At 44.5% G+C, this 288358-nt stretch overlaps 6 protein-coding genes and 1 long non-coding RNA gene across 11 annotated transcripts; 3 read left to right on the plus strand and 4 right to left on the minus strand.

Annotated features, from left to right (window-relative positions):
* Positions 1–1566: 1566 nt before the first annotated feature.
* ABCB7 (ATP binding cassette subfamily B member 7) lies at positions 1567–52520 on the minus strand. The gene is made up of 16 exons (XM_083596376.1): positions 52320–52520; positions 40244–40321; positions 34409–34495; positions 30903–31022; positions 21651–21783; positions 20992–21260; positions 19762–19850; positions 19586–19673; positions 18447–18621; positions 17129–17286; positions 16223–16386; positions 15955–16084; positions 14145–14316; positions 7432–7535; positions 6078–6185; positions 1567–3320 (listed from the first exon to the last, which is right to left on the minus strand). The coding sequence occupies exons 1-16, from the start codon at positions 52476–52478 to the stop codon at positions 3102–3104; spliced, it is 2253 nt and encodes a 750-aa protein (XP_083452502.1). The 5' UTR covers positions 52479–52520; the 3' UTR covers positions 1567–3101.
* A 13866-nt stretch (positions 52521–66386) lies between these two features.
* Positions 66387–81588, plus strand: UPRT (uracil phosphoribosyltransferase homolog). Of its 2 annotated transcripts, none has more exons than XM_083596540.1 (7): positions 66387–66875; positions 76305–76347; positions 77495–77564; positions 78695–78757; positions 79280–79441; positions 80401–80499; positions 81137–81588. In XM_083596540.1, the coding sequence occupies exons 1-7, from the start codon at positions 66499–66501 to the stop codon at positions 81241–81243; spliced, it is 921 nt and encodes a 306-aa protein (XP_083452666.1). In that variant the 5' UTR covers positions 66387–66498; the 3' UTR covers positions 81244–81588. The 2 variants fall into 2 exon arrangements, with proteins under 2 accessions (XP_083452666.1, XP_083452667.1); XM_083596541.1 differs by lacking the exon at positions 66387–66875 and adding an exon at positions 67154–67175.
* On the plus strand, positions 67187–75725 carry LOC310754606. The gene is made up of 2 exons (XR_014543918.1): positions 67187–74408; positions 75655–75725. It is a non-coding gene; the product is annotated as an uncharacterized lncRNA (long non-coding RNA).
* Positions 81589–86382: 4794 nt separating the features above from the next.
* ZDHHC15 (zDHHC palmitoyltransferase 15) lies at positions 86383–127232 on the minus strand. The gene is made up of 12 exons (XM_083596531.1): positions 127045–127232; positions 105607–105633; positions 105182–105276; positions 103726–103846; positions 102377–102446; positions 101610–101642; positions 100412–100532; positions 99511–99643; positions 98731–98857; positions 98352–98461; positions 94424–94507; positions 86383–92081 (listed from the first exon to the last, which is right to left on the minus strand). Exons 1-11 carry the CDS (start codon positions 127160–127162, stop codon positions 94464–94466), a joined length of 999 nt encoding a protein of 332 aa, XP_083452657.1. The 5' UTR covers positions 127163–127232; the 3' UTR covers positions 86383–92081; positions 94424–94463.
* A 503-nt stretch (positions 127233–127735) lies between these two features.
* Positions 127736–217833, plus strand: LOC310754552 (uncharacterized protein). Of its 2 annotated transcripts, XM_083596617.1 has the most exons (9): positions 127736–127949; positions 134860–135011; positions 212828–212868; positions 213071–213187; positions 213429–213508; positions 214052–214154; positions 214568–214651; positions 215014–215118; positions 217611–217833. In XM_083596617.1, the coding sequence occupies exons 3-9, from the start codon at positions 212836–212838 to the stop codon at positions 217761–217763; spliced, it is 675 nt and encodes a 224-aa protein (XP_083452743.1). In that variant the 5' UTR covers positions 127736–127949; positions 134860–135011; positions 212828–212835; the 3' UTR covers positions 217764–217833. The 2 variants fall into 2 exon arrangements, with proteins under 2 accessions (XP_083452743.1, XP_083452742.1); XM_083596616.1 differs by lacking the exons at positions 127736–127949; positions 134860–135011 and adding an exon at positions 211576–212011.
* LOC310754475 (tigger transposable element-derived protein 1-like) lies at positions 166311–172258 on the minus strand. Its single transcript, XM_083596419.1, has 2 exons — positions 171956–172258; positions 166311–168414 (listed from the first exon to the last, which is right to left on the minus strand). The coding sequence occupies exon 2, from the start codon at positions 168152–168154 to the stop codon at positions 166454–166456; it is 1701 nt and encodes a 566-aa protein (XP_083452545.1). The 5' UTR covers positions 168155–168414; positions 171956–172258; the 3' UTR covers positions 166311–166453.
* Positions 177063–182886, minus strand: LOC310754554 (uncharacterized protein). Of its 3 annotated transcripts, XM_083596619.1 has the most exons (10): positions 182606–182786; positions 181255–181330; positions 180404–180444; positions 180080–180196; positions 179759–179838; positions 179153–179255; positions 178682–178765; positions 178208–178312; positions 177849–177912; positions 177063–177451 (listed from the first exon to the last, which is right to left on the minus strand). In XM_083596619.1, exons 3-10 carry the CDS (start codon positions 180434–180436, stop codon positions 177396–177398), a joined length of 642 nt encoding a protein of 213 aa, XP_083452745.1. In that variant the 5' UTR covers positions 180437–180444; positions 181255–181330; positions 182606–182786; the 3' UTR covers positions 177063–177395. The 3 variants fall into 3 exon arrangements, with proteins under 3 accessions (XP_083452745.1, XP_083452747.1, XP_083452746.1); XM_083596621.1 differs by lacking the exons at positions 181255–181330; positions 182606–182786 and adding an exon at positions 182793–182886; XM_083596620.1 differs by lacking the exon at positions 181255–181330 and having other exon boundaries at positions 182606–182687.
* Positions 217834–288358: the final 70525 nt, after the last annotated feature.

The following is a 288358-nucleotide window of genomic DNA, read 5'->3' on the forward strand; positions in this document are numbered from 1 at the left end:
AGATCATTGTGGGAGGTGACAAGGCACATAAAAAGCTCTCCCTTCTTCCAAACAGTCATGCAAGATTTTCTACCAACCACTATTAGAACTCAAAACACCACGATTTCTTCTCATATCACTTACGTTACAGAATACTCGCAAGGCTGCTCTGTCAGGGTAGATGTGATCAGGGCTTCTCTTCTGTGCAAGGGACAGAGAAAATGTTGGGGTTTCCCTCTTGGAACTGTTGTTGAAGCTGGCTACTATAATAAGCCATGTTAACAGGACACCCATTTGTATTCAGAAATAATTTATTCTAGTAATAATTATCTACACACACAATAAATGAATTATGATAAAGTAACTTCCTGATGAATGTTGTACAATAGTTGTACAACTATTTTACTATGGGTGCTTTGGGGGGGCACTACTATCTCTACTGTACAAGTTGCAACTGAAATAAAGACTGGATATAATTTTAATGTTGTTGTTGTTGTTTTAATGATGTCATTAGGAATAAAAATGCAGTCAGGAATAAAAGCCAAAAGAATCTCCAGAGAGGTCTGCCTATCAACAGTCAATGTGCTGGCTAACAGTATTTTCCCCCTGGCTATTTCACAGCATTCTGTGTTTAAGGAGTTTGTCCATTAATTGCAACTATTTAGGAATTATGTCTAAGTTGTTAGAAGAAGCCAACAATTTTAAGCCGTAACTACCCCCCTCTACAAAGGCATACAGGGGGACAGATCAGACACCAGTTAATAACTAGGACTCTACCTGGGTGAAAAACAGGTATTGGTTTTGGGCTCATCAGGTACTCCATATTTCAGCTTGCAGGCAAGAGGCAAGCAATGAAATGGAAGATCCTGCAGGTCTTATCACTATCTAGCCTGCCCCACTTTGATGTTCCATGCTTTTATTTTGTTATCTGGTTGAGCTATGGCAAAATGACCCCATCTTTGCATCATTAGAACATGCAGAGATGTTTATAGAGCCAAGAGAGTCTATAATGTTTACAGCTGTTGTCCATGACTACTAAACAGCTTCAGTGTTTTACGTGGCAAGATTTGGTGTTACATTACAACATCCAGTTGCCTCAAAAGGCAAAACCAAGATTGCCTTGCATAACCTATATATAGAAATGGCATTTGAGCTCAGATAGAATCCTACCAGATCCAATATAAGTTTTCAATATGTTGTAAATGAGTGTAAAAAAAATATATCAATGCCAGCTTTGTAGCAAATAACAAAAGCCAAAATGTAAAGACCATCCATAATGCAAAACTACTACTATTTTTCAACAAAACTGAGGATATTAACAAAGTAACATAGTTCTTCAGGGTAAAGGTAATGAATGAGAACACATTTACAGTTTTTAAACTGTACTTAAGCCCAAAGTATACAGAATGTGCTCAAGAGCTAACATGTTTCTTTATTTACAACTCTCCACCAGATGCTTCCTTAAGGAGAAAAACCTGCAATAGGAACAAAGAAAATGCCACAGAACTAGAACTCAACAGTAACAGGTAAATCTATCTGGACTAAATGTCATCAACCTAATATGTGAAAAGTTTAGAAGAGTCACTGTTTATGAGAATGGTATATTTTTAATCAAAGTCATGTCATACACCCATTTATTACATAAATACATTTTCTTCATCAACACTTAACAACCTACTTGGGCCCAAATGATAGTGACTCCTAACGGCGCCCACAGATTTGAAGACATGCTGCACCGCTCAACAGAAAACTGACTTATTGGTAAAACAATAACAGACAATATTTGTATTGAATTTTCATTGGAATATAACAAAATCATTTCCTGAAAGTTTAATTCTTTTCTTCACACTATTCAAAAGGTGTAACTTAAAGATTCATAGAATTTTGCTCAAATATGAACCCAGACACTAAATAGGCTTAAGAATGACCATCATAGATTTTTGTAAAAATGTAGATAGGGTCAATCTTACTACTTGGTAAACTACTGTGTGGTATATTGCCCTGCTGGAAAAACGAATGAAGAAGCCGAGAGTCCTCAAGGACTAAAGAAAAAGGAAGTACATAGCCAAGGACCCCACCAGGCCTACAAATGAATACAGATGATACAGTGTCTCAGGGCATTTGAATACTTCAATTAATTTCCACTGTGTCTATACTATAAATAGTTCCAGTTGCTGCCTTCTGTGCAGTCATATACATGTAGTTTATTTATTTTGGTTTTATCTTATGTTTGTTTTGTTTGACAGTGGTCTATAGTTGTATATGGACTATGTGTGCTGTCATTAGATCCTGTTTGATAACACTGTATTTTAAAAATTTATAAAAATTATTGGGGGGGGGAATCAATTACTTCTGCACTTCCAGGAGTAGCTGAGAATGGAGATAACTAACCTTCATTATTTTACCTTGCAAGGTACACTGGTCATTTAAAAAGAGCCATTCCCTTCATAATTTTGGGATCTTAGTCCCGCCAGAAATATGTATTTTTCCCTTGTGCTATAAGAAAGGGAATGAGTTAAGGGACTAAGCAGAAATCTTTCTGTTTTGAATTTGCTGCCACAGGCTTGAAATCCATTATTCTTTACAAAAGGATACAAATTCTAACAAACCCAATGATCATTAAAGAATGTTAAAAAAAATCATTTTCTTCACTAACAGAGACATTTGAGTTAACTGGTTTTTGTTAAAACCGATATATAAAAACATTTCTAATCCACCATCAGTGGTGAAGAGCAATATAACGCAAACATTTCACAAGGCAGGTCAGATTATTATATTCTGGCCAGAGCAAAGGGATTTACAGCACTTTACAAACAATTGCTGAAAAAGTGTATACATGTCTTTCACCAAAAACATGTTATCAATCAGATGTTCTGAAGCAGTTTTGACTTGATTCCTATGACTTCATTAATATCTGAGGTAAGGGGAGGCAGATGTAAAACCATCCTTTGGTTAAAGAACTTGTGTTCCACGGGAAAAAGCCTTTTCTTTATTTTTTAACATGGACAACAAAATCTCTGAACTGTTTCTTCTGTTGAATGCAGAAAACAGCTTCAGTGTGAATTTGTGCCATCCTTAAACCAGGGTTGGGATGAAGAAGGGGACAGGAATTGAGCTCACACTCAGCAAGAACAATTCCCACAGCCTTTCACACTGTTGATGATCTCTTCTTGCAGCTTTTTCCTTTCCTCGTCTTTGGACAGGTGATTGGTTTTCTCCTCCCACCTCTCGTTAGTATTTCTGTTCAGCATCCTGCTGCTCTGCGTGTGCCACATTTCATAGTAGAGGCTGCTGGGACTGGTAAGGAGATCTATATGCCTGCCACGCTCTGCAACTTTACCCTGTTTTTTTAAAAAAACATGAAGGCAGTGATCAAAACAGACTCGAGCAGGAAGGAACAGTGCACATATAGCCACCCTGATTTTGAATAAGGAAAGAGCACCCTTGGCTACTTGTGTATACTCAGTGTTTTCTCCTTTCTTCCATGCCCTTCTTACATCTTAGCTCATCTATAATGTCGCCTCTTACTTGTCTTGTCTATAAACCAAAAGTTCTAAATACTGCAACTTTTCCTCATAGCAGTTTTTCCACCCCCCTGATCATTTTGTTTGCTCCTCTTTGAAACTTTATGAACTTGACAATATCCTTTTTGAAGTGAGGTAACCAGAACTGCACACAGTATTCTAGAAGCAGTTGCACCATAGATTTATATAAAGGAGTTGTGCTATAGACAGCTTATTCTTCATTTCCTAATGATCGCTAGCATGGAATTTGCCTTTCCCACAGCTGCCGCACCCTGGGTCAACATATTTATCAAGCTAACTGCTAAGACCCCAAGGTCTCATTTCTAGCCAGTCACTGCCAGTTCAGGCCCCGTGTGAAATTTAGATGCTTGGGCCCTGATATGCATCACTTTACACTTGTTTACATTGAACTGCAAAAGTCCTTTGGGAGCTCTTCACAATCTCTTTAGGTTTTAACAATCCTAGACAATTTAGTATCAGCAAACATGGCCACTTCACTCTCACTCTTAACTCTAGATTGTTTATAAACCAGTTAAAAAGCACAGGTTGCAATATTAATCGTTGGAGGATTCCACTTTCTACACCTCTCCATTTGAAGAACTGTCCATTTATACATACTCTTTGCTTCCTGCAATTTAACCAATTTCTGAACCACAAGAGGACCTCTCCTCTTATTCCTTGGCAGTTAAGCTTACTCAGGAGTCTTTGATGATGTACTTTGCTGAAAGCTTTTTGAAAGTCCGGGTACATTGTTGTCAACCAGATCATCTTTATCTATATGCTTGTTGGCACTCTCAAAGTATCTGACAGGTTCATGAGACAGGACTTGCCCTTGCAGAAGCCACGCTGGCTCTGCTTCATTACAACTTGTTCTTCTATATGCTTGGTTATTTTATTTTTAACCACAATTTCCACCAGTTTTCCCAGGACAAACTTTAAGCTAACCAGCCTGAAATTTGCAGGATCCATCTCCGTAAATTCTTTTTAAAAAATTGGTGCTACAAAAACTGGGGTCAGAAATACAAGAGAGACAGTGGGAAAAGATGGCTGTCTCACAACCAGCACTCTGTTGTAAAAGATTGGTAGCAGCAGTGGTGCAAGGCACTTTAAAAGAAACTGGGCTGCTATTACTAAGTCTCATCAAGGAAAATCCCAGAAATGAAAGCTACTCCACTAAAACAGAATCTGTTGGGATCCAAAAAAAAGAGGGCACATGCACATGCACATGGGAGAGAACTGTGTATGAGCAGCTTAAGGTTTTCAAGTGGTTTCCCTTGCAGCCATTCCCACCAGTGAAGGAACAAACACTGTTCCACTTTATTTCCTGCACACACACACCCCATATTTGGGTCCCAGGAAGACAGCAGACTAGCATAACTCTTTTGCAGTACATACAGTATTATTCAAACAGGCCCTATCCTGCCAGAGAGTAATCCTAAAACGAGCAACAAAAGTGCATTTGGAAATTTGAAATGAAGAATTTAGAAGTTCTCTGCTCTAAATTCTTCTGCGTAACTCGTATATTTAACGGAAGTTTTAAATAAGCAATAATGAAGAATTCATTGTTGAACCGGAAACTGTAAGAGCCACTTAAAAAACATTTTTATCTTGTTACTTTCCCCCAGAATTTGTTGATTTCCCCCCACTGCTTTTTAAAAAGTCATTTGGTCTTTATTTTATTGAATTTACATTGTGTTTTTTAAAAAATAAGTGGGTGTGGGACCCAAAGCAGAATGATTATATATCGAGTGCTCCTTTTGGGGTCCCCCACCCAGAGGCTTTTCAGGGATATACCGTTTCCCTCTCCTAAACCTGATTTTCTGTCTACCATGTCTCCCGACTCTAACAGTCAACATTTGTGACTGCTGAGCATGTTTGATCCTCATCAGGCTGTTTTCCCTCACCCACCTCAGTTTTCTTTCTGAATCTATTTTTGTTACTTCTGCAAACCTCAGTGTTCCCCTTGAGTCTGATGATACCTCCCCCCTTGTGCACGGAACTGGCATTTGGACAGTGGAGTTTGCTGTTAGCAAATATGATGCAAGTTGCCTTGGGGAGTTTTGTGGAAATGTGGGTTACAATTTATTTAAAGCAAAAAATAAAATAAAATACTAGAGATGATCCAATTGCAGCAGGGTATGGTGTATTAAATTTCTCATTTAGTGAAGAGTATCTTGCTGAAAAAGAAATGTCCATGGGGATATGATCTTATTGTCAAATTTCTATTGAATGGCAAAACAATTGCATGCTTTTGAAAAGTAGTCACATTCCTAGTATGCTTTTGTGTAGATGCACATTAGAAATGCAGCAGAGTAAGAACAGAACAAATGCACTAGGGTTTATGAAACACACAATGCTTCTTCCACCACCACCAATCACCCAGTGAAACTAAGTAGGCAATATTACCAGTTTGCTCCTATGTCCTTGAGTGTATGTGAAAATGCACACACTCTTTCAGATATTTATAACTGATGGAGAGCGTGTTTCTAGTGAAATGACCTTAAAGAAAGCTGGGCTATATTTTTTAGCATGGCTGGAATTTAAGAAAGATTGCATAACTTCAGAGAGTCTCACCTGATCCAGGACAATGATTTCATCTGCATCAACCACTGTAGACAATCTGTGTGCAATAAAAACGGATGTTCTGTGTTTCACCACATCCCTCATGGCACTCAAGATGTTCTGTAAGATTAAAGATATGTGAAGCATTGAACATTTTATGCCTTTCAGGGCAGATGGACCATCTTAAGAAAGGTATCAAATGAAAATAATTTAATCACTTGTTAAGAAGGGTCACCAGCAATTTCAAAGTTACTACATAAGAGGTGGCTAGTTTGAGAAATGAAAGTGCAAGGATTCAGGGGCTAGCTACTTTGAAAACTTCCAATACAGATATTACAAAAGCTTTACCATTCTAGATATCCCAACAGGGGCTTTGCTGGGCTTCTAAATCTAGTTTCTAAATAAGGGTAATGTGTGTGCACAGGGAGTGGTTTATTTTTGCTTCCTTTAGAAAAGCAGTTCCTTTAAAAATGAACCTGGGCAGCACAAGACATACATTTTGCTACTTTGCTGATTGCTTGGTGCACACATTGGTGGGGAAAGACGTGATTTTTTAACATGATGCTTTTAAAGTGCAGCTGTGTTGTGTAAATATTCAGCTTCGTTTGACAACCTCACAATAATTATATCAAAATGAAAAGGCAAGAAGTAGAACATTCACTAGAAATTCACATTTGAATCTGTGAATAGAATCCAATGAGGTTACTCTTGAAAGGTATATATTTTAACTTACTACACACTAGAAGGGACCATGTGCCTCAACTGACTGCCAGCAGGCTGGCAACCTTATGAGTGGAGGTCAACAGGTTATTTACTTCAAGTAATCTAAAGTGAACAGAGACACTTAGCAACCAACAACTTCATATTTGCTACAGACAGGATGATTGGTTTAGAAAATTATTGTTGGTGCTGAGATTTCTGTATTTAACAGTTATGGAAGTCTGATGCAGTTGCTACAGTAATGTCATGACTTGTGTGTCACAACATCTTGATGTTTTACAGCTCTACTTGTGAATATAAAGTGATACCAGGCCAGAGGTCTATGTGCACCCAACCTGTATTTCAGTTAGGATGCTCCATGAAAAGGTTTTGCAACAATAATTTACAGGAACTATTTTTACGAATGTTAAGTAGCAACTATCTGTTTCCCCTTCATATCACACTAAGCAGGACAGGTGATCCCAAGTACTTCACAGAATACAAGAGATTATGCTGGAACCTGTTTAGAACAGGTCCCAACTATTTCTGCATCCAGCTCAAGAAGGGTTGCACCCAACTTCTGGCCTTTCTGAATTTGGTAGAGTGGCAAAGCAGGATTGTATAAGGATGAAGCAGGAAAAGTACTGTGTTCTGTAGCTTAATTTACCTCTTCTGTAATTGAATCTAAAGATGAAGTGGCTTCATCATAGAGGATAATGGGAGGATTCTTCAAGATTGCTCTGGCTATAGCGATTCTCTGCTTTTCTCCACCTGAAAAGATTAAACAAACCCACTGAGGGTTATTTTTACCCTTGAATAACCCAACACCAGCACATTTTCTTCACCCACCCAGTGAAATGTCCTTTGCTCCTTCAAAGCTCTCAAAGACTCCAAGCAACTCAGATGAACTATACTTTAAGTGTAATCAAACAACGAACAAAACAAATGCAGCATTGGAACAGTAAGTCTTATCAGAATGAATGAGAAATTCTTCTAGAAAAAGTCAAAACGTACAATCAACTGTCATTCCATAGCTAAGCTACTATTTAGGGCTGCATTCAAACAGGGTTTTCTGAGTATCAGGTGGGCTCATCCAGCATGACTGACAACTGTAGGTGATGCGGAAATTGTGCCTTTTAGAAGAGCACATATTAGCAAAAAAGCACCTGTCTCAGAGTCTATTCCTGCACAACACACGTTGCCAGTTATAGCTGAGAGCATAAACACTGGCCATAGAGGAACCAGGTGTATCCAGGGTGCAATTTTCTCCCAATTCACTAAGGTTACCATTAGGCCAACTTTTCCATGCCACTTTGGATACAAGTTGTGCTATTTTTTATTTTAATAAATACACCCATTTGGGGCTTTAGGGACACTGCAAGTAATTAATGGCTATATATGCATCTGCCTTCCTGTGCTGCATTTCAAAGATTTGACAAGGCTTCCATTTAATTCTTTCATATTCTTGGTGATATGACCTCCTAACTAACACTGACTTGTTTTAGCAAACCACTTTAGGAGGATAATAATCTCATTTCACTTTGAGCCTTAAGTGGCTATGCTGAAGCTGAGCAATAAACAGAAATTGAACTATTCACCCAAGATGAAAATTCTGCTTTTCTCCCCCTTCATAACAACCTAGTCTGAAGTGTGTTGCATTTTTTACTGCCTGTATTTGAAAGAGTATGTCATGACTGCATAATGCATAATGGCCTATTTCCCTTAGTCTCCTCCCATGTCCGTTTCACATTCTATGTCACTCTCATGACAAAAAATTAAAATGTGAGAAGGATTTCTTTAACATGTAACGGACCAGACAGACACTATGGGGAGCTCAGCATGGGTTCATAGAACTCTTGTGTTCAAGAGTCAATTCAAATGTGACCAAATGCCTCCATGGAAAGTTAGTGTGCATAAGAAATTGTATTGACCATATGAAAAGGCACACATACATTTTGCTGCATATACATGCACTGCTAACAGATTGGATTCCCAGCAAATACATCTGAGAATATTGTGCAAATGTTTCTCATTTGACAATCTCATGACACTCTGGTAGTCTGATTCAAACACGGTGTTTGCCTAAAAAGTGTGCAGGAGGTGTGTGGATTTCATTTCTGCCCTGTACCCCAGATTGCTCTAATTATGGTGCAGTATTATGTTATCAAGGCTAACTGTGGCTAATGGTAACTCGATTTCTGTGTAACTAGGGTTCTGCATAACTCATTTCAAATGGTTACAAATTGGGTTTTTTAATAAAACAGGGGTGTTTTTCTGTGCAGCAATGGTATAACATGAAATGCAGCCCTTAAACATCTGTTTTCCTAGAAATGCAGTTGCTGCTTATTGCTCTCCCCATATCATATTGCAAACTGTTTATTTATAACTGCAGTTTCTATGCTTCAGATCACAATTAAATTCATCCTTACTCCACCTTCAAATCCTCATGACTGAAATCCTACAACGTTCTGAGTGTGCAACTCCTATAAAATTAGTGCCAAGCATACAAAACTACACAAAAGACTGCAGTCATTATTGGCTGTGTTCTGCCCAAAATAATTTCACAGGTTTATATTTTCAAATAAATCAGATTTTAAGCACACTGTTTAAAGGTTTAAACCTAACAATAATGAAATGAAGGGAAAGATTCATCATTATTAAATAAGTAGTAAATGAAGAAAGTTTTACTTTCATTATATTTAAATACCACAGACTTTGATTTTGAAATACAGCGACAACTTTCTGATACCACATATTACATCCCCATTGCATGTGTCTCTACTAACAGGTTCACCAGACCTATTAAACAGGTTGTTCAGGATGGTTTGGCTTTAAATTACATTACATCTACAGAAGGTGGTTATTTGATTAACTAATCTTCTAGAATACCTTATTTCTACATTTTACCTAAGATTCAAAAGGCAGGATTTCCCCCATCTGGAAGACCTATTGTCTCTGGTAGTAATTCCATTCTGGAACCTTTGGCTAAATTTGTAAATTATTTTCTGTCACCACTCATACCTAAGACTCCGTCATACATTAGGGATTCGTTCAACAATTTGAATCAGTGGTAATTCCTTCTGATTCTCTCCTCGTGACTCTGGATTTTAAATCTTTATATACCTCATGAGGAAGCCTGCAGCTGTGTATGACTCTCTAGAACAACATACCTTTTCAAATCCTCCAAAACATTTTCTTATGGACTTATTAGACATAGCTTTAGAGAACAATTTCTTTATATATAGAGATACCTTCTGTCTTCAAGTGAAGGGTATTGCCATGGGTAGTCCCATGGCTCCTTCCATAGCCAATTTATTTATGGCTGATTTTGAGCATTGCTTTGTGTACAGTCCTAATAATCCTTTTGCTTCAGATCTGGCTTTCTATCAAAGGTTCATTGATATCTTTTTGATTTTTAAAAATGCCAATAGATTTCCTGACTTTTTATCTTGGATGAATCAACTACTCCCCTCATTAGTGTTTTGACCATAACACTTCGTTACATTTTAAATTGTATCATCCATACAATCTGAAACGTAACCTACCTTTGGGCCAATTTTTGCAGAGAAAAAGGAACTCCCCTACTTTGGACGTGTACAACGAGCGGCAGGTGAGCTAGAGATTGCCCTGGCAAATAGAGGATATCCCCAGCATATTATTCATAAAGCCCAAGTGAAAGTAGATGCATGTGACAGACGGGACATTCTTGTACTCAAAAGCAAAATACCACAAAAACGTATCACCTGCCGACAAAGGTCCGTATAGTTAAAGCTATGGTTTTCCCAGTAGTGATGTATGGAAGTGAGAGCTGGACCATAAAGAAGGCTGATCACTGAAGAATTGATGCTTTTTAATTATGATGCTAGAGGAGACACTTGAGAGTCCCATGGACTGCAAGAAGATCAAACCTATCCATTCTTTAGGAAATCAGCCCTGAGTGCTCACTGGAAGGACAGATCCTGAAGCTGAGGCTCCAAAACTTTGGCCACCTCATGAGAAGAGAAGACTCCCTGGAAAGGACCCTGATGTTGGGAAAGATGGAGGGCACAAGGAGAAGGGGACAACAGAGGACGAGGTGGTTGGACAGTGTTTTCGAAGCTACTAACATGAGTTTGACCAAACTGCAGGAGGCAGTGGAAGCCTGGCGTGCTGTGGTCCATGGGGTCACGAAGAGTCGGACACGACTAAACAACAAATTCTACTTGTTAATTCAGTGCAATTCTGTTACAATTGATTTTGACAGCTCAATGACTAAGCTCTTTAGCAACGAAATGTTGGATTACTGGAACAACATCCAAGCACTGAACCACTGGTATATCACAAGTGGACTTTTATTACTGTGTTTGCAATTATTTAAGATAAAAACTATTTTGTAAAGAGAAGAAATTAGCACCGAACCACTGATATATTACAAATGAAATCCTTATTTACTGAGTTTGATATTGTGTAAGATAAAACCTATTTCGGAAAGAAACTACTTCAACATTTAGGAAGTCACAAATATAAGTTAACTGATTCCCAGAGGAGACTGGCATCATACATTTAGAAAGTCACTGACATGTTCTTAATGTATCTTTTTGCCATATTGATGGCCTCTCTTGTTGTCATAAGTGACCTATTAGAACCCAACCTGTGAAATTAAGACATTGGAGAAGTTAACTGGCAGGCACTTGGGTGCCAATGCTGACAAGGCCCAGCCTTCCTCAGCTTGTACCTGTAAGCAGAGGGAGCAAATGGCCAGTAAGCAGGAGGGAGAACTTAACTACTGGAGGGGGGGCGCACAGTGGTTTTCCTCTATCATTAAAATTATGAGCTGCATAATGAGCTGCTCAAATTGAAGGAGTGAGGTAGACCTCGAAACTGCAGAGCATGCGGTGGCACAAGTTTGGTTCTTTGGGATCACTTAAGTCTCAGGACCAGAAATGTTAGAATCCTTTTCTGATCAGAAATCAATGCCTGATCTGCTGAATTCCAGTTGAGGCCTCACACTACTCAACACTAAAGGAGATATCCCCGGGTCCAGAGATTTTTTCTTTTTCTTTCTCTGTTGTTTCCACCTTTGTTTACTCAAGTCATCCAGTGTTTTCGTTCTGCAGGTGTGGAAGCAGTTTGGATCATTCTTCCAGTTACATGATTATATAAAAAGTGCTGGGTACATGTAGGAGGAAGTAACTACAGTGGTACCTCGGGTTACAAACAGTTTGAGTTACAAACACTTTGGGTTACAAATTCTGCTAACCCGGAAGTAGTACCTTGGGCTAAGAACTTTGCTTCAGGATGAGAACAGAAATTGTGCGGTGGTGGCGGCAGCGGCAGTGGGAAGCCCCATTAGCTAAAGTGGTACCTCAGGTTAAAAATGGTTTCAGGTTAAGAACGGACCTCCGGAATAATAATAATAATAATAATAATAATAATAATAATAATAATTTATTATTTGTACCTCAGCCATCTGGTTGGGTTTTCCCAGCCACTCTGGGCGGCTTCCAACAAAGATTAAAAATACATTAAAATGTCACACATAAAAAACTTCCCTGAACAGGGCTGCCTTCAGATGTCTTCTAAATGTCAGGTAGTTGTTTATTTCTTTGACATCTGAAGGGAGGGTGTTCCACAGGGTGGGCGCCACTACCAAGAAGGCCCTCTGCCTGGTTCCCTGTAGCTTTGCTTCTCACAGTGAGGGAACTGCCAGAAGGCCCTCGGTGCTGGACCTCAGTGTCCGGGCAGAACGATGGGCGTGGAGACGCTTCTTCAGATATACTGGGCCGAGGCTGTTTAGGGCTTTAAAGGTCAACACCAACACTTTGAATTGTGCTCGGAAACGTACTGGGAGCCAATGTAGGTCTTTCAAGACTGGTGTTATGTGGTGTCAGCAGCAGCCCCCAGTCATGAATTAAGGATGAATTAAGTTTGTAACCAGAGGTACCACTGTACTACAAACAGATTCATGACTTAAGCAAGCAAATACTTGGAGATATTTTAAAAACAAGTGGATTTAAAAAGAGCCAGTTTCCTTTTAGCTTATTCAATTCTTGAGTTTTAATGAAGTCCCTGTTCTTTTTATGTTGAAAGGATGTACACCAGGACCACTGTAGGAATGCTGCATATTAATTATATGAAATATGCAGCATTAGCTTTCTCCAGTTAGAGAAGCAAATCTCCTGCGGCCACTACTATGCTGTGGAAGATGGAATCTGTTTCTTAGAAGCCTCAGGCACCCTACAGTTTCCATTACATAGGGCTCAGCATCTGAAGAGGGCTATTATTACTATTATTACTACTACTGCAATTAAAACACAACACTGATATTAAAACACTGTATTGTGCAGTATTAAAAACTATTTTTTAAAAAAACAATTTACATTGTTGACATGGGATAGATGTTATTTCACACTGTACAAAGATCAATGTCCTTCATTTCAGGTTCATCTATCTCAAACACTTTAGAGCCATGTAGTCGTAAATCCCCCCCAAATATGTAATAAAAACCAAGCACTCTAGCCTCCTTCTGCCTACCAATCTATGGAAGAAAAAAAACTCAACCAAGCAGAGTGAAGCAAATAAAAGGAAATCTACCAGTATTGCATAATATCTACTTACAACAGAATGCTCCCCTCCTTAACAATGTATTTAGGGTTTAACGCCAAATAATCCTAGAGATATTATCCCACAAGACAAATAGTCACTATTTTCTTTAACATGAAACCAACATGTCTGATATCCAAGAAATTCACAAAAAAGCTAAAAGGGCAGTTCTAAGGGGCAGAGGATAGGGGTAATGGGCTCCCAACCCAGCACCATTTATCGTCATCCCCCTTAAGTCCAATTCTGACATTAAATCCTCACATTTACACACAGCCAAACAGCACATTACTAGGACTATAAAATAATTCCAGTCTTTAAATTACTTCATTTTCAACATGACCTCCTAACAGAGGCTAGTATTTATTATAGAGAATTTGCACATTTACAGCGAATCATTTTTACTCAGATCAAATGCACTATGAAGTATCTTTATACTTGCCTAAGACTAAAAAGCATACATCTTTCATTACACAGAGCAGCCATGAATCATCTAAATTCTAGTTAAATATTTTGTTGAACACAGCTGCATTATTGGCCACATTACATTTTGGGAGTGGGGAGGAATGAAGAATAATGGTAGCTCTCTGCTCTCTATACCACAGGCTTCTAATTGACTTCATGGTCAGTGCTGGAATTTCAAGGCAGCTGGACTACCATTTAATAATAAATTCGGCATTTACCTTACTGCAAAGCAAGTCACCTTACCAAAAGCTGGGGTGAGCTACATACTGTGCAATAAGCCTGAGGCTAGCAGAAAGACTGGAAACATGGAGAAAAGTTGCACATTTGCCAACCTACCTGACAGCTTCAGACCTCGCTCTCCCACTTGTGTGCTGTACCCATTGGGCATTCTGAGAATAGCATTATGGATTCCTGCCAGCTTTGCAACAGCATAGACTTCTTCTGCAGAGGCATTCATGTTGCCATACAAGAGGTTGTAGAATATGGTGTTATGGAAGAGAACAGAATCCTAGGACACATGCAAGCAGAACAATACCTCTCAAAACATGAAATGCCAATTGACAAGTCAGAGGGTTTTCTGAAATGCCAATAGTGAATTGTCTGGAACCTTTCACTAAGCCCCTTCAGGCAACAGCATTTCCAGTGACATTTTAATGAGGGGTTAAAGATACTGCAAGGATAATTCTCCTCCAAGAAAGCAAAAGGGGTGTGTGAGAGACAAGAATGAATAGATAATTTCTGTTGTTTTGGCAGAAATCAAAATGATTATGTAATTTAAGATGCAGCACCGAAAGCTCATGGGGTTAGCTGAAATAGCTTCATTCACATTCTGATACTACTAAATTATCAGAGCTTCCCAAACCATGAAAATTTGGCATTTTTTCACTTTATTTAAAATATTTGAATTCTACCTTTATGCTGCTTAAATGAAAGCAGGTAAGATAACCAACAGTGTATGATACAAAAACACAAAGAAATGAGATCACATTAACAAATGGATGGTAAGATGCATAAGGGCAAAAATACAAACTAAAAACAGCAATGTCAAATAAACTTGATCTAAGTTGATACCTGAAAAACATAAGCAAGAAACTAGCAAGCATGTCTTAAAAAAAGACGTGAGTCTGCCAGTGAAGAGACCAAGATTCTGTTAACTACATAACCACAGAGAACAGAGGGATTTCCAAGGAGGCCTTTATTGACAGGCTCTGCAACTCCCTTTTTTGGAGAAGTCCATTTAGGCCTCATCTATGATGGTGATTAAAGCCCTTTTATCTCCTGCTGCTTCTTTTTGATGTGTTTTATGACCCTGCTTTCTTGCTTGCTCTTCTATATACTATTATGTAATTTATAGAATTATTTTATTTTGTACTTTATCTTATTTGCCTTGGGCAGCATTGTGTGGAGTGGTGGAATAAAAAGCAATAAAATTTTGTGGAACTCACTCAAAAACTTCATTTAAGTTTCTTGAAATGGACAAAACATACTAGAAAAGTGAAGACAAGATCTGGACACAATTTCTATTTTCTGTCTACCAAATATTCTTATTTTCCACGTCACTGGTATTTTTAGTGTTTTTATAATAATTATACATAATATGTTTTTTAAAAGTAGTAACCAGCAATACCTGGAAGATCTTATGTCTCCACATGGTCCTGCATGTATTTCTCTATTCATCAGAGGCCCTTTGGCTTCCTCCATCATCTGAGGTGGCTAACTAGGTGGTGCCCTGGCTTTGGAATTCTCTCCCCACAGAGGCTTGCTGAAAGACCACTCTGCTAAATAAAGACCTTTTTATTTTGCTTTAACTCTTGCAGATTTGCTATTTGGATGCCGCTTTTACAGAGTAGCTGTTACAGCTTATTTTCAGTCTACTGGCTATTTCATTATGTTGCAATATTTTATGGTGTGACAGCCTGAAAATGTGTTTGAAGAGCAGTTTGTAAATCTAAATAAAGACTGAGAAAACTGTAATTCTTGCCCATGTTCAGTGAAACTCTTTATGGTTGTTCTTCCTCTGTGCCCTGGACTGTCATCCTGAGCTGCTTCATTGCTCCTGTTTTCAAATCAACACTGCAGTAGCTGTGGCTACAGCATCAGATGTTTGCAGGGAATTATGGGTTCCAAAGGAGAAGTAGTACAATACCTGAGGTACAACTCCTATGGATTTTCTCAGGCTGTCCAAACTGATGTTTCGTATGTTCTGGCCAGAAATGTAAATCTCCCCCTTCTGAGGTTCAAAGAAGCGAAACAATAATCTTACTATTGTGCTTTTCCTTTAAACAAAAACAAAAACGAAAAAAAGAGAAACAAAGTTAGAACTTGGGTTACTTGCTTGGTGTATCTTTATCATGATTTTAAAATAATAAATAAATAAATCAATGATGCAGAATTTTGCGCATCTGTTTACCCACCCTGACCCACTGCCTCCTACAATGGCCACTTTTCTTCCTGCAGGGACTTCAAAAGACACGCCACTGAGGACTTTCTGCCCCTCAAGGTATTCAAAGTGCACGTTATCAAAGGCGATGGTAGCAGTCTGTGGAGTGATCTGCAGGGGTGGAGCCAGCTCTTTATCCTATTGAAAAAAAAGCGCTGCTTTACACACTGCCCAGAAGGTATTTCAAAGAGTTTAGCAAGCTAAACAATGGATCTAATTCAGTGCAAGCTACAGCCACTGTTTTCTCCAAGGGGGCGGGGGGAGAGAACCTAGCCATTTCAGTCACACAGGTAAGAGTCTCTTCTACCCACCCCCCGCCCCCTATTTTTTCTATAAAGCTCAAGAATTTCTGATGTAATAGTCTGGCTTCTAGGCAGCGTTCTGCATAATAAATTCTGCATCATTAATTAAAGTGATAAAATAATACTTCAATGCCTGGCATGCACACAAAGTATGACAATGACAAACACACTGCTTTGGCTTTTTAAAAAAAGGGGGGGGGGAGAGAAAAGCTCTTTCAGAGACACAGGTTCAAATAAAGCGTCTCCACTAACCATTCTTCCGAAAGAACAAACACAAGTTTCTCACATGTAGCATTCCCTTTTCAGAAGAAAAATAGCTATCAGACGAAGCAAAAATAACTCCACAAGGTGACTGAATTCATTCTAACATATTTGGCAAAGGTTTTAAGCAGCATTTTATGGGTAGAATCACAGAATCATAGAATTGTAGAGTTGGAAGGGACCCCCGAGGGTCAGTTAGTCCAACCCCTGCAATGCAGGAATCTCAACATGTAGTCCCCCATCCCATGTGAAATCATACCAGACCTTGCTTAGCTTTGCATAAAGGGCTAACAGTTTTATTGCTGCACAATACTCACTTTAATTTTTGAGTCTATATTAAGCAGTGTGAACAAGACATTCATGTCTATTAGCGCTTGCCTCGTCTCTCTGTACACCGTTCCCAGAAAATTAAGGGGCAAAGAAAGTTGGAACAACAGTCCATTCACCATTACCAGATCGCCAACTGTTAGGTTACCTTAATTAAAAAAAGAAAAGAAAAAAATTGGACTTAGAGTATGTTTGCTTGCCAAACATCTACCACACTTTTTAGTCATTTAGTTCTGCTCTTCAACACAAGCTGCAGCAACTTCAAAACATGGTATAATTTGTCCAGTTAATTAATCCTCTACTTTTAAGGTATGAGTGCAAGTTACTTTCTAGATGGTTTTTAAGTTCTCTGCCTTGCTTGGAGGGCAAGGCCTGCACATCACATCAGTTCTGGAAGCCCAGGGATGCTTGTGTGAGATCTTGTAGGAACTCAGATTGCCAGGCAAGATATTGTAAGAGCCTCCAAGAGCAGGTTCACCCCAAGTGAACCTGGCACAAAAAGAGCTTTTAAGTTTTCCACCGTGCTGGAATTTAATGTGCACAATTTCAAGTAGTCTGCCTTCAACAGCATATGACTGAAACTGAACAAGTTACCGTATTTTTCGCTCTATAAGACACACCAGACCACAAGACGCACCTAGTTTTTGGAAGAGGAAAACAAGAAAAAAAATATTCTGAATCTCAGAAGCCAGAACAGCAAGAGGGATTGCTGCGCAGTGAAAGCAGCAATCCCTCTTGCTGTTCTGGCTTCTGGGATAGCTGCGCAGCCTGCATTCGCTTCATAAGACGCACACACATTTCCCCCTTACTTTTATAGGAGGGGAAAAGTGAGTCTTATAGAGCAAAAAATACGGTAAATGCACAAGTTAAATGTAATCCTAACATATTGTCTTTGCTTAGGACATGTCAGCTGATTTCCACCCATGACCAAGAAGTGGATACTTCTTAAAAACTACTTTGTGGTACTGAATGCTAGGTGCTATCTGGATGATTCAGCCACAAGATTTCCACAACCAATGAACTGATTCTTTTCCAGAATTTTAAGAATCCCTGCAGTCTGATTGTGATAAAGCTGCTCTAAAACCAAAATATAGTCCTTTAAAGTAAACCTATTTGAAGAACTGTCTCAAGAGACAGACAGATGTTGTTTGCAAGGAAAGCAAAATTTAAAAGGTCATTCAGTCTTTTAGTTCACTTGCTTGCAATTAAGGAATTTAATGCATCTCTTTAGGACTTTATACATTTTTTTAAAATCCAAGCATGCATGCAACATAAAAATGACGTGAGTTTTAGACACAAACAGGGTACCTGCAACAATTCCTTTGCTAGCCAGTACCATGATGGCTGTTAGCCCAATGCTGAATATAGCATTTTGTCCAAAGTTCAGCAGAGCTAAGGTAGTGGTAGTCTTCAGTGAGGCATTTTCATAGGTCTTCAAAAACCCATCATATCGCTGAGCTTCATACTTTTCATTATTGAAATACTAGTAAGTAAGGGGGGAAAGAATGTAAGGAGTCTCAGCATTCTTAGGATTGTACTTCATAAATTATTCTTTAATACAGCCTTCCCCAAGCTGGTGTTCTTGAGATTGCTTTTGTCCATACAGCTGGGCTTGCTGGAGTTTATGGGAGTTGTAATCCAAAGCGGTGGCAGGGGGTACTGGGTTGGGGGAGGGTGTTTTAGTACATAACTAGCTAAACACTTTATAAAGCAGTTTACTGTTGCTTCAGCAACCTAGCCCCTGCACCCGACCTTCCAGCTCTGGACGCATCAAATGTCATGCCTGCCTGTCTCCTGTTCTTGATGGCCGACAGCTACTCAGTCACAGCTGCTACTGCCTTGCACCCATGACATTTTAAATTTATTCTAATACTATTCACAATATTATCTCCTTTCCTCCTCAAGGGATCCTCCCCCACCCTACCATAATATTATTGCCACAGCAATCCCAAGAGGCAAGATTAGGCTGTGGGACAGCAACTGCCCAGTGCTACTCAGTGAGCTTCATGGCCAAGTGAAGCTTTGAACCTGGTCCTACATTTGACCCTCTCACAACTACACCACATATACCATGGATGACTAGCTCAAAGCATGTTTTGGAAGTGACTTGAAAAGCAAATCAAGAGGGACAAGGCCAAATACACAGGAGGATCTTTTTTATGTAAGTGAAAAATGGTAAGCAAACCCAGATAACCAACAGGTTTATAAAACTATATTTCTCCACTAAAATGTCATTTTGTTTGAAGATAATAGCATAAATGGAGAGAATACTGAAAGACAAAATATATGAAAATTCTGGAGAACTACATAAGCTGGGGTTAATTCTGCAAGTCATTATTAATAGAAGGAAGCAGATACAAGTTCCTTTTGAGTAAAATCAAGATACATAAATGGATAATAAAGTCTATCCTACTTAATATGAAAAGTTAAAAACGTTAATGGCTCACCTTCACAGTTTCATAATTCAGCAGCGAGTCAATTGCAGCGTTACCTGCATCATTATCTGCTTTATTCATTTCTATCCTAAATTTAGTTCTGCAAGACAAAAGGTTTGCATATAGATTTGTTCTCACCACAGCTCTATAAACCAGCTAATCCTAACCAGTTAGGGAAAATGCCTTACCTCCATTGTGTAACTCCTATTGTGAATACTGTGTATGCTCCTAATGTCCCCAAGGTTACTAGTGCAAACTGTGCGCCACATTTATAATACTGAACGAGGAAAGAGAAAGAAGGGAGAATGTCAGTAATGGTCTTCTATCATTTTGGTTACAATGCCGACAGAGACAAATCTGTTTTGACAAGATGTACCATGAAATAAAAGGGAAATTATTCTGTAAAGATAAACCAGAAGCACAGTGGGATGACTGAAAGAAAAATAGTGATATGGGTAATCCATCTCCTTAATACAACAGCCTTCCCCATTCTGGTGCCCTCTAGCTGTTTGGGACTACAGCTCCCTGTATAGTTCCAGTGAACATAGCTATATGATGCTTGGGTTGATGGGAGAAGTAAGCCAAAAGATATGGAGGGCACCAGGCATTAGGCTGGGGCAGACAATGTGCTGAACTGCATTTGAGGCAGTTGAAAGGTCCAAATGTGCATAGTACAAACTTACGGTCATTTCTGCAGCCCTGCATGTACTCTAATATACACAGATGCACTTTGCACATGAACTGCTCTATTCAGATTTTTTGCTTCAATGATATGGATGTGTGAAGGGACACACCTAAGCTGTCAACTGAACTCAATGCAAAAGCTGATTCAGATGCATGTGCTTTGTAGTAACATGTCAGAACAGACTCCTATGAGAGGGTGGACTTTCCTTCCTTGAAGGTTTTTAAGCAGAGGCTGGATGGCCACCTGTCATGTGTGAACTAGTTGAGATTCCTGCATTGCAGGTGGGTGGACTAGATGACCCTTAGAGTCCCTTCTAACTCTACAATTCTGTGAATGAAATATGACATCTGATTTCTAGGGAATGCACTGTGTACTTTCTCATCTACTGTCTTTATGTTCCATGTCTGATATTTAGCAGAAAAACCTCTAGAGCTATTCAGGTAAAAGTGTGGCCATTTGAAGGAGAGTTGTTTTGCATAAGAAACTTTGGCCCGGTCCTCTACACCAAGACTGCACATCAGGAGGTGGGCCAACTCTTTCCTGACAGAGGTTCCAATTTGGCCAATACGACTGTCTCCCCCAAATTATGCCTAACTATTTCAATACCCAACGCTTGCCAATTTAGTGCTTATCACATTCAAATGATCAACAAAGTTGCTGCTATAACAGAGCATCGCTATATGTACATCAATAAAAGTGACAATTACTGTTGCTTCTGGTAAGCCATACATACCAAAATTCCACTAACGAGTGCCACTTCGAACAAGGTGGGGCCCAAATTGAATACTATGGCACTGAGCACAAAACTGATGCCTCTTGTTCCTCTGTCAATGGCTTTTGATAATGCTCCAGTCTGCCGGCTCAGGTGGAAACTCAAGTCCAGGTTGTGCAGGTGGAGGAAGACATTCTTTGCTATCCTTCGGATTGAGTTTTGGGCTACTTTTCCAAATACAGCATTTCTAGCCTCATTAAATAAAGCAGACCCAGCTCGTGAGATGCCATCTGGTTTAAAAAAACAAAAACTATTAAGATGCATATATTGCTGCTCCTCAATAAGTCCTTAATAGATGGAACATTTTATTTCACATATTTGCCAGTGTTACTTACTAGATTGAAAGTTCAATCGTTTTAAAATCCACACTTCATTTGCTGACTTTAACAAGCCAAAGAATGAATTGCTATTATGGTAGATTACTGCTATAACCATTGTTTTAGTATTGAACTGGTATTAAATAAATAAATAACAAGTTACAGGAAATGGTAGTGAACAAAGTGGGGGGAAACTTCCAGATGCTTAGCGGAGTTAGCAATGAAAAGGTCACGTTCATTAATGTTCCAAAACCTTCCCAAAGAAAGTCAGCACCTGTCAACAGATTAAAGCATCACACTTACATCCAATCAGAACAGCTGTTGCCATGGTTGCCACAGTATTTGGTGCATCATTCAGGTTCAGAACATTTCCAGACATCTGGTTGAGGTTGTCTACTGCATATTTAAACATGAAGGGAACGACTATATTCATGGCCTAAAAAGCACAAAACATAGCAATTATGCAAGATGTACTAAAATGTTTATTTATAAAGTATAAATATTTTCCCTGAATTAGCTGCAATTATGGTATTTTGCTATTAACTACTTAGAAGGATAGCTCTACAGATTTCAGGGGTATGGGCACTGCAATAAGAGGTCTGCAACCCCAATGCAGAAAAGCTACCTTCCCACTGGCTTGTTATAAAAATCAGTTTTCATCTCAACTAAACAGTTCATTGAGAATGTGCTTCAGTTCATTTGGGGGGCTCATTAAAGTGATGGCAAGACTGGGAAACAGAAAGCAGCAAGGCTCAGCATATATTTATAGGGCCATTAAGCTATGAAGAGTTATCAGAGGCAGTTCAGAGCATTTCAGCTGGAAATATTTATAGAGTACGATGCAATTGCCCATCTTGACAGGATAACATTGGGCAGGCTGGACAGAAATCCAAGCACTTCTGTCCCCAACCTCAGCAGTACATAAATGAGATTCATTCAAGAAAATTGCACACAAGGAGGATCTAGATGCTTTCATTATAGAAGATGTGCCTAAAGTTGAGTTATCTGAGCAGTTTTATCTGCAAAGCTGTCACAGTGCGCATAGCCCAGCACACGGAACAACTTAGTGCATTATTGTGTAATGTCATAATGTGATGAGCAATGTCTTATTTCTGCTGCAGCTAAAGGTACAAGCTGACAAATGCTTGCAGCTTATTAAAAACATCACCCATGGTGGCTCTATCCAAATTTGAATCAAGCAATTTGTTGGCTCCATCATGCAAAGGAATGAAAATTACTATGCCTCTCTACCTAACTCGCACCCAAATTCTTGCTTGCAGTTGCAGGAATATGGCTGCATCTGACTGAATTTTGACTATGGCTGAACTATTTATTGAACTATTAATACTATGAACTGCAAAAGTCAACTACTACAAGGCTAGAAAATGGTCTTCCTTAAGATCACAGTTCCTCTTCTATTATATTATGACGCCTATTCCTCAGTCATTATATTGTGCACAAGGATACACCACTTGCTTGAATGATTTGTGTGGGTTTATCAATACCAACAGTTTATAAACTGTTTTTTTAACCAATGACTTATTTTGCTCAATACCAAATCCTATATTCCAGGTTGGTTTGCTTTCAACGAACAGCAAAAGAGGAAGACAAGATGGACTGCCGGAAGAATGGCATTGCAAAGTTCTGGAGCCATAATTGAAAAGGGTCTAAACATAGTAAATATTAATCTAACGTCAGAAAAGAATGGAACATGGAGCATAGCTTCCTTAGTAGATCTCACTGCTTCTAAGGACAGGGTTATTGTCCTCTTCTCTCTCTACTCCTCCTCACCCCTGAAAACTGCATCCCATCTGCTTCACTGCTTTGCAACCATTTGGCATGAATCAGGTGTCCCACACCACTGCTGCCTGAAGTCTAGCTCTGCCTTTAGGCACTAACCTAAATCAGAATTATGCAAACCCCTGAAGAATTCACAGACTTGAGATTCCATGACTGCAAATCACAGTCAATAGGGAACAAACAAAACTGGTTGTTATGGCTGGAAAATAATTTCACAGATACAAAGCTCCAAAGAATTGAGGGTGTGTTAAATAGATTTTAAAGCTTTAAGGAAAGACACTGCTCTGGAATGTTAATTTCAAACTATGCCCTTCAGATAAACAAAAACACAAGTTGACCAACTCCCTTTGGTGTTACTTGCCTAGAAACTCAATTTTCATCCATCCTTTTAGTTTTAATAACCACAATGCTGCTCCATCTGTGTTACATTGTGATGACCATCATTTAGAGGACATAACACAGCTTTTCCTAGGGGAGCCTATTCAGTAGAAATGAAATTTATTCTAATGCAGATTGGCTTGATTTGCTGCAGATTCCCTTGAAGTCCCTCTGCAGCCATTCTACTTTTCAAAAGCAGGCTACATGGTATGATTTGAGCTACACTTGGAATAGCTGAAGTTCTATTTCTAAAGCTAAGAGGCTGTAGCCTCCTTCAAACCTCTATCTCAACCTGCAATTAAATTAATTGGCACCACTCTACGGCTTTGCAAGAGAATTTCTCCACCCTCCAATATAGCCCTAAGTATTTAAGTGAAGTTTAAAAATGGTCTCTCTCAATCCCAGAGGGTAAAAACATGAATCAGAACAAGGCAGCATGTTATTAAATCTCATTCACAACCAGTTTTGTGTTCTCATCATCTTCTCCCCACCAGTCCTGTTCAAAACAAAATTGCTAGTTCCACCATCTCTTACCCTCAGAGTGAAAGATTAGATCAGACTTCCACAACCTGGTGCCCTCCAGATGTTTTGGAATACAACTCCCCAGCCAGCATAGAGAGAGCATCAGGTTAGGGAAGGCTAAATTAGATACTAAAATAAGTCATGGCTAGAATTCCGAGCCATGCTTTGCCAAAAAGTCCTTGAATGTACCCAGTGAGATTTTTTTAAAATGCTATTTCTTCTTCAAACAGCAATTCTTGACTGCTGCCCAGACCATAATAGAAATTGCTTTTGAAACACCCCTGCGTTTCCAAAGCAGTTTGGGAGAAAACATGTTGTTATTCAAGAAATAAAAGATTAAGGCCTCCTCAAGCAAGCAAAAGCAATGATGTTCTTTGGACATCAGCTGATGCTTATATATGGAGACTATCAAGTTTTCTAGAATGAATCCTAATGCTCCTATACTGGACCCTAAACAGATACAGAATGCTGTAGTTAAAGTTTTTAGTGCAGATCTTAGAGATAAAGAAACAAATTATGACATAAATTATACAATGAACCTAAACTCTATCCCTCTGAGGTACTTCAGTGCTTTCATTTCTGGACCACATGAATAAAAATGCAAAATGGCTCACATTCTTCTCATGGCTTACTTGTGGGTAAGCAGTTGCATGGTAATGGCTGTTACATTATTAAAATGTCAAATACTGTTTCTTAGGTACTGCTCTGAAGTGAGTACACACATGCAGGTGAAGCATGGAGTCTTTCTGACACTTGTGATATCTTAAGAGCTATGATGCGTTATAAAGGTGTCCAGCAGAAGCCTCCATCAGCATATAGCTCTCCTGCAGAAAGTTGTACTTGAGCAACAATTTACATATGACTCTTGAGTCCCATCCTCAATCATTGTTTGCTATGGGGTACAGGAGAAGTAGGGAGTCCTTTGTATAAGCACCTAGTTTGTTAGGTGAAAATAAATCACTTGAGTAACAATTTGCATATAACGCTTGATTTTTAGGTATTTCCTGTTCATTCCAGCACAATAGATGCACCCACATTTGTTTTATCCAACATGGCCTCTCTTTCATTTTGGTCTTCACTTAAAACACGTTATATCAATTCAACAAATACCTAGCATGCGTGGAGACCCAAGGTTTTTAAACCCATTTTTCCAGCAGAATGTTTAAACCTCAAGGAAAGTTTAACATTTGGTTTGCTAGTATGTAGGATGCAGGGGAAGAAGCAGATGGAGCAAACAAATTTTGCAAGTCTAGCTGTATACAAGCATTGGTACATTTGTCTGGGACCTGATGCACTGACGCTATGAAGTGAACCTGGCCTGTCTTACTGGTACAATGAAGGTGTAATGTTTCCAAACCTTAATGGATTAGGCTGCAGGACTGTCAGCTCCCTCTACTCTATACATATGGATCCCATTGTCCATGATCAAGGCAAAGGCAAACAGGGACTTGCTGTTAATTAGGGCTAGGAAGTATAAGGACATTACAAGGCTTGGTGTAGGGAGAAGAGAAAGAAGAGGCTGGAATACATGAACCCAGAGGACTACTTCTGCACCAGCTGTGGCAACGTAAGAGACTACTCTGAGCTCCTTAAAGGATGGGGCAGGTTGAAAGTGTAACAACTGTGCAAATGCAAGTACAGTGGTACCTCGAGTTACAAACGCCTCAGGTTACAAATGCTGCTAACCTGGAAGTTACCTCGAGTTGAGAACTTTGCCCCAGGATGAGAACAGAAATTGTGTGCCGGAGGCACAGCGGTAGGAACAGCACACCTCTAGTTAAGAACAGTTTCAGGTTAAGAATGGACCTCCGGAACGAATTAAGTTCGTAACTAGAGGTACCACTTTACCAGGAGCAGGGCATGTCTAGGAGTTGTAGTACAAATTGCTGTTAGATCACTACTACTAAAGACAGCTAGATGGGTGGGAAGTAGGAGATAAGCAGAGTTGTGTTTTTTTTATTGGAATCTAGTCCTAATAGAGTGTGGGGAGGTGTGGGGGGAGAAGCTAGTAGACCCCAAGGGTTCATATGGCTGATACCACATTGACATATACCTTGTTGCTTAGACAGGTAAGAGGTACTCACAAAGCAGGTGGATCATCCATTTTAAGTTCCCATGGCTTTACACATGCATGTTTTACACAGCCAGTTCCCCTTCTGAATGTACAATATTAACAGTCAGCAGCAACATAGAGACTGTGAAAGATATGCCTGATTCATAAGTAATGGATGTTCAGCCCAAGAGTAAAAGGCCAAAAGTGACTGCAAATGTGACAGGAGGTGACAGCAGCTCATCAAACCCACAAATTTAATCCAGCTGCTATGGATACATACAGCTTGATCCACAACTCAGTTAAAATGAAGGGCTTAAGCCAATTTAGACTACCAGTGTCATCTCTGCTTAATTCCAAGTGCTGCAGTCTTAACTATACTGTGAATTAGGCTGTCACTATAAGAATAAGAATAAAGTTGCACCAGGCAAAAAAGAAAAGAAAGAAACCCTCTTGCACCTAGCAAGCTGGAGCATCAGGGCACTATGTCCTGGCTTGTCCACTGATCTGCTGCAGGTCAATGACTCACAGAAGATGGCTATCATTGACCATGAGTTGAAAACGCTAAGCACTGACATTGGTGTTCCACAGAAGACCAGAGGTGTTTGAATGGCAGCCTCTGAGAGAAAAACTACACCATTTCTGGTGAGGGCATCCAAAAGAATCACGTATTAATGGTGTAGGCTTTGCAGTAAGGAACTCCCTTCTGTCTGTGATAGAACCACTGATGGAGGGCTCAGAATGCTTGCTTTCCCTCCACCTCTCAACTACCTCTGGTTCGCTAACATCTAGAGCATCTATGCTCCAACTATGTGCTCTGGCATACAAACCACAGACCAGTTCTATGAGAAACTAGGCAGGATGTCAGGAGACAGCCTGGAGACAACAGAGTTGTGTAGAGTATCCATTGCAGTGATCTGAGGAGGAATGACCGCTGAGGGGCACAGACAGAAGAAATGCCATGGTGCATCTGCAGCAGCACAATTAGACGCCTTCATCTGCCCCAGCTGCAACAAAACATGCCTCTCCTGTATCAATCTCTACAGCCTTCTAACAGCTTGACTTTACCCCAAAGGTACACTCCTCTGTCTGCTGAGACAGGCGGGTGCCAACAACTATGGATACATAGACATTGATCCATAACTCAGCTAAAATGAAGGGCTTAAACCAATTTAGACTACCAGTGTCATCTCTGCTTTCCAAGTGTTACCTATACTGTGAATTGGGCTGTCACTATTGTCAGGAATCAGAATAGAATTTTGGGGACATGACAGTTTATAGATAAATGTCTAAAATTGTACCTGTTGGGGACTTCCCGACAACCACAACACATCCATTTTTATATATGGCAAATGTCATGGTAGAACTGTGGAAATCTCATTACTGAACACCCACACAAAGCGTACACCACCTGCCCATCCCTTTCCCCCTGCCATTATATCCATGGCTGTTGCTACTCCAATGAAGTTTTTATTCCTTGTTCAAAAGCACTGTATACTGGTATTTAAGCACATAGTAATATTTTAATTAAAAAGGCTTAGTGGATAGTCCCTAAATCCTTATCCTGATGAAATAGATCCCCACATCCCCTTAGCCCTAAGGAAAAGCAGCCCACTCCAATCCTAGCAGCACACACTCTGATGAAGGGGATTTCTTTTTCAAGATGGAAGTTCTGCACACCAGCACTGGAGCACATGGTGATCTTTTAATTTTTTAAAAAATGAAGAATAAACTGATATGGCTCCCCCTCCATCCCATTTTAGAGAAGCCTCTTTACTACAGAAGTGATAAGGGCCCTCTCCAAGTAGTCTGGGGTGGGTGTGTACAATTGGGTAGGTAAAAAAAAAGGGGGGGGGAGGAGGTCTGATTATACAAACTTGCCAATCATGTAAAAAACCAATCCCAAGAAAATTGTGCTACATCAGTTCATGTTGAAAAGTCGTGTCCTATTATTGCAATAGAAACCCTTAAAAATTGTTTTAAATCAGCATGTTCTAAGGAACAGGTCAGTTGGGGGGAAAGAAACAGGAATGCAGCAATGTGGAAGGAACATTGCTTGAATTCTCAGAAGCAGATGTTCTATACAATATTAACCATACATCAGTCTGCAACAAGATCCAATTTAATTCCAAATTTGATTGTTGAATTTGCCAGGACCAAGCTGGATGGTGTGTCTGAATAATATGAGTATTTATATTATTCTAGCAAGGCATTTGGTATTACAGCAATCAATCCCTGTTCAGCCATGAAACCCACTGGGTGACTTGGGCCAGTCACAGTCTCTCAGCCCTAACCTACCTCCTAGGGTTCTTGTGAGGATACAAGGAGGAGGAAGAGAACTATGTACGCCACCTTGAGCTCCTTGGAGAAATTAATGCAATAACTGAAACATTTCTTGAATGCCAATAAGCACTATTAAGTAGAATGAACACACTTTGCAAAAGGTTTACAGTCTACGTAAGAGGCAAAAGGATAGTGGGAAAGAGTGGGAAGATGGTGTGAAGGAATTATTATTTGGCACTTTTGGAATATGGTCCTCCACAAGGATCCCATCTTGTCACCTGTGCCATTTAATATTTTCATGAAACCACTGAGAGAGTCCAGAGTTTGCTCTGGATGCTTACGTCAGGTCTAGACAGTTGTGCCAGTTACACTTGTTTCTAGAAAGACCATGATGACACATGCCTTAGTTCAAACTTCACTGGATTATTGCTTTTCCTGTCAGTTTCTAAATACAATTCAAAAGTGATGACTATTACTTTTAAAGCCCTAAACAACTTAGACCTAGGAATACCTAATGGACTATCTCCTACAACTGTTTTTCTTGTTGTAACTGTTATAACCCATGCTGGGAACTTTGGCTGAAGGGCAGATGTAATAGTAATAGTAGTAATAGTAATAATGAACCTGCCTGTTCATTATGAGTTACTAAAGAGGCTTTTCTGCATGGTCTGTTAGAAGGTGGTAGGAACAGGAGTGAGAGCCCTTTTTTGTGACCATGCCTGTGCTATGGACCTCCCTACCTAGAAAGGCTCACCTTGCCTCTTCTCCAATGGTTTTCTGCTGCCTTTCAAAAACTTTCCTTTTTCAGTGGGTTTGGCTCTGTGGAAGTCATTTTGTTGAACCACCGTTTTTTTTATTATTTTATTGCTGTACCATATTAGCTTACCATATTCTTTTGTTGAGATGTTACTTATTTTGTTGTGAGCTGCCTTGAGCAGATTTGTGCAAATGGAAAGGCAAAACTATCAAGCTTTTAAATAAAATAATAATATTTTTTAAAATTTTACTGGGCTAGAAGAGGCCCTTTTTGCATGAGCCAAAGTGCTCTTTGAATCTTAGCCAAAATATCTGAACAAGAGCCACACAAAACTAGCCTTGAAGGCAGGCAGCTATCATGCTAAACATACTGAGAACAAAAATGCTGCCTGCTCCACTCCTGTTCAGCTAAAGTAAAATTGAAACAAGTGTGTCTTACAAGTGCTCTCTTTTAATCATCTCTGTGTCTCCTCCTTGCAGCCTCCTCCCTTCTTTCCTAGCAAAGCAAACCTGCTGAATGTAGATAAGAGGGTGCTTGATTCAACCTGGTTTAGACTGAAGGTTATTTTTCACTAACATAGGCTTTCCTCCCTGTGACAGGGAATTTAACACAACTACAAATCCATTTCTGCATCTTGAATCAAAGCTGCTCCATGTACAATCTTGAGCCACTGGATTTGAATGCAAAGTTGTAACTGGTGGGCTCATAAGTAGTCCCTTAGGCAAAAAAATCTGAATATGAAGAGGGGGAGAAAATGCCTGCTCTTAATTCTTGCAGGACAGCCACTGAATACAACTGTTCCCTCAAAATGTAGATCACCATATATCTACAATATTCTGCCATATTTTATTTATTTCTATATTTCCACTGGCAAAGGGGTTATGGTAGAGTGAACCGACATTTATCCTATGGAACATTACAATAAGATTTACTAAATACCACCAAGATTAATATGCAATCCTGAAATCTAGCTTCAATGTCAGTTAGTGATAGCCTGTGTGAAGGAAAGCTCTATAGCAAAAGATGGTCTTCAAGAGATGTCAAAAATGCCAACAAAAAGATCTATCTGAAGACTGCTTTCACTTGGAAAACACAGATGATATCAACATATCAACTGATTTGTTCAGAGTACACCAATATGCAGAGAAGTTACATATTCACTATGCCACCATAAACTCATGCAAATGGGGGATTGTAATTGCCCAGGGAAGCGATGACTTTCAGTTCCAGGTGAACAGCTTACCATAAAGAAGCAGTCCCTACATATCCATCCAGTTAAATAACTCCAAAAAGGCCACAGAATTACACACATCCTTGCACCAGGTGCTACCCCTGCCTTGATCAACAATGATCCCAGTTGAGGCCAACCGTGGTTCACTAAACTGCAGCGAAGGCAGGCAAAGTTTGTGCACCAGAATGCAGAAGCAGGAGGGATGGAACATCCAGTCTTGCTTTACAATGGTAAGGCATCTGTAAGTGTAACATAAGCTCAAGCCTTCAACATCTTCATCAGAAGTATTTAGCCCATTAATGGAAAAGTACTGCAGGCACTCAAGGCCTGTCACAAAGACTGTGATGAAATGTCAGAAAATGCTACCTTTTTAGGATACAGAGGCCGAGACATTTAAGAGTTCTTTAAAATGTTTTTAAAATTGCTCACAAAATCCAAATGAACTGATTTAAGCCAGTCTTTCTTTCTTTCCCGGTTTCTGCACTTATTGTAAAGGCTTTGCACCCTGTTTCAAATTGATGAAAAAGCTCTTACCTTTGCACCTGCTAAAAATCCTAGTGATATGGCAACTCTGGCACGTAGGTCAGGTCTATCTTTGGGCCACACGTAGGAAAGCATTGCTTTGATTATTTTTCCACCTTGTAATTCTTTCATCTGAAGAGAGAAAACATTATGTTGCAGAAGACAAATCAAATGATGGTTGCAAAATCTCAACCCAGAGATATACTTCCCTTCTTCAAATGGATATTCAGAATAGCCGGGAATTCTTTCAAGGGGTCTACAGGAATGTCACACTTAAGACCAAGAAAATTGTTCTAGATGGCTTAATAGTGTGCAAAATGTCACCACTCCTTTTTAGCAGAATGGCTCTGAAGTTGGGTAATCATGCATTATGAGGCTGTTTAACAGCCAACTGAAGTATAGCTTCTGTGTTATTCCATATTTTAAAGCTCAAACCAATCAATCACAGCTCATTTCTTATTTTATGAGCCTTTCTAAAGCCAGGTAAATTTGAAAGATAGCCAAGATTTTTTTATGTTCAAGTATAAAAGCCAAAAACAACTTTCTATTTGTATTCCCAAGCTAATGCTATACGTCATAAAATTGTGCATCATTTCAAACCCTTGCTATATATATTCCTTCACCATAAAATCATAATCCTACAGCAAGAACGAGAAGTAGGGATCAGTACAGATGTAACACTAGCTGCCCAGTAACCAGGCTTTAGTGATCAGGCTGCAGGATCATATGCTACTCCCTTATATTGCACATAAAGTAGGGGGCATTCAAAAACTAACTTTTAGAATCTAGGATTAATCCTGGGTTCTGAAAGCTAGTATTCAAATGCTCCAGGTTTGTATGAACAAAAAAACATTATTTAGACATTAAAATCAAGGATCAGAAACAATTTGGGAGATGAGGATCAGGCATCAGTGGTGTAGCTAGCCGCTTGGGTGCCAGGTGCAGCGCACATATCCTGCAGCCAGGGGCAGGGCAAGCTGCGTGGAGCCTCTCCGTTGTCTCCTCCTCAGCCGTAGGGTGGCTGAGGGAGAGGCGGAGGGCAGAGACAAGTCCCATGCTGCTGTTTGAGGCAGCGGGAGCCTGCAGGCACCCAAGCCACCACATCACTCCCAGGAGAGACGCGTGGCTCGGGCACACTGCAGGCCCCACGGTAAGTGCCAGCCCCCGCAGTGTGGCGGCCAGTGCCAGCCACATTTCGTTACGTTTCTTGAGAGAACTAAAAAGTTTCATGACCCCAATTTTTTTTTAAAAAAATTAAGTCCTATTTTTGTCACACCCCCCCCTCAGTGATGACACCGGGGTGGCCTGCACTCTCTGCATCCCCCTTCCTCTGCCACTGTCAGGCATGTAACCTAATCCTGATCTCTTAATCAATGTTACTGGCCAGCTAGCATTATAGAATCATAGAATTGTAGAGTTAGAATGGTCTTCAAGGGACATGTAGTCCGACCATCTGCACTGCAAATGTCCCAGCTAAATACTCCCTGACAGAATACAGCTGCACTTGTCCAAAGACAGCAATTAAAAGCCAGACTATCCAGATGAACCTCTGGGCAGGTTATGTCTGTACTACTACCAAATCATAGCTAGAAACCACAATCAGATTTTCAAACTGAACCTTGGATTTACTATAGTTGTGCAGAGGCAACCCTCACCAAAGCAAAAAGAGATGGAGAACACCTGGGTGAGAATTCAGGCAGAAGAGAAGCACACAAGCCTATGGAGGGCTCCCCAGTGGGCGACGTTATACCTACATCAAGCCAGTGATGGGATGATCATAGCTAGCAAAAACATCTGATCAGCCATGCCCCACTTGCATTATTCTCTCTTCATTTCAGTAAAAAATTAGGGCAATGTTGGATGTTGCACTTGTGCTTCTTTTGTGTGCTATCTGCTTTTTTGGTTGAACTGGATATCACATGGTTTCAAAGTGGAATGCTTAGGAATATGTGATTTTTGAGTGTGTTATTTGTATGTATTCTGTCAGTGATTTCTTTCTTCAATATCAAGGGGGGAATCTTACTTTTGATATAATACTGCCAAGTTGCATTCAAGACTGTGACATTATTAAAGTAAATGAATAAAATGCATATATAGAAGCAAAAAAGAATTCAGATTCCTTTTCTGTTGCTGTTTTCTCCCATAACCCACCCTGTCCCCACCAAGTGTTAAGATACACTTAAAATTGTTGACAATCTAAAGTATTTGGGAGCAGAGCCCGTTATAAGTACCTTTCACACATCCTTCAGAGGGTACATATTCTCTGTTGACAACTTATAAGCCTCAAGTTGGTAAAAAATAATTTTCTGCTTATCCCTCACTCTACAGAGAAGAGCAACAGCATACACAGAAATCCTTCCCTTTTAGGTAGACACAACGTCACATTTTAAAGCAGGGAGAAGAGATGTTTGAGCACCATTAATGGTTTGGAAGGAAATGGAAACGTCCAGTTAATACGACAGCTACTTGTTCAAATTAGATATTGCTACTGGCTCATCACAGAGGAATGCTGTTTGAAAGAACCAGGAGGAAACAACAGTGACAACCCAAGGAATTGAACCTGACTGGTTACAAAGCAACAGAAAACACTGAAAGCAGTTGCAAAGCAGCAAGTGGATTGCCATGTACTATTAAAAAGGGCAAAGGGAAGATCAAGGAAAAGAAGGTGCAAAAAAATTATTTACAGCAAAGGCCCAGATTAAGTAATCAGAATACAGAAGCAGAAATAAATTAAATGCAAGTGTAAAAACAGTTAAAAGATACATGAATCTGTTACAAGTGGCTTCCACACAAAACAACCTTTTAACCAGAGTTATGCTTTATTTCATGCATTCTTGTGTCCAAATTGTGGCTTCACATCATGGTTTGTTGCCAGGTAACAAACTATTGTTAGGCTGCTGGGCTAAGTTTGGATGTTCAAGCAAATCACACTATAGCTAAAGAAACCATAGCTTAACATTACATAAGGACCAGACCAGTTAGCTGCCTGGAAGGTATACTGTCAAGCAGAAATAAATATTACAAATAAAAAAAATAACCCCATGTCCCTGAGGACCAGGAGTGCTCTGATATAGCTGAGGATGCAAGGAAAGTGGAAGAGGCATCACTCTCTCTATTTCTCACTTTCCCATGAGGAATGTTGATGTTTACATAGTCAAAATGGCACAACCCACCCAGCAGAGGGTGGAACCGTCACATTTTTGGGAAAGGGTCTGAAGCACCTCATCATAGAATCATGGGACTGTAGATTTGGAAGGGACCACCAGGGTCATCTAGTCCAACCCCCTGCAATGCAGGAATCTTTTGCCCAATGTAGGCCTCAAACCCACAACCCTGAGATTAAAAGTTTCATGCTCTACTGACTAAGCTTAAAATTATTTATGGTAAGAGTGGTTTAGCAAATAAACTTGATGGAACATTATGAGAAACTGCCAGAAGTTTTCTGTTCTCCAACAAAAGTTAAAAGGTGTGCTATACTGTGGAGTTATACAGAAACAAATGGGCTGAGCAATATTTACCCCTTCCTTTGGATCTGAATGGAGTCCTCCACCTGCATGTCCATGCCAGCATGTTCTTTTATCAGTCTGAGACCACCCTTGAAGATTCTGTGTGAGGAAAAATACACTGAACAATGACTTCAACCATTTTTAAAAAAAATCATGATGAAACAGATTGCAGACTAACTGTTCAATGAGTTCAGCCAGTGGCGTAGCGTGGGGGGTGCAGGGGGGGCCGGCCGCACCGGGCGCAACATCTGGGGGTTAGGGTTAGGGGGCGCAAATCCATGGGTTAGGGGGCGCAAATCCACGGGTTAGGGGTGCAAATTACTTGCCTTGCCCCGGGTTCTGACAACCCACGCTACGCCACTGAGTTCAGCTAGTAACTTAAGTTGAGCTTTATTTAGCTTCTATTACATCAAAGAGGCTTGGCTGGTGATGCACATGACAACCCAGGAGAACAGGGTATTAGAACTACCCTAAACATATTTGCTTATAGCTGCTTTATACATTAAGTATTTCCCTTGTAGAAAATATTTCCATTTTGCAGCAAGCATGAAACCTGTTTGCAGACTGGGGTGGGGGTCACAATTCTTTCTAGGCAAATTTCTGGGGCCATACACCAGTGACAGGAGGAGCCAGAGGAAAAGTGAGCAGAGAAACAAATCTAAATTTCTCCTTTGTACAGTAGCCTAGTTTCTTCACACACATGACCTATCTACCCTCCATCAAGACAAGCAACAAGCATTATCAAATACAAGGGCATTATCAAAGTTCAAGGACACATTGCAGTCATGCCCCCAGCCCAAAAAAATCAAGAAGGGAATATGAAGCATAGTTGGTGCAGTGTGTGTGTGTGTGTGGCTAAGGAGGGAGGTGGCCTGGAGAGTGTGCCAAGGATCAAACAGAAAAGGATGGAGGGCTGTATTTTGCCCCCCTGGGCCTGAGACTTCTCACCACTGTAGTACATCAACACATAAAGCAATTACTCGCATGTATTTTATTTGAACACCCATGAGGTGTTTAACCTCCAGGCTGCTTACAAATGTTTCAGATCTTAAGTAGTATAATTAAAAACAGAGTAAAGGAATAGTAATAATCCAAACAGCACCTAAAATATAAATATAATAAAAGCCCTATGAAATAATACAGGAATTATTCTGAGCAGCAGCAGCATTCTTCAGAGAACCAAGTATCCTCTGAAAGAAATACCCTGAACTCCATTTGGTGAAAATTAATACTATAGTTTTATTGCTTTTGACCAAAGACCACTGCAGCTTTCCAAAGAAAATAAATTTCAGAACTACAAACTCTAAAAATGTATCATAACTGAAGCTTGATGAACTAGTATCACAGTTTTTTACTCCAGGTCTTCCATTTTCAAGTAAAGAGAGAAATGCTACATTTAGAATCTCCTTTTTCAAGGTGCAACTAGGCTTTAAACAAAATGCTTAACATCTCTATTATGCCAGAACAGCAAGAGCAATTTGGCAAGCATCGTAACAACCATGTAAAGCACTTATACAGACCTTAAGAAATGCTTACAAGTGGTCTAGAAAACATTAATTCACAGCATTTCATTGAAGAAAACATCATTGATTCTGCTTTGAAGAAGGGACCTAGGTGGTTATAGTGAAACACTATAAAGGAAAATATAGCAACGTGTCTTGAATAAATATTCAGTCAGAGATCCCAGGCCACATAATATGTGGAAATATCAAACCTAGGCTGAGCTAATGCTTTTTGAAAGCTTTAAATATGCATTTCACTATTTGTACTTCTTTAAAACCACTCCCAACTGTAATTCTTGGGGTTGGGGATGGGGTGGGAAATACACCTCAAATTCTAAAATCCATGTTCTATGGTCCAATTTGGGCTGCAAATCTGTGTTCCAGGGTATTTGTTCCATGTAGGTACTGTAAACACTTGATAGTAGTAGTAATATTATTATTAGAAGGCTTTATTATTTACTGTATTTATATACTGTCATTTTGCCAAGGCACTCTAAGTGCTTTGCAATTCTACAATTTACAACTTTCCCACTCACTCTGAAGCAAGCCCAAACACACACAAACAACTCCCTCTCCCAGCCGGCCTCTTTCCTTCTCACAGGGCAGAATGGTGTGTCCCCCTGAGAGGGGAGAGGACAGTCTCAATGGCAGAGCCCTGATGGTGTCTCATGGTGTTTAGCAGCAGTATGAAAATGCCAGGATCATGTAGAAACAGAAGAAACATTCGTAGATTTAAAAATGCTCAGAAAATGAGCATCCCTATAATGCAGCTATGAGACCCCGATATTAAAGGCTACCAGTAAGTTTAGATAAGTAGCTACCATTTCCAACATGCTATTTCTTCCATCATTTCATTTTTAAAGGATTTTTTGGTTTTTTTACTTTGTGAAGTAGGTAAAATGAAGCATTAGATTGTAACTCCTCTATATATTGTTTCATGTGGAAGTAAGACACAAGACCAAACATTACTCCATTTGTTTTAGTCGACAGCTCAGGCTCGAAGGACAATATGACAAAGTGGAGGTATGTAAATGCATTTCAGAACAAACTGAATTTTGACCACAGAAATACATTAGAATTTTAATCATATGTTTCTTCTCTGAATAATCAATGTAAAAAAGAAAGAGAACGAGAGCAAGAAATGCTCATTGGTTTGCTTCACCTTTAGTAGAGCTTGCCTGGCAAGCCTCTTTATGAGCCACCACAATCTCTCTCAAAACTATCTTCATCCAATCCCTGCATGTAGGGAAGAAGGTTATGCTTCCAACTATTTGCCCATATGATCTTGACTAACGAAAGTAGACAGAACAGGAGTTACTTGTGCTGACAGCGAGTGACAGTGGCCTGCATTAAGAATACTTTGAGATCATTGTTTATGGGCAGCCCGGTGTTGTTCCACATTTGGAAAATACCGTATTTTTCGCTCTATAACACGCACCCGACCATAACACGCACGTAGGCATGAAAATCCGTAGGCATGCCACCCGTAGGCATTTCCTCCATAACACGCACAGACATTTCCCCTTACTTTCTAGGAGAAAAAAAGTGAGTGTTATGGTGCAAAAAATACGGTATCTAGTTGCCATAAAAGTTTGTGCCACTGGACATTTATACAAGATGTGGAAAGAGATGCAGAGCTGTCCACATTTCTCAGAATTTTTCATTGTTTTGTGTATAGAGCCTAAGCAATTTGATGGTGCTTGTCATCTTGCATGGGGAATTTCAAATTCTGTTCCACTTATCTGTTTCCTGGGTCAGTGTCCTGGGCAAACACATAAAAAGGAACACTAGTGGTGGGCATGGTTAGTATCAGTTGATAGATTTTGGAAAGAAAGCCTTTTGGATTTAAGGAAAGTTCAGGGTAGTTTGGGAACTGCTAGACTCTCTAAAGCTTAGGTATAATATGTACTCTCAGCTTGGGGTAGAATCATAGAATTGCAGAGTTGGAAATGACCCAAAAGATTCATCTAGTTCAACACCCTGCAAAGCAGGCATCATCCAATCATGGTGGTGCTATTTGGGCAACAGTCCTCTGCCCACCTGTGATACCCAGCAACTGGTATTCAGAGGTATACTGCCTCTGACAGTGGAGGTAGAACATACCGTATTTTTCGCCCTATTGGACGCACCGGCCCATAGGATGCACCTAGGGTTTTTTGGGGGGGGGGACAAAGGGAAAAAAAATTATCCCCCCCCCCCGCCGCCGCGGATATCTGCCCGAAGCGCGGGGCTCTCTGCTTCAGCGCGCCCCGCACTCCGCAGCCTAGGGAGCCCTACGGGAACTCCCGCGGGCTCCCCAGGCTTGCTGATAGCTTCCTGAAGCCTGGAGAACGAGAGGGGTCGGTGCGCACGACCCCTCTCACTCTCCACGCTTCAGTGAAAGCCTGCATTCGCCACATAGGACGCACACAGATTTCCCCTTCATTTTTGGAGGGGAAAAAGTGCGTCCTATAGGGCGAAAAATACAGTAGTTGTTGTGGCTAGTAGCCACTGATAGCCTTGTCCTCCATGAATTTGTCTAATTCTTTTTTAAAGCTATCCAGTTGGTGGCCATAACTGCCTCCTGTTGGTTTGTGTTCCATAGTTTTAACTATGTGCTGTATGAAGTACTTCCTTTTATCTGTTATGAATCTTCCAACATTCAGCTTCATTGGATGTCCACGAATGCTAGTGTCATGAAAGAGGGAGAAAAGCTTTCCTTTATCCAGTTTCTCCATGACATGCATAATTTTATAAACTTCTGTCACGTCACTTCTAATCTGTTTTTTCTCTAAACCATAAAGACCCAAATGCTGCAACCCTTCCTCATAGGGTGTTGTTCAATTTCCTTGATCATGTTTGCTGCCCTTTATTGAGCCTTTTCCATCTCTATGGTATCCTTTTTGAGGTGAGACAAAAAGAACTATACACTGTATTCCAGATAGGGTAGCACCATAGATATGCATAATTGTATTACTGACTGTATAATATATTGGGATCATGTACAATATACTAGCATAAATAATGAACTAGACAAGGACCAATAAAATTGGTACTCAATCCAGATAAAGACAAAAGTACTGCTGCTGGGTGGTTTGTCTAGTTGAAACTGCACTTCCCCTGAAGCTTGTGGATGTTTATAAAATCCAATTACATTCCTGGAGGCCCATATGGCCTCTATGGCATGTAGTAAGCTTTCACCAGTTAGGACTCTTACGTAAACTGCAGCCCTTCCTAGACAGAAACAGGTTAGCCAGGTACTCAAACTCTGGTAATACTCCAGGTTAGACTACTGTAATTTACACTACATGGGACTGCCTTTGAAGACTATTTGAAATTTCAGTTAGTTCAAAATACAGTGGTACCTTGGTTTGCATATATTTCGGATTACAAACACATCAAACCCGGAAGTGCGTGTCCCGGTTTGCAACCTTTTATTTTGGATTACAACCCATTTTTTATTATTATTACGAACAAATTTTTTTGGGAGGCCTCATTGGCAAAAGCACGCCTTGGGTTACAACCTGTTTTGGTTTACAAACAGACCTCTGGAGTGGATTATGGTTGTAAACCAAGGCTGTGACAGTGAGTGGAAACATGCCTTGCCGAAATTCCTCCATAAGATCCTAGCCTATTTCCAATCACAAATGGAAGGGCTAGTGCAGGGGTCAGCAAACTTTTTCAGCAAGGGGCTGGTTCACTGTCCCTCAGACCTTGTGGGGGGCCGGACTATATTTTCTTTTTGGGGGGGGATGAATTCCTATGCCCCACAAAAAATGCAGAGGTGCATTTTAAATAAAAGCACACATTCTACTCATGTAAAAACACCAGGCAGGCCCCACAAATAACCCAGAGATGCCTTTTAAATAAAAGGACACATTCTACTAATGTAAAAACACACTGGTTCCCGGACCGTCTGTGGGACGGATTTAGAAGGCAATTGGCCCGGATCTGGCCCCTGGGCCTTAGTTTGCCTACTCATGGGCTAGTGGTATGGGACCTGGATAACTGAAGGATTGCCCATTTCAACATTAGCCTGCCCATTTACATGAGTTATGCTCAGAAGCTCTTATTTGGTTGTCTCAGCTGCCTGAGGTGAGATGGGTGGAGGCAGGGACTTCTCAGTTGTGGTGCCTGTTTAAGGAATATTTTCCCCAGTGAATACTTTTTGGCACCTATTATTAATATAATGTTCACGGTGCATGTGCAGAATGAAAGAAGAACAGTCCCTAACCAGTGAATAGGATTCTTCTTCTTAAATTATAAGATAAAAGTTATGCAGATTAAGCAAAATGTATAGCATACATCAGAAGATGGTCTAGGCAGGTTGTTGTTTTTCTTCACTAACAGAAGAGCTCAGTCCTACCTTTGCAGCATCCAATAGTTGTCTTGAATAGGATCTCCCTGAACTTTGCCATGGGAGTTGATTTAATATTGGTGGAATCTGAAAAGGATAAAAGAGACTCTGGTACATAAGAGCACAAAGTCCATGAACCGATAATACTCCAAGCATTTCATGTGTACATCCTAGCACACTTAAAGACCATTTGCTTCTGGAAAGGAACAAAAGAATATATGAAGACTACTGACTGGGGAGCAGGTGTAAAATAAAATGCGTCTAACTATTTAAAATGCTAAATGGCAATGAACCTTCCCCTTCTTTCACTTGTATTTCCACCAGGCTTGTGTTCTTTTGTGTTCTGGAAGGCCAAGTCTCTTCCAGCTTAATCTTTCCTTCCCCATATACCATGTGAACTTAATTTTTTTTAATAACTCATTTGTTCAGAGCATATTTTCATGCTCTTGTACTTGCTATGATCTATATACAAAACCCAGGCTAGGGATTTTGACTCCCAGGTCTGGTTTGTGCATCTTATTAAACCACAGTGCATATAAACCACAAGAGGGGAGAGAGCTCTTTCACTTGGGTCCTGCTCGTGGCTTCCCATTGGGGCATCTGGTTGTCCATTGTGAGAACAGGGTGCTGGACAATGGCTATGTCCTATTTGCATGGTCAGAGGCAGCAATATTTCTGAATACCAGTTGCTAGAAACCGCAGGAGACCTGTTTGTGGGTTTCTCATAATGGGCATCTGCTTAGCCTCTTCGAAAACAGGATGCTGGACTAGATGAGCCTTTGCTTTGATCCAGCAAACACTTACCTTCTTGTGTGCTGACAGGTGCTTCACTCCTTCCCCACTACTGCTGCTAGGGGAAAAGCCATGGTCTGGCTTGTCATGTAGTCCAAACCCAGGCTAATGATTTGTGTTCTCCAAACAAACCATAAATAGTAAGCCAAGAGCAAACCTTGGCTTCTACTTGACCAGTCAGACAACAGCTTGTCCCCCAGCAGCAGCATGCTGCTCTTTCATGCTCTGGTTAATGTGGTATGTGAACAAGGACATAGAGGACTTGTCTCAAGGTAGTTCCTCGCCAGTTCTTTAAAAAGGCTAGAAGGTAAGACCCTAAGAAAAACCAACTATATTGATCTCTCCCTAATGAAGGGTAGAAAAACACCCAAGAGGAAAAAACAAACAAGCGCCATCCCCTTTATATTACTGGAAATAACAATATAAAAATGTATAATAGTCATAAGAACTTTGCTTTTGTTCTTTTAATTATATCTGGGGGTTTTCCAATCAAACACACTGAATTTCCACTCCCTCTGGATTTTCTTTGTTTCTTGGGTGTTTGTGCTCAAACTTTGGGTTATCAACAAATATATGGATTTTCTGCTGAACAGCATGGATTACATCTCCTTGTTACCTCACTGTAGGGCCATTGTTCATTATCCTTGACTAGTAAATACCCCTCTTACATGCTTATTTTACACACATTTCCTGGCAAGTCCCATCAATCCTCGTGGTAGTTTCTAATGTGTAATGGGTTTAGGGTCAGGGGATGGTAGCCAGTTGCGTACTTCTCATACTAACCTCATATAACCCAGGGATTCTCAAACTGACCTTAACCTATGACTGCGGGCATGATCACAGAACAATCATTTTTCATATATATCATATTCTACGTAAGATGACATGTTGTTAACCATGCTGCTGTCTGCATTTCAGAACCCTGGTCCAGTTCACATTTTTCAGATGATGCAACTGTGTCAAATATGTTCTAGCAGAAAAACTATGGTGTGTAATGTGTCCTTTCTTTATTTCTTTTACTGTGGCTCATAACTCTATTGTAAGAGATATTTACACTGCTTAAAGACAGTATTATTCTGACAAACCCAGGCTACTTTGCTCCCTAGTCTCTTATCCTCAAAGAGCATACAAACCAGACAAAACATTTAAAATACAGTGGTACCTCAATTTTCCAACGTTATCTGTTCCGGAGTTCTGAGTTCTGAAACATTTGAAAACCAAAAACTCAAAATGGAAGCCTCAAAACGGAAAACTCAGTATGGAAGCCGTGTTTCATGTTCAACTTCCGAGGCACGTTCAAAAACGGAAGCATTTATTTCTGGGTTTATGGTGTCCGAAAACTGAAATGTTTGTCAATGGAGACGCTCGAAAACCGAGGTATCACTGTATTTTAAGCCTGAATGTCTGCAACATGAAAGTTAAACAGGGCTGGAAAGCACTTAAATTTGTATTTAATTGTGTATTGGTTGAATATATGAGAATAACTTACAACGTATTTCCCCCCACACTTGTCAAAAGCACTGAAGAATCCTTCTACACAAGCACTAAATGTAAATGAAGTGGTTCTAATGTATATGATCTACTAATATGGGGCCTATACTCCAAAGGTCTCAGACACTGTATTGTGTGTGCCTGTTGTGCCTGAATTTATTTATTTATTATGATAAGCTTGCCAACGAAGTTCTGCCAAAGTGATCCCAAAGTGTACACTGTTTGACCATGCTATTACTTTTTGTGGAAATGTTCCTGGAAACAATGAAGGACAGACTGCATAATATATATGCTCCTGCTATGCCTCTGATCTACTTTCAATTCCTTGAACGTGGCAATATTTAATATGACAGTAAACACACAGATGATGAAAATTGTATTTACCGTATTTTTCGCTCCATAGGGCGCACCGGACCATAGGGCGCACCTAGTTTTTAGGGGGGGAAATCAAGAAAATTGATGTGGGGATCCGTTTTGCAGCACAAGGCTAGGGTTAGGGGGGCTGAAGCGACGGAGCCCCAGACCAACCAGACATCTTCCTTCCAAATCGGGTTGACAAAACCAAGCGCTGCTTTGCAAGCGACACAATGTATGTCTGCACTGATCTTTTTGCCGTCTTAAGTCATGTTTGTGTGTGAAAATCATCCCCAGTGCAGGTGGGATAACAGCAGCCAGAATTTGGGGCTGCAAAGAGGAAGGAAACAGACCATGTGGAGAGCGGGATTTAAATCCACACTCACGCACTTAAACCCCCCCCCCCCCCGTAAACGCTGCTAATAAAATCCCCTAGCATTGCAGTGGGTTGGACTAGATGACCCTTGGGACCCCTTCCAACTCTACAATTCTATGATCGAAGTCGGACTTCTATGATTCTATGCTTCCCCTGTGGCTGCTTCAAAGTTTTAAAAAAAGAAAGTCGGGAGATCCCATTGCGGCTATTCCGCATCTGCTTTCCCGGCTGCCTTTGCCGCCTCCCCCTGCAAAAAAGGGGCCGCTTCTTCTCCAGCAACCCCCCTCCCCCAGCAGGCAGGGGCGACGTGTTTTGGCGTGTCCCTCGTCTGGCCCCCCCCCCCCCGCCTCGCCTTTCAGGTTTCCTCGCTCCCTCCCCTGGCCGTTTCTGCGGTGGATGCTGGCGGGGCTTTCCGCCGTTCCTTGGAAGAGCAATCCCCCCATGGCGGCGAGGGAGAGGGGCGGTGGGAGCGCGCGTCTACGTCGTCGTCAGGTGGAAGGGAAGCGGCCTCACCGCCTTTAAATGGCATTGCTTGTCATCTGAGCATGCTCCTGTGTGGGCAGGCGAGAGAGAGAGCGTGGCATGAGGACACCAGCGGAGCGCGCGCATCTTTCTGCCAGTCGCCGCCACCAGCAGGATTTACCCTCCTCCCCAGCTCACTTTTGCGGCTGCGAAGCGGCAGAAGCCACCCTCTTGCCCCACCTCCGGTGGCTTACCCACCTTTTTCGCCCAGGTCTCCCTCGCATTAGAGAGAAACGCCTCAAGGCAGCGAAGAATAAGCAGCAGCACAAAGCGAGACCCAAGTGCAAGGAGCTCTTCGGGGTGCTGGTTTTCTGGCGCGCGCGCTCTTTCTTGACGTTCCCTTTTTTGCTGCTTTTCTCTTTTCCCCGCTTGATGGCTGCCGCCGCCGCCAAACCCACGGAGCTGATGGGCATCTGCTCGAGCTACCAGGCGGTGATGCCGCACTTCGTCTGCATAGCCGAAGAGTTCCCTCAGTCCACCCAACCGGCCAAGCTGCCTCGGGGCAAGTGCGCAGACCCCGCCATTCGTGCTTCAAGACGCAGCTCTCCCGGCTTCAGCAAAAGGAACCCAAAGCCTTTGGAGTGCAGCCCGAGTTCCCACTGTGCTCCAAAGGCTTCAGGTGGCTATCCCTGAAGCCTGGAGAGCGAGAGGGGTCGGTGCTCACTGACCCCTCTCGCTCTCCATTCGCTCCATAGGATGCACACACATTTCCCCTTCATTTTTGGAGGGGGAAAAGTGTGTCTTATAGAGTGAAAAATATGGTAGATTAATTTGTTTTACAAAACTGAAGAATTTTTCTGCACACTTTGGCCAAAACAGATTTAAGGACATATTCTTATATTCATATAATCTTTCAATACTTCGAGTATTATAGCTACTTTGGAGAGAAAAATAGGCACACCTATTTATCTTAGTTCAGTGCCTATTGTTTCAACTGTTCTATTTAAAATAAGTTAATTAGCTAAAAACTATGTTAATTTACTTGAACATATTCTAAAAGTCCATCATTTTTTTTATTTGTATAAAGATTAACCAGTGGTGACGTAGCAGAAAGCAAATATAAATGATCATAAAACTAGAAAGGCTACAAGAAATAATACTATGTGGCCAAGCTGGCATCATTATTTAATACCCTGACAAATGTAAAAAGGGATCTGTTTAATCATGCTATATCTCTATTAAGGAACCTACCCTCAGCATTTGGACAGCTCCACACAGGACTGTGCACTCAAGACTTTGCTTCAGCGCTTTCCCCTCAAATAGCTTATTATTATTATTATTATTATTACTACTACTACTACTACTACTACTACTACTACTACCCTGCTTTTTTCCCTGACAGGGGCACAAGGCATCTTATAGATAAAAATAATTACAATAAAAACAGGCACCAGTTATTTAATTTAAAGCAGTTCCAAAAGTCTGTTGGAACAAGAAAGTCTTCACATGCCAGCAGAAGTGCAAGGTGGAAGCCAGTCTAACTTCTCTTGGGAATGAGTTCCAAAATCTGGAAGCAGCCACTGATCTAACTCAACAGCTTCATTGTTTTCAGAGCTGGGACTCACTTTTTACCCAAATATGCATTTGGGGACGTATTTGGAGCCCTGCTGGATCTGACCAAAGATTCATCCTGTACAACATTTGTTTTCACAGTTGCCAGCCAGATGCCTATGCTAAGAATGCAAGCAGGGCATGTGCACAACAGCACCCTCACCACTTTTGATTTCCATCAATGGGTATTCAAAGGCTGATACTGGAGGCGGTAAACAGCCACTGATATAGCCTGTGGGTTACTTATGTGATGCTAGGTGAAGTAGTACTTCCTTTCATTCTGTTTTTTCCCCTAAGCAAAGTAATTCATTAAACGTCATTAATTAAACCACGAGTATAATTTGATGTAACAAATATTCTTAAAAGCCTAAATAGTTATTCAACTGCAACTATGAATTTTGACTTATAAACTTATACTAATCTAGCCTAAATAAATATTCATAATTGAGGCTAGGGGAGGATAGAATCACTGAACAAATGTCAATAAAACAGATAGACAAGGATTGAAACTATCGAGCAGTACTACAAAGCAGATAAACTGGAGAGGATATTGTACGCTGACTAGTTTGCAAACAGCCAGAGCAAATAATTTACTTTCTGGAAAGCATTTCAGAGTACAGAATGTGCCAAGAATGCTAAAGGTGTAATTACCGGTAGTTGTTCCAGTTATTGAAACAGTCACTTACACAGCCTGAGAGTGAACCTTTAGTAAATTGGAATGTTGATTTTACCAATGATTGGTAAATGTTGGTATATGAAGTATTTGTGAGGTAGTAACTGTTTCAAGTTTCTTTTCAAGACTGAGATACTCATCTACTTGTTTGAATCAACCCACAAATGCAGAGTATGGTAGTGACAGGATCCATATATTTTAACTCCCCTTCCCTCCAAAGAACTTAGGTTAGTGTACATGATTCCCTAAGCCCACCCACCCCCACTCATTCTGTCCTAATGGCAACCCTGTGAAATGACTAGACTAGGACCACATTCACACCACATATTTAAAGAACTATGACTCCACTTTAAACATTTGTGACTTTCCAGGAATTCTGGGATGTAGAATTTGTTAATGGATAAAATGCTCACCTATTAAAAATCTAAAAGCCTGAGCAAACATGTCTATCTTCACATGACACTGAAATGACAACAGTATTGGCCCCTGACATATCTGTAAGGAGGGGGAATTCCACAAACAAGGTGGTGGCACAGAGAAAGCTCAGCCTCCCCAACAGAGGAATGTGAAGAAGAGATCTGTCCGCTGGTCTTAAAGTTTGAGCAGACTGATAGATACTCCTTCAGGTGTTCAGGTACCAAGCTGCTTAAGGCTTTAAGGATACACTTAAGCCTCTTGAATTGGGCTTGAAAGTGAATAAGCAGCTAATGCAGTTCTTTGACAATTCGTATAATATTGTTACAGATCTGGGTTAAAAGGGTTTGGGGGTGCAAGGGCATCCATAACTGCTAGTTAGTGCATGTCAGAAATAAATAATGTGGTAGAATTTAGCTGATTTTTGGAGAATAAAGGGAAGATACAAGATGTTAGATTTAAAATACAAGCTGAATCAGTTCTCCTGTTCAGGAGACCACTGGTAGTGATATCATTAAGAACACAAGGAAAACTAAGTGGTGGGCCATTAAAGAACAATTGACCATGCAGGTGCTGTCCTTCCCCCAGCTGTGTGTTAGTTAGCAGAAGAAATAGCAGAGCTAGGAGGGGGATGTTACAGGAAGCAAAGGAAAAATGTGTCCTTTTTAAAGAAACAGAGGTCTGGAGAAGGTGGGAACAAACAGATGGAAGGGGAGGTATTTTTTGGCAAGGTGTTCAGGAAACAAGGAGGGGGGGACTCCATGCAATGCTGACAGGAGAAGGCTGCACTGAGAGACTGGGGGCCATGACTGGCTGCTGCTTTGGACCCAAACTCACTTGAAGCTATTGAAAGACGCCATCAGGGACACTCTTGGGGGATAATGTTCTGTGCCCCCTCCACTGAAGGCTTTAGGTGTAAATAAGTGTAAAATAAACCACATTTTTTAAGGACAGTAGTCTCCGCTGTGCCTCGGTCTCCCAAGAGAAACACAACACTGGGTGAGCACCAGGAACCCTCTTGAATCTTGCTACAACTTGGCAGAGATTGGGGGTGGTACGCAACCTTTATAACAATATGATCTCTCTTAGCTATACCAGTCAAAACTCTGGCAGCAGCATTCTACACTAGTGGTCAAAATTGTAGAAACCTTTTGGAGAAAGTGTATTTTCAAAGTCTGGTGGCTCCTAACACCACTTTCTTTTCGAGTAATACCATAAAATTATATATCAATGGAAAGATAATTTAATGAAGAATGTAATGCAATGAAGTTTGTTCCATTATCTGTATTCTACCAAAAGTTATAGCCAAATAACCAGAAAAAGGAGTGTTTAGAGAGCCAATCAGGTGTCATCTTGTTTTGGAAATAATGGCTCATAACACCACTTTTTTGGGAGTAATATCATAAAATTATATATCAATGGAAAGATAATTTAATGAAGAATGTAGTGCAATAACTTTTATGAAGGATTATATATTACAACATAAATAAGGACATTTGTCAGTGTGCTTTGTGGTTGCTATCAAGTTGGTTGGGGGTTTTTTGTTCTTTCATTTATTGAGCTTGTAAAACATAATAAAATTAAAGGAATGGTGCAAAGAGTTGACTGGTCACCCAGAAAGTACTATGTAAAACAGTACTACTAAGTGAACAAGGCTACAGTTATGAAGAAAGTAGAAGAAAAATTGGTGGAAACTTAACCAAAGGTGGCATTTCTAAATTTCTGAAGAGGTATAAGGAGACTCAGTCACAACAAAAATCAGACTGGTAAAGGCAGGAAAAGGTGCACAACAGCAAGTGAAGATAGAAGAACTGAGAGACTGTGCCTACATGAGAGAAGAAAATCATCTGGGTGTATACAAGATGACATAGCGCAATGTAATGTGAAGTTGAGTGCAAGGATTGTTCGGCACAGAGTGCAGGAATATGATCTAAATGCTAGAATTCCAAGGAAAAAGCCATTGTTATCTCTCAAACAAAGGTTGAAAAGATTAAACTGGGCTAAAGCGCATGTTAACTGGACAGTGGAACAATGGGGCAGTGTTATTTGGAGTGATGAGACCAAAATCTCCTTGCTTGGTAGTGATGGCATGAAATATGCGAGGAGGAGAATCGGAGAAGATTTACATCCTACTTGCATTACACCTACCGTGAAACACCCAGTTAGTGTTATGATCTGGGGTTGTATGACAGCAAAAAGTGTGGGCAGAATTTGAGTCATTAATGGGAATGAAAATACCCCAAAATACATAGCCCATACCTGAACTCAATAAAAAATCTATGGAGCCAACTAAAGAAACTTGATGGTTGGAAGCAACCCAGCAATAAAACCCGATTAATAGAGGCAATAATTCAATCTTGGTTTCACATTATTACAGCTGTAGAACTAAAAAACTTGGTTCACTCCATGGGAAGGCCAAAGGTTACCCAACTAAGTATTAACTGACATGGTGAGAATTTTTGTATATCTCATTTTTTCTATGTGTCTCACGTTTCTTCTTTATAACTGCTGTTGTAATAAATAATCCTTCACAAAAGATACTGCATTGTATTCTTCATAAAATATATTGCATTACATTACACTCATGCTAAAGTTCAGTTCATGCATCCACCTGATCCTTTACCAACCTATTTTTGGCCAACTAAGAATGACTGCTGCTGGGTGCCCTATGAAAATATAATCAGAGAAGTTCCATTTCCTTCATCATCAACTAGGAAGGATGTATGTCATGGACGGTAAGGTCCACAAACAAGTGCAGAAATTGGAAAAAAAGTATGATGTAACCTTTCACTACAAAGGTAAGCTAACAGTGAAATAATGTAAAAATAACATCAGATGACAGTGTAACATAAGAGAGTGCAATTTTAACTATTCTCACGAATGTGTGAGTTATTTCAGGCTCAAAGAGACCTTAAACCTGTACACACACACAAATATATATATATATATATATATATATATATATATATGTGTGTGTGTGTGTGTGTTTTTAAAAAAATACTTCAAAATCAGTTTATTTTATAACCACAAAAACACACTTATTTATAAAACATAAAAAGTACATGGTTAGCCCATTCTATAAAAAAAAAGGTATGATACACGTGTTAGTTGTGGTTTGCACGCTATGGCTTATTGAACCTACCGAGGTATAAAATGACTAAAATTCACTATGAATGGTCGGTGACCCTTTTCTGTTGCACTTAATACCATTTTTATACCTTATTTTGAAAGAGACAAAAATTAGCTTTATTTTGATACCCAAATAAGCCCAATTGGTTGAAAAATAAGCAGAACAGGAGGTTTTTTTCCTAAACAGAAATCGCATTAGCCTAAATCAAGCAAAAATTGAAATGTTAAAAAAATTCTCCTGTGCCCAATTTTGGACCAAAAAATAAATTAAAAAAATTAATTTGAGGTTATCTCATAAGTATCTACAGAAAAAAAAATTTGAAGAAAATCTGAGTCGTGAGAGCACGGTTGAGTATTAAAATCAGGTGATTTGGCGTGGAATGACCCTTCTATGTACTTTTGTTTTGTGATCTATTTCTTAAAATAAACAATATCACAGTAAAGGTAAAGGGACCCCTGACCATTAGGTCCAGTCGTGGCCGACTCTGGGGTTGCGGCGCTCATCTCGCTTTATTGGCCGAGGGAGCCGGCGTACAGCTTCCGGATCATGTGGCCAGCATGACTAAGCCGCTTCTGGCGAACCAGAGCAGCACACGGAAATGCCGTTTACCTTCCTGCTGGAGCAGTACCTATTTATCTACTTGCACTTTGACGTGCTTTCGAACTGCTAGGTTGGCAGGAGCAGGGACTGAGCAACGGGAGCTCACCCCGTCGCGGGGATTCGAACCATTGACCTTCTGATCAGCAAGTCCTAGGCTCTGTGGTTTAACCCACAGTGCCACCTGCTTCCCTAATATCACAGTAGATAAAAGTAAATGTCATGTGAAAAACAAGTAAAAGGTGATACATTTTTAATTTTGACGGACAGGATTATTTGATACATTTCTCTTTCTTCATTGGTCTCCTGTCAGTTTCCATTAAAGGGGAAACCTCCTTCTACACTTAATAATTAAAATTTATGTGAATAGATACCCAGGGTTATGTAGAGTGTATTTATTAAATTTATAGCCCAAATCTCCTCCCTAAAAGGTGCCCAGGGGAGCTAACAATATAAAATCTGATGAAATCCTATTCATTATAAAATCACAGAGCCTACGTGTACCCATCACCTTCCAAAAGTCTGGACAAATGTCCACCACAGAGAAACCCCTCTCACATATGCAGCCTCCTAGACATCCATAGCAGTGGTATTACAAGAAAGGTATATTCCTCTCATTGTAAAATGCAGTTTAAAACACATGGGAAAAAGTGTCCCTTCAAGAACATGGTTCCCAGGGCTAGGTCTGTACAGTGGTACCTCGGGTTAAGAACTTAATTCATTCCGGAGGTCCGTTCTTAACTTGAAACTGTTCTTAACCTGAAGCACCACTTTAGCTGAAGGGGCCTCCCACTGCCGCCACGCCTTTTGCCGCCGCCCGATTTCTGTTCTCATCCTGAAGCAAAGTTCTTAACCCGAGGTACTATTTCTGGGTTAGCGGAGTCAGTAACCTGAAGCGTCTGTAACCCGAGGCACCACTGTATTAGAATTATTTTAAGATATTTTAATTGCTTGTTTGTGTTTGCCACCCTGGGCTCCTTTGGGAAGAAGGGCAAAATAAAAATGTTAATATGATTATTACTATGTAGGGCATCATCAGTGCTTTTTCAGGGAGTACTCAAGGGTATGCAGTACCAGCACCTCTTTTTTGTTTTTTAAAAGTGTGGCACTTACTGCAGTAACTTCATGGTGAGATACAGCACCTATTTTTCTAGAAAAAAAGCACTGGGCATTATATACTAGTACCAACATTTTACATTTGCAATAAGATCCTCAATAAGGCTTATTTATTTTTTATTTTTTTGTCTGCTGACATGGCAAATGGCTGGATTGTCTGCCCCCAAAGAGCCGTGTTATTTTATTTATTTTATTTTTTGTACAATACATTGCTATTACATCTGCAGATACACAACTGCACCTCTCCCCATAAAGCCCATGTGTGGGTCTGGGCCATCTAAGTGACCAGAGGGCAAAGTTTTCTCTCACACCAGCAGCTTTTGATTTCCACACAGGCAGCAGACATTCCACCATGTGGGAAAAAGTAAAAGGGACATTACCACCGAGCCCAGCTTTTGAGAATCCACAGCTGCCCTTATCTACATAGGCCCAGGACGGTCCCGGCAGCAACTATTATCATTACGAAAGAGCACTATCGGTTTGCAAAGCACCAGAGCCCTACCTAGAGGAGCTTACAACTTGGAATTCACTCCAGGAAAGAGGAGGAGGAAAGTTTCGTTGCTGTCCCTTGATCACAAACAAGTGTGATAAGAAACATTAGGAACTAGGTTTTACATAAGATCATAAGCGGAGCCTGCTGGATCAGGCCAATAGCCCACCTAGTCCTGTTCTCGCAGAAGCTAAGCAGGAGCCTATTATGGGGAAACCCGCAAGCAGGACTCGCCTCGCCTGAGGTTTCTGGTATTCAGAAGTATTGCTGCCTCTGGCCGTGCAGGAAGGACATAGCCACTGTGGAAAAAAAGCATTGATCCTTATCACCCTCCATGAATGACCTAATCCTCTTTTAGAGACATCAGGGCTGGGACACACAGCTTCGCATTTAGGAGACTCTCGCTTGGGACACCCTCGTAACCCTCCGACTACAATCTCGCCGAAGTCTTACCCGCGCGGAATAACCGACCTTGGTCCCCTCAGGACGTTCCCCGCCCCTCAGCCTCCCCTCAACCCTCCCGCGGCGGAGCGAGCCCACCTCTCCGCCCGCTCGCCCGCCTCAGTCCCACCGGCGCACCTGCGATATCCTCCGGGGCGGACGCCCCCACTTCCACGAGTGAGCTCCCGCCGCCGGCCGCCACAGCAGCGAAACCAGCAGTAGTCTATGCCGCGGAGAAGCAGCCGCACCGGGCGAGATGCCCGGTGCCGCCGCCGACAGAGCCCTCAGCGCCGCCATGTCGGCGAGCACAGAGAGGTGGGGAAGAAGAGTCGCGGGGCGCCGGAGGACAGGAAACGGTGCCGAGGATAGAGAGAGAGGGGAAGGAGAGGCACCGGAAGTGGGTGGAACGCGTGGCTGGAGACAGAAGCCGCGCTGGGTCACCTCGGGCCCTTGGTAACGCATTTGCTTGGTCTACCCCGCAGGGTAGGATGTAGAGGTGGTGGAGAGGAGAACCATGGGTGCACAACCCTTATTTACTTTTATTCATTAATCCGGCTCTTCGGAGATCAAATAATAAGAAGAAAAACGGATCCCAAATACTGTAGTTGGTTCCCAGTGTAAGTGGCTAGAACTGCCTTTCTTCACCTTGGAAACCCAGACGTTGTTGAACTACAACTCCCACTAGCTAAGAGGAAGGGCAGTATATAAATGGAATAAACAAATAATAATAAAAGTAAGTGAAGCAGGGAAACCAAACTGGTTTCTTGCTGGAATCAGTAACTATTAAAAAAACCCCAATAACCTCAGTAGTAACAAAAAATAAGTTTCTTAGGCACTGGGGAGGGGTAACCTTATTTAAATGTCTCAGGACCACAATACCTCACGGGCCACATTTCTCTATACGAACCTACCCAGACCCTGAGATCATCCTCTGAGACTTCTTCATGGTCCTCCTCTACAGGAAGCAATACAAGAACGGGCATTTTCTGCAGTGGCTCCCCATTTGTGGAACACTCTCCCCAGGGAGATTTGGCTGGCACCTTCTACACTTTTAGGTGCCCGAAGCAAATGTTCTTCTTCAACCAGGTCTTTGGCTGATTAACATCTAATGCCCTTTTAAATGTATTGTGGAAGGAGGAAGCTTACTAGTTCGTTTTTGTTATTATTTTAATTATATATTTTGTCTTTTTTATATTGTAATTTTATGTTATGAACTGCTCAGATCTACAGATGAAGGGTGGTATACAAATTTAATGAAGAAGAAGAAGAAGTTATTTCTTAGTAAATATGGATAAAGGGGGCTGGCAAAGGAAGGACAACAGGTGTCTAGAAAAACGCACTACCTGGCTACTGAGTTCCTAAACGGCTGTATGACTGGAGGAAATTCAGTTGGTAAAGATATTTTCTTGTCCTTACACTTGCATACAAAGAGTAGTGATGGGGGAAGCTTCTCCTGATGAATTTCCACCTGTTGTGCAGTTGTCAAAGGTGTAGGAGCCCTGCTGGAGGTGCGTTGGGGAAGCTGGCAACTCAACATAGCCAGTTCTTACTGAGATGAATTTTGAACCAGGTACAGCCTGAGCATTATGCATATTTACTGAACCATAGGAATTACAATTTCTTTCTGTATCACAAGGCAGACTTTACCCCAGGGTCGCCCAACTTTTCCCACCAAGTGGACTGCAAGAGTACTTTGACACAGAACCCATGGGCTGCACACTGCCTTGTTGCATGGTGGTAGCATAGCGAAAATTTGACACACACCTCTCCCCATGCTGTCTTTCCAAAGCCAGCTAAGCAAGACACTGGGCTTTGGGAAGGAGGTGGAAGGCTCTGCCAGGGTCCTACACCTCTCCTATCTACTCCCCAATGTTGGGAAAGTGCAAACTAGGCTTTGGGAAGGAGGCTGGAGGACTCGAGGACCCTTTCAGGGTCCTTACAGCTCCTTCACAAAGCCCAGCACCTCACTTACCTGACTTTGGAAAGGCAGCATGAGGGCTGCAGAGGAAGGCAGTCAAATGTAGCTGAGAGCTGCCAAAAAAAGGTCTCAAGGGTTGTTTATTGGACCATCCTGCAATCTAACCAAAATCAAACTTGACAGTGCTTGACCTGAATACTGCCACCTTCTGGAATATTGAAAATTAATCAAATGATTTACAAAGCAAACTACAGTGGTACCTCAGGTTACCTACGCTTCAGGTTACATACGCTTCAGGTTACAGACTCCGCTAACCCAGAAATATTACCTCGGGTTAAGAACTTTGCTTCACGATGAGAACAGAAATCATGTAGCGGGGGCGCGGCGGCAGCAGGAGGCCCCATTAGCTAAAGTGGTGCTTCAGGTTAAGAACAGTTTCGGGTTAAGAACAGACCTCCAGAATGAATTAAGTTCTTAACCTGTGGTACCACTGTACATTTTACAAATCCATTATTGTACAAGCAATTTTGGCATATAAGGAGTATTTGCATTACTAAACAATAATAACTTCATCACAAAATACATTTTTAGTCAATAGTTAAAAAGTAATATTGGAAATTGTGTCTTATATGTTTTTAGCTTTCTGTATTTTATCTGTGCTGTTTTAATTTGTATAAGCCACCTTGATTTCTGGTCTGGGGTAAAGGGGGATATAAATAACTATAACAAAAATAAGATATCCATTCACTTAGTCCAGGGGTCGGCAAACTAAGGTCTGCGGGCTAGATCAGGCCCGTCTAGTTTGTAAATCCGGCCCACACCACGAAGCCGGAACCCACCACAAAGCCGAGACTCCCAGCGATGGCGGCAGAAGAGGTCGAGTGGCGGCGGCTCTGCCATTCAATCACCGCGCCTGGTTTACCTCAACGCAGTGCGGGGACGTCTCTGCCAATCAAACGCTGCACCTGGTTTACCTCAGTGGCGTTTGATTGGCAGAGACGTCCCTGCGCCACGCTGAGGTAAACCAGGCGCAGCGTCTGATTGGCAGAGCTGCCGCTGCTCAGCCTCTTCCTCCCGTCACAAGGAGGCAAGACAGCGCCCACCGCTTGCTCCGGCTCCTCCTGCCTCGCCACCTCTGGAAGTCCGCTTTCCGTTCCCCGCCAGCTTCCACCTGTGCTGCCAGGAGAAGCCACATCTTGGTGAGTAGCCGCACCTTGCCTTGCTGTTGGATGCACAGACACTAAGAGCCCTAAAGACGCACTTACTTGTAAGTAAGTCACAATCGTTTCAAGGCCACTTGTTCAGCGCCTGAAGAACTGTTCAAGTCCACTGAGGTGAAATGCACTATGGATCGCGCCCCTGGGAAGTAAGTGCAGTGGCTGGCCCCCCTCGCCTCTTCTTCCAGCTCCACACACACACACCCCGTGCCACTTCTCCGGCCCACCACAAGGTCTGAGGGACAGTGGATCGGCCCACGGCTAAATTTTTTTGCCAACCCCTGACTTAGTCCTATCGGCTAAGAGTGTTTCAAATGAAAAAGTCACTAGGAGGCCCATTGCAGTTTCTACAAAAAGAAGATTGTTCTTTGCTTCTTTGTTTAATTATTTACTTTTTAAAGATTTCTCTTCCTTCCAGCTAAAGCTACCTAACTGACTAATAAAATTAGTACTAAACAATTAAAATTAAAGCAATAAAATATTTTAAAGCAGAAAAATAGAATAAACAGCAGTGAAAACAACAATAAAAAGCAGAAGAAAAATAATAAAACCAATTCTCCATTAATGACTGTGAAGAAAGGCCTGGAACCTCGCCTCCTAAAAAGCCAAGAAAACATCTATCTGAGAACCTTCCAGTCAAGAGAGCACAAAACTTCTGCATTCTACACTGCTAGGATATTTGGTTGTTACTGTTAAAACCTTTAATTGGCAAGTGGTCACTCCAATGAAGTGAAGAGCTGCAGAGATATCCCTCTCCTGGTAAAACCCAGCCTTGGAAAGAGAGGTACTATGACAGAAGATTATGGAAAGCTAGGCAGTGAAAGGGCACATTCAGCCCCAATGGGCAGACCAGGAGGTATCTAGGCAGAAATTCTTGTGTGATTGCTGTAGGTGGGGAGGCAAGGCCAGTTGCCTCTCAATCTCATACCTCTATAGCAGGCATAGGCAGTCTTTTAAAAAAAAGAATATTTTTTTATTAGGAATTTCAACATAATAATTTTAACAAACATACATAATCCACATTGTCCCCCCCATTTCCCCCCTCCCCCCCAGAGAAACCCACCCTCCCACCTCACCCCCCGACTTCTCTCAGCTCCTTTCTCTGGTTTCTCAACACATATTTTTATCTGCATGCTATAAAATTGTAAAAATCCTCAGTTTGTCTATATATTACCAATAAAGATTTTGTGAATGTTTATTCAAAACCTGCCAAAGAGTCCAGTTCGTTTTGTTGTTTCTTCAAATATTTTGTAAAAAGTTCCCATTCATCTTTAAAGTCGCAGTTATCCTTGTCATGTAGTTTGTATGTCAGTTTTGCCAATTCCGCATAGTCCATCAGTTTTTCTTGCCACAGTTCTTTCGTCGGGATTTCTTCATTCTTCCATCCTTGTGCTATTAAGACTCTTGCCGCCGTTGTCACATACATATAAATATTTTTAAATTTATTTGGCAGGTCTTTTCCCACAATCCCTAACAGAAAAGCTTCAGGTTTCTTCACAAATGTTAAATGAAACATTTTCTTTAACTCATTGTATATCATTTCCCAAAATATTTTAACTTTACTACAATCCCACCACATATGATAAAAAGTCCCTTCTTTTTCCTTGCATTTCCAACATAGGTTTGAGCCCGTTTTATACATTTTCCCTAATTGTACTGGTGTTCTGTACCACCTATACATCATTTTCATGTAGTTTTCTTTCAGTAAAGAACAATCTGTAAATTTTAAGTCAGTTTTCCATAATCTTTCCCAGTCTTCCAACATAATATTTTGGGCATAGGCAGTCTTGGCCCTCCAGATGTTTTGGGACTACAACTCCCACCATCCCTAGCTAACAGGACCAGTAGTCAGGGATGATGGGAGTTGTTGTCCCAAAACATCTGGAGGGCCGAGTTTGCCTATGCCTGCTCTATAGAAGCAAGTTCCCAATATTCCATCCCCCTGTGGAGTGACAAAGAAACAATGACTGTTGCTGCCAAGAAAACATCCATAGGACTATAAGCCTAATTACAGGCGTATGTCATTTTATTGTGCTTTGCAGATATTGCTGCTTATGAGGATGTGGGTGCTGCTGCAGGCAGCCCAGCTGCTTGAAAGCCCACCCTCCACCGCTACCCCTCTTCTGCCCAAAGGAGTGGAGCTGGCTAGGGCTGGAGCCAGGTTTCCCCCCTCCTGCCTCTGCGGCCAAGGGGATGTGGCTTAATAGACTATAAGCATAACACTTATATGCACTAGGAAACCAAAACAAATTGTGTGACTCACTTTATTGTGCTATTTGCTTTCTTGCGGTCGAACTGAACACAATATCTCTGAGATATGCCTGTACTGCTTTCAAGTGTCTTTGACCCTCTCTTCCACCGTTTGCACTCCATGTAAATTCTGTTAACACAGTCAAATGTATGCTCTAGCCAGCATAGGCTTTACATTATGAAAACAGCCCTGGTACTAAAGTGGTCAGAATGAATTTCAGAGCCATAATTTTGTTTGCTCTCTTCTTAGTAGTATATTTCCCAGGGCCAAATTGCACAAGACGTTGGTTATGTGTTTAAATAAGTGAGCTTAACCTTTACTCTCTTATTCTGGAGAGAGGAACTGCAAAGCTGCAATTCAGAACATGCTACCAACCTGGCTGCTTACCCCACCCTGCCCCAAAGGGTAGTTTACTACAAGCAGCACCTCCATGGACAAATAACATCTTGTGAAGCTGGGCCCTTGACTGGTAATGCACAGTATAACATAAAATCCCTGCTGGTTCAAAGGACTTAACTGATCCAGTCAGTGTATTATTTCCCAGAATGGCCAACCAGATGCCTCTGGGAAGGCCACAAGAAGACATGAACTCAACAGCACTCCCTTCCTTCTAAGCAATCCACCTCAGAGCATGGAGGTAATATATACCCATCATGACCAATGGCTATTGATAGCCTTATCCATATATTTATCTAATCCTATTTTAAGCCATCAGTGCAAAAATTCCTATGCAGTGGTCATAAGCATAAGATGATGCCTGCTGGATCAACCAAAAGACTTGTCTTGTCCGGTGCCTGATTTCCCATTGTGGCTTATGGGAAGCCCTCAAGTAGCACACGGAGATATCACATCATCATTCTCCTGCTTGTGATCCCCAGCAACAGGCATGCTGCCTCTGATACCGGAGGTAGCATATAACCAGCATGACTAGTAGTCATTTGGAATCCTTTGTAAATTCTTACTTTTATGTGAGAATACAATATCCTGATATTTATAAATATAACAAATCCATTAAAAAATGTTACCACCCTCCAACACTTAAGAATTTTTCCCCAAGGAATGTAAATAAAGCCCAGTTTCTACTTTGTGTGTACACGTTGAAGTGTATGTTCTAGTTTAATATTTATTTATTTTAATGACTAATGCCTTAGATAGTCATCCTTTGTGGATACTATCAGTATTTACACCAGAAAGGTATATTGCCATTTCACCACTCTTACCTGTCATGGCTTCCCCAGTAGGAGGTGCAGGCCCTCCAAGTGTCCCTATTTACCAGAGATTTAGTGAAGTTATCCAGCCCACCAGCTATCTGAAGACAATCCTGTATAGGGAGGTTTTTTTTAATGTTTAATGTTTTCTTGTGTTTTTATATATGTTGGAAGCTGCCCGGAGTGCTGGGGCAACCCAGAAAGATGTGTGGGGTATAAATAGTAAAATTATCATTATGGAATGGGACATCCCTATTTTAATTGGAGAAATGTTGGAGGGTATGGGAGGTGTAGCATGCTAAGGGTTCTGAAGGAACTCTCAAAGCTGCCTCCCCTAAACCTGCCACTCTCCAGACGCTAGTAGACTCCAACCCCCATCAGCCCAGTTGTAGTTGAACAATGTCTCGAAGGCACCTGGGAGGAGACGGATTCTTAAGTGCAGCCTTCTATAACCTGGTGCCCTCCAGATGTTTGGGCTTCTATCAGCCACAGCTAGCACGACCACATTTCCATCAGCCCTACTATCATATATAGCTGTTGTTATGTACTGAGTTGAATAGGATCCAAACTGCAGCAATCTGATTGATCCTAGAACAATAGGATCCAAAATGCAGCAGTCTGATTGGTCCTAGAACAATAGGATTCAGAATGCAGCAGTCTGATTGGTCCTAGAACAATGCAGCAGTATGATTGGTCGACAGGAGCCACCCAATCCAGCTCCAGATAGAAGTGAATCCACAACCTGATTGGCCTATAGGAGAATTCTGATATTAGCCAATCACGTGCAGCCCATTGTGTAAATAATGTAGGGACTTTCATTCCCTCCTCACCACTATGAGCTGAATAAAGAGCATGAAATCCACTCTCGACTCTGAGTATATTTCACTGGCGACGAAGGTGGGATCCTGCTGAGCTGACTGCCACACACAGCACCGCAGCACCGCCACCTGCCACACCGCTGCCTCGCACCGTGTATCCAGGCTTCAGCTCCGGGACCCAAGGAACTCAGAATGGCAACCGACAGCAGCTTCTCGCCGTTCAACCCAGCATCCGGAGACTGGGAAGCGTAAGCCTCCCGTTTCAACTTCCTCCTAGAAGCCAAAGGGGTCACCGACAAAGAAGATGCCAAGAAGAGGGTGATATTCTTCAGCGTCTGCGGAGAGGAGACATTTGAAATCGCCCGGGCTCTCCTTGTGCCTGAAGACGTCGCTACTGTTCCATACAAAACAATAATGGAATGGCGGAAGGGGCACTTTTCGCCGTAGCCCTCAGTGGTGGCTCGTCGAAATGCCTTCTACGCAAAGCGGCAAGCCCCTGGGGAAACCATAACTGGGTTTGTGACCTCTCTCCGCCAAGCCGCCCGGTTCTGCAACTTCTCAGAATTGGAGAACATGCTTCGTGACCACCTCGTCGGTGGCCTGAAGGATGAGAAGCTGCAACGACACCTCTACGCTAAGAAGGACCTAACGTTCCAGGTCGCCCTGGTGGAGGCCCTGGCAACAGAAGCTACCAAGAGGTCAACGCAAGAGGCACGGCCGAGCCTGTCGCCCCAACCAAGGGTCCACCACGAAGACCTCACCGACGACTCAGGATCTGACAGGGAGGAGGTGCACTGAGTACAGCAGTGCACTCAAAAAGCGCACAGACCACGGCTGCCTCGATGAGAAGGAGGGAACTGCGCAAGCTGCGGGGAGAGTCACGAGAGAAGGAGGACCTGCCGTTTCTGCAACGCAGAGCGCAGGCAGTGCAGAAAATTGGGACACATCGCTTGGGTGTGTCGGGCTCAGCCCACCCAACGTCAGGCATCAGAGGACCGATCCAAGAGCCCCAGGGCCCAACGCACCAAGGCAACTCGACGGAGCTCACAGACTTCCAGGTATACCAGTTGCCCCACCCCAACGTAGAGAAAATTTATGTAGAGGTACAGATAGAGGGAGTCCCGTGCCGCATGGAGCTTGACACGGGTTCAACTCTATTCATAATCTCGGCAGGGACCTTAAGGAAACTGTGTCCTAGTGGGGGTCCCAAACTCAGGCCGGCCCCATTCACCCTCCAGGACTTCCAGAAACGTAAGGTCCCCACAATGGGGATGGGGACCTTCAGGGTGCAATATCGAGGGCGGACGCGGCAACTGGACTTGCTTGTGGTCAAGGGCCCCTACATTAGCTTACTGGGATTGGCATGGTTTGGACCACTGGGGCTAGCCGTCACTGGGGTGAACCACACTAGCTTACAAGTGGACATGGACGCCATATGCAAGGAATTTCCAGGGGTTTTCAATGGGAAATTGGGACCGTATACGGGCCCCCCATTGCTCTACAGCTTGACCCCACAGTACGACCTGTCAGGCTCAAGGCCCACCGGGTCCAGTTCACCCTGAAACCTTGTATAGACGAGGAATTGGACCGGCTCGTGGAGCAAGGAGTGCTGGAGCCGGTGCCTAATGCCCCCTGAGAAACCCCAATCGTCACACCCGTCAAGCCTAATGGTTCGGTCCGCATCTGCGCAGACTACAAATGTACCATAAACAAGGCCCTCACGGCCCACGCATACCCAGTGCCAGTGGTCAGCCATGTCCTTGCCACCCTGGCTGGGTCAAAATTTTTTGGCAAGCTGGACTTGGTCCAAGCATATCAACAGCTGCCAGTAGATGAGGCCACAGCAGAGGCACAGACGATTGTGACGCACAGAGGAGCATTCAGGGTAAAGCGGCTGCAATTCAGTGTCAGTGTGGCACCAGGCATATTCCAGAATCTAATGGACTCTCTCCTTAAAGGGATTCCTGGTGTCACCCCCTTCTTCGATGATGTGTTGATTGCCGGGCCCACACCCGAGGAGTTTGAGGACCGCCTCCGCACCATTCTGCACCGTTTCCAGACGGCGGGTCTCAAGGTGAAGTGGGAAAAATGTCTAGTAGGAGTGCCTCAGGTGGACTTTCTGGGATTTATGGTGGACGCAGAAGGGGTCCACCCAACTGGGGACAAGGTACGGGCCATTTGTGATGCCCCAGCGCCCAAGAGCAAGACTGAACTTCAGGCCTTCTTGGGACTATTGAACTCTTACCATTCCTTCCTTCCCCACAAGGCGGCGATAGCGGAGCCCCTACACAGACTCCTGGACAAGCGGGCCCCTTGGGTGTGGGGCCAGCGCCAGGAGGCCGCATTCCAGGCAGTCACAGACTTGCTTGTCTCAAACTCGGTCTTGGCACACTTCGACGAGAGGCTGCCGGTGGTGCTAGCATGCGACGCCTCGCCCTATGGCATTGGCGTTGTTCTGGGACACCAACTCCCGGATGGAAGAGAGGTACCTGTGGCATACTTTTCCCAGACACTCAACACAACTGAGTGGAACTACTCGCAAATCGACAAGGAGGGTCTGGCAATCGTGAAGGGAGTAAAGAAAATTCCATGATTTCTTGTACGGGTGGCCCTTTACCGTGGTGACTGACCACAAGCCGTTGCTTGGGTTGTTTGCCCCCGAAAAGCAGACTCCCCAAGTGCTGTCTCCTCGCGTCCTCAGGTGGTCAATTTCCCTTGCCAGCTACCAGTATGCACTGATTTACCGCCCTGGGAAGGCGATGGGCCATGCGGATGCACTCAGCAGGCTACCACTACCGGAAACAGGCCCCGACCTAGCACCTGCACAAGAGGTTATGAGCCTGGAGCTGCTTCCTGACCGCCCCATTCAGGCACAAGAAGTTGCACACCATTCCAAGAAAGATAGGATCCTGGACTGGGTGTGGAGGGGATGGCCCAGCAGCAGCCCCGGGCCAGAATTCGCCGGCTACACAACCCGCAAACATGAACTGTCGGCCCACATGGGGTGCCTGTTATGGGGAAGCAGGGTCGTTGTTCCCCAGCCCCTCCGCAAAAGGGTCCTCACAGCCCTACACGAGACACACCCAGGGGTAGTGAGAATGAAGGCCCTTGCCAGGAGTTATGTGTGTGGTGGCCAGGGATCGATGGAGAGATAGAGGCCTGGGTCAAACACTGCCAGGCCTGCCAAGAATCCCACCCAGATCCCCCAAGGGCCCCAGTCCAGTCCTGGGAGTCCGCCCGAGCACCATGGTCACGCCTGCATGTGGACTTCACTGGCCCCTTTCAGGGGAAAACATTCTTCATAGTGGTGGACTCATACACCAAATGGCTGAAAGTCGCACTGGTACCGTCCACTTCCACGTCCACAGCCATCCGGGTACTACGCAGGCTGTTTGCAACCCACGGGCTCCCTGACACTCTCGTCTCAGACAACGGGACCGCATTTACGTCAGGAGAATTCCAAACCTTCACAGAGCAGAACGCCATCCGCCACCCATTTGGTGCCATTCCACCCTGCCACCAATGGCCAAGCAGAACGCATGGTGTGGACCACCAAGGACACCCTCCGCCGCATGACGCAAGGGGATTGGAAGTACCGCCTTGCCACATTCCTTCTAGCACAGCACAATGACTGGCCGGAGCCCCGCTGAACTACTAATGGGTCGGCGCCTTGCAATCAGATTGGACCGCCTTCACCCCGATAGAGCTCAGGATGAGATAGTGGTGGGGGAAGGCAGGAACCCCCGACCCTTCTTGGCCCAGGACCCAGTGTATACAAAGAACTTTGGGGCAGGCCCAGCATGGGTACCCGCCACAGTCACCAGGGTCACTGGCCCCGTGTCGTACGAGGTACTAACGGATGGGGGGCAATGCTGGCGCTGCCACTGTGACCAGATACGGCGATGATACCCGGGAGAAAACCAGGAGGAGGACAGGTCAGAGGAGTCCCAAGGGAACAGTGGGGCAGTGAGACCCACAGAACAGGAGGGGCCAGCAGGAGAGGCAGAATCAGTAAATACAGAGAGGACCCGCGAGGCCGAAAGGACACCGGAACCAAAATCACGACTGAGCAAGCTGGTTGCACCAGACCAAACGGCCCCATCACACCCAGCATCCTTGGAACACGAGCCAGAACCTGAACCCCGGACCAGGGAACACCCCAGGCTGCAATGCACACATAAGCCGCTGGCGTACCTTGAGGACTATGAATGTGACCTCCCGGGCAGAACTGGAACTTAGAGGGGAGGGGTGTTATGTACTGAGTTGAATAGGATCCAAACTGCAGCAGTCTGATTGGTCCTAGAACAATGCAGCAGTATGATTGGTCGGCAGGAGCCACCCAATCCAGCTCCAGATAGAAGTGAATCCACAACCTGATTGGCCTACAGGAGAATTCCGGAATTAGCCAATCACGTGCAGCCCATTGTGTAAATAATGTATATAAAGCAGATACTTTGAGGGGACTTTCATTCCACTATGAGCTGAATAAAGAGCATGAAATCCACTCTCGCCTCTGAGTATCTTTCAGCTGTGCTGGCTGGGGCTGTTGGGAACTGCAGCCCAAAACATAATCACCATCACCATTTATGTTAACCTTTCTATCCCATTGTTCCCCCCTCTGCTCCAAAGGACCCTAGGGTGAAAAACAACAAAGCAACAAAATAATTTAAAATAAGATTTAAAAAACATTTTTAAAAGTGACATATTCTCACAGCTAATAATTTAAAGGTTGCTGGCAGCAGTCTGGAGTATTTAAAGCTGCCTGTTGCCAAACTCTAGTGGCCTCCAGATGTGGACTACAACTCCCACCAGCACCAGCCAGCATTGTCAATCTTGCTGGAGCTGATAGGAGTCATAGTCCAAAACATCTGGAGGGCACCAGTTTGAAGAAAGCTGCTGAAGCATTTCCATACACAGGATCAGGCCTCCCTTAGAAGGAGGAGTAGAAAGGAACAGCAACTAAATGTCCTAGGGATGCAGGTGGCGCTGTGGTCTAAACTACTTAGCCTAGGGCTTGGCAATTAGAAGGTCAGCGGTTCGAATCCCCGTGACGGGGTGAGCTCCCGTTGCTCGGTCCCAGCTCCTGCTAACCTAGCAGTTTGAAAGCATGCCAGTGCAAGTAGATAAATAGGTACCACTCCTGTGGGAAGGTAAACAGTGTTTCTGTGCGCTGCTCTGGTTTCGCCAGAAGCGGCTTAGTCATGCTGACCACATGACCAGGAAGCTGTATGCTGGCTCCCTTGGCCAGTAAAGCAAGATGAGTGCCGCCACCCCAGAGTTGTCTGCGACTAGACCTAACTGTCAGGGGTCCCTTTACCTTTACTAAATGTCCTAGACTGGCTCAGAGCTGGGGGATTGGTAGTGGGATGATGATGAGTGGTCAGAGGGAGCAGATTGGGAAGAGATGGTGTCTGAAGCTGAAGAGGTAACAGGGTTTATTGAGCAGGAAGAGTCTGCGGCTGAGAGAAGTCCAGAATCAGAGGCAGAAGCTGAATGAAACAGGAGAGTGGAATGAGGGAGCCCAAGAAGCAGAAGTGTGTCAGGCTGGTGAGGAAGCCAGCCTTTCTCCCTCTTCTGCAGCAACCAGCTCTCCTCCCTGCTGGTCTCCCAGAACCCAAAGAGGCATGAACAGGCAGAACAAAGACATGCAACACGAAGGAGCCTCAGAGTACTTGGGAAGGAACTGGGGGAGAGGAGACTTAGAGAGCTGTAGGAAGGTGGGGACCTTTAGTCTTAGCAACCAGGAGCGCTGAGCTGTTTTGGGCCCCCTCAATATTTTGGGGGAGGGGGAGTGGCACAGTGTGTTCTGGAGTGTGATGCAGTGCTTGACCTCCCAACCATGGGATTCTCCGGGGTGTGTGTGGAACGGGGTGCTCCAGCAAGGGGCATGGTATGGCCCCTGGCCTTTTCCTGAGCATGGAACGCTCTGCTGGGGGGCACTGCATGGTGCCCCGCTTTCAACTGACCACAGGGTGCTCCAGTGCACAGCAAAAGGGGTCTTGGCACAGCACCCAACCTTGTGACCGCATAGTGCAACATTGGGCCCCCTCAGCCTTTGGCACAAGGTGGTGCCGCTGCTAGCCATGTGGGTTATTGCTGACCTGCTCCTGACTCCCATTCCTGTCACTAAACCAGTTGATGTCTGTGGAGCAGGTGCGTGACCCAAATAAGAAAGGCCCATGATGAAGGACAAGAGGATCTCTCTCTGGTCACATGCACACCATACATTCACAGTGCCCTAATACCACGTAAAACAGCCACGGCTTCCCCCAAAGAATTCTGGGAGCTGTAGGGGTGCTGTTACGAACGCCACTCCCTTTCTCATCTTGGAGTTGCAATTCGCTGTGAGAAGACACTCAGGAGAGATTGTTAAATCCTTCTGCGAACTGTCGTTTTGAGAGGGAAGTGGGGAAGGGGGGGTATCTTCTAAGAACTCTCAGCAGGTTTAACAAACTACACCTCCCAGGATTCTTGGGAGGGGAGGGGACTTATCACGCCGCTTCAGAATGTGTCACTAGACCTTTCTGCACTCTGAATGAACTACACTTCCCAGAAACCCTTGAGGGAAGTCGTTTAAAGTGGCATGACGCCTCTTTGAACGTATGGCGTGAATGCGGCCTCTTCTCTCTGAGGTAAAAGAAGAGCTTTCCCCCCAGTCAGGAGTGGGGGGCGGGGCCACCTCGACCGAAGGTGCCCTCCCATTGTTCCTAAGCTAAGAGTGGCAAGGTCAGCAGCCAATAGCCGCGCCCGGCTGGGCGGCTTGCCGCGCGCAGGACCTTCGAGGAGGCGGAGCTTGACTGGCTGGGCGGGCGCTGCGGCTGAGGTAAAGCACCAAGCGCGGGGCGAGCGCGTGGCGTACCGGTGGGGCACCATCGGGGCACCTCTGGGCGCCTTTCCGGCCGCGCATGGAGACGATGCCTTGCCACAACCAGAGGGTAGGCTCGGCAGATGCGCCCCGGCAGCAGCAGCAGGCTGGGGCGACAGACCGGGACCAGGACTGCTCTGAGCAGGCGGTAACGGGGAGCGGCGTCGGCAGCGGCGTCGTTTCCCGGCAGCTCCGCTTCTCCGAGCCCGGCCCTGGCGGCGATAGCCCCAGCCCGGATAGCAGCAGCTGCTGCAGCGGGAGCGGCGGCGGCGGCTGCAGCTGCTCTGGCAGCAACGGGGGCGGCCCTGACACGGCCCCGTCGCCGACCCTCGACCTGCCGGCCGCCGCCGCCCCTCGGCTCAAGCTCCTGCCCATGAACGACCAGATCCGGGAGCTACAGACCATCATCCGGGACAGGTAAGGCGGGCACGCGTCGGCAGCTCCTATTCTTGGCGCCAGGCTGGCCTCCCTCTGAGCATGTGCAGAATGTCGCCTGTGCGCGCGTGGTTGGGGGCGGCGTGGTGGACATCTGTCAGCGCAAGAGCCCCTTTCGTTCCCTGACCAGACGGAGCTCCGTCGCCTCGTAGCCTCCTGACAAGAGCTGGGGCGTAGAGTCTGCCCAACCTGCCTTTTGTGGCACCCGCAGGGCCAGGATGTGCTCAAGTGGCTCTCACTTGTGTGTTTTTCGGGGGAAACCCTCCCTTTTCCCGCCCAAATGTACACAGTAATGTATGTTATGACTATCTAGGTTTAGGGTCCAGGTCCAGGTCAGGATGTGTCGTCTACGGAGGCTGGAAACTCCACTGAATTTATTGCGGTCTAAGCTTTTGCGGTCTACCGCATTAGATGCAAGAGGAGTTAACGGTGCATGTTCATTTGTTGTTTGAAGTTCAGCCTTATGAGCAGGGGAGCCAGCCTTTCTGTACGTATATTAATGTATATTATGCAGTGATGTTCGGGGGGCGGTCTCTTCTCTCTTGCTGGATTTGGGCACAATGAATGTGATGGTACTGAGCGAAGCTGTGGGCGAGCTCTCTTTAAATAAGAAATGATGCGTCCCGCGTTATGTTTTGCAGGAAGGAGGGGGAGTAGATGGTGGTGAGGAATAAACAAAGCAGAAGGGACTTTTCCCAGGTTGGTTTTCCGTGTCTGAGATAGCTTAGGGCAAAGCTCAGCGAATAAAAGAGTGTTTCCATCATTAACTTACTAGGTGGGGCATTATAAAGCACTGTTCTCTTGACCTCAGCCCCACCCATCATCATGGGAATAGTCATACTGGCCTACCTTACAGGGCCCTTTTAAAAAAAATATGGTTGGAATAATGCATGTGGTGTGCTTTGAATGCAATAAGCTTGCAATTTACACAGGTTATTTTCTGGGGATTACCCCTAAAGCCAAAATTGCAGTCATACCTCAGGATAAATACACTTCAGGATAAGTATTTTTGGGTTGTGCTCCATGGCGACCTGGAAGTAACGGAGTGCGTTTCTTCCGGGTTTCGCCGCTCGCACATGCGCAGACGGTCAAAATGATGTCACGCACATGAATGAAAGCGGTGAAATGCAACACGCGCAGAGACGCATGCACATTTTACGTTCTGTTCAGGATGTGAACGGGGCTCCGGAACGGATCCTGTTCGCATCCTGAGGTACAATTGTACACACTGAGTTCAAGGGCAGGTGGGTTTGCCAAAGTCTTTCCCCCCAAAACACCCATTCCCTTTCCCATCCACTTTTTAATTACCGGTAATTTGCCAAGCATGTAAAGCTGAATACACTCAAACTAAATATGTGGAATTTTTGGGCTTATTGTGCTAGAAACATGCTACTTGCTACATAAATATGACCTATTAAATACGCTTGAATTGGCCATCCAAATTTGCTGGAATGGGAGGAATCTTTTCAAAGGATAGCTTACCAGGTAGCTGGCATGGTGTGTCCTTATGACTGAGGCTTGAGTGTATGGTAGGTGATAGTTTTGAGATCACATAACCTCAGGGTTGGGTAAATGCAAAGCAATATTTTCCCTTACTTTTTGGAGGACATTGCAAAAGAGCAAGTCATAGCACTGGAGTTTTGCCTATAATTCAAGCTGCAGCCACCTTCAATGAATGGAGAGCTGGATGTCCATGCCTGCTGCTTCACTGTTCTTTGCTTCCTGCCACATCTGGTTTTGTCATGCAAACTGACATGATGACAATTTGCTCTGCTTGTACTTGATTACTGACTGTGGTTGACTAGTATTAGAAACTTTTTTTTTTTTTTTTGCTTTTTAGGAAGAAGCAAAGAGGTGCAGTGTCAATGTATCTTGTCTAGTTAGCCAACCTCTGGGATTAACATTAAGTGAAAATAGGCCTAGCATATACCATGAACTCTGCTAAACTCTTAGGGACAAGTTTTGGCATGCAGTAGGTGCCTTTCAGATCCTGCACTGCAGGCTGATAGGTGAAAGATTTTAGTGAGTAGGATGGTGGTTGGGTCCCAATGCTAATAAGCACTATAGCTAATCACTTCGCTGGTCATTCATAGAGAAGGCACTGTTGCATCTTGCAGCTGCACACATTGCAGTTTCTTCAAAAAGTATCACATGATGATTTGGTTGGACAGTGGTCCCACATCTAGTTATCTCAGTAATGTGAGGTTTCTAGGCCAGCTTTGTCCTTACTAGGTGCTTCCAACATATAAAACCCAACACATTAATATTTAACCTATGAAAAAAACATGAAACAGCATTATCACGCAATAAATACTAATTTTATTAACTGTACATTAATGTTATCTAGTGCTGATATGCATGCATTTTGAATCTATACTTGTTCATTCAGGAGTAAATTTCACTAAGTTGAGTGGGTCTACCTCTAATTCCAAGGTGAATTTAGGATTGCAGCCTTGGAGCAAGCCTTATCTTAAGAAAGTTTATTTAGGGAAATTGGTGTCATCCATGGGCTGCCTTTACGTGCTAAATGTGGAGTAAATCAGCTGAATCCAGAATTCAGATGAAAGCTGTATAAGTAGAAAAATTGCCTGAAATGTCCTTGGATTGTACTGTATGGTTAAACTTCTCAAACATGCAGCCAGGCTAGGAAAATGACAGCCGACTATTGGTTATTTGAATGCATGTTTGGTATTGATATTTAGTCTTTAGCATACAGCTTAGGTGTGAGCATTTTGTTTCCCTTTTTACAGTTGATGAGTATGGACCCCTCTAGATGATGTAATTGTGATGATTTGTTCTCTTGATGCTATCAGTGTATGACCCCACAGGCAAAAAAAAAATTTATTCCTGCAAAAGTTTTGTGGCAGTCATACCCTTTCATTTCCAACCAGTGTATAGCTGTAACGTCCTGCTGAAATCCTGTAACTTTTTATACCACAAATGCTATTTTTGTTGTACTATAGTTGCTCTGGAGAGCAATAATGCAATACTGGGGAATCATCACAGAACAACTATTAAAGAAGAAACTCAAGAACATGTTGCAAAGTACACCTGCAATCAGTGTTAGAAACTAAGATATATAAATTAGGTGCCAAATGGCTCCTTTAACCAAGGTTGCAGTCACCAAAACAGAATGTCTAGCTGCCAGTTTGGGGCAAGACAACTCTAAAGACTTATTTTTCAAGTGATGGACTGACTGTGATTGATTATCACTTAAGTATTTGGCTAGTTCAAATGACAACCTTGTGCTAGGTTAAGAACTTTGAGAGAAGTCACTTTATCCAGGGACAGTCCACATATATATTGGCCTATTCCTACAGGAAGTGGTATTAATGTGTGAAAACAATCAAGATCCAATTATCCCCAGGCATGCACCTCCATCCTGGCACCCATGCATCTTCACTTGGTTGCAAGTGGCCAATAGCCAGGGGCAAAATGCGCCTTGTGCATGGCTAATTTTGAACACACTGCCTGCAAAATAACACCAGCTTGGAGGGGCCCCGTGGTTGTGCACACACAGAGTTAAGAGACAACAATGAAAAAGTTTTTTCTTTCAAACTGCATATGGATGCTTTTCTATTTAACCAGTTTAGTGAGCTGCTTTCTCCTCCTCAAAAAAAGGAGGTATCATGAAAATCAGCTTTATGTGCATACCGGTCTCTTTAAGAAGTGCCTGTATCATGGGAGTGCCTGTTCTCCACTACATAAATGATCTTGCTGACCAGGTAAGTGTTAGGATGATTTGGGCAAGAATCATACTACAGTGGTACCTCGGGTTAAATACTTAATTTGTTCCGGAGGTCCGTTCTTAACCTGAAACTGTTCTTAACCTGAAGCACCACTTTAGCAAATGGGGCCTCCTGCTGCCGCCACGCCGCCGGAGCACGATTTCTGTTCTTATCCTGAAGCAAAGTTCTTAACCCGAGGTAATATTTCTGGGTTAGCGGAGTTTGTAACCTGAAGCATCTGTAACCTGAAGCGTATGTAACACGAGGTACCACTGTACAATTGTCTTAAAACAAAGAATGATGCTTTTCTCAAAGCTGCTAGCTTTATAGTATATTATATGCTTTCCTGAATTGTAGCTGCAGCTATTTTATCTGTAAAGCTCTTGCAGTAGCTATTTCATGATTTTGAATGAATGTATTAACATGTACAGCACAATGTAAAAAGTCAGCTAGCTGTAGATAGCATCATGATTAGCTGTGTGCTCCAGCGGGCAAGAAGAAATGTCGCTTACATTGTCTGACATCACACATTTATTATAGACGCACCCAGTGTTGTCACTGTGCCTTTGGCAGTGTCAGTTTTTCCATGTCAAAATCCTCATTTCTGCGTTTTATTGAAATTCCTCGTGCATCAAGATTTTTTGGGATATGCACATATACTTTGTCAATTCCAGTGTAATGTATTTGTAATTGGAGGAATATTCATCATTCCTTGCCACTAAGTGGCAAGAGAAAATGGTGATTAGCCAATAATCCAGTCTTCCTGTATAAGACATCTTTGGAATGAAACAGAGAAAAGCAAGGGAAAAATAGAATGATGAAGCAGAGAAATGTCTGTCCATCTTAGGTACTCTGGCAGTGGATTCAAGACAGACAAGAAAAGCATAATTAGGATATGGAATCCACAACCATAATGAGTTGTAATGAATAGTAGGTTGGATGCCCTCAATGATGTGGGTTATGCAAACATTTTAATTTGGAAAATTCTCAGGAAAAAATGCCTTATACAAATTAAGTTAATTTGCATTAGAAAAAACCAGAGGCCCTAGAAAGTAATGCAGCATATTAATTTTACTTGTATTTACTAAACAAAGAAACTTTTGAAACTGTCAAGCTTGCTTAATATTGTGTGCACCATTTCATTGCTACTAATGAACCTATAAAACGAAATTTTTTACACCCCCCATCACTAGATGACTTTACAAAATATTAGAGGAAACGGCTCTCTGCAGGTGTCCTAAATGTGTGTTAAATACATGAAGGGGACTTGTAGGGACAAGTGCAATAGCCCTGCTCCATGTTCTTTTCCCTCCACAAATTGGAGGGTTACCTCCTGAGCTGATCATCGTCTGAGTTTGTGGTGGCTCTCTGCACATTTTAGAACCTTATTTTTCCAGGCTTCTAAAACATACGGGGAGCTTCTGAATATAGGAAGGTGTTTTACTTCAGGTGACTGCCATTCAATTTGTGGAGGGTGATGTGGGGGAAGGGGAATGTGCTGATTCCCATAGCCCCTCTTGCATATTTACTTAATACACATACAGAGCACCTGAAGAGAGCTTTTGACTGTCATGAAAAATGGGACCTTAATGTCCAGGGCTAGTATGCCCCCTGAGTACCAGCTGCTGGGAGCAATCCCTAGGGCATGGTTTTAAAGAGGCCTCTGCCTGGATGCTGTAGAAACAGAATGCCTAATCCTATAAAGGCATCACTTTTGAAGGAAGACATCTTTTGCTTGATTATGGAATACAAGGCAATTGGCAATCCCCTATGATTGTTAAAGGTAGCCAAGACATACAGCTGTTTACACATGCATATCTACTTGATTTCTTTCTTTTTTGGTACTGTTAAAGATGCAGGGCAGTAAGTAGAGTTCTGGCAGGGAGGAACAAGGCACAAAATAAATGAACCCTAACACGACCATCTTGTGTAGCTTACCCAGTGTCTAAATTTAACTCCACTAGACTACTGTACACTTGATGGTTGGCAGCTGAATGTGTAAGCCAACCACATAGAAATGTGTTCAGTTGAAGGTAGTGCAGAAGATTGTCTGTGATGACACTTGGATAAATTCTAGGTAAGACAGGAATGCTTCCTCTTAGAAATAGAAAGACAACGGACTCCATGCAAGCTGTCTTCTTAATTGGATGGAAATAGTCTAGCCACAGCTGCTTATGCTCAGGTAACCTCCTGTTTAAGACTATTCCAATGAGTTATATGTGGGAGTGCTTTCAAAAACTGTCTGAAATTTCAGATGGTCCCGAACTGAGATGGGCTGTTTGATCACATTATACAAGTCTGTTTTCAGGTTCAATTTAAAGTAATGAGATCTTGCTGGAAGCTACTATGGCCAGTACCACCACTTCTCCCATAGAGGTGCACCACCTTTGCTGCTGCAGCCAGAGAAGTGGCAGTGGCAGTGACTTCTAGGTTTTGGCAAGACCTTGTGGACCTCTTGCGAGATCTCACTGAAACCTGGAAGTTGCTGCCACAGCCTCACAACCCTAGAAAGCAAGGTTTTGGTTGAACTGTCAGTGGGGAGAGGTTGACACCTTCCCGTTTTGTCTCAGGTGGTGAAATGGGATGGGCTGCCCCTGTTGATCACGGTGATAGGACAAGGGATACAAATATTGTATACTTCAGTGGCTTGTTTCATTGAATATTTGTACATGTCTCGTGTTTATATATGTATGCTGGGTTTAATGGGGAATGGGATTTAGTCTCATAAAACTTTCATTCCCAGCACAGATTATATTGCCTGATTTCAGGGCTAAAATTGGCAGTGCTGCAGTTTACAATGAAAAACGGATTTGCAGGCAGTTGGGCTTGAGAACAGGTTTCCATAGAAGCAGCTCTGAGCAGTGTGTTTCTATTCTGACAAAATCCAAAGTTAATGGGAGGTAAATTTAACTGCTGGCATTTTGTATATGGCTGCAGATGGTTTTAACTGCTTATACGCTGATCCTAAATAAGCAACAAAAGCCACTCTTTTTTTTGAATGGGGGATCAAGTTTATTATGGAACTAACTTGACCCTATAATATTGTCACACATGAGCTTATAGCTTCTAGAAAGGATTTTGACTTCATCTGCATGTTCCAATTAACCGCAGTCTTAACTGCTGATACTTAATTCTGATCAGAATATGCAGAATGTGACCATTTTAGGTAGCAATATTTTCCTTTTGTGATTGCTTATTTTAGTGGTTTACAATATGATTAAAACGTTATAATAAAAATCAATTAAAATTACCCACAACAACAGAATGCTTAAAATGCCTACTGAAATAAGGACTTCATTAGATGCCAGAAGTTCAAAATGGATGTCATCTGTCTTATCTCAGCTGTGAAGGAGTTTCATGGAGTTCAGCCCCAATATTGAACATAAGGCTCCTTGTGGATACAAGTTGTGCATTTGAGCCATTGGTGAGGTGGGGGAGCACTAACAGTGACTCCATGAAGACCTCAGTGATTAAGCATATAAAAGCCAGGCAGTTCTTAAGATAACCTGCACCCAAGTTGTTAAGAGCCTTGTATTTAATGAAGAACTTTGATTCTGGCCTGGTAGAATATGGGTAGGAAGTGCAAGCTTTGAAGCATCGAGTTATGTACTTGTGATAGCCTGCACCCACAAAGAGTGTAGCTGGTTGAGTTCAGCTAGTTCACCCACAACAAACTATACTTTGAAGGAGTCTTTAGGGGAAGCTTTGGCTGTTTAAAGTGGTATGGTTCTGCCTTAAATGTATAGTGCAGATGGGGTCTGAGTATGAATATCATGCTAAACCAGTGGTTTTCAACCAGTGTGCCATGGCATCCTGGGTGCCTTGAATGATGGTCTAGGGTGCTGCGGGCAACACTGGCCTCTGACCCTCTTTCCTTCCCTTCATCCTATGATGCCCTCTCACATCTCTGCCTCCCAAAGGCTTGCATAGCTATTTGTTGCAGCAACCCTGGCTACAAGCTCCACAGATAAATGGTGCTTCTGGGGATGGTCAGTGGGTGCTGGTTGTCAGGAGCTGAGGCAGCCTTGGAGTAAGCAAGCAAGCAAGCAGGCGAGGAGCCCAGCCACCCATTTCACCAGCCCTTGCCGTTGGGAATGGATAGAGAATTCCCAGGCCCCTCTGGGACAGTGCGATGAGGCCCCTCTCTTTGGGGCAGAGGGGCAGCAGTGGCTGTCCAGAGGACTCCCAAGAAGAGAGAAGAGGAGGCTGAGGGAATACTCCACAAGGGAGGGTGTTTGAAAAAGGGTGACAGGCTGTCCGCTCTGCAGGCAAGCGGTGACATAACTGGGCTCCTGAGCCCCACAGGAGTGCTGCAGAAAGAATGTAGTTGATCAAAGGAGCTATGGACCCAGAAAGGTTGAAATCCTCGGTGCTAAACTTTGGTTCAGTGCACCACAAATGAACCTAGTATCCTTACATGCTTTTGCCACCCTTCCCTCTCCTTCTCCCAAATAGCTGGGATAAGTTTGAAAGGCTTTCATGTTGCTTTCCCTTAAATATAGCTTGCTGTTTTTTAACTGGGGATAGTGTTTAACACTAAGTACTATTAGTTTTAAACCCAACCCAACCATGGAGTTGAGTTGAGTAGACTAATCCTAACATTAAACTATGATTCCCATTATTGAATACAACAGCAACATGACAAGAGAAAATGAAAGCTTCTAAATGTGGGAGAGGTGTATAAGCATTGCTTTTTTCTGGGGGGAATGCCGGGCTACGCATACCCCTAAACATTTTGTGAATCTAAGTTTGGCCTCATTGAGGGGCAGTATTTCAATATGAGTAGGAAAATGAGAGTACCCCTAAACATTTTTTTTAGAAAAAAAGCACTGTGTATAAGTAACGTCTGTGACCGTTGTCATGAGATCAGTGTTAGAAACTGAGATATGAAAACTAGGAGCTAAATGGCACCTTAAACCTAGGTTATGGGCACAACAACGGAATGTTTAGGCGCTTTTTAAAATAACAAGAATACAAATTGAAAATTAATGAACTGCAGCTAAAATATTGTGTTAATTTTTCATATTGTCTAGTCCTTCCCCTGCCTACCCCCTAATATTCTTAAGGGGGTCTCTTCTCCAGTCTTCAGAAAGTAGCTGGAAGTGGGGAGGCAGAAAAAGGTCCTCCTTTCCTTCCACTCTGCAGTTTTAATCTGAATGAAATCTTAGGCACAGTACTACGCCCAGAGCTCAGAAGCTGTTCAAAGTAATGAAACTCCCTGTCGCAAAATGTGCAATGGGAGTTTCGAACACTGCATGAGATGGCAGAATCTTTTTCCTAGTGTTTTTAATGAATTCTGTTTTTTAGTGGACTATAGGGAGACCATACATTTAGGACCCCATGGACTGCTACTTCACTTTCTAGATTTAGATTGTCAGGCTAAATAAAACAATGAGGAAAATGAGATTCACATGCATAACTCTTTGTCTTCATGCATAATATCTCTGCTTATAAACCTTCTTAGAAAACACTTTGAATCCACCTGTAATGACTAATGTTCAAAGACCTTAATGACTTCACTTCAAATAAGTTAATCTAAAGGTCAAGCCTTTAGTTTATATTATGAGGGAAAGTGATAGATGCATTTCAGCACTTATTTTTAATTGTGTGCATATTTTCTGGGATATTTAACAATAGTAGCTTGTTGGATAATCATACTAAAAATTCTGTTCTTTTCCTCCAGGACATCCAGCAGAGGGGACTTCGTATTTTCTGCTGATCGATTGGTAAGTTAGTTGAAGGCCTGTTGTGTAGATTGGTGTATTAACAGGAGTATTCTGCTGGAATGAATAACTATTACTGGAAAAGAGATCAATTTTCTTTGAACCTGCTGCTTATTTGAAAACCAACGATCTGTCAGTAATAGTTTTCATATCAGCATTTATGTTTAATCCTAAGCATATATACTTTTATGCCAACAGACTTCCAATAAATATGTGTAGGATTAGGCTATTAATATGCTGAACTAAATTGTGATCTAGAAACAAAAACTCAGGCTTGCTTTCTACAGTGACATTATTAGTTTCTTTGCAGAGTTTCTTGCACCAAACAGATAAAACCATTTAGCTTTTAGCTGTTAAGAAACACTCTGGTGTCCTGGCTACATGACATTTTCAGGATGTTTACTTAACATGATCCCATTTTAAATAATGGGCAGTATCTACTACACAGAGAATCTCCTGCCATTCTTTAATGCTGGCTTGTTCATGGAAATACCCACTTACACAATAACAGACATGAAGTTCTTCCACTTACAAATTGTTTCCCCTCAACTATGGAAGAATACATTAAATATATATATAACCAAGGAAAATCCTTATTTTGTTACATTTTCTTGTATACCTACACCTAGGGCCACTTCACATGTGACATTTTTCCTACATAGAGTTGTGGGGGTGGAGGGACTTGCCCTGATTGCTACTGGAATGTGGCCCACAACAGCTTGTGACCATTGTAATGTGGCCCACAACCTGGAAAAGGTTACTTAACCATCGGATAAAGAAAGAATAAGATGATATTACAGTTTGAAAATATCTAGGCAAGGGGAGTTCAAACTGGGAGTCTTTACACGAGTGTAGCTTTGAAGTCTTGTGCTCTTTTTCCCATGCTTTCCAGTGTGTAAATGTTGTACATACATTATACCAAAAAAACAATAGTTAAAATGATCTGTAGGTGGTGCAGATGGTGGATCAAAGTCCATTGTGCTTATTTCTGGACTGTTGAAGATGTTGAGGGGAGCACTTGGGCTGTGCCCTTGCACTAATGGTGTGTTAGCATTTAGTTGAAACTGAAGCCTTGCTGTGACAATGTTTTCTCGTTTTTCTTCCACTTTGTCTTGCTCCCTCCCCCATTTGAATTCTTTCTCTCTTACAGATCAGGCTTGTGGTTGAAGAGGGGTTGAATCAGTTGCCATACACAGAATGCACAGTAACCACTCCAACAGGTAATGGGGAAAGTATGCCCAGCCTAGCTGGTGTGGAGAATAAGGATATGGTGTAAAGTAAAATGGGCAGTGTGGTTTGACCTACCAATAAAGTTAGCTATAGAGTGGGCATTCTGCAAATAAGAGGATATTTAAAATTTGATCACTTTGTAAAATGATTTTTTTGAGATAATTTGGCAAAGGCCAGGCCTTTTCATGACTGGGAGAAAAACAATTTTTAAAATCTGTTTGCTAGACTAGGAAGGCTGCTGCAGAGGAGGGGGGCATCTGCATATACCTGCCCCAGGCTAAGTCCACTGAGTGGGGAGGGGGCATCAGTGGCCTGTTTGAGTTTATTACTTTGTTCTAACAAGATTCCCTCCCCAGGCCTCAGACAAACTCTGCATGGGTCTGAGAATAGGTCTTGGTTTAGATGCAATGTATGAGTGGCTGGCTGGATGTAGAAGGGATGTAGGGCCATTCTTGTTGGCTCGTCTTAGAGACCAGCTACTTTTGACTTCTCCTGTCCATCCCATCTAATCATTAGAAGGATTTGTACCCTGCTGACATTCATGAATGAAGATAATACAAAAGAACCAAGGGAAGGAATAGAGGGAAGTTGGGGGGTTCAAGTAATCTCATAATGTGGATTTAATATTGATTGTGTATACAGTTGTTATAAATGTTTTATTTTATTATTTTTTTCTCCTCTTTAATGTAATGTTTTTGCATGGAAATTAATAAATATATTATACAAAAAAGAAAGAAGGATTTGTACTCAAGCTGATCTCCCTTCCAATACATTATCCGTTTGTCGTTTGTGTGTGTGGTTTTTTTTTAAGTTTGTAAACTTAAGGACTGTCGTGTGTGTGTGTGTGTGTGTGTGTGTGTGTGTGTGTGTTGATTAAGATGCTCTGTGAGCCTTTTTGGGATGAAGAGTAGGATAAAGAAATAAACTTTTATTTTATCTTGTACTCTCTGTGTAACTTTGAGGGATAGACATCTTTGTGAAATCACCGAGGTGTGTAAAATGTGCCTTAGAATTGTAAGTGGTTAATGCAACTTCCACTGTCCATCTTGAAATAGGATATTCAGTGTGAGTAAAAGGAAAACAACATCTTTAATCCAGATTCTGTGTGACCTTTCAACAGGGTACAAGTATGAAGGGGTGAAATTTGAAAAAGGAAATTGTGGAGTCAGCATAATGAGAAGTGGTAAGTCATTTAACATTTTGTGTGTGTTCAGTCTTTTTATTATCAGTGCAGTGTTGCTGTTTCTAGCAAAAGTGGCACCATATTGGAAATAGATGTATGACTACTACGTAAGTTACTAAATTATACTTAGGAAAGCAACATAGAGGGCTGTAAGAGGAACAGTGACAAAAATGACTATGCTTTCCAAGCAAAGGGTTAATCCCATATGTCCTTTCTAAGAGCAAGTTTTGACACAGCCACTTTTGGCTTGCATCCTCATGGAAAATGGATGATGGAAGTGTGTATTCATAATTTTTCACATGAATGTAAGTTGCATCTTTCCTTGCTGATAGTGCTTGCCTCTCACACCAGCTTTTATTGAATGGCATCAGCTGTCTTCTGTTATATGGGGAGCTACTGTATGTTGCAGAATGAAAATTGCATATAGAAGCCATTGCGAAAACAAAAAGGCAGGTAGATTAGTGAAACAGGCTGGCCATTGCTTGATTTGTAACTGTTTCTTGTTTTTCCCCCCCCATGAAGGAGAGGCTATGGAACAGGGTTTGCGTGACTGTTGTAGATCAATCCGAATAGGAAAGATCCTGATCCAGAGCGATGAAGACACTCAGAGAGCCAAAGTGTACTATGCAAAGTTTCCACCAGATATTTTCAGGAGAAAAGTTCTCCTCATGTACCCAATACTAAGTGAGTGCCTTAAAGGATTCCCCACCCCACAAATATTGACCATTTGACTAGAGAGCTCTCTTGGAAGGCAAATCTATCATTGGTTAGAATTAAGGATTTGGTTTGGGGCCATACAACACTGGATTTTTCAAGCTTTTCCAGAATTTACATTAGTTGAACTACAGCACAGCTGGCACAGCAGTGCCTATAGCAGGCATAGGCAAACTTGGCCCTCCAGATGTTTTGGGACTACAACTCCCATCATCCCTAGCTAACAGGACCAGTGGTCAGGGATGATGGGAACTGTAGTCCCAAAACATCTGGAGGGCCGAGTTTGCCTATGCCTGGTCTATAGGCTGCATGTGTTGAAAATATGCATCTAAAGATGCAACTTGTTGCTTGAGTCACTTAAGTACAAACAAGAAATGAGGATGTTGATGCTGGGTGCAACTAGTAGACTGTAACTGTTCAGCTTGAAGCTTTTAAGCTTTTGCTCATTCCTAAATGTTAATTAAATAGGATCAGATATTTATTTCTCAGATCTGAGCTGTTTGATTCTGTTTAACCAATTTTTAAATTTCAAACTTTTATAAAAATGCATTAAAATCAGATATAGAAGCCATAATAGTCTCAAACCCCAATGCCAAATGCACTTGCTAGAAATCGACTAGATAATTTAGTTCAGAGTTAAGTGTTTAGAATTGAGATTTAAGCCCATGGCTGCTACCCATTTCGAAACTGACCCTATTTACTCCTTGAAAGAGTACATTGAGCAATGCTAGCCATTGGAGAAGGAACTTTAGATGCACTGAGCTTATTGTTTTAGCTTATTGTTTTTGTTGGAATGTCAGAATTCATACCTATAGACCATGCAGATTAATGGTGAAATAGTTTGATTTTGATAGTAACATAACTTGAAAATATACTAGAGTAATTCCTCTTTCTCCTCCCCTCTCCCGCCCCCCCCCAAATATTGTCAGGTACTGGCAACACTGTGATTGAGGCTGTAAAGGTTCTTATAGAACATGGAGTCCAGCCAAATGTCATAATCCTGCTGAGTCTATTCTCTACACCTCATGGTAAGTTAAAGCAACAGGGCAGACAAACAGCCAAACTGAATGTTATGAGCTAGTCCTGTTGACTTTCTCTGGTACAGGATACACATTATCTTTATCAAAAATAGACAATAACATGTTTACCTATATGTGTGCTGATTTCTGTAATTGGTTGTTTCCAGAATTTATGGTACAGCTCCACCACATGTGCCAGTAAGATCCCTGCTCCCCACGCTTTTCATGTCAGTTGCCTGCCAAGGAATACTTTGTTACAAGGGGACTGGGGACAGATTCCTTCCTCTCAGTACACATGTGGCCCCAGTCCACTTTACTGGGATTTGCCATTGACCCACTCATGTCAGCATCCAGGATCATTGCAATTAATGACACTTGGCCAAAGAATGCAGCTATGTACAAAACATTGGGGAGGAAAATGGATCATTGAAAGGAGTTTATGCCAGCAGCAATTGCCATTGTGAGCATGTAATTTAATAAGACATTTGATGAAGTCTGTATGTTAGATGGGTTAATTCTAAAGGGGGGCAAAGGAGGAGGAGAGAGAAGAGAATCAAGCTCCGTAATTAGATGAGAGCCCTTGTTGCAGAGTTGCAAATGTAGTTTACGGAAATGTTTGACTTCCCCAACTTTTCTTTTTTTAAAGGTGCCAAATCAATAATCCAGGAATTCCCAGATATCACAATTCTAACGACAGAAGTTCATCCTGTTGCCCCAACACATTTTGGACAGAAGTATTTTGGAACAGACTGAAGTGCTTTAACCAGTGTGTGTTTTGTTACTGTATGAAAATATACCATTTTTCTACATTTTATAATTTGAAGCAGAGGTATTGCTGCGTGTATTTAACAGCCTATTTTTCTTTTGCCAAAGGTGAAAATAACCTGGGCCAGGTTTTTTTTTTTTTTTAATTTAAAAGGGAAAATACTTTATCTTGTGTCCACTTGAGTTGAGGGCAGCAATGAAGCACATTGCGCTGCAACAGTCTTCCAATGATGCGCATATCCAGATTGCTGCACTCATGGTTCCTTTATTTATTCTTTTGTAGCCAGTTTAAGTGGCTGCTTGTAACTGCAAAATAAATTAACTGTGAAGACACCATAGCCTATTTAATTTTTCAGTGCTTATAAGCACAGTTGGAATTTTTCGGAAGTCTTGATGCTTTGCAGACAACGGCTCCAGGTAATATTCTTAAACCGTATTGCACTTATGAGCTTGTTACGAAGATGTGGTTAACAGAAACCAGTCACAGTCCAGAGAGTGATGTGTGCAATATAATACACTGCTCATATTTGCCAGCTCAGGCTTGCACAAGCCATTGGAAGGATTGTGTAGTATGTGCAGAGCAGCTTATGTGGGTGGCTTTGCACAGAGTTCTCTTGCAAACAGCACTTTTGAAAAGGAAGATAACTGCTCTGTATCCAAAGCAGCTTCTTCCAGTTACAGCCTGTAAAGTGGGGGGTGGGGAATGGATCCTGAATGAATTGTTGGACTCCAACCCCCATTAAATCCAACTAGCAAGGGCAGTGGCCAGTGATGATGGAATTGTAGTCTGTGTCACATCTGGAATGCCACAGGTTACTCATCGCTTCAGTAAAATGTAAAAGCATTATAGTTTTATTCTAATATGGCACTATTGATTCTCAATAGTGACATTTTTTCTAATCTGCTGGCACCCCAAAACTATTTAAGATTTAGATTTCAAGAAAAATCAGCTGTGTCTTCTTTTTACATTGTTACCTTTGTCATTGTATTCATAATGAGGCTCTCTTAATCATGTGATTGGGGCCTGAGGATCTTTGCTTTTAAAAGAACAAAATTCAAGCCCTCGTGACTGAAAGCTTTAAAACAGCTGAAAACATTAAAGCTGGAGAGGTGATTGAATAAGATTGTCAATGGCTGGAAGCTGAGCTAATTATCCATCACCATGACTTGCAAAATCGGGGAGGGGGGCAATAGACAAAATGTAATAATAATAATAATAATAATAATAATAATAATAATAATAATAATAACAATAAAAAATAAAATAAAAATAATATAGAACAAATTATGCAAAAGGTAAAGGAGCCCTGGACAGTTAAGTCCAGTCGAATTGAACTATAGAGTATGGCACTCATCTCTGCTTTTAGGCTAAGGGAGCTGGCGTTTTGTCCGCAGACTGCTTTTCTGCATCATGTGGCCAGCATGACTAAACCGCTTCTGACGCACCAAACACTGTGATGAGTGCCAGAGCGCACGGAAACGCAATTTACTTTCCCGTCACAGTGGTACCTCTTTATCTACTTGTTCAAAACAAATACATGATTTAGGGCCTTATGTCTAATCCTTGAATACTTTCTTGTTTTGGCCTGCTATAAATGACAGTGGAGAAACTGTCCTGGATGTATGGAATTTCCCACCTTTGCCTTTCTTTGTGTTTGGAAGGCCAGTCTAGCTTTGTTAAAAAAAACCCAAAGGTATTATGCTCCTTCCCAAGGCTGCGCCGAATTTGTGCTCCCAAAGAAATCTTCCTTAGTGTATCTCGAAGCCCAAACTTTTGCACTGCTCTGTTAAACTCCTGCATTGTAAACAAACAAGTCAGTCCTGTAAAGTCTTCCATTGACCAAAATACTTTAGAATGTTTTTTAATGGAGCCTCTTGAACAATGTAGTCTTTATGCTTTGAAAAGATACAAAGAGTAGAAAAGGGGGTGCTGTTTTCCAGTGATACAGTGCATAAGTCCACAATGATTTTGCAAAGTTTTTTGCAGATAAAATTGCTCAGATTTGGGAAGAGGTAGACTCCACCATGGGAGCATGCCGGGGAGGGAGAGTGCTAGAGTCCTGTCTAGTCAAGTTGCACGGGATCAATTCCAATCTGTTACCTCCAAGGATGTGGACAGGCTGCTTGGATGAGTGAAACCAACCACCTGTCTCCTTGATCCTTGCCCATCCTGGCTTATAAAAGCTAGCCAGGAAGGGCTGGGCAATGGGTTTCGTGGGGTGTTGAATGCTTCTCTCTGTGAGGGAGCCTTCCCTGCTGAAAGAGGCAGTCATTAAATCGCTTCTTAAAAAAACATCTCTAGACCCAGCCAAAATGGCCAACTATTGCCCAGTCTCAAATCTTCCATTCTTGGGCAAGGTGATTGAGCGAGTGGTTGCTGAACAACTCCAGCCATGCCTGGAAGAAGCGGACCATTTGGATCACTTCAAGTCGGGATTCAGGCCTCATCATGGGACTGAAACAGCCTTGGTCGCACTGGTTGATGATCTCCTGCGGGCTAGGGACAAAGGTGAGAGCTGTTTCCTAGTTCTGCTGGATCTCTCGGTGGCTTTTGACACCATCGACCATAACATCCTTCTGGACCGTCTAGAGGGGCTGGGAGCTGGGGGCACTGTTATATGGTGGTTCTGTTCTTTCCTCCTGGGCCGTGTTCAGAAAGTGGTGTTGGGGGATGAGTGTTCAGACCCCTGGGCTCTCACTTGTGGGTGCCTCAGGGTTCTGTCCTCTCCCCCGTGCTTTTCAACATCTACATGCAGCCGCTGGGAGAGATCATTGGGGGTTTGAGCTGGGTCTTCATCAGTATGCGGATGATACCCAGCTCTACCTCTTTCAAATCAGAACCAGTGATGGCGATGAAGGTCCTGTGTGAGTGTCTGGAGGCGGTTGGAGGATGGATGGTGGCTAACAGATTGAGGTTGAATCCTGGCAAGACAGAAGTACTGTTTTGGGGGGACAGGAGGTGGGCAGGTGTGGGGGACTCCCTGGTCCGGAATGGGGTAACTGTGCCCCTGACCCGGTGTACAGCCTGGGATTCATTCTGGACTCACAGCTGTCCATGGAGGCGCAGGTCCATTTTGTGCCCAGGGCATCTGTCTACCAGCTTCATCTGGTACGCAGGCTGAGACCCTATCTGCCCACGGACTGTCTTGCCCGAGTGGTGCATGCTCTTGTTATCTCTCGCTTGGACTACAGCAATGTGCTCTACGTGGGGCTACCTTTGAAGGTGACCCGGAAACTGCAATTAATCCAGAATGTGGCAGCTAGACTGGTGACTGGGAGCAGCCACCAAGACCACATAACACCAGTCTTGAAAGATCTACATTGGCTCCCAGTACGTTTCTGAACACAATTCAAAGTGTTGGTGCTGACCTTTAAAGCCCTAAATGGCCTTGGTCCAGTATACCTGAAGGAGCGTCTCCACCTCCATTGTTCTGCTCGGACACTGCGGTCCAGTGCCGAGGGCCTTCTGGCAGTTCCCTCATTGCGAGAAGCCAAGTTACAGGGAACCAGGCAGAGGGCCTTCTCGCTGGTGGCACCTGCCCTGTGGAACGCCCTCCCACCAAATGTCAAAGAGAAGAACAACTACCAGACGTTTAGAAGACATCTGAAGGCAGCCCTGTTTAGGGAAGCTTTTAATGTTTAACAGACCACTGTATTTTAATATTTTGTTGGAAGCCACCCAGAGTGGCTGGGGAAACCCAGCCAGATGAGCGAGGTATAAATAATAAATTATTATTATTTATTTTATTTTGTATCACAAGAAAAGGAATGCAGAACAATCATAATGGTTTACAGCGAATAGGTTAGGCCTAGGCCTAGGCTAGGGCATGGATCCGGTGATCGAGCAGCCTGAGGGTAAAGGCTTGTGGGCCTCCCTTTTTAAAGTCTGAGAGCAAACCTGAAAAGGGACGTCTTCACTTGGGTCCACTCACAGGGTCCTTCCCCAGGAAGCCAAAGCACCACCTTTTCCATGCCCATGACCAGTACAGCATATTAAATGCTCCTCACCATTGGGAGCAGGGGAAGGCTACTGTCCCTCTTCACTCCCTGGTGAGTTGGGGGGGGCGGGACCAGGATTTCTTATATATCAACAATCAAGGTTTGCTACCCCAAAGCAAATGTTCTTCATTTAAAGAGATCAGTAGTATTGATATATTCACTCAAGATAGTGGCTGGGGAAACCCAGCAGATGGGCAGGGTATAAATATTTATTATTATTATTATTATTATTATTATTATTATTACAGTGGTGGTGCCCCCTATTAGTTGTGGACTCCCAACTCCCTTTGCTCCTGGCCTGTGGCCATGGTGGGCTGGGGGCTGATGGGAATTCACGACATAAAGAGGGCACCAGGTTGGTGAGCACAGCTGTTGTACATCATTCCTGTATATTTTCAAGCTCATAGGGAAACTGAAATGCTGCACCCCTGCTTTCATTAGTAGTGTAGACTGCAAGCCTTTTATACTTTTACTGTGCTATTTCTGCCCGAGGGCTGGTCCTAAGGATTGATCCGTATATGAATTAAGAATATTTCTATTGGCAATAACTCTTATATCCCTAACAATTAGTCTTCAGTTGCTAGATAGTGGTTATGCTCAGTGGTGACTAATCAGTTCTGTCACAACTACTCCATTTCCAAGATGGGGAAAACCCATAGCTTCATAAAGCCAAGCACCATGTTTCAAAAGGATACTTGGTTGAGTCTGGCTGAGCCAGTCCATGTGAAATGGTCTTTGCACTTGGTGTTATTTAAGGGCAACGTGTCTTGATGATTGGTAGAATAAGCAAGCTGGAGGTTATTTAAAACATTTTTGGCATGTGTAAATGTTAAACTGTCCAATTATTCATTGACACTTGTAAATTTTAACTGGATACTCTTTCTATCTCAGTACTCAAAAGGGTAACTGTTTCAGAATGCTGGGCTTCCATGTCAGTGCCCTTAGACAAAATTATAGGAGTTGAAAGTGCCTTGAGATAACTGGAAAAGACCAAGCTGAAGTCTACAAAAAAGCACTGATACATAAATGGTACCATTCTTGCAACTCTTCTTGGTGGAGTTTGAATGCAGTAGATACAGACTTCTTAATAGAATTTTAAAATATTTGAAATAAAGTCTTTAAACTTCATTCTATAAAATATGTTTTATTGTAAAACATTTCCATGCTTAAGGCTGCAACAAGCATGAACATACACATTTTTTTAATGAACAAACCTGAGATAATGAAGTCAAAACATTCAAAAGGGTCAACAAAATAAAACCTGCAATAATCAAAAAGCTGAATTTGGAATTTGTACAAAGATGATTACATGGAGGTTTGGAGGGGAAACAGTTCTATTCTGTGAAACCTAACAGAAGTCCATTTTTTATGCTCCCTACTGTAAAACAAGATGGTGAAATGGTACCTTTTTGAAAATACAATCAATGAAATAATTAGGCCTTAATTACACATATGGAAGTATAGTAAACTGGAACACAAAAGCAATTGCAATATGACCAATACAGATAGTTAGAATGAAGCTTGATTCAGTGGTTACCAGAAAAGTGGTACCAAAAAAATTCTGTGAAAAAGGCAAGACACCTGGTCAGGAAAAGGACCAAGCAGTAAGCTGCCACTTCAAAGGTAAAACAGTACTAAACATGGTAGCACAAATGCCTTGGTTACTTGAACTGTGGCAGGCACAGCAAGATATTTTGCAGGTATACTGAGCTCTCCAGTTGATTAACATCAGGTACATGTACATGCAAACTGCTGAGGATCTCTCTTGGTTGGAAGAATACTCATTGCAGGTCTTCTGTTTGTTTTTTTCTGGATAAATGAATGCAGTATTAAATGGGCATGTAGGACCCTGCTACTTTCCATCCCCTTAATATGAAGCCTGTTGTCACCCACTTCAATTCTTTGGATTAAACTAGAATCTAGTGTTTTAGAAATCCATAAAATTAAATGCAGAGTGTATCCTAAAAAATTAACAAGTCGCTTAAGGGAAGCATAGTGATTGACAGTATGCTCTTATGTAAGTAAAACTTTGTTATTGGTAAGCACAACCATTTTGCTGATGAAGTACACCATTCCCCCATCAGCATTTTCTCCCAAAAATGTCTTCCCCAACAAGGTACTGTACCTAAATAAAATCAATACAAGTAATTTCAAAAGACTGTATTCTATACAAAAAATTAGTGTTCCTGGTATTGTAATGTGCACCAAAATTGTGCTTTCAGATTATGCCACATCTGACAATGCCCTATGATTCTGGGCAATAAATATCTGTTACATCATCAGGCAGTACACTATTGATCAGCCCGTGTTCTCTCCCAAAGTTACTGTTCTTTGCTCCATAAATATTTAACAGCAAGGACTCAGTAGTGTCCTAATTTACAAAATAAACCACTGTAGCATAGCAGTTCTTGCAAAAAGTCCCAAGTTTTGCAAAGTCCATATTCTTTAAATAGTATTTACTATCCCACTTTTGTAGACACCAGTGTGATGCCTTAAGTTTGCTAACCAGAGAAATACCTGGAATGTTAAGTATGTGTAACATTTTTTATGGAAGATAGTTGAGTGGATGTTGCACACTTGTTCAATCTTCCCTTTTCATGTTTGCAGTTTCACGCCCAGAATAATTCTGGGCTGTGTCCACACTGCATCTTATATCCTTCATGGTTCAAGCAGTCATACAGAAGGTTCTTCAAACTGGAATGTTATGATATGGAACAATAGCACATACACAGCCTACTCATTGCGTCCACACTGCACTCGGATATATATATATATATTTGTACACAAGGCAAAGAACAGATCTTGCATCTCCAACATAATGCTAGCTCAACTTTTTGCAGTACACAGAGGCCAAAAAGAATTTTGGCCTAATACTAATAATGAATTAATACATTAAGGGGTGGTGGTAAAAGAAGGGTTGGATTATTCTGTTTTGTTTAAATTAGTGAAAACATAAGGAGTGCTTAACATTTCCATGAAAATACTTAATGCTTTAGGGTAGTTTAAATGACTTGCATCCTGAGTGACTGCAACTACAGAAGCTATCTGATAGTTGATCATGTATCTAGACATTATTATTAGCACAGCACATCATTTAATTGGATATCAAATTATTCAAGCAGCCATTGAGACATTTTGCATTTGTCGCAGATATGCATAAAATATCCAAAAGCATATGTTTACTCCCTCAGAGACTGGAAGTATTTATACAGGATAGCTGTAAGCCACAAGTCCCCTGTGTCAAGCAAGCCCAACAAAGAAACAGCATCGCTCTAGGGACAACCCACAATGTCAGCCTCTTCAAGGAGCAACAATGGAATGGATTTTCCTCTACACCCTGCACAACATTCTTGTGTTTCCTGCTTTGTTCAAAAGCACAGAACTACAGCAAGAAAGGAAATGCTGCCCCCCCCACTCCTTTTCAGGACATTTGCTTAGTCCTTAGGGCTAGCATCGGTCTCCGTTTGCAGTGAAAATGTAGGAAAACCTGAATGAAATGCAAGAAATAGATGACTGCTTGAAAGTCAGGAGTGATGCTAGTTACTAAAAGAACTCAAGGGGCACCAGCAGTGTACTTTGCAGTGTGCTCAGCTGCCTTGTAAGAAAAGTAAAAATAAAATTAAGTTTAAAAAGCGCCAGCAATCAAGAGGCCTACCACACAGGCCTGGGGCTTGAGCCCCCGGCCCACAACTCCCCTGCTTAAAGCAGCAACAGTATGCAATAATATGTTCATATTTGAATATACCAGGAGGGTGTTTTGGCATGCAGAACATCCTGTCATCTGCCATTCAGAGAATCATCAATGACCTGCTCCTTAGAACAGGTGATAACAACTGATGGAATATTTTGCAAGTTTCTTTGTTTACTCAGCATGTATAGATGCTCTTCAACGCAGATCCTTGAAAAAAAGGTTAAGAAGACAAGGGACACAAGCTACATGAACATTTTTAAATAGTTTTCTATACTTGGGTTTATATCTGTAGGCATAATGTTGGCAGTATTACACAGATATTGCATTGTTAGTAAATTGGGTGTCAGATCCCTGGCGTTCATGAGTGCACAAAATTTATGCTGCAGCCTTTCCCAACTTGGTGTCTTCCAGATGTTTTGGACGATAACTGCTGTGCCTGAAAGGGGTTGTAGTCTAAAATGTTTGGTGGGCACCAGGCATTTCTGGATTGTGCATTAGAGTATATTTTTCCTCTATAAAGTTCTCTGGACCAGAGCCCTTCTAAACTGATGATTGTTTAGAATAAAAATTGTTCATTTAAGAAGCCTGATTGCAATAAAACAGGTTGCTAAGGTGTTTTCAGAGATAAACTTAGGTTATTTTTGGTTACTTCATAATGGGAAGTTTTATTTGGGCAAATTATGAAATTAAGCACAGCTTCCCCCCTCCAAAAAAAATGTTTAGCAGTATAATTTACATTTATTCCATTTGTGCTATTACAAGCTGAACAGCTGAACAGCCCCCAGGGATCTGGCACAGTAATAGAAATGACAATTAGAACAACAGTATGATAGTGTCTGCCAAGAGAAGGTAGTAAGTGCAGCATTAGCGCCCTGGCCCTGTATTGCCAGCCCTGGCAAGAAACCAAAGCATTCTATAGCTGTGAACACAAAAGAGAAAGATGGGCCCAGGCTTTTGGCCAGCTGGAAGTGACATCCTCACCTATCCCTATTCAGACCTGGCTTTTGGCAGTGAACTTACAATGCAGGATGTGGGTTGTGATTCAGTCTAACCCCAACCACACACAAGGATATTATGTGTATTTATACCCTGCCCTTCATCCCCAAGGGAGCCCATAAGAAAGCCCTGCTGGATCAGACCAAAGGGCGCATCGAGTCTAGCATCCTGTTGTCCCAATGGCCAATCAGGTACCTATGCAAAACCTACAAGCAGGACAGAAGCACAACTGTACTTGTCCCACTTGTGATTCCCAGCACCTGGCATTCAGAGGCATGATGACGTTGATACTGGAGGTGGCACACTGCCATCATGACCAGTAGCTACTGCTTGCCTTACTGTCCATGCATTTGTCTAAATTACAGTTGCTACGCCTTACGGTGGTGAATTGCGTAGGTTAACTATGAGCTGTGTGAAAAGCACAGCTGTTGAAATCAATTAAGGTTTAAACACACAAGCTTAAATTATTTCAGTGGGATTGAGGTATACGTCATCTTCTGTGTTGGTCTTCACTTTTTGGAGTGAGGTTGAGGAATTGCACATTAACCTTCTGGAGCAGTGGGGAATGTGAGATCCTGTAAACATGACCATTGAAAAAGGAAGAACAATGGAAGAAATACTGAGACAACACAAGAAATGGTGAAGTATTTCTTTTCCCAGCTTCTTAGCAAGGATGTGTAAAAAAGATGCCTTGCTCTTGAGGGAGAGAGCTGTGCAAACTCCTCTGTGGTACACATGCTTGAGACTCCAGTTCAAAGTGTATACCATGATATCCTTTGGATGTCCTGCGTCTACCACACAGTCCCCCCCCCCCGCCCCCGGCCAAACAATGCTTGTATTTTCACCACTTATGCAGCAACAAAGTCTCAGGAAAATGTCTTGTGTTGGCTGGACCTTCAGACTAAAAATGGTTCTTATATCAGATATAATTAGAAAAGGAAGACAGTCAGCTCAATCCAGCACACCTAATAGCACATCTGTCAAACGTTATGAAAAAAAAAAATCTTGGTTTTATTTTTTCAACAAAGAGTCTCAGTCCCATTTGCTCACTGAAAAATAATCATTCCCCACTCCCCTTCTTTCTACTAAGTATTGAAAAATAAGCAATATTGGTTTGTGCCTGAGTGGTGCCTGCTGGAGCCTCACATGATTGAAGGGTTCTCTGTGCAAAATGTTTCCCTCTAACATAAAGAAGTCTAGACAACTGATCCCCAGCATGGCACTTTTCTATGTGGAGAGAGACTTAGAAGCCTTCACCAACCTGGAATCCTCCAGATGTTTTGGACCACAACACTCATTGGCCAATGCTAGGTGCGACTGATGGGAGTCATGGTCCAAAAGATCTGGAGGGAACCAGAGTTGGGTACCGCCCCCTACAGTCCGAAGTGGTGCAGTTCAGGCACAGGCTGACCACTTCAAGGAGTACTGGGCCACAGGTCAAAGGGAGGTGTTCCGTGTCAGGATCCTGCCCAATATTTTAGAAAAGAAAACGTCCCTTTAAAATTGTATGCATCTGCAACAGGGATTGTGCTTGAAGGCTTTTTTTTTTTACACCACACCAAAAAGGGTGTGTTTCTTAGACCAAAAGGGCCAACATTCTTAACAGAATCAAAGAAAAGCATTTCAAAAAGTAAGAGGAGGTATTGTGGGCTGGGAGAGGAGACGTACAGCCTTAAACGTGCAGTGCATACTTGCCAGGGTTTCTAACAATAAGACCTGATTTGGCAACCATGATTCCTGCTTGAAAGCACTTGTACAAGTAGTCCAGTTGACCAGCCATCTACTCCTTGTTACAGAGCCATTCTTGTAAGTTGGCAAAATGAAAAATATTGTGAAATCCAGGGTCTTAGATAACTGCCATTAAGGCATTTGGAAAAGCATTTGCACAAAGAGTTCTCACTTATTCTGGGTAAGAAATAAAAAAGTAAAAGGTCTTGAATGGCCTTAATCCACCAAAGCTGCCCTTGCTCGAGTCAATAATCAGTAGGAACCCTTGGAGCCATCACCACACCAGTATCCTGAAGAACCATTTCAGACAGCCAGGATTGGCATCAGACGATGGCCCTTCTGCAGGTAATCCAAGTGCTTCCTTTCCTTTTGTTCCCCATGAATGTCCATCATAGAAGGAAGCTGAAATTCACTGGGGGAAGGGGGTGGGGGGGAGAGAGAAAGGCATAAGGATGAGTATGGTTGAAAGCATTTTCTCTCTCCTCTTAACCTCAAAACTAGGTGACATCAGATGCACCTTTGCATTAAAAAAAGCAAATAGTAGCTGTGCCTATGAGGGACGGATTATCAGTAACATGACAGGCAGGGAGAGGAGCTTAACCCTTTTCTTCCCCATTACAGCCCAAATGAAAATTGCTTCTCAAAAGCTGCTAAGCTACATTGGGAGGAAAGATTCATTGCACGTAGTCAGTACAGCATGAGACTCTTATTCCCAGGGTCATGAGTCTGAGACCCACATTGCGCAAAAGATTCCAGCACTGCAGGGGGTTGGGCTAGATGACCCTCGTGATCCCTTCCAACTCTACAATTCTATGATTGGTACTGCAGAGCCAAACAATTAGCTGGGGAGAGGAATATGGCAGGAACAAGGTGCCCCCTTAGCATGCAGGACTTTGTGAAATGGCTTTCCTTTTAGGACAGAGACAGACAAGACATAGGGAATATCTGGCTGCTGTCAAAAGAGGCACATTTCTTCCTGTGCCCAACCCACAGCATTGAGCAAACATCTGACACAATCTGTTTCCTGAACTCTTCCCTACGTCATTGAGTTCTGCTGGCAGGGATGGGGGACCTTGATGCAACTGCATCCCATCATGCATTGAGAATTATAATATGATACTGGAGGGAGAGGGGGCAAGCAGGCATTCAGTTACTGGCTTTGGTATAAGCCACACTTTCTCTTTATTATCTAGTGCTGCTTTTAGGTTGTCACAGCCTGATGACAGGAACACTGAATCCTTGTGGCATGCTGGGAAAGGCTCCTCCTGAAGTGAATCATAGAAAGGCCATTCCTGCAAATGATGCTGAAAATCAGAGGTTGTATTTCCTCTGCCCACAAAAGCAAACAAAAAACCCCAACATTGACTAGAATTTCTCTGTGTTCTTATATACGTTACAGTGAAGTTATTATATAAAACCATCCAAAGGACGTTCACAAGTAACACATCCTCAACTGTTCAGTTTCTTCAGTTCTAAAGCAAAAAATTTCTAGTTTAGTTTGCTGGAAGCTTTTCCAAATGAGATCTTAATTGTCTGTTGAGTCAATGCATGCTTTCAACTGGAGGCACAGTTTCCTAAAATAGACCATTACCCCATAACTTCCAAGAACACAACTGTCCTGGTTATGGGTTGAGAAATCCACTGGTTTATCTGGAAAGGCACTGAAAGTTGGACAGTTCCTACTGAAAGGATCAATCAGGATTAAGGAGGTTAGAAATAAGCTTTTTAACTTTGGGGCATTTAAAGATGATTTGGTCAGCATGGGTTGTTCTTGCTCAAGAGCAGGCTAATCAATCAACAATAGCCATTAAGCATTCATTGCTGCCAGGCTGGATGGTTTGTTTCCTTCAAGCTCACATACATACTTTTATTCTGTAACCTAACTCTATTATTCCAGACCAGCATATAAACTGATGAAAAAATATAGGAAATTATTCCTCAGGGTGGATCCAGAACACCAGCACTAGCTGGTCCCGCATACACTTATGCAGGAGTTCACACAGTACTGCAACAAGTTCTGTGGCAGTTCTCATGCATCACAAGATGTGGCTCAAGCTCTGGATGTCACTGCAATTTTTTTATAGAATGCTCCAGTGCAGGGGTAAGTAACATTTTTTCTGGCCCTTCCCCAACCCTCTAGTAGAGCCACATGCTAGCAATGGTTGCGGTCAAAAGAATCTACTCTGGCACGCACAGGCTCTCATGTGCACACACAGACCCTTCTCCTTGACTGGTCCAAGATCAATCTGATGTCCACGAAGGAGGTGATTTACATCCCCATCCCCATCACTGTGCAGGACACTGCCACCACAGTCCTGTGCCCATTTTACTTTCCCCCTTCCCCTTTTTGCCACTGCCAAAATTGGTGGGGTCTTGGGAGGGAAGGAAAAATTGCTTGGAGGGACAGATCAGGCCCCCAAAACTGAGAATTAGCCACCTTGCTCAAATGAAAGATGTAAAACAGCCTTCCTAAGAGCAGAAGAAACCACTGGCTATAAGGCCTTCTGTGCTAACAAATCACTTTGACTGACCAAGCTTTATCTGAACCACCAAAACTCTTATCAAAACTTATTTTCATGTCTAGTCTATCCTAAGAGGAGGGTTCTGGGTCTGTTAGTGGCAGACTGAGGACCTCAAACTTTGCAACCCCCCCCCAACAGATCCAGGTCAAATGTACATGCATGAAATAAATACTGATCAAAGGAGCTGGTACTATGGGTGGGGTGGGGGTTAACCTGAGGATAGGATGATTACCTGGGAGTGTGAGTTTTGTATCAACAGCCTTTCAAAAATCTTACGTCTCCATGTCCACAGAAATTGAAGAACCTTGGTTGTAATCTAGTTGGTAAAACAAAAACATTTGCACCAAATAAAACATTAATAAACACAGCGTCAGAAATCTGAATGTTGCAAAACACCACTACGGTGAAAAGTAATTGCATGCTGTCATTCAAGTCTGGGGTTACCCTCCTGATTTCCAGTCTAAGACCACTTTGTTTATTGGCACTACTCTACCCAAGAATGGGTTTCCATGACTACCACACTTATGAAAGCAGAGTCGGGAAGCTACAAAATCCACAATAAGGCACAATATTGTACGAAAATGGCTGATGTTGGAACCATGGATGGGGCCTGCATTCAGTTGCAGAGACTTAAAATGAAATGTGGGAGAAGGCAGACATTGCCCTGGTTCAAACATCACATTAAACCATAGTTTAAAACAAACTTTGGTTGAAAGTGAACCTGTAGTATACTGAAATTCTTGGCACTTTGCTCCCTCCCTCCCTCCCTCCTGCTGCTGGTATGTTGCCTGGAATAAACTCATGGTTTGGCCTAGCATTACATCTGAACCTGGGCTCCTGGTTGGTTTCTCTCCAAACAAACCATGGACTCATCCACACTTCTGCTTGGTTCAGGAATTGTAGCCGCAGGCCCAAGAGGTGTTCTTTTTGTCACACCGTTTTCCCCGGGGAAACCCACTATTTACCATTAAATCGGGAGTAAACATCAATTGGGTTTTCTGCCTAGAAGTTACTGTCCAAATAGAAGAAATTGTGGCACTAAAGGATGTTCAGAGGAGGAGAAACCAAAGTTTGTTATTGGCTCACTGTACATGGTTAGTTTGGGGAAAACAAACCACAAACCCAGGTTAAGACATTATGTTAAGCCAAATCATGGATTGTTTATCAGCAGCATGACAGCAACTTTTATCTTTGGGAATAATTTTATCTTTGGACTTGATGTGTATTTATAATTGCTGGTTTTATTAAAGATGTGAGCTTTATAGGAGGTTTTGCATTATATTCTACTAAATTATTGTCAGATTCCCCCCCCCCTTACTGTCACTGTGCAATATGCTTTGAGTGAGTTTTACTCATAAATGTGGACTATAACACTTTTAAATAAATAATAAAGTTACTAAAGCTGTAATTTCACATCCTCTCACCGTGGGACTAAGCCCCATGAAACTGAGTGAGACTTTCTACTGAATAGGCGTGTGTGCACTGCACCACAATCTAGCAACATCCTCTCCCCATCCCCCGCTCTCTCTCACACACATGCACAGCATGTAATGAGTTCCCTTTCCTGCAATCTAAGTGGTGTAGCATCAGGAGAAGATGTTGCCCCAATCCAGGTGCACTAATGACAATCTTAGTCACTCATCAGAGACAATGCTGAACGCAGCCACTTCAGCAATTCTTCCAAGATCCTAGGAGAGTACATTTCTCCAGCAGCACTGGAGTTCGAAGTGCGAGTCTCAGAGAAGATGAGATTATTAAATTTTGCAATGAAGCATCCTTCAGAGCATTTTCTAGCACAGAATAATGTCAATGTGAAAGCCGACAAACATGGAGTTGAAGGAGTGCCTTGCCAGAAAGGGAGGGGGGAGTTTTACCACAATCCCTTTCAAGTGCTTCCAGGACACTGAGATTTGGGAAGACAACTTGACCAGTTCTGCAGCTCCACTGATTGGCTTTGCTGGATATGCTAGTAGAGGAACAAGGGTGGGAGCATTCAGATACTCTTTAGATTAACTGTTTTTGCCTAAAGGAGAAGCCTTGCTGGGGTGAGCCTATTTATCTATTCTTATGTGCACTTCTTCTGAGAGTCCATTGGTTCAATCTGCAGCAAAGGAGAAAGTCACAGGCCTTCCCTAGCTATGTGACCAGATTTGTACAAAGTCAGTAGTAACAAATTAAACCGGTACCAGAATAATTGACAGCAGCTTATTACTTACTGTGTTAGGCACATGCAAAATATTTGGCAAGGTTTTGAAGGTTTGACACTCAAGGTCTGCTGCAGGCCTTTGCTGCCTTGAATGGGAACATCCTGTCTGAATTCAAAGGGAACTCCAAGACTTTCTGCAAAATGATGAAGGATTCTGGGGCAACCTCTCAGTTTGCGCAGAAGGCTAGTGATACTGCAGACAGGGCAAGAGCCTCAGCTTGTGAGCCTGTCTTTGAGTTGTTCCTTAGCCTGCCTGTCTGAAAGCAATGCAAGCCCCAGCGTAGCTGCAGCAGCTCTAAGTGGGGAAGCTTCCTAAGAGGGTGGCATGTGGACAAAAAGGGATCAGGGTCAAATAGGGCCAGGCATGGCTCCTCCCCACAAGACCAACACAATGCTGTTCTCTCTGCAAGTCTGACAGTGGGCAAGGAGGTTTACCAGGAGACAGAGAGAAACCACCTGGCTCTCTCCAACTGCTTCTCCTGCTTAAATGGAGAAACAGGAAATCAGGGCCCTCAGTGGTGAGAATTAGATTGCCCAAATCTTCCCAGACAGCTGCTTTTAAGGATGTGGGGAGAACATAAATTAAGAAGAGCCTGCTGGATCAGGCCAATGGCCCATCTAGTCCAGTAGCTGAACAGATGCCTGTGGAAAGCACTCACACAGGACTGGAGAGCAAAAGCACTCTGTCCACTCCTGCGGTTTCCAGCAACTGGTACTCAGAAGCACACAGCCTCTGACTACAGAGGCAGAACACTGCCACCATGGCTTGTGGCCACTTACAGCCTTTATCTCCATAAATTTGTCTAATCCCTTTTTAAGCCCCGCAAGTTGGTGCCTATAGTGGGTGCCATAGTTTAACTACGCACTGCATAAATTTTGTAGTTTACAGAGTTGTTTATTGGAAGCGCAGGGTTTGTTTAGGTCACAGAAAGGAGGGGCAAAGGAGTGTGCTCTGGCCTCGTTGCCCTGCTGTTAGATTTGCTCAGCTGCTTAGCTCTCCCTGACACTTTGTCAGCTGAGATTCTCTGCAGCTCATGGAAGTGGCTCCTGTTGTTTGGCTGCTCTAAATTCATATGCCTGGCTAGTTCCTCTCAGCTGCTGTTGCAGCCAATGAGGTCAGAGGGTGTGACTCATAGTTGCTCTTGATTCCAGGAGCAATAAATGGGATGGTTAGCCATAGTAACCAAACCTCATTCAGAAGCAGCAGGAACATCTAGAGTGCAGGGATAGAGACTGAACATCAACCCTCCATCCCCATGTCTCTGTTGCTGATGGAGCCTTTAAGAACTGCATCAGAGTATTATGAGTGGTCACCTGCTGCTGTTGCAGACTCTATAATGTCTGATTGCTATTTCCTGCACTTGGCAGGTCTGAGGAACCAGCTGCTAGTTTTATTATTTGTTGATACCTGACTGCATTGGAAAGCTTATTATATCTGATCAATTGATACATGCTTTAATGAACTGTATTGCCTATTTTATAATTAATTAAAAATGGTATAATGTTCAGATTTTCAACATGAATTATTTGTATTGCCATATTATGTTTTGAAATGAAATGGTATTAATTTTTGTACTGTATGAATGCTCTTTTGCTATGTACTTCTGCTATTGTGCTGTGGGTCCCTTTGGGCTCATTGATGTTAAAAAAGTGGCATAAAAATTGAAAAAAGCAATAGTGATAAATAACAATGATGATGAGTGATTTCTGTTTGAAGCAAATCTTACTCATTTTCAAAATCCCACTTTGCATCAGAGGCCACCATACCACCCTACTCTACTTTATACATGGATATCTACATCCATCCTTTTCACGGTCCAGTTTTTGCACCTTATGAAATAGAGACTCCTGCTGCAATATTTGTGTCAGTCTTTAACGTGCCACAAGACCTTACTGTTGCAACACAGTGACTCTCCCCAAAACAGTAAGTTCCAGATGCATTTCCCATCCTTACCGAGGTTATCATCGTCCAACCCATCTTCCTCCCATTGCTCTTCACTTGCTAGCAGTGGATTCCTTGCTTCACTCAGAGTTCTTGTTGGGAAAAAATGTCCATCGCCTTGACTGTGGAGACAAAGGCAACAAATTGGTAAAGGCACCCGGGCTCCATCCAGAAGAAGGAGGAAGGGAGAGAGGGGAGGAGAAGGAGAAAGCAGATTCTGTTTCTACTTTTAACTACAAAACTATTCACAAAACACAGACTTGATCTAGGCTGCTGCTGTCCCCTGCACCAAAGGAAAGTCTGACAGCCTCTCCTGTCTAGTTCTGTAGTTTACTGTAGAGATCTTGCACTCTACTACTCTTAGGCTGACAGCAGCTTCCTGTCTGCTTACCTGGATATCACAGGGAGGAACCAAAGTCTTTTTTTCTCTCCAAACACTTGTTGAAGATTTTTTTTAATGCCAAGATTAAATCCGTTTTTATCAGGGCCAGTAGGAAACACAGGAGCTGAAAAGGCCTCTGCAGACAAAAATAAAATGTGATTTGTTTATTACCATACTCTGCTATACTGAACTTGATAGTTGAATGCCTATCGTTTTGGAAGTGAAAAGTGGCCACTGAAAAATAGTAGTGGTTTCTGCATACTCAGACGCACCAGGTGTGTCCCCTTGAGTGACAGATTATAGAGACAAGCAACTTTGGGATTATCCACCCCTTGAACCATTCCACCACAGTTTCTCAGCAGAATAACTTGTACCAAAGAACTTGTACATAAGTTTTCTTATTTCCTCTTCCCCGTCACGTCATTTTCCTTTTGTGTCATGCATTTTTAGACAGTAAAGCCTGGAGGCAGGTTCTGTCACATCTGTAGTGATCTGCAAGCCACTCCAGTAGCCTTGAGTTAAAAAAAATCATGAAGAGCAGGATTACACTTAATAAATAATAAAAAAAAAAAAACAAAGACTGGGTTTTCACTGTCACAAAGGTCCACTAATGAAGAGGTGAACAGAAGATAGACTGGGATCTACTGATAGATTTCTGGATGATCTGTAGTAGTTCAGCAACAGTTTCTGACTTGCTATTGTTTAAAAATAGCAACAACAACAAGGTTTGCCAACACCCTCTGCTCCTAACCAAAGAACTCTGCAGAGCAGGTGCAATAAATAGCTTACCCAACGTAGACCTGTTTTGGCTGACAAGCCAGCAATGGTAGCCGAAGAGGAAGAGGAGGCTAACAAAAAACATGATTGCCACAAAAAGGAGGAAAAGAATATGGAACTTGGCACGCCCATTGGTCAGCTCCTCCTGCAAAGGAAAGCAAAGGAAAGTGAGCAGATTCGCACATCTTTCCTACCAATCTTGCCGTTCCGGCTGTGGAAGAGCCATGGAGAGATGATGATAATACTATCCTTATTCTTCTTATGAAACAAACAGCAAAGAACAAGACTTAAATTGACCAGGCACTAAATTCAAAGCAATTAGAACCCCTACCAGCCCCAACAACCTCAGCCTGATCACCACAAAAATAATCAACCCAAAAATGGCCACAAAGCGCTACACACACATACAGCGCACATCAGCTGCTGCCAGTTAGAGCTGAGCTAGATGCACCAGTGGTCTGACTCAAGATAAGGAAGACAGCCTGTTATTGCAATGAGATATATTCTCAGTTATTCTCCAATGAACGTAAAAGAATTTAAGAAAGGAAAACAAAATTACCAGGTCCAGGATATGACTTACATCCATAAGCCACCCTTTATGTGAAAAGACCAGTAAATCTTTTGTCGGCTAGCAGATCTTACTTGTGCCTAATTAGAAGACCACTTGATTTGGGCTGCATATATTGGAGTCAGACCACTGAACACAGTGTCGTTTGCTCTAAAGGAAGAGGCTCTCTCCAGGGCTTTCAGAAAGTGGTTTTACTACCTGGAGATGCTAAGGATGGAACATGGATCCTTTTGCATGGAAACAAACGTGTGTTTCCAGCTGAGCTATGGTCACTGCTTTAATATTAGAAGCCAGAGTGTCTTAAAAAAACCAATACATAGAAAGCAGTCAGGTTCAAAAACTTACGGTCCAATACTTGATGAAATACTTGAAGACTGTTGCAGCTATGTACAAGCAGTACAAAAGAGAATATGCTAAAAATAGCAGGAAGAATTTGTAGTTAGAAAATCCAATGCAGTTGTTTACCCTAGAGAGCAAAGGAGGGGGGGGAAAAGCCACGTTAAGCATAATGGGGCTGGGAGCAAAGTGAAAGCAGTTAAAAGCACTCTTATTTCCTTGATGGAGCATCACTGCAGAGTGCCATCAACGTTATGACCTGCTATAAGAAGGAACATAAGAAGAATCTGCTGGGTGAGGCTGATGGCCCTTCTAGTTCCGCATCCCATTCTCATAGTGGACAACCAGGTGCCCCAAAGGAAACCCACAAGCAGGACCAGAGCGTAAGAGCCCTCTGCCCTCCTGTGGTTTCCAGCAACTGGTATTTTGGAAACACTGCTGCCTTCAGCTGTGGAGCCAGAGCATAGCCTCCTCCATGAATTTGTCTCATCCTCTTTTAAAGCCATCCAAGTTGGTGGTCATCACTGCCTTCTGGGGAAGTAAGTTCCACGTCAGCACTTGGGCATAATCTCAGTCTCATTTACTTTCATATTCCAACCTCATTTTTTCTACAGAAAACACAAGCCATCTATTTATTAAGCCTGAAAGTCCTAAGAAACAACACAACTTTTTTCATTCCCAGGGTGCCACAGATACTCAATTCAAATTTGGTTTAAAATGTGCTCCAGACTGGGGAGTGTTCAACCAAAAGATCCTGCTTTCCTATTAAAAAAACCCAAAAACTGTGTTAGCAATTTCCCATAGTTAATAACACTGGGAAACCTTTTATCCTGGTGCACAGGAGACATGAATTTCCACTGAATAGTAATTTCAAATACTTTTCCCCACTGGCTGTCATATCCCACTATACTTGGTACAGGAGTCTATGGCATTTATGTATTCAGATAATAACAGTTGGTCATTTGAAGGACTAAGACACACAGGTAACACTTCGTCTTTGCTAGTCATTAGAACATCTGTCCTCAAAGGATCCCAGCTATTGCCAAAGGCTTTTCTACAGTAGCCACCTGTAACCTGGTGCATCACAGATGTTTAGAACTACAACAACCATTAGCCCCAGCATCCATGCTGACTGTGGCTGAAGAGAGTTGTAGTCCAAAACATCTGGAGGACATGAGAAAGATAGAATTCAAGGGGTGCCACTCACCATGGGCAATGATGATCCATTTTTAATACACACCTGTAAAAAGGAAAAAAAGATCAGGACACCATGAAGGGAAACACCAAAAGAACAGAAATAATACTATCTTTGGTTTTTTCGTGTTATATTTTTAAATTAAAAACTGTATACTGAGAATTTATAACTGCCTGACTGTGTGTGGTTTTGTGCACTTCCTGGGGGGCAGGGTTTAAACAAAAAACAAACTCTTTATAAAGACTTGAGGAATGAGGTTATCACCCCTCTTTCATCATCCATTCTGGGCCACCCAGTCACTGCCACAGTGTCCTTTCTCTTGGAAGATCAAGATTTATTTTATATACTGTAAATGACTTTTTATTTTCATTTTTTGTATATCGTATTGTTGTTTTATTGCTATGGCCAATGGCTGATGCAAATAAAGATTCACTCATTCATTCAAAAACAAACAGGTGTGGGTGCAGGGATATGCATGCTCTGTCAGTACTTAACTGGCAAAATAGACTCAACAAATTAGAAGGTGGGGACAAACACAAAAGGGAACACTTGCTGGTATCAACAGAAAAGACTGAAGTTCTTCCTCATACACAAATTCAAATATGTGTGAGTGTGGACTACTCTGGTCGAATGGGAGGAAAGTGGATTAATAGTAAAATGATGCCCAAATGTAGACAAGCCCATGACTGCCCTATCTTTCTCCTTGAAGCATCAAGAGCTAGCTTTCTTCTTCTTCACGAGTGGAGTTATAGTGATGTAAATCATTCTGGTAAACTTACATGGCACAAACCGAACAGTGATGGCAGCGGTCAGGTTTGATGAGCTGGCATCTATCACAGAATCGAATCGCTGCAAAGAAGCACACCCCATAACGCCTTCATTAGCCATAATGGGAGTGAGCAAATCTCACTCTCAATAGGCAGCTTTAAGCAAGACCATTTCCTCTGATAATACTGCCTGATTTTACAAGCTTGATTGATGCTTTGAAATGCATAAAATAAATGCTATTTGTTATTAACAGTACTATGAAATTGGAAGCATGAATATGAAGACATTCAAGGCATTAACAGTAGCTTGAAAGATTTAAACACTTTAGTAAAGAGCAAACATTAGATACAAAATATGTTTGTGATGGGGCTTTGCATGTTTCACAAATGTAAACCACATTTGGCTTTAGACCCCCTGGTCGAACTAGACTTCATGAATGACTTCTTTTCACTTACTGCAAATCAAAGTCCTACTATTAAAAGCAACCAGTTCTGAGCTGGCAGTTCTTCTTAGCTTCTAGGAACAGAGAAGTATAAAATTCTGATGTGAGAAGGCTAAAATTAGCCATGTATATGGCCGTGATGTCCCACACTGTGCTGGATCCAATTAATTTTTTCAAGTTTAACAGGAGCACTTGTCAACCTGGTGCCCTCCAGAAGTTTTAGAATACAACTCCCATCGGCCCCAGTCAGCATGGCCATACTGGCTGGAGTTGATGGGAGTTGTAGTCCAAAACATCTGGGGGTGACTATCTATGGAATCAAGCTGCTTCTTAAATGATCATAATATGGATCCATTGTCTAGTTGTGACCAGTGGTGGTTCGAATCCCCACTCGGTCATGAAGCTCACCGGGTGCACCTTAGGCTAGTAACGACGTCTCAGCCTACCTCACATGTGACGATAAAATAGAGAGGGGGAGAAATGTGTATGCCACACTGTGCTCCTTGGAGGAAAAAGTTGGGATATAAATATATAAATATATATATATATAAACAAAACCATGGGACTTTCCTGCAGGAAGTGAAGTGCATACTCTACCACTGGACTACTGATGTTTTAAGAGCACAATTCAGGTCTGAAATCCAGTTAGATCTCTGAATGTATACAGCAGCTGGAGACTGAGGCAGCATATGGTCGCAAAGCATTGAGCCACTTTCTTACAAATCAAGAACATCTTTAAGGGATTTCCTCTCTACTACAAAGAAAGTTAAAAGGAAATCCTTTTAAACTAATATGATTCCCTCCGCATTAAGGTTCTTAAAGTCAAAAGGGCAAGGACATGTTTCATGAGGCGGGTTGCTGGTGTGTGCCGCTTAGAGTGATGAGGTGGACATTTCAAAGGCTGTCTGTGCAGCTGACCTCCATTCCCTGCTCTTGTGTACACGGGCAATTTCCGTGCCATTTCAGCAAGGATCTGCCTCTGTCCCTCTGGTCTCTCTTCGTTCTCATAGCGCTCCTTGTCAGCATAAGACATGTGGAACTGGAAGAAGAAGAAGAGGATTTTATTTATTTAAGACATTTATATACCACTTAGTCACTTGCATTTCTAAGTGGTAAACAAGAGACAAAGCCCCAAAGCAGATTGCATAAAATATGGGAAGGTGCTGAATTGAACACCTTGACTGGGCTTGCACAATTGCTACATCTAAAGCGCTACAGAGTTGAGTGACTTTATCCCCAAAATGCAGTGCAACACACTCACAGTATGCTACCAAGTGCTTCGGGGGTGGTGTGTGTGTGTGTGTGGTGTCGTTCAGCACTTCTGGTACAGTTAGCCTTGGGGCCACCTGAAATAACTGCTGGACAGTTCACTGAGAAGGTGATGACGGCAGCAAAGTAGTTCTTCTCCACTGCTTTCAGACCAGTTCTCAGGCAGAGTTGTATGAACGAGTAAGCGTCTGGTCATCTTTGTAGCAAGTTTTCCGCCATCTGCCACAACTCAGTAAACCATGATGCAGTGCGGGCCTTGCAGCACTGGAGTGATGGTATTGACAGACCAAGGCCTTGACAGGGTCACTGGCTCTGTCCACAGGGAAATCCCCCAGAACAGCCAGGAACCTATCTGGCTCCATTAGTCTTTGGAGACAGACCATCCAGAGTCGTCCCCAACCACTAATGGTTTGGCTGTTGTCAGAAGTCTAAACTTTGCCAGGAAGTAGTCAGACTGTGACAACAGGGTTATGGCCACCCCTCTCTCCACTAAGGACAAAGACCAAACCAAGGGTATGCCCTGTATCTAGCACACTTACATGGTCACCATGCAGGAAAATAAATATAAGGAACCACAGTGGTAGAGTATGCACTTCACTTAACTTTATGGAGGCATGCTACTATAATATACAGTCATACCTCAGGTTGAAGTTGCTTCAGGTTGAGCATTTTCGGGTTGTGCTCCGCGGCGACCCGGAAGTAACGGAACGTGTTACTTCCGGGTTTCGCCGCTCACGCATGCGCATTCTGCTCTGGATGCGAATGTGGCTCCGGAACGGATACCTTTCGCATCCAGAGGTACCACTGTAGTTAGTTATGTGATAGTAACGTAAGTTACTACAGACAGCCCCTGACAAAGAGTCATTTGACCAAATCACATTGGGATGATTACAATTCATATCATGCTGCATCTCTCTCCCTCTCTCCCCCCACTGTCACACCCCCACCCACTGTTGATCTGTTTGCTCTCAGGCTACTGTGGGGGCAGCAGGTGGCTCTGGCCAGGGGTGTTGCCTGAGTTTGGCTAGACATTCTTAAGGCAGCAGAACTAACTCTTGATTCAACTGTTTCCTTTGCTGCTCCAGAGCATCCCAGCTTTTTTTACCTTTTTGTCTGGTTGCTGTGGAAGAGTAAATATAGACTTCCAATACGTCCATATGAAGAACAGGAAGATCACATGGAATATGGTGAGGTAGGCCACTAAAGGAGAAAAAGAGCAATCAGGAAGACATAGAGGGGCACTGATTCCCCCCATCCTCTTTGTTTTAATGCTTGGCTTCCAAGACAGTCTAGTCTTCAGGGAGATGAATAAATGAAAAAGCATGAACTCTCCCTCAAGTTAGGTGATTGACAGGGAAATATTTATCTGTTCTACAAGAAAGCAAGATATACCTAGTGGAGAAATTGGCCTGTGCAAATGACAAAGGACGCTAAAGGCCAAAGTACACATGATGGTGTTAAACAACATGGCTTAACGCTGCATGAAGCTTCCTTCGCCCCTCAACTGAAAATGCATAAACAGCCACATACCTTTTTCTATGGAACTGGTCACAGTCACTGAAAGAGAAGAGGAAGACAGAAATGATATACAATGAAATGAAAAAGATGTTTAAGGTAACTTTTGTTTTAAAAAACCCAGAAGCTTTTCTTTTAGGAATTATAGGATTGGAGTTACCTAAACAATATAAATATTTATTTATGTATGCAACCACTGCTGTAAGAATGGTATTTGCCCAAAGATGGAAGGAGGAAGATGTCCCATCAAAAGAAGAATGGCTACAGAAACTAACGGAATATTCAGAAATGGTGAAACTTACTGGAAGAATAAGAAATCAAGATAACAAAGTCTTGAATGGGGAATGGAAATCATTTATTGAATATTTACAAACTCATCATAAACAAATTAAGACATTAGCAGGATTAATGTAAAAATGTGCCGCACTGAAAACATACATGAAATGGATGGAAATAAAATACAACATAGATTTATATTGGGATATGCAGGAAAATAAATATAAGGAACCACAGAAAGAGGGGGAGGGAAGTCAAAATATGATATGTAAAGATGATTCTGTTTGAAATGTTTATTTGTCATAAATGAAAATTATAAATAAATAAATAAATATCACCTCTAGTGCAGGGAATAGACTTTGTTTTATTCTATTCTCTGTAAAGCTTTTCATTACAGTGGTACCTTGGGTTACATATGCTTCAGGTTAAAGACTCCGCTAACCCAGAAATAGTAACCCAAGGTACCACTGTATTTCATTTTATAATGCATATAAAACAGAGAGAACAATTATAACAAGGGAATGTACATAGTGGCATTCATGCAAACCTGTACCACAATAATTAACATTAACATAACGTAACGTAACGTAAAAAAAAAGAAAGAGAAGAGAAAGACGTGTTTTACACAATATGCAAAACATCCTGAGGTAGTTCCTAACGTTTCATGCACCTTTTAGAAATCCCATACATAATGGGGATTATAATTATTCTCCATGAATGAGAAGTCCTGTGCTGCTTAGGATGCTAAATTATATTTTATATATCTAGCCTTTCCGCTCTTAAATAGTAGGTATCTAATCAAGAAATCCTGCCAACAGAGGTCCGTATAGTTAAAGCCATGGTTTTCCCAGTAGTGATGTATGGAAGTGAGAGCTGGACCATAAAGAAGGCTGATCGCCGAAGAATTGATGCTTTTGAATTATGGTGCTGGAGGAGACTCTTGAGAGTCCCATGGACTGCAAGAAGATCAAACGCATCCATTCTTAAGGAAATTAGCCCTGAGTGCTCACTGGAAGGACAGATCCTGAAGCTGAGGCTCCAGTACTTTGGCCACCTCACGAGAAGAGAAGACTCCCTGGAAAAGACCCTTATGTTGGGAAAGATTGAGGGCACAAGGAGAAGGGGATGACAGAGGATGAGATGGTTGGACAGTGTTCTTGAAGCTACAAACATGAGTCTGACCAAACTGCGAGAGGAAGTGGAAGACAGGAGTGCCTGGCGTGCTCTGGTCCGTGGGGTCACGAAGAGTCGGACACGACTAAACAACAACAATCAAGAAATCTTTGCATGCCTCACAGTGTTTGAACCGATCTCCTTTGCTTAATTGCTTCTGAATATATTCTTCTATATTTACCCTTTATTCTGGGAATTTGACACTCAAGAGGCATCTTTTTAGGCACCACCTTATTTTGTGATTGTAAGTTGTTTTAAACTGATTTTAATATTGTGTTTTAATGTTGTAACCCGCCCTGGGACTTTGGGGTGAAGGTTAGCTAATAAATAATATATACACACATATATACATATAATAGGCTCAGGCTGAATGTGGCTGAAAGCTTATGCCCATGATGTCCTAATGCATTCATGTCCTAATGCACTTGTTAATCTATTAAGGCACCACAAGATTCTAGTTAATTTTTGCTGCAAGAGACAAACACTGTTACCCTTCTGAAAATTAAAATACTGTTATATCCAAGGGTTGTAATTCACTGAGGATTACCCAGCTTGAACCCTCCATTTATGATTATCCCCAAAGCCCCCATGACTTCTCAAAAAACTGCCTCCCCCCTGAGATAAACTTACATGAAGTAGTGTTGACATTTGCTAGCTGAATGGTAATAAAGTTGACCTTATCGTGATGCCATGTTTCCTCAAATGAACAAAATAGGAATTAATCTTTGGCTATTTCCAAATGCAGCGACTACAGTCCAGTCCTATTTCTCACCACTAAATAGAAATTATGTTTTGAAAGAAGTCAGTTCCTGCCTGACTGTGTGAATGATGAGCTAATAAATATCCGCGGAAGGATGAAAGGGTATGTGATAGTAGATGAACATGATCTACTATTCATTTTTAACATCAGTTCCACTTTAACACCAGACCACATTCACCAAGGTCAAAAGATCTCACCCCTAAGCCCTTAATCTTGATCCCCACGCTCCCAATTTTAATCAATAAGGTTCAAATGAATCGGACAGAGCTGTGAGAGCAGCTCTGCTGCCACTATGGCTTAAACTATGGAACAGCCTAATGTAGTGCTTCAGTTTGCAAGGGATTGTATGTGCTCCATCTAGGGCTCCACCAGGCCTGTGGTTAATAATAATAATAATAATAAATTTTATTTATATGCCGCCCTCCCCAGCCGAAGCCGGGCTCAGGGCGGCTAACAACAATCAAATAATCAAACAATCAAATAATCCAACATTCTAAAAATATTTCATTATAAAAATTAATTAAAATCAAGTTGATGGCAACCATTAAGCAAAATTCTGTGCAGGTTGCCAGAGGAGGGAGTCAGGCTGCGCCCTGACCAAAGGCCTGGTGGAACAACTCTGTCTTGCAGGCCCTGCGGAAAGATGTCAGGTCCCGCAGGGCCCTAGTCTCTTGTGACAGAGCGTTCCACCAGATTGGAGCCACAGCCGAGAAGGCCCTGGCTCTAGTTGAGGCCAGCCTAACCTCTCTGAGGCCTGAGACCTTCAGGATGTTTTTATTTGCAGACCGTAGGTTTCTCTGTGGGGCATACCAGGAGAGGCGGTCCCGTAGGTACGAGGGTCCTAGGCCGTATAGGGCTTTAAAGGTTAAAACCAGCACCTTAAACCTGATCCTGTACTCCACCGGGAGCCAGTGCAGCTGGTATAGTACCGGATGAATATGATCTCGCAGCGAAGACCCCATAAGGAGTCTCGCCGCGCCATTCTGCACCTGCTGGAGTTTCTGGGTCAGTCTCAAGGGCAGCCCCACGTAGAGCGAGTTACAATAATCCAGTCTGGAGGTGACCGTCGCATGGATCACAGTGGCTAGGTCAGGGCGAGAGAGATAAGGGGCCAACTGCTTAGCTTGGCGGAGATGAAAAAATGCCGCCTTTGTTATAGCTGTAATCTGCGCCTCCATAGAGAGGGAGGTATCGAAGATTACACCCAAACTCTTAACGGACGGTGCTGGCACTAATTGCACCCCCGCAAGAGATGGGAGTTGCCCCCTCAATCCCATATCGTCCCGTCCCAGCCAGAGGACCTCTGTCTTCGAAGGATTTAACTTCAACCGGCTCCCACGTAACCATCCAGCCACAGCTTCCAGACATCTGGTCAGTGTGTCTGGGGCCGAGTCAGGATGGCCATCCATCAACAGATAGAGTTGGGTGTCATCGGCATACTGATGGCAACCCAGCCCAAAACTCCGGACAAGCTGGGCGAGGGGGCGCATAAAGATGTTAAAAAGCATCGGGGAGAGAATCGCACCCTGAGGCACTCCACACACCAAGGAGTGGCGCGATGACAATTCCCCCCCAAGCGCCACCCTCTGTCCCCGACCAGAGAGAAAAGAGCGCAGCCATTGGAGGACTGTGCCCTGGATCCCCACGTCGGCAAGGCGGTGGTCTAGGAGTTCGTGATCGACCATGTCGAAGGCTGCTGACAGGTCTAGAAGAATCAGCAGCCCCGACCCACCTCGATCCAGCTGCCTGCGGAGATCATCTGTTAGGGCGACCAGAGCCGTCTCGATCCCATGACCAGCGCGGAAGCCGGACTGGAATGGATCGAGAGCCGATGTTTCATCCAGAAACCTACCAAGCTGTTCAGCAACCGCTCTCTCAATCACCTTACCCAGGAATGGAAGATTCGAAACCGGGCGGTAATTGGATAGATCTAAGGGATCTAATGATGTTTTCTTTAAGAGCGGACGCACCACTGCCTCCTTCAGTTCCCCTGGGAATATCCCGGTGCCAAGGGACAAATTGATGATATCCCCCAGGGGGGCCCGCACCTCGTCTGGACACGCTCTAATCAGCCATGACGGGCACGGGTCAAGAGGACAGGTGGTGGGCTTTCCAACTTGGAGGAGTCTGTCCACATCGGCTGGAGATATCCGGTCAAAGTGGTCCAATACTGGACCCGAGGACAGTTGAGGGGCCTCCAGTTCATTTATTGTATCCAAATTGGCAGGAAGGTCATGGCAGAGCAACAGGACCTTCTCCGCAAAAAAGCTCACAAATGCCTCACAGCTGTGTGTCAGATTGTTATTTAAATTTGGCTGTCCTTCAAGGGACGTTAAAGACCTAATTATACTAAATAATTGCGCCGGGCGAGAGCTAGCGGATGCAATGGAGGCCGAGAAGTAAGACTTCTTAGCGGCCTTCACTGCCATCTCATAGGTTTTCATAAAAACCCTATAAGATGTTCTTGAGGCTCTGTCACGGGCACCCTGCCATACTCGCTCTAGCCGTCTGAGATCCCGCTTCATTTTCCGAAGCTCCTCTGTAAACCAGGGAGCCCGGTTTCTGCGAGGTCGCAGAGGGCGCTTAGGTGCGATCTCATCGATGGCTGCCAGGAGCTGGGTATTCCAGCCCTCAACAAGCTCAGTCAATGAGTCGCCAGGGGGAGCAAGGTCCCGCAAGGCTTGACGGAATCTATCAGGGTCCATCAGCCTCTGCGGGCAAGCCCAAATCGGCTCGCCACCTAAGCAGGGTGGGGGTGGAAAGTCAATCCTGGCTTTCAAAGCGTAGTGATCAGACCATGGCACCTTCATCAAAGGAGACATGATCACATCTATACCGGCGCCAAAGATCAAATCCAGCGTGTGGCCTGCTTGATGTGTGGGGCCCGAAACAAACTGGGAGAGCCCTAGTGTCGCCATGGAAGACACCAGGTCCAGAGCCTGTGAGGAGGGAGTGGCATCAGCATGGATGTTGAAGTCCCCCAATACCAATAGGTTAGGGAACTCCAAGGCCCAGCCAGCCACCGCCTCCAGCAGGCCTGACAGGGTGGCTGCTGGTGCGCTAGGTGGCCGGTACACCAGCCAGACAGCCAAGCTCACCTCAGAGCCCCACACTAGGCCAACACATTCAATGCCGGGGATCAATGGCGATGGTAGAGCCCCGAAAGAACAATCTTCCCGGATTAATAATGCCACCCCTCCCCCCCCGGCCCACAGTCCGTGACTGGTGGAGGACGGAGAAACCCGGGGGCGCCATCTCTCGTAAGGTAACAGTTTCCCCTTTGCGCACCCAGGTCTCTGTCACACAAGCCAGATCGACCCCCTGCGAGGTAAAGAAATCTCGCAGGGTGGCGGTTTTGTTGCCTATAGACATTGCACAACACCAGTGAAGGAGGTGAGTAATCCTTGCTCACCCTACCCTCGTCCCTCGGGATGGGGCGCAGATTGGAAGGGGTACGAGCATATCCGTATCTCGATCCCCTTCGCCTATAACATCTGCCCCCACCGCCATACCTCCCTCGCCCCTCCACGGTAGCAATCTCAAGCCTCATACTTGCCTCCATTTACGAAATAGAAAAACAAAACAACCAAAACAATTATACCCAAACAAAACCAATCCCCACCCCACTCAATATCCAACCCCAAACCAAAACAAAACGGAACAAAACAAAAATAAATAGATAAAAACCACCATTCACGGAGGTACAACAGAGTAAACAGTAAAAACACCTTTAAAACACCTTAAAATATATAAAAACATCTTTAACATTTGCTGCAGCAGCACCAGTGTCCTTAAAGCTGTCACGGAGGAGAGCCTGGGCCCCGCCCCCTAGGCCAGATGGAGTTAGCCTGAGGAGGGAGCGGCCTTCCCCCACACTCACGGTGCAGCAGCAGCGATTAGTTAGACTTAAGTGGTTAGACTTATGGAAAAACCTTCTGCCTGGGATTGAGAGTGAAGAAGTTCCTCCCTGGTGCATAGTTAAACTATGGAACTTGTGCACACAGGAGTCAGTGATGGTCATAAACTTGGATGGATTTAAAAGAGGATTAGACAAATTCATGGAGGACAAGGCTATCAATGGCTACCAGTCACGATGGCTATGTACTGCCTCCACAGTTGGAGTCAGTAATGCTTCTGAATGCCAGTTGCTGAAAACTACAGGAGGGGAGAGTTCTCTTGTACTCATGTTCTGCTTGCTGGTTTCCTACAGGCATCTGGTTGGCCACTGTAAGAACAGGATGCTAGACTAGATGGGCCAATGGCTGGATCTAGCAGGCTCTTTTATGTTCTTGAGGATGCTGCCAACTGGGAGGGGTGAGGGTGCAATGAGATTAAGGGCCACTATCTGAACGATAATCTTGGTGACTTGATTGCCCTTTTTACCCATTGCTGTCTTTTTTTATTTGTATATATTTTATTTGTATATATTGCTTGTTTTATGCTGCTATGGCCGTTGGCTAATGCGAATAAAGTTTATCTATCTATCAACTGGGAGGGGGCTGCTGCTCAGCAACATCTTCTGATTAATTCTTTTGAATTTTGTGAGTTGGTATTGGTGTCAATACAACCAATAATTGCTTATGAATTGTTTATTTTTACTTTACTTATATGCTATTGTGATTGCTGATTATACTAATGAAAATGTTATTTGCTCATTTTAATGCTTTATTATTTTGCACTCAACGTTGCTGTTGGCAAAACAGCATACAAATATCACATAAACTCAAAATAAATAAAAAACCAACCAAATGACCAGATGGTTGCCATTACTACTCTCAAAAACTTGCTGGTGATGGAAAGATTCACCACCCAGCCAAATCACACTCATATTTATCTAGATGATATTGTTCCACATAGAGGTGAAAGCAAAGACAACAGCAGCTGTTAACACAAGCACATTTGATTTGTTTCAAGAGTACTTATTTCCAAGTAAGTACGTCAGGAAAGGAAGCTTAGGTAGAACGGTGAAATTGCACCCCATCCAGTTTATCAAGTTTCAGGTGCTGCACCACAAAAAACACTCCAGTAAAACCTGCCTTTATAATCCCATTCTTGCAAAAATAATGCTTGAACTGAGGGGGGATTTACTGTGACAGGTGAACCAGTGATGGTTCTCACTTCTTTCTGAATTGGAGGGTTGCAAATAAGGATGTGGATTAAACCCTTTACAGTGCTTTTTCCGGGGGTACTCAAGGGTACACAGGATCAACACCTCCCCCGCCCCCCCCCCATGTTTAAAGAGTGGCGCTTACTGTAACAACTTCATGGTGAGTTCTGGCACCTTTTTTTTTCTTTTTAAAGAAGCACTGCCCTTACCTACACCTATCATTTGTGAATTGATTTTTTTTTATCAAGCTACATATGTTAATTGGGAAAGAGGGTGAAATGGTTTCTCTCAAATTGGTTTACAAATGTCAGAATATATGTGTCAGAATATGTATGCTTTTGATGACTGTTTTCTTGTGTAGTGATCACCATATGTGGCTTTTTTGCTTTTCACTTCCTTCTGACTTCATTTCCTTCTAATTCCACCCCCACATGTGTGTGTGTGTGTGTGTGTGTATATATATATATATATATATATATATATATATATATATATATATATATATATTATAGTTTTTTTGGGGGGTCAGTATAAGTCAGGGATGTCAAACTCAAATTCATCGGGGGCCGCATCAGCAGTTTGGTCACCCTCAAAGGGCTGGTTGTATCTGTAGGACTATGTGTCCACTCTTTATTATCATAAAATTTTAAGCAGAATAATAAGCAGACCCCCCCCTAATAAGCAGACCCCCCCTCCCCCCACACACATACATCCTATGTACTTACAGTACAGGAGAGAAGGGTTCAGGCAGCCGTTGGATCTGTCACATCACAGGATGGCATGCGCTCAATATAAAAACTAGTGGAGGTTTCCTGAATGCATGTAAAGTGGAGGTTTCCTGTGTAGAACGGCCGGCGCCGCTAGAGGGCAGACGTTCTCTGGCTTGTAGGCTGCCGCGCATGCGCTGAAGAGGCGCCTTTCTTGTGTCAAAAAAAAAAGTGAGAATAAAAGGTGAAGGCTGGTGGCAGGCGGCGGCTACACGGGCCACATGATGAGGTCTGGCGGGCCGGATTCGGCCCGCGGACCTTGTGTTTGACACCCGTGGTATAGGTGATACCCATTGGTTCCTTCAAAACCTGTGATGCTGTGTAGGTGATGGCAGACTCTACAGTGGTACCTCAGTTTTCGAACGTAATCCATTCCGAAGACCGTTCGACTTCTGAAACATTCAAAAACCGAGGTGCAAAGGGCTGGCTGCAAAGTCAATGGAGAAAATTGAAATAAAGCTCAGCAGAAGCCGTTCGACTTCCAAGGCACATTTGAAAACAGAAGCATTTACTTTCGGGTTTTTGGTGTTGGAAACTGAAACGTTTGACTTCCAAGATGTTCAAAAACCAAGGTACCACTGTATGAGCAGAAACCAGCCAAACCTTTCAGCCAGTCATGTACTGGCATTTACATTAGGAAGAGGCTGCCACATTGTCACAGAGACAAATGAGGCTAACCCCCCATACATAGTTGGAAGCAGCATCACTTTGTAAAGTGGAAGAACAAGAGGTTTTGAGGGTAAGATCTGGCTGATTCTAACAAGCTGGACACAGAGAGACATATCTGCTTTGTGCTGGATCCAAATTATGAGCTTGAGAATCTCCCTGGGACCAGAATGGGGAAGCAAGATCTGTTGGGCTGTTAATGCTGTGAGCCCTTCCATCCTAAGTGCAGGTGGCATGTATGGGTAAATAAAACCATATACAGTGGTACCTCTAGATGTGAACGGGATCCATTCTGGAGCCCTGTTCACATCTAGAAGCAAACGTAACCAGTGATGGCATGTCTGCGCGCGTCGCTTTTCGCCGCTTCTGCGCATGACGCCATTTTGAGCGTCTGCGCATGCACAAGTGGAGAAACCCGGAAGTAACGCGCTCCATTACTTCCGGGTTGCCGCGGAGTGCAACTTGAATGCGCTCATCCCGAAGCACATTCAACCTGAGGTATGACTATATTCTAAAGACATCACCATCTCCATTGACTCATTCCAAGGAAACCAGTGTCTGGGTTAGTGCTGGAATCCCATGAGTCTCTCACCACTTGGAAATCTGGATTCATGCAAAAATACATAACTGCAATTCAGGATAATACTTCATGCATATGATGAGGTGGACTAAAGCTCACTAACTCTTATGCTACCATAATTCTTTTAGGTGTCACGAGATTCTTTGCTGAGCCACCTGTCCGTATGTGTGTCTTCTCCCATTCAAATCACATACTCCCGCTACCACTATAACCACTCACCAGGGAATGAGGATCCCACATACAGTCCCAGACATGTATTCCTGCCCTCAGAGCCATACACACAACTGCTGGTTTTGTCTTCCTTCCACAACTGCCCCGAACTGTGAACAATGAGGCAATATTCATCCACTACATTCATCCATTAAGAGCATAAAAAAGCCTACAGGATCAAGCCAATAGCCCATCTAGCCCAGTCCAGTCTCACAGTGACCACTCAAATGCCTGTGGGAAACTGCCTCTTGTGAGAGCGAGTTCTATAGTTTAACTATGTGTTGTGTGAAGAAGTTCTTCATTTTATCTGTCCTGAATCTCCAAACCTTCAGCTTCACTGGATGTCCATGACTTCTAGTTTTAAACTTATACTCTTAAGACTTTGCTATTAGCAAGGGAGGTACTTTTCTGTGATTACATAGACACACAGATAAAGAATTTGGAACTATCACAGAATCTGGCATGGATGTTATACTGTGCTTCAAGGATGTTCTCATGCCATGTTAGAATATATGCATATACATGTCTGAAGGAGATCTCAATGCACTCTTTACACAGCAGCAACCACAACTGGAAGTGTGCACATCCTTCTTTTCAGGTTATAGCTGCACACATCTTTTGCTCCTAGGGTTGCTTTCATAACTGAAGCACAGTAAACAGTACCGCGTACGAACTTTACCTTTAAAGCACATTCATTCTTTCCCTGAAATAATTCTAGGCCCTGTTGGTCAAGAGTTACACTTCTCAGAAGCTCTTAATGAAAGATGGCAGGATTCAATAAAAGATGCTGCAAGGGTCAGGCAGGAAGTCAAGCAGGTTATATGTCATTTTAAAATGCCATTCCTGATGGCTTTTCAAGCTTATGTTGTCAAGTGAGGTTCCTGGCAGAGAGGGCTTTTTTGCACCCTGTTGAGCTGCTGGAGGAGAGGGATCTGGCGGCTCAGTTCAGAAAAGGCAACTAATGGTGGGGAGGGGAGGGCACAGAAAATGGTGCATGGTATAGAGAAAGTAGAGAGGAAAAAGCTTTTGTCCTTCTTGCATTACACTAGAATAAAGGGTCATTCAACAAAGCTGAATTTGGGAAGATTAAAGAGAGACTAAAAGGAAGGACTTCTTCACATAGTGTATACTTAAACTGTGGAACTCACTGTCACAGGGCATAGTGATGGACAGCAACTTAGATGACTTTAAGAGTGGGTTGGACAGGTTCATGGGGAATGAGGCTATCAGTGGCTGATAGTTGTGAGGGCCGTGTAATGTCTTTAGTATTGGAGGTAATAGGCCGTGTAATGTCTTTATTATTGGAGGTAATATCAGTTCCTGGGAACTGAAAGTGGAGAGAGTTGTGCTAAGGTCCCTCTTACAGGATTCTCAGGTAACCTGATTGGCTACCACAAGAACAGCATCCTGGATTAGATGGGCCTTTGGTCTGATCCAGGAGGGCTCTTCTGATGTCCTTATGCTCAGGTACTTGCACATGTCTCTTGCTCCATATGGAAAAGATCACTCTTTTACATTATCTCTGTATAAACATTGCTGGCAGCTAGATTAAATGGATGTTCCTGTCTCTAGGCAAACCTGAATTATTTCTGCGTAAGCCTGAGCCCTGCCATAAAATGGGTGAGAGGAGGAAGTGCTGTGTTCCTACGATCCAAAACCTGTTTTAGTTCACACAGTTTCCTCGTTTTTCTTTTTTCTTAAAAAACCAAAAACAAGAACAGATGCAGAACTATGTTTCCAAGCTGTTTTAATTCTGGCCACTCTCAGGGTGTGCTGTAGGAAAGCTTTGTCCTTCCTTTGAGAAATCTGGGCAGCTGAGGCAGCTCCTGCCTTACTAGAGGGCTGATTAGAGTCTTCCTGAGTCTCATGCTGACTTTCCCAGCAGGACCTCACTTGGCGCCATCAACCCCAAAAGTCGGCTTGAGTGAGAATGCTTGTTCTTTCCCCTCCTTCCTGACATGGCATAATACTCCAGCCGGCAACACATCCGCCCGCTCTCATTTTCATGCTGTGGCAGCATCCGCAAGCTGGCCGCTCGAACAAAGCCCCTCTGGAGCCTGGATTTTTATCCAAATTCTCCAGCAGGGGTTGCAATATTAATGTGATGCTATATTCCCCCTGGAATAGAGAGCATCGATGCCACATTGATTTCCAGCTCCTGTCTGTCTACTAGGGAGCGGAAGACAAAGGAGGATGAGTCAGAGAGGACCCTACACTGTTGACATGTCTGAAACTGATCACACGCTGCTGCGGCAGGAGAAGAGCCAAGATCATCCTGGTCCGTTCAGTCAATTCAGGCAATTTAATTAAAATAATTTACCCTAATCTAGAGAAATGTGTGACATTTAGAGCAAACTAAATTGTACAAAAACTGGGGATGTGGGAGGCAGAGGAATCAATTGCTATAAATACTTTACATTGTACAGATGTGTATGTTTTAAGATGTGTCTTTAAACACCTGGCAGGCCTCTGCATGTAGCCTGTTTGCTTTTCACACTGGGTGCAGCTACTCAGGATTTATTTACCTACAGTACAAATGAACTCTCTGAATAACCTCACCTCACTGGCCGAATAATCAACCCTGTACTACAGAAGAAGCTGTATTCTGCTCCCATCTGCAAGGAGAAAATAACCAAATCCTTGTTTTAATCAGTTGCATGTCTTTCTCCACAGGAAATTTCACGTTCTCATCTTCTACTTAGATTCATTTATGGTTTTTTTGGAGGGGAGGAAGTAGGCTGCATGTGAGACCCACTAAGCATGGGTCATTAAAGGAACAAAGGAAGTGGCTCTGTGCCAGAGAACAAATGGGTGGGCCTCCCACCTTCAACTGCCTATCAGTTAGAAAGACAAAAGGCCACAGTTGAGAGTTGAGTGATGTGAGCTAGAAGCTGGATGCAAAAGCTGCAGGCTGGAAAGGCAGAGAGAGAGAGTGCCAAGTCTGATTTCTGTTGGAATCCCAAGGCTGTGGCTATGGGAGAAGAAGTATCTTCTTGGGGTGTTAATGCTGCAAACTCTTCCATTGTAGGCTCAAGTTGTATGTATGTGTAAATAAACCACATATCATAAAGACACCAGAATCCACTGTGTCTTATTTCCAAAAGGAAACATGAATTCTGGGTAAGTGCTTGGAACCCCTGAAATCTTGCACCACTTAGAGACTGGGGTGGCATGCAGCACTGGTGTCAATAGTGGGGTTCATGTTTCCTGGAAGAGGTCCCGTGAGCAAGGTGTGTCTAAGTGGAAATGGAGGAACAGCAACATTCTTGCAGCAGTTCAGGTTGATGCTCCGGCACCACCAGCAGCAGCTACTGGAGCAGCAAGGTCAGCTGTTTAACAATATGCTCCAGTAGCAATGCCAGTAACAGATGGAGCAGCAGAATCTTATGAGCTGCACCTAAGGGTACTAAAGGAGTCTGCAGATGTAATCTCAGAGCCTCTGTCTATCATTTTTGAGAATTCATGGAGAAAAAGTGAGGTCCCTGTAGATTGGAAGTGGGCAAATATTGTCTACATCTTCAAAAAAGGAAACAAGATGACCCAGGAAATGATCAACCGATCAGCTTAAGATTGATACCAGGAAAGCTCCTAATATAGATAATTAAACAATTGGTCTGTGAGCATTTAGAAAAAGATGCTGTGATTACTAAGCTCAAGCATGGGTTTCTTATCAACAAGTTATGCCAGACCAATCTCATCTCTTTTTTCTTTTGACAGAGTTACAAACTTGGTGGATCAGGGGAATGCTGTGAACATAGTGTATCCTGATTTCTGTAAGGCTTTTAAAAAGTCCCCCATGATATTCTTCCATAAAACTTGGAACTGACAAACTGTGAACTGAACGAGATAACATAGGTGGATTTGTAGCTGGTTAACTGACCAAACCCAAAGAGTGCTCACTAGTGGTTCCTTCTCATCCTGGGAAAAAAGCGACAAGTGGGGTGCTGCTGGGTTCTGTCCTGGGCCCATTGTTGTTCAACATATTTATAACTGACTTGGATGAAGGTATTGAGAGAACACTAATCAAATCTGCAGGTGACACCAAACTGGGAGGGGTAGATAACGATGCAGAACACAGAATCGGGATTCCATATGACCGTAACAGATTAGAGAACTGGGTCCAAAATAACATTATGAATTTAAATAGTAACTTATGTCAGGTTCTACACATAGGCAGGAAGAAGCAGTTGCACAAATATAAAATGGGTGACACCTGGCTTGCCAGTAGTATATGTGAAAAGCTTCTTGAGGACAGAAGACCACAAGCTTAATGTATGGGACAGCTGCATATTCCTGCATTGCAGGGGGTTGGACTAGATGATCCTCTGGGTCCCTTCCAACTCTACGATTCTATGGTTCTGTGATTCTATGAGTCAACAGTGTGATGCAGCAGCAAAAAAAGCTAATGCTATTTTAGGCTGCATCAACAGAAGTATAGTGTCCTGATCAAGAAAACAGTACCACTCTCTTATGACTTGGTCAGACCACACCTGGAGTCCTGGGTCCAGTTCTGGGCACCATCATTTAAGAAGGATATTGGCAAGATGGAATGTGTGCAGAGCAGGGTGACCTGGATTATCAAGGGTCTGGAAATGAAGCCTTATGAGGAACATTTGAGGGAAATGGGTATGTTTAGCCTGGAAAAGAGAATGAAGAAGATAGAATAGCCAACTTCAAATATATAAAGGGCTGTCACAAGCTTGTTTTTTCTTGCTCCAGAGGGTAGGACCTGAACCAATGGCTTCAAGTTACAAGAAAGGAGATTCTGACTAAACACCAGGAGGAACTTTCTGAAAGTAAGAGCAGTATGCTGTGGAACTGGTTCCCAGGAGAGGTGGTGGTGGACTCTCTATTCTTCGAGGTTTTTAAGCAGAGGTTGGATGGCCGTCTCTCATGTGTGATCTAGTTGAGATTCCTGCATTGCAGGGGGTTGGACTAGATGCCCCCCAGTGTCCCTTAGAACTCTACAATTCTATGAATCTATTATTCTAACTACTGATTTAATGAAATGAAGTAGCTGCAAGCAGAGTGAGTGAGACAGGTGTGACTATGGGGGATGGGAGCCCTTCCTGATGAGATGCTACAGGGAGTTGAAAGTGACCTGCTTTGATAGAGTTACAAACTGCAAGGTACCCAGATGGAAGGGGTGGCTGCAGAATGTAAGCAGCAATTTACTAATGTGGATCTGAATTTCAATGGCATCCTAGCTACAGACATTGTTGAAGGTGTAGCTCTACTGGAGGTGTTAAGTAACTGAAGCAAAACAACAAAGCATTGCTAGGAGTGAATTATCTGTAACTTCCATATCTCCATCTCACAATGAAGAATGCCTCTCTATAGCACAGAAGTAGATGGCACATCCAGAATACAAAGCATCTGATCTTCTGCTTCGGTGAGACAAATTCCACAAATGTATTATTGTCATGATCCTTTCTCAAAACAACCCAAGGCAACTCACAGAAATACAAAATATATACAATATACAAAGCTTAAAGCCAAAGAATGAATGAATGCATGCATGCATATTTTACTAAAAACAACCCCATCTCTCAAAAATTACAAGATCAAAACTGGCAGAATATGCAATTAACCAAACACAACAAGAGCTAAGGATCAGAAAAACAGCCCATCACATACTGTAAAATGCCTGAGTGCACAGAAACATTTTAACGCAGCAGCAGAAACAATAATGTCAGTGCCAAGCAGGTCTCACTGTAAATTTTAATCATTTATGTTTTTAAAAAATCAGGGAGTCCTGAGGTATCTTAAAGACTATCACATGGTAATTGTGACATTAGGTTCTACGTTACACCATCCATGGTATCAAATCCACTCAAAAGTAACAGACATGTAGCTGCACACATACACACACATTAGAGTGAGTTTAACTATGCACTGCATGAACAACTGAAACAAATAAGATTCCATCAACTGAGGTCAACAAGTACACCATGCTATGTACTTGTTGAGCCCTACTGATTTTCTTGACGAAAGACACTCCTGTGAAAGCCTTCACCAATTTGGTGACCTCCACTATCCTGGATGCAGTTTATGGAAGTTGTAATCCAAAACATCTAGAGCACGGGTGTCAAACACAAGGCCCGCAGGCCGAATCCGGCCCGCCAGACCTCGTCATGTGGCCCGTGTAGCCGGCGCCGGCCGCCAGCCTTCACCTTTTATTCTCGCTTCTTTTTTTTTTTGACACAAGAAAGGCGCCTCTTCAGCGCATGCGTGGCAGCCTACAAGCCAGAGAACGTCTGCCCTCTAGCGGCGCCGGCCGTTCTACACAGGAAACCTCCACTTTACATGCATTCAGGAAACCTCCACTTGTTTTTATATTGAGCGCATGCCATCCTGTGATGTGACAGATCCAACGGCTGCCTGAACCCTTCTCTCCTGTACTGTAAGTACATAGGATGTATGTGTGTGGGGGGGAGGGGGGGTCTGCTTATTAGGGGGGGGTCTGCTTATTATTCTGCTTAAAAGTCTGAGCGGTAAACTTTGGATATACTGACCACTTCCGTGTCACTTTACAGTGGTATAGGGACCATAAACTACAATCAAATAACCCAAAAATGTCCAAGAAAAGAAAAGTTGATGCAGAGGGAAGGCAATTTCAGGAGAGATGGGAAAGTGAATACATGTTTGTGATTAATGGAGACAAGCCGGTATGTGTTATTTGCTATGAGGCAGTGGCAGTGATGAAGGAATACAATTTACGCCAGCACTTTGAGACCAAACATGGAGCCAAATTTGCTAACCTTAGCCACCAGGAAAAGCAACAAAAGGTCCAAGAATTAAAAGGTAGCCTGCATTCTCAACGGAATATTTTTGCAAAAATGACAGCAAAAAATGATGCAGCAGTGAAAGCCAGCTATCTTGTGGCTAAAGAAACAAAACAAAGCTCAGATCACGCATCACTGATGATAACCTCCATGCTGTTTTGCGGATTGCTACAGCACAAGACCTAATGCCAGACATCGATGGACTGACCTCAGGAAAACGATGTCAGCTTTCTAGTCAGAAAAGTTAAAAAAAAGTTAATGCCTTGTGTTTGCCATATGTGTAATAAACAGTGTTTGGAAATATTTGTATGTTTAAAAAAAAATAATTACTGTCTGTTACCAAAAATCATTTTTCAATAAATTGTACAATAATTGTACATTTGAATATCTACTTGCCATTATTCTGACTATGTTTCTGCTTTCAGAGCTAGTTATTACTTATATTATTACAAAAAACAGTAATAATTGAATGCAGTGACAATAATTTATAATAATAAAGAGTGGACACATAGTCCTACAGATACAACCGGCCCTTTGAGGGTGACCAAACTGCTGATGCGGCCCCCAATGAATTTGAGTTTGACATCCCTGATCTAGAGGGCACCAGGTTGAAGGAAGCTATCCTATAGGCAGCCCTCACTTTCCACAACACCACAAATGAAACAATTATTACTAGTAAACAAATAGGATGTATGGCTGCTGCCAAAAGCTGCCACCATGTGCCTTCCCTCCCCTTCCCATCAACAGTCATTACAGTGGTACCTCGGATTACAAACGCTTCAGGTTACAGCTGCATCAGGTTACAGACTCCGCTAACCCAGAAATAGTACCTCGGGTTAAGAACTTTGCTTCAGGATGAGAACAGAAATCGTGTGGCAGCAGCGGGAGGCCCCATTAGCTAAAGTGGTGCTTCAGGTTAAGAACAGTTTCAGGTTAAGAATGGACCTCCAGAATGAATTAAGTTCTTAACCCGAGGTACCACTGTACTGTGCTTCTAGTTTCTCAGCCTTGCAAATGACAGCCTAAGAACTGAAGCTGAGGTGGGTTGGGGACACTCACAGCAGCACAATATCACAGCACACACATTTTTTTTATTCACAAGCCAGGCAGATGATTTGGGCTGCAGCTATACATCCTCGGTAATCACTAATTCCAGCAAGGGTTAACCGGCCCAAGTCTTGATTCACAGCAGACCAAATGGTTCCAAATCTATGCATGAACCCCAGCTCAGAAAACACTATGCTCTGTTGAAGAAGACTGCTAGCTCTTACAGCTGTGGAGAAAATCTTGACAATGTCTAAGCAGACTCTGCTAGAGGCTCAGAAAATAGGGGAGAGGAAGGATTTCTGCACATTTCCATAATTACCTACTGGTGTGCTTGCCTCTTCTTAATTATGTTGTAGGTTTGGGGAGCTCAGTCTGGATGATGCACTGAGACCCTTCCAATTCGTGGGGGACAATAACCAGTGAGGGTTATAATCTAATGGAGGAGGTTGGCCAGACAAGTTTCTCTGTAAGACAATAATGTAATGGGTGGGGCCTTTCTTCCATGCCCCCTCCTGTTAGATAGGAGAACAATAGCTAGAATACAGTCATACCTCGGGATAAATACACTTCAGGATAAGTATTTTCGGGTTGCGCTCCGTGGTGACCTGGAAGTAATGGAGCGAGTTACTTCCAGGTTTTGCCGCTCGCGCATGAGCAGACGGTCAAAATGACATCACGCGCATGCGCGGGAGCGGCGAAACGCAACCCGCGCAGTCGCGTCTTACATTCTATTCAGGATGGGGCTCCGGAACAGATCCCGTTCGCATCCCAAGATACCACTGTATTATATTGAGGGCAGAGCTGGAAGGAGACACAGACACACGGGTCTGCGACTGCAACTAGTGGAGAAGTAAGATCTATTGGGGTGTTAATCCTGTGAGGCCCTCTGTCCTATATTCAGGTTGTATACATCTGTAAATAAATATATCTGAAAGACACCACAGTCTTTGCTGATCTTCATTCCAAGGAAACAGAACCTGGGTAAGCACCTGGAACATCTCACTTTGAGATGTTTGACACACACACAACTCCCCCACCCCGTGCAAAATCCACATACCTTCACCAAGTCAACAATGCTTTGGAAAGGTATGTGCCACGCCTATTTCTCACCCACTTCAGAAAAGGATCCAAGAAGACACTTCAGTGGGCAGTATTACCAGCAAGGCAGATCAAAGACCAGTACAGTACTGTTGTTGATAAATCAGCTATCAGGATTTAAATTTTTACTTCTGCCTGCTTTATTAGCTCCGGGGGGGGGGGGGGAGATGTGAATTTCCCCTCTGCATGTGCCAGCTTCATCATGGAGAAGTACTCAGTGATGTATATACTGATTTTGTGAAAGCATTGACACAGGCTAAAGGACAATCTGTGCTAAAAATGCTGATCTGTTTATTCTTAAACAAGAATTCACAATTGGAGGTAATGTGAGCTGATTCAATAAGATGGAGGCTCAACCTATATCTGATGCTCAGTTGCACGTATATTTACTCACATTTTATCTTCCTTAGAAAAGCAACATAAACAACAAAATAACATATGCAGCTGTGGGAGAGCTGTGAGGACTAGACTGGGGAAAACAAGGAAGTTTATTCTACAAGTAAACATGTGTGCTGGGGAGGGGGCAATGCCAAGCAGCATGATCTCCAGAAGTGAAAGCAGCCTCTCACATCTCCTTGCTCAAGACAGAATCTGGCCTGAATGCTTTTGGAAAAGGGCGGGCGCAGGAAAGAACTACAGGTGACTGGCAGTAGTTTGGGCCTTAAGCAGCTGCCTTGACTGGTCATGTGGAACTACTCCTGCTTTAAAAGGCATGTGTTTTATTTATTTTGAAATGTATCTGATGTCTCCCCTGTCTGGCTGACAAAAATGTGATAAAACCATAATGAGAGTCAGTAAAATCAGTACAGCAATCATGCCAATTTACCCAAATGTCAACCAAAAGACCTATAAAGTGGTACCTCAGGTTACATACGCTTCAGGTTACATATGCTTCAGGTTACAGACTCCGCTAACCCAGAAATAGTGCTTCAGGTTAAGAACTTTGCTTCAGGATGAGAACAGAAATCATGCAGTGGCGGCGCGGCAGCAGCCGGAGGCCCCATTAGCTAAAGTGGTGATTCAGGTTAAGAACAGTTTCAGGTTAAGAACAGACCTCCAGAACGAATTAAGTACGTAACCCGAGGTACCACTGTAATAAGAGGCATTGGTGGGCTTCTCTGTGAAGGCTCTTCCACAGGGAAATGACCACAACCAAGAAAGTCCTGATGAAGGCTTTGCATTACAGTGCATTCCTGAGTGCATATCATTTCTGTATGTTACTTCCTATGCTATATGCATAATCTTGGAAGGAAATATATAAATTTTCCCTCCCTTCCTCACCACAAAAAGAGCACCAACCCTCCCAAACATCATCCTTTCCACCCTAATAATGTAAGAAAATCCCTGCTGTATTAGACCAAAGGCCGGCTAGTTCATGTTGGTAGGAGAGGGAATGAGCATCAATATATTCTCCCTTCTCTCACCTTGGATTCTTGGAAACTACTAGCTCTGTACTTTAAACTGGTGTGGCAGGCAGGCATGTTATCAGAGTGGTACAGCACAGCCACTGTGCTGGACTTTGCCTAGGGAGACCTGGAGTCAAATTCTTGGCCTTGAAGCTTGCTGGTTATTTCTCCTCCATTTAGCATCAAATCACTAGCTTTGCTTTCACCCAATTCCAACACAAGCCTCCCTCTAAGCAGGCTCGTTTCCCCTCCCAGCTAACCCCATTCCCAATGACAAACCATTTCCAAATCTGACTTATTATTATCCTCATCATATTATAATAATTATAATGCCAACCATTTCATTCACAAATCAATTACTGTAACATAATCCGAAGGGGTGATAAAAACCAAGTCAACAGAATGCAAGCTGAAGTATAATCTGCAGTATTCTGACTTGATGGTAAATATGTTTGATCTGTTTTGGATGAGTGATAAATAAGCATGTTGACCATTGACAGAAACTGATCGTTTGGCCAGTTACAAACCAAGGTAATGTTTCTTTTTTAAAAAAATCATGATTATCATTTCTATAGAAAGTCCATTTTATTTTTATATAGAAACACCACAGCTTCTCTAGCAGAGCTAGGTAGCTTTGTTCTCCTGCCTCACACCAGGCTCTATCTCCCCTGCTACAACTGCCTCAGGTTTTTGTGCAACACAATCAAGGCTGGCTCAAGAGGGTGGCAGGATCGCAGCAAAAACAGAAAAGGAAGAGGTCAGGCTAGAGAAAGAGAAGCATTGGGTTTGAATTCACCCCACTGAAGACTGAGAACCAGGAAGTCCCTTGTCCCAACCTCGCTCCTGCTGAGAGCTCATAACCATCTCAGTGTCTTGAGGGGGCAACGCTGAACTACGAAACCTCTGTTAGGGCTTGCTGTGCAGTACTGTACAGTATAAGGACTCAGGGCCAGCCCAAGACATTTCGGCACCTGAGGACCCCAAAATTGTGGTTTCCCTTTCCCCATCAGGGAAGAAGGGGGTCGGGGAAAACCCACATCAGGAACATGGGAGGTGGCGCGGGGGGCGGGGGGAGAGACCGACAAAGGGATCTGCTGCCCCAGGCGGACCCTCCTGCCTGAGGGGGTCGCCTCACCTCGCAAACTCCCTCAATTACGCGCAGTGGGCTCTTGCCTGCACCCCAGCAAGGGTACGCAGGGAGGTTTTCAGCCACCGCTTCAGAAGGAGATGCGGAGCTGACGGCGTCGCATTTACCCGGGAGGAAGCCCACCTGTGCCCTAGGAGGCTTACTCTCTGGGAGACAAAGTGCGCCCAGGATCCGCGCAGCCCCCTTCCTGCCTTTGCTCAGAGGGAAACCCCGGTGCGTTCAGAGGGTCTCACTCCCAGGCACGGCGTTTACCCACGAGGAAGCCCACCTGCCTCCCTGCGGGCGGGGGGGGGCAACGTGCACTCGGGATCTGCGCGTCCTCCCCTTGCCTTTCCCTCCCAGTTACAACTCATGAGGAAGCCCGCCTGTTTCCAGTGGGGCTTGACACCCAGGGAGAATCCGTGCCCCTTGCGCTCCACGCCCAGCCTCACCCAAGCAGAGCTCGAAGACGTAGGCGTAGTAGGACCAGAGCACCACCAGGGTGATGATGGCGACGGGAACCCAGCCGAAGACCCGCTGGCAGCACCGCAGGCCCCTGGACAGTGCCATCTTCTCCCCGCCTTGCCCGGCCTGGCGAGGCGGCGGAGGCACATCGACGGTCCATTTAGCGAGGCTGGAAGGCAGGGGCGGGGCGCGGGGCGGGGCGGGCAAGGAGCCCGCTCGGAACTCGACTCCAGCGCCTGGGTGGGGCGGGACCCGGAGAGGTAGGAGGCGACACTTCGAAGCCACACTTCGGGGTTCCCCGTCGAAGGCGCCTTTTGCTCACCAGGCGCCATTCGCGGGGCTGCCTCGAGCATGTAGGCTGGCCTCGCGAGGCTTTGGAGCCCTTGGCGGTATTAAAGCTGCCGAGAGGTCAATGGGATTGTTGTATTAATTAATAATTAGGTCATTTAATGCTGCCGCTGCAGCCAAATAAGCCCGTACGGGCCCTTGGCATCCTCAGCCTGGAGCCAAGCCTCGCGGGGGGGGGGCACCAACGCAAAGGACATAGGACATAGGGTCGATCAGTTCCCCCACCTAAATTGGTGGTGAAATGGAAACCCGAAGCGGAGGGCTGCTTGTAGCAGTCTAATTTCTCTATCTCTTTGGTGGTAGAGTCAGCGGTAAGGCGGAGCGGGGAAGGCTGGGCTTGCAGCACTTTTCATCCAGCTGTTCTGCAGCGCCATCTAGTGAGGACTTTTTCAGGAACAGCAAACCACTTGGCGCTCCAGTGACCCATTGGACGAACTCTGCTTACATGACCCGAAAAGCTGTCTGTGGACAAATGCCGTCTCCCTCAGCCTGAAAGCGAGATTACCTTTACCTTTACCTTACAGCACCAGGCATGGGAAGACAGGCAAGCCTCTCCAGACTTCATTTAGTGAAAACTACTTGCTATACTGGTTGAACATACTGGGAAAGGGGGGAGAGGGGCATCACGCCTTGCCTGAGGTTAGGAGATAACAGCACGTGATAGCTGTTAAATGTTCAGAAAAAGTCAGAAACCCAAGGCAGTATAAGTTCCTCAACTACATTTATTCAACAATTGGGAGTGACAACAGCTCACTCGTAGGAAAACAAGAACCGAACTGACTGGACAACGCAATAATAATGCCAAGCATGAACTGACCGTTGACAGTTGAAAGAGCATGCGCTTACTTGCCATTAGAATGTTCGTCTACCAACGCTTATACGATTGGTTAGATCGCGCCTTCTAACATAAACTGCATTAAACCCAATACATAGCACTCCTCCCACCCCAACTTCCTAACAAAAGGAACAAACATAGTCATCAAGGTGTGCCGGCCTTTTCCGCTCCTGCTGTGACTGTCGTGGTTCCTGTGCCTGAGTGGGTGACCCAGGAGGTTCCTCCGGTATCAACAGTCTGAGTGGGGCAGTCAGCGAGGCCGGCTCCGAAGGGATCACTGTCGATGGAGCCACTGAGGATTCCAGCCTGAAATCGCCCTGCTGGGGTAACTCAGTCACCAGCAACCCGTCTGGTTCCCACCTGGCCTGGACACAGAATCTCCCAAAGTACCCATTTCTCTGTCCTCTGGTTCCACTTGAAGTTCCGTGTTCGGAGGTGCTCTGGCTCTGATATGGTTGATCCCCCCTTCAACCCTCTTGTATAAATCAAACCCCTGCGTCCAGTCACACTTCCCTGCGTCGCTCTGCTGGAAGTTGACGCGGCAGGGGAGCAGAGCTGCAGCGGTCCCGTCCGTGTGAGATGAGGGATAAATCAAGTCCAATGACAGCTCAGTTCTTATCTCTAGAAGCGTTTATTTACAAAGCAATAAAACCGTCCGAAACTTCAGACATTCTCTTCCGTGCTCCAGGAGCACACACGCAGCTTCTGCTGCTCACCGAGAAGTGAAACTGAGTGAGGAAACAGAAAGACTTTGTGCGTCACTTCTCTGCGACAAGCCCCTCCTTCTGCTCCCCCTCCTTTTCTTCTCAGACACAGGACACACCGGAGTACTGACCCTGTCAGTTCCAAACTCCACACCCCCTCTTGTCCTGCGTCTGGAGATAGTAGCCATCAAAGCTTTCCCCATACACAGACCCTCACAGAACTCCTCGTGCTTCTGGAAGGTTAATGGTTTTGTGAAACCATCAGCGAGGTTCTTTGTTGAGGGACAGTATTTCAGAGCGACTAGCCCCTCATGAACGCTCTGACACACATTTCGGAAGCGTATGTCCAAATGTTTGGTCCTTGCTTTGAATTGCCCTGTCTCAGCTAATTTAAGGCATGGTTGATTGTCCTCATGCACCACAACAGGCTGACAATCCTCTTCACAGATTTCCTCGACCAAACACACATAGAACTCCAGTTCTCTGCAAACCTCTGATAGCGCACTGAACTCAGCTTCAGTAGATGAAAGCGCTATGAGACTTTGCTTCCGGGACCTCCACCCAATCACTGAGTCCCCAAATTTCACCACTAGGCCTGACACTGATTTGCGGTCCTCAAGGTTAGCCCAATCCGAATCCACCCAGGCGGTCAGCTTAACATCACCCTCAGCTGACATCTTGAGGCAAAAGTCTTTGGTATCTTACAGGTAACGTAGCACCCGCTTAACACCATTCCAGGCCTGCACACTAGGACTTGAAGCCTCTCTACTGAGCAGATTGACAGCAAACGCTATGTCTGGTCTGCTCCACTGTGACAGATACAACAAACTACCCAGAGCTGACTGAAAGAGTTCAGTGTTTTCGAACACCACGCGTTCTACTTGCTGACACTCCTTCACGTACCCTGTCTCCATGGGTGATCTGGCACCTGCACAATCAGACATCCTGAACTTCTCAAGCAACTGCTCAATCTTACCTTTCTGGCGAAGCAAAAAGCTTCCATCACTTGCTCTTGCGATCTCTACGCCTAGGTAGGACTTGACATCTCCAAGTTGCTTCAGCTTGAACCGCTTACCAAGCTCCTTAGCAAACTTCTCCACCTGTTCACTTGTCCTTGTCATCAACAAGATGTCATCAACAAACACCTGTGCCACTTGCTGTTGCAAGCCTGAATCTCTAATGTAAAGACAACTGTCTGCAAGAGATCTCTTAAAACCTAGCTCTTCTAAGGCTTCATGTAGGCACATATTCCAATTCCTGGCAGATTGGCGTAATCCATAGATGGATTTGTGCAACCGCCACACGACGCCTGGCTCACTGACTTCAAACCCTGGAGGAGGAAGCATGTACAACTCCTCCTGGAGATCTGAGTTCAGGTAGGCGACATCTACATCAAAATGGTTCACCTTCCAACCTCTCTGTGCTGCTATCGCCAAAAGCGTTCTCAAAGTCTCCGCCCTTGAGGTCGGCGAATATACCTCTGTGAAGTGGACACCCCTTCTCTGTGTGAATCCACGGGCCACTAATCTCGCTTTATACTGTGGTTCTCCTGCTTCTGTGGGTTTAAGTCGGTAAACCCATCTGCAGCCTACAGCTTGCTGGTTAGCCGGCAGCTGTGTGAGTGAGAACACTCCAAGAGACTCCATTGAGTTCATCTCCTTCTGCATCGCCTCATGCCATTTGCTGGCTTCTTCCCGAGGCAAGTTCTGAACATCCTCAAAGGATTCAGGTTCACATCTAGCCACACCAACCCAGACACTCGTGGCTTCATACCTTTCAGGTGGCTTCCCTTTGGTTGATCTTGCTGACCTCCTCAGCGTGAATTCTGGAACTGCGCCTGAATCACCTGGATCAACCCTACCACCCTCAGAAACATCCCCCTCTGACCTGCTGCGCCGTTTAGGGCGAACAGCTGGTCCTGCTGGCGAGGATGATTCACTCCTTAGCTCAGACTTGACAGAGACCTTTGGAGGGGTCCTGGGACTCCCTTTTGGAGAGATACGGAGCCTCTCCCTTGGAGATCCCGGCTCTGGACTCTGTGGCTGTGGACTGTGCACCTCAGCAACAGGTTCAGCCTCGTCCTCCTCCTCTTCCTCATCTGAGTCTAACAGGATTTCCGGATTTCCGTGAAGCCGCTTCCACCCACTCTGCTCGCAAAACTCAGCACTGCCGCTAATAAGCAGCCTGGACTGGTTGCCAGCAGGGTATGCGAAGCGCCACGCTTTTGAACCCGGCTCATAGCCCACAAAGATCATCTTCCTGGATCTTGGCTCACCTTTTCTGCGCATGGCCTTTGGAATCAGAACCCAAGCTGTAGATCCAAAAGTGCGCAGAAAATGGACCTTCGGCTTTTTCCGATGAAGCAGAAAGTACGGTGTGTCCCCTACACTGGAATTGAACACTCTGTTCTGCAGGAAACAAGCCGTTCGGAAACTTTCGGCCCAAAAGCGCTGTGGCAGACCTGAGTCTGCCAGCATAGCATTCGCTGACTCCTGCAGCGTGCGAAACTTCCTCTCTGCAACCCCATTTTGTTGCGGAGAGTGGGGGGCCGTCAGTCGATGACTGATACCCTTCTGCCTGAAGAACGATTGCAGCGCAGAACCTGTAAACTCCCCCCCACGATCAGATTGAAAGGACACTACTTTGGTAGAGAACCGTAGTTCTACCGCTGTGATCCAATCCCTGATCAGTGCAGCTGCCTCTGACTTCTGTTTCAGTGCAAATAGCCAGGCATGTTTTGTAAAATCATCAACCAGAACCAAAACCCACTTAGAACCAGCTAACGAAGGTGTCGGCATGGGTCCCGACAAATCTGAATGAACAAGTTCAAAGGGTTTACTGGTTTTCCTCTCAGACCTGGGATATGAGCATGTTACAACCTTTGATTGCTTACAGGCTTGACAATCTAGGTATTTGTCACATGCCTTGAACCTGCACCCAATGGTGTTGTCTGTGGCCTTCCTCACATATGACCACCCTGCATGTCCAAACCTGCGATGCCATAGGTGTAAGCAATCATGGTGTGGTGGGACATTGGCACACTGCCCTTGGGCATCTTCAATGGACTCTCCACTAGCCCCATTTTCCCACCAGCCCCATCTTCCCACCAGCCCCATCTTCAATGGGCATCTCGATCAGAAAGAGCGTGCCTCTTCTCTGGACACTGTGGATCTTCTTCCCATTCCTGAAAAAGGAACACACATTGTTAGAAAACAAAACATCAAAACCAGCAGCCATAAGGGCTGGCACACTTAGAAGACAGTGGGCAAGCTCTGGTACCACAAAAGCTTCTATCCAATGGTCTATGAAAGAGCAATAAAGAAGACCAGTTTCAGTCAATGGTCTTTGAGACCCATCAGCCAAAGTAACATAGCGTCCAGTTTTAACTGTCTTGCAGTTCCTCAAATGCCCAGACGATGTCACTAAACAATGCGTGGCGCCTGAATCGATGACGAGAGATAAAGAGTGTCTCTGGTTGTTTTCCACAGATGCCAAGGCGTTGCTAGCACTCCCATCGGTTGCCATGGCGACAGCCTCTCCCGGGCTAAGGCTCTTGTCTTTTCTCAGAGACGCTAGCGCAGCTGTGAGGTGGTGATAAGACGCCTTGTCTTTGTTTTTCTCCCCGCCTGCAGCTTTCCCACGTCGTTGCTGGGAACCTGCCCTGGGAACCTGCTTTGTTGACATTCCATGCCGGCCAGTGTCCTTGGCAGCCTGGGCCTCTAGCGGATGCTTCCCAGCGCTGTTGGACGTCGCCTCAAAGCACAAACAACTTTCGAAGCCTTTCGCTTTCTCAGAGCTCTTGGAATGGCCTGCCTGGCCTGCCCCCCCACAGCCTTTTGGGGTGCAGCCTGCGCTCTCTTCCACAGCTCCCAGCTGCTCTCCAGCACACAAAGGTGTCGAAGCAGAGAAACAGCTTCCCGGAACAGCCCCCTCTGGTCTGGCTCTCCCTTCAGCCTGGGGCTTGCTCCCTTGGCCCTCGGCTTCCTCACGGCCCTTGGCTCCTGCTGAGCCTTCGCACAGGCTCCTCAGCACCTGCCACGCGGCCTGAGCCGATTTAACGCCCTCCAGGTGGGGCAACAGCAAAGCGTCCACACTTGCTTTCAGCAGGCAAAGCTCTCTCTGCTCTCTTTCACTCAGCAGAGAATCAGCATGTATGGGTGGGGCCGGCTCCTTCTGGGCTAAACTCCAGAGCCCTGTGGCCACAAACCACCCCCTTGCTCCTCTTGACCAGGCCTCCCAGTTGGCCCCATTCAGCCTCTCACCGGGGTAGCTCTCTTGGCTCTGCTGTGCCTGTGCAGCAGCCATTCTGCCTCCCCCCGGGGCTTCAGCGTACTCACAAGTTTGCCAGCAAGCCGGACCTCCGAAGCAGCCGTTCCTTCTGGCTCTTGGCTCCGCTCTCCGGCATCTCCCTTCTGCCCTTTCCTGGCAGGAGATTTACAGCAAACCGACGCTGGTAATTTCCTCCCTTCTCACACTTGTCAGGAAACACGACACGTCCATAACCTCTTGTATAAATCAAACCCCTGCGTCCAGTCACACTTCCCTGCGTCGCTCTGCTGGAAGTTGACGCGGCAGGGGAGCAGAGCTGCAGCGGTCCCGTCCGTGTGAGATGAGGGATAAATCAAGTCCAATGACAGCTCAGTTCTTATCTCTAGAAGCGTTTATTTACAAAGCAATAAAACCGTCCGAAACTTCAGACATTCTCTTCCGTGCTCCAGGAGCACACACGCAGCTTCTGCTGCTCACCGAGAAGTGAAACTGAGTGAGGAAACAGAAAGACTTTGTGCGTCACTTCTCTGCGACAAGCCCCTCCTTCTGCTCCCCCTCCTTTTCTTCTCAGACACAGGACACACCGGAGTACTGACCCTGTCAGTTCCAAACTCCACAAACCCTACCTTGTAGGAAACCGGACCTGTACAGCGGGCAATGATACCAGGGACCCAACCCTGTCCAGACCCATAGTTTTGGAGGTACACTGTGTCCCCGGGGAGAACCCTCTTGGAGCCCCCTGCACCACAGTGGATGGCCGTTGCTCAAGAGCCCGGTCGGGGTGCATACGATCAAGGAGGGTAGTGAGCCTCCTCCCCGTAAGCAACTCCTCCAGGCTCCAGCCTGTCACTGCGCTTGGGGTGATGTGTTGAGCCAATAAGAACTCCGCTAACCAGAGAGTCCAGTCTCCATGCACCATGCGCCTAAGCGCATCTTTTGTAGTATGGACCATGCGTTCAGCTTGGCTGTTAGTGGCCGGGTGAAAAGGAGCAGAACGAATGTGGATTCCATTATTGGTTACAAATAAAGTAAAGTAAAAGTGGTCCCATTATTACTCACCAGTATGTCTGGCAAGCCATGTGTCGCAAATAGCTTCCTGAACGTGTTTATAGTTGCTCTAGCGGACATGGTTGAGGTCGGCACCACCTCGAGCCACTTGGACTGAGAGTCGACTACTATTAGGAAGTGTTGGCCCTGAAAAGGCCCCGCGAAATCCATGTGCACCCGAGACCATAGGGACTGTGTGGACTCCCAGGACTGTACTGGTGCCTTGGGTGGATCCGGCCGGGAGACCTGGCAGGGCTCGCAACATTTCACCCAGCCCTCTATCTCCGCATCTATGCCTGGCCACCACACATAGCTACAGGCCAATGCCTTCATCTTGACGATCCCCGGGTGAGACACGTGCAGCCCTTCTAAGACTTTTTTCCTTAATGGTGAGTAAACAGCTCATCCTTGCGGGCTGTGTAGCATGAAAATCCTGGACCCAGCTTCCCGGGCCACCCCCTCCCCACCCAGTCCAAGACGCAGGACAACAGCCTATCCTTTGCGGTTGCGGCAGCAATGTCCTTCACATGCAAGGGCTGGTCCGGTAAGTCTTTCAGCCGCAGGATCTGCATGTCCGATGCTCTTGGTTTTCTCCGAAGCTGGCGCAGGTTCCTCAAGGTGCGTCAGATGATCGCTGGTTCGACGATGCTCTCGTAGCTTGGGAGCAGTGGTGTCGGTCGGATCAGTCCAAAGCTCGGTGGACATCCTCATTGTGGGAATCTACGGAAGACGACCGGTCTCGCTGGATGTGGTGAGTTCTCCTTATGTGGGTTGTGGGCCGCCTCGCGGGCATTATCCTTCTCAAAGGCTGTGGCCATATTCATTGCTTCCATCATCATGATATTGTCAGAGACGGCTGTCTGACGAACCTTTCGAGAAGTCCCTCGATGTCATTGAATTGGCACACCCACCTTGTCTGCCTCCCTAGTGAAGCCTTGTAGTCGGACGTAGCTCCTTATTCGGTGGAGCCACTGCGGCCATTCTGCAGGATGGCTTGGGACTTCATGGAAAGCATGGCCTCCATGGGGCTGTCCCTGAATAAGTTTGGCCCAACTCATGGGCCAAGGACATGCCTTAGACCTGGTGTTTACCTCTACGGATGTTGGTGATCTGACACTAACTAAAAGCAAAACAAAAGAAGTGCCATGGTCAGATCACTTCCTGGTGCAACTGGACTTCTCCGCGACCCTTCCCCTCTGCAGGGAGGTGGGACCGATTCGGATGGTCCGCCCCCGCCACTTAATGGATCCAATTGGCTACCAGAGAGTGGTAGGGGATGTTTTATCCCAAGTTGATGGCCTTTCAGCTGATTCCCTGGTGGCCCGCTGTTAACCAGGGCTATTGACTGTCTGGTTCCGAAGCGCCCTCTCCGATTGCATGGAGCCCGGACAGCCCCATGGTTTTCCCCGGAGTTGGGGGCGATGAAACAATTGTTGAGACGGCTAGAGCGCCGGTGGCGGAAAACTCATTCTGAATTAGACCGGACACGGGCTGGAGCTCAACATCGAGCCTGCCAAGTGGCAATGGCGACGGTGAAGAGGGCCTTCTTCACCGCCTCTATTGCATCTGCAGAAAACAGCAGCAGGAGACACTTTCAGCTGGTTCACAATCTATCGGAACCACCTGCATCACCAGGGCCTGGTTGGGACCCCAAGATCTCCTGCAAAGCTTTTGCAAAGTTTTTTGCAGATAAAGTCGCTCAGATTCAGAAGGAGGTAGACTCCACCGTGGAAGCAGGGCTGGGGCGGGAGAGTGCTAGAGTCCTGTCTAGTCATGTTACATGGTATCAATTCCAATCTGTTACCTCCGAGGATGTGGACAGGCTGCTTGGACAAGTGAAACTGAACACCTGTCTCCTTGATTCTTGCCCATCCTGGCTGATAAAAGCAAGCCGGGAAGGGCTGGGCGATGGGCTTCGTGGGGTGGTGAATGCTTCCCTCTGTGGAGGAGCCTTCCCAGACCCGCTGAAAGAGGCGGTCATTAAACCGCTGCTTAAAAAAACATCTTTAGATGCGGCCAATATGGCCAACTATCGCCCAGTCTCAAATCTACCATTCTTGGGCAAGGTGGTTGCTGAACAACTCCAGGCACGCCTGGAGAATGCGGACCATTTGGATCCTTTCCAGTCGGGATTCAGGCCTCTTCACGGGACTAAAACTGCCTTGGTCGTGCTGGTTGATGATCTCCGGCGGGCTAGGGACAAAGGTGAGAGCTGTTTCCTAGTTCTGCTGGATCTCTCAGTGGCCTTTGACACCATCAACCATAACATCCTTCTGGACCGTCTAGAGGGGCTGGGAGCTGGGGGCACTGTTATATGGCGGTTCCGCTCCTTTCTCCTGGGCCGTGTCCAGAAAGTGGTGATGGGGGATGAATGTTCAGACCCCTGGGCTCTCACTTGTGGGGTGCCTCAGGGTTCTGTCCTGTCCCCCATGCTTTTTAATATCTATATAAAGCCGCTGGGAGAGATCATCAGGGGGTTTGGGCTGGGTGTTCATCAGTATGCAGATGACACCCAGCTCTACCTCTCTTTCAAATCAGAACCAGTGAAGGCGGTGAAGGTCCTGGTTGAGTGGCTAGAGGCGGTTGGAGGATGGATAGCGGCTAACAGATTGAGGTTGAATCCTGACAAGACAGAAGTACTGTTTTTGGGAGACAGGGGGTGGGCGGGTGTGAGGGATTCCCTGGTCCTGAATGGGGTAACTGTGTCCCTGAAGGACTAGGTGCACAGCCTGGGAGTCATTTTGGACTCACAGCTGTTCATGGAGGCGCAGGTTAATTCTGTGTCCAGGACGGCTGTCTACCAGCTCCACCTGGTACGTAGGGTAAGACTCTACCTGCCCGCAGACTGTCTTGCCAGAGTGGTGCATGCTCTAGTTATCTCCCGCTTGGACTACTGCAATACGCTCTACGTGGGGCTACCTTTGAAGGTGACTCAGAAACTGCAATCAATCCAGAATGTGGCAGCTAGACTGGTGACTGGGAGTGGCTGCTGGGGCCACATAACACCGGTCCTGAGAGATCTGCATTGGCTCCCAGTACGTTTCCAAGCACAATTAAAAGTGTTGGTGCTGACCTTTAAAGCCCTAAATGGCCTTGGTCCTGTATACCTGAAGGAGCGTCTCCACCCCCATCGTTCAGCCCGGACACTGAAATCCAGTGCCGAGGACTTTCCGGCAGTTCCCTCATTGCGAGAAGTGAGGATACAGGGAACCAGACAGAGGGCCTTCTCGGTAGTTGCGCCCACCCTGTGGAACACCCTCCCTTCAGATGTGAAGGAAATAAGCAGCTATCCTATCTTTAAAAGACATCTGAAGGCAGCCCTGCTTAGGGAAGTTTTTAATATTTAATGCTGTATTGTTTTTAATACTTGATTGGGAGCCGCCCAGCGTGGCTGGGGGAACTCAGCCAGATGGGCGGGGTATAAATAAATAAATAAATAAATAAATAATAATAATAATAATAATAATTAATCGAAGTCCAGTGGCGGCTGACTATGACTGGTGGCCATCCTCAGACCTGGAGCAGTCGCTTGTGCGATTGTGGGTGGTTGGGAAGACGTGGCAGGTGCGGTCTCTTTTCCAGGACTATTTGCTGAGTCCAGCGTAGTGGTGAGGTCGCGCTTAGTATGAGGCGGCAGGTGGCAGTGCTGTGGTGCGGTCTTGGGCCTCTGGCAGCCTGCGGGAGCTCATCAATCCCACCTTTGTTGCCAATGTTAAATGTTCGGAAAAAGTCAGAAGCCCAAGGCAGTATAAGTTCCTCAAATACGCTTATTCAACATTTGTCAGTGACAACAGCTCACTCATAGGAACACAAGAACCGAACTGACTGGACAACACAATAATAAAGCCGAGTATTAACTGACCGTTGTTGACAGTTGACAGTTGAAAGTGCATGCGCTTACTTGCCATTAGAATGTTCGTCTACCAACGCTTATACGATTGGTTAGAACGCGCCGTGTAACATAAAACGTGTTAAACCCAATACTGTAGATAGCAATAGCAATTATGCAACAGCTCAGGCAGGGCTTGCCCAAGGTATTTTGGCACCTGGGGCAAACCACAAAGTGATTCCCGCCACCCAGAAAAAAAGTGGAAGGCAGATCCAGTGGCGGAGCTTCACACTCTGGCACCAGGGGGTGGAGAGCAGGCGTGAGTGTGGCGTGGCATGCGTCCTGGGGGCATGGCGTCCATCCTCGGAGCATGGCGTGACACCTGTGGGGGCGTGGCACCCAGCGTGGGCAGGGGTGCAGCCACGATGGCACCCCACCGGGATTGCACTGCCAGAGGCGGTGCGCTCCCCCCGCACTCCTCTTCCTCCACCAGTGGGCAGATCTACATTGGGAACAAGGGGGGAAATAAAATCAAGATTCAAGATGGTTGAAGTGGGAATTGAAGGCCATTGTGGGAAGGAAAGTAAGGTAAAAGGTAAAGGACCCCTGGATGGTTAAGTCCACTCAAAGGTGACTATGGGGTTGTGGCACTCATCTTGCTTCTGGCTGAGGGAGGCGGCATTTGTCCACAGACAGCTTCCGGGTCATATGACCAGCAGGACTAAACTGCTTCTGGCAGAATGAGACACTGTGATGGAAGCCAGAAAAATAGCCTGCTCTGGATCACTCTGGGTGGGTGCCAAGCCCAGGAGACCCCAGAGGGCAGCTCCTGCCATTTCCTCCCTAGGGGAGGGGTGGGAGGAGACCATCAGCATCTCCTACTCGCCAAGGGGCCACCACAGAGGTAGGAGGCCATGGGGTAGGAGGGCTGTCAAAGAGGAAAAGGCTTTCAAAGAGCAGCTTTCAGTGGCAACAGCAGTGGGTGATGGATTCCCTGGAGGCCAAAGGCCCTGCTACCCTTGTGAATCCTTCTGCCTGAGCTGGTTGCCTCACCTTGCCTCATGGGTAGGCCTGCCATGACCTCAGGTTCTGAGAAGCTTCCTTGGCCTGCCATAATTCTTCCTCTGTGGCTTGCCTGCTGCCACTGCCACTCACCTCAGAACTTGCCGCAGTTACCTGGCATTTCTCTGAAAGCTGCCGTCATGCTGCAGTTTGTAGCGCCACCTGTCTATGCCCAAGAGAGATATAATAATAATAATAATAATAATAATAATAATAATAATAATTTTTATTTATACCCCGCCCTCCCCAGCCAAGGCCGGGCTCAGGGCGGCTAAAAAGCAATAATAAAAACAAGTTGAATGAATACAACTTAAAAACAAAATTAAAATACAACATTAAAATATTGAAACATTAAAATATTAAAATGTAGCCTCATCACAGGAGGAGAAGGAAAAAGGAAAAAGAAAGAGGGGGAGGGAATCAAATTGGCTCCAAGCTAAAGGCCAGGCGGAACAACTCTGTCTTACAGGCCCTGCGGAACGAAATCAGATCCTGCAGGGCCCGGGTCTCATGAGGCAGAGTGTTCCACCAGGCCAGAGCCAGTGTTGAAAAGGCCCTGGCTCTGGTTGAGGCTAATCTAACTTCCTTAGGGCCCGGGACCACTAGGGTGTTGCTATTTATGGACCTTGAGGCTCTCCGTGGGGCATACCAGGAGAGGTGGTCCCGTAGGTACGAAGGTCCTATTTAGTGTGATGACACATAAATATTTTCAATACATAGAAGAAAAACATACGGTATTTTCCCATGTATAAGACAATGGTTTTCACTATAAAAAGAGGCAAAAATCGGGGGTCGTCTTATACATGGATAGTGAATGCATGGGGGGGTAGTGGGCGGGCGATTGGCTGTGATTGTGGTGAGCGGGCAGGCAATTTGCAGCTACAGCGAGGCGTGTGGGCGTGCATTGGCAGCTTTGGCAAGGCAGGTGGGTGTGCAGGCAATTTACAGAGGCAAGGCAGACGGGCAATTGGCAGCGAGCGGGCAGGTGTTTGAGCGATTGGTGGCAGTGACCTCCTCAACAACTGAAGGGTGACCTCCCCCCTCCCAAAAAACCCTCATAACTCAGGGTGATCTCCCCTCCCCTCCCCCAAAATATTGATTTCTTAATTTGGGGTTTGAAAAATAGGGGTTGTCTTATACATGGGGGCATGTTATACATGGAAGAATATGGTAGTAAGAAAAACATTATGAGCGGACAGATACAGGTCCCAAGAATTCGAAGGGACCCAGGATGCCATTCAGACTGAGTCCCACCTCCCAAAAAGCTCATAACAATACATTTGGGCTAAATGTAGTGATAGTGTTTCCAAACCTGCTCTAAAAATGTTCCATTTTAGAAATTACTGCAGTCGTCACCTTTGTTCCTGAGACTAAGTCTCTGGGCCAGACAGAAGTTCAAGGGATTTTCTTTCTCACTTGCATGCAGCTGCATAAATGTTAAAATCTACACAAAGGAAAGGCTAGTTCCCACATAAAAGTGCTTGCTATGTAAAAAAAGGGGGGGGGCGGGGATGCATAAATCTGCCTCTGCTGGATAGTTGGTCTACAGCAATTATTGAGGGAGAGGTGATTTTTGCTAGGAAAATGAAACAAAGGCAATATTGCAAGCGCACCACAAGAGGGCGGCAGAGCCTGCAAAATAAGGATCATTGATTTAAAATTAGCACCACACCCCTGTACAAGTCTATTCAGAAATCCCATTATGTTCAGTAGAGGTTACTCCCAGGTAAGTATACACATGATTGCTACCTAAGCTCTCATTGTCTTCTCTAGAGTATGTAATTCTTCTTTGGTGATCACTCATAGCCGAGTAAGATTCTTTTCCATAAACACAGTTTTAACAGTGAGTCCGCAAGTGACTGTGGAGGCCAATTCTGGATCCACACGTCCTTTCACAGTGGGGACATAAGTTTCTGGGTGGTAGCTGATCACTGTGAGGGTTTGCCAAGCGTTCCTTCCTCCTAGCACATTTCTCTCTTTTGTCCTGAGTTCGAGCATCTTCAAAGTCCATGACACCTTTGGCAAAGGCTGTTCTCCAACTGGAGCGCTCACAGGCCAGTGTTTCCCAGTTGTCAATGTTTACACTACATTTTTTAAGATTTGCCTTGAGAAAGTCTTTAAACCTCTTTGGTTGACCACCAGCATTACGCTTTCCATTTTAAAGTTCAGAATAGAGTAGTTGCTTTGGAAGATGATGATCAGGCATCTGAACAACATGACCAGTCCAACAGAGTTGATGTTGAAGAATCATTGCTTCAACACTGGTGGTTTTTGCTTCTTCCTGTACACTGGCATTAGTTTGCCTGTCTTCCCAAGTGATGTGTAAAAATTTTCAGAGACACCGTTGATGGAATCTTTTAAGGAGTTGGAGATGGCGTTTATAAGTGGTCCATGTTTCACAAGCATACAATAAGGTTGGTAATTCATTAGCTTTGTAAACAAGCATGTGAAAGTTCTGGTCCTCAAACACTCTGCACTTCAATCAAGAGAAAGCTGCACTCTCAGAGCTCAGTCAATGCTGGATTTCAGCATCAATGGTCTGCCCTTGTGGAAAGACAACTGCTTAGGTAGGAGAAGTAACTGACACTTTCCAACATTACACCATTGAGTTGGATTTGTGGCGCTGCAAAGGGGCTTTTTTTTGCTTTTTGGTGCAGCACTTTGGTTTTTTGGATGTTGAGCAATAGGCTAAGCTTTTTGTAAGCTTCTGCAAAGATATTTAGTATGGTTTGGAGGTCATCCTCTGAGCGTGCACACACTACGTTTTCATCAGCATAGTGAAGCTCTATGACAGAAGTTATGGTAACCTTACTGTGGTTTCAGCCTATTCAGATTAAAGAGCTTTCCATGTGTTCAGTATATGATTTCTACTCCGGTGAGGAGTTTCCCTTCGACAAAGTATAGGATCATGGCAATGAGAAAAAAAAAATGGAGTTGGGGCAGTAACACAACCCTATTTAACACCTGATCCTACTCTTCCACTTTGAGAGCCATTGTTAACTGCGATTGTTGCTGTCATATTATCACAGAGGAGTCGAATGATGTTCACAAATTTATCTGGGCAGCCCATTTTCAGAAGGACAGTCTACAGGGCATTACAATTTATAGTGTCAAAGGCCTTAGGTCAATAAACGCCATATACAGTACAAGGGCTGGTTTTGCTCTTTGCATTTTTCTTGAAGCTGTCGAGAGGTGAAAATCATGTCCACTGTCCCCCTAGAAGGTCGAAAACCATTTTGGGATTCAGGAAGGGCAGCCTTGGATATTGTTAGGAGACAGTGCTAAGATCCTTGCAAGAATTTTGCTAGCTGCAGCTAATAATTAGATGCCTCAATAGCTTCTGCAATCCGTTCTATCACCTTGTTAACAGAGATTGGTAATTGTGGCATTCCTAAAGTCTGCTTGGATCTCCTCTCTCTCTCAGAGTTTTTTGATGAGCTTGTGAAGTTGTGTAAGTTCAATTCCTCCCACTCTGAAGACTTTGGCAGGTATCCCATCAGGTCCGCTGGCTTCGTTGTTTTTCATTTGGTTAGTTAGTAGCTGCACACAACTCTCCCAGATTTGCAGATTCTGCAAGCTCATCTCTAATTTGTTTTTGCACAATTTGTGAAAGGACCTCAGCAGCAGTGAGTTGCAGGTAAGGAGATGCTGGTAATGTTCTTTCCAGAGCAGTGCAATAGCTTTTTATCTTTTAGAAGTGTGGTACTGTCCGTTGAGGTTAGGGGGCACATGCCATGATTTATTGGCATATAGATGGTCTTTGTGACTTTAAAGAAACTTTGTGCATCATGAGTGTCGGCTAAGTGCTGGATCTCTTGAGCTTTTTTTATCCACCAGGTGTAATTTAGTTTTCTGGTTCCTCTGTGAACCTCAGCCTTAGCATTGGTATAGGTTTTTTCTTAGTTGCGCAGTTTCTATCTCTTTGCCAGATCTGAAAGGCCTCCCTTTTCTTGTCAATAATGCGTTCAACTTCACTTTCATACTCATCAAACCAGTCCTGGTGTTTCTTGGTTTGGTATCCAATAGTTTGTTCACAGGCTGCAATAATGGATGTTTTTAGCTTGGTCCAGTGTTCCTCAATGTTATCAGGAAACTCCGAAAGCAGGTGGTCCTTAAAAGCCGTTTGGAAGTAATCTCACTTAATGGGATCTTGAAGGGCTTGAGTGTTCATTTTGCGCCTTGGTTTCCTTCCTTGAAGGCTGCGTTGAGGTATAATCTTGATAGCCACCATGGAGTGTATTAATTGGTGATCTGTCCAGCAGTTGTCAGAACTCGTCATAGCTCTGGTAAGGAGCACATCATGGCAGTCTTCAGCTGGGACAATTAATAGTCTAAGAGGTGCCAGTTGTTCGACCAAGGGTGCCTCCATGATGTTTATTTTTTTTTTTTTGTCGAAAGAGTGTGTTGGTAATAACAAGGTTGTGTGCTACACATATAGTCAAAAGTAAGATTCCGTTCTGGTTGCTGTTGCCATCTCCTTCTTTCCCAATAGTCCCAGCCACAGATTGAAATCTCGCCTAACTCTTGCATTAAAATCACTCAGGCGGATAATTTTATCCTCCTTAGGCGTCTCTGTTAGGATGGCATCCAGCTGAGAGTAAAAAAATTCTTTAATGTCTTCATTGGCATCCAGTGTTGGTGCATAAGTGCTGAGAATAGTAGCCTATTGGGTTTTGGTAAGTTTTATTCAAAGGGTTGAAAGTCGCTCATTAATGCTGGTAGGGACTTCTGACAAGAGCTTCACAAGATCATTTTTGATAGTGTGTATTAAACATTCTTGTCCCGGTAGACCTATTCAGAAGAATGTGTGGCCTCCTTTTTCTTCCTTCAGTTGTCCTTCTCCTGCTCTTTGAGTTTCTTGAAACACTGCAATATCCACGTTAAAACGTCACAGCTCTCTTGCAATGATGGCGGTTCTGCATTTGGGATACCCATTATCTGTGTTATCCAACAAAGTCTGTATATTTCATGTTCCAAAGTTCAAATGTCTTTTACGACTACTGGGTGGTGACCCCGCTGGGTGCGGTAATCCAGTTAGGGAAAAACGGAGGCAGACTATGTTTAGGGATTCTTTTCTTGCCTCTCCCTCTTTTTGGGGTGAGCAGAGTGGATCCTAAATAGGGCTGCTCAGTCATGGATACAGCTGTCGAGCTGCTCAACTGCCCCATTCCTTGAATCATAGCAAATGAATCTGTATCCACTGCCCATGTGCAGGTTCATGACTAGAGGCTTCTAGATTTCACTGTCCTGCCGCCATTACCATTTGCAGATAGCCATGGGACTTTTTTGGGTTTGGATTTGGCATGCGTGTGAATTTGTTTTATCTTTGTAGATCAGTGTGTGCTGACCATGATACAGTCTTTGCAGTAAGGCTCTATTCTGATGGCATGAGTATCACAACGAATGGTAGATTCTTATCTGCTGCAACCTTCATCCGCCTTCACAGCCATTGTAACATGCTACTTGTTATCTTCTGCCTGTTCTGCTGTTGAGGACTTCTTGGATCATTCTTTGTCCAGCTAGTTCCCATTGACATTACTGCCTTGGGTGACCCTGCTGGGAGTACAAGACTCCTGACAGCTTCACTCACAAGGGTCATAATAATAATAATAAATAATAAATTTTATTTAGACCCCGCCCTCCCGAGCCAAGACCGGGCTCAGGGCGGCTAACAACCAATAATAAAAACAAGTTGATTGAAATACAACTTAAAAAACAAGATTAAAATACAACATTAAAACGTTAAAATGTTAAAATGCAGCCTCATCTCAGGAGGAGAAAGGAAAAAAGAAAGAGGGGGAGGGAATCAAATTGATTCTAAGCCAAAGGCCAGGCGGAACAACTCTGTCTTACAGACCCTGCAGAAAGAAATCAGATCCTGCAGGGCCCTGGTCTCATGAGACAGAGCGTTCCACCAGGCCGGAGCCACTGTTGAAAAGGCCCTGGCTCTGGTTGAGGCTAATCTAACTTCCTTAGGGCCCAGGACCTCTAGGGTGTTGCTATTTATGTACCTTAAGGTCCTCCGTGGGGCATACTGGGAGAGGCAGTCCCATAGGTACGAGGGTCCTAGGCCGTGAAGGGCTTTAAAGGTCAAAACCAGCACCTTAAATCTGACCCTGTACTCCACCGGGAGCCAGTGCAGCTGAAAAAGCACTGGGTGAATATGCTCCCATGGCAGAGACCCCATGTTGAGCCTCGCTGCAGCATTCTGCACCCGCTGGAGTTTCTGGGACAGCTTCAAGGGCAGCCCTGAGTAGAGCAAATTACAGTAGTCAAGCCTGGAGGTGACCGTCGCATGGATCACTGTGGCCAGGTCAGGGTGGGAAAGGTAAGGGACCAACTGCTTGATGCGGCGAAGGTGGAAAAATGTTGCCTTGGCTGTTGCTGTAACCTGCGCCTCCATGGAAAGGGAGCCCACTCACAACGACAAAGTGATGATCCAGTGAGTGAGAATATGAAATTATCACATGCTAGCCCCCAGAATTAGGACTTGTGTTTGTGGACTACAGAAGATTTAAGTCATGTAAAAAGCAACGGATCAGGCAGATCAAATATCTCAAAGACTGCCTCTTCCCCTACAGACCTTCTTGGGTGCTGAGATTGCCAGAGGGAGCCCACTTGGTAGTTCCTCCACCCACAGAAACTTGGGAGTGGCCTTCTCTGTGATAGCCATTGAGTTGTGGAACTCCTTTTCCACATAGAGTACCTGTCACTATCATTATTCAGATTCTGGCGAATGCTCTCTAGGCTTTTGACACCTGGGGTGTGTATTTCTAGGAACCACTTATTTATGTGAATGTAAATTGGGTATATGGGATGTTAGGGGAGGGTAGTACCTCTGGTGGGGGACACATTGTGCTCCTTCTGGGGTAGTTTGTCCACCTTTGGTCCCCACCTTGCACTCAGCTCTCACCTGTAGCTCCTAGAAGCTGTCAGTATTCAACAGCAGCCACACCCTGGGAAATGGCTTCAAGTGGTCAGTTAAACCAGGTAAGGGTAACTGATGGGTCTCAAACCCTTGGTGAGTTAGGGACTTCCCCTGCATGGGAAAATAGGCTATAGTGGATTGAGCGGACATGAATAATAGTGGGTCCAATGGTCAAGAAGGCGGTTCCTGCACATGCTGTAGAGGGAAGTGTGAGGTAGATTGGACTCAACAATCTGGGAAGGATGTCCATCTAGGGGAAGGAAAACTTTGATCCTAAACCTCTGCTGCCTTGCAGGATATCTTTGGGAGAAATAATGGCTTAGGAATAAACCCTACACAAATCTGGAGTGAAGTGCCTAAGATGGTTGGATGGCACCTTGCAGGCCTACTTCTGGCAACCTCTGCAGCCAAGGTGGTTCCAAATGTGTTGCTTTGCTTTCCTTTGGGGCAGATCAGTGAGGCTGAGAGGGAGGTCTTGTCATATGGGCAACCCAGGACCTCCATACACACTGCCATGGCTTGCATACAGGGGAGGTCACTTTGGTGCTGCTAACACAGCGGCTTGACTTCACCCCCAGAGGGGCACTCCATTGTCTCTTGAAACAGGCAGATGCCAACCAACCTACCATATTGTTTTAAAATGTTTTTGATATTATCTAATACTGTGCTTTAAAATTAATGTTTTGATTTAATTATTGTAACCCCACCTGGGACGTTAGGGTGAGGTGATAGAGTGTAACGAAAACCACAACAACTCCTACCTAGCAACCAGGTGAGAAAAGTGAGGAAAAAGCCCACCCATTTGCTGTGTGGCCCACAGCAACTTCTTGGGTTCTGCTGAAATGTAATACAGTGGTACCTCGGGTTACATACGCTTCAGGTTACATACGCTTCAGGTTACAGACTCTGCTAACCCAGAAATAGTGCTTCAGGTTAAGAACTTTGCTTCAGGATGAGAACAGAAATCGTGCTCTGGCGGCGCGGTGGCAGCAGGAGGCCCCATTAGCTAAAGTGGCGCTTCAGGTTAAGAACAGTTTCAGGTTAAGTACAGACCTCCGGAACAAATTAAGTACTTAACCCGAGGTACCACTGTACTTGGAGAAAAGGAAAGCAGGACTATTCCATCAATTCCGCTGAGACACTAGTTGCCTTTGTGTCCCCTCATCTGTCCTATAGCACTAGTTCCATCAGGCTCCCTTAATGTTTCCTTTCCAGCTGCTTATTTGTATAAGTGTTATTTTAAAAACTGGCACCTGAGTTTCCTCTTTTCCTCCTCCCTCCCCACCCCCTTTTCCTTGGATACCATGTCTGTTAAATGATCCTCCACCTCTGTGGCTCTTGCTGCTTCTGTTCCCAACCAGAATGTCAATTATGTTCACAGTGTGGCCTTTTTACTTTTGGTGCAGGGGGGCTAGTGAGAATCTTTAATTGGCTGCATAGTTTCTCATGGACATGAGCCAGAGGAGTTTGGGCCCCAGAAACATGAGGCTCCAGAAGAAGAACAGCATGTTCGCCTCATTTCTGCAGCTCGCTCAGATCTGAACCAAGAATGTCAAGGCCAAACTAACATATCAGGATGACTCGTTTTTGTCTGGTCAGCTTCTTGTAATGTCCTATTCACGGAAGCCTATCTTGAAAGTTGTATATCAAACTGCAGACATTCTAGCCAAAGCATCCCCAAGCAACTTGGATTTTGCAAAGGGCAATGATTTATATGAGTTGAGAGGGAGCAAGCAGGAACTGGGTAGATCTTTGACAGAAGTGAAAAGGGGGGAAGGCAAAACAAGAGATGGATCTTGTAACGCAATAGCCAAATCCCCCTTGGACTGCTTGATGTCTTAGTCTTCTGCAGTGGTTTTGCCGTATGCTTCTCAAGAGCATTAGTTCCCTCCACCTGGCCTTTCAAGGGGGCGAAAAGACACATCTGTTTGGACAAGGCTGCAGCTAGGCTGGACCACAGCCCTGGGAGCCCCCAAATGACCACCCAGAGAGTGGCAGGTGATGGAGGCAGACCTAAACAGGCCACATGTCACCACGGCACCTATGCATGATGTTGTGGGTTTGTGGGGTCAGTCTGGATGACACCCTGAATTCCTTCCACTTGGAAGAGTTAGGTGATGGTGCTCTCCAGGCTAATGGGTAGGCCTTTCTGCCACCCGCCTCACCTCCAAGTCAACAAGAGCCAGAGTAGTGCAGGAGGCAGAGAGCACAGCCCCCAGATCAGAAATACAGTGGTGCCTCGCAAGACGAAATTAATCCGTTCCGCGAGTCTCTTCGTCTTGCAGATTTTTCGTCTTGCGAAGCACTGCTATTAGCGGCTTAGCGGCTATTAACGGCTTAGCAGCTTAGCGGCTATTAACGGCTTAGCGGCTTTAAGAAAAAGGAAACAAACTCGCAAGAACTCGCAAGATGTTTCGTCTTGCAAAGCAAGCCCATAGGGAAAATCGTCTAGCGAAGCGACGCAAAAACCAAAAAACCCTTTTGTCTTGCACGTTTTTCGTTTTGCGAGGCATTCGTCTTGCGGAGCACCACTGTAAGTTACTTTAGTCTTTTCAGTGCTCACTCTGTTCAGAAGACAGGGTCTGGATATGCGAATTACCGTGTTTTTCGCTCCATAGGGTGCACCGGACAATAGGGCGCACCTAGTTTTTTTGGGGGGGGGAATCAAGAAAAAAAATCTTATTTCCCCCCCAGCCCCAAAGAGCAGCGTACAGGCTGCCCAACCTCTCCCTGCCGGAGGGGTTGTGCATGGCTATGGCACAAGCCAAGGCAGTGAGCAGGATCCATCCTGCTGGCTGTTTTGGCTTCCTCTTTAGCCCCGCGCAACCTCTCCCGGGGTGCAGCCTCTCCCTGCCGGAGGGGTTACGCGCGGCTATGGCACAAGCCAAGGCAGTGAGCGGGATGGATCCCGCTCGCTGTTTTGGCTTCCTCTTTAGCCCTGCGCAAGCTCTCCATGCCGGGAGAGGCTGTGCAGGGCTAAAGAAGCCATAGCCCTGTGCAGCCTCTCCCTGCCGGAGGGGCTGCACGCGGCTATCCCTGAAGCCTGGAGAGCGAGAGGGGTCGGTGCGCCTCTCGCTCTCCAGGCTTCAGTGAAAGCAACGTGAAGCCTCCGGAGCACGGAGGGAGCGCTCCCTCTGCGCTTTGGAGGCTTTGCGTTGCTATCGCTGAAGCCAAGGAGCCTGCATTCGCTCCATAGGACACACACACATTTCCCCTCAAGTTTTGGAGGGGAAAAAGTGCGTCCTAAAGAGCATAAAATACGGTATATACTGTCACCTGAACCGATCCCCTTCGTGGGAGAGCAGCCCCCATATAAATTGGAGGCCCATCATTCTTGAGCGTGTCCCCACAGGAAGGACATGTGCTTGAGCATTGCCGTCTGTGTACAGAACCCACATGGAAGTGCCGTGTTAAAGGCTTGAGTCCAGACTCATTTGTGGAAGGTGCTACACTTGATCTTAGCCAAAAGGCCAAGAAGCTGTTTGTGGAAGGGACCCTGATGCAGCAGAGGCTGCCAGTGGGAGAGGCATGTGGGGAGAGGCGTGACCTTCCACAATCCCTGCAGCCCCACCAACGCCCTCCCCACACTGCCGCAAAGGGGCCCTGTTCTCCTACAACAAAGAGGTGCTGAATGCCAAGTACATATGTTCAGCACCAGGGCAGAGGAAGCAAACTCCATGCTATTTCTGTGATCATAATGGTACTGTGGTTTAAGAGAGTTTTTAATACGCAAAGCTGTGTGTGCTAGGACTGTTTTTCTCTTGGGATTGGCAGGTTTTTGGTCCGCTGCCTCCCATTTTGCTCCAGCAGGTCAGTGATGCAGAAGCAGCAGGAAGGGTGGTTGGGGGGAGAGAATGGAGAATTCTCTGCTTCACCACTGAAGTGATATACAAGGTTGTCTGAAGGAGGCTCCTGTAAAAAGACAAAGTCCGGTGTCTGAAACAAATTCATCCACAGTCTGGAGAACCCACAGTCATTAGCACAACTTCTTTTTGAAAGAAGACCATTAGTAAGCAAGGATGACATTTGTTCTTCTTGGAAGCACTCTTAAACTTTCAAAAGCGGCTTCGCCAATATGGAGCCTTCCAGGTGGTTGAGGCTAAATGATGGGAATTGTAGTCAAAAACATCTGAAAGGCACCAGGTTGCAAAGGCCATTTCAGAGCAGCAGTGTGAGGTGGCATCTATTTATGACTTACAATTTTTTTTTGAAATTGTGTTTCAACCACTGGTTAACAGGAGTGATGAGCAAAGTTAGGACAGCCTTGCTTGCTTGCTTAATAGTATTCCTGAACTGCTTAGTATTTCAAAAAATTATCTCCTGGTGCACAACATGTACAATATAAAAAAGCTATACCCCTTAAAACAGAAAAAAAAAACCCAACTTTGTGTTTCCCAAGAGCCTCTGACGCTCTGAGGCACTAGCCCTGATAACAAAAGCTGTACAATATAAAAAAGCTATACCCCTTAAAACAGAAAAACCCAACCACCTTGTGTTTCCCAAGAGCCTCTGACGCTCTGAGAAACTAGCCCTGATAACAAAACCTAAACAAACGTTACTACGGGGCAAGGAGGTCTAGGTTTGTCCTTCAGTTCTGCAACAGATAATCCACTCAGTGATTCTGCCTCAACCAAAATGAGCAAGGAAATGGAGTGCCTCCCCTGGGAAGAAAGGCTCCAGCATTTGGGACCTTTTAGTTTAGAGAAAAGGAGAGTAACAGGTGACATGATATAAGTTTATACTATTGTGCATGTCGGGACACGAGTGGCGCTATGGGTTAAACCACAGAGCTTAGGACTTGCCGATCAGAAGGTCGGCGGTTCGAATCCCTGTGATGGGGTGAGCTCCTGTTGCTTGGTCCCAGCTCCTGCCAACCTAGCAGTTCGAAAGCACATCAAAGTGCAAGTAGATAAATAGGTATCGCTCAGGCGGGAAGGTAAACGGCGTTTCCGTACGCTGCTCTGGTTCACCAGAAGCGGCTTAGTCATGCTGGCCACATGACCCGGAAGCTGTACGCCGGCTCCCTCGGCCAATAAAGCGAGATGAGCGCTGCAACCCCAGAATTGATCACGACTGGACCTAATGGTCAGGGGTCCCTTTACCTTTATTGTGCATGTCTGGAGAAAGTGAAGAGAGAAAGGTTTCTCTCTACCACGTCTGTGCTTGTGCACATCCAGTGAAGCTGAATGTGGGGAGACATGATGAAACACACAGTTAAACTATGGAACTCACTCCCACAGGAGGCAGCGATGGCCACTAAACTAGATACTTTTAAAAGGGCATTACACAAATTCATGGAGCTATTGATGACTCTTAGCCTTGATGGTTATGTTCTGCCTTCACACCTGGAGGCAACGACGCTTCTGAATCCCAGTGGCTCTTGTACTCCCATTGTGCTTGGTGGCTTCCCATGGGGACATCTGTTCGGCCACTGTGAGACCAGGATGCTAGGCAGGGGGGACATGTCGTGATCCAGCAGGCTTTTCTTATGTTCTCATGTGCTGCTGTCAAATACATGTACCGTATTTTTCGCCCTATAGGACGCACTTTTTCCCCTCCAAAAATGAAGGGGAAATGTGTGTGCGTCCTATGGGGCGAATACAGGCTTTCGCTGAAGTGCGTCCTATAGGTGCGCACCGACCCCTCTCGCTCTCCAGGCTTCAGGAAGCTCTGCGCAACCCTCCGGAGCCTGGCATGAAGCCGCGCCGGGCTCGGGAGGGTTGCGCAGAGCTGCCTGCGCTCCCGGGCTCCGCACAGCTCTGCGCAACCCTCCGGAGCCCGGCGCCAACCCTCCCGGGCTCCACGCAGCTCTGTGCAACCCTCCGGAGCCCGGCGGGAAGCCGCGCCGGGCTCCCAAAGGTTGTGCAGAGCTGCCTGCATTCTGAAGCCTTGGGTGCGCTGAAGAGCCAGCGTGGCTCCCTAGGCTTGCAGATAGCAGGCTGTTCTTGGGGCTGGTGTCGGGGGAAGCTCGGGCTTCCCCCGCGCCAGCCCCGTGCCTGGGGGGGAAATAATTTTTTTTCTTTATTTCCCCCCCAAAAAACTAGGTGCGTCCTATAGGGCGGTGCGTCCTATGGGGCGAAAAATACGGTAGTTATTTATTTCAGAAAAATTCTATACCGCTTAACTGTAGATCAGAGCAGTGATCTACAGTTGACTCCCCATGCTCTTGCAGAGTGGAGCATGGAAGGAATATTTTATTCTGCGTGGGTGCCTAAGGGCCCCGTTCCTGCCACTCACCCCCTGGCCCAGGGCAGGGCCTGACAGGCCTCAAAGGACGGTTGCCGCAGGTGCTGTTGCTGCCCAGGAGGACTCAGAACAGTGCGGAGTTCTTTTAAAAATGTTTTTAAAATTTATTTTTCCCTTTTAATTCTTTTTTGTGGGGGGTGGGTGGGATGGATGTTTAGTTGGGTTCAGGAATTTGTTTAATTTTGGTGTGTTTGTAATTTTCACTGTTTTTGGATTGTATTGTTTTATTGTGTTTTGTGTTTTTTTAAAAAAGGTTTTATTTTGTTCTTAAGGGGAGGAGTCAGGGCTGCCTGGGAGTGGGTTCCAGCCAACAGAATGGGTGGGGCAGGTTCCACGGGGGGGGGGGGAAGCACCGGGACAACCGATCTCAGTGATCACGGGTAGGAGGAGGAGTTACGCTAAGAGCAGACCATGTCATTACGGAGGAGGCAGGTTTAGTCGTTGTTTGAGGGTCTGGTCCTGACTTGATGGATACTGGAATCAGCAAGGGATACCCACATAACCTGAAGGTGCTGCTGTGCAATGCCAGGTTGATGATTCATAAGACCACTGCCATCCATGACTTGATCATGGATGGAGGACTTGACCTGGCATGTGTAACAGAGACTTGGTTGGATGAAGCAGATGGGCGTGTTCTTGCTGCTGCTTGTCCACCAGGTTTCTCTTACGCACAGCAACCCAGGCCTTCTGGGCAGGGAGTGGGGGTTGCAGTGATTTTTAGGAAGTCATTAGTTTGCACCAGGCGTCCTATTGGGAAGACCCAGTTCTCTGAGTGCATGTTCTGGAAGTTGGGCAATAGGGGCAGTACAGGATTCCTTTTGGTGTACCAAGGATTCCCTGCCCAAGCTGCTTCAGGTCATGGCGGATGTTCTCCTGGAGAAACCTAGTTGGGTTGTCCTAGGGGATTTTAACATCCATGCCGACACGACCTTACAAGGGGCCGCTCAGGACTTGATGGAAAGCATGGCCTCCATGGGGCTGTCCCTGAATATGTCTGGCCCAGCCCATAGCCACGGACATGCCTTGGACCTGGTGTTCACCTCTATAGATGTTGGTGATATGACACTAAGTAAAAGCGAAACTAAAGAAGTGCCACGGTCAGATCACTTCCTGGTGCAACTGGACTGCTCCGCAACCCTTCCCCTCTGCAGGGAGGTAGGACTGATTCGGATGGTCCGCCCCCCACTTAATGGATCCAAATGGTTTCCAGAGAGTGGTAGGGGATGCTTTATCCCATGTTGATGGCCTTTCAGCAGATTCCCTGGTGGCCTGCTTGAATGTGGAGTTAACCAGGGCTATCGACTGTTTGGCTCCGAAGCGCCCTCTCCGATTTCATGGAGCCCGGACAGCCCCATGGTTTTCCATGGATCTGAGGGCAATGAAACAATCGCTGAGATGGCTAGGGCACCGGTGGCAGATAACTCATTCTGAAGCTGACCGGAAACAGGTTAGAGCTCAACGTTGAGCCTACCAAGTGGTGGTAGCGACGGCGAAGAAGGTTTTCTTCACCGCCTCTATTGCATCTGCAGAAAACAGCAGCAGAGACACTTTAAAGGTGGGTCACAATTTAGAGGAACCACCTGCTACTTCGGGGCCCAGTACAGGCCACATGATCTCCTGCAATGATTTTGCAAAGTTTTTTGCAGATAAAGTCGCTCAGATTTGGGAAGAGGTAGACTCCACAGTGGAAGCAGGGCTGGGGTGGGAGAGTGCTAGAGTCCTGTCTAGTCAAGTTGAGTGGGATCAATTCCAATCTGTTACCTCCGAGGATGTGGACAGGCTGCTTGGACAAGTGAAACCGAACACCTGTCTCCTTGATTCTTGCCCATCCTGGCTGATAAAAGCAAGCCGGGAAGGGCTGGGCGATGGGCTTCATGGGGTGGTGAATGCTTCCCTCTGTGGAGGAGCCTTCCCAGACCCGCTGAAAGAGGCGGTCATTAAACCGCTGCTTAAAAAAACATCTTTAGACCCGGCCAATATGGCCAACTATCACCCAGTCTCAAATCTTCCATTCTTGGGCAAGGTGATTGAGAGAGTGGTTGCTGAACAATTCCAGGCACGCCTGGAAGAAGCAGATCATTTGGATCCCTTCCAGTCGGGATTCAGGCCTCATCATGGGACTGAAACTGCCTTGGTCGCACTGGTTGATGATCTCCCGTGGGCTTGGGACAAACGTGAGAGCTGTTTCCTAGTTTTGCTCGATCTCTCAGCGGCTTTTCACACCATCGACCATAACATCCTTCTGTACCACTGTTATACAATGGTTCCGCTCCTTCCTCCTGGGCTGTGTTCAGAAAGTGGGGGGGGGATGAGTGTTCAGACCCCTGGGCTTTGCCCGTACACTGAGGTCCAGTGCTAAGGGCCTTCTGGCTGTTCCCTCACTGCGAGAAGCCAAGTTACAGGGAACCAGGCAGAGGGCCTTCTCAGTAGTGGCACCCCCCCTGTGGAATGCCCTCCCACCAGATGTCAAAGAGAAAAACAACTACCAGACTTTTAGAAGACATCTGAAGGCAGCCCTGTTTAGGGAAGCTTTTAATGTTTAATAGGTTATTGTATTTTGGTGTTCTGTTGGAAGCCGCCCAGAGTGGCTGGGGAAATCCAGCCATATGCGCGGGGTATAGATAATAAATGATTATGATGATGATGTCTGGAATCCCCCTTGCTCAGAATAATTGCCTGAGATTTCACACGTAGGGACATACATGGGGGGGGGGGGTAAGCCTGTACAGTAACATTTGAATGAGAATCAATCCAAGCTTCCAAGCATGTACACAATTTTTCATATGGAGCAAGCTTGCTTTGGAGGGCAGGACCTGGACCAAGGGATTCAAGTTACAAGAAAGCAGATTCTGACTGAACATTTGGAAGAACTGTCTGATGTTTTGACAGAGGAACAGACTCCCTGAGGAAGTGATAGACCACGGTTAGGCAAACTAAGGCCCGGGGGCCAGATCCAGCCCAATCACCTTCTAAATCTGGCCCGTGGATGGTCCGGGAATCAGCGTGTTTTTACATGAGTAGAATGTGTGCTTTTATTTAAAATGCATCTCTGGGTTATTTGTGAGGCATAGGAATTCGTTCATTTTTTCCCCTTCAAAATATAGTCCGGCCCCCCACAAGGTCTGAGGGACAGTGGACTGGCTCCCTGCTGATAGACCCTCCTGGAGATTGGATGCTTTCTGCAAAGGATTCTGTAGCTGCGATTCCTGCATCTCACGGGGTGGACTAGATGAGTCTTGGTGCCCTTTCCAAGTCTACAGTTCAATGATTCTAGCATAATGCAGTTCTCCAATTCAAAACTTGATACAAAATGTACATGCTAGCGGGAATTATCCACAAAATGTGTATTAGTGGAAATAAGAAACAAAAATGAATTATATAGGCCAAAATTGCATATGAAAGAGCACATATTATGTTTAAAGTGCTTCAAAATTCACACACAGATTTTCAAGTGGACTTTAAACAAATAAATAAATTGCAAATTGCTGCAGAAACCTGGAGAAAACAGAACAAAAGAAACAAAACCAAGAGAAACTGAAATTGACAGAGCCATCTATCCCTCACTCTCAGACACTCCAATCTGTCAATCCTTTCCGTGTCCGGGCCAGGTGAGCTTTCCCATGCAGCTTCCGGGAAACAAAACCCTTTGGGTTCCGGGGGGAATATGGTTGCAAAGCTGAAACTTAAAGGAACTGACGGAAGGGCATCACCAGGAGTGAAGCCTGCATCTCAGACACACGTTTGTGATGTCAAAGTATTTTGAAATTGGATAGAAGATGTAGAAGCACTGACTTTTAACAGGTGGCAGCCATTATGTGCTCTCCATAGCTGACATTTCCCCAGGAAAGGTGAACCACTTTGCCAGTCTGCAGGGCTGATTTTCCCACAGGAGAAATCCTGTGTTTGCAGAGCAGCCAAGGTGCCCTGAAGACCCCTTTCCTGTCTCTTCACCCACACGCTTTGCCTCATCATGTTGGAGCTCCTACTGCAGTGCAGGGCACCTGGTGTGGCAGTTTTCACAGCTTTGACATATTTGCTTACTTAATTCCCACAGAAAGGCCTTATAAATCTATGCCCTGAAAAACCCCTTTCCCCATGCCTCCTGGCCTGCTCTTTGTAAACATCTCTGCATTTGCCCGGGTTCCTTTTAAACTGTTTGAAGCAGATGAAAGAGACAGGCCAATTAATCAAGAGTAGCCATTTTCCTGGCCCAGCAGCCTCTTCCAGAGTTAAAACAAAGACCAACCATTGCTAGATCTTTTTGTTTCGGGGCCTCCCTGAATTTAAGGCTTGTTAACCCCTAAGGTCTCCTGAAACATTTGCTGTCCAAAGGCCCATAGCCAAACTTGGCATGCCTCCGATGAAGTAATGACATACCTGTCCATCTGTCTGGCCTCTTGCTTTACAATATTTGGAGTGAAAATGCATGTCGTATAACTTTTTGTGACATTGTTTAGAAAGCGGCCATTTGTATGTGTCAAAATGAAGTGCAAATCACTCCTCCAGTCAGCAGAAATGTGGTTTTCTTTCTCAATAGATATTTTGCAATGCATGCTTGTTATGATTGCTACTCAGTTGCGCATCGTCCTGTTCCTCCGGAAGAAAGTGCAATGTAATGGAAAACACTGCGGGAGCCATTATGTGCAGATGGCATTCAACCCATCATTTTGGCTCTCCCCATATATAGCAGTTGTATTTCCGTATCACAACTAGCGTGAATTAAGTCTGAGTTAACATGAACATGTCGTTTTGCCTTTCTCTCAACAGCTAAACTGGGCTGAGCTGTGATTAGTGCGGAAATGTTGGCCTCTCTGTAGTGCCTCTGTCTGTAGTGCAGACATCTCGACCAATTATAGTCCAATGTGCCAGCATGGTGTAGTGGTTAAGAGCGGTAGAGGGGGATCATAATCTGGAGAGCCGGGTTCATGTCTCCACTCCTCCACAGGCAGCTGCTGGGTAACCTTGGTCTACTCACAATTCTTTGAAGTCTCTCAGACCCACTCACCTCACAGGGTGTCTGTTGGGGGGGAGGAAGGGAAAGGAGATAGTTAGCCACTTTACGACTCCTTAAGGGGAGTGAAAGGCAGGAAATCAAGTCCAAACTTCTTCTTCTTCTTCTTCTTCTTCTTCTTCTTCTTCTTCTTCTTCTTCTTCTTCTTCTTCTTCTTCTTCTTCCTAACTTGCTCAGCTGCTGAGAAAGAGGCAAAGTGCTGGTGCCTAATTTCTTTTTTTACTTCACACTGTTGAGAGAGGGATCATACTGGATTGGGGCCAATGGAGACATGTGTAGGTGCTGCTGTAAATGCTGCATGTGTCTTCTACACACAAGAGAAAGGCAGGCCTTTGAGACCTGACTTGGGGAAGTTCTACTGTGAGTTGTGAAGGGGGAGTTAAAAATGCCTCTGTGGTTATGAGCAACAGCCACGCAGGGTGCAGTGAATCAATGGGAACCCTAGAAGCCCCCGAAACATATTGTTGCACCTACCCAAATCTCTGAGCATTCCAGTTCAGTCTCCTTGGAATGAGCGCCAATGACGATCTTGAAGTCTTTAGGTTTTATTTACACAGAAATACAACCTGAGTGGGGCTCACAAGATTAAGACTCTAGCAGATATTGCCCCCACTTTTGGTTCCCAGAAAAGCCTAAGGCCACAGCCTTGGGGTCCATCACAAATCCAGACATGCCTCTGTCTCTCCTGCTTCCACTATCGGCTGAAACTCAAACACAGCTCTCCACCCCTTGCCCATAGATCTCGATCCTAGTATGGCATGAGACCTGGCCAGGTGGCAACAGAGCAGATTCTGAGAGCACAGAGGAGACACCCAGAAAGTGTAGAACAATGCAGCTGCATGAGAACATGGATCATTCCCAAAATAGAATGATAAATGAGCCTCTTACATATGGACCTTAAGTATATATGCAAACTCCATGAGAAATGTGCGCTTGCTTTTGCCAAGTAATCTCATTTGTATTAGATCTGATTTGAGACAAATGCTCATCTCCTCACCAACACAAAGAAGCCTTTGTCTTCTCTGATCTTTCATATTTTTCAGAGTTGAAAACCCCTGATCACCACTGTAGATGACACAACTGGGAGTGTCCTCAGTATCACTTGATGTTCTTGCTCTCATTTTGAAAAGATATCTATCTAGCCATATGCTGCAAATGAAAAAAAAATCTATACTATACTATACTATACTATACTATACTATACTATACTATACTATACTATACTATACTACAGTGACATGTTTAAATGTTACTTTGATTGTGCCTGAATCTTTCCTTCATACTTGCCACCCTCTCCTGCCACACCAGTGTGGTGCACCACATCCTTTGAGAACCACGGACCTAGGGCCATTGTCTGAACAAAAGCAGCAGCTCAACTGGTTCAGGCAGCTTCTTCTTACATATTCTAACCTCACAGATACAAGATCATGGCTTGGAAAGGACCCATAGGTGACCCCACCCTAAAACAGCTCAAACACAATATACACCTAACTTTTAAAAAGTGCCTCCCATTGTTGTTGTTTGCAAGACAAGTGAGTGAACCCGGTTCCAGCTATTGTCCTATGGCCAGAGAATCTCAGGACGTCTTCATGGCCCCACCATAGCCTTACTCAGCCTGTGCCAGAGAAATGCAGGGGGTGTAACACATGAGAAGGCACCACGAGGCATCATAGAACTGTAGAATGGAAGGGACTCAAAGAGTCATCTAGTCCAACCTCCTGCAATAAGCATGCTTATCTTCTGACCTCTTCCCTCCCTGTTGGCCTCTGTGAGTTGAAGGGGGGCTATCTGAAGTAGAGGACCCTCCTTCTCCTCATAGGAGCTTCCCGTGCAATACAGAACCCCATTTTTCCTTGAATACCTGCACGGAAGAAGTAATTATTCCAGGGTGACTCGTAAGTCCACCACTTTGGGGGAATGAGATGGGAAAGCTGAAATTCCTTTTGCTCAGCCTATCTAGCACATGGGTTCACCACAGTGTAAAGGTAAACGTAAGAGACCCCTGGAAGGTTAAGTCCAGTCAAATTTGACTTTGAGGTACAGACAACTTTTTCCACGTCATGTGGCCAACATGACTAAACCACTTCTGGCACACAGAACAGCTGGGCGGTTTTACATTATGCTCCACCACTGCACCAAGCCTTGCCCTTACTCTGATCTGGCTTCGCTGGATATGCTGCATCAGCATGTGAGGTCCTTGTGAAATAATCAGAGTGAGGCCAATCATTTTTGAGCCTGGGGTGATGGGGTGGGCAAATAGGAGCCAGCAAGCACTACTGGTGATACATTCTCCCACACTTTGCTCCTGTTCGTGACTCCACATCCAGAATCCCCCCTCCCTAATGGTCCATGAACAGGGCAGTGGAGTTGAGAAGAATAATAATTTTGGCCTGTTAACTGCTAGTCAGAATGTTGGTGACTTCCTTCTTCATCAGAAAAGCAAATCAGGCCATTTCCACGCCCCCTCTGTTCTTCTAGGACTCTTTGGCTATTTTAACAATTACACTGGTTGCAGCTAGCCAGTTTCCCCACTTTTGGACTATCCTGCAAGGATAGCTATGCACCAGTTTCACTCTTCATATAATTGCCCTTGGCGGTTTTAGCTCTCCTCCAAACCTAGTGGCATGGAAATGTTACAATAATGCGCTAGAATGAAAAGATAGGGTCATTTAGAGCATTTCACAACATTTGTTGCCTTGATTTTTTCTAAACTCTGCTGAGCAAAGGTAAAGGTCCAGCATTTTGAGGAATCAAGTACAGATGGTTTCAAATTATCACCAAAAGAAATGAATCCCACAGGGGAATCTCAGTGTGCATTGTTTTCATGAGAACTAGAGATGGAAATAAGTCACAAAAGAGGATTCCGAGCCAAAGGCTTCCTTACCTCTTCTCTTGAGAATGGCAAGTTCAAAGTTAGACCTCAGTGCCTTAGACTGGGATCCAGTCTCTCTTTTCATTTGTTGGCCAACTCCCACAGAATCCTGTCCCCCAAGGGTCAGGTGGAATAGCCCACCCCTGCCATTGCAACAAGAAGGCTACAGTCCTGTACTGATTTACTTAGAAGGAAGCCCCACTGAGCTCAATGGGGCTTTCTTCTAAGTAGACATGCATAGGATGTCATGCCTTAATCTATGGGGTCAGCATTTTGTTGATGGATCTCAACCAAAACTCTCTGCTACCTGCAGCTTAGTCCGTGTAGTCCAGGATGACGACTCAGGAACATAACATGCTGAACAGTAACTTGATTTGTATTTGGTTTTATTATATACAGAATATAGCACAGCTTTTGTACAAGTTACAATATACACAGACTCTATTCAAACTCTACACACCAACCTCTGAACTCCGACACCAAACTACTGTGTCATGCTGCTTGTAAGGGAAAACTTTTAGCCAATCATCACCTGTTCCTAGGCTTCCCTATCTCCAAGCAGACATTCTCACGTAACCTTGCTTTACTTGGCTTCTTGCCAACTCACTAATTGTCTACTTCAAAGCTGCAGTTTCTCACAAACCTCAACACATTTTTAGGTCACCTTACATTGCATTTGTTAAATGTTTACATGGGATAGGCAAGACACTTTTAGTCCATTCCCCCCCCCAATTTACACATAATATGCGCATGTGCAATTTTGTCCATTGCACGCAGGTCCTGCTATCGGAAATCTCAGTTATCCAAACACAAAGCGTTATACCCAAACCTTGCTACACGAACGGCTGTTTCAGATATCCAAATAGCCGGAGTTTGTCCACTTCCTTACTTGTTTGTCTTTTGCTGGTTGCTGGCAGCCATATCAGGCAGAAACTAAGGAGAGAGGAGATGTGACAAATCACAGATTATAAATGCTTCCATAGGAAATGATGGAAATTGCCAGCTCATTATGTGAATGCTCACCTAATGAACTATTTGCTGGGAATGCCTTGTGTTTGGAAATCAGGACTTGCATGTATACACATTCTTGCAAAGCACACTTGTAATATATTTCATGTTAGTTTGTCCCCCGCCCCCCAGATACCTGCATATTACATACAGCTTACATTAATATATGCATTTTTGTAGAAATTACATGGTTGGAGAACTGTACTGCAAAATTCAGAGGAGTATGAATATTGGAAGTCTAGTGGTGTTTTGGGTCGCATATTATTTAGTAAAGAAGAAGAAGAAGAGTTTGGATTTGATATCCTGCTTTATCACTACGCTAAGGAGTCTCAAAGTGGCTAACATTCTCCTTTCCCTTCCTCCCCTACAACAAACACTCTGTGAGGTAAGTGGGGCTGAGAGACTTCAAAGAAGTGTGACTAGCCCAAGGTCACCCAGCAGCTGCATGTGGAGGAGCGGAGACAAGAACCCGGCTCACCAGATTATGAAACTACCGCTCTTAATCACTACACCACACTGTGATTTAAGGAAGATTCACCTATAAATGCAAACTGAATCAAATATCTTCCCCATCCCTAATGAATACCTAAGGAGTTCTAATCATGCACCAAAAATGCCCCAATTTAACTTTGCAAACAGGAGTGTTCTACAGGTGGTCTTGCAGTGATCAGCAGCTGTTAAGTGGGCACTGGAGGGCATCCATTCACACCAATAGTTTTTTTTTTTTTATAATATTTTTATTTTTCGATATAAACACAATACAACAAACATAAACATACAAAAACAAAAACAAAACAAAAAACATGTATCATTTCATATCCTAATTTCATATCCTATCTTCCCCGACTTCCTCATGCCTCCCCTTTCTGTATTCCAAATTCTTATCGATTGTTCAGCAAATCTTCCCTTATTTTAATTTAAATTTAGACTATTCTTCCTTATTCTCCTTGTCTTAACCATTACTAATAGTAACCATTTACTTTCCAGTCCAACATCATTCTAACTTTCATTAACTTTGTAATATTTCTTTAAATAGTCCTTGAATTTTTTCCATTCTTCTTGCGCTGCTTCTCTTCCCTGGTTTCGGATTCTGCTCGTCATTTCTGCCAAGCCCATATAGTCTATCACCTTCATCTGCCATTCTTCCAGTGTGGGTAGTTCTTGCGTCTTCCAGTACTTCGCAATGAGTATTCTAGCTGCTGTTGTAGCATACATAAAGAAAGTTATATCCGTCTTTAACACCCCTTGGCCGACAATACCCAAGAGAAAGGCCTCTGGTTTCTTGGGGAAAGTATATTTAAATACCTTTTTAAGTTCATTATAAATCATTTCCCAGAATGCCTTAATCTTCGGGCAAGTCCACCAAAGATGAAAAAATGTACCTTCAGTTTCTTTACATTTCCAACATTTATTGTCAGGCAAATGGTAAATCTTTGCAAGCTTGACTGGGGTTATGTACCACCTATATATCATTTTCATAATGTTTTCTCTTAAGGCATTACATGCCGTAAATTTCATCCCGGTGGTCCACAACTTTTCCCAATCAGCAAACAAAATATTATGACCAATGTTCTGAGCCCATTTAATCATGACCGATTTAACCATTTCATCTTGTGTATTCCATTTCAGCAGCAAATTGTACATTTTAGACAAATTCTTAGTACTGGGTTCTAACAGTTCTGTCTCCAATTTTGATTTTTCCACCTGGAAGCCAATTTTACTGTCCAGTTTAAACGCTTCGTTTACTTGATGATAGTGCAACCAGTCTCTCACCTTCCCTTTTAATTTCTCAAAACTCTGCAATCTCAATTTGTCCCCTTCCTTTTCCAAAATTTCCCCGTATCTTGGCCACTTGGACTCCATCATTCACACCAATAGTTTTGATGCCACCACAGGACAAGAAAAGGCCACTGGACTTTGAGACTGAGCTGATGGGTGTGAAAAGGCCAGGTTTGATGTCTCCAAAAATAAAGTGTGGGTGAAATTATCAAGGCATTGTGGTGTGCACAGGTGCAATAGTATGCATTTACTTTTTTAAAAAAGCTCTAAACGAGCCTGTTTAATGGGGTGCAAGCTTTTACAAGTGTGTGTGTGTGTGTGTGTGTTTTAAAACCATAGAGTAGCCTGGCTTAGTAAGACCATACTAATGTACAGGCTCCAAGAAAGGGGCTTGCAGCCACTTTGATTCACCCCTGGTCTTCTCACTGTTGCACCACACTGAGCTAAACTGGAACACTGAGCTCCCTGAGTTCTAGCCATGGCCATGCTCCATCGTGCAGCAATGGAAGGAGCAGCGGGGAGCATAGCAGCTGCTTGCTGTCATCTTAGTCTCTGCACATTGCTGTGATGTTGCTAAGCCTGCTTTGCCAACCAGCTCAGTTACAGGTTGGGAGTGTGTGTGGAGATTGCCACCCAATTCATACAAATAGCAGTAGAAAACCACATGGGGTAGAATATAACATCTGACGTATCCTAACTGCAGATTTAAATTGATTTTTTAAAATACAGTGGTACCTCGGGCTACATACGCTTCCGGTTACATAAGCTTCAGGTTACAGACTCCGCTAACCCAGAAATAGTGCTTCAGGTTAAGAACTTTGCTTCAGGATGAGAACAGAAATCATGCTCTGGTGGCGTGGCAGCAGCAGGAGGCCCCATTAACTAAAGTGGTGCTTCAGGTTAAGAACAGTTTCAGGTTAAGAACGAACCTCCGGAACGAATTAAGTACTTAACCGGAGGTACCACTCTATTGGCATGGCATAATGCAGGAAGTCCCACACCATTTGCCACTGTAAACTAGAGGGCTGGAAGATAAACAGGGTCATTCATTTAACATAATTATCTTCAACTTGGTTTTTTGGACTGGACTCCAATTCCCACCGCGAATCCCCGCGATAGGGTAAGCTTCCGTTGCTTGGTCCCTGCTCCTCCCAACCTAGCAGTTCGAAAGCACGTCAAAGTGCTAGTAGATAACTAGGTATCACTCCGGCGGGAAGGTAAACGGCGTTTCCGTGCGCTGCTCTGGTTCGCCAGAAGCGGCTTAGTCATGCTGGCCACATGACCCGGAAGCTGTACGCTGGCTCCCTCAGCCAATAAAGCGAGATGAGCGCCGCAACCCCAGAGTCGGTCACGACTGGACCTAATGGTCAGGGGTCCCTTTACCTTTACCCAATTCCCATCAGCCGCTGCTTCCATAGCCAGTGTCAAGGTGGGTGAGAGTTGTGGTCTAAAATATCTAGAGGGCACCCAGTGGCACAAAGCTGATCTAATGGAAGTTCCTGTGGGCTCATAGTTCCAACCTCCAAGGGAGATTAGCTTCTGCCTCTGCAGGACTCATTAAACTGGTCTTTCCTAGAACATGCGGAAACACACTCAGTAAGTCTTAACTGAGGGTGGGTCATTTTCAGTGTTACACTTTCTATAAATAACCCCCCCACCCCCGGATGCAAAAGTGAGCTGTTTGCTTCTAATTCTGAAGGAAAAGAATGCTTGCAGGGCTGGAGGGGATCCAAAGGGCCACCTAGACCAACCCACCGCAATGAATTTGCCTTTTTCATCACAGCCACATGTTCAGCTGTCAAGTCAATTGTCCCTCACCCTATATAGTGCACCTGTAGATCTTTACATTTGCCCCTATTGAAATATAGAGGGTTTTGTGCTCCTGCTTTTGGTTCGTTGATTTGAATTGCTTATTGTCTATGTAAAGTATAATTCCTTTAATTTACACTGAAATGGGAATGCCTGTGTGTATTTCAGGAAGGGTTAAACTGAACGATTCCCTTGAAGCTAAATTAAGAGCAAAAAAGGGGCTCTCTGAGCTGTCTTCTTGGGTTGATACTTAACTGTTCTCAGGTCGCTTTGACATGATGTTTTAACCCTAGATTTCATGAGAGCTACTGAATTGCACCATCTTGGAAGGGTGGTGGCTGGAGTTCTCTGTTCTTAGAATCTTTGAGAATAAGGATTTAAATGACTTTCCTGGAGCTGCATAGTTTAAGGCAGGAAGTAGGCTGGAATGCAGGCTGTGAGGAAAGACAGATTTCTGCTAGGTCTGTTATAAATCTTTCATGTTTTGTAAGATGCTGAGTCTGTACCTTGGACTGACATATGCCTCATGGAACTGTTTGCATGTATCATCTGATGTTTCTGTTCTGTTTTGAGGAAGTTCTGAACAATCTAATGGGTCTAGACCAGGGGTCAGCAAACTTTTTCAGCAGGGGGCCGGTATACTGTCCCTCAGACCTTGTGGGGGGCCGGATTATATTTTGAAAAAGAAAAAGAAAAAAAGAACAAATTCCTATGCCCCACAAATAACCCAGAGATGCATTTTAAATAAAAGCACACATTCTACTCATGTAAAAACACGCTGATTCCCAGACCATCCGTGGGCCAGATTTAGAGGGCAATTGGGCTGGATCCGGCCCCCGAGTCTTAGTTTGCCTACCCATGGTAGACAATTCCTCATTTCAAAAGAAGTCATTTTTTATGCAACCAGTCACTTCAAACTGTGCAATATTAATCACTGCAACAGTCTATAGATCAGCCTTCACCAGTCTGATGTTCTCCTGATGCTTTGGACTGCAACTCCCTTCAGCAGAACCGTCAGGCTGGCTGGGGCTGATGGGAGCAGGTATTGGAAGAAATTCACACTAAAATGCTGATGAGTTTCCACATGGACTATTAAAAAGAAAATTCAGAACTTGAATGAATGAGAAACTGAGAGAAGCCAAAACAGACATGATTTCATCCCTGCAGCTGGATGACAGTTGCAGGGGAAGAAGAGCCGGAAAGGACTATTGCCCCCATGTCCTTCTTGTGTGCAACTACTGTGTTCCTTTATGGGATGCTGGGGGGTATGGAGAAGCAGGTTGTGAGGAGCAGGATTCTGTCACCTCTCCAGGCAGTGACTGCAGAACCTGAAAATGGTTGCTGTTGGTACATTTACAGTGGTGCCTCGCAAGACGAAATTAATTCGTTCTGCGAGTTTTTTCATCTAGCGAATTTTTCGTCTTGCGAAGCACGAAATCCCATAGGAATGCACTGAAAATCAATTAATGCGTTCCTATGATCAAAAAAAGTCCAAACAAAGCCAAATTTGGTACAACAAGAGTTTATTAACTGCTCTTTAAAGTCACACATACTGTAAAGAGCATTTCAAAAATTGAAGGAACAATAAATTAAGTTTCTAAACATGACAGAAAAACATTTAAAAATCAACAAAGTGTGCAGTACATTTTCTAAGACTCTGGGGGACCACTCGAAGAAGGTTCCTCTTCCACTCTTTGCTTCTTGCTGAAGAACCTGTCCATGGTCTGCTGCTTCATCCACCTTTTCAGCACCTCCCTGAAAGGCGACATGACCCTCGTATCAAAAGTGTTCGCAAGGTCATGTACCACGTGCTTGTCAGGGTGGTGCCGCTGTGCAAAAGCCTTCACATCCTTCCACTTCTGGCAAATGTCCCTCAGTTCTTTGGAGGACAGCCATTCCTCAGTTGCTTCCTCCTCTTCCAGCGAGGCCTGCTCCTGCGCAGCCTCTGCCTGCAGTTCGACCAGCTCCTGGGTGGTCAGCTCGTGGTTGCGCTCCTCCACCAGCTCGCTGACGTCCTCCTCTGTGACCTCCAGGCCCATAGTCCTCCCCAAGGCAACAATGTCCTGCACCACTGTTGACTCTGGTGCATCAGAGTCACTTGGTGCCACACAGTCCGGCCACAGGCTGCGCCAAGCGCAATTCAAATTTCTCTGGCTGATCCCATTCCAGGCTGTGGTGATCATCTTCAAGCAGGTGACGATGTCGAAGTGGTCCTTCCAGAATTCCCGCAGGGTGATGGTGGTGCAATCAGTCACCTCTAAGCATCGCCTGAAAAGCTCCTTGGTGTAGAGTTTTTTGAAATTGGCGATGACTTGCTGATCCATCGGCTGGAGCAGTGGCGTGGTGTTAGGCAGCAGGAACATGATTCTGATGAAGCTGAACTCCTCCAACAAGTCCAACTCAAGGCCTTTAGGATGAGCAGGAGCATTGTCCATCAGAAGCAAAGCCTTCAGCGGCAGGTCGTTGTCCAGCAGGTACTGTTTGACAGCAGGGCCAAAAGCAAGATTGACCCAGTCCACAAACAGCACACGTGTGACCCAAGCCTTGCTGTTGGATCGCCACATGACACTCAGCTGCTCCTTGTCGACCTTGTGTTTCTTGAAGGCCCGTGGGTTCTCCGAGTGGTACACCAGCAGGGGCTTGATCTTCAGGTCGCCGCTTGCGTTGGCACAGAAGAGCAGGGTCAGACAGTCCTTCATGGGCTTGTGGCCAGGCAACTTGGCCTCCTCCTGTGTGATGAAAGTCCTTTTGGGCATCCTCTTCCAAAACAGCCCGGTCTCGTCACAGTTGAAGACCTGCTGTGGAACGTAGCCCTCCGTCTTCACAGCCTCCAGGAACTCCGCTGCAAAGTCTTCAGCCGCAGGAACATCAGAACTGGCAGCCTCTCCATGCCCGACCACGCTGTGGATTCCAGATCTTGCCTTGAACCGGTCAAACCAACCTCTGCTTGCCTTGAAGACTTCTGGCTCGCCTGAGGTTCCTGGCTGTTCCCGGATGAGGTCTGCGTGCAAGGCCTTGGCCTTCTCACAAATGACGGCCTCAGTCACTGTGTCCCCTGCACACTGCTTCTCTTCTAACCAGATGAGCAGCAACTTCTCGACCTCCTCCAGAACAGCTGGGCGGTTCTTCACGATCCTGGTGACTCCCTTGGCTGCATCAGTCGCAAAGATCTTCTCCCTCATCTTCAGGATGGTCCCGATGGTCGATGGATTCCTCCCGTACTCCCTGGCGAGGTCTGTCACACGCATTCCACCGTCGTGCTTCCGGATGATCTTCTTCTTCATTTCCAGCATCACCTTCTCCTTCTTCCTCTTGCCGGCCTCTGCAGCAGCAGTCTTCTTGGGTCCCATGGCAGCACAGCTCCTACCTTCGCAAACTCAAAAAAAAAAAAAAAAAAAAGAATCAGTGCTTCACATCCAAAAAATTCAAAAGCACCCAGCCACCCACCACACAGAAATTCAAACCCAGAACCAAGTCCTTGAATTCCAAACACCCAACCCAAAATCCAAAACCCCCCAAAAAGTTTTAAAAGTTTAACTTACCAAATGGCTGCAAAAGAAGTTTTGGAAAAGCTTCAAAAATCACCAAAGTCTTCTAAAACCTCAAATGGCTGCAAAAGAAGTTTTGGTAAAGCTTCAAAAATCACCAAAGTCTTCTAAAACCTCAAATGGCTGCAAAAGAAGTTTTGGAAAAGTTTCAAAAATCACCAAAGTCTTCAAAAACCTCAACTGTTCCCCCAGCACCCACCCACCACACAGAAATTGCAAACCCCTCCCCAACTGTTGCAAACCCCTCCCCAACTGTTCCCCTAGCCACCCACCGCACAGAAATTCAAACCCAGAATTTTTTTTCAAAAAAAACACAACATGGCCCAATGGTCACAGAAAATCATAAAAATGCAGAAAAAACCACACAAGCTTCCAGATTCTTGCAAACCCCTCCTCAACTGTTCCCCCAGCCAGCCACCACACAGAAATTCAAATCCAGAATTTTTTTTCAAAAAACAACAACATGGCCCAATGGTCACAGAAAATCATAAAAATGCAGAAAAAACCACACAAGCTTCCAGATTCTTGCAAACCCCTCCCCAACTGTTCCCCCAGCCAGCCACCACACAGAAATTCAAATCCAGAATTTTTTTTTTAAAAAAACAACATGGCCCAATGGTCACAGAAAATCATAAAAATGCAGAAAAAACCACACAAGCTCCCAGATTCTTGCAAACCCCTCCCCAACTGTTCCCCCAGCCAGCCACACACAGAAATTCAAATCCAGATTTTTTTTTTAAAAAAAACAACATGGCCCAATGGTCACAAAAAATCATAGAAATTCAAAAAAAAACACCACACAAGCTTCCAGATTCTTGCAAACCCCTCCCCAACTGTTCCCCCAGCCAGCCACCACACAGAAATTCAAATCCAGAAATTTTTTAAAAAAAAACCCAACATGGCCCAATGGTCACAGAAAATCATAAAAATTCCAAAAAAAAAAAAAAACCCCACACAAGCTTCCAGATTCTTGCAAACCCCTCCCCAACTGTTCCCCCAGCCAGCCACCACACAGAAATCCAAATCCAGAAATTTTTTTAAACAACAGCAGAGTGGCCCAATGGTCACAGAAAATCATAAAAATTCAAAAAAAAACACCACACAAGCTTCCAGATTCTTGCAAACCCCTCCCCAACTGTTCCCCCAGCCAGCCACCACACAGAAATTCAAATCCCGAATTTTTTTTCAAAAAAACCCAACATGGCCCGATGGTCACAGAAAATCATAAAAATGCAGAAAAAACCACACAAGCTTCCAGATTCTTGCAAACCCCTCCCCAACTGTTCCCCCAGCCAGCCACCACACAGAAATCCAAATCCAGAAATTTTTTTCCAAAAAAAACAACATGGCCCAATGGTCACAGAAAATCATAAAAATTCAAAAAAAAAAAAAAACCCACACAAGCTTCCAGATTCTTGCAAACCCCTCCCCAACTGTTCCCCCAGCCAGCCACCACACAGAAATTCAAATCCAGAAATTTTTTTCAAAAAAACCCAACATGGCCCAATGGTCACAGAAAATCATAAAAATTCAAAAAAAACACCACACAAGCTTCCAGATTCTTGCAAACCCCTCCCCAACTGTTCCCCCAGCCAGCCACCACACAGAAATTCAAATCCAGAATTTTTTTTCAAAAAAACCCAACATGGCCCAATGGTCACAGAAAATCATAAAAATTCCAAAAAAAAAACCCCACACAAGCTTCCAGATTCTTGCAAACCCCTCCCCAACTGTTCCCCCAGCCAGCCACCACACAGAAATTCAAATCCAGAAATTTTTTTCAAAAAACCCCAACATGGCCCAATGGTCACAGAAAATCATAAAAATTCAAAAAAAACACCACACAAGCTTCCAGATTCTTGCAAACCCCTCCCCAACTGTTCCCCCAGCCAGCCACCACACAGAAATCCAAATCCAGAAATTTTTTTAAACAACAGCAAAGTGGCCCAATGGTCACAGAAAATCATAAAAATTCAAAAAAAAAAAAAACCACACAAGCTTCCAGATTCTTGCAAACCCCTCCCCAACTGTTCCCCTAGCCACCCACCACACAGAAATCCAAATCGAGAATTTTTTTTCAAAAAAAGACAACATGGCCCAATGGTCACAGAAAATCATAAAAATGCAGAAAAAACCACACAAGCTTCCAGATTCTTGCAAACCCCTCCCCAACTGTTCCCCCAGCCAGCCACCACACAGAAATCCAAATCCAGAAATTTTTTTCCAAAAAAAACAACATGGCCCAATGGTCACAGAAAATCATAAAAATTCAAAAAAAAAAAAAAAAACCCACACAAGCTTCCAGATTCTTGCAAACCCCTCCCCAACTGTTCCCCCAGCCAGCCACCACACAGAAATTCAAATCCAGAAATTTTTTTCAAAAAAACCCAACATGGCCCAATGGTCACAGAAAATCATAAAAATTCAAAAAAAACACCACACAAGCTTCCAGATTCTTGCAAACCCCTCCCCAACTGTTCCCCCAGCCAGCCACCACACAGAAATTCAAATCCAGAATTTTTTTTCAAAAAAACCCAACATGGCCCAATGGTCACAGAAAATCATAAAAATTCCAAAAAAAAAACCCCACACAAGCTTCCAGATTCTTGCAAACCCCTCCCCAACTGTTCCCCCAGCCAGCCACCACACAGAAATTCAAATCCAGAAATTTTTTTCAAAAAACCCCAACATGGCCCAATGGTCACAGAAAATCATAAAAATTCAAAAAAAACACCACACAAGCTTCCAGATTCTTGCAAACCCCTCCCCAACTGTTCCCCCAGCCAGCCACCACACAGAAATTCAAATCCAGAATTTTTTTTCAAAAAAACCCAACATGGCCCAATGGTCACAGAAAATCATAAAAATTCCAAAAAAAAACCCCCACACAAGCTTCCAGATTCTTGCAAACCCCTCCCCAACTGTTCCCCCAGCCAGCCACCACACAGAAATCCAAATCCAGAAATTTTTTTAAACAACAGCAGAGTGGCCCAATGGTCACAGAAAATCATAAAAATTCAAAAAAAAAAAAAAAACCCACACAAGCTTCCAGATTCTTGCAAACCCCTCCCCAACTGTTCCCCCAGCCAGCCACCACACAGAAATCCAAATCCAGAATTTTTTTTAAACAACAGCAGAGTTGCCCAATGGTCACAAAAAATCATAAAAATTCAAAAAAAAAAAAAAACCCACACAAGCTCCCAGATTCTTGCAAACCCCTCCTCAACTGTTCCCCAGCCACCCACCACACAGAAATTCAAACCCAGAAATTTTTTAAAAAAAAACCCAACATGGCCCAATGGTCACAGAAAATCATAAAAATTCCAAAAAAAAAAAAAAAAACCCCACACAAGCTTCCAGATTCTTGCAAACCCCTCCCCAACTGTTCCCCCAGCCAGCCACCACACAGAAATCCAAATCCAGAAATTTTTTTAAACAACAGCAGAGTGGCCCAATGGTCACAAAAAATCATAAAAATGCAGAAAAAAACCACACAAGCTTCCAGATTCTTGCAAACCCCTTCTCAACACCATGTCCTTGAATTCCAAACACCCCAACCCAAAATCCAAACCCCCCCAAAAAAGTTTTAAAAGTTTAACTTACCAAATGGCTGCAAAACAAGTTTTGGAAAATCTTCAAAAATCAGCAAAGTCTTCAAAAACCTCAAAAAAGGCTACCACACTGCGTGCTATGAGTTGCTCCTCGAAGTCAAGTCGCAACTGCACCTCTTCAAGCAATGCACCCTGGGTATTAACGGTTTTACGAAAAAGGAAACAAACTTGCAAGACGTTTTCGTCTTGCGAAGCAAGCCCATAGGGAAATTCGTCTTGCGAAGCACATCGAAAAACGAAAAACTCTTTCGTCTAGCGAGTTTTTCATCTTACGAGGCATTCGTCTTGCGGGGCACCACTGTATGTACATTGAGGTGCATTTTAGGAACTGTATTACTTTTCATGTCACTATAAATTGACGTGGCTTCCTCCAAACAGAATGGCCAGCCTTTTCTGTCTGGCCCCTGTTCTTGTGCTTTTAACAGCTGCTTGACCTGCAGACATTAACAGATGAAAATGCTGACGTCCTGAAAAACGGCTGGTTTCTACTGGCCAAGATGCCATTAAAAACACAGCAGCTGGCCAGGTCAGTTTTTTCTGGTCAGTTGGCCATCCAACATTGTCATTACCTCCCACTGCCACACACCCACACCCTAACTACTGTCCTGAACCTTATTCTTTGGTGATGGAAGTGAAAATTCATTTTCAGATACCCTTCCCAGCCCCCATCACAGAAATACAGTTCCCAGGGGTCCCTTGGGGAGAAGGAATGGCTGTTAAAGAAGTTTATGTCTACAACGCAGAAACCCCAGGAGAGGGAAAGTGAGAAGTTTGTATCCAGTTCTCTTCGGGGATAAATGTTCGCAGATGTCCGCGCCCCCCCAACAAAACACACACGCACACCCAGTCTGATCTTAATGTTGCCTACTGAGAATTCCAGCACCTTTGCAATATCTTCTGTTCTCCAGGTTCTGCAGAAATCCCTAAAGCCCAAACCTCCAAACATGCATGTTCTCAATTAGGAGAGCAGCAGCGCTTCCATCCCAAGTATTGGCAGGATGGGAACACTGAGCCATTCCTATCCACTAACCTTCAGAGGAAGCAGCAAGGCCTGACACTGTTTTCCCCTCAGGGCTCTGCCTTCTCAAAACTCACAGCCAGGGAGGTGCTGCTTAAAAGAAAGCCACGGATGGTTCCCTCTTATAGCGGCACACTTTCCTCATCCCAGCTAGTGTGCATATTTCAAAAGAAAAACCCTCCCTAACACACCTCCAGGGTTGTTCAGGAACCATTTGTATAGGGGTTTGAAATTGTTTTATATGATTGAAAATATACCTGGCCTTTGCAAAGCATGTCAGAGTGGTCTGAGCCGCTCTTGTACACTATTCAGAAACCATTTGCCAGCACCTCTCAGGTGGGTGCCATTGCCATTCTAAGAGAACCCATGGTGACTTCCAGCACCTCTTTTTCTAGAAAAATAGCACTGGGTTTGTTGTATCTATAAAAGGCAATAAAAATAATTAGAAAAAATAAAAAAATTCTTCCCCAACTATGGACCCGGAACCAAATTACATGGATAACCTGATGGGATTTCAGTGGCATGTACTGTGGCTTTATTTTCCTGGAACTCACTGGACTACAAAGGCAAGCACTGTTGGGATTTTTGACTACGTGCTATTTGATGCAGCTCGCCACAGAAGCAATTAAGGAGTTGGCCGAAGGCCAAGAATACTGAGCAGAGACAGTTATTCTGCCTAGAGATATGGGACCTTGGATACAACTCTGCTATAGGTAGAGATCACCACATAGGCATGATGACTCATGACCTTCCTTGTTGGTTGGTTAGTTGGTTGGTCGGTCAGTGTGTGGTTTGAGAGTTTATTGGAGTTTGTTCAGTGAGAAAGTTAAGATCCATGTCTGTATCCTGTATATAGTAACTTGTGAGTCTGCTGTAAATAATAAACCTATAAGTAACCAAGTTACTGGTAGCAGCGTCTTGTTCCTGCTTCATCCTGCCTGCAACCAACTACTTCTGGACAGTCTGCGTATGCTCTGCTATATTCAACAGGTTCTGGCTAAGATCCTTCAAAAGAAAAACCCTCCCCAACACACCTCCAGGGTTGTTCAGGAACCATTTGTATAGGGGTTTGAAATTGTTTTATATGATTGAAAAATACCTGGCCTTTGCAAAGCATGTCAGAGTGGTCTGAGCCGCTCTGGTACACTATGCAGAAACCATTTGCCAGCACCTCTCAGGTGGGTGCCATTGCCATTCTAAGAGAACTAATGGTGACCTTCCAGCACCTCTTTTTCTAGAAAAATAGCACTGGGTTTGTTGTATCTATAAAAAACAATAAAAATAATTAGAAAAAAATAAAAAAATCTTCCCCAGCTATGGACCTGGAACCAAACTACATGGATAACCTGATGGGATTTCAGTGGCATGTACTGTGGCTTTGTTTTCCTGGAACTTACTGGACTACAATGGCAAGCACTGATGGAAGAGGCATCTGCCCAACTACATGTTTGATTTATTTGTCCAGACCAGAAACCTTATTAATGTTTTAAATAGCTTTATACCTAGTTTTCAATGTCTCATGACATACAGTGGTACCTCGGGTTACATACGCTTCAGGTTACAGACTCCACTAACCCAGAAATAGTGCTTCAGGTTAAGAACTTTGCTTCATGACAAGAACAGAAATCGTGCTCTGGCGGCGTGGCGGCAGCAGGAGGCCCTATTAGCTAAAGTGGTGCTTCAGGTTAAGAACAGTTTCAGGTTAAGTACAGACCTCCGGAATGAATTAAGTACTTAGCCTGAGGTACCACTGTACTTAAATTCCTCTTTGAAATAATTTCTGCATGCTTGAGTAATGCTGTAAGGTTTGACACAGTGCTATTAAGAAATTGGAAACATTTGGGGAGGGCCTGCTTGAGATGCAACCACAGGCAACTGACCGATTGCTTCGTTTGCTCCTCCTGCCTTCACTTGCCTGTTCTGCAATAGGTTTTTTTAATATAATGTGTCTTTGTATGTCATTTTCACTACTATATTCATTTTGTGCACATTACCCCTCAATATGTGCATTTTTGGAAGCATTATTTGGCTGTAAAACTGCATCATGCAATTCGGATAAATGTGAGTTTTGAAGGATGGTTGTGTTTTGGTTCTCATATTGTTTCCAAGAGTGAGAATTTGATAGATCTGGCTTTAAATGTGAATGAAATATAAGTTCTCCCCAATCCCTGCTCATGAATGGGAAAGTTAGTGTTTGCTTTGAACAAGAATAAAACTGCACCAAGGTGACAAGATCAATCTGCCCATATTGATGAGCAGCCTTGGGGCTCCCGCCAGTTGGCTCCTGCCAAAAAAAGCTGCACAGTTTTTGGTGCTGCACCACCCCACCTCTTCCGCCTCCTCTGCATCACATGGCCCCCCACTCAGAATTTTGGGTGGAAGGCGGAAGGGTCCCTAAGACCCTCAAGTGTATGTGTTGTGGACAGGGTGAGGGTGGAGGAGGCAAGTGACTACTGTTGGGGAGGAGAGGTGAAGCAGTCATGGCGGAGAGCGAAGGTAAGCCAGGGCCCACCAGTGGGGTTGTTGGATGTGGAAAGTGGTGAGCCCCAAAGAAGAGAAGGGAAACTGTCCAGTGAGAAGGGGAGGTGGATGCATCTCCAGAGGGGGTGGGGAGGCATTGCAAGTGTGTTGAGGGTCCAGGTCCTGTCCCAATTGGCATCATCAGGATGTTGGAGGGTATGTCACAGTAGCGCTGTTAAAGCCAAGTTGCATGCAGGCCAGTACCTCCAGCAGGTTCCCCAGTAGCAAAAGAGAGGATGTTGGAGGGTATGTCACAGTAGCGCTGTTAAAGCCAAGTTGCACGCAGGCCAGTACCTCCAGCAGGTTCCCCAGTAGCAAAAGAGAGGAAGGTGCTATTGGAGACCCCCAGCTCCAGATCTCTGGTGCCTGGCCCCAACATGTGTGCTGTGTGCTGGGTACCTTTCTGCTGATCTTGAGCAAAATTCGTACCATGCATTCAAAGCAGGCATGGCCAAACGTGGACCTCCAGCTGTTTTGGGACTACAACTCCCATCATCCCTAGCTAGCAGGACCAGTGGTCAGGGGTGATGGGAATTGTAGCCCCCAAACAGCTAGAGGGCCAGGTTTGGCCATGCCTGATTAAAGCATTGCAATAACACTTTTAAAAAGCCATGGCTTCCCCCAAAGAATGCTGGGAAATGTAGTTAAGGGTGCTGAGAGTTGTGAGGAGACCCCTCCATTACCCTTCTAGAATGACAAGGATCCTGAGAAGTGTAGTTTGTTCAGAGTTCTTAGAGTTGTTATGAGTCATAAGCTGGCCATTGCTGGTGTGCAATGCCTGCCACCCATAGATTGAAAAGTTGCATATGGCATCTTAAAAGCCTGGGAAATGTAAGCCTTCGGTTGGTGCCACAAAGGTAACACTGACGCAGCCAGGAATCCTTCTCTGCGAAGCAAATCCCAGAGGCAACAACAGAACACATCCTTGGATCTCTCCCTCCCTCTCTCATGTTACCATACATCATTTCCTTGGCAGGGCTGTTGTACCTTCAGGGCCACGTAACAGGCCAGGCCTTCTCACCACTCCTCTCAAGAAAAACCCTTCACCTGCTATACTCCTGCCTGTTATGCAGCTTTTCACAGCTGCATCTCCCCCCCCCCCCAAGTCCAGAGAAGTACTGATGAGGAAGTCTGCACCTGCTGACTTTAAAAAGGGCAGACTCTTCCCATCAAAGCTTCGCAATGTGCTGTGCCACCTGCCCTCCTGCGGCTCCTGACCATTCTGCTTCAACCCCCAACTCCAGTCCAGGTGGCATCATTGTGGAACACTGTTCTGCTGCTCATACGGAGAGGAAAGACAATTCAAGTAGGTACACATGATGAAGATCAGGATACTCCATGCTTTCTTTTTTATAAAAAGTCAAAGCAGCAACTAGGGAGGCAGCTTCAGTGGTGGTCGGGGGGTTTGACCCTTCCCTCCCAAACCTTTTACTTGATCTAAATCGCCCTCAGAAGTTGCCAGCAGTGTCTCTTTCCTCCCCCCACCCCAGAAAGAAACCTCTAAGCCACAGCACAGGGGTGCAAGTAAAGTGATGGAACAGAAATCACAAAGACAAATGTAAGCTCAGAATTGCTCAAAATTCAATTTTTATTTAAAGTGGGAAATACCCTCAGATAATGGCAAATGCCCTCAGATCATTGCAAATGCCCTCAGATAATAGTAAGTGCCCTCAGATAATGGCAAATGCCCTCAGATCATGACAAATGCCCTCAGATAATAGTAAGTGCCCTCAGATAATGGCAAACGCCCTCAGATAATGACAAACACCCTCAGATAATGACAAACACCCTCAGATAATGACAAACACCCTCAGATAATGGCAAATGTCTTCAGATAACACCAGACAATGATTCCTTCTTCACCACACACATCAATCTGGTTTGGGAAGAGGATTCAGTACGCCTCATTCAGTGGTGGGAACACATCCTGAATCACAGCCTGGACGTCCGCTGGATGGAAAAGAAGATAAGAAAAGTGAGTCTTCCTTACAACCAGGCCCAGACTTATCACCGGGCATTCTTAGACAGGTAATGCCCCCTCCCATGCCCTGGCAAAGCCCAGTGGGGCTGCTACCCACCCCCAACATCACCACCCCCATTGCCAGACCATTGGGGGTCACCGGCCTCCACCACCTGGAGCCAGCATCCCCATGGCATCTGGGAACAGCGGTTCACTCTCCACCTTGCTTGGGGGCTTTGAGGCAGGGCTGGGATTTCAACCTGAGGCAGGTGTGTTACAGCAAAGAAGTGAGCCCTCCTCAGACCCTAGTTAGGCTGCCAAGGATGGCTTTGGGGTGGAGAGTGAGCCCTGTGGGTTTGTTCTGTGCTTGCAGAATGGAGTACTTGCCTTCGCTGATGTTTAGGAACAGTGGAGTGAGCTCCTCGGGGAGGACCCTTATTATGACCCCGGGCTGTAGAATGAAGAAAAGTCTGAATTAGGTCCTTTTTAAACCCCAAAGCATCTACTAAACCCCACTTCCTTGCCTCCAAGGAAGCCCACCTCTGTGGGCTCTGCTGCCTAGTAGGTGGAGGCCAAAGGGCAGCACCAAAGAAGTGCACAAAAAACTACCACCTGAATAATCCTGGACACACTGGGAGACCATGTTACTTCTCTGTCCGACACCAGGTTTGGATGTCTCTTTCACTGAGATAGTCTTTTGTAAGCCACTTTGAGAAACCTCTCTGGCCCATAAAACAGATACTTACAGTCAGATGATTGTATTTCATAGCATTGGCCAGCAGGATGGTGATACTGCTGGTAGCCAGCCCTCTTTCAAGCACATCGTCTGAATTGAAAAATTGGGCCAGTGTCTGTGGGAGGAAAAAGCACCTTAGTATCAGGGGGCTGGTTTGAGCTACAGAGGCAAGCTACCAGTTCCACTGAGGACTCTCCCCCACTATCTGAGGGAGATCCTTTGTTCAATGTTCCAGACAGCTCAAAAAGGCTATCTCCCAAGTCACTGAGCCCCAAATTTGCTTTGCCCCCCCCTGGCTGCTGCACCCAGGTGGAGACTGAAGAAAGGGCCTTGACAAGGGTGGCCCCCTGTCTGAGTGGCCTGCCCTTCCCCAGCGTGTCAGGGGACACCCATGTTCTGGGTTTGTGATGCTGCCTGATCAAGCTTTTATGCCAGCAGGCTCTACTGAATTGAATCAATACCCTCGTCCCACCAACACACTTACTTCCAAGAGGGTTCTTAGGCACTGAGCGGTTGGGTCTTCAGTCAGCAGGCGCCTCACAATTGCATGAAACAGCTGCTTGAGAGCCTGGTGGTGAAAACCATTTTCACAGAGGTGGATTCACAGATTCACAGGAGGAGATGATGTGGAAAGACGTGGGGGTGTGTGAGAATAGTTAACAGATTTTTAGCATTGGATAAGGGTGATACTAAAGCAAACTGGCAGAATAGAGACAAATGGCAGCTTCAAATGAGACTAAGAGTTTTCACTCATGGACAAATAATGAGGCAAAATTCACTTTCTGAATGGAGATGACGTTAAAAAACCCCAGTGAAACCAAAAGCATTATCTGTGTAGCTAAGCTTATGGTCTCGCTGAAAAATTAGTAAGAAATGAAATGATGTGCAAACTTTTCAGGAGATAAATTGAACCAATAGAAGTCAAGAGTAATGATCAAAGTTACAAAGAATTTACCTCCCTGTCAGGATTGCTCAGTCCAGGAATGTGAGCAATCGGAAGAAGCATCCCACGGATGATGGCCCTTTTCCTAACAACCGCATATGCTGGTCTCACGAAGCTGTCACGATGAAGCAGAAAATATGAGATTGAATTTCCCAAAGTCCTATGGATGATTTTCAGGCTTGTTGGGAACCCCACAGCCTCTAATTTTGGACCTCTCAAGCATGTACATTTAAAAGCTACACAACCCACTGAAAAACTAATCCCATGTCAGACAGCTCCCTATTGACCCATCAAGTCCCAGCTTCCGTTAAGGAAGAGGAGAGATTGGGGGAGGGGATACATCCAGCCCTGGAAGCATAAAAGCCACCCATGATTTTTCTTTTCTTTTTTAGAGACAGAAGCTTCCATTGCTCCATCCTGCCTACCCTATTAGCTTGTTGTCAAGCTCAAGATGGCACTCTTGGCCCATTTATTCAGTCCCTGCTATTTCCCTGTGTTTTGATTCTTCCCTCTCAGTCTAAATTGCCAGCTGCTGACTGCCCTTTCCTCAAGCAGCTCACAAACACCCCACTTTGCCATTTCTAATTCCCAATTGCCCAAACAATGCTAACAACATACGTGAGGCAGATGACGTCATTCATTCCCCTTTTCAATACTTTGAAGGGGACTGGAAACATGTACCATCTCTCCATGATGTCCTGAGAAGAGTTCAAAGAGCAGAAGAGCAAAGTTAGTTCCCCATGGAATTCAGGGGGGCTGCTCCAGCCCCAGATTCAGGGGTTGACTTCAATTGCAGTTGGAATGCCTGTCCCAAATGCCTGCAAATTCTTCTTCTTTGCCAGACCCACAAACTTCCTTTTCACAGACCATTCCCCAAACCCCACCCCCATCCCTTCCGCCCACCTCCCCAGTGGATTTCTCATCCTGAACCTCACTTACCAAAATGACCTTGGTCACAGGATCTTTCTGATGCACCACGGCATTAGGAGCCACATTACGGGTTTGATCACATGTGAAGTGCACACAAAAGAGGAAAAAATAATCCCTGGCCAGATCCTGAAAGTGGAAAAAGTCAGGTTTTTAATCAGGAATGGACTTTCTCAACCTCACACCTGTGAAAGCCATGGGGGGGGGGGGAGGGATTGCTCCTGGATCCCAGGAGACAAACATCAAAACTGGCATTTTCCTGGGCTAGTGGGTGGGGGGAGGCAAGGGGGGGACTGTGCTGAGGGGGGTCTTGTACCTGCTCCCACAGATACTAACCTGGAGAGCGGTTTCAATCGCCTCTTCCAGCATTTCTGCAACTGAAAGAGGAGAAAAGGATGTGAAGGAAGGTTCATCCATCTATTTACATTTCATGCATCAATTTCTTACTCTTGCCACCACTGTTAGGCCTCTTCAGAGGACCCCTTCAGATGACCCTCTCTGCTCCCCGTCTCCATCCCCCCATTCTCTCACATCTCCCCTTCACTTTGGCCAACCCCCCACCTCCTTCCCTTTCTCCTGCTTGTCTCTCTTTTCTTTCTTTAATGTGTTGTGGCTTTATTCTGCACTGTAAGGCTAGTGGTGTATAAAATGGCATGTGGAGTGGAGAGACTGGAGAGAGAGGGGCTTCTTGTCATGTCCAATGGGGTCATACAGTGAAACTGGTGAGTGGAAGATTACAAGCAGACCAGAGAAAGGACTTTTCCACACAGCATTGCATTGCTGAAGGATGGAACTCCCTGCCACTAGATAAGAGGATGGCTGCCATATGGGACAGAATAGAGAAATTTGTGGCAAATAAGGTCATTGGCAGCTAAATATTTCCCCCAGGAAAAGAGACAGCATGTCTTTCAATAGCACCAGTTGTTGGGGATCACGGTTCCTGTTGTGGACTTTGCCCTAAATATCTGGTTGGCCACTAGGGGAGCAGACTGCTGGACTAGAAGGGCCACTAATTTGCTCTCGCATGGCTCTTACAAAGAAGCCTGAGCATCAGCCACCTTCTTATAAGACTCCTTGCTCTCATCCTGACCTCTCCACAAAACAAGACACCTCCCCAACAGCACCTTCACCTAACCTCCCTTCCTAGGCAGATCTACTACAACAACACATGCACCACTTTCACATACTTGTAGAAGAGATCCTTAAAGGGGTGACCTTAAAGGAGTGACCTCTGCAATCCCAAGACTTTGCCGGTGGTTAAAGCTAGAAGAGATGGGGGAGAGGTGAGAATGAGACCCAGAGCCAGAAATATTGTGTCGAGAATTGTCCCCTGTGGAGACCACAAAACCACTGCAGAATAGCCCAAACAGAAAAAATGTGCAGCCTTCTCTGTTTCAAACTATTGAGTGGCAGTTCAGTGAAATGGCCTCTAGCATTTCCAACACATCAGCATCTCTGGAGAGGGGCTGCTAAAGCCTCCACTCTCCACTGATTCAATGAAGGCACAATGATGGTCCCCCAAATCTTGGCCAAAGCCACATTCATCAACTGCCCATCAGGGTTCAATTTTGCTCAGTAGCCACACAATGAAACCGCTTGCACCATCACAGCTTGCACCATAAAAAATCCCCCAACAAGGTTTGATTTTACTCAATAGCAACACAGTGAAGCAGTTTCCACCATCACAGCTTGCACCAATTTTTTTTAAAAAAACAAACCATCCAGAAACAAACCACTCTACGGATAGAAGAAACATAATGGCCAATATGGAATGTATAGAAATTGATACTGTACACACACACACACACACACACACACACAATTATTAGCAATTGAATGTTATTTGCACATGCACTCATAAGTAGCATTATCAAAGCAATGAGGGGCTGCTACAGCCTCCACTCTCCACTGATTCAATGAAGGCACAATGATAGCCCCCCAAATCTTGGCCAAAGCCACATTCATCAACTGCCCATCAAGGTTCAATTTTGCTCAGTAGCAACACAGTGAAACAGCTCAGTGAAACAGCTCAGCAGCAATACAGTGAAACTGCTTGCACCATTACAGCTTGCACCATGAAACCCCCCCATCAAGGTTTGATTTTACTCAATAGCAACACAGTGAAACAGTTTGCACCACCACAGCTTGTACCATTAAAAAAAAACGCAGACACAAATCACTCTTTTTAAGAATATACAAAACTTAGTGGAAATGGAAAATGAAATGATATCATGACCTATATAGGATTTACACAGAAAATAGAAAATTAAGCCTATAGAAATTTATACAAGATTAGAAATACATATATAATTAAACTGAATATGATTTGGACTTGTACCAATAAGTGGCAAGGTAAAAGGTAGAGGTAAAGGACCCCTGGCCAGTTAAGTCCAGTCAAAGACGACTAGCACTATCAAAGTAATTAAAGTAAATATAACTCCCATCTGCCCACCCCACCTCCCCAAGCCCGTCTAGTTGGGAAATGAATTAAAGTCCCTAACAAAAATGGGGGGAAACCAACAACTCATTCTTACCTACCTCAAGGCAATGATCCAAGCCTCACAGCACACCAGACAAAGTGAAGCAGATATAGCAAGCAAGGAAGGAAGAAACCAACCAACCACACCTCCAGAAAATCACACCCCCAAAAGAACCACCTACATCAGTGACGTGACTGAGGCATGTGTCCTTCCAGGCAAAGCAGAGGAGTAAACTTCGGTCCTACCGTATCTACAATTTCCTGGGCTTTGACATGCATCCAGTCAGCTTTGAACTTGTTTTTCAAAACAAAATGAGCTCACTCATTAGTTTAGATGGAATGGCAGCGTTTACTGCCCCTCTAATCAAGCAGCCAAGGTCTCCAGCAGCCTTATCAAAAACTAGAAATATGTGTACTAAGTTCCAAGGAACATCTGCAGATGAAACACCAGCTTGCCCCAGTGCTGTGTTTTTTTAGATTCATCATCGCTACTTTAAAGTGCACAGTACAGCAAACCTTCCAAGTTTAGGAGAAGGCCTGTAGATCAGTTGTGCATGCTTGGCATGCAGAAGGTCCCAAGTTCACTTCCCAGTGGCATCTCCAGGAAGGGCTGGGGAAGAAATAAAAAACCGTGCAGCTTCTAGTTTTATAGTCCTGTTTCATCGTTTATCCTAATAACAATAAACCTTCTCCCAAGACATGCACAGTATAGAAGAGTCTTTCTATATAAGAACACAAGTACAAAAATCCTGAATATAAAAGGAAGGACATTTCAATAGTGAAAAGGTGACTTTTCTTCTCTTTTCTTCTTTTTAACTTTCGTGCACCAAACTATACTCAACCTAGGAAAAAAGGGGGAATCAGTGTGTTTTTCTATGGTTGCCACAGGCACACAGTGGGGGAGGGGAGGCTGAGGGGTTTGTGCACCCAACTGCCTCTCCCCCGAGATAGGGAGACACCTACCTTCCAACATTTCCCCACTGAAAATAGGGACGTCCTATTCCATGATAATAATAATCATAGTATCTTAGAGTTGGAAGGGACCCCAAGGGTCATCTAGTCCAACCCCATGAAATGCAGGAATCTCAGCTAAACCATCCATGAAAATGGTCATCCAACCTCTGTTTAAAAACCTCCAAGGAAGGAGAGTCCACAACCTCCCAAGGGAGTCTGTTCCACTGCTGAACAGCTGTTACTGTCAGAAAGTTCTTCCTGACGTTTAGTCGGAATCTGCTTTCTTGCAACTTGAAGCCATTGGTTCTACTCTCTGGATCAGGAGAAAACAAGCATGCTCTCTCCTCCATGTAACAACCCTTAAGAAATTTGAAGATGGCTATCATATCTCCTCTCAGTCTCTTCTTTTCCAGGCTGAACATACCCAGCTCCTTGAAGCGCTCCTCATAAGGCTTAGTTTCCAGACCCTTGATCATCTTGGTTGTCCTCCTCTGCGCACGTTCCAGCATCTGTCTTAAATTGTGGTGCCCAGAATTGGACACAGTATTCCAGGTGTGGTCTGACTAAGGCAGAATAGTAGTACTATTACTTCCCTTGATCTGAACACTATACTTCTGTTGATGCAGCCTAGAATAGCATTAGTTTTTTTTGCTGCTGCATCACACTGTAGACTCATGTTAAGCTTGTGACCCACCAAAACCCCTAGATCCTTTTCACATGTACTGCTAGTAAGCCAGGTGTCCCCCATCCTCTATTTATGCATCTGGTTCTTCCTGCCTAAGTGCAGAACCTTACATTTGTCCCTACTGAAATTCATTTTGTTCGCTTGTACCTAGTTCTCCAGTCTGTTGAGGTCATTTTGAATTCTGATTCTGCCTCTGCTGAATTAGCTACCCCTCCCAGTTTGACGTCCTCTGCAAATTTGATGAGCATCTCCTCAATTCCTTCATCAAAGTCATTTATAAAGACATTGAACAACAACGGGTTCATTTTCCAGAATGATGAGGAACCATTAATGAGTACTCTTTGGGTTCAGTCAGTCAACCAGCTACAAATCCACCTTACAGTTACCTCGTTCAACCCACATTTTACCAGCTTCCTCGTGAGAATATCATGGGGGACTTTGTCAAAAGCCTTACTGAAGTCAAGATACACTATGTTCACAGCATTTCCCTGATCCACCAAGTTTGTAATTCCATCAACAAAAGAAATCAGATTGGTCTGGCATGACTCCTTCTGCAGCCACACCAGTTTCTTAGATGCTGCCCACTTTTCTTTCTTGTTTTATTATTTACAACCCAGCCAATCTGGGTAGCTTCCAACATATATAAAAACATAATACAGTCATATCTCATGTTACGTCCGCTTCATGTTACGTTCTTTCAGGTTACGTCCCGTGGCAACCTGGAAGTACCGGAAAGGGTTACTTCCAGGTTTCGCCACTTGTGCATGTGCAGAAGCACAAAATGACGTCACGCGCATGCGCAGAAGCAGCAAATTGCAACCCGGGCATGCGCAGATGCGCCGCTGCGGGTTGTGCTCTTTTCATGTTGTGAACGGGCCTCTGGAACAGATCTAGTTCGCATCCAGAGGTACCACTGTAAAACATTAAAACACGTCCCTATGCAGCGCTGCCTTCAGATGTCTTTTAAAGGTTGCTTATCTGCTTGGCTTGGGGATCACAAACCTCCATATCCTCCAATGTTTCTCTCATGAAAATAGGGACATCCCAAGGAAAAGCAGGACATTCCCGGATCAAATCAGAAACCTGGACGGCCTCTGTAAATCTGGGGCTGTCCCTGGAAAATAGGGACACCTGGAGGCTCTGAAGACATAGCAATAAGAGAGGTGGCTGTCAGGTGGGGAGCAAAGGGCTTGCACAGTGGAGAAGAGCAGATGGATGGAGGAGGCAGCGATGAACAAGCTGCAGCGGGCAGATCTGCCACCCCTCCCAGGCGGTCCAGATCCAGCATCCACAGCAGATTCTTCCACTCTGCTTCATGCAAAGGCCGGCTCAGGGATCACATACCCTCCAACATTTTTCCAATGAGAATAGGGACATACATGACCCGGAAGCTGTATGCCGGCTCCCTCGGCCAATAAAACGAGATGAGCGCCTTAACCCCAGAGTCGGTCATGACTGGACCTAATGGTCAGGGGTCCCTGTACCTTTAAGGATTAGGATCAAATCAGAAACCGGGACGGCTTCTCTAATTCAGGACACCTGGAGGGTCTGCTGTGGACCAGGCAGGAGGAAAAGGTTCTGTTAACAATGATGCCTCTGGAAGGGTCTCCACCCTGCAACAACTCACCAAACACTTGCGGGGGGGGGGAACCCACTCATGTTTGGGGTGGGCCCTTAGAAGCCTACAGGGATCAGGAGAAAATCCTCAGAGCTGGAAATTTGACAGCACTAATGCAAGAGAGTATTATATAGTCGAGAAGCTTCACACAATATGCAACATAAACTACAACAAAGCTTTGGAACTTTAGAAGCCACAGTGAGGAACTTTAGAAGCCACAGAAGCGGGCGACATGGCTTGGGAAGTTGGAAAATAGCCTTGCACTCTGCAGAAACACCTGCATCTCTCCCCCACCCCCCGGAACGTAATTTCAGAGGAAAGATAAGATATGCCTGACTGACTTTCGGTAATGTCCTTGAAGCAGAATTGCAAAGAAATCCAGCAACTTATCTTCCTTTTTTCTGGACAAGAAAAAGAGATAAATCTAGCAGGAACCCTTTACAAGACCAAACTGAAAACAACATGGTAGCTTCCCTAAAACCTACTAATGAGAAAGAGATAGAAAACAACATTGCTCTCCATAATGAATTTGGTTCCAACGGAGGGACAGATATCACAGATATTAGGGAACACCTGGCTGCCATCACAGAAACTGCAAACCCTACCAAAGTACCATATTTTTCCGTGTGTAAGACAACCCTCTTCTTTTGAACCCCAAATTAAGAAATAAATATTTCTTGAGTTGTTCAGCTTTTTTTTGCAGAGGTTGCTCAAAATTGTTGAGCTTCTTAGAGGGGAGGTCGCTGCCACCAATCACTCACCTGCCCTAATGTTTAAGACAACCCCCAATTTTTGGCTTTAAATAAAGAAAGCAAGAAAGCAAAAGACATTGTCTTATACAGTGGTACCTCGGGTTAAGAACTTAATTCGTTCAGGAGGTCCGTTCTTAACCTGAAACTGTTCTTAACCTGAGGTACCACTTTAGCTAATGGGGCCTCCTGCTGTTGCCGTGCGATTTCTGTTCTCATCCTGAGGTAAAGTTCTTAACCCGAGGTACTATTTCTGGGTTAATGGAGTCTGTAACCTGAAGCATCTGTAACCCGAGGTACCACTGTACAACAATTGTAAATACGTTAATCAGCCAGAAGTATGAAAGACAGATCAGTCTCTTCAATCTCACTCCAACTTGCTTTTGCTGAATCACATGCCTGCTACTTTTTGTGTGAAGACAAGTCTAACCTAATGCTTCTAACATGTAGTTAAGCTGTTTTCTTTTTTGTATGTGATATATTCAGTTTTCACTTGGTTCCCCTTTTTTCGGTTGACATGTTACTTGAATTATAAATGTTATGTGGCTATTATAAATGTTACGACTAAGCAATGTTTAAGAACATCTTGCTATTGGTTACACCTGTAACAATGTTTGTAGTTCTCATCTTCCCTTTCCACTCTGATGTGACAGGGGAGAGGCTTGAAAATGAGGTTTCTAAAACAGCAATCTTACTCCATGAGCAGTTACATTGCCCTGTGAATTCCTTTTTCTGGAATCCAGATTTCACTTCTTTTCTCTTTAACTTCTTTTACTATATTCCTTTAATTATTATTATTTTCAACCATGGGTTACTAATGCCAGGCCTAACTAAATTTCTTATTAGAGCAATAGTAGTATTAAAATTTATTACTCTTAATGTGAAAGGTGAGGGGGATATGATAAGAGCATCAGGATATTGCAAATATGTGACAGAAAAGCAACCCCATATTTTCTTCCAGCGTAAAGTACACAAAGTAAATCAACAAATATCTTTATTAAAACATAAGTGGTTTGACACTCAGTACATTGCATCAGGAAGAGCAAAGTTGGGGGGGCAGCTATAATTCTGAGTTCAGATTTAAATTTTCAAGTACTCAAAACACTTAACGCTCTCAGGGGTCGTGCTTTTGTATCAGCTATATTTGATATATATATATGCCCCTAATAATGGACAAAATAGTAGTAGTAGTAATAATAATGATAATAATGATAATAATAATGATGATGATGATAATAATAATAATAATAATAATAATAATAATAATTTATTTATATCCCACCCAGCTGGCTTCCCCAGCTACTCTGGGCGGCTTCCAACAAAGAAATCTTATAAATCAGTGTTTTAATCCTTTTACTCATTTGCTCAAGGGAGGGGGAAAATGGCAGTGCTGGATTATACCCTATGGAGGCCCCTAGGCATTCAAAATCTGGGGGAGGGGGAATCGCAAATTATCTCCTAATACGTTTTTGTAATTTTCTTTCAAGATCAAATCAGTATTACTTTGATCCGTTGTCACTGGGCCCTTAAAAGGCATGGGGTCCATAGGCTGGTGCCTATTCTGCCTATTTTGTAATCTGGCACTGGGGAATGGGGACTTCATTTGAAATGTTTGTAGTATTACAGGTATATTGTCTGATTTGGACTCTCCACCCAGGAAGCTTCCCTACGAAGGCTGTAGGAAGTTCTATAAGCAAATGCAGCTTTTTCAGATGTTTACTGAATAAGGTTTAACTGATGCCTGTAGTGAAATGAATCCATCAGATAAAAGTTTTGCATTTCGTTCAAACTACTATAATGCGACTTTCTGTTCCGATTTCTTCCAGGCAACCAGTTCAGTAATACTGAGTGCAACCTTTTCTTCTATTCTCAATATTAAAATAATCGACCACACCCCTCTGGAAATCTGCTTTGATGTTCAAGAAAAGTCTGAACTTTTCCCATTGTGGGTATTTAGCCCCACCCTTCTCACCAATCAGCTCAGCAGAAAGCATGTTAAAGGGACCCCTGACCATTAAGTCTAACTTCTTACTTACAGGAAATGATTTAAAAGAGACCTCTACATATATTTTTTTTTGCAAGGCTATGAAAGATGTTATTAGGCACGCATGCATTATAGAAAATAATAACCTAAAATGCAAAACAGACTCTGAAGTAACAAAGTTGGAACTGGAAATACCTGTGCAAAAAACCCCACAAATGTAAATGAACTGCATCTTCTAGATAACTGGTATATAAGGTATTTGAATAAATTGAAATAAATTGCACAATGGTCAATAACCTTGATGTGAAGCAGAAATACTTTGGGTTAGAGGTCAGGGCTCATGCTTATTGGCTAACAGGTGTCAAAAACATAAACAGAAAGCTAGAGTTCATGGCTTACATGATTTACATGATAGAAATGGAGATGTTAAGAGGTCTAATCAGTATATTCTTCAAGCGTTTGTTTCTTCTTCTTCTTCTTCTTCTTCTTCTTCTTCTTCTTCTTCTTCTTCTTCTTCTTCTTCTTCTTCCAAACAGCTGCCAGAGCCATTATTGCCAGGCATGGGTAACACTTAGCAGATGCCAATCTTTTATAGTGGTATAACAAATTAGAGAAGTTTAAACTAAGGTTACCAGATTTTTTCCCAATGATTCCAGGGACACTTTTCAACTTCCTACTAATTAGATGGATTTTGTCAGGGGACTGATTTGCAAATCCAGGCACTGTCCCCAGGAAATGGGGACGTCTGGTAACTTTCGTTTAAATGTCAATTAAGAGCTGCAAAATAGATTTTTGGCTTTGTGATATGGTACAATTTTATTAAATATGTCAATGACGATTCACATAATTTAAACCCACACCCAGCATTTAAAAGAATATGATTGATTCAGTAAAATATATCTAACCTGTGGGTCCTTCTTCCCTCCCCCTCCTTTTCTCTGTATACCAATAATTAACTTTAATGTCTGTTGCTCTACTCTTGTCTTCTTAGGGATGCGGGTGGCACTGTGGTCTAAACTACTGAGCCTCTTGGGCTTGCCAATCAGAAGGTTGGTGGTTCGAATCCCCGTGACAGGGTGAGCTTCCGTTGCTCTGTCCCAGCTCCTGCCAACTTAGCAGTTCGAAAGAATGCCAGTGCAAGTAGATAAATAGGTACCGCTGTGGTGGGAAGGTAAACAGTGTTTCCGTGCACTCTGGTTTCCATTATGGTGTTCCATTGTGCCAGAAGCGGCTTAGTCATGGTGGCCACATGATCCGGAAAGCTGTCTGTGGACAAATGCTGGCTCCCTCAGCCTGAAAGCAAGATGAGCACTGCAACCCCATAGTCGCATTTGACTGGACGTAATCATCCAGGGGTCCTTTACCTTTACCTTTGTCTTCTTAGGAACTGTACAATGCGACCTTTATTGATACCCTTCAGTTTCTCTGTATTCAATAACTTTTTACTTTATTTTTCTTTCCTTATTTCATATAATTTAAAGATGCACTTCTATGCATGTACAAAACAAGGTTTTTTGATACTTTTTCCCCTCCAAAATTTTTATAAAAAACATTATTTACAAAAGGAGGAGGAGGAGGAGAAGTTGAAGAAGCACACACACAGCTCAGACACTTCATGGTAGCTGCAGAGACCAGTGGATGCTGATATGGCAGAGGAAATCCATGGAAAGGGAAGGAATGCCTTCTAGTTATTTGAAATGCACTCTGCTGAGGTTCAGAAACCCTTTCCTCTCAGAAACTTCATGAGATCTGGACACCAGAAGATGCATATAGCTGAGAGAAACATTTCTGCTCAGTGTCTGAACCCCTGCTTTGCATGTAGAAGGTCCCAGGGTTCAATCTTTGGTGACATATCCAGGTAGAAATGGGCCTGTGAGAGGCTTCAGCCTGAAATCGGGGGGGGAGGGTGCTGTGCCAAATCTGTGCAAACAAGGCGGACCAACAGTCTGCCTTAGCATTTTATTTTATGTCATAATTATTATTCTTCAAACAAGCAAATATTTATATACAAGCAAATATCAAAGTGGTTTACAATAATACATGAAACCATATAATAAAAGCCATAAAAATAAAATCAGGCATCAATGAACTATTGTGGAAAGATGTATTCTTAAATGCCTGCATAAGCCTAGCAGAATATAAAACTTTTCAGCAGGCGTTTAAAAGTGTTAGCTGAAGACACCTACTGAATCTCTAGTGGCAGAGTGTTCCACAGGACTGGGTTGTTGGCACTAGAAGTTCGGTTTCTTTATATGAGCCTCATGAACAAAGGAAACTGCTAATGATACTCCTGCAGACAATCTCAGTGATCAAGCTAGACCGGGGTTGTCCAACAGGTAGATCATGGTCTACTGGTAGATCGTGGGGAGACCATGGTAGATCTCGGTAGATCTTGGGGGCCCCCGCACTCAAAAAAAAGAAAGGAAAAAAGCTCAAGATCTTTGGTAGATCACTGTCAGTTTTTTTTATAGTGGGAGTAGATTTCAGTCTCTTGAAAGCTGGACATGACTGCATTAGACAATGGGTTGATTGTAGTAGCCCAGTGCAGGCTATAGGTAGGACAATAGGCTATACTATAGCTATTGAGGCTATGACACCTCAGATATGGAAATCAAAACTATGGATTAATTCCACCCCCCTTAAAAAACAAACCTACTTATATCATTATATTCCTTAACATCTCTTTCCCCACTAATTATCTGCAAACGTTTGAGGGTGTTACAGTGGTACCTCACAAGACGGATGCCTCGCAAGACGGAAAACTCGCAAGAAGAAAGAGTTTTCCGTTTTTTGAGGTGCTTCGCCAGACGAATTTCCCTATGGGCTTCCTTCGCAAGACGAAAGCCCATAGGGAAATCTCCGGGGACAGCGGGGAAGCGCAGCACGTCTTCCCCACTGTCCTCGGACCTCCTCCGAAGGCTGGCGGTGGGGCGGAGAGACCTCCTCCCCCCGCCAGGCTTCGGATGGCTGTTCTGAAGGCTGGCGGTGGGGCGGAGAGATCTCCTCCCCCCACCAGGCTTCGGAAGGCTCCTCCGAAGGCTGGCGGTGGGGCGGAGAGACCTCCTCCCCCCGCCAGGCTTCGGATGGCTGTTCTGAAGGCTGGTGGTGGGGCGGAGAGCCCTTCTCCCCGCGCCAGCCTTTGGATGGCTGTTCTGAAGGCTGGCGGTGGACCGCCAGCCTTCAGAACAGGTCCGGGGACAGAGGAGAAGCGCAACGCGCCTTCCCCTCTGTTCCCGGACCTGTCCTGAAGACTTGCGGTGGGAGGAGGGTTTTCTTTCCCACCACCAACATTCAGAATGCTGTTCTGAATGTTGGCGGTGGGGAGGAAAGCCCTTCTCCTCACCGCAAGCCCCGCAAGCTCCGGGAACAGAGGAGAAGCGCAGCGCGCCTTCCCCTCTGTTCCCGGACCTGTCCTGAAGGCTTGCGGTGGGGAGAAAAGCCCTTCTCCGCACCGCCAGCCCGGCAAGCGGTTTCCATAGGAATGCATTAATTGATTTTCAATGCATTCCTATGGGAAACCGTGCTTCGCAAGACACCAAACTCGCAAGAAGAGAAAACTCGCGGAACGAATTAATTTCGTCTTGCGAGGTACCACTGTATTTCTACTAAAATGAAAGGCAATATTGCAAGCACACCAGCAGAGGGTGGCGGAGCCTGCACAATAAGGCTTTACTGTGCAGCTTGGATTTAAAATTAACAGCACAACCCTATGCCAGTTACTCAGAGATTCCACTGAGTTCAATAGAGGTTACTCCCATGTAAGTGCAGTGCTTCTTTTTCTAGAGAAAAAGGTGCCAGAATGCTCCTCTTTCAGGAGACCCACCCCAGAGCCTAAAGAAGATCTCTTTGGGCTGGGGGTCTCCTTGCTAGCCAGAGGCTTAATGAGGCTGTTCAGCTGAGGTGAGGGAAGCCCTCCATGCCTCAGCTGAGCAGCTTAACGAGTGCCCCTCCCACCTTTCTGTGAGCCAGAACTGCATGGTAGCTTGCAAAGCTGAGCTGCAGTTTTCCCGCGCATCAGTTGCTAGCTGGGAGGTTAAAGAGCCTCAGCAAAGCTCAGCTGTGCCTCCGGTGTACGAAGGGACCCTCTCTGGAGCGCATAGGCTCTGGGGAGAGAGAGTTTCCTCGTGAACTGGAGGCACAGCAGGTCAGGTCTTTCCCCCACAAGAAAACTACAGATATTTTTTTTTCCTTTTAAAAGAATGATCAATTATATAATTATATTACATGCGTAGAACTTTGAGAATTATACGGAATAAGGAAAGAAAAATAAAGCAAAAAGTTATTGTATAGAGAGAAACTGAAGAGTCCTGATAAAGGTCGTATTGTACAGTTCCTAAGAAGACAAGAGTAGAGCAGCAGACATTGAAGTCAGTTACTGGTATACAGAGAAAAGGAGGGCAGGAGGGAGAATTCACAGGTTAGTCAGATGTATTTTACTGGATCAACCATATTCTTTTAAATGCTGGGTGTGGATTTAAATTGTGTGAATCATCATTGACATACTTAATAAAATCGGACCATGTCACAAAAAATATCTCTTTTTCTTTGTCTTTTTGCAACTCATAATTGACATGTAAGCTTTTCTAAGGAAAAAGGTAAAAGGTGAATCCAGCTGATTTTAAATGGATCCTCCTGAATTCATATGATTTTTTCATTCAAATTAAATAAAACCACCATGATACTGTAGACCATGTCTTAGTCTGTAGGCAGCATCAAAAAAATCATGCATCCACTGTTTCATGTTTTTACAATGGCGTAAAAACATGGTTAAAAAACACAGATCCCCATGGATCCTCATGATTTTTGCACTAGATCAGCCCAAAGTCACCATCAGGTCAAACATCATGGCCATGGGCACAGCATGCACCACAAAAATCATGGATCCAAAGCTTCCTGGCGACACCGTGGCACAAAAATGTGGTCCTCAAAGTACAGATCCTCATGGATCCTCACACGTTTTGCATTGTGCCACCCCAAATTAACCGTCAAATCAGAAGTCATAGCCAGGTGCACAGCCTGCACCACAAAAACCTTGGATTCACGGCTTCCTGGTCATACCATGGCCCAATAATGTGGTTTCGAAACATGAATCCTCATGGATACACTTTTCGCATTGGGCCACCACAAACTCATCGTCAAATCACACATCATAGCCAGGGGCACAGCCTGCACCAAAAAAACCTCGGATCCATGGTTTCCTGGCGACAACATGACCAAAAAACGTGGTTTTGAAGCATGGATCCTCATGGATCCTCCTGCTTCTTGCATTCGACCACCCCAAGGTCAGTGTCAAATCACATATCATGCCCATGGGCACAGCCTGCACCACTAAAAACTCGAATCCACAGCTTCCTGGCCACTTCATAGCCCAAAAATGTGGTTCTGAAGCACGGAACCTCATGGATACTCACATTTTTGCATGGGCCACCCCATGAGGAGATTTCACCCCTCCCATATCCAAGAATCTGCTGATGTGCTCTGCTGATTCTCCAGAGAGGAGGGGCGGTTTCTACTCTCTACTTATTCCGCTCCAGCACCACATCAAAGAGTCTGCCAGTGTGTCGGAGAGAGAGAGACTGAGTGTTAGAGATCGTGTGTATAGATAAGATTGCTGCTAAGAGCAGCTGCAGACACTCAGTGCAGTTCAGCATTCATTTTAGTTTAGACCTCATTTAGCTCTGTATATAGTTGTGTATAATAGCTGTAGATAGAATAAAAGAAGATATTCTACAGAGCTGCTCTCCGAGTCATTTATACTCTGCTATACTCTGCTGTGCGACGACTGTCTTGTGGAAGTGAATCCGGTGCTCACAACTCTAAGCTGTGAGTCCACAGCACTTTGACCTGTTCTGGTCTCTGGAAGTGCTACCCAGATCGCCTAGCCCAGTCGGCGCTCAAGTGGATGAGTCCAGTTGGTGGCACTGGCTCAAGGGCGATGCTGACACCCCAAACACACCATCAAATCACACGTCATAGCCAGGGGCAAAGTCTGCAACACAAAAAACTATGGTCCATGGCTTCCCGGCCACTCCATGGCCCCGAAGCACGGATCCTCACGCTTTTTGCATTGGCCCACCCCAATCTCACCGTCAATTAACACGTCATAGCCAGGGGCACAGCCTGCACCACAAAAATCTAGGATCCATGGCTTCTCGGCCACTCCATGGCCCAATAACGTGGTTTTGAAGCACGAATCCTCATGGATCCTCACACTTTTTGCATGGGCTACCCCAAACACACCATCAAATTATACAACATATCCAGGGGCACAGCCTGCACCACAAAAAACTATGATCCATGGCTTCCTGGTCATACCGTGGCCCAAAAACATGGTTCTGAAGCACGGATCCTCGTGGATCCTTGCGCTTTATGCATTGAGCTACCCCAAACTCACCATCAAATTACACATTATAGCCAGGGGCACAGCCTGCACCACAAAAATCATGAGTTGCACTACAAAAATCACAAAAATGCCCTTACCAGCACTGTTAATGTCACCACTGGAACATTATTACAGTGGTACCTCGGGTTAAGAACTTAATTTGTTCTGGTGGTCCACTTTTAACCTGAAACTGTTCTTAACCTGAAGCTCCACTTTAGCTAATGGGGCCTCCCATTGCTTACATACTGTCAACTAATATCCAGATTCAAGAAAGACTGTAATAAAGGACTATCCGGATCGAACTGGATAGAACTGTCTAATTAAAGCAGTAATATAAGTGATGCCTGGACTTGTCCGGAGTTTTGGACTCGTGCAGAGCTTGATGTATGGGTACCCTCAACAAAATTTAAAATTTGGCTGTATGATTTGGAACTAATGTGATTTGGATAATGTGATGTGATTGGCCTGTTAATAATTTTTTTTTTAAAAAAAAGAAAGACTGTATGGCAAACTGTTAAATCAGTGAAAAAACAGAATTTGAGTCCATCATAACAGAGTTCTACCTTTTGGGTAAAATTTATAAACTATTACTCAAATATGACACCGAGCCCCAACAAGCAAAAACTTACATGACAAAATGGATGCAAAAAATTTAAGAGCAGTTTACAGTGGAACAATGAGAACAATTATGAATAAAGGAATAAAATTCACTGCAGGTTAAGCCCTAAAACAAAATTGGTACACTGGAACCTCGGGTTGCGGACGTAACCCGTGATGGAGGCACGTCCACAACCCACAGCGTTCACATCCTGAAGCGCTGCGTATGCGCAGGTGCCGGCACAATTTGGCGCTTCTGCGGATGCACAAACTGCAAAACCTGAAAGTAACCCGTTCCGGTACTTCTGGGTTTCCCACGGTCCGCAACCTGAAAACACGTAACCTGAAGCGGCCGTAACATGAGGTATGACTGTACAAAAATGTTCTTTCAATGTTATATAACTTTGAAATATATACATAAGATGAATAATGAAATGAATGGACATTGCTGGAAATGTCATAAACCTTAAGGAACCTTCTTCCATTTATGGTGGACCTGTGAAAAGACCAAAACATTTTGGAGGAAAGTTCATTTTGAAATGAAAAAATGTAAAAAAACCCAAAATTTGCATTGGACCCCAAAACTATGCCTTTGGGAATGACTCCTTCAGCTACTGTATTGTGAAATCATCAGTGGAACTATTTAGTTATATGACCACATCAGTCAGAGTGGTGTTGGCTAACATATGAAAATCTGACATATGTCTTGAAATAGATGCATGGAAAGAGAAACTATCAGAATATGCAGTAATGGCAAAACTCGCCAATTTAGTAAATGATAGACTCATGGAGGAACATAAAAAAACTTGGAATCTTTATAATTTGTATACAGCTTACCAGAACTGTAACAATATGAACATCTGTATGGATTTGTATAATAGACCTTAGGTTACAAAAATATTTCCTGTTTAAAAATAGAAGCTTTGTGTGTATATGATAAAGAAAGAAAGATATAGTAGAAGAAATCTTGTCTTGTCCGGTGTATAAGACCACTTTTAAACCCCGGAAAAGAGGTTAAAAAGTCGGGGGTCGTCTTATACGCTGGGTGTGGCTTCCTCCCTGCATGGAGCCCACTGCCCTCTGCTGCCTCGGAAGCTGCTGAAGCTGCCACAGCAGTGGGCGGCGTGCTCTGCTTCACATCGGGAGAAAGCCGCCCAGCGATGCTAAGCAGGCTTTGCAGGGCGGCTTCCTCCTGGCGCCGAGCCCGCCGCCCACTTCCACTGCCCAGCGAAGCTGCTGAAACATATAAGACGACCCCCAAAATTGGCGCTGCCAATTTGGGGGGTCGTCTTATACGCCCAGTCACCTAATACACAGGAATCTATGGTATTTTGTATCATTGTGATTCAATGTTATATTTGCACTCAAAAAGGGGAACCCAACTGACCTGAAGGTGCTGCTGTGCAATGCTAGGTCAATGATTCATAAGACCACTGCCATCCATGACTTGATTGTGGATGGAGGACTTGACCTGGCATGTGTAACAGAGACTTGGTTGGATGAAGCAGATGGGCCTGTCCTTGCCGCTGCTTGTCCACCAGGTTTCTCTTACGCACAGCAACCCAGGTCATGTGGGTGGGTGGGTGGGGGGTGTTGCAGTGATTTTTAGGAAGTCACTAGCTTGCATTAGGCGTCCTACTGGGAAGACCCAGTTCTCTGAGTGCATGTTCTGGAAGTTGGGCAATAGGGGCAGTACAGGATTCCCTTTGGTGTACCCACCTCCCCACTGCACCAAGGATTCCCTTCCCGAGCTGCTTCAGGTTATGGCGGATGTTCTCCTCGAGACACCTAGTTTGGTTGTCCTAGGGGATTTTAACATTCATGCTGACACGACCTTACAAGGGGCTGCTTGGGACTTCGTGGAAAGCATGGCCTCCATGGGGCTGTCCCTGAATAAGTTTGGCCCAACTCATAGTCACAGACATGCCTTAGACCTGGTGTTCACCTCTATGGATGTTGATGATCTGACACTAAGTAAAAGCAAAACTAAAGAAGTGCCATGGTCAGATCACTTCCTGGTGCAACTGGACTTCTTTGTGACCCATCCCCTCTGCAGGGAGGTGAGATCAATTTGGATGGTCCGCCCCCGCCACTTAATGGATCCAAATGGTTTCCAGAGAGTGGTAGGGGATGCTTTATCCCATGTTGATGGCCTTTCAGCTGATTGCCTGGTGGCCCACTGGAATATGGAGTTAACCAGGGCTATCAACTGTCTGGTTCCGAAGCACCCTCTCTGATTGCATGGAGCCCGGACAGCCCCGTGGTTTTCTTTGGAGCTGAGGGCAAGGAAACAATTGCTGAGAAGGCTAGAGTGCCGGTGGCAGAAAACTCATTCTGAATCAGACTGGACACAGGTTAGACCTCAACGTTGAGCCTACCAAGTGGCAATAGCGACGGTGAAGAAGACTTTCTTTACAGCCTCTATTGCGTCTGCAGACAATAGTAGCAGGAGACTCTTTCAGGTGGTTCGCAATCTAACGGAACCACCTTTACCACTGGGGCCTTGTAAAGACCCCAAGATCTCCTGCAATGATTTTGCAGATAAAGTCACTCATATTCATGCAAATTCATTATGGAGAGCTAAGTCATTTTCAATCTATTCAGACTCTCCAAGTGTCCCTAATTTCCAGGGATGTCTCTGATTTAGAGAAGCCATCCCAGTTTCTGATTTGATCCCAGAATGTCCCACTTTTCCTCAGGATGTCCCTATTTTCAGTGGAGAAATGTTGGAGGGTATGGAGTTATGTGACCCCCGAGCCGTCTGAAGGCAATCCTGTATAGGAAAGTTTTTTAAATGTTTAATATTTTATTATGTTTTTATATATGTTGGAAGCTGCATAGAGTGGCTGAGTGAGCGGGTGGCGCTGTGGTCTAAACCACTGAGCCTCTTGGGCTTGCTGACTGGAAGGTTGGCGGTTCGAATCCACACAGCGGGGTGAGCTCCCGTTGCCCTGTCCCAGCTCCTTCCAATTTAGCAGCTTGAAAGCATGCAGTGCAAGTAGATAAATAGGTACTACTGTGGCAGGAAGGTAAACGGAGTTTCCGTGTGCTCTGGCTTCCATCACTGTGTTCTGTTGCACCAGAAGCAGTTTCTTCATGACCTAGAAAGCTGTCTGTGGGCAAACACCGGCTCCCTTGGCCTGAAAGGGAAAGCACCACAACCCCATAGTCGCCTTTGACTGGGCTTAACCATCCAGGGGTCCTTTACCTTTTTACCTTTATTTTAGAGTGGCTGGGGCTACACAGTAAAATGGGTGGGATATAAATAGTAAAATTATCATTATGGAAAGGGATGCCCCTACGTTCATCAGAGAAATGTTGGAGGGTATGTCTCTTTCTCATTGGCAGGTTTTAGGGAAAATATGCTTTTTCAGTTTGGCCTTGTCCAGAGTTCCTGTTAGATTTATCTCTTTTTCTTGAAAGGAAAAAAGCAAGATAAGTTGCTGGATTTTTTTTTTTTTTTTTTGCAATTCTGTTTTACCAAAGTCAGTCAGTCATATCTTAGCTTTCCTTCAATTAGGTTCCGGGGGGTGGGGGAGAGATGCAGATTTTTCTGCAGAGTGCAAGGCTATTTTCCAACTTCCCAAGCCATGTCCCCTGCTTCTGTGGCTTCTAAAGTTCCTCACTCCAAACAAAGCTTTGTTGTAGTTTATGTCGCATCTTGTGTGAAGATCCTTGACTATAATAGTATTACTCAGACAAGCGTTTTTAGAATGTATTTTCCTTGTATTTCTATTACAGTGGTACCTCAAGTACTTACCGTAATTCATTCCGGAGGTCCGTACTTAACCTGAAACTGTTCTTAACCTGAAGCACCACTTTAGCTAATGGGGCCTCCTGCTGCTGCCGCGCCGCTGGAGCACGATTTCTGTTCTCATCCTGAAGCAAATTTCTTAACCTGAAGCACTATTTCTGGGTTAGCAGAGTCTGTAACCTGAAGTGTATGTAACCTGAAGCGTATGTAATCCGAGGTACCACTGTATTTTCTATTCTATAAAGACAGCAGTATTAATAATAATATTAATAACAACAGCAGTATCAACTACAATGCTTGCCAGCCAGTTTTAAGCATGTCCAGTGGTACCTCGGGTTAAGAACTTAATTCGTTCCAGAGGTCCGTTCTTAACCTGAAACTGTTCTTAACCTGAGGTACCGCTTTAGCTAATGGGGCCTCCTGCTGCCGCTGGGCCACCGCCGCACGATTTCTGTTCTTATCCTGAGGTAAAGTTCTTAAGCCGAGGTACTACTTCTGGGTTAGTGTTTGTAACCCGAAGTACCACTGTATTCTTATTTGTGACCACATATTGTATATTCATGCATAATATTCCTGGAATCATTCATCTTATATTTTCATTCATATTTTTCATTATTAGTAATAAAATGATTGAATAGATTTTCCATATTTGACCCATTTTAGCTTCCCATCTATTAAGTAGTGGGTTGACAAAGCAGATGACACAGAGATTTCTCTAAGTGGTTCTTTATTGTAAGCTGGAACTGAACCGAACAGAAAACAGCTCAGCCGGCCTGCTTTTATAGGCAGCCGGCTGTCAATATTGTAACAACAGCCCAGGGTTTCCTGCCTAAAGTAACTGACGTGGACCTGAGTGAAAACTATATACACTATACTCCTGGTGGCCAGGGTGAGAACTTCAATACATAACACCACTCCCCACCGAGATAAGGCAGTAGTTACAGTCATAGTGCTTCCATTACATACAGCAATACCCTTATTGGTTTCAGTAATGCACATAAGCATATTAATTGACCCTATTCCCCATACAGCTTTACATGTGCAGTTTGTCCAGTGAACATAGTCTTTTAAATAAGCTGGGTGCTTGGAAACCCTGCCAGACCTCCAAGGGCCAGTACCAGAGTCCGGGTGGCTGCCCGATTCTGGCTGCAACTGTGGTGCGACCAAATGTGGCATTGAGCCCAAGTTCCCTGGTTCCACTGCTGACGAAGGAACCACCATAAGCGGACTCAGTGGACGGTCAGGCATGGCAGGGGTCTGAGTCTCTGGAGAGCCAGGCAGATCCACTGAAATGGCTTGGCTCGGCTCCATGCCCTCAGTTTGTGAGGAAGATGTAGGTGAAGCCTCGCCTTCCATTAGTGACTGCTCCAGAGCTGGGGCCACAGTTGGGGGCACAGCAGTAGTGTCCAAATCCCCAACCCTGCGCCTTAGCTGGTCTATGTGCCAGCACCACAAGTGTCCATTCTTGAGTGCCACCTGGTACGAATGGGGCCCTGTGTCTCCCACTACCGTGGCTGGCACCCAAGGAATTTCCCCCACAAAGTTCTGGGCAAAAACCTGATCCCCTGGAATAAAGGACCGTGGTGCGTTAGTACAGCCTGTGGGCTTGGCCACACCAAAGTCCGGGTGCAGCCGGTCAAGTGGAGACCGGAGGCGGTGGCCCATTAGCAGTTCAGCTGGGCTCCGCCCTGTGGCTACATGAGGGGTGATGTGCTGCACAAGTGACCCGCTCGTGCCAGTCCCTCTGTTCCAGGCGTGCCACTGCCTCTTTTGCTGAGCACACCATTCTTTCTGCCTGCCCGTTGCTGGTGAAATGGTGCCATTAGGGCATGGTGGATGCCCAGCCCCAAGACGTACCTTTCAAAGGTGTGTGATGTGAACTGAGGTCTGTTTCTGAGACGAGGACATCAGGACACCCATGAATTGCAAACAGGCCCCACAGCACCCAGATGATGGCTTCAGTAGTGGTGGAGGGCATCAGGGCCACCTCCAGCCATTTGGAATAGGCGTCCACCACTACCATGAAGGTCCAACCATGAAAGGGGCCGGCAAGATTGATGTGTACCCTCAACCAGGGTGCCTTGGGCATCTCCCAGGTGTTGCCCTTAGCTGCCGGTAGTGCAGGTTTCGACTCTTGGCATGCTTGACAGGAGGCAACCCATGAAGTGATGGCTTCATCCATGTTAGGCCACCAGACGTAACACCAAGCCAACGCCTTCATTTTGATGATCCACGGGTGGCCGATGTGCAGAGCCTCGAGGACATGTTGACGGAGTCTTTGGGGAACCATGACTCGGTCTCCCCACAGTAGGCAGCCATGATGAGACGAGAGCTCGTGCTGTCTGGTTGCAAACGGTTGGAACTCTGGTGCGAAAGACCCCTCTGGCCACCCCCTCCACCCCCAGTTGAGTACACGTTTGATGGTGTGGTCCTGGGCAGATGCGGAAGCTACATCGGCAGCTGATACTGGCGCTGCTGGGAGGAGCGATGAAGCAGGAGCCGGGTCTTCCACAAGCGCTGGAAGAGGGCAACGACTGAGAGCGTCGGCTTGGCCCATTGATTTTCCAGGGTGATGGACGAGCTGGTAGCTGTAAGCTACCAGAAAGACAGTCCATCACAGCATACGTGGCGAGAGGACCAGTGGAGTTGGTCGATCACTGGCGAGGAGGCCCAGAAGCGGCTTGTGGTCAGTGATGAGGTTGAAGGTTCTCCCATAGAGGTATTTGTGGAACTTCTTTACTCCAGTCACAAGTGCCAGTGCTTCCTTGTCGAGCTGGCTGTAATTCCTTTTGGCCGGAGACAGCGTCTGGGAGAAGTAGGTGAGCGGTGCTTCCCTACTATCTGGAAACCGGTGACTGAAGACTGTGCCGATGCCAAAGGGCGAGGCGTCGCAGGCAAGGACCAGCAGCCTGGCTTCACTGTACTGTACTGTACCAGCACACTGTCCGATGAGAGGAGGGCTTTGACTGTGTTAAAGGTCACCGTTTCCCGATGATCCCAGGACCATGGTACCTTCATGCTGAGGAGGCAGTGTAGAGGCTCGGCTAGTGTTGCTTTGTGGGGCGGGAACATGTTATAGAAGTTCAGCAGTCCCAGGAATGCCGGCAACTCCACCTTGCTTTTTGGAATCAGGGCCTGCTGAATGGCCCGGATCTTGGATGACATCGGGTGAAGACTGGAGGCATCGATAAGGTAGCCCAGGAACTCCACCTGCAGAAAGGCGATCTGGCACTTTTCTTTTTTCACCTTGAGCCCAGCCTCCTGGAACCTGGTCAGCACAGAGCTGATGCGCTTGAACAGCTGCTGATTTGAGTCTGCGGATACCAACACGTCATTGAAATATGGCACCATGCCCGGAAGCCCCTGCAGGAGACGCTCCATGAGGCTTTGAAAGATTCAAGGAGCCACGCTCACCCCAAACTGCAGCCGGCGGCACCAGAACGCCCCTCAGTGGGTGATGATCGTCTGAGCTTCAGCGGTGGCGTCGTCAACAGGCAGTTGTTGATAGGCTTGTGCAAGGTCCAGTTTAGCGAAGACCTTGCCATCACCCAGGGAATGCAGCAGGTGGTGGACAACGGGAACTGGATAAATGTGCTGTTGAAGCGCCTTGTTGATCGTGCACTTGTAGTCTGCGCATATTCTCACCAACCCATCCGGCTTAACAGACGTGACAATGGGGGTTTCCCACTTGGCATGGTCAATTGGCTCCAAAATGCCTTGTGCAATCAGCTTGTCAAGTTGTTCATCCACCTTAGCTTTGAAAGCGAACGGAACCTGGTGTAGCTTTAGCTTGATGGGGGTGACTTGGCGATCAAGGCTAAAGGAGATGGGCATATCAGTATACTGGCCCAAAGTGCCGTCGAAAACCTCAGCAAAGTCTTTGATTAGGTCATCAATCTCCGCGTCAGAGATGCAGTTGATGCCAGTGACTTCCAGGCTGAGGGCATCAAACTAGTCTTGCCCTAGGAGGCTAGACTGCAGGCCTTCGACCACCACCAGTCGGAGCAGTCCTGAAAAATTCCTGAAAGCGACCCAGAACCGGCCGACGCCTACCATGGGGATGTTGTTTCCCTGGCAATCTCTCAAATGTATGCGGTGTGGGTTGAGTTGCCTCTTGGACAGCTTGGGCACGAGTCTTTTGATGGTGCTCCAGGATACAACGGACAAGGCAGACCCAGTGTCAATCTCCATGCCACATGGAGCTCCTTCGATGAGCACGGTGATGTGTAGCTTGCGACACGTAGGTGATTTGGTTTGGCCAATCGTGAATCTGGACAAGTAGCTGCAGTTGGTGAGGGCAAAACAGCTTCCATTGGTGGACCGGGGTGAAGACTTGGACTTGCGATACGGTGAAGGGGGCGTGTCAGATGGAGCAGATCGGCAGACTTTAGTGATGTGGTGGGAATCGCTCTCCTCCCGAGGAGGCTTGGGAAGGAAGCTGCGCTCTCCTCCCGCGGAGGCTTGGGAGGGGTGCAAATTCACTCCCAAGCCTCTGCAGGGATCGCTCCCCCACAGCAGCATGGGAGAGAGTTGAAGATCCCCGGATGGCTGGCAGTGCACAGCTACGGCCACCCCAACACTATCTGTGGTAATTTGGGGGCGCTGGGCAAATATTTGCACCCTGGCACCACATCTGCTAAAGACGGCCCTGAGTGCTCGATGGAAGGAGGATTGAGCTTGTGCCATAGAACCCCCTACCACCCACCTAGAATCCTGAAATGCCCACCAGTGGATGGTAGGGACCAAGCTGACAACCCCTGCATTAAATGTTCACTTCCGTCCGAGACTCAGGAAACACCATGACAGGAAATGAGACTGCCATCGGGGGTAACAGTGGAACTGATGGTTTACTGTGCTAGAGAAGAAACTAATTTTTTAAAAAATGTTTCGTTTCTTCTCCTGTTAGATTCACAAAATGTTTAGGTACCTCTTTGTCCCCCCAGAAAAAAAGCACTGCAGTAACCCAAGGGAAAAAAAATCTAGTGTATTAGACTCATACCTGAGGCACCTGGCAAAGCTGGTCTGCAGCAGAGAATCACAATAGAGCAGCATCTTAAACTAGCTACATACCGTATAAATCCCTTCTCTTGTGGCTGAACTCAAAGGATGCTGGCTCAGCTACAAGATCTTGGAGAAGGAATCTGGGAGGGCAAGAGTTAACATACCCCTGCCTTTAAGGAGATTCCATATGTACAAAGATGTGAACATGAGCCCAAATACATTCATGTGGCAAGTGAGGGAGCAATATGTATTATTATTTTCTTGTTGAAAGTTAAGAACATTGCTACTAGCAATATATCACAGCTTCTATAGCCTACATATAGGAGGGGTATTTAAAATGAGAGTCATCAAAGCGATCCTTAGTTAAAAGTAGAAGTCGGCAAATGTGTCCTCTTTTTTGATCTTCAAAATATGGCAATCCTAGACTGGTGCCTTTTGCACCTTTTCAAAATTCCAAATTGCCCATAGACCATAAAAGGTTGGCAGCCACTGCCCTACATATAGGCATGTGTCACTTTGGAAATGGGCATTTAGGGGAGGAAGTAAAGGGTACATACATCCTATCTCCTCCTAGCAGACAGAACAATTAATGGAGATTTCCTGGCTGGGAACATAACAGATATATGGATCTTTGAAGACTAGTTAACTGTGAATTAGGGCACCCACCCAACCCACAGGCACAGCAGAGGTCTTTTCTGCAACCCCCTGCTGCAGGAGGGGCCTTGTCAGGAGCTTGATGATGGCAGCCTCTGGTGCCAGCCATGAACAGGGGCTAGAATGGAGGTAGAGCATAGTCATCATGGATAGTAGCCATTGGTAGCCATACTCTCCATGAATTCATTCAATCCTGTTTTAAAGCCATCCAAGGTGGCCCTCCTGTGTGACTGAGTTCCATCATCCACTATATGAAGAAGTAATTTTGAAGAGACTTTCAGCTGGCCTGCGCTCACCCCATCACTGGGTCCGGTTGTCCAGCGAAGTCAGGGCAGACCTGGAGATGTGGCTTGAATTCCTGAAGGAGTTCAATGGCGTATCCTTGTGCAATTCGATTTCCAGGTCCATTTGGACGCTGCTGGCTCATTGGGCTTTGGGCTCTATTTCCATGGCTGTTGGCGCGCTCAGAGGTGGCCTGAGCACTGGCAGGGTACAGCCTGTGATTTAACCTTTCTTGAGTTTTTCCCGACTGTAGTGGCAATGCACATCTGGACCACGGAGTTCAAGGACTGGTGGGTCTGTTTCTGGTCCGATAACCAGGCCGTGGTGAGCGTTTTGGCAAAGCAGTCATCCCGCTCCAGGCTCTCTGCCCTGTTACGCACGTTTGTGCTACAGTGCCTCAAGCTTAGTATTGTTTTTTCTGCCTGCTTTATTCCTGGCGCTAATAATGACATTGTGGATGCCCTATCCCGTTTTTAGATGGAGCGCTTCAGATCCCTGGCTTTGGAGGCCCAGCAGCTTCGAGAATATATCCCAGATTACCTTTGGAACCTTGGCAACAGATAGTCCTTCAGGGAGTAGTAGCATCAGTTTCTCCTTCTACTCTGAGGTCTTATAAAAAGGCCTGGATGGACTTTTTGGCTTTCAGAGCACAGCTCACGACCAGCCTTAGTACAGAGTCACCATCCACACATCAGGTGTTGCATATTTGGCTCACCAGCGTTTTATGGGTTGAGCTGTGAAGTCCATCCAAATTCAGTCTTCTGCCATTACCTTTTTCTGTAAGTCCCTTTATTCCAGAGACCCATGTGCAGAATTTGTGGTGTGAAAGGTTCTTGAGGGATAGGCCAGGCTACAGCCTCCTAAGTCGCCAGGTAGGAGGCCAGTCACATTTGACAGTTTGTGTGCTATGCGCTGCACCCTGAGATCAATTTGTTGGTCTAATTTTGAGACGATATTCTTTTCGGCAGCATTCTCAATTGCCTTTTTTGGTGCACTGCGTGCACCCCACCGGTCAGTGCAGGGAAGGACTCCCAAGGGCTTGCTTTTGCAAGATGTTCAGCTGTCCGATGCTGAGCTGGTGCTAACCATTCATAATTCCAAAACGGACCAGTTGGGCAGAGGTGCCTTGATGAGGCTTCCTGCCACTGGTGAGCCTGGCCCTTGTCCAGTTAAAGATGCCAAGAAATATTTGCCACTTCTCCTGCCTGGGGATGGACCCTTCCTGGTCCACAAGGATGGGTCCCTGTTAAGGAGGCATCAATTTGATGCAGTAATGCGCAAGGTGCTGGCAGCGTGCAGCCTGTCAGCCAGTGAATTGCACCTCATTTCTTCCGTAATGGGGCAGCTACCACTGCTTTGGGGCCTGTCTGTCAACAGAATCTGGGCCACTGGAAATCTGGAGCATACCGAGGTTATGTTCAGAAGTGGTGTTGAGATGCAGTTGCTAATGTTGTTTTGTTTATTCCTAGGTCCGCCTACCCTGCACGTCTGGATAATCGGGCATAGCATTGTCCACTGGGCCAGCAAGAGGGGGAGGAGTCTGGATTCAGACGCAGGCTTGGGCTCCCCGACCACATGAGCGTCTCCTGGGTGTCCAGACGAGGAATGCATTGGGATGAGCTTCTCCCAACGGTGCAGAACAAGGTGTCTGCGGAAGGCATGCCTGTGGCGATGGTGGTGCAGCTGGGCAAGAATGATTTCCGGAAGCTCCCAGCTTGAGTCTGCAGACCCGCATGCAGGAGGACTTGGAAGAGTTGAAGGCAGCTCTTCCTGGACTCAAAATCTTTTGGTTGCAGCTGTTGCAGTGACAGTTGTGGTGTGGTAGCCAATGCCCAGCTGCCACCGAGATGGCCAGGAGGCGCGTGCATAGTGCAGTGCCCAAGAAGGTTCTGGCCTTGGGTGAGATGGTGATCCATCACCCGGGCATTACCTCTCGTGATGTGTCCCTTTACAGGCTTGATGGGGTTCATCTGTCTGTGATTGGTTTATGTGATTGATTTATGGCTGACCTCTGTGTCAGCGGGATTAAGGGACTGGTTACAGGTCTGAGAGGCTGCCGGCAAGCACGGGGCTTGTGTGGTGGATAGGCTCTGGTTCAGGTGATAGGGGTGGGAGAATGCTCTTGCCATCCCTATGTGAAGGGTATTCCGTTAAAGGAATCCAGAGACTTGATGGTTTGGTCAACCCCTGTGATGGGGTTGTGCCCATGCCGGAGTCCAGGGGGGCATTTGGGTGGCGGAGTTAGCCCATGTCCCGCTTTCTGCTTATCCAGGTGTTCACCCTTGGCTGACCTATGCTGGAACCCTGGGTCAGTGCTACCTGCAAGGCAGGGAGCTAGTCGAATTAGAGCCTATGCAATCACTCACTTGCTGTAATCAATAAAGTTATGGCCTAAATTCTGCCAAAAAACCAAACCAAAATTTGTGTCTTGTGTGAATTTATTTAGGGGGAAGGTTTCTGGGTCTGAGCGCTCAAATCGGGTCCTCCTTTAAGAGGACACATATTGCGGTGAGACCTGGAAACTGACACCCTGTGTTGTGGGTGGGTACGATTGGTCAGCCACAACACCCAATTGGTAGGTCCCTCAAAGCTGGGTGCAATCTGGCCAATGGGAGGCAGTCCAAACGGTTCGAGGGACCTATTTATGCCCATGCATGTGACCCAGAACTTCTTCTTTCGGTGTGTGCATTCGGAACACCCACCCACCTCTCCCTATATTTAGGACTGTGCGCTTGACCTTGCTATGCCGTCGTCTGTCATCTGTCGTTGGGACAGGGGCACAGCAGGAATTTTCCCCACTTGGTTGATTGGCTGTTGCCATTTGGGTTTCGCCTGCCGCATAGCAAATCATCACAACTTGTAAGGCTGCAGATAGGCTCTCATTCAGGTGATAGGGATGGGAGAACGCTCTTGCCATCCCTATGTGAAGGGTATTCCGTTAAAGGAATCCAGGGACTCGATGGTTTGGTCAACCCCTGAGAGGGGGTTGTGCCCGTGCCTGAGTCCAGGGGGACATTTGGGTGGCGGAGTTAGCCCATGCCCAGCTTTCCGCTTATCCAGGTGTTCACCCTTGGCTGACCTATGCTGGAACCCTGGGTCAGTGCTACCTGCATGGCAGGGAGCTAGTCGAACCAGAGCCTATGCAACCAGTCACTTTCTGTAATCAATAAAGTTGTGGCCTAAATTCTGCCAAAAACCAAACCCAAAATTTCAGTCAAGTGTGAATTTATTTAGGGGGGAGGTTTCTGGGTCTGAACACGCAAAACACAGGCAGTATATCTTAGCTTCCAAATTGTTTCTAAATTATTTGTATAAAACACAAAGATGGCTTGCTTGAGCCATGCGGTCTAAGCTTGGAGCATACAGCTTAGACCTCCTTAGTGGTAGGGGTCATATGGTGCAAAATGATGGAAAGTGGGATAACAAAGAGCTTGATAGCCCTTCCTCTCAAGCTTGGGGAAGTGATCTAGCTAAGCCTGGAAGAACAGTTTACGCTATAGTTTCACCCGCTTCATGAATTGAATCGAGTTAAGTATGCTCGTTATCTGAAACGGGATCTCTCACACTTTCTTCATAGGGGAGTTGCTCCATCTTGTTTTTCATTTTTGTTGCCCTTTTCTGAACCTTCTTGAACTCTACAATCTCTTTTTCAAGCTGAGGGGATCAGAACTATAAGCAGTACTGCATGTGTGGTCACACCATAGATTTGTATTATATCAGCAGTTTTATTTTAAATTCCTTTCCTAATGATCCCTAGCATGGAATCTGCCTTTTTTACACTGGACTAGCACCTTCATCAAACTATCTACCATGACTCCAAGGTTGTGTTCCTGCTCTCTCACTGCCAGTTCAGACCCCATGAGCAGATATATGAAATTTAGACCACCATCTCCCATGCATCACTTTTCAATGGTTTACACTGAATTGCATTTCTGGCAGAGTCTGCCCCCTTTTGGCATTGCTGGCCTTTGCATGAAGCAGAGTGGGAGAATCTGCTGTGGATGCTGGATCTGGACTGCCTGGGAGGGGTAGCAGATCTGCCCACTGCAGCCTGTGCTGTCACTGCCTCCTTCTCCATTCGTCTGCTTTCCTCCTCCCCTGTGACACCCTTTGCCCCCCCACCCTCAGCCACCTCTCTCATTGCTGTGTCTCCCTCTCTCAGAGGGGAAGGGGGCAACTGCATGCCTGTGGCACCCATAGAGAAACACACTGGTCCCCCCTTTCTTCCTAGGCACAGTATTGTTTGGTTCATAAATGCTAAAAAGAAGAAAAGTATTTTTTTTCACTTTTGAAATGTTGATCAGGTCACATTTCCGCACCAACAGCTTTGTGGCAGAGGTAGGAAGTTTCCTTCCTTTTATATTCAGGGTTTTTGTACTTGTGTTCTTATATAGAAAGCCCTTTCTGTACTGTGTATCATGAAAAGGCATGAATGTGCATGTCTTATGGAGAAAGTTGCTTAAAACCAGAGTATACCTAGGAAGCTGCACCGGCCGGCAGCAGCTCTCCAAGACTCCAGACAGTGTCTTTTCCCCCCTACCCTTCCTGGAGATGCCACTGGGAATTGCTCCACCACTGAGCTTCAGGCCTTCTCCTAAACTTGGAGGTTTGCATTTTCTAATGTACTGTGCACAGTAAAGGAGCCATAATGAATCCAAATAGACAACACTAGACCATGCCAGTTTCTCTTCTGCAGAAGTTCCTTGGAACTTTGTACATATATTTCCAGCTTTGGATAAGGCTCCTGGTGTCCTTGGCATCGTGATTAGAGCGGCAGTAAACACTGCCATTCCATCTAAACAAAGGGGGGGGGAGCTCATCTTATGTTGAAGTTCACCACATAGGAGATAGTTCTCCCTCCACCCCAATAGATTATGGTAATTCATAATCTACGTTTTGTGTGGGTCCGCCCACACAGTGAAACTGATTGGAAGTTTCAGTGGAGAGGTCCAACCCTTGGTCCCTTTACTTTTGGGGGTCATGTGGCTGGTTTATTCCTTGCTTGCTTGCTGATATCTGCCTCGCTTCGTCTGGCTCGCTACGAGGTTTGGATCACAGACTTGAGATAGGTACCAATGGTTTTTTTAAATTTATGTGCTATGCTAGGGACTTAGATTTATTTCCCGGTTAGATGGGTTTGTGGCAGGGGTGCAGGGGTGGGCACATGGGAGTTAATTATTAATTTTGGTTCATTGCTTTGACAATGCTACTTATGAGTGCATGTGCAAATAACATTCAATTGCTAATAATTGTGTGTGTGTGTGTGTGTGTGTGTGTGTGTGTGTGTGTACAGTATCAATTTCTATATATATTATTTTCTATGAAAATTGTATATTGGTCATTATGTTTCTTATATCCATAGAGTGGTTTGTTTCTGGATGGTTTGGGGTTTTTTAAAAAAAAAAAATTGGTGCAAGCTGTGATGGTGGAAACTGTTTCACTGTGTTGCTATTGAGCAAAATTAAACCTAGATGGGGGATTATTTGTTATGGTGAAAGCTGTGGTGGTGCAAGTGATTTCATTGTGTTGCTACTGAGCAAAATTAAACCTAGATGGGGGATAATTTTTTATGGTGCAAGCTGTGATGGTGGAAACTGTTTTATTGAGTAAAATCAAACCTTGCTGGGGGATTTTTTTATGGTGCAAGCTGTAATGGTGCAAGCGGTTTCACAGTGTTGCTACTGAGCAAATTGAACCTTGATGGGCAGTTAATGAATGTGTCTTTGGCCAAGATTTGGGGGACCATCATTGTGCCTTCATTGAATCAGTGGAGAGTGGAGGCTTTAGAAGCCCCTCTCCAGAGATGCTGATGTGTTGGAAATGCTAGAGGCCATTTCACTGAACTGCCATTCAATAGCTTGAAACATAGAAGGCTACACATTTTTTCTGTTTGGGCTATTCTGCAGTGGTTTCGTGGTCTCCACAGGGGACAAGCAGTTTCACTGTATTGCTGCTGAGCTGTTTCACTGAGCTGTTTCACTGTGTTGCTACTGAGCAAAATTGAACCTTGATGGGCAGTTGATGAATGTGGCTTTGGCCAAGATTTGGGGGGCTATCATTGTGCCTTCATTGAATCAGTGGAGAGTGGAGGCTGTAGCAGCCCCTCATTGCTTTGATAATGCTACTTATGAGTGCATGTGCAAATAACATTCAATTGCTAATAATTGTGTGTGTGTGTGTGTGTGTGTGTGTGTGTGTGTACAGTATCAATTTCTATACATTCCATATTGGCCATTATGTTTCTTATATCCGTAGAGTGGTTTGTTTCTGGATGGTTTGTTTTTTTAAAAAAAATTGGTGCAAGCTGTGATGGTGGAAACTGCTTCGCTGTGTTGCTATTGAGTAAAATCAAACCTTGTTGGGGGATTTTTTATGGTGCAAGCTGTAATGGTGCAAGTGGTTTTATTGTGTGGCTACTGAGCAAAATTGAACCCTGATGGGCAGTTGATGAATGTGGCTTTGGCCAAGATTTGGGGGACCATCATTGTGCCTTCATTGAATCAGTGGAGAGTGGAGGCTTTAGCAGCCCCTCTCCAGAGATGCTGATGTGTTGGAAATGCTAGAGGCCATTTCACTGAACTGCCATTCAATAGTTTGAAACAGAGAAGGCTGCACATTTTTTCTGTTTGGGCTATTCTGCAGTGGTTTTGTGGTCTCCACAGGGGACAATTCTCGACACAATATTTCTGGCTCTGGGTCTCATTCTCACCTCTCCCCCATCTCTTCTAGCTTTAACCACCGGCAAAGTCTTGGGATTGCAGAGGTCACTCCTTTAAGGTCACCCCTTTAAGGATCTCTTCTACAAGTATGTGAAAGTGGTGCATGTGTTGTTGTAGTAGATCTGCCTAGGAAGGGAGGTTAGGTGAAGGTGCTGTTGGGGAGGTGTCTTGTTTTGTGGAGAGGTCAGGATGAGAGCAAGGAGTCTTATAAGAAGGTGGCTGATGCTCAGGCTTCTTTGTAAGAGCCATGCGAGAGCAAATTAGTGGCCCTTCTAGTCCAGCAGTCTGCTCCCCTAGTGGCCAACCAGATATTTAGGGCAAAGTCCACAACAGGAACCGTGATCCCCAACAACTGGTGCTATTGAAAGACATGCTGTCTCTTTTCCTGGGGGAAATATTTAGCTGCCAATGACCTTATTTGCCACAAATTTCTCTATTCTGTCCCATATGGCAGCCATCCCCTTATCTAGTGGCAGGGAGTTCCATCCTTCAGCAATGCAATGCTGTGTGGAAAAGTCCTTTCTCTGGTCTGCTTGTAATCTTCCACTCACCAGTTTCACTGTATGACCCCATTGGACATGACAAGAAGCCCCTCTCTCTCCAGTCTCTCCACTCCACATGCCATTTTATACACCACTAGCCTTACAGTGCAGAATAAAGCCACAACACATTAAAGAAAGAAAAGAGAGACAAGCAGGAGAAAGGGAAGGAGGTGGGGGGTTGGCCAAAGTGAAGGGGAGATGTGAGAGAATGGGGGGATGGAGACGGGGAGCAGAGAGAGTCATCTGAAGGGGTCCTCTGAAGAGGCCTAAGAGTGGTGGCAAGAGGTTTAGTAAGAAATTGATGCATGAAATGTAAATAGATGGATGAACCTTCCTTCACATCCTTTTCTCCTCTTTCAGTTGCAGAAATGGATTTGGCTGCCATTGATCCAGTTCTGCAGGTTAGTATCAGTGGGATCCAGGAGTATAGACCAGGTACAAGACCCCTCGGCACAGACGGTTACCTTGCCCAGCAGCAGAGGAAGCCGCTTGGGTGCCTGGGGCGGGGCGCCCAGGGGCAGGGTGAACTTCCCATAGGGGTGGGGTGAGGACAGCCTAGGGAAGTCCTTTCCTGATTAAAAGCCTGACTTTTTCCACTTTTAGAATCTTGGCAAGGATTATTTTTTCCTCTTCTCTATTCGCTACTCAAGCGAGTACATCTATCATATGAGCAACGATAGAGTGGTGTATCATAAAGAACCCACCTGTGCGGCTATTATGGTAAGTGAGGTTCAGTATGAGAAATCCAGTGGGGAGGTGGGCGGAAGGGATGGGGGTGAGGTTTGGGTAATGGTCTGTGAAAAGCAAGTTTCTGGGTCTGGCAAAGAAGAAGAATTTGCAGGCATTTGGGACAGGCATTTCAACTGCAATTGAAGTCAACCCCTGAGTCTGGGGCTGGAGCAGCCCCCCTGAATTCCATGGGGAACTAACTTTGCTCTTCTGCTCTTTAAACTCTTCTCAGGACATCATGGAGAGATGGTACATGTTTCCGGCCCCCTCCAAAGTATTGAAAATGGGAATGGAGAACATCACCTGCCTGACGTATGTTGTTGGCACTGTGTGTGTGTATTTATTCACAGTGATTGGGAATTAGAAGTGGTGTGTGTGTGTGTGTGTGTGTGTGAGAGAGAGAGAGAGAGAGAGAGAGAGAGAGAGAGAGAGACCTGCTTGAGGAAAGGGCAGCCAGTGGCTGGCAATTTAGATTGAGTGAGAAGGATCAAAATGCAGGGAAATAGCAGTGACTGAACAAATGGGCCAAGAGTTCCATATTGAGCATGACAACAAGTTTACAGGGTAGGTAGGTTGTGGCAATGGAAGCTTCTATCTCTAAAAAATAAAAGAAAAATCGCTGATAGCTGTTATGCTCCTAGGGCTAGATGTATCCCCCCCCCAAAAAAATCTCATCTCTTCCTTGAAGGAAGCTGGAACTTGATGGGTCAATCAAGGATGGGGTTAGCTCCTCAGTGGGTCATGGAGACTTTGAATGTACAGTCTCCAGAGGTCCCAAATCAGTGGGGGTGGGGCTCCCAACACCCCTGGAAACCAACCACTGGTCTTATCTTATTTCTTGCTTCCTCATGACAGCTTCCTGCAACCTGCATTTACGGCAAGTAAGAAATCGACCATTGTCGGTGGGATGCTCTGTTCAATTGCTAACACTTATGGACTGAGCGATGATGAAAAGGAGGTAAATTCTTTGTAGCTTTGATCATTACTCTTGACTTCTATTGGTTCAATTTATCTCCTGAAATTTTTGCACCATCTTTCCATTTCTTACTATTTTTTTTAGTGAGAGAGTAAGCTTAGTTGCACAAATAATGTTTTTGGTTTCACTGGTTTCCAGCTATTACACACAATGATTTTTTAAACATCATCTCCATTCAGAAAGTGAATTTTGCCTCATTATTTGTCCATGAGTGAAAACTTAGTCTCATTTGAAGCTGGCCTTTGTCTCTACTCTGTCAATTTGCTTCAGTATCACACTCCTTATTATCCAGTGCTAAAAATCTGTTATCTATCCCCCCCCCTCCATGTCTTTCCACATCATCTCCTCCCATGAATCTGTGAATCTATCTTTGTGAAAATGGTTTTCACTGCCAGGAGCTTAGGAAGCAGTTTCATGGAATGGTCAGGCGCCTGCTGGCTGAGTCCCCAACCCTTGCAACCCTGTCATGCATCATGCAAGTAAGTGCGATGGTGGGACAAAGGTATTGATTCATTTCAGCAGAGCCTGCTGGCATAAAAGCTTGATCAGGCATCATCACAAACTCAGAGCATGGGTGTCCCCTGACACGCTGGGGAAGGGCAGGCCACTCAGACCCTTGTTAAGGCCCTTTCTTCAGTCTCCACCTGGGTGCAGCAGCCAGAGGGGGGCCCCAAAGCAAATTTGGGGCTCGGTGACTTGGGAGAAAGCCTTTTTGAGCTGTCTGGAACATTGAACAAAGGATCTCCCTCAGATAGTGGGGAGGACTCCTTGGTGGAGATGGTAGCTTGCCTCTCTAGCCGAAACCAGCCCCCTGATACTATGGTGCTTTTTCCTCCCACAGCCGCTGACCTTTTACTTCAATGCAGAAGATGAGCAGGAAAGACAGCTGGCTATCAGCACCATCCGTGATTTGCTGGCATATGCATTAAAATTCAACAACATGCCTGTAAGTATCTGTTTTATGGTCCAGAGAGGTTTCTCAAAGCGGCTTAAAAAAGACTGTCTCAAGAAAAGTGATATCCAAGCTTGGTATCAAGCAGAGAGGGAACATGATCTTTTTTTAAAAAAAATAATATTTATCAAGAGTTTAAATAGTACAAAAAAGGGAAACAAAAAACAAACAGCAAAAAAGTTAACAACATATACATTACAATATATATTAAAAAAATAGATAGAAAAAGAAAAAAAGAAAAAATAGAAAGAAAAATACAGCAATAACAATAAAAAGAGAAAAAATAAAACAGACATCCAATATTCCATCTCTTTGTCTTTCATTTACTTGTTTCATCGACCTCCTCACACCTCCCTTTTTGTATTCTAATTTAATTATTTGTTTCAGCAAATTCTTTCCCTCTTTCTCAATTTTTATTGGATAATTTATCCTAACAGTCTAGCCTATCAATTAACTCAACAAATCCTTTTCATCCTTCAGAATATTCTATCATTCAATTTACCTTAATTTATTTTAACCTTATCTTACGATAAAATACCTTAAATCCTAGAACTTAATACTAATTTATACATATCTCCTAATATCATTTCTCCTAAAGCCAAATAATTTCATTCCACCATTTTTCCTAATTCCCAAAATAGATTTTACCCTAATTCCCAAAATAAATTTTTAAAACTTTCTTCCAATCTTCATCCAACGTCCCTTCTTCCTGGTCTCGGGTTATGTCAGACCTTACTATCTTTTCCATCTAGTCCATCAACCTGGTAGCCTTATGTCCGAGGCTCTTAAGTCTTTTCCATGTCCCTTCTGCAGTTCTTCTTCTTGTTTATACCAGCCCTTTGCCTTGTCTTTTATTAGTCTCTTTCTTAATTTCTTTCCTTTCTCATTGAGGAGTAGGTCTCGGGGAAACTCCAACCCAAAAATATCTCCCTCTCCCCTCATCAGATCAGCCCATTCCCCACAGTCCCATTCCCCAAAGTCAACCGGGTAGTCCAGAAAATATTTAAATGCATGTTTCAAAGTCCCTCCAAAATTAAGGACCCCCACAACTCTAGACCCCCCCTGGCCCATTCCAGGTTCAATCTTCAAAAACAGCAGCTTGTGCTCCTGCAGGACCTCGGTTCTATCCATTTGTGTTGCTTGAGGTTCAACAACAACCTCCTCCATTGACTTCTGCATTTGCACTTGCCCTGTCAAAACAGGTTCCTGGGTTGGGTCCTGATTGGATTCTATATAAGAATTCACTGTTTGTCCAAAATTTTGAATTGCAACAGTCATCAGATTCATCTTCTCATGCATCTGCTCCAGCAAAGCGTTTGTCTTGCAAAAAGCAAGCACCAAAACTTCTTCTATATCCATTTTTGTTCAAGGTCAGAGTCTGGTCTCACGATCCTAATCTTCACAGCTGTGAAATCCCCAGACCGACTCAGCAACAATTTAACAAGCTCCCTCTAGAGGGAACAATTTCCATTTGTATCCATCTTTTGAAGGCAAGTCCAGCAAAAAAAAAGTTACTTTCATTTTTCAAATTTCGTTTCTTTTAAGTGCAAAAGGTAACTTTGGAATCAATTTGTTTCTCTTCTTTAACTATCTGTCGAAAAACATTCCATTCACAGTTGATGGGCTTCCCCAAAGTTTTCTGTCTCTGACACCCCGTTCCCAGGTTTGAGACGGTGGAAATTTATCTTTCTTTATCCTCTCTCCGCAGGCTTAAACAATCCAAATTCCCCCTCTTTTCCCCTTCTTCCAAGAGGGGTTTTGATGGTTAAAAATGAGGGAAATTTAGATCTTTATATACAACTCTCCAGACTTTGGCTTGCACAATTTTTGCTTCAGTCTATATACAAAAAGCGGGAGGCGGACTTCCTGTTTAGACCTTCCTGCTTCAATGCCAAATTAAAGTGTTTCTTAATCCAATTTTCCGTTCTACTCACGGGTACTTGTTTAGAGTCCAATTGTCCACAGGAAAAAGTCAGCGCTCTCTGGCAAAGGCTGTGCGGCTTCACTCCGTAAGAATAGCGGTCGATTCAAGACACTGCGCTGCTCACCCCACATCGCTTCGGATCCCCAAAAAAGGGGTTTCCCTGCGAGTAGGGGAGGTGCTCCTGGTGTCAGCCGAATCCCACGTTCCCAGGCTTCCTCAGCCCGGGATTTTTAAAGGGTCTCCGTCTTCGCCGCGGCGGCAAGACCCGATTTTCACAGAGCGGGTTCCTCTGAGTCAGAGGAATTCCGCCATTGCCGATGGCGCTGACCCGGAAGTAGAGGGAACATGATCTACCAGTGTGTCCAGGATTATTCAGGTGGATTTTTTTGGCCTCTTCTTTGGTGCTGCCCTTTGGCCTCCACCTATTAGGCAGCAGAGCCCACAGATATTCTTGGAGCCACCCGAGTGGGGTTCAGCAGCTGCTTTGGAGTTCTCTTGTATTTGCTTTTTGGGTTAAATAAAGGACCTGATTAAGGCATTTATTTATTTTTTGTCTCTACAGGGGATAGCAATAAATGGAATTCTTACGCCAGCAGTGTCCGAGTTGTTCAATACCATTAACGAAGGCAAGTTGTCCATTCTGCAAGCACAGAACAAACCCACAGGGCTCACTCTCCACCCCAAAGCCATCCTTGGCAGCCTAACTGGGGTCTGAGGAGGGCTCACTTCTTTGCTGTAACACACCTGCCTCAGGTTGAAATCCCAGCCCTGCATCAAAGCCCCCAAGCAAGGTGGAGAGTGAACAGCTGTTCCCAGATGCTATGGGGATGCCCAATGGTCTGGCAATGGGGGTGGTGATGTTGGGGGTGGGTAGCAGCCCCACTGGGCTTTGCCAGGGCATGGGAGGGGGCATTACCTGTCTAAGAATGCCCGGTGATGAGTCTGGGCCTGGTTGTAAGGAAGACTCACTTTTCTTATCTTTTTTTCCATCTAGCGGACGTCCTGATTGAACATGTGGATGTGTTCCCACCAATGCACCACTTCCTATGAATCCCAAACCAGAGTGATGTGTGTGGTCAGTGATGAAGGAGGAATCATTATTTGGTGTTATCGGAGGGAATTTGCCATTATCTGAGTGCATTTGTCGTGATCTGAGGACATTTGTCATTATCTGAGGGCATTTGCCATTATCTGAAGGCATTTGCCATTATCTGAGGGCACTTACCAATATCTGAGGGCACTTGCCATGATCTGAGGGCATTTGTCATGATCTGAGGGCATTTGCCATTATCTGAGGGTATTTCCCACTTTAAATAAAAATTGAATTTTGAGCAATTCTGAGCTTACATTTGTCTTTGTGATTTCTGTTCCATCACTTTACTTGCACCCCTGTGCTGTGGCTTAGAGGTTTCTTTCTGGGGTGGGGGGAGGAAAGAGACACTGCTGGCAACTCCTGAGGGTGATTTAGATCAAGTAAAAGGTTTGGGAGGGAAGGGTCAAACCCCCCGACCACCACTGAAGCTGCCTCCCTAGTTGCTGCTTTGACTTTTTATAAAAAAGAAAGCATGGAGTATCCTGATCTTCATCATGTGTACCTACTTGAATTGTCTTTCCTCTCCGTATGAGCAGCAGAACAGTGTTCCACAATGATGCCACCTGGACAGGAGTTGGGGAAGCAGAACAGTCAGGAGGGCAGGTGGCACAGCACGTTGCGAAGCTTTGATGGGAAGAGTCTGCCCTTTTTAAAGTCAGCAGGTGCAGACTTCCTCATCAGTACTTCTCTGGACTTGGGGGGGGAGATGCAGCTGTGAAAAGCTGCATAACAGGCAGGAGTATAGCAGGTGAAGGGTTTTTCTTGAGAGGAGTGGTGAGAAGGCCTGGCCTGTTATGTGGCCCTGAAGGTACAACAGCCCTGCCAAGGAAATTATGTATGGTAACATGACTTCCCAAAGTGTGTGTGTGAGAGAGATGGGGAGATAGAAAGGATAGAAACGAAGGGAGGGAGGAAGGAATGATCCATGTTCTCATGCAGCTGCATTGTTCTACACTTTCCGGGTGTCTCCTCTGTGCTCTCAGAATCTGCTCTGTTGCCACCTGGCCAGGTCTCATGCCATACTAGGATGGAGATCTATGGGCAAGGGGTGGAGAGCTGTGTTTGAGTTTCAGCCGATACTGGAAGCAGGAGAGACAGAGGCATGTCTGGATTTGTGATGGACCCCAAGGCTGTGGCCTTAGGCTTTTCTGGGAACCAAAAGTGGGGGCAATATCTGCTAGAGTCTTAATCTTGTGAGCCCCACTCAGGTTGTATTTCTGTGTAAATAAACCTAAAGACTTCAAGATCGTCATTGACGCTCATTCCAAGGAGACTGAACTGGAATGCTCAGAGATTTGGGTAGGTGCAACAATATGTTTTGGGGGCTTCTAGGGTTCCCATTGATTCACTGCACCCTGCGTGGCTGTTGCTCATAACCGCAGAGGCATTTTTAACTCCCCCTCCACAACTCACGGGAGGGACGCGGGTGGCGCTGTGGGTAAAACCACAGTGCTAGGGCTTGCCGATCGTATGGTCGGCGGTTCGAATCCCGTCTTCGGTCCCAGCTCCTGCCCACCTAGCAGTTCGAAAGCACCCTTAAGTGCAAGTAGATAAATAGGTACCGCTTTATAGCGGGAAGGTAAACGGTGTTTCCGTGTGCGGCGCTGGTGCTGGCTCACCAGAGCAGCTTCGTCACGCTGGCCACGTGACCCGGAAGTGTCTCCGGACAGCGCTGGCCCCTGGCCTCTTAAGTAAGATGGGCGCACAACCCTAGAGTCGGACACGACTGGCCCGTATGGGCAGGGCTACCTTTACCTTTACCACAACTCACAGTAGAACTTCCACAAGTCAGGTCTCAAAGGCCTGCCTTTCTCTTGTGTGTAGAAGACACATGCAACATTTACAGCAGCACCTACACATATCATGCAATGTCTCCATTGGCCCCAAGCCAGTATGATCCTTCTCTCAACACTGTGAAGTAAAAAAAGAAAATAGGCACCAGCACCTTGCCTCTTTCTCAGCAGCTGAGCAAGTTTGGACCACAACTGTTGGAGATGTCTGCACTAGAGGCCAAATTTCCGCACTAATCACAGCTCAGCCCAGTTTAGCTGTTGAGAGAAAGGCAAAACGACATGTTCAAGTTAACTCAGACTTAATTCACGCTAGTTGTGATACGGAAATACAACTGCTATATATGGGGAGAGCCAAAATGATGGGTTGGATGCCATCTGCACATAATGGCTCCCGCAATGTTTTCCATTACATTGCACTTTCTTCCGGAGGAACAGGACGATGCGCAACTGAGTAGCAATCATAACAAGCATGCATTGCAAAATATCTATTGAGAAAGAAAACCACATTTCTGCTGACTGGAGGAGTGATTTGCACTTCATTTTGACACATACAAATGGCCGCTTTCTAAACAATGTCACAAAAAGTTATACGACATGCATTTTCACTCCAAATATTGTAAAGCAAGAAGCCAGACAGATGGACAGGTATGGCATTACTTCATCGGAGGCATGCCAAGTTTGGCTATGGGCCTTTGGACAGCAAATGTTTCAGGAGACCTTAGGGGTTAACAAGCCTTAAATTCAGGGAGGCCCCGAAACAAAAAGATCTAGCAATGGTTGGTCTTTGTTTTAACTCTGGAAGAGGCTGCTGGGCCAGGAAAATGGCTACTCTTGATTAATTGGCCTGTCTCTTTCATCTGCTTCAAACAGTTTAAAAGGAACCCGGGCAAATGCAGAGATGTTTACAAAGAGCAGGCCGGGAGGCATGGGGAAAGGGGTTTTTCAGGGCATAGATTTATAAGGCCTTTCTGTGGGAATTAAGTAAGCAAATATGTCAAAGCTGTGAAAACTGCCACACCAGGTGCCCTGCACTGCAGTAGGAGCTCCAACATGATGAGGCAAAGCGTGTGGGTGAAGAGACAGGAAAGGGGTCTTCAGGGCACCTTGGCTGCTCTGCAAACACAGGATTTCTCCTGTGGGAAAATCAGCCCTGCAGACTGGCAAAGTGGTTCACCTTTCCTGGGGAAATGTCAGCTATGGAGAGCACATAATGGCTGCCACCTGTTAAAAGTCAGTGCTTCTACATCTTCTATCCAATTTCAAAATACTTTGACATCACAAACGTGTGTCTGAGATGCAGGCTTCACTCCTGGTGATGCCCTTCCGTCAGTTCCTTTAAGTTTCAGCTTTGCAACCATATTCCCCCCGGAACCCAAAGGGTTTTGTTTCCCGGAAGCTGCATGGGAAAGCTCACCTGGCCCGGACACGGAAAGGATTGACAGATTGGAGTGTCTGAGAGTGAGGGATAGATGGCTCTGTCAATTTCAGTTTCTCTTGGTTTTGTTTCTTTTGTTCTGTTTTCTCCAGGTTTCTGCAGCAATTTGCAATTTATTTATTTGTTTAAAGTCCACTTGAAAATCTGTGTGTGAATTTTGAAGCACTTTAAACATAATATGTGCTCTTTCATATGCAGTTTTGCCCTATATAATTCATTTTTGTTTCTTATTTCCACTAATACACATTTTGTGGATAATTCCCGCTAGTATGTACATTTTGTATCAAGTTTTGAATTGGAGAACTGCATTATGCTAGAATCATTGAACTGTAGACTTGGAAAGGGCACCAAGACTCATCTAGTCCACCCCGTGAGATGCAGGAATCGCAGCTACAGAATCCTTTGCAGAAAGCATCCAATCTCCAGGAGGGTCTATCAGCAGGGGGCCAGTCCACTGTCCCTCAGACCTTGTGGGGGGCCGGACTATATTTTGAAGGGAAAAAAATGAACGAATTCCTATGCCTCACAAATAACCCAGAGATGCATTTTAAATAAAAGCACACATTCTACTCATGTAAAAACACGCTGATTCCCGGACCATCCACGGGACAGATTTAGAAGGTGATTGGGCTGGATCTGGCCCCCGGGCCTTAGTTTGCCTACCCGTGGTCTATCACTTCCTCAGGGAGTCTGTTCCTCTGTCAAAACATCAGACAGTTCTTCCAAATGTTCAATCAGAATCTGCTTTCTTGTAACTTGAATCCCTTGGTGCAGGTCCTACCCTCCAAAGCAGGCTGAAAAAGTACAGTTTGTGTACATGCTTGGAAGCTTGGATTGATTCTCATTCAAATGTTGCTGGACAGGCTTACCACCCCCACCCCCATGTATGTCCCTGCGTGTGAAATCTGAGCAAGGGGGATTCCAGACATCATCATCATTATCATCATCATCATCATTTATTATTTATTATCTGGATGGGTTTCCCCAGCCACTGTGGGCGGCTTCCAACAGAATATTAAAATACAATAGTCTATTAAACATTAAAAGCTTCCCTAAACAGGGCTGCCTTCAGATGTCTTCTAAAATCTGGTAGTTGTTTTTCTCTTTGACATCTGGTGGGAGGGAGTTCAACAGGGCAGGTGCCACTGGTGAGAAGGTTCTCTGCCTGGTTCCCTGTAGCTTGGCTTCTCACAGCGAGGGAACTGCCAGAAGGCCCTCGGCACTGGACCTCAGTGTACGGGCAGAATGATGGAGGTGGAGACGCTCCTTCAGGTATACTGGACCAAGGCCGTTTAGGGCTTTAAAGGTCAGCACCAATACTTTGAACTGTGCTTGGAAACGTACTGGGAGCCAGTGTAGGTCTTTCAAGACCGGTGTTATATGGTCTCGGCGGCCACTCCCAGTCACCAGTCTAGCTGCTGCATTCTGAATTAGTTGTAGTTTCCAGGTCACCTTCAAAGGTAGCCCCACATAGAGCACATTGCAGTAGTCTAAGCGAGACTAGAGCATGCACCACTCTAGTGAGACAAACTGCGGGCAGGTAGGGTTGCAGGTAGGGTTGCAGCCTGCGTACCAGATGAAGCTGATAAACAGCTGCCCTGGACACAAAATTGACCTACGCCTCCATGGACAGCTGTGAGTCCAGAATGACTCCCAGGCTGTGCACCTGGTCCTTCAGGGGCACAGTTACCCCATTCAGGACCAGGGAGTCCTCCACACCTGCCCGCCTCCTGTCCCCCCAAAACAGTACTTCTGTCTTGTCAGGATTCAACCTCAATCCGTTAGCCACCATCCATCCTCCAATCGCCTCCAGACACTCACAAAGGACCTTCACCGCCTTCACTGGTTCTGATTTAAAAGAGAGGTAGAGCTGGGTGTCATCCGCATACTGATGAACACCCAGCCCAAACCCCCTGACGATCTCTCCCAGCGGCTGCATGTAGATGTTGAAAAGAATGGGGGAGAGGACAGAACCCTGAGGCACCCCGCAAGTGAGAGCCCAGGGGTCTGAACACTCATCCCCCACCACCACTTTCTGAACACGGCCCAGGAGGAAGGAGCAGAACCACTATATAACAGTGCCCCCAGCTCCCAGCCCCTCAAGATGGTCCAGAAGGATGTTATGGTCAATGGTGTCAAAAGCCGTTGAGAGGGTCTGGGAAAGCTCCCTCACAGAGAGAAGCATTCACCACCCCACGAAGCCCATCACCCAGCCCTTCCCGGCTAGCTTTTATAAGCCAGGGTGGGCAAGAATCAAGGAGACAGGTGGTTGGTTTCACTCATCCAAGCAGCCTGTCCACATCCTCGGAGGTAACAGATTGGAATTGATCCCACTCAACTTGACTAGACAGGGCTCTAGCACTCTCCCACCCCAGCCCTGCTCCCACAGTGGAGTCTACCTCTTCCCAAATCTGAGCGACTTTATCTGCAAAAAACTTTGCGAAATCATTGCAGGAGATCATGTGGCCTGTACTGGGCTCCGATGTAGCAGGTGGTTCCGCTAAATTGCGAACCACCTGAAAGAGTCTCCTGCTGCTGTTTTCTGCAGATGCAATAGAGGCACTGAAGAAAGTCTTCTTCACCGTCGCTTCCGCCACTTGGTAGGTTCGACATTGAGTTCTAACCCGTGTCCGGTCAGCTTCAGAATGAGTTATCTGCCACCGGTGCTCTAGTTGTCTCAGCAATTGTTTCATTGCCCTCAGATCCATGGAAAACCATGGGGCTGTCTGGGCTCCATGCAACCAGAGAGGGCGCTTCGGAGCCAGACAGTCGATAGCCCTGGTTAACTCCACATTCCAGCGGGCCACCAGGGAATCAGCTGAAAGGCCATCAACATGGGATAAAGCATCCCCTACCACTCTCTGGAAACCATTTGAATCCATTAAGTGATGGGGAGGACCATCTGAATTTCTCCCACCTCCCTGCAAAGGGGAAGGGTCACGGAGAAGTCCAGTTGCACCAGGAAGTGATCTGACCATGGCACTTCCTTAGTTTCGCTTTTACTTAGTGTCATATCACCAACATCTATAGAGGTGAACACCAGGTCCAAGGCATGTCCGCGGCTATGGGCTGGGCCAGACATATTCAGGGACAGCCCCATGGAGGCCATGCTTTCCACGCAGTCCTGAGCGGCCCCTTGTAAGGTCGTGTCGGTATGGATGTTAAAATCCCCTAGGACAACCCAACTAGGTTTCTCCAGGAGAACATCCGCCACGACCTGAAGCTGCTTGGGCAGGGAATCCTTGGTACACCAAAAGGAATCCTGTACTGCCCCTATTGCCCAACTTCCAGAACATGCACTCAGAGAACTGGGTCTTCCCAATAGGACGCCTGGTGCAAACTAATGACTTCCTAAAAATCACTGCAACCCCCACTCCCTGCCCAGAAGGCCTGGGTTGCTGTGCGTAAGAGAAACCTGGTGGACAAGCAGCAGCAAGAACAGGCCCATCTGCTTCATCCAACCAAGTCTCTGTTACACATGCCAGGTCAAGTCCTCCATCCATGATCAAGTCATGGATGGCAGTGGTCTTATGAATCATCAACCTGGCATTGCACAGCAGCACCTTCAGGTCATGTGGGTATCCCTTGCTGATTCCAGTATCCATCAAGTCAGGACCAGACCCTCAAACAACGACTAAACCTGCCTCCTCTGTAATGACATGGTCTGCTCTTAGCGTAACTCCTCCTCCTACCCGTGATCACTGAGATCGGTTGTCCCGGTGCTTCCCCCCCGTGGAACCTCCTCCTGGGCAGCAACAGCAGCAGTGGGAACCATTCTTATGAGGCCTCGCTCCGGGCCAGGTGGTGAGTGGCAGGAACGGGGCCCTTAGGCACTCACGCAGAATAAAATATTCCTCCCATGCGCCACTCTGCAAGAGCATGGGGAGTCAACTGTAGATCACTGCTCTGATCTACAGTTAAGCGGTATAGAATTTTTCTGAAATAAATAACTACATGTATTTGACAGCAGCACATGAGAACATAAGAAAAGCCTGCTGGATCACGACATGTCCCCCCTGCCTAGCATCTTGGTCTCACAGTGGCCGAACAGATGCCCCCATGGGAAGCCACCAAGCAGGATGGGAGTACAAGAGCCCTTTTCCCTTCTGCTGCTTCCAGCCACTGGGATTCAGAAGCGTCATTGCCTCCAGCTGTGAAGGCAGAACATAACCATCAAGGCTAAGAGTCATCAACAGCTCCATGAATTTGTGTAATGCCCCTTTAAAGGTATCTAGGTTAGTGGCCATCAGTGCCTCCTGTGGGAGTGAGTTCCATAGTTTAACTGTGTGTTTCATCAGGTCTCCCCACATTCAGCTTCACTGGATGGGCACAAGCACAGGCCTGGTGGAGAGAAACCTTTCTCTCTTCACTTTCTCCAGACATGCACAACAGTATAAACTTATATCATGTCACCTGTTACTCTCCTTTTCTCTAAACTAAAAGGTCCCAAATGCTGGAGCCTTTCTTCCCAGGGGAGGCACTCCATTTCCTTGCTCATTTCGGTTGAGGCAGAATCACTGAGTGGATTATCTGTTGCAGAACTGAAGGACAAACCTAGACCTCCTTGCCCTGCAGTAACATTTGTTTAGGTTTTGTTATCAGAGGCTCTTGGAATACACAAGGTTGTTGGTTTTTTCTGTTTTAAGGGGCATAGCTTTTTTATATTGTACATGTTGTGCACCAGGAATACTATTAAGCAAGCAAGCAAGGCTGTCCTAACTTTGCTCATCACTCCTGTTAACCAGTGGTTGAAACACAATTTCAAAAAAAATTCGTAAGTCATAAATAGATGCCACCTCACACTGCTGCTCTGAAATGGCCTTTGCAACCTGGTGCCTTTCAGATGTTTTCGACTACAATTCCCATCATTTAGCCTCAACCACCTGGAAGGCTTTTGAAAGTTTAAGAGTGTTTCCAAGAAGAACAAATGTCATCCTTGCTTACTAATGGTCTTCTTTCAAAAAGAAGTTGTGCTAATGACTGTGGGTTCTCCAGACTGTGGATGAATTTGTTTCAGACACCGGACTTTGTCTTTTTACAGGATCCTCCTTCAGACAACCTTGTATATCACTTCAGTGGTGAAGCAGAGAATTCTCCTTTCTCTCCCCCCAACCACCCTTCCTGCTGCTTCTGCATCACTGACCTGCTGGAGCAAAATGGGAGGCAGGGGACCAAAAACCTGCCAATCCCAAGAGAAAAACAGTCCTAGCACACACAGCTTTGCGTATTAAAAACTCTCTTAAACCGCAGTACCATTATGATCACAGAAATAGCATGGAGTTTGCTTCCTCTGCCCTGGTGCTGAACATATGTACTTGGCATTCAGCACCTCTTTGTTGTAGGAGAACAGGGCCCCTTTGCGGCAGTGTGGGGAGGGCGTTGGTGGGGCTGCAGGGATTGTGGAAGGTCACGACTCTCCCCACATGCCTCTCCCACTGGCAGCCTCTGCTGCATCAGGGTCCCTTCCACAAACAGCTTCTTGGCCTTTTGGCTAAGATCAAGTGTAGCACCTTCCACAAATGAGTCTGGACTCAAGCCTTTAATGTGGCACTTCCATGTGGGTTCTGTACACAGACGGCAATGCTCAAGCACATGTCCTTCCTGTGGGGACACACTTAAGAATGATGGGCCTCCATTTTATATGGGGGCTGCTCTCCCACGAAGGGGATCGGTTCAGGTGACAGTATACAGTGGCGCAGCGTGGGGGGTGCAGGGGGGGCCGGCCGCACCGGGCGCAACATCTGGGGGTTAGGGTTAGGGTGCGCAAATCCACGGGTTAGGGGTGCAAATTACTTGCCTTGCCCTGGGTTCTGACAACCCACGCTACGCCACTGACAGTATATACCTAATTCTCATATCCAGAACCTTTCATCAGAACAGAGTGAGCACTGAAAAGACTAGAGTAACTTATTTCTGATCTGGGGGCTGTGCTCTCTGCCTCCTGCACTACTCTGGCTCTTGTTGGCTTGGAGGTGAGGTGGGTGGCAGAAAGGCCTACCCATTGGCCTGGAGAGCCTCATGTTTCTGGGGCCCAAACCCCTCTGGCTCATGTCCATGAGAAACTATGCAGCCAATTAAAGATTCTCACTAGCCCCCTGCACCAAAAGTAAAAAGGCCACACTGTGAACATAATTGACATTCTGGTTGGGAACAGAAGCAGCAAGAGCCACAGAGGTGGAGGATCATTTAACAGACATGGTATCCAAGGAAAAGGGGGTGGGGAGGGAGGAAGAAAAGAGGAAACTCAGGTGCCAGTTTTTAAAATAACACTTATACAAATAAGCAGCTGGAAAGGAAACATTAAGGGAGCCTGATGGAACTAGTGATATAGGACTGATGAGGAGACACAAAGGCAACTAGTGTCTCAGCGGAATTGATGGAATAGTTCTGTTTTCCTTCTCTCCCTCTCTTGCATTAGGTTTCTGTCAGGAAGACCTGGGTTCGATTTGGTGATCTTAGACCATTCACTATTTTTGAATTCATATCTGACATCTTTGTCCCTCAGAATGGCAAGCAATGCATAGAAAACATATAGATGTTTTACATAGAACATTTAGCTGTGGTTCCTCTATTGCAGGAGGTTAGACTAGTTGACCTTTGGTTTTCCTTCTAAATCTTCAATTCTATGATTCTATGAAACCATACTAAAAAAAACCATTTAAACAAAAGTGATTCAGCAGCATCTTACCAGTTAATAACTTAGAACCATCAAAATAATAAAGGATACTTTCCCCATATCCTAAGGATTGATTTTCTTATTATATGGGTCTGAAATGCTTTATGGACCATAGGTATGTATGCCATCCAAATATATTACCATGTCCTTCTAAATCTAGAATGTCTGCACTTTCCAGCACAATCCAGTCCCTGATCCAGCAGATACAATATGCTTCATTATAAAGTGATTAAATGAAAGTGCTTCAGCAGCATCTTACCAGTTAATAACTTAGAACCATCAAAATAATAATGAAAATGAGGGGTTATCCAAGAAAATGTCCTAATGAGGATGCATACCTCAACAAAACTGTTTTCATTACTTGGCTAATCACAGAATCATAGAGTTGGAAGGGACCCAATGGTCATAGAGGCAGTGAGGCAGGTGCTGGACCTCTTGGAGCAGCACATTCTTGGAGCAGCACCATCAGGAAGGTCCTCTGATCCCAAGTCTCCCTCTTCTCCAAGTCTGTGGGGGGAAGAACACATAGCAGGGCTTCCTCCAGTGACTGCAGCACAACAGCAGGCTTGTGCAGGCAATGGACATTCTTGGGAGACAAGTTGAAATGTGACAGAACACTGTCAGCAACTTTTCTTGCAGAACTCAAGGCGCTTGAAAGACTTTGTCGCAGGTATGTTTACAAGGCCGTGTTGTTGGTCCATAAGGGAGCAAGCCAAAGCTTTTGCAGATGAGGGGGTTATTGGATGCCAGCATGCTGCACCTTTAATTATCTGTTGGAGAAGAGGGAGGTCCAAAGGCAGAGAAGAAGGCCTCTCACTGGAGGCTGCCTTCTTACGGTGGTGGAAAACTTCTTCAGCACTGTTCGCGTGGTGGTGGTGGGGGATAGAAAGGGATGTGTTAGGGGAAGTGAAGTAAGAAGGCAGTGGTTTTCATTCAGATGTGTATTCACTACTATCAATGGTTTTCAGTCTAATGGCTACATTTTCTTCTGCACAAGCTTTTTTTTTGGGGGGGGCACTTGCCAGTAGCAGGTGGAGCCAGAGGCAAAAGTGGGTAGGGCAACAAAAGAAAAAAAAAATGCCTTGGTACAGCAGACTAGTTTCTACACATCATCTTCTCCATCCTCCATTTAAGAACCATGATCAGCATTTAAGTAAATGTTTCAGCCAGGGGTAAACCCTAGATGTGGGTGTGAAGCAACCTTACTGTATGTTTGTGAAACATGGACCACTTATAAACGTCATCTCCAACACCTTGAAAGATTCTATCAACCACGTCTCTGAAATTTTTTACACATCACTTGGGAAGACAGGCAAACTAATGCCAGTGTACCGGAAGAAGCAAAGATCACCAGTGTTGAAGCAATGATTCTTCAACATCAACTTTGTTGGACTGGTCGTGTTGTATAGATGCCTGGTTATTGTCTTCCAAAGCAACTATATACTCTATTCTGAACTTAAAAATGGAAAGCGTAATGCTGGTGGTCAACAAAATAGGTTTAAAGACTCTCTCAAGGAAAATCTTTAAAAAGTAGCATAAACACCAACAACTGGGAAACACTGGCCTGCAAGTGCTCCAGTTGGAGAACAGCCATTAACAAAGGTGTCATAGGCTCTGAAGACGCTCAAACTCAGGACGAAAGGGAGAAACGCGCTAAGAGGAAGGCACGTTTGGCAAACCCTCACAGTGATCAACTCCCAGCCAGAAACCAATGTCCCCATTGTGGAAGGATCTGTGGATCCAGAATTGGCCTCCACAGTCATTTACAGACTCAATGTTAAAACCATGTTCATGGAAGACAATCTTACTCCACTATGAGTGATCGAAGAAGAAGAAGAAGAAGAAGAAGAAGAAGAAGAAGAAGAAGAAATGTTTCAGCCAGGGAAAAGCCCAAGAGGAGGGTGTGAAGCAGGAGTCAGTGAGGGGCACGGCCTGGGCAGTGGGGGCATGGCTGAGGAAGGGGTCCGGCATTGGGAGAGTTCTAGGGGTCAGAGAACAGAGGCTTAGGAGGCCACATCTGAGCTCGTGGCCTGAGGTTCACACGTCTGGTTTAGTACATGGCTGTTCCTCCATCACAGACTCTGTGTGCCCCACCTGGATTGTCCTTAAAATAAATTTATTTATTATTTATCAACAAATTTATATTCTCTTATTCATTAAAAAACAGAACTGTTTACAACAAATGTACATAAAACCATACCATAAAAACCACATTAAAAAGTATTATAGCAATATGATTTACTAACTGCCTGCATAAGCCTAACCGAATAAACAAAAGTTTTCAGCAGGCATTTAAAGGTTAAGACAGAAGGTACCTGCTGAACCTCTAATAGCAGAGTGTTCCACAGGAGTGGGTGGATGGCGCTCAAGATTTGGCTTCTTATTGCTGCCAAATGAGCCCCACTAACTTGGGGAAGGACCAAAAGTGCTTCTGCATCTCAGTGACTGAGCTGGGATATAAGGGTTCAGGTGGTCTCTGAGTCATGCTCAATCTAAGTTGCTCAAAGTTTTACCAGTTAATACAAGGCCCTTGAACCTGGCTCAGTAGCAGGTGGGCAGCCAACGCAGGTGTTTAAACAATGTAGTCACATGTTGTCTGTCAGATTTCGCCATCAGCAGTCTGGCCACCACATTCTGCATAAGCTGGGGCTTCCAGACCAACAATTAAGTTCCACTTTCTGCAAAGTGTTAGCAGAACTAAAATCTGGACGGGGAACAAAACATTATTCAAAGCCTTGTGTAGAATTTGATATTTTCACTTCTGGTGAATGTTTGTTTTCAAGGACAAAGTTGATTTCTTGAGGTGACTTCAGATTTTGTAAATCAGCTAAGAGAGAGGGATTTTTTAATGATGAATTTGCCTAACATTATGCTAATTAAGAACCTCTTTAATCTTTGGTATGATCAAGGGAGAGAGTGATAGGCAAAGTGTTGTTTTTATGACACTAAAGGATTAGCCAAGGTTTCTGGCAGAGCGACAGACAACTTTAAAAGTGAAACTGATTTGTAAGTCATAAACTCAAGTATAACCTATTGATGATTATATCTTGCTCCAGGGGTTAGGACCTAAGCCAATGGATTCAAGTTACAAGAAAGGAGATTCCAACTAAACATCAGGAAGAACTTTCTGAGGGTAAGAGCTGTTTGACAGTGGAACAAACTTCCTTGGAAGGTGGCGGACTCTCTTTCCTTGGAGGTTTTTAAGCAGAGGTTGGCTGGTCATCTCTCATGTATAATCTAGTTGAGATTCCTGCATTGCAGGGGGTGTGATTAGATGGTTTTTTGGGTAACATTCAGCTCTACAACTTTATGGTTCTAAGATTTCTACATTTAACCTGAGGATTGTCATTTGTCCAGTTTTTACTTTAACTTTAATTTATTTGAATTAGTTTTGGTATGCATTTTAATCGATTGATTGCTTGTTTTTATGCATATTGTATTATTTATATGATGTTAGCTGCTCTGAGCCCAGCTCTGGCAGGGGAGGGCGGGGTACAAATAAATTATTATTATTATTATTACATTTCTAAAGTATGTAAGAATTCTCCACACATTTCTTTTGCTACTATTTACGAAGATCATCACTAAGACAACCCCTGCCTTCAAGCTTACAATCTAAAAAGGGAATAGGAGTGCAGAGGGAAAAGCAGGCAGAGTTCATAAAATCTCTCTCTCTCTCTCTCTCTCTCTCTCTCTCTCTCTCTCTCTCTCTCTGTGTGTGTGTGTGTGTGTTTGTGTATGAATCATAGAATCATAAAATCATAGAATTGTATATTTGAAAGGGACCCCAAAGTCATCTAGTCCAGCCCCCTGCAATGCAGGAAAATCAACTAAAGCATCCTAAATACAGTACGATCACATACCTGCCAAGTGCCCTGGGGAAAAACGAGACATCCTGTTTATTCACATTAGATCGTGGCAGCCATTTTTGCACCTCTTGCACCTCACACTTCACACCTCACACCTTTTTTGCACCTCTTGCACCTCACACTTGCACCTCACACCTCACACTTTGCTCGTCTGGAAAAAAGCCCTTCAGGGCAGCAGGCGATGTTGCCCCGAAAAAGCACTTTTCTAGGGTGACAGTGATGCGCGGGTCATGTGACTTGCCCAGGAGCATGTCTTAGAAGATGCACATCCTCGTTTTGAGTCTCCAAAAGTTGGATGGCATGTGATCACATCTTACACGCATGTAACTTTCTTGATTTCAACCATACACAACCAAAGGAGGCTGGCTTAAACTGCACAAGTTAAATCCAACCAAGGCAGACAGCTTAAAATACATTTTGGCACTGGGTCTGTTTGGGTTACCCTGTGTGTAAAGAGCTTTTAAGTTCTATGACTTACTTGGGGGGCAGGGCCTGCTCAATGTGCCAGCTCTGGGATGCTGATGCCTGGGGGGCGGGGCAGGATGCATCTGAGTTCCTGCAAGATCTCATACCCTAGAGCCCTGCAAGATTCCCAGAGCTGAGCAGCCCTTGTAACCCAAAGCAAGGCAACAAGCCTAGAAGATCTTTCAAATCTGGGTCAGCTTGAGCTACCTATTGCCCTATACCTGGGGGGTCTCAGGGCAGTTCACAGAACAAAATCAAAATATAAAACCACAAAATATATAATAAAAACAACAACCCAATAACCCTCTCGCCCTCATAAAATAACACATTTTAAAAGGGAATAGGATGTCAAACAAATCAACCAAAGGCCTGGTTAAAAAGGAACATTTTCGCCTGGCGCCTAAAGCTGTATAATGAAGGTGCCAGGCAAACTTCCCTGGGGAGAGCATTCTGCAGACGGGGAGCCACTGCAGAGAAGGCTCATTCTCGTGTTGCCACCTTCTGGACATCTCATGGAAGAGGCACATGAAGAAGGGCCTCAGAGGATGATCTCAGGGTCCGGTAGGTTCATATGGAAAGAGGCGGTCATGAGGTATTGTGGTCCTGAGCCGTTTATGGCTTTATAGGTCTAAACCAGCACTTTGAATTGGGCTCGGAAACTAATTGGTAGCCAGTGCAGTCAGACCAGGATCAGTGTAATATGCTCAAACCGTCTTGCTCCGGTGAGCAACTTAGCCACTGAATTCTGCACTAGATGAAGTTTCTGAACCCTACATATAATGCATTGCAGTAAAGTAACCTTGAGGTTACCAGAGCATAGACAACAGTAGTTGGGCTATCCCTGTCCAGATAGGACTGGGTCACCAGCCGAAGCTGATGGAAGGCACTCTGGGCCACTGAGGCCACCTGAGCCTCGAGCAACAGCAAAGGATCCAGGAGGGCTGTTAAGCTATGAACCTGCTCCTTCAGAGGAAGTGTAACCCCAATCAAGAGCAGCCGACCTCCCACCCATCTGGTCTAGGGAACCACCCACTAACAGTGCCTCAGTCTTATCTGGATTGAGTTTCAGTTGGTTGGCTCTCATTCAGTCTATTACTTACGCAAGGCAATGGTTCAGCACATCAGCTGCCACACCTGCAGATGTAAAGGAGAAATAGAGCTGAGTGTCATCACTAGCTGTGGAGGCAGCTCCAAGGGTTTGGGTATATACGATCTTTGTGTATAGACAGAACCCCTGGAACTGAACATCCACGAACGTCCCTATTTTCACTGTTGGAGGGGATGAAGATGCGCTTATACTGTAACAGGAGAACCCCAACCCCATGAAGGTGTGGGGCGGCGGTGGTAGTGGTGGTGGGGGTTGGACACAGAAGAATTTAATAAAAGAACATAATGTAGCAACAACATGACTGAGGTGTTTTGTAGTTGCATGTAATGCTAAAACCAACCGTTCCAGAGCCCCAGGAAAAAGGACCGTGCACTTCAGCAATGATGAGAACTTGTTACAGTGTATTTTCCAGCCTGCGGTGAGCCAAGGATAATATAACGCTGCCACCAAGCAGACTTCAAAGCACCGTCCCTCCTGCTCCGCTCGCTCCTGTGCACCCCGGCCATGCCAAAGCACACACCGACTGGACGGCTCTAAGCTCAGCAGCTGCTTGGTGTGTTTGACAGCTTTCCCAAACTCTTATAGCCCTTGTAAAAGGCCTTTCCAAGCAAGGCAACATCTTGACCACGCTATTTGCAAAGAATAACAATGAAAAAAAAGACGGAGGGAGGGAGGCTTGCTTGTTGACTGAATGTTAAAAGTTTGTGTTCATTTCCTGGAAAAATATTCCTCTTAGATAGTACGTCAGGACAAGTAGGGGAAGCAGAACTTGCAGGTAAGGTTGAAGCAACCTTGCTGAGAAGCCTGTCCTCAGGGCTGCATCTACCCTGTATGAATAAATTGGAATGTATTGTGCCATTGACACAATTGCCTCTGATTGCCCTCTCTCACTTTGTTAAGCCCACTAGGCTCCCTCGTATACTCCAGAGATTAGGGTGAGGAAACAGGCTAGGAGATGGCTCAAATATGAGTGGAGGAAAACTGCGGTCAAATGCAATCAAACACTTGTGAGAGCTCATGATTGAACCTACCTAAGTGAAGGCAGCAAAGAAGGCATACTCTGCTGCCTCCATTGCATCCTCGTTGCGCCATTTGTCAGAGCTTTTCCAGGTAGTGTGGGGCCTCTTACAGTCTGGATTGAAGAAGGTGGGAGAACTGACAGCAGCTCACTGTGACTTGTTTGCAAAGCATTTTGAGAATAAAATTGCTTGCATCCACTGGGATCTTGACTTCTCTATTACAGCAGATGAATCTAAAGTGGAGTCCAGAGCACTCTCTAGTCATGTTGCGTGGATGTGTTTCAGTTGGTGGGGCTCAAGGGCATGGACAAAGTGCTTGGATCAGTCAGGGTGACTGCTTGCACTCTGGAACTTTGCCCCTTTTGGTTAACCAAAACTAACAGCGAGTGGACAGCTGTCGGGGCCAGGGAGGCGATTAATGCCTCTTTGCAAGAGGAGGTGGCAGTGGTAAAAGTCTAGGGCTGCCATACATCCAGATTTTCCTAGAAATTACTGGGATTTCAAAGGTGGAATTGATGTCCAGGGGGAATTTCCAAAAGGTTGCACTTTGTCCTGGATCTTAGGCAAGTCATTTGAAAAATCGTGTTTATTTGACTTTTTCTTCTTCTTCAGAAAGTTCAACAACTTTTGGGGCGTCCTGGTTATTGCTTTTTGAAATATGGCAACCATAGGTAAAGCCACACCTCAAGAAACCCTCTCTTGATTCAGAAAATCTAAGTAATTACCAGTCAGTTGCCATTCTCCCCTTCTTGGACAAGGTTCTTGGAGGAAACTGATTTTCTAGATCCATTTCAATCATGGTTTAGGCCTGGGTTTGGCACAGAAACTGACTTCTGTTGACTTCTGTTGAGGAGGGATAGAGAAAATGTGTCCCTGTTAATTTTCCTCACACAGCCGCTGGGGAATTTTGAGGGGGCCTGACCCCTTCCTTGAAAATTTTGGGGGGTGCCCCTGATCGCCCCCAGATGCTGCACCTGCTCTGAAGGAGCAGGTACATAGCTAGAGGATACTGCTGGATCCTTTGCTGTTGTTTGAGGCTCAGGTGGTCTCAGTGACACAGAGTGCCTTCCATCAGTTTCAGCTGATGGCCCAGCTATACAGCTGCTGCTGCTGCTGCTATTATTATTATTATTATTATTATTATTATTATTATTATTATAAGGTATACCACCATATTCCCCCAGGTCTCAGGGTGATTAGAACATAAAATCACAACATAAAAACACAAAATACATAATATAAACAAAATCAAGCCAATAACCCCTCCTCTCCAAACCCAAGCTCCCCCCCTTTCAACTGAGCACTTCCACAACTCTATTGACAGTGTTTTGAATTATTAGTCCCCAAATACCATATTTACTTGAGTCTAATGCGCCATTGAATCTAATGCACATCTCAGTTTTCAGAACCTTGAAACCCCCAAAAAGTACAGTGGTACCTTGGTTCCCGAACTCAATCTGTTCTGGAAGTCTGTTCGACTTCCAACACTTACTTCCGGGTTTGCGGCATTCAGGACCCGATTTGTTCTTCAACTAAGCTGTTCAGGAACCAAGGTACCACTGTATTTGCTGGCGAATGTAAATGCGCCTTTGAATATAATGCACACCTTAACTTTCACAACATAATTTGGGCAAAAAAGGTGAGCATTAGATTTGAGTAAATTCGGTAGTTTTTGCTAAACCTGAAAAGGCTATGTGTGGCGTGTGGTCAGTGGACATGGGGGACTAGGATAGTTCCTTAAATGTTCCTGGTAAATTAGAGTATTAAAGTATTAAAGCCTGGTGCCTCCTTCCCAAAGCCTGGGAAGCTTCTGCCTGGCTTAGGGAGGGAGATGTGATGCTCACAAGCACAAGGTTGTGGCATTGTGATGTCGCCCCACGCAATTGTTGCCGCAAGCTGGTGCCTCTGGCCCTAACTGTTCCCCTATGGAAAATTTATCTGCATGCCACTGCTATGGTTAATGGTGGCAGAACTCTGGTGCCCTCATGAAAGCTTAGGTTGGTGCCCTGTAAATGATAATTGAGAGGAATGGGGAAGCTCTTTGGTTATTTGGATGTTGGTCTCTTAAGAGTGCCTCAGTCCCAGTAACCTGCCTGATCTGCATTTCCAAAAACAATAAACCTAAATGCCACTGTCTTTTGTAGGCTGCACATCTTCAGAATTTTGCAGTGCAATTCTCCTACCAAACTGATTTGTACAAAAATGCAAAAGTTAGAAGGCAGTGTGCATAAAAATGTGAAAATAAGATGCCAACAAAACCACTATAATGGGGGTTATAATGATTGCAAAGATGTGTTTCCTTAGGCAAAATTATATTACAACGGAGAGAGAGAGAGAGAAATTGGCACTGATGAATTTTTATGAGGACTTAAAAGAAATCCACAAACTGATGTGGAAATATGACAAACTGAACTTCAGTATGGGAAAACAAGAAACTGAAAGTAACCAAAGTTGACAGATATGTCCATTCGAAGTGAACCATTTGTATTCAGGCTCCTTGAATTTGATTGGGAAATTATCTTCAAGGCACCATAAACATGAAGAGTTGACAGCAACCTTTCCCTAACCTGACATCCTCCTAACATTTTGGACTACAACTCCCATCAATCCCTGCCAGCATGACCCTGTTAGCGCAGGCTGATGGGAGGTTTACGGTAGAGTGATATAAAGCAGGCAATTTTGCACACTGTTTTCTAACAGTAGACAATTTCTCTCTCTCTCTCTCTCTGTCTCTCTTTCTTTCTTTTACCAAAAGGAGTGCTTATTATTCATTCCCTCTTTCATAATGTTGGCCCACTTCTTGGAAAACTAGCAATACAAGTGGAAAATATTTGAGGTATCGAGGGACAAACACATGATGTTTGAACACACTTTTAAGTTTTGGGCAAAAAGAAGAGAGGAAGAATTGGTAGGGATCCAGAATGTTGAAGGCAGTGTAGCTTCTGAATGTAGAAGTGAAAGTTAAAAAATGTAAAGGCTGGGGAAAAAGCTAGAGATAAATTCAAGAAGAATGGAGAAAGGGCACAATTACATGCCTCTTGGCAACAATAGCCAGCACAGTGCACTTCAGTGTTTGAAGTGCAGGAGCCCAAAAAGACTAGAGTTCAAATTCCCAGATTCAGAGAGTGGCCTTGGGCCAGTCACTGTCTTGCTCAGCCCAGCCTACCACACAAGCAGGGCCATCTTAAGCATATCCGGGGCCGTGGTGCAAATATCCCTCCGGCACCCCACCCCCTCTTTCCCAGAGCTGTCAACCTTTTCCCAAGCCTCTGTGGGGATCGCTCTCCTCCGCAGGGGCTTGGGAAGGAAGCTGCATGTCCACCAGCCATATAGTTGGCGGGGTGCAGCTTCCATCTTAAGCCTCTGCAGGGTCGCTCTCCTCCTGCGGAGGCTTGGGAGGCAAGCTGCATGCCTGCCAGCCATGTGGGTGTGCAGGAGGGAAAGGGGAGGCTGCCGGCAAAGCCACGCAGCTTCCCCACTTGCTGGGGTACCCCTGAGAGGTCGGCGCCCTGGCACAATGCGCCAGTAATCCCAGTGGAAAAGACAGCTCTGCACACAAGGTTGCTGTTATGATAAAAGAAAAAAAAAAGGAGAGGGGGAACCATGTGCTTTGTGTGTGAAGACAGGCTCTAGCAGATTGAGCAGACGAGACCAACAGTGGGTCCAGTGGTCAATAAGGCAGTTTCTGCACATGCTGTAGAGGAAAATGAGGGGCAGATGGGGCACATCAACCTGGGAAGGTAGCCCAACTAGGAGGAAAACTCTGATCCTAAACCTCCACTGCTTTGCAGCTGTACTCATTCATGGGAAAGGCTTTGGGATGAAACCCTGAGGAGCAATCCATATGCGCTGCCTTGTGGGACATCTTCGGGATAAGAAGAGCCTAAGGAGTAAACCCTACACAAATGTGGAGTGGAGTCCTTAAGACAGTTGGGTGGCATTTGGTATGCCTAAAATGCATTTTTAAGGAAAATAAATCCCTTGACACAGGAATGTGTTTTGTGAGAGTATATGTATTGACATGCAGATTTTCATGCAGAACTGGAATGGGACAAATTTATGAATGAAAATCTGTGAACCTGACATGGGCTGGGAAAAGGCTCCTGCATCCATCCCCCTAGAACCTGTTTTACCTGTGGGCTGGAGCTGCTGAATGAGGTAGCCCTTCCTTTCCTCCGTGTCTCTTACTGCTTATTCTAAAGCTAAAAGGTCTTCAGCTTCCTCTGTTACTGGTCCAAGCTTAGGCCTTACAGGGGAATGTGTTAATGAAAATAGATTATAGATTGTCTCAATTTAATTTTCTACTGCAGGCCTGCAATCAACCTATTTACTGGTTAGGTGAAGTCAATACAGTATATGTGCAGTCTTCCAGCCCCTCATAATTCACTGTGATTGACATATCAGCTTTTCCTGAAAAACTACTCCTATCCCCAGGGCCTGTGTGAGGCTTTATTGGCAGCTAAACTGGGAATAAAGTTTCCTTCTGTCACAGAAGCTGAAGAGGGGATTGCAATTATAATGGACATGTTCTCTGAGAAGTTGGAGTGTTGCTGAACATTCCATGCCATCCTGCTTACTCAACTGCTTAGTATAACAGCCTCCACAGCAACAAACACAATGTAGTATAGAAGTATAACTCCAGATGTTCCATGGTATGGAGTGATGGCCCCAGAGGTCTTCTAAGGTCATCGTCAAAGCTTGCTAACATTCAGTTCCAGCCTCCTGGTTGAGGCCTCTCATGCACCATTCTTTGATGGTGTATGTTCCTGGAGGTGATCATAACTTGGCTACATACTTTGCTTTCAGATGCTACGATTCTTTGGCCCCCTTCTCCAGGGGTTTATAACTCAGCCATAAATATGTATGTCCTGGAATGCCTGTAGGAGTTCTGAGCCAAAAGGCAAATTTGTTTTGCAGAGATCCACAACAAAATATTGATGGACCTTAAAAAAAATTATTAAAATGAGTGTTGTTGAAAAAAAGAGAAACTAATTCAATTAAACTAAAGAGTATATTATGGAAAAACTTACTTATTACTTATTCAAACCTTTATTAGGCATTATACAAACAAAACGATAAAAGAAAAAGTAACATATAAAAGCCTTGAGATATATACAGAAAGGCAGCAGTTGGCTACATACATATATATTTATATACATATAAAATCAGTGGTTTTCCTTGTTAACCTGCTCCTTGGAGGACTGCTACCAAAAACTCGGCTACCCCCGCCGTTACCCTTTGGTCAACGTCGGATAGGCAGAATCCCACACATTCACCTTGTTGGGGCTCCAGACCACCCAAAAGAGGGGACAGCACGCGTTGACGGAGCGTACTGTACAATGGGCACTGAAAGAGAATGTGCTCTACCGTGTCCGGGACATTCATAAAACATCTGCAGAATCTCTTGTTTCTAGGGATGTTTTGATATCTTCCCCTGACAAATGCTGAGGGAAAAACATTCAAACGGGCCAGCATAAAAGCCCTACGTTGGGCTGGAATTATTAATTTGGTGACGTAATTGGCTCTGCTATCTAAGATATTTAAATCATAGAATATGGGCGAACAAATTTTGTTTACAGCTGCCATAATATTTTGCCTCTCGACATCCTTTAGTCTAGTTAGGATATTATGGAAAATGTATTGCTCATTAGAATTGTACAGGGGCTCCAGCTCGATGCCTAAAGATTCAATCTTTTTTTCGAGGTACTGATACCATCTTGATTTGTAGGAGTCTTTGAGCAAATCAGCGAGCAGACTTGATGGAGGGCAGCGAAAATGGCAGCGTAACCAGTACTTTATTGAGGTGGACCAGGCCCAATATTCCATTGTGTGTATGCCTATTTCTGCACACATTGTTTCATATTTGATCACAGCTGGGAGTCCAAGAATACGTCTCAGAAAGCTGGAGTGAATCTTTTTTAAATCACTATTATATGCTTGGACCCATAGCGGTATTCCATAGAATATCTGGGATTGCACTTTTGTTTGGAATATCTGATTGGCCGCAGGAATAAATTGATTGCCTTTCTGATAATAAAAACGGGTAACTGCTGATGAGGTGCACTTTGCCTGTTTTATGGCATTTGTGCGATGGTTTGCCCACCCTAAATTGCTCTGGAATAAGATTCCCAGATACCTATAGATTTTCACTTGTTGGATTTCCTGCCCTCTTATTTTCCATTTCTCTAATTTCCAACCATTCGAGAAGACCAAAATTTTTGTCTTCTCGTAATTTATAGAGAGCTTGTTACATTCGCAGTAAAGGATCAGAGAAGATATAAGACGTTTCAGACCCAAGCTCGTTAATGATAGTAGAACAGCATCGTCTGCGTATAATAACAGAGAAACTGGTTTCTGATTAAGTTTAGGGGCATGTGATTCTATTTTTTGAAGGTGATCTGGCAAGTCTGATAAAAATAAATTAAATAGGAAGGGGGCAAGAATACACCCTTGTTTTACCCCTTTCGAGTTTGGGATGTCTGATGAGAGGTGACCTTTGGTGTTAAGTTTGACTTGACAGATATTGGAAGAGTATAAATTTTTTATTAGGATCAATAAGCGCTGATCAATTTTTAATTCTGCGAGTTTCCTCCACAGCTTTGGGCGGTCAATTGAGTCAAATGCACCACGAAAATCTACAAAAGCAGCAAATATCTTAGATTGCCTTTGAGATCTGTATTTTTCAACCAAATGCATAAGTATAAGGCAGTGGTCTAATGTAGAGCAACCTTTGGAGAAACCTATTTGTTCTTTCCCTGGTAAATTTAGATTTTTCATCCAGGTAAGGAGTTTAGATAAAAGGTGCTTAGCGTAGATTTTCCCTATCACTGATAATAGGCTTATCGGTCTATAATTCCTTGGTTCTTTTGGGTCGCCATTTTTAAAGATTGGGATAATTATTGATCTTAACCATATCTCAGGTATGATCCCATATTTATCTATGAGAGTAAACAATTGAGCTAAGGGTTCTGCCCACCAATCTATATAGGTCTTAAATAATTCTATTGGTAGACCGTCTGGCCCAGGAGATTTCCCCGATTTGAAATTTTTAACTATCTCTCTAATTTCCTCTTCTTCTACCCTTGGCCACTCCTGGAGTTTATTGATTTTATTTTTAGTGGTTTCATTTCCTTTAAGTTCACTGTGTAGATTGTTAAATACAGATGTAAAAACAGTGTGGAACTTGCAAAATGGGGCCAAGGGATCTAACATTCAGCTTGCTAGGTTAGGGGGCTATCTAAATAAATAAACAGGCCTCCCAAAGATCATAGAATCATAGAATCTTAGAGTTGGAAGGGACCTAAGGGTCATCTAGTCTAACCCCCCGCAATGCAGGAATCTCAGTTAAAGCATCCATGACAGATGGCCATCCAACTGCTGTTTAAAAACCTCCAAGGAAGGAGAGTCCACACCTTTCGTGGGAGGTCAGCTTTTACTGTCAGAAATTTTTTCAAATGTTTAGCTGGAATCTGCTTTCTTGCAACTTGAAGCCATTGGTTCTACTCTCCAGATCAGGAGAAAACAAGCATGCTCCCTCCTCCATGTGACAACCCTCAAGATATTTGAAGATGGCTATCATATCTCCTCTTAGTCTCCTCTTTTCCAGGCTGAACATACCCAGCTCCTTGAAGTGCTCCTCATAAGATTTAGTTTCCAGACCCTTGATCGTCTTGTTTGCCTTCCTCTACACATAGACACAGTATTCCAAGTGTGGTCTGACTAAGGCATAATAAAGGTAAAGGGACCCCTGACCATTAGTCCACTCGTGACCGACTCTGGGGATGTGGCGCTCATCTCGCTTTATTGGCCGAGGGAGCCGGCGTACAGCTGTGGCCAGCATGACTAAGCCGCTTCTGGCAAACCAGAGCAGCGCACGGAAACACCGTTTACCTTCCCGCCAGAGCGGTACCTATTTATCTAGTTGCACTCTGACATGCTTTTGAACTGCTAGATTGGCAGGAGCAGGGAGCGAGCAACGGGAGCTCACCCCGTCACAGTGATTCAAACCGCCAACCTTCTGATCGGCAAGTCCTAGGCTCTGTGGTTTAACCCACAGCGCCACCTGCGTCCCAAGACATAAAAGAGTGGTGCTATTACTTCCCTTGATCTGAACACTATACTTCTGTTGATGCAGCCTAAAACAGTGTTAGCTTTTGTTGTGGCTGCATCACACTGTAGACTCATGTTAAGCTTGTAATCTACCAAGACCCCTAGATCCTTTTCACATGTACTGCTGGTAAGCCAGGTGTTCCCCTTCCTCTATTTATGCGTCTGGTTCTTCCTGCCTAAGTGCAGAACCTTACATTTGTCCCTACTGAAATTCATTTTGTTCGCTTGCACCCAGTTCTCCAATCTGTTCGGGTCATTTTGAATTCTGATTCCATCTTCTGTGGCATTAGCTACCCCTCCCAGTTTGGTGTCACCTGCAAATTTGATGAGCATCCCCTCAATCCCTTCATCCAAGTCATTTATAAAGACATTGAACAACAACGGGCCCAGGACAGAACCCTGCGGCACCCCACTTGTCACTTTTTTCTAGGATGACAAGGAATCATTAATGAGTACTATTTGGGTTCGGTTAGTCAACCAGCTACAAATCCACCTTACAGTTACTTCATTCAACCCACATTTTACCAGTTTGCTCGTGAGAATATCATGGGGGGCTTTGGTCTGTGATAGTTGGGAAGACTTATGTGGGAATGGTTAATGAAGCTAAGTATAGCCCTGTAGCTGGGTCAGGCCAAAGAACCACCCAAAATCCACAATGGCCAACCAGATATTCATGAGATGCCCACAAAGGCAGGTGTGGCAAATCCCTTTCAGCTTACATTACCTTGTGGGATACATTCCAGTGTTGGGCAGGGCCAGAGGCAAACATGAGTGGGTAGCTGATTCTGCCACTCTCCCCTTTCTTCACACTCTTCAGACAAGTGAGCAGGAGGCATTATCACATATCAATACACTTGAGCTTGGCTCTTTGCTAGGGAAAGGCGGGTGGTCTGTGAAGGATGGGTGGCCCAGGGAAAGTCCCTATGAGAAGTTAAAGGAGGCCTGCAGAATCACATTTACATACCCTCCAACATTTCTCCAATGAAAATAGGGACGTCTTATTCAATAGTAAAAAGGTAAAGGGACCCCTGACCATTAGTCCACTCGTGACCGACTCTGGGGTTGCGGCGCTCATCTCACTTTACTGGCTGAGGGAGCCAGCGTACAGCTTCTGGGTCATGTGGCCAGCATGAGTAAGCCGCTTCTGGCGAACCAGAGCAGCGCACGGAAACGCCGTTTACCTTCCCTGCGGAGCGGTACCTATTTATCTACTTCATTTTGACGTGCTTTCGAACTGCTAGGTGGGCAGGAGCAGGGAGCGAGCAACGGGAGCTCACCCTGTCACGGGGATTCGAACCGCCGACCTTCTGATCAGCAAGTCCTAGGCTCTGTGGTATGACCCACAGCGCCACCCACGTCCGATTATTCAATAGTACTAACAGCAATAATAATTGTATTATTTATACCCCATTCCTCTGACAGGGTTGCCCCAGCCACTCTGGCTGACTTCCAACATATATAAAAACATAATAAAACATTGAACATTAAAAAAAACTTCAATATACAGTGTTACCTCTGGTTACGTACTTAATTCGTTCTGGAGGTCCGTTCTTAACCTGAAACTGTTCTTAACCTGAAGCACCACTTTAGCTAATGGGGCCTCCCACTGCTGTCACGCCGCCGCCGTGCAATTTCTGTTCTCATCCTGAAGCAAAGTTCTTAACCCAAGGTACTATTTCTGGGTTAGCGGAGTCTGTAACCTGAAGCATATGTAACCTGAAGCGTATGTAACCTGAGGTACCACTGTACAGGGCTGCCTTCAGGTGTCTTCTAAAGGTTGTATAATTACTTATCTCCTTGGCTCAGGGGTCACATAACTCCAGTGTTTATTTTCTGGGGGGACGCAGGGGTACACATACCCCTTAACATTTTGTGAATCTAAGTTTGGCCTCATTGAGGGGGCAGTATTTCAATATGAGTAGGAAAATGAGAGTACCTACCCCTAAACATTTTTTTTAGAAAAAAAAGCACTGCGTAACTCCATATCCTCCAACATTTCTTTGATGAAAATAGGGGTGTTCTAAGGAAAAGTGGGACATTCCAGGATAAAATCAGAAACAGGGATGGCTCCTGTAAATCTGGGGCTGTCCCTGGAAAATAGGGACACTTGGAGGGTCTGCATTTAGCTCCTGGGCCTGAGGTTCCCTGCCCTGATTTAGGACTTTACAGGCCACTGCCACCACCTTGAATTTGTATATGAAACCCCGTATCAGAGGAATAAAAGTTTTGCAATGTTCATTCAGGCATCAAGCCTTCTTAGCAAGCAAGATCAAAACACTTTGCAATGCAGCTCAGTCCAAGTCAGTTGGAAGGGAGCTGAGGGGTCTTGTGAAATGTTTTGCTTTGACCAAGCAAGAGATGAAACTCTTGGAAAACCTCAATTACCAATAACATTTTTAGGAAACTTGGCTGAAGATTAAATTGGCCACAAGAAATGTAAAGCTGGGAGCTCAAATTTCAAAGCAGGAAGATAATGATCAGCATTAAAATGTGGCGTCTCTTAAAATGAGAGAGTGATAATCTCTTGGGGAGGGTTACACACCCTCATCACCTAGGGCTGGTCTTTTGTAGTTGCTGTGCTAAAGCTGCATAGGGACCTATATTGACCCTGTTCTTTAGATAGCTCAGTTAGTTAGAGCATGGTGCTGTTAACACCAAAGTTACAGGTTCAATCCCCACAAAGGACAGTTGCATAGGAGGTTGGACTAGATGACCCTCAGAGGTCCGTGCCAACTTTATGATTCTATGACTTCAGGTGGCAGTTTTTTGGGTATGGTGTTACAGAGCAAAAGTTAGTTTTGCACTGGAGGCTGTCTTGCTCTACTGGCATAGGTTTTGGTGCATGACTTCATTGTTGATGGAGGATGCTTGTTCAGTGCAACAAATGACTTTTCTGTGTCAAGTTAAACTGGCTCTGGAGCTCCCATTGGTCTGCAAGGGCTGGTGGGGAGGGAAGTGAGTTGATGTTTGAAGGAAAGGAACTGAATTCAAATCCTGCATTTTTATTTTTATTTGCATATTTTATTACTGATTGAAAACCTTTCTCTCAGGGTTTCTGCAAATTAGCATTCGAGAGGATGGGGACAGGAAGCTGTATAACCTTGCTATTGATATCTGCCCTGAGGGAGAAGGAGGGGAACCAGTTTGGGCTTTTGAGGTTCCTTGCCTTATGTGCAAATCTGCACCCTTGCAGCTCCAGTCACTAACGTCTCCAAACCCAGGTCCAATTATACCTTCTGAGCACTTCCTCCAGCTAAGGTGCGGAACTCTGGTCCATAGGTACTAATTAGACCTGCCAGACCATTTGGGCCAAGCCATGTCCACCTGCGCTACATCATATATGATGTCAGTGGTGGGACGGGTAAAGTATCAGGTGGGCCAAAAAGGGGAATTGTAGTCCCTGCCCATCAGCTGACTGGTTGTGCCTGCAAAACCTTTGAAAGGCACTTTGTAGTCCCGACTATCAGCTGATTGTTGGGGCTTCAAAGCACAGCTCAGGGATCTCTGCAAACTTGAAGAGAGCTCTGTACAGTGGAAACCCCAACAAACAGCTGGATTCAACTTCACTAGGAAATTCCTCTTTGGGAACTTCCAGATATTGTTGGACTCCCAACTGCTATCAGTCCTGCAAGCATGCCCAATAGTCAGGAATGATGGGACTTGTAGCCCAGCAACAACAGACCCTCCAAGTGTCCCTATTTTCCAGGGACGTCCCTGATTTAGAGAAACCATCATGATTTCTGATTTGATGCCAGAATGTCCCGCTTTTCCTTAGGCTGTCCCTATTTTCATTGGAGAAATGTTGGAGGGTCTGGAGTTATCCAACCCCCCGAGCCATCTGAAGGCAGCCCTGTATAGGGAAGTTTTTTATGTTTAATGTTTTATTATGTGTTAATATATGTTGGAAGCTGCCCAGAGTGGCTAGGGAAACCCAGTAAGAAGTGTGGGGTATACATAGTAAAATTATCATTATGGAATGGGATGTCCCTATTTTCATCAGATAAATGTTGGAGGGTATGCAACAACTGGAGGACCAGAGGTTCCTGATTCCAGGTTGTGCAACAGGCTATGTAACAGGAAGTATTGGGGCTCCAGCAGTCTGTTGCACCACCAGAACAAGCCCTTTTGGAGGCAGCCACCTCAAGAGGGATGGAAGATTTGCATATGGGTACTGTGCCTGCCTCCCTGCCTCCTGCCTGCTTTCTTGCAGCAGCAGTGCCTCCGCCTCCTTGGTATACAATGCCAACACCTTTTTTATAGGGGGAAAAAGCACTGGTGGCACCTATAGGTGTGTCCAATCGAGGCAGAGAATCATGCTGTTGTTTCACAGAATCATTTCTAGACTAGTATTGCTATAATAAATATTAGTATAGCAATACTGGGCCTTGCAGGGCTGAAATAATCTATGCTTTCTTGACTCGTGTTAGCAGGGTACGGTAATTTCATTCTGAGCTGTTTCCTAGTTCTGCTGGATCTCTCAGCGGCGTTTGATACCATCGACCATAACATCCTTCTGGACCGTCTTCAGGGGCTGGGAGCTGGAGGCACTGTCATACAGTGGTTCCGCTCCTTCCTCCTGGGCCGTGTTCAGAAAGTGGTGGTGGGGAAGGAGTGTTCAGACCCCTGGGCTCTCACTTGTGGGGTGCCTCAGGGTTCTGTCCTCTCCCCCATGCTTTTCAACATTTACATGCAGCCGCTGGGAGAGATCATCAGGAGGTTTGGGCTGGGTGTTCATCAGTATGCGGATGATACCCAGCTCTACCTCTCTTTTAAATCAGAACCAGTGAGGGCGGTGAAGGTCCTGTGTGAGTGTCTGGAAGCGGTTGGAGGATGGATGGCGGCTAACAGATTGAGGTTGAATCCTGACAAGACAGAAGTACTGTTTTTGGGGGACAGGAGGCGGGCAGGTGTGGAGGATTCCCTGGTCCTGAATGGGGTAACTGTGCCCCTGAAGGACCAGGTGCGCAGCCTGGGAGTCATTTTGGACTCACAGCTGTCCATGGAGGCACAGGTCAAATTTGTGTCCAGGGCAGCTGTTTACCAGCTCCATCTGGTACGTAGGCTGAGACCCTATCTGCCTGCAGACTGTCTCGCCAGAGTGGTGCATGCTCTGGTTATCTCCCGCTTGGACTACTGCAATGCACTCTACGTGGGGCTACCTTTGAAGGTGACTCGGAAACTACAACTAATCCAGAATGCGGCAGCTAGACTGGTGACTGGGGGCGGCCGCCGAGACCATATAACACCGGTTTTGAAAGACCTACATTGGCTCCCAGTACGTTTCCGAGCACAATTCAAAGTGTTGGTGCTGACCTTTAAAGCCCTAAACGGCCTCGGTCCAGTATACCTGAAGGAGCGTCTCCACCCCCATCATTCTGCCCGGACGCTGAGGTCCAGCACCGAGGGCCTTCTGGCGGTTCCCTCATTGCGAGAAGCAAAGCTACAGGGAACCAGGCAGAGGGCCTTCTCGGTAGTGGCGCCCGCCCTGTGGAACGCCCTTCCAGCAGATGTCAAAGCGATAAACAACTACCTGACATTCAGAAGACATCTTAAGGCAGCCCTGTTCAGGGAAGTTTTTACCGTGTGATATTTTACTGTATTTTTGGTTTTTATGGAAGCCACCCAGAGTGGCTGGGGAGGCCCAGCCAGATGGGCGGGGTATAAATAATAAATTATTATTATTATTATTATAAATTGTCCAATTATTGAGTTGTTTTGCTTTTGCTTTGTTATGTGTTTTGTGCTTTCATTTTGTATTTTTATGTTTACAGTAAAGCTGATCCTCTGTTAAGCAATGTTCTTGTCCTGGTTTCTTCTCTGAAATAATTTGACAACCTTTCAGGAACTGGCAGTGACGTTTGGTTTTTGGAAGGCAGTTGAGCAATGTCCTGCTGACTGTTACAGTTGAGTAGTACATAGAACTAATCATTTGCAATTTTGCTGCTAGCCAAGATTACAAACTGTGATTTGGAGCTAGTGTGTTTGTGTGGGGGGTGGTAAGAATTCCCTTTGGGGGTTCAATATGGAGGCTTACACCAAGTTCCCAACTGATCAGACTTCATTCAGTGAAGCATTACAGCACAGAGTCCTGGGAGCTCTCCTTTACAACACAAACTACGGTATATTGGGGGGGGGGGAATATGTCATATTGGCTGTTTTATCCTCTCCTCAACCATCTTCTGCTGCCCTTCACTCCACCATTCCTCATCCAGCCAAAGCTCTTTCTCTTTATTGTATGTGCAGAGTTGCCTTGTGTCTTATCTGGAGTTGTTTTTCACTCTAAGACCATTCACCTTTTACCGGGTGTATAGAGTTACAGCCAGTCAGCCGAGCATGAACAGCCTCCTGGTGTAAAGGGAGGCACTTGACTTCCCTTTCATGTCACTGCCGGCCGCGTCATCAGTGCTGGGGACATCCCCAGCCAATCTGCTGCCAGGGGGATATGGCCGTAGGCCGTTTAATTACGCTGCAACTGGCCATCTCATTGGCCGGGAACTTCATTCTCTGTGTCTTTATTAATTTATTTAAAGAACAACAAACTGGTGATTGCTTTAACTTTTTGATATGTGGTGATTTGAATCATGAGGATGCATTAGAAGAACTGCTGAGTCTTGAATGAGTCTTGCTTTGGAATTCAGGAGTTCATTAGATTTTCTTCTGCCTTTTCATTTTATTTTGTTCTAAGGGCTTGTTAGAGATACAGTGATACCTCTGGGTAAGTACTTAATTCGTTCCGGAGGTCTGTTCTTAACCTGAAACTGCTCTTAACCTGAAGCACCACTTTAGCTAATGGGGCCTCCCGCTGCCATGCAATTTCTGTTCTCATCCTGAAGCAAAGTTCTTAACCCGAGGTACTATTTCTGAGTTAGCAGAGTCTGTAACCTGAAGCGTATGTACCCTAAAGTGTATGTAACCCGAGGTATGACTGTAATGTGTAAGCATGGTGTCAGCTCCCCAAAAAAGGTCAACAACTCTGGGGTTCCCTCCCTTAAAAAAGGTTGCCAACTCTGGGAAAGGGGGGGGGGGCGCCACAGGGATTGCACCACCGCGCCGGATATGCTTAAGGCGGCCCTGAAGATGTGTCCATTCAACACACACTGAAGCTCTAATTATCACTAACTTTAACTTTTGCATCTCATTGTCATTCACCTCCTTCCTTGCATTTCATTTCATGCATCTAACAAAGTGTGCTTGAAAAGTCCACACAAAAAAAACAACAACATTAGCTTGAAGGTGCCATGGGACTATGTCTTGTTTTTGCTGCAAGAGAGTAACATGGCTACTCCTCCGGAAATTTCCCAAAAATATTTGAAAACAGAAAAAATACTAATTTTATTTTTAATGTCCCTTTTCTTAAAAATAGCCCTCACAATTATTAAGAGCAGATGTAGGAGAAATATTTTAATAGGCTTTTTGTGCCTGTATGTGTGAATACCACATCCCTTCATAAATATATTTATATATAAACACACATTTATCAGAACGATTCCGGTGGGGCTTTGAGGGGAACTGAACACTTAAGATTAAAGAAACCCCGATATACAAGCCCAGAGTGGCTGCGAATTAGCTCAGTGCCGAGTGCAGGTGTACTAAACATTTCACAAAGATCAAAGCAACAAATACTTTGTGTGTGTGTGTGTTGCATCTTCTCCTTGAAACTGTAAGGTTTGAGCTTATGTCCTCAGCTAACTGTAGAAACACCCACCAAGGCTTTGACATAAGGTCTTCTGGCTTTGTTAGTTCCAGCCACTCACAACCACAATGTTATTTCAACATATCTTGAGCTTTTAATTCCCCCTTTAATATATTCTCAATGGAGCAAAATGGAAAAAATGAAAAAAAGAAACGTATTTCCACCGTGCGACAATGCTTCTGACATCTGCTTCCAAGTGTTATTAATCATCTCACAGTGTAACAATCTGAGAACTCAAGTACATTGTACCTTTTGGAAAAAATGACTCTATATAATTGCTTCCCATAACAATCCTTGCCCTTTTCTTTTAATGATCACAGCTCTGTGGGCATTTAAGGAAAGGAATTATCATAGCCCACCTAGGCTTCCAGTCAATCAGTTCAGCTGAAAGTCGCCACCTACAACAACCCTTTGTTATTACTAGCTGCTAGGGTGTGAACAGAAAATTCAGTTTGACCCTGGATTTGGCACTTTTGGGAGGGAAAGCCAGATTTAGCTCAAGTCTGAATCTGAATCCAAATTTGGGGAAACTTGTGCCTTATATTGCACTATTATGGAAAATTCTTCTTCTTCTTTTTAAAAAAGCTATAACTTGTTTTCTTTTTGACAGAACTGGATGTAATTTGCAGGAATATTATCCCCTTATGAGTTAATAAATCTTGCTGAATCCCCTCCCCCCAAAAAGGTGTTGGGGAGGGGTGTTTAACTGTGCATCTTTGATTTTTTTAAAAGAGTCATTTATATCCTACAATTATTATTATTATTATTGGCACATTTGGATGAAATCCGCAAGTGTAATCATGCCTGAGATAATGAACACCACCAAATTTCAGAAGCATAACTGCTGTGGTTTTTCCTGCAGGGGCAGCCTATACTTTACAGGGTTTTAAAAAAATTATTCATTTTAACTCACCTATTGTTTTGTGGCTGATTTGTATGAAAATAGCACAGGGGTGCCCCCAAATCGGTTAGAACGACAAACAAGGTGTTGTTTGTTTGTTTTCTGCTAAGTGCCTTCAAACTTGAGGGAAGAACTAAACAGAATCCACTTCCTTCCCTGTGGTTTTGTGGGCAGTGATTTTCATGTGAAAATGGCACTCATCATAGAGCTGCTCCTAGGAAAGCAACTGCAAAATTTCAGGATAACTGAAGGGGCTAGGGAGCGATGATGCATTGCGGGGGGGGGGGAGGACCTCAGCATCAGTTTCTATTCTGCTCAATTAGCAGTGCAGCAAAAGTCACAGAAACTAACTGCAAAACTGATTTTAATGGGGGTGGATGTGTGAGCATGTGGCACAGGGATAGAATGACTTGTATGCCCAGCATTTTCTAAGCAAGCAGCACTAGCAGTTCCAGCAAATATACTATTGCACACCGCCCCAGTCTCTGAGTGGTGAGAGACCCCAGGGGCTCCAGGTGCTTATCCAGGGTTCTGTTTTCTTGGAATGAAGGTCAGCAGAGACTGTGGTATCTTTAGGATATATAGTTTTGTTTACACATATATACAACCTGAGCCTAAGAAGGAGGGGCTCACAGCATTAAGATTCCCAAAGATCCTGCTTCTCCATTAGTCACAGCTTTGGATCCAGCACAGAGCAAGGAGATCCCTGTGTCCCCAGCCTGCTTCCAGCTGAGCTTACCCACACTATTGCTCTCCTATCTAGCAGCTAGATGGGGGGGGGGGGAAGAAAGGTCCATTATCCTCCATTATCCTGGAGGACACTATCACTTAGTTATAGCTCTTACAACACAGCTCAGTTTTTCAGGATGCTGATGAGGACATTTATGTGGCCAGCTAAGGCCATTGCCTCACAAAGAAATGTGTCCAACCAGTTCAGCAAATTCCTCTTGTTAGATTCTAACCCTCCCTGGATACAGGACACCAAGAACGGGATGACTGACTCCCCCAAACCCATAACTTCATCCACCAATCCCATTGGGCATGTGTTTTGGAGTTGTATCCAATCTCTCACCACAGACAGATTGGATACAGCTTCATTTGGAAGCCAGGTTAGGTTGTGCCACCCCCATCCCACAACTGCTCCATCCTTCCAGCTCTGAGCAAGTCACCTGCAGCTGATTGCCCAGAGCCCTTGCCTCTGCCACACCCCAAAGAGTGACCCCAAATATGATGAAGGGAGGCACATAAATGTTCTAAATAAATAAATGTTTTAACAAACAAAACCCCAATCCAAGGGCATCAACGTTGGATTAGATGGACCAACGCTTTAACTCAGTAGAAAGGTCCCAGGTTCAAACAAACATTTGATTGGTTACTTAATAATGGCAGTAAGAATATTAATATCAGAAATTGGAAATGTGCAAAAGCGGTGTGATGTAATTTGGGAGATAGCACTTTCTGAAAAACCGACACAAAAGATTTGCATGGCCAGGGGCCACTAGGTGGCGCATCGGAAGATGACTGACAATAACATCTCTCCGACCCACACGAGGTAATTTGGAGGCTATGATGGGGGTAATTAGCCTCCTTAACCCCCCCAGGATTATGGGGGGGACGGCCCTTGCCTGCTGTGCCCTATACCACCCCCAAATTTGTGGGGGTGGGGGCACTAGGCACAAAGCCCTCCTGTGGGATTCCGGCACTCCTGGACGCTGTCCCTGATTCGCGCCGCTAGTTGCAAGCATCTTCAAAAGAAACAATTTGGACAAGATAAATTGCACATGCTTCAAGGAAAAAGGGGAGTAAAGACTGCTGACAGAAGAGATCTCTGATATCAAGACAAGAATAAAATATGAGAAGATACGTCAAGATACGGTATGACAAATGACTGAGGGGGGAGGGGGGGAAAACCTGCCTTCCTTTTTCTTATGTGATTTAACAAGAATCCCCTCCCCTAATGAGTCAGAAACTAAGGACTTAAGCTGTGGATTTAAGGCTGTGTTGAGATAAACTTTCGAACCAAAGCAATGTTTCAAGATGAAGCTGGAAAGCTAAGAGTTTTGGAATGACGCAGTTAAAAATGCCGTCGCCATTTTGGGAGGCATCGTTGGAGCTCTTGGGTCTGGGAGGAGAAAGAGAGAAATAGAGTTGTTTACATATCGTGGATCAACTCCTCGGTGGGACTTAAGAGCGACAAATGCCAAATTCATGATGGAAAGAGCGATGCTATCTACGAAGGAGATATATGGAAACCATCTGGACTTAGTGGAGGAACGGGAAATCCACACAGGATTATTATTTTGCTTATCAGCTTAAGGAGACTAACAGAAGAGATCGTAAAGGAAAAATAGAAATTATATGAACAAGATATGATGTGGAATGGGACTGATTTGGACATTAAATCAGTAATAAGAAGATGATTTGAATCCCCCTTTGGATCTTGAAGTATGGGTTCCCCCAACAAAATTTAAAAATTTGGCTTTGTAATTTGGAATTATGTGATGTGATTTAATTTGATGTGATTGGCCAGTTAATAAAAATTATTTAAAAAAAAAAAGATTTGCATGGCCAGAGGGCAAAAAAACTGAGACACTTTCATGGCGGGCTGGTAGCCATTTATCCAGCAAACAAACAACAACTCTGTAAGACAAACTGTACCAGCCGCATTCTGTAATGTGTTAACATCCTCCTTTGTATTAGCAACTTTTGGACTCTCTCCATTTCAGTGCTTACATAAACAAATATTACTATTATTATTTAGATCTGAAATATACTTTCAGGCTGGGTAAAAGGAGTAGGGAGGGGCTCTTTAGTTTGTCATTTTTCTCCTTTCTATATGTAAAATAAAATAAAATATTGAAATATGTAGAAAGGAAAGGTCCCATGTTCAACCCCCAGCCAAAACCCTAGAGAGCCTCATTTGCCTCACTTGATGTAAGATGGCTTCCTTTGTTCCTCACTTACCTTTGCATGCTCCTGTCCATGGGTATTTTCTGACACTGCTTTGAGGCAAGTGTTGATTGGCTTGCAGATGCCCACTAAGATGTGAACTTGTTGTTTATTTATTTAGAGCATTTTTACACACACACAGAGTCAAAAAGGCACCAGGAGCAGCTTACATACAATCAAAACAATACAGTCCCTACCCACAGACTTTCAATCTAACAACAACACACAAGGGGAAAGGAACAGGGAGAGAAGAGGAAAACAACAACAACAACAACTCAGACACTAATTTCTAAACAGGTGTTCCTATAATGCCCACTGGTACAGTTGAGGGGCAGGAGTGGGCAGGTGGAGCTGGGTCTCCATCAAAGGTGATGGATTGTGCCTTCTGCTTCCTGTTTCTTCCCTTGAGGCAGCCTGAGGGAATGGTTGCCCCTAGGTGACAGCTGAGGGGAGTCCTGCCCTAGTGATCTTTCCCCTAGAAAGGAGTTGGACTGTGGTGAGTCTGCGCTAAGCTTACCCTGGAGCCAAACATGATTATGCCCTCATGGCATCAGAATGCAAAGCGAAAACAGACCTTTCTTTCGCTGTCTGGCAGAGAGGTGGTAGGCATGTCTTCACTGAACTGCAAATGCAGATGTGATGACAACATTGGTCTGAGCAGCTAATTTTCTCTCTCTCTTTATGGATGATATAAATTCCACTTAGCAGTGGTATCATCGCAACTCCTCAAGCCGTGTGGTTTCTGCCAAGCCTTTCTCAAGCGGCTCTTGAGCTTCACCCCTATATGTACCAGGCTTACCGACGGAAGGTTCCACCTGACACATTTCATTGCTTAATTAAAGCTTGCTGTCTCATCAACAATAGGATAGTTGTTTCTGCACATAGAGCCACCTGGCTCCAGCTCTCCTTTTGAAATGGCTGTCATTCCAAGGCCCCGGTCCTGTCTAATTGTCTATCTGTCATTTGAGGTAATCAAATCCTAAAATGACTACTAAGTATGTTAAAAAAGGATTTAGGCTTTTTAATTTTGCTTAACTGGAATGATTTTAATTATACTCCTCATAGTGCTTGCCAAACATATGGCTGGGTGACTCATTTCACCAAATGTTATGGCATCACAACTCCCTTTCTTGGCAAGGGGGATCCCGAAGTCATGCTTTCGGTGGCTCAAGAGATCAAGAGCAATATTCTTTGCTCTGGTCCTTTTTAAGCATTCCAGAGTTATTTGACCACCACACCTTTGTCCCTCTGAGGGGTTCAGGATGCTGAACATGATTTTTATCCTTGCATTAAACTCTGCAAGGAAGCCTGAGCTGAGAGACAGCTAATTATCCAGCTATTTCCAAGCACAGAACTCTACTTACTACCCATCAGGCATAGCCCATGTGGCGCCTTCTAAATGTTGCTGAAATACAACTCCCATCAGCTCTGTCCATTGGCCATGCAGGCTGGGGCACATGGGAATTGTAGTCTAACAATGCCTGGAGGGCACCATGTTTGCTACCCCAGTGCTACATCTGACTGGTTCTCACAAAATACAATGTGGTTTGCTTACTGTTGGAGTCCAGACAGATGCTACTAGTAAACAAAGCACTTTCCTAAAGTACCACTTTCTAGATAGGAACAAGTTGGTGTACAACTGATCTCATGGCAGAGGGGTCTTGGTTCCCATAATTTTTATAATTTATTCAGTTCCTGTACTTCAGATGCAATAGGAGCATGGTGCATATGGAGAGGCTAATGCTCTAAAAGTGGGAAGGACCCAAGCAGCTGTCTCTGGTTGGGCTGGTGGGGGTTGGGGCACAGAAAGTGATTCATTTATTGCATTTATATCCCACCTTTCCTCAAAGGAGGTCAAGGTGGAATACATAGTTCTCATCCTCCCCATTTTATCCTCACAACAACCCTGTGATGCAAGCTAGGCTGAGAGTGTGTGACTAGCCCCGAAGTCACACAAAGTGAGCTTCATGGCTGATTGGGGATCTGAACCTGGGTCTCCTAGGTTGTAGTCCAAGACTCTAACCACTGTACCAGCAGCTGGCTCTTAACAGCTCTTCTTGCTGAATAAGTGTTTGCTCATGCCTAGCATATAGTTTCATGTGATATAATTCCAAAAAGTAGAAATCATGAACCAGTTGCTTGTCAGACCTATAAATAGAAGACGGCAATAAAACCACAACAACAGAAAGTTAATGGCTTTATTGCTTACTTTAGGAAGAATTCCGTAAGGGAGGAAGCTTGAATAAAAGTGTGGAGCTATTTATACTTAATTTGTTTTAAAGGGTTTTGTCCCATTCATATGCAGGCTATAAACCATTTTAACTACTGGTGGAAAGTTGCCAGTACTACCAGAGGAAGTGCTTGGCCTTTTAATTTTGGATTCTGGGCTTTGTAGTGGGAGGAGAGAGAGAGGAAGAGGACACAGAAAATGATGCAAAATAAATAAATAAATAAATTAAAGCTACCCACACAAAACCAACATTTGCAGAGGCAAATAACTCCTTAACAAGTTTCTAGAACCTGTTTTTAAGATCTAGATTTGTGTGTCAGTAAAATGTATTTCTGCACAGATTTCTCATAAAGAAATATTAAATAAAGCTATAGCAATGAAACTAGGGGTGACTGTGAAATTTGGTTTAGGTTTTCATTTGAACATGAACCTACCTAATCCACTCTTCCTGAAACAATATACAAACGAAAACACAGCTGACCCCCAATATTCACACTTCTCCAAATTTTGCAGTGCAAAAGATGGGTACAAAATTGCATACATATATGAAAATATACAGAAATCCTTTCTATCATAGAATTGTAGAGTTGGATCAAAGGAAATTTCTTGCATAATAAGTAGGCTAAATTGCATACAGCTTACCAGCCAGACACATATTTGCAAGCAGTGAATTAAAAATAATAATAATCAAACAGTGATGTGAAAATGTGGTGAAATGAAGTTCCCTTTTGCAAAACAAGGAACAGAGGGAAATCAAGATGGACAGGTGTATCTGAGCAGGTCTGACGCCTGTGGGAAATTTTATTTAAAGTTTAGCTCCCCCCCCCCATACCAAGTCCCTTTGATTGTAGAGACGGAAAGTAAATGCTTGCATTGTGTCTTCTACCCCCTTTCTCACTTTGGTGAACCTTTTTCCACCTTCCAGCACTCTTTCCAATGAATGCAGAACTGCTGGGGCAACTGACAACCAGTAGGCACTTATTTTCCTTATTATCTATTTTATTAATATGAAATGGAATAATTTTCAATGTATTCTGCTAAATGTGCTTGGATTCCAGCTGTTCTACATTGAATCTCCCCCTCTCCATCTTCAGAGGTGCTGTCAGGTCCTCTCACACCACATTCCTGGTGTGTGGCTTGTATTCCTGGCTGTACGCCGCATGGGGTCCCTGTGCTCCACGTAGATGCTGATCTAGAATGTGAATGTTCGTTCTTATATCATGGAAATCCCTGTTAGGCAAACTGGGAGAATAGCTATAATTAAGAACAGGCTAGTAAGACCAAAGGCTTAGCACCAAATGTTGTGGTGAGACAATATGAACTTTTTAAAAATGTGAACCATACGCTTCAGATCTAATTAGAATTAGGAAGGGAAATGCTGATAGTGTATTCCTTAGAAAGCCTTCATTCATTCATTCATTCATTCATTCACTCACTGTTTTTATTTCCCACCCCTCCTCCAACCAAGAGCACAAGGCAAGTGACAGCATAAGTAATGAAACAAAGCAACAAAACTATTAGGCACAGTTGAGGGAGTTGGGTATGTTGAGCCTGGAGAAGAGGAGACATGATAGCCATCTTCAGATATCTGAAGGGCTGTCACATAGAACATGGAGCAAGCTTGTTTTCTCCTGCTCCAGAGCGGAGGACCTGAACCAATGGATTCAAATGGCAAATAAGGAGATTCAGGATGAGCTTTCTTATGGTAAGAGCTGTTCGGCAGTGAGATGGACTCCCTCGGAAGATGAATGCCTCTCCTTCACAGGAGGTTTTTTAACAGAGGTTGGATGGCCACCTGTTATGGATGCTTTAGCTATAATTCCTGCATTGTGGGGGCTAGACTAGCTGATTCTTTGGGTCCTTTCCAACTTTACCTTTTTATGATTCTGTGATTCCTGTTTTATGATTCTGTGATTCAGAGAATTGTCCATTTATTCCTACTCTTTGTTTCCTGCAACTTAACCAATTCCTGATCCATAAGAGGGCCTCTCCTCTTATTCCCTGACTGCTAAGTTTATGTAGGAGTCTTTGGTGAGGTACTTTGTCAAAAGCTTTTGGAAAGTCCAAGTTACTATGTCAACTGGATCACCTGTATTGATATGTCTGTTGACACTCTCAAAGAACTCTAATCTTTTTATGAGACACAGCTTGTCCTTTCAGAAGCCATGCTGGCTCTGCTTGGGGGTTGTTCTTCTGAGTGCTTTGTTATTTTATCTTAACAATATTTCCCATCAAGTTTCTGGGATGGCTAACTGGCCCATAATTTCCAGGATCCCCTCCCCGATCAATTTTTAAACATTGGCATCACATTGGTTCCTTTCCAGTCCTCCAATATGGAGGCTGATTGGAAGGACAAGTTACATATTTTTGTTAGAAGATCAGCAATTTCACATTTGAGGGTTTTTTAGAATGCTTAGATGGGTGCCATCTGGACCTGGCAATTTGTCTGTTTTTATTTATTCCATTAGGCCTAGAACTTCAGCTCTTGTCATCACCATCTGTCTTAGTTCCCCAGACTTGCCTCCTGCAAAACTTAATTCAGGCGCTGGAATCTGCCCTATGTCTTCTGTCATGAAGGTGGAATTCATTCAGCCTCTCTGCAATCTTGCTATCCTCCTTTAGCATTTATTTGCCATCCAAGGGTCAAACTTCCTCTCTACAGCAGAGCTTTCCAAACTGTTAGTGTGTCAGCTGCAGTGTGTAGGTGTGTCATGCAAACGCTCCCCGTACTCTTCCTGGGGCTAGATAGGAGTTAGTTTAACTTCTGATTTGCTAGGAAAACCAAATTACTGTGTTGTGAAATGAACCATGTCTAAAACACGTGTTTTGGGGTGCCATGCAAGATTGCAGACCTGAAAAAACACCTTTTGGGGGGCGGGGCAAAATCCCAGCATGAAATTGCGAGAGAGCAAGGCATCTAAAATGACTGCCATACTCTCATGGGGAAAAATGGGGTATCTCGGTTTTTCTAGGGCAGTTGACAGGTATGCAAGACTTCCCTTGTTAAAAAAAAATCATCAAGCCTTCTTGCCTCTAATAGCTCTTTTGTCTCTGCTTGGTAACCATGGTGTCCTCATGGTACTCAGGGTTTCCTGATCTGTGGTATACATTTCAGTTGATTTCTAGTATTGTGTTTTTAAGCAAGTGTTTAAGAGTGCTTTAACCTTCTTTGCCTTTCATCTTCCTTTTTATCAGTCTCCTCATTTGGGGGAAGTTTCCTCTTTTAAAATCAAATGTGACCATGTTGGATTTTGTTGCTAATTGTCTGTTTACATGTATATTTAATTGAATAGCACTATGGTCACTACTCCCAACTGCTCCCAACAACACCCACACCTTGCACCTGGTCTTGGGCACCACTCAGGATTAGGTCCAGGGCCACCACCACTCCTCTGGTTGGTCCCCACACCAACTGTTCTAGGGGACAGGCATTCAGGGCATGCATAAGTTTTACCTCTTTGTCATGAATGGAACACATATGTAGCCAGTCTATAAGCGGGTCATTGAAGTCATAGATTACTACAACATCTCCTCTTTTGGATGCTTCCTTAATTTCATTCTTCATCTCAAGATTTCCCTGAATACTTTGGTCAGGGGGTTGATAGCACATCCCAGTATTTTGGGGATTTCAAGCTTGCTGGACTAAATGCTGCCTTTGATATACCAAGTGACACCACCTCCAGTACTTCCTTCTCTGTCCTTCCTCAACCCTGTGTATCTGAAGGAGCATCTCCACCACTATCATTCAGCCTGGACATGGAGATCCAGCTCCAAGGGTCTTCTGGCAGTTTCCTCAATGTGAGAAGTGAAGTTATGGGGAACCAAGCAGAGGGCCTTCTTGGTAGTGGTGCCTGATGTACCTCTGTTGGAAGTTCCACAACTTGCGGGCTACCACAGAGAAGGCCCTCTCCTGGGCCTTCACACAAACACCCTGAGCCTCTGTGGGTGGAGGAATTACCAAGAGGATCCTCTCTGCTGATTTCAGCAGCATGGGTGTTGCCAGGATTTATGTTCGGGGGGCAGAACACCCACCTGTCATCATCCTCTGTCTCTCTCTAGCAGATTCGGATGAAATGTCTCAACAACAGTTGTTTTAAATTACTTTCATTTGACCCCAAGTACTCAGAAAAATCTGTCAAAACCTTTCTACAATTTCTATGTTTAGTTAAGTATTTTTATTTATTTACTTGATGTGGGGGCAGCTGCCCCCTGACTACCCCCATGCTCAGCACCAGAGGGGATCAGTAAGGAAGGAGACAGGCTTTCAGATATTTGGGAACCAAGTCATTTAGGGATTTAAATGCTAATGTTCAAACCTTGATTTGCACCCAGAAATGCAGCCGTTTGAAAACAGCAGTTATATGAGATCTCAATGAAACTTTAACTATCAATCTAGGTGCTGTATTTTTGAACAACTGAAGAACATCTGTCTTCAATGGTAGCCCCATGTAGAGCACACTGCAATAATCAAATTTGGAAATTACCCAAAAGGGGTAATGTGGCAAACCATCTGGAGCTGGGGGGGGGGGGGGACACTCTCAGCCACTGAATCCAGGAGCATGACAGCAGAACCTTTAGGAAAGAGTTCTAGAACATTCCTGAAGAGGTGCAGCATTCACAGAATGCTTGTGCCTACTGCCCTGTTGATGTGACCAAAAAAGGAAAGAAAGAATTCACTTCTGCTAAAGGAGAGTGTCTTAAAACATTCCCTAACATTCTGTAATGGAAACAACCTAATTCCCAGCACACCTTGAGTATATTACTACCATTAATCATCTCCCAGTGTACCTTGTTCTCATATTCAACTTAGCCATGTTCTTTAAAAGAATACCATTTCTGTGATGTTCGTGCCTAGAACCAATTGACACCAGTAATATGCACTTGGGAAAGGAAAATCCTGCCATGGGTGCATTTGGGTGAAGGCAGAGATTCTTCCACTGGAACAAAGAGATCTGGGAAACAGACGCTGGCCAACAACACCTTTTCTCCTTCTTTCAAGATGTGGTCACAGATATTAAGCCCTTTCTTTGCAACTATTTTCCTCTCATAAACTCCTTTAAAACAAACTGCAAACATCTAAATAATGACTGGCTCTCTAACCTGGAATCAAAAAAGGCTTCACACTGGCTCCTCCCTTGGTCATTTGGTGCCTCTTCCCTTCAACTTGACCCTGATTTATGGCCCATCCATACTTTGGCTTGTCCCATGACTTCTAGGCACAGGTCCAAGAAGGTTTTCTTTGTCCTGCAGCTTTCCGTGGGGAAACCAGTGGTTTACTGCTGAATCCAAACAAACAGAAGAAACTGTTAAATTGGAACATGCAGAATAAATGATGCAAGGAGGGAGCTGAAGCCCAATATAGGAAAAGAGGTGGTAAGAGAACACCTAGCTACTTTGAATGAATTCAGATCTCCAGGGCCTGATGAGCTGTACCAAAGGTTGTAAATCTTAGAGCCTCTGTCTATAATCTTTGAGAATTCTCGGAGGTAAGGTCCCTGCAGACTGGAAGCATGGCAAGTGTTGTCCCCATCTTCAACAAGGTGGTGGAGAAAGAAGACCCAGATAACTGCTGACCAGTGGGTGGAAATGTCCTCTAAGATCACACACCACTTTTTAAAAGTCTTATTGTTAAGGGGAGGAGGCATTGGGAGGGGCACTGCCCACTGCTGGCACATGGTCCTTGCATGGTTGGCAACCAGGAAATGAGGCCCTCAGTATCAAAACTGCCCCCACCCTTAGTAATGTAGGAAGCTGCCTTATATTGAATCAGGTCATTGGTCCATTTAACTCAGAGTTTCAGGTATGAGTGTTTCCCAACCCTTCATGGAGATGCTGTTGGGGATTGAACCTAGGGACTTCTGCTTGCAGAGCAGATGCTCCACCTTTGAGCTACAGCCCTTTCTGTGATGTTGACACTATTCAACCAGACTAACCAGTGGCCTGGGCAAAAGCCAGGCAGAATTCCAATGAAAACATTGAGTCTTGGGCACTTGGGATCTGCCAGTGCTGCACGAACAGTGCAAATGCCTTTGTGAAACAGGGAAGCAGCCATGGTTAAACGGAAGCATGTAACAGCATCCTCTGCTCCAGCTAGTAAAGAGAGGCTGCTTTTGTTCGGAAGAGAGGAGTGGAGGTGGAAAAAGTCAAAGGCTAGACTGACCACCTTTTGCCTTGTTTTGGAAACTTTGGTGTGCTTCCTTTCAACAGCAACTTTTTCCATTCGGCTCCAAAAGGGCACAGACTGTCACTCCTGCACACAATGAATTGATTTTACGTGTCATGTTGAGCATTTGTTTTCCCACCCTGTCTTGAGTAGCTATTAGGCTCTGGTGCCTTCATGTGAGCCTTGTAATTTAAACTACTGCCAGGAAAAAAGTAATAACTCCTCTTAAACAGAGCATAGGTTTTAAAAGTTAATGAGAGCCATTTGAAGCCTGGCAGATTTTCAAAGGAAGGATGGAGGGTGAAGTCCAGCCTGATGTAATGAATAAATAAGGGGGAGAGGGTGGTTTATGGGATGGAAGGAGACATTCCCATTCTTCCCTAGACTGCAAATGCTCCTTGCTGATGCAGAGTGAGCAGGTGGAGATGGGATTTGTGTTCACTTGTTGCAAGGAACCTGACAAGGGGAAATAAGTTTCTAAATGCATCAGTGTTTTGTGGGTAGGGGTGTATTGCAAGCCACCACCCACTCTTCCACTTTGGTCCATGTTAAGCAATTTATACAACCCCTCTGCTAAATGTGTCAATGTGTGTGAGAAAATATTATAATGCTCCGCCCTGGCAGCGATAACTGCCAAAGTTAAATTATAAAGTTTGTTTAGGTTCAAGCCACTGTGGGGCTTGTTGAGAGTCATGAAAGGTCCAGAAAGGACAATGGAAGCAATATTGGGAATATTAGCAAAGGAAAGCAGTGGTGCTTTTGCTGCTTCTTAGTAAAGTGTTAGGGCAGAGCTCTCACAAGGATTATGGGTGTTAAAACTAGTTACATCTATGATTTATGGTCCTCCAGAGATTTTCCCAAATTTGTACACTTGCTAATAATTAGTGATGGGCACATTCCCCAGCTCAATTTGTATTTGGCTTGGCCTTTCTAAGCATTGGCAAACACTGGGGAAAGTTCTTTTTTTTTCACCCCCTGGGGGTTCTTTCTATGTCCATAATGTTTCTGCATTATTGCACTGGCCTCTGGGAATTGCAGTTTCGTTGCTGTAACTCATGATTGAATTTGACCCCTAAGGTAGTTTCCCTCCATGCCAAATAGGAACTTTGGGGGTGAGCGAGTGTCCTGGAACATTCTCTCTCCTACTTGTTCCCTAATGTGGACTTGTGTACATGCATGCGCACATGCACACACACACATGTTTTGCAGCCTCAATCCTAACCAGAGCCCTATTTCAAAACTTAGAAAAAGGGAGAGATCAACCTGGCCTCTTCCACTGAATAGTACATGTGCATAATAAGTCCCTGTTTTTTCAGACATGGTGAGGACAGATGCAAATAATTCATTCAGCTTTTCTGCAATCACCTTATCCTCCTTCAGCACACCTCTGACTCCCTCGTCGTAAAAAGTTTCAGCTGCCTCTCCAGCCAGCCTCCCACTACTGAAATAGCAAAATATTTTTTGCTGTTGTGGGGCTTTGATTTAATTTTTTAATGATGCTCCCTCAAATTCTCTTTAGCATTCCTTGCTGCCCGCTTGCACTTCTTTTGCCAATATTTTTGTCCCCTGTTTTCTCTTCATTTAATCAAGACATTTTTAATCAAGTTTTTTGAAGGAAGCTTTTTTGCCTCTAATAGCATATTTGCATAACAGGACATCCCATTTTTTTCTTGCAAGAGGACAGTGTCCAAAATGCCTGCTGTGATCTCACACGATTTTAGGCTGCACTTTTTGTGGGCATGGTGCCCAAAAATGCATGTTTTGGGGCACTGCGCAAGATCGCTGCCCTGAAAATGTGCCTTTTCGGTACAGTGATTTCCCACAGCACCCCAAAATGCACTGTTGTGCCCCCCCAAACCCTTTGGGGGGTGATCTCAATAGGTCATATGACTTGCATGGGAGTGTGGACTTTGGAGATGGCATGTTGGAAGTTACATCTTTGATTCTGCTTGGCAGCCAGTCCTCTTGGCCTTCCTTGTACCTTTTCTGATTCATGGTATACACTCCAGCTGAGCTTCTAATAGCTGAATTTGATAGTGCTATGGACACTGTTCCAAGCTGGTTCAACAACACTTTACATCTTGCACCAGGTCCTGGTTGCCAACTAAGATTATGATCAGGGTCTCTACCTCTCTGGCACCAGCACCAGGTGGGGGGGAGGAAGGGGGGCCACAACAACAAAAATGAAGGGGCAAGGTTCCCCCAAAGTTCTGTGGCGGCCACAAGTGCACAACACAGGGCACCCGCAAGAAACATAAAAGGTATATTAGGTCACTATGCAAACAACTACAATTCTACATATGCATATCCAGTATACAGTGGTACCTTGGTTTTCGAATGTAATCCAATCTGGAAGACCGTTCAAGTTCTGAAATGTTCAAAAACCTAAAGCTCCATATGGACAATTCAATATGGAAGCCGCATGGCATGTTCGACTTCTGAAAAGTGTTCAAAAACTGAAGCATCGGCATTAGAAAACGGAAACTTTTGCCAACGGAGACGTTCGAAAACTGAGGTACCACTGTATAGTTATATAAATGTTATTATTATCTAAATACAAATATGTATTTATAACCTAGTATATTTTTAGTAAATAGAAGCTGGCACAGAAGGCACCTGCTGAATTTCCAGTTGCAGAAAGTTCCCCTGGAATGGGTCATTGACACTAAAGTCTTGGTCTCTCATTGTTGTTGGATGAGCCTCACCAACTCAGGGAAGGACCAAGGTGTGCTTGCAGATTAAAGCCATTTAGGTTGTTGGCCATCACTACCTCCTGCAGGAGCAAGATTCACAGTTTAACTACCTGCAGCATGAAGCAGTAATTACTTTTCTCTATCCTGACTCTTCCAACATTCAGCATCATTGGATGTCCCTGAGTTCTAGTGTTAGGAAAGATGGGAAAATATATTCTCTATCCATTTTCTCCATTCTATGTGTAATTTTATAAACTTCTATCATCTCACCTCTTACCTCTTCTCCAAACTAAAAAATAAAATAAAACCCCATCTTCAAACAAAGATGGCAAAGTGACTGGCAGAAAGATCAATGAAGTCAGAAAGGCTGAACTGAAAATTTAAGGAGAGAAAAGTACCTTCCACAAAAATAATCTTTTTAAAAAAAATCAACCCATTTTCCCCTACATAAGAGTGTTCTTCTTTTTCTACTCCTTTTATTTTTCTTCTTTCAATGAATTAGAAACAAATATGGTGACAATTATAGAACTGTGTGAAAAGCAGAGAACGGTGTTCGGCCTCACACTACGTAGCTGGCCTTTAGAACAGCAAAAAGTTTCCATAACAGCTTCCTTTAAAAATAAAGTCAGGAATTTTGAAAATTTGTGAAATATAACATTCCACCAAATAGCCCGATTGATGTTACAGATACACCAGTCTGGTTTACAGAGAAAGAATGCCAGAATTATTCTGCCTCTCTCTCTCTCTTCCCCATTTGTCTGTCTTTGAAGTATTTTTATACTTGCATACCAAGGAATGTGAGGGTGTTGGTTGGGAAAGTTGATGCTTTGCCCTTTTGGCTACCGGGGGATGGGTGGGGATACTCATGGCCATGCGGCTTCCAAGAAAACCGGGGGGGGGGGGGGAGAGGGGAGAGAGAGAGAGATGGGAAGTGAAGCAATGAAAAAAATGACATGCATGTGAAACAGGCCTTCTCTGACCCCTTTCATGCTCCTGGAATTGTTGTAATGAAATCCAGGTCCATTACAGAATCCGCAGCATCATGAAAGGGCCACTTGCTGGTTCATACGTCAAGTTTTTAGACTCCCCTCTGTTTTGAAGTGTAATGGAGACAGGCCAGGTCCCCAATGGACAGATATGGTACCACTGACTCAGTGCTTCTCTCTTCAATCACATTGAAATATATTTTGATTAAATTGTGTGTAGGGGGAGGGTAGAGGTGGGCAAGTTATTTCAGATACTGCTCCTGATAAAATCTCAAGGATAATACAACATGTTTGCAGCTCCACAGCCCTCCTAGCTTCAGGGGAGTAGATGTCCCAGTCTGTATTTTAGGAGCTATATAACTCATTAGTAGATATGTTTCTCATGCATATGATGTGGTGGGGAAATTGGGCTGAATGAAACCCACTTGGTTCCTGAAAGTAACCCCCAGTTCCCCCTGCATTATTCAGAATAGTGGTTGGCACAATCCTCTAAGAAAGATAAAAGCACAATAAAATACAAAACCATAACAATTAATTGCACATTTATTCAAAAATCTAATTAAAACTCCTTAGTTTAATTAATTCCACAAACCTGATGAACCTGATCTGGTGATACCAGCTTTTCAAATTCTGACAGTCATTTGCAGCTTTAATGCTCCTCCCCACTCATTGCCTCTTAGCGCTGTCCTAGGTAATACCACTAGGAACATTGTCCCCCACCCACTTTGGGTACTACTTGGTCAGACCACACCTGGAATCCTGTGTCCAGTTCTGGGAACCACAATTTAAGAAAGATATTAACAAATTGGAAACAGTTGAGGGTGTTGGGTATATTTAGCCTGGAGAAGAGGAGACTGAGAGGAGGTAAGATAGCCGTCTTCAAATATCTGAAGGGCTGTTGCATGGAAGATGGAGTAAGCTTGTTTTCTTCTGCTACAGATGTTCTAAGAGCCTATGGATCGGGCCCCTGGCCACGTTGGTCCAGCATCCTGTGGCCAACCAGATGTACCTTATGGGAAACCTGCAAGCAGGGTCTCTCCTCTCCCTTCTTACGGTTTCCAGCAACTGCATTATTGCCTCCAACCATGGTTAGTAGCCATTGATAGCCCTCTCCTTGATGAATTTGGCCATTCTCTTTTAAAACCATCTGGGTTGGTGGCCACCACTGCCTCCTGTGGAAGTGAGTTCTACAATGTAACTATGAGCTGCATAAATTATAGAATAATAGCACTAGAAGGGACTGTGAGGGTCATGTAGTCCAACCCCCTGCAAAACAGGAATCTCAACAAGCATCCATGACAAATGGCCACTGAATCTCAGCTTAAAAACCTTTAGTGAAGGAGTGTCCACCACCTTCTTTCTGAGGGAGTCCATTCCACTGTCTAACAGTTCCTGTTAGGACCCAAGTAGGACCCAAACAAATATATTCAAGTTACAAGAAAGGAGATTCTGACTAAACATGAGGAAGAGCTTTCTGACAGTAAGAGCCCCCCCCCTTGTCATGTGTTTAACGATTCTGAGTTGTCACATGTCACATGATAACCAATTATTGGTAATAGCTATTGGAATTCTTATAAATGAGTAACTATACTGTTATTGTGGTAGGTGAAGGTTTGTGAATGTGTTTGATAAGTTATATATACATGCAGCCCCCATTTGCACAGGGGTTACATTCTGATGCATTGTGTGCATTGGTGAAATTGTGCATAATTGAAACACATTGAAAAAGCTTGCAAACACTCTATTCCACTCTGCTTGCAGATTATCTCAGTGATTAAGATAAGAGCTCAGATAGTCTTTGAGGTACCCTGGGCCTAAGTTGTTCAGGACCTTGTAAATTAATACCAGGACATTGAACTCAGGATAGTAGTAGGTGGAAGCATCATAATCATGTGCCATCAATGGCGTATGTGTTGACATTACAATCTAGGAGACACCTCTTTGAAAACTGACCACTTTTCCATTTTTTAATTACTCTCTGAGAGTAATTCAGAGTTGGTTTTTCAAACAAGGATTGGGGGAAGGTGTTTTTCTATCCCTGCAATAACTTTGCCCTGCAAGATGTATCCATGCTGTCCTGATCAATAAACTTCAATGTAGCTAACCAGGAGATCAGCATTCAGATGTCAATCTCGTCCACTTTAAATGGATCAACAAGATGCTTTCATTGCAGTTAAATAGATTCTGTTCAAAAATAATAACAACATGTAAACATATTTTTCCTAAGAAGTTTAAAAACAAAAACACAAAAAACCCTCCACTCTTCCACGAACCTTTTTTTGGTTTTTGAAACCGAGCTGAACTTTTTCCAAGCAACATGCTTTCATCTAAAATACCCACATTTTATATCCATTAGGGAGCAAAACAGGACACAGAGCTGTTCTGCTTATTCCCACTTCATCACCCTGTTCTTCCTTCTAAAGGCAGCAGAGATTCCAGGCCATAAAAGTTCTTTCCCAGCGCATGGATCTGGCCTCTTTTGAAAGCTCGTCAGTGCTTTCGCTGGCAGCGTAAAGGGGACCTGTGCTGCTTGCGCTGTGGCTGAAACCCACCAACAGTTTTCTCAGTTCATTCTGTGGGAAGTGTTCAGAATTCTTGATCTTGCATCATTTTCAAAAGTGGCACATGCATGAAGAAGCAGGTGCACGACTTGGGAGCACTTTTAGATTCCTTCACCAAGACGTAGGTGCTTTCAGTGGCAAGGAGTGCTTATGCTATGTCCTATGTTATTATTTATGTATATGCTGCCCTTTGCCCAAAAAAAGACATCCCAAGGCAGTGCACAAACAGCACAAATGCAAATGCAAACATACCAATGCAGATACAATACGATAAAAATCAAATTAAATCTTAACATTTCAAAAGTATTAAAATACATTCATTTTCCTGCCAAAAAGGCAACAAACAACAAAAATGTTAAGAGATTGCTCTAAGAGAGAGGAAGAACAATACTTAAACAGCACGTCCTCCTTTTAAAGGTCCCAGGCAGCAGTGTGGGGCATGGCAGGTGGAATAGCTAGTGCCACAGGTGGTTCCCACAGTCTCTTCCCTTATGCTTAGCTCCACCCTTTTTTGCCAGCTACAACAATTCCTGATCTGTGCTTTTTCTCCGTGCTTCAGCACTCACTTAATAAGTGCTGTTGCAAACTCTGTAAAAGATGTGAATGGGAGCCTGAAGCATGCAACCAAGGGATTTTACTTAGCACCCTGGCCGACTCTTTAGGAATGAGATAAAGTAGCTTGGAGGTCTCCATGTCTGTTTCCCCAGAACTGTTAACTCCAACTACTGGTGGAACACTTTGGTTCTTGCTATCAGCTTCTCTCATCAGTGCTATCTTGATTTGCGGTTTTGCTAAACACGCTAATCATGTTGTGGGGTTGACTAACCCTTTCTCTGTGTGTTGTTGTTTTAGCTTTGCAAAGTGTCTGTGCCTAATATGAACCAGATGGATGTTGATAATGTCATACTTGGAAAAGAACCAGTCGAACAAAAGACGGTTTAGGGTGGGCAAGAAGAAACACTTGCTTTAGCAAACATTTAAGAAGAAGAAAAACATTTATTCGAGCTGGGGGTGGGGAGTATTCTTCAAAAAAAAAATGTGCACTACTAAGAGTCCTTAGAACAGATGGTTCAGCTCCCAGGTTGGGCTGCTTCCCTGTTATTGTAACAGAACTCACAGAAGTATAGGTAACTTAAACAATGTTTTAATTTACTGCAACCATCTCACTGATTTGCAACAGGTCTTTTGGCAGGCAGGAGAAGAGAGATGCTATACCAGATGCTGAGTATTAGCCACCAAACATATTTTACAGATTATTCAGTTATATGGTTAGATTATGATCAAGTTTGGATGCAATCACCTGCCTTGTTTGTGCAGTTAACATCCACTCAGGCAGGGATTGTGAGCTAGAAAACGAAGAAGGTTAGAAGGCAGATGAGCTCATGTTGAGGCTGGAGTTGGAAGATTCTTGAAAGATTCAGGGCAGGCAAGAGGAAGTCCTTCTTCACACAGCACATAGTTAAACTATGGAGCTCCTTCTCACAGGAGGCAGTGATGGCTACAAGCTTGGATGGCTTTAGAAGAGGATTAGACAATTTCATGGAGGAGGATAATGCTAACAATGGTTACTAGCCATGATGGCTATACTCTGCCTCCACAGCAATGCTTCTGAGTCTCAGCTGCTGGAAACTGCAGGAGGGGAGAGTATTTTCTCCAGTGGCTGGCCAAATGCCTGTGGGAAACCAGCAGGCAGAACCCAAGCACAAGATCTGCTCTCCCCTCCTGCAGTTTCCAGCAATTGGTATTCAAAAGCTCACCAGCGGTATAGCTGGAGGGCAACAACAGCCACCCAGTAGCTCTTCCTACTATGATAAGGCAGCGTGGAAGGCAACAGAGCCCTTGGTTCAAAACCTCCCCTGGGTACCTTACAGCTGCAATAAATCTATTTCATACAGGGGCACCATCGCCTAGGGACTGGGCCCTTGTGGGCCCCCTGAATACTTTTGGGATCGGGCCAAGCCCCCACAATGTCCAAAAGTGGCAGAGGAGCCCAAGTGCAGAGCCAAGCAAAGCCCCAAGCCGGCTCCTACTCCTCCTTCTGCCACAGAAGGGAAGGAGACAGGAAACAGCCCCATGCCAGTGGTGGTGGCAGGAGGAGGAAGAGCCATGGCCATGTATGCCCTGCCCCCTGCTTCTCCCAAGTCCTGAAGTCACGTGCACAATATCAGGACACCGCGCATACGACGTCACACACCTTGCACCATCAGCCCTCCATTTTTCTTTGAAAGCTGGTGCCTCTGCTTTCATATTATTATTATTTGCATAGAAATGTTTTTATAAAAATTGTGTCTCCTGTGTGTTATATATTCACCAGCTACATATTGAGGAATGGCCCCAGTTCAGCACATGCAGAAGATCCCAGGTTCAATCAGGCAGCTTCCTAGTTCCTATATTGTCATTATTATTTATTTGCAGATTTATAAACTGCTTCATAAACCTACCAAAGTAGTTTTAAAACAAAAGTTTTAAAAAAACAACAACAACTCTGCAATTGTACAACTGGTATTCCATAAAATGATTGGGTTGCTCCAAATATTGTCATTTCCAATGTTTCTAGCAGGGTACAGCTAAGCTGGTGTTTGATGCTACCATTTGGTTCTGATCCAGCTGGTCCCTTGATGAATGTGTGGCTGGTTCATTCAGAAGCATGGAGCCACTTAACTGCCATCCCATCTTTCCTCTTCCCAGTGCCTCACTACAAGCATATTTTTAAAGGTAAGACTTGTGGAAATCCACTTCTAAATGCAAAGTGGGGCAGCAGCACAAGAATGTTAGTAAACAGTTGGTAAAATGTTAGTAACATGACCCATGTCTTGTGGATCTTCTGTGTCCATAAGCAGTAGTGTAGTTGCAAATTCAGAAGTGCTACACCTACATCTAAGATTATACAACCTTCCAAGATTATACAATAATCTTATAAATATACAATAATAATAATTATTGCATTCTTGAAAGATTCAGGGCAGACATTTGCATTGCAACAATCAATGCAAATATCCAGCTAGATCCACTGTTGGTTTGTTGTTGTTGTTTGCACATATGTGGGCAAATGATTTGGTGTGCTCCAATATCTTATTTTGTGGTTACTTATGGTGAGGTTTCCTAAGAGTTCCATTGAATGTAACAGAACCTGCACATCATTATATTGAAAATGATGTATCTGGTGTTTCCAGTGTCCCTAAATGATTAGCTTTGGAGCATACAGACCACCCCTTCCTCAATGTTCTTCCTGTGGGCCATCTTCAGAGTGAACCTGGCTGCCAATCCTCTGTGGCTGACTCACCTCCTTTCAATCTGTTTGGATCCAGTCTGAAGGCTTCTCTATGGCTAGAAAGCTCCCCTTTCATGCTGGTTGGGCAGCTCTGGGATGCTGGAGACTGGAATCCTGCAGGAGAAATAATAACAGACTTTTGATTCCATATTACTCCTCTGTTCATAAGTCCTCCTTCCCTAAAACTGGTGCCCTCCAAATGTTTCAGACCACAGCTCCCATCAGCCCCAGACAGCCCTGCTGACTGGAAGACACCATCTGGAGGGGAGGTTGGTCTCAAAACATTAGAGCACAGTGTATTAAACTTAAAAGAAGGACTGACTCTCAGTGGTAAAGCATCTGCTGATGGGAACTGCAGTCTAAAACATCTGGAGTGCACCAGGTTGGGGAAGGCTGTCATAAGTGATCAGGGAAATCAAGCAATAGATTAAGTGAATTCATCAGTAAATAAAAGCAGTTCACTGAATGATTGTAGGTAATTAGTTCCATATGAATCATTCACTTCTAGAGTTTCCAACTTTTGAACTTCCCCTACAGCCATACCACAAACTATTATTTGCTCTAGAGCAATTAAACTCTGTGGCATGAAAACAAACTTCAATATTACTTGCTAATTGCTGGAGATCAAGCTGCATTATTTCTGGTCTGTAACTTTCAGTACAAGCGCTTTTAAAAAAGCTCTTTGCTATTACTACTACTACAACTCCTCCTACTACTACTAGAAATAATAATATATTTTCACTTCAGCAGAAGAATATTCCATGGTCAAATGAATATTTAAAGTGGTGTTATAGATTGGGGGGACCCCCCCAATCCCTAGAAATTAATAAATGGTAGGATTTTGATGATTTGGGATGTGAAGGGAGAAATACAAATTGCAGAGGAATTCCTGGGCTAGCCTATGCAAAGCAACCTGGGCAAGATAGGGCCATTAAGAAACAATACAAGGCTATTGAGGGTCATTGGCAATGCAAGAGAACTGCCCTCTCCCCTGCCCTGAGGTGTGAACAGAGACTTGGGGTTTGGAAGGTTGCAAGGAAACAGGGTGTTTGAAGAAAAGGGAGCCTCGTAGCAAGGGGTTCTCTGGGAAGAAACAGTAGGAAGAGAGACTGGGATCCATTCTGGGCAGGTTGGCTGAAGGCTGGCTGCACTGCTGTGTTAATAGGTGAATAAACCATATTCCTTAATGCTATGACAGTCTCTGTCATGTCTCAAGTCTCCAAAGGAACACATGGCCTTCATGGGGCTGTCCCTGAATAAGTTTGGCCTAACTCATAGTCATGGACATGCCTTAGACCTGGTGTTCACCTCTAGTGACGTGGGTGATCTGACACTAAGAAAAAGTGAAACAAAAGAAGTGCCATGGTCAGATCACTTCCTGGTGCAACTGGACTTCTCCGCGACCCTTCCCCTCTGCAGGGAGGTGGGACCAATTTGGATGGTCCGCCCCCGCCACTTAATGGATCCAAATGGTTTCCAGAGAGTGGTAGGGGATGCTTTATCCCATGTTGATGGCCTTTCAGCTGATTCCCTGGTGGCACGCTGGAATGCGGAGTTAACCAGGGCTATCGACTGTCTGGCTCCGAAGCGCCCTCTCTGATTGCATGGAGCCCAGACAGCCCCGTGGTTTTCTTCGGAGCTGAGGGCAATGAAACAATCGCTGAGATGGCTAGAGTGTCGGTGGCAGAAAACTCACTCCGAATCTGACCGGACACAGGTTAGAGCTCAATGTCGAGCCTACCAAGTGGCGATAGCGACGGCGAAGAAGACTTTCTTCACCGCCTCTATTGCATCTGCAGAAAATAGTAGCAGGAGACTCTTTCAGGTGGTTCGCAATTTAACGGAACAACCTTTACCACCGGGGCCTTGTAAAGACCCCAAGATCTCCTGCAACGATTTTGCAAAGTTTTTTGCAGATAAAATCACTCATATTCGGAAGGAGCTAGATACCACCGTGGGAGCAGGGCTGGGGAGGGAGAGTGCTAGAGCTCTGTCTGGTCAAGTTGCATGGAATCAATTTCAATCCGTTACCCCTGAGGATGTGGACAGGCTGCTTGGACGCGTGAAACCAACCACCTGTCTCCTTGATCCTTGCCCATCCTGGCTAATAAAAGCAAGCCGGGAAGGGCTGGGCGATGGGCTCTGCGGGGTGGTGAATGCTTCCCTCTGTGAGGGAACATTCCCAGATCCGCTGAAAGAGGCGGTCATTAAACCGCTTCTTAAAAAAACATCTTTAGACCCGGCCAGTATGGCCAACTATCGCCCAGTCTCAAATCTTCCATTCTTGGGCAAGGTGATTGAGCATGTGGTTGCTGAACAACTCCAGGCACACCTGGAGGATGCGGACCATTTGGATCCCTTCCAATCGGGATTCAGGCCTCATCATGGGACTGAAACTGCCTTGGTCGCGCTGGTTGATGATCTCCGGTGAGCTAGGGACAAAGGTGAGAGTTGTTTCCTAGTTCTGCTGGATCTTTCAGCGGCCTTTGATACAATCGACCATAACATCCTTCTGGACCGTCTAGAGGGGCTGGGAGCTGGGGGCACTGTTATACAGTGGTTTTGCTCCTTCCTCCTGGGCCGTGTTCAGAAAGTGGTGTGGGGGATGAGTGTTCAGACCCCTGGGCCCTCACTTGTGGGGTGCCTCAGGGTTCCGTCCTCTCCCCCATGCTTTTTAACATCTATATGAAGCCGCTGGGAGAGATCATCAGGGGGTTTGGACTGGGTGTCCATCAATATGCAGATGATACCCAGCTCTACCTCTCTTTCAAATCAGAACCAGTGAAGGCGGTGAAGGTCCTGTGTGAGTGCCTGGAGGCGGTTGGAGGATGGATGGCGGCTAATGGATTGAAGTTGAATCCTGACAAGACAGAAGTACTGTTTTTGGGGGACGGGGGCGGGCTGGTGTGGAGGACTCCCTGGTCCTGAATAGGGTAACGGTGCCCCTGAAGGACCAGGTGCACAGCCTGGGAGTCATTTTGGACTCACAGCTGTCCATGGAGGCGCAGGTCAATTCTGTATCCAGGGCAGCTGTCTACCAACTCCATCTGGTACGCAGGCTGAGACCCTACCTGCCCGCGGACTGTCTCGCCAGAGTGGTGCATGCTCTAGTTATCTCCCACTTAGACTACTGCAATGCGCTCTACGTGGGACTATCTTTGAAGGTGACTCGGAAACTACAACTAATCCATAATGCGGCAGCTAGACTGGGGGCGGCTGCCGAGACCACATAACACCGGTCTTGAAAGACCTACATTGGCTCCCAGTACGTTTCCAAGCACAATTCAAAGTGCTGGTGTTGACCTTTAAAGCCCTAAACGGCCTCGGCCCAGTATACCTGAAGGAGCGTCTCCACCCCCATCGTTCTGCCTGGACGCTGAGGTCCAGCGCCGAGGGCCTTCTGGCGGTTCCCTCATTGCGAGAAGCAAAGCTACAGGGAACCAGGCAGAGGGCCTTCTCGGTAGTGGCGCCCGCCCTGTGGAACGCCCTCCCATCAGATAGCAAAGCGATAAATAACTACCTGACATTCAGAAGACATCTTAAGGCAGCCCTGTTCAGGGAAGTTTTTAATCTGTGATATTTTAGTGTATTTTTGGTTTCTATGGAAGCCGCCCAGAGTGGCTGGGGAAACCCAGCCAGATGGGCAGGGTACAAATAATAAATTATTATTATTATTAACAACTTTCAAGGGTACAGATCTGGACAATCTGCATCTATCCCTGTGGAAACAAAAAGGATGAACAATAGCATGAATGGAAAAGCTTGCTAAACACCTGAATGCCCTGATGAGTGAACAGGATGCAGATGATATTGTAGAAACTTGGTACTCCTTCATTACCTTCTCATCAGATAATCCCACAGTGTGGCATCCTCTGAACACCCATGTGCTATTAAAAATGCTGCCCCATTCTACTTGGAAGGGAGGGATGATTTGGATATGTTACTCCAATTTGCTAATGTACTTTTTTACCTGTATAATTTTGAACACCAAATAAAAAAATATTTTAAATGAATTCAAATCAAAAAATGCCTGTTTTTGTAAGGACTAAAGCTATCAGTTAATTAAATAAGCTACTTATTCTACTGCCTTTCATTTAAGAAATTTAAATCAATTCACATCATAGCTGTCAACTTTCAGATTTGAAAATAAGGGATCAGCAGCCTCACCTGTCCCGGGGACAGTCTACGGGATATCTAACAATCCGGGATAGCAGCGGGAAGCAGCGGGAAACGGCGCTGGAATAAGGGAATTCCTGCAAAAAAAAGGGAAAGTTGACAGCTATGATTCACATATGATAAAAATATCATCTAATGTTTGAGAAAGTTAAAGGAGTGTGAGAAGTGACAGTTTAATAAACAAAACCTCCCTCTGGTGGAAAAGAAAGTGTTGTCATCAATACCTCTTTTTCATTGTCTTACAACAGGGACATTCTTAGGACCAAAGTGGCTTCAAAAAAAGACAGCTCTACCCTTGAATTTCAGCCCTGCTGATATAGGTTTTATCAGTTAAAATTTGATCCCACTGACTGAGCCCTCTCTGCCAATAAGAACCTTTTTAAAAGTTTGCATTTTTTATTGTTTTACTGAGAAAGAAAAAGAGCCTCAAGCAATCAGCTGCAATTCATCTGGAAAAAGCTCTTTTCGATTTACAAATCGTTTAAAGCTTCCAGTGACACTACTTCAAAAAGACAGCTGAAACTTTAAGTGCAAAAATCCTGTAAATTAAGTTAGATACACTAGGCCCAATTCCGATCTCAGTTGATACAGACATGGGTCAGTTCCACTCCAGCAGCTGGCATTAAATCAATAGTGTAGGTCAGTGTGAGACCTGTTATGTTAATAAAATGTCATGAATGCAGGACATGGTTCTGTAGTGCCAAATTTTAATAGCATTTCTTGGCAACTTGGTGAAACTGGAGACGTCTGATGTCTCAGCAGAGACACTGTAATGGTTTTAAGTGCTGTGCATATCTGATATCTTCAAGAGATACTGTGTCTGCCAAAGATATTCTTCTGACATAGTGTGCTACTCTGTGTAGATCTAATTACTGCAGATATAGTATACTGGAAGCCAGGAAACAATAGTACAGAATGAGTAGCCTGGGGGTTCCCAATAAATATTTAGCTACTTTTTTATTTTATTCTTTACATACTATCCATACTGGGAATCATGTGCAGCAATTATATGAATATTTAACTAGTCCTTAAATATTGCACTATGTTCAGTTGTTTCTTGGCCATATTACTCCACCAAAAAATTCAGATTATTTTTATCGCTGTTGCCTTTGTTTGTTATCAGGAATGTGGGAACTGGAGCTTCAAGAGAGTGTTGGAAACTCTCAGACAGCAACATCCAGCTAGCCTCTACATTAGTCTCCCCTAACTGGATTCCCCGACCATGTGTTTTGGACTACAACTCCCATCATTCCTAGCCAGAATGCTTAGAGAGCACAATAGGTTGGGGAACGCTGCACTACATGGAACTGTAGTTCTGAGGTATGTTGGAGTGAAGCCATGACAGTGAAATAGGACTACACTTGCAGTGCAGACATACTAGTGAGTTTTTTTAGTGCATTACTCAAATGGATTTATAAGTAAAGTTTGCTGCATTTGTCCTCATTGACTTAAATTTGCTCTGAAGGCATGTTGAGAACCTCTTTGGATGTTGGTTTTCATTTCTCAGGATCTTGCAATGAAAGCATGGACACATATGCATGCTTGTCAGCACTGAATGTGATGCACATATCTTGCATAGCAAAATGTCATTAGCTGGCAAATAATACAGGGTTTGCCAACAGGCTACCTACCCTGCGGCTGTTGTTGGACTACAACTCTGAACAACATTGACCATTTGCCACCCTTTTCCCTGCTGAGTTCTACATAGCGAAAGCTGAGAACCTCTACCCTTTTCTTTCTGAAGTCATGTAGTCACCATTCTTGCATTGGCCATGTATCGTAACTACAAGATCTAGGAACAATGGGTTGTATATAACCAATGCTTTTTTCTGGGGGAAGCAGGGGACACATATCCCTAAACATTTTGTGAATCTAAGTTTAGCCTCATTGTGGGACAGTATTTCAATATGAGTAAGAAAATGAGAGTACCCCTAAACATTTGGGGGGGAGCACTGTATATAACCAACTTCTACTCATTGAGATTATTGTGCCTAAGCTAATAGTATCTATTAATTTTGGTGTGTGCCTACTCTCTCTCAGTAGGACTAGCATTGGATACATCTCAGAAAGAACAGCACAGTTCAGGAGGAAGCAAATACACACAAGCATTCATCATGGTGGCACATGTCACAAATGTTTGGAAGTCACAACTACCATTGCAGCTGTTATGTTTGGTACCTAGATGAAGGCTCTAGTATGGTGCTTTGTAAAGCATCTTAGAACGAGCTAGACTCTGCAAAAGGCTATAATTTTTGTCATCAGCACAATCCTCTCTTTGTTCCTGTTCCTAATGAAGCAGAGGTCACTAATATGGTGACAACCGATGTTTTGGACTACAACTTCCATCATCCTTGTCCATAGGCCATGTTGGCTGGGGCTGATGGGAATTGGAGTCCAAGAACATCTGGTGGGCAATACATTGTCTATTCCTGTGATAAAAGTGATGCTTTAAACACGTGACTTTTCTTGATTGAAGCTTCTTTCATTTTGGTCAATGACAATGGAAAGTACTGAATGCCACTCATTCAACATAAACCCATTCCATTCTGTTTGTGTTTTAAGCATTTAATAGGACATGAAGTGATCTACTATGTTCCAAAAAGTAAAGCCTCTTTTATTAGAGGCCGAGATGATATTTAATGGAGACAAAATACATGTAGAAAACAAATCCCTTTACCGCCTTTGCCTCTTTTTATTCCCCCTCCCCTTCCTGTGTAAAAAAGGGGGGAACTCTGAAGGGAAAAAAACCCCTGTAATAACATTTGTTTCCAATATTTTATGTGGAAAACTTTGCATGTAACATAAAAATCTTCTGGCAGGAGAGACCACTTGTGGGAAAGTGATTTGATTATAATTTGATATTTGAGCTGAATCCTACCCAGTGAAGCCACTGAAAAAGGAGCGTAAGCGGCTCTGGCCTGGCTGGAGTTCCTCCTGACACCTGCTGATGAACCTTCTCAGCTTCTGCTAGCAGCCACAACAGGTGGCCCTTCCAGATCTGGTCTCTGACGCTCCTGCGGAGAAAACGCTGCATGACATTTGTACCATTCCTCCACAACTTGCACCTTTTATGTAAGAGGAAAAGAATTGCAGAACTGCTCCCACACCACACTTTTAATACGTAAGAACCTAAGATGAGCCCTGCTGGATCAGGCCAAAGGGGGCCTATCTTTTCTAACATCCTGTCCTCACAGTGGTCAGCTAGATGCTCCAAAGGGAAAGCCTCAAGCAGCACCTGAGCACAAGAGCACTCTCCTCTCCTGAGGTTTCCAGCAACTGTTTTTCAGAAGCTTTGCTGCCTCCAACCATGGAGGCAGAGCAAAACCATCATGGCTAATATGCATTAATAACCCTCTTCTCCATGAACACCTGGGTCATACATTCCTCCAGGGAATGAAAATGGAAACACATGTCACTCTCACATTCAAATAGGTGCATAATAAGTTTTCTTGATTGCCTTCCTGGAGAAGGTTTTCAAGGTCATCTGAGGAAGCTCTACTCCATCAGCCTTTTCAATAAGAGGTAAGGCTAACATCAGTATGGTGGGGAAAAGCTTTTTTGTTAGTCATGCTCCATCTATGGGCTGAAGGCACAAGGCAAAAACATTTTTCAAAATCCCAAACATATTCATACGTTGTGCATTTTTATCTGTTGCTTTTTAGCAAATTGCTGTTTTATTACTTAGCTTAACAAACATGTGCATACATATGTACATGTAGTTCCTATATTTATTTAATACTTCCAGTCACAGAAAATAAACAAAACAGCTACTCTTAAAGAATACAATTCATTTGAGAACCTTTGCCAACCTGGTGCCCTCAAGATGTTTTGGATTCCAACTCCGACCAGCCTGTCAGCTCAGCAGAAGCTGCAGTAGTGCAAAACACCTGGAGGGCACCATGTTGGCAAACACTGCGTTCAACCAATACAAACAATGAATATGTAAGCCGCTGAGAGGTGCTAAAGGAGTATTATTTCCTGAAGGTTCAATGGGTCTTGATGTGGTGGCTCCCAGCAGGCATGTCTTCCCTTCTAAGCATCAGAGATCGATTGAAAAGTTCAGAAGAGAGCAACCAAAACAATCAAGGGGATGAGGAGACTCTCCTGTGAGGAAAGGTTGCAGCGTTTTGGACTTGTGAGATTAGAAAAAAGCAAGTAAGAGGTGACAAGATGTAGGCAGCAATGCATCTTCCACCAGTTGCTGGAAGATGCAGGAGGGGAGGGGGCTCTTGCACTCAAATCCTGCTTGTGGTTTTCCCAAAAGATGCGTCTAGTTGGCCACTGTGCAAACAGGGTTCCAGACTAGATGGGCTGTGAAGCAGCACCCCACACTCTCCCAGAGGGCTGCAGGTAAGTTTAGGAGGTGCACAGTGGGTTAACTTAGGGAGCTCAGTGGAAATGATGGGAGGGCTGCTGCAGTCACACCCAGCATCTCCCACATGAAGCAGTTGCTTCAGTCTGCCTAATGGTAGGGCCAGCCCTGGCAGAAGACAGCATTGTCTATATGTCCATTTTGTTGTAAGAAAAACAAAGAGCCTTCAGCCCCCATAATCTGTCCCTGTTCCTACAAGTTTTGTCCTAAGTCCCTTGCAGTGAGCAGAACTGTCCTTTAGCAGTTCTGACTGAGAAAAGGGAGTAATATCCTCCCCACCCCCCTCAAGTTGGCTGACTGCTCCTGTAGACACTCATCTACTCCTAGTCTAAACAAAACCGCAGTAGCTGAACTTGGCTTGGAAGCCGTGTGTCTGATACCAATAATATTCAATAGATGGAATAATGATTCATCTCAAGAGCCAGGATAAAAAAAAAACCTTCCATATCTGAGCATTCCTGAATGTTGGGCAGCATGGACATTCTATCCAGTGATATGCCAATGATATGGAGTCAAGTTTCGACTTAACTTAGTCACTGCTGTGTGATACGATTGCAATGGATAAAGTCCAGGCTTCCTGTTGTACTGTGCGCTCTGTAAGTTATGACATGCACACAGATCTTTCCATTAGGATTGATCTGGGATTAGAAATGAAACATTTGGTTCAGCTTTAGACTGAAACGTTGAAAGCTACGCCTGCCAAATCTGCAAGTCAGACATCCTAGGCAGAAATATATGAAAGATAAGGAGATCTGATTGCTCAAGAGCTTACACATTTCACAGTGGGCAGGAGCATACACAATACAAACATTGTACATAGTAGCTGTATTCAGTTGTGACATGCTGACGTCTCGACGAGAAACCTGTTGCAGCTTTTCAGAAGTGTTTTAAAATAAGTGTTTTTAAAGATTTAGCAAATCCAAATGTTGCTAAGTCATAGCTGCAAATCCAAATCCTAGATTCCTTTTGATGTTTCAGTATTTGTTGTTCTGGAAAAAAGAAAGCAAAACAAATTTAAATATATATTACACAACTCTTTTCCCACTACAGTAATACCTCGGGTTACAGCTGCTTCAGGTTGCGTTTTTTCAGTTTGTGGACCGCCGAAACCTAGAAGTACTGGAACGGGTTACTTCCAGGTTTTGGCAGTCGTGCATGCACAGAAGCGCTAAATCACACTTTGTGCATGCGCAGAAGCGCTGAATTGCGTGCACAGACACAGGTTGTGAATGCTGCGGGTTGGGAACGTGCATCCCACACGGATCACGTTCGCAACCCAATCGTCCACTGTAATTTTCCAGCCACCAGTAAACAATGTCTCCCCCTCCTTCCAATTCAAACATGTATAAAGCAGTCTGAACTCTGGAGAAACAGTAGCTCAGTGGTAGCTTTTGAAGACCCCTGATTCAATTGCAAGCATCTTTGCTTAAAGGGCGGTGTTTGCTTATGCCACTGGATAGCCACTAACAGTCACAGATGTATAAGCAATATTGAGCCAAACGTACGAGTTATTGGCTCTGTGATCTAGCTGGGATGTAATGGTTTAGGTGGCCCCTGAGGTACCCTGAACCTAAATTGTTAATGGCTTTGTATACAAGGACCTTGAACCTGGCTTAGACAGCCAATGCAGGTGCCCTAACAATTGTGTTACATGCTGTTGTCCATAGCTGCCCCCCATTAGCAATCTGACTGCCACATTCTGCACCAGCTGCAGCTTCTGAACCGGACCCAAGGGCTGACCTTGTGATCTTCACCTATCTATATTCAAGGCAAGAATATATTTCTAGTTCTAGTTCTAAAATCTGAATGCACAAGTTAGAGTTCAAATGTTTCTTGAGCTCTATTCTGCTCCTCCTGAATATTCAAGGCAATTATGGGAAGTTGGGTGGCCACAAAATAGTCCTGGGGCCACACTCAAGCTTTCTCTTGGTCCTCCATCACAACCACAATCATCCAATTAATCACCATTGTTCTTTTGGACCAAGAAACAAAAAGAGAGAGATAGATCCACCCTCCCTCAGTTTCCCTGGCAGGGCTTCATATCCTTGTTTTCCAAGATTGGGGGGAGGGTTAGGGCGTATTTTGGAGACAGCTAAAAGGAATGTCAGATGATATTGGAGTCTTGCATCAGTTCCTGAAGTATTTGTGTGCCTGATTAATTATTGCTTAATTATAAACCCTGGGGATGGTGCTTTTTTCTGATTGGAGTAGAGGAGAAAGTCCTATAAGGTTTGCCAAAAATATATCAACTTTTCCCCATCAAAACTCTCCTTTAGAAAAGAAGAAGAAGAAAAAGCTCCAAGAATTGAAAGCTGTACTTCAGGAAGTTAGCATCTTTATCACTTATTCAAAACAGAGTTTGTGTGCATTCCTCTCCTTGCGGAAGCAATGAGGAAGCCATAACATCCTCTTCCAGGAAGGCCTTGCTACTCCTTTTGATATAACCGCTTAGCAACTAAAACATGTTCAAAGCCTTGTTATATTAACATTAAAAGCCTCAACAATCTGGAATCAGATTATGTGAATAGACACCACCAGCAGGCTTCATAGACGCACTTTGCTTGACCCAGACCTTGAGATTTCAGGACCCAAACCTGAGAACCTGAGCTGCATTCACAGTCCTCCTCCTCCTCTTCTTTCACTCACCACCCACTTGGAGATTCAAGCTCTCGCCCTGCCACCTGGAGGAGACCAGGCATACCTGTAGACTTCAGGTCAACCCTTGAGGTCTGGCAACCCAATCACCACAGTTATGGTCATTCCTAGAATAGGATAGCCTGGCTTCAGTAATCTGTGCCAATCCACTAAATCACTCTAGTATAATATTGTGGTCAATGGGATCAAAGGATGTCAAGGAGAATCAGCAGGGCCACCCTTCCATTGTCACACTCACAACAAAGGGTGCATGACTAACAGAGTCAGCATGACTAACAAAGCAGGCCCAAGACATTTTGCTGCTTGAGGCAAAGGATGAGATGGTGTCTCCCATTCCTGCATTGCAGAGGACTGGACCAAATGACTCTTATGGTTCCTTCCAACTCTACAATTCTATGATTCCATGTTCAGAAGGTGACTGGACTGAGTGCTGACTCAAACTTAAATAGTGACAACTGGATAGCATCATTCCCTCAGCCCTGAGGGCTACTAGCCAGTTTAAGGGGTGTGGGGCATGGCCACTACAGCTGTCGAGTGAAGGAGAACAGCCAAGGAGGTGGCGCCGCTGCCACCCCACAGCAACTGCCACCTGAAGTAGTTGCCTCTCTCTGCCCAATGGTTGCCCTGGCCTTTGTGATCAAGGCTGCTTTTGTGTCAAAACCAGGCCTTCAACAAGGTTAAAACAGGTCTCGCTTCATTTTCTTCCTGTTCTAACAATATTTTTTTCGGGTGGAGAACCTCATGTTTGAAACTGGATCAAAGACTCTCAAAGGTGTCACTACAAGTGTTTTGAGACTTGTGAAAACAGCATAATTTCCATGTCTTGACTTTAATCTTATTAGTGTTTTCCACTTGATGGAGCCAGATAATAGCTAACATCGATGGTCCATGGGTGTCCCAGCAACTGCAGAAAAGATCCTTGATTCACCCCCCCCCCACACACACTTTAATTATTTTGGAAAAGGAGTAGCCAATACTTTTCTGTATCCATGGTGATAAAAACAAGTTTTGCCACTATAGCACAGGTGCTGCTGGTGGTGATTCTTTTTCCTCAAGGGCCAGATGGAAGGGAGCAGGCATCATCAGCCTTGCGTGTTTCGCCTCCTTGCTTTGGAACAAACAGACTGCCTTGCAGGATCATGGTTGATCTGGGCCAGTAAACTCTCCTCAGTCGTAGCCAGCTAGAAGCCTCTTCTGAGAAGTTCATGAGCAGAATGAGCAGAGTAGGAAGGTGGCACAGACATCCCATTGGGTTCTCCCAACACAGCCAAATTGCTTCTCGCCCACAAGAGGCCTGGCATTCTCTTTGCTAGCCTTTGACAACCTTGTGCCCTCTCTGGATATTTTGGACTGCAACTCCCATAAGCCCCAGCATCATATGGTCATGCTGGCTGGAGCTTTTGTAGTCCAAAACATCTGGACGGTGTCAGGTTGGTGGACAGTGCTGTATGCATTTGGCCTGCTTTTTTATGTCAGTCAATGAGAATTGACTGCAATGTGTGCTTTAAAGTCTAAATTAAGGTTGGAGGCAGTCTTTGCTCCTGGAAGGGTTTCCTTTTACAGTGCAAAGGATTTAAAAAACAATTCATTCTCAGATGAGTTCTGCACACAACGCTGATTAGGATGCAACAAGCCCAGTGCAGTGATTTATGCAGAGATGTGGCTGCAGGCCTTTTCTGAGGGTGGGAAATAAACTTCTAATCAAACCCAACGAGGCATGGCAGAACGACCTGACCTCACTTGGAGGTGAGATTGCAGCAGTGAATCACGCAGAGATGCAGTAGCCAGCCTCCTCTGTGGGCAAGGGTTTTCTGGCACACAGGAACCTTTAATATTTAATCAATTCATTTTTCACAGCTCACAGCATGCCACATTTTTATGACTCGTTCTGCAGAGCCTCCCGCTCTTTCTCACACATTTTTCCCTACCCTGTTTTGCTGTGATAGATTCACAAATTTAAAATAAAGGAAAAAAGGATAGAGGATAGGTTTTTTTTAATGCAGTCAGCAATGCGCCTAGCTGCTGACCTTAAGACCATGGGTAGACAACCTAAGGCCTGGGGGCTGGATGCGGCCCAATCGCCTTCTCAATCCAGCCCGCGGACGGTCCAGGGATCAACGTGTTTTTACATGGGTAGAATGTGTCCTTTTATTTAAAATGCACCTCTGGGTTATTTGTGGGGCATAGGAATTTGTTCATTTTTTCCCTTCAAAATATAGTCTGTCCCCCCACAAGGTCTGAGGGACAGTGGCTGAAAAAATTTGCTGACCCCTGTTTAAGACTGATCTTGTCCTGCTGTTTTAAAGAACATAAGAGGAACTCTCCTGCATCGAACCCAGAGACCATCTAATTGAGGTCTCTTTCCCGAAGTGGCCAATCAGAGGCCTTTGGGAAGCTCATAGACTACAGGCCTTTCCTGCTGTCACTTTTCATACCAACTGCAGCATAGAGGGAAGACCCATACCAAAATAGCCTGGGAACTGTAGTTCAAGGGTGCTGGGAATTGTAGTTTAAAGATGCTAGAAACTGGATCTTGTTGAAGAGGAACTAAAGGTCCCAGGATTCCTTTGTGGGATTTATGTGCTTTAAATGAATGGAGTGAACCAGGGTTGGGCAAACCTAACAATTTTGCTTTTTCACTGCTCTACATTTTTTCCATTCTTTAGTCCTGTCCTCCACATTTCCACATCAGTCCTCATGAAAATTCACCAGCCCCTTAGTGCACAACACAGTGTACACTTTTTAATGCATTTGCCTAAATTATTTGCCTCATGTATACAGTGGTACCTCGGGTTACATACGCTTCAGGTTACAGACTTCGCTAACCCAGAAATATTACCTCGGGTTAAGAACTTTGCTTCAGGATGAGAACAGAAATCGCGCAGTGGCAGTGGGAGGCCCCATTAGCTAAAGTGGTGCTTCAGGTTAAAAACAGTTTCAGGTTAAGAACGGACCTCCAGAACGAATTAAGTACTTAACCCGAGGTACCACTGTACTCTCTTTGCATGCAGCGCCCCCTATCATTAAGCATTTGTGCATGTTATTTTCACTAATGTATTTTCATGCACACTTAATACCATGGCATATGCATTTTTGTATACATTACTTGGCTGGGGAACCGCATTGCAAAATCTGGAAAAGCACAGATTCCAAAAGATAGGTGCTTTTCACATTGCTTATTGTTCCAGATGGTGTGAATTAGTTAGGTGCACTTTTAATTGCAAACTGAACTGAACTAAAGTTTTCCCTCATCAAGACTCTCAGTGCTTTCTTTTTAGAAAAATAGGTGCTGGTACTCACCATGAAGTTGTTACAGTAAGTGCCACAATTTTTAACAACAAAAAAGAGGTGCCAGTACTCCATACACTTGAGTACCCACTAAAAAAAGCACTGCCTATTCTAAACCAGGAGGTTGCCTAAAGACACCTTCTTCCCCTCCACTCTTTCCCACTTGAGTCTTTTCTTCTTCTTTTATAAATCTGCATTAAATATCAATATGGGGGGCGGGGAGAAGAGAAAGATGGCAGCCCATCTTCAGGCATACTTGGGGGAAAAGCAGTTATCTGGACCCATTCCAGTCTAGTTTCAGGGCTGAAACATAGGCCTGAAACCACCTTGGTTGCCCTGGTTGATGACCAGTGCTGCCATCATGAATAAAATATTGCGCAGGGGGGCGCAGACAAGGACAGTGATGTTGGAGGGAAGGTGGGGAGGATAAAAGGGACAGCAGAAAGGAGAGTTGAAAGTAAATGGCAAAGCTCTGGACAATGTATGTCTGAAGTGGTTGAAATTGCAAATTTAGGATACATTTAACTGAGTGGAGTCCTAGTTTAATTTTTAAAATTATACGCAACCAGGAGCTCTGTGAACCCTCCCCGCAGAGCAAGCGGTTTGCATTCTCTATGCCTCTGCCTCTGCTCTAATCACAAGAGCTGTAAGAAACTATGTTGGAGGTTTTTGGCCAATCCCAGCTCTCTTGTCACCCAGCAACCCTCTTACAAGTTCTTTTACAGGGCTTGCTGGGAAATAAAGTACAAATGTGGGGGGGGGGGAGAAAGGCAGCAATGCCCATCAACTGGGTTGGGGAACCTGGCCCCCTCAAATATTTTAATGGAGGGGGGCTGAAGAGACCTGGGCCTCTAGGAGTTGGTGCCTATATTGAGGACATTTGCTAGGAGAGAGATGGAGAGAGTGTGACCAGGTTTGTTCTCTTTCATCTCTCCATAGCTTTTCGTATCTTTGACCACATTATCTTTCTGGAGCAGCTCAGGGAAGTGGGTGCTGAGGGCACCAGATTACAATTGCTCCACTCCTGCCTTTGTGGTTGTTTCCAGAAAGTAGTTATTCCTTGGGACCATGGGGGGAGGGACAGGTGTTGTTCAGTGCCATGGGAATTTCATTGAAGATCTTGCCTTACTTTCTGTGGGCTGAATTAGATATCTCTCAAGTGCATTCCAGCAGCATGGTTTCATGATGCTAAGAACAGCATAAAATATCCAACACGAGCTACGCAAGTGCTACAGCATCTGGAAAGGAATGGGTGGAAATAGCCAGCAGACCATATTATTCCAACTCAAATATTCATTTGCTCTTTGCCCTGGGTTGTAGTTCCAACCTCATATCTGGATGGGGAAAGCAAAGAGAAGAACAGAAGATAATAAGCAATATTTGGCTACAGCAATTCAAAGTCTCATGGGTAATCAATATGGTTTCATTTGTATCTGCTTCATTTGGCTCCTCCCAGCTGTATTAGTAGTACAGTGGTACCTCTGGATGTGAACGGGATCCATTCCAGAGCCCCGTTCGCATCCAGAAGCGAACGCAACCCGCGTCCGTGCGTCTGCGTGTGCACGGGTCGCGATTTACCACTTCCGTGCATGCGCGTGACATCATTTTGACTGCGCATGTGCGAGCTGTGAACCTGGAAGTAACGAGCTCCATTACTTCTGGGTCACCGCAGCGCGCAACCCAAAAATACTTATCCCGAAGCTACTTCAGCCTGAGGTATGATTGTAGTAGTAGTACATTTATATTTAATTATATCCCATCTTTTCCCCAGACCAAGACTCAAGGTGGCTTACACAAATTCACAA

The sequence above is a fragment of the Podarcis filfolensis genome, assembly GCF_964270895.1.
Source record: "Podarcis filfolensis genome assembly, chromosome: Z".
Classification (NCBI taxonomy): domain Eukaryota; kingdom Metazoa; phylum Chordata; class Lepidosauria; order Squamata; family Lacertidae; genus Podarcis; species Podarcis filfolensis.

What these genes read in the sequence shown, in the direction of transcription:
- ABCB7 (XM_083596376.1), bottom strand. Translation starts at nt 52,478, where the DNA reads ATGGCGGCGCTGAGGGCTCTGTCGGCGGCGGCACCGGGCATCTCGCCC. An exon ending in AACTATTGGATGCTGCAAAG is followed by an intron (nt 34,496 to 40,243) that starts GTAGGACTGAGC and finishes TTCCTCACACAG; the next exon opens with AATCTTCAAGGGTGGTCTCA. An exon ending in GTAGGAGGCAGTGGGTCAGG is followed by an intron (nt 16,085 to 16,222) that starts GTGGGTAAACAG and finishes TTTTGTTTAAAG; the next exon opens with GAAAAGCACAATAGTAAGAT.
- UPRT (XM_083596540.1), top strand. Translation starts at nt 66,499, where the DNA reads ATGGAGACGATGCCTTGCCACAACCAGAGGGTAGGCTCGGCAGATGCG. An exon ending in CCTCATGTACCCAATACTAA is followed by an intron (nt 79,442 to 80,400) that starts GTGAGTGCCTTA and finishes AAATATTGTCAG; the next exon opens with GTACTGGCAACACTGTGATT. An exon ending in TCTATTCTCTACACCTCATG is followed by an intron (nt 80,500 to 81,136) that starts GTAAGTTAAAGC and finishes CTTTTTTTAAAG; the next exon opens with GTGCCAAATCAATAATCCAG.
- ZDHHC15 (XM_083596531.1), bottom strand. Translation starts at nt 127,162, where the DNA reads ATGGCACTGTCCAGGGGCCTGCGGTGCTGCCAGCGGGTCTTCGGCTGG. An exon ending in CGTCTTCGAGCTCTGCTTGG is followed by an intron (nt 105,634 to 127,044) that starts GTGAGGCTGGGC and finishes CTTCTCTTTCAG; the next exon opens with TGACTGTGACCAGTTCCATA. An exon ending in CACAAGAGCAGGGAATGGAG is followed by an intron (nt 102,447 to 103,725) that starts GTCAGCTGCACA and finishes GCTTCTTTGCAG; the next exon opens with CGATTCGATTCTGTGATAGA.
- LOC310754475 (XM_083596419.1), bottom strand. Translation starts at nt 168,154, where the DNA reads ATGGGACCCAAGAAGACTGCTGCTGCAGAGGCCGGCAAGAGGAAGAAG.
- LOC310754554 (XM_083596621.1), bottom strand. Translation starts at nt 180,436, where the DNA reads ATGCTGGAAGAGGCGATTGAAACCGCTCTCCAG. An exon ending in CGATTGAAACCGCTCTCCAG is followed by an intron (nt 180,197 to 180,403) that starts GTTAGTATCTGT and finishes TTCCACTTTCAG; the next exon opens with GATCTGGCCAGGGATTATTT. An exon ending in TGAAATACAATCATCTGACT is followed by an intron (nt 177,913 to 178,207) that starts GTAAGTATCTGT and finishes TTCATTCTACAG; the next exon opens with CCCGGGGTCATAATAAGGGT.
- LOC310754552 (XM_083596617.1), top strand. Translation starts at nt 212,836, where the DNA reads ATGGATTTGGCTGCCATTGATCCAGTTCTGCAG. An exon ending in TGAGCGATGATGAAAAGGAG is followed by an intron (nt 214,155 to 214,567) that starts GTAAATTCTTTG and finishes TTTCACTGCCAG; the next exon opens with GAGCTTAGGAAGCAGTTTCA. An exon ending in TAAAATTCAACAACATGCCT is followed by an intron (nt 215,119 to 217,610) that starts GTAAGTATCTGT and finishes TTGTCTCTACAG; the next exon opens with GGGATAGCAATAAATGGAAT.